This window comes from Loxodonta africana, chromosome 19 (genome assembly GCF_030014295.1).
Source record: "Loxodonta africana isolate mLoxAfr1 chromosome 19, mLoxAfr1.hap2, whole genome shotgun sequence".
NCBI lineage: Eukaryota > Metazoa > Chordata > Mammalia > Proboscidea > Elephantidae > Loxodonta > Loxodonta africana.
Window position 1 is genome coordinate 44,743,953 of NC_087360.1, and position 258,185 is coordinate 45,002,137.

A 258,185-nucleotide genomic window follows, 5' to 3' on the forward strand; every position below is an offset into this window, starting at 1 on the left:
CACTGTTTCTGTCTTTCGAGTGAAAAGATAGTATAGATCAAAGACAGTCAAAGCCTCTGCTCTCAAGACATGCAGAAATGTGGGAGACCCATGGAGAATTGTCTCCCTATATCAGTCTGCATTCTTAGTTACAAGGAATAAAAACTGCCCCTGGCTGGTTTAAGTAGAAGGAACTTGTTAAAAGGACGTAAGATACAACCATTTTGGAGAACTACTTGACATTTACTAAATTTGGAAATGCTCATATGGTATGACCCAGTAATTCTCCTCCTGGGAAGATGCCTTGGGCTGTATATTCCTAGGAGTAAACTCTCGCACATGAACACCATGAGACATGTGTACAAGTTTACAAAGCAGCATTATTCATATTAGCATAAAATTAGAAATGACTTAAATGTCTGCCTATAGGGGAATGCACGTGATGTTTTACATTCATACAATGGAGTTCTACACGGCCATAGCAGTAAAAATGAATGAATAGCTACATATATCATCCTAGAAGAGTCCCACAATCATAATGGTGAATGAAAGAAAAGCCAGTTGCAGAAGTCTTAGTTTCCTAGTTTTTTTTTTTTTACTGTAACAGAAATATCACAAGTGGGTGGCCTTAAACAATAGGGATTTACTTTCTTACAGTTCTGGAGGGTAAAAGTCCAAATCAGGGTCACAACCATTGGATTCCTTCCTCGTTGTTTGTTCCAGGCATTCCTTGGTTATTGGCGATCCTCACATGGCATCTGTGTGTGCTCAAATATCTCTGTCTTTATGCTGCTTTTTTATAACTCAGAAGTGATTAGGTTTAGGACACATCCTACATTTTTATGGCCTTATTAACATAACAAAGAAAACCCTATTTCTAAATAAGATTACATATATAAGAATAAGGGTTAGGATTTAAACTGTATTTTTGGGGGGGTGGACAGAATTCAATCTATAACCGGTATGTATAATATGACACCATTTATATAAGGTTTAAGAACATATAAAATGATTGCCATCTATTGCTGAGGGTTACGTACATATGTAGTAAAGAATTAAAAATGCATGAAAATGGTAATGCCAATTTCAGAGGAGTGGTTGCTACTCTGGGGGGTGGGAAGTGGGATTTAACTGAACTGTCAAAGTTTCACTTTGAAGCTTTATTATCTTTATACCTTTTATGTCTTATATTTTGATCACTAAATTAAAATTTTTGTAAGAAATTATATCAGGTAGCTCTCTGGAATAGTAGAAGCATGTGGACCTAGGCTCCAAGGCACCAAGCTTACACCATGGGATAAAATCCTAGCTCAGAGTTGGCCTGGAGAGGACACCATCACTGCCCTGGTGAGCCCTGGACTCTGTTGCAGTATCAGGTCCACTGGCTCTGGACATGGGCTTTGCTGCTACACTGCCATCACTCTTACACCAGGATCTCAATCATGTTAAACCACCAGCATTGCCAGAAAGAATCATTTGTGGTCCTTGTTTCTTTGCTTCATTTGCTCCTGTTTCAAAGTTTAGAGCCAGTGTGCTTGACTGATAGAGCCTGGATCATGTAGCTGTGCTCTAGCTACAAGGGGGGCTAGGAAGGGGACCACCTGGCGAGAGGCCACCATTCTGTCAGTTTGTTGCATTGTGGTAGCTTGTGTGTTGCTATGATGCTGAAAGCTATGTCAATTGTATTTCCAATACCAGCAAAGTCAACCATGGTGGACAGGTTTCAGCAGAGCTTCCAGACTAAGACAAGCTAGGAAGAAAGGCCTGACAGCCTACTTCCGAAAATTAGCCAATGAAAATCTTAGGGATCACAACTGAACACTGTCTAACTCACTTGCTTTGGACACATCATCAGGAGGAATCAATTGCTAGGGTAGGACATACTGTTTGCTGAAGTAGAGGGCCTATGAAGTTGTGAGAGACCCTTGGTGAGATGGATTAGCACAATAGCTGCAATGATGGACTTCAATATGCTGGTGACTGTGAGGATGATGCAGGATGGGGCAACGTTTTGTTCTGTTGTACACGAGATTACCACAAGTTAAGTGGACTCCATGGCAGTGGACAACGACATTAAAATCCAGAAGATTGGGAACACCCCAGATATTGCAAGGAGGTACAGATTTTGAGTGACCTACCAAACCAGAAAACCAAACCCACTGCCTTTGAGTTGACTCCAACTCACAGCAACACTATAGGGTAGAACAGAACTAACCCTCGGGTTTCCAAGGCTGAAATCAGTATATATATATAGTCCCCCACATGTCCGTCAGTTTGTCATACTGTGATGGCTGTGATGCTGGAGGACAGGTTTCAGCTGAGTTTCCAGACCAAGACAGGCTAGAAAGAAGGACCCAGCAGTCTACTTCTGAAAAGAATTAGGCAGTGAGAACCTTATGAATTGCAGCATAACTTTGTCTGATACAGTGCCTGAAGATGAGGCCCCCCAGGTTGGCACACACTCAAAGACAACTGGGGAGTTGCCTCCTCAAAGTAGAGTCGATCTTAATGACATGGATGGAGTAAAGCTTTTGGGACCTTCATTTGCTGATGCGGCACAACTCAAAATGAGAAGAAACATCTGTAAACATCCATTCATAATCAGAACCTGGAATGTATGAAATATGAATCTAGGAAAATTGGAAATCGTCAAAAATGAAATGGAATGCATAAATATCAATATCCTAGGTGTTAGTGAGCTGAAATGGACTGGGATTGGCCGTTTTGAATTAGGCAATCATACAGCCTGCTATGCCAGGAATGACAACTTGAAGAGGAATGGTGCCTCATTCATCGTCAAAAAGAACATTTCAAGATCTATCCTGAATTACAACATTGTCAGTGATAGGATAATATCCATACGCCTACAAGGAAGACCAGTTAATATGACTATTACTCAAATTTATGCAGCAATTACTAATGCCAAAGATGAAGAAACTGAGGATTTTTATCAGCTTCTGCAGTCTAAAGTTGATCTAACATGCAAGCAGGATGCATTGATAATTACTGGTGATTGGAATGTGAAAGTTGGAAAGGAAGAAGGATCCTTAGTTGGAAAATATGGCCTTGGTGACAGAAACAATGCCAGAGATCGAATGACATAATTTTGAAAGACTAATAACTTCTTCATTGCAAATATATTTTTCAGCAAAATGAATGGCAACCATACACATGGACCTGACCAGATGGAATACACAGAAACCAAATAGACTACATCTGTGGAAAGAGACGATGGAAAAGCTCAATATCATCAGTCAGAACAAGGCCAGGGACCAACTGTGGAACAGACCATCAATTGCTCGTAGGCAAATTCAAGTTGAAACTGAAGAAAATCAGAGCAAGTCCACCATAGCCAAAATACAACCTTGAGTATATCTCACCTGAATTTAGAGACCAACTCACGAATAGATTTGACATATTGAGCACTAATAAACAAAGACCAGATGAGTTGTAGAAAGACATCAAGGACATCATACATAAAGAAAGCAAGAGGTCATTGAAAAGATGGGAAAGAAAGAAAAGACCAAGATGGATGTCAGAGGAGACTCTGAAACTTGCTCTTGAACATAGAGTAGCTAAAGCGAAAGGAAGAAATGATGAAGTAAAAGAACTGAACAGAAGATTTCCCTGAGCGGCTTGAGAAGGCAGAGTGAAGTATTATAATGCATATGCAAAGACCTGGAGATAGAGAACCAAGAGGAAAGAACACACTCAGTGTTTCTCAAGCTGAAAGAACTGAAGAAAAAATTCAAGCCTCGTGTTGCAATAGTGAAGGATTCTATGGGGAAAATATTAAACGATGAAGTAAGCATCAAAAGAAGATGGAAGGAATACACAGAGTCATTATACAAAAAGAATTAATCAACATCCAACCATATCAAGAGGAAGCATATGATCAGGAACCGATGGTACTGAAGGAAGAAGTCCAAGTGGCACTGAAGGCACTGGTGAAAAACAAGGCTCCAGGAATTGATGGAACATCAACTGAGATGTTTCAACAAATGGATGCAGCACTAGAAGTGCTCACTCATCAAAGCCAAGAAATATGGAAGACAGCTACCTGGCCAACCAACTGGAAGAGATCCATATTTATGCCTATTTCCATGAAAGATAATCCAACCAAATGCGGAAATTATTGAACAATATCATTACTATCACACGCAAGCAAAATGTTGCTGAAGATCATTCAAAAGCAGCTGCAGCTGTATTTCGACAGGCTATATTCAGAAGAGGACGTGGAACCAGGGATATCATTGCTGATGTCAGATGGATCCTGGCTGAAAGCAGAGAATACCAGAAGGATGTTTACCTGTGTTTTATTGACTATGCAAAGGCATTCGACTGTTTGGATCACAACAAACTATGGATAACATTGCGAAGAATGGGAATTCCAGAGTAATTAAGTTTGCTCATGAGGAAACTCTACATAGATCAAGAGGCAGTTCTTTGGATAGAACGAGGGGATGCTGACTGGTTTAAAGTCAGGAAAGGTGTGGGTCAGTTGTATCCTTTCACCATACCTCTTCAATCTGTATGCTGAGCAAATAATCTGAGAAGCTGGACTATATGAAGAAGAATAGGGCATCAGGATTGGAGGAAGACTCATTAACAACCTGTGTTATGCAGATGGCACAAACTTGCTTTCTGAAAGTGAAGAGGACTTGAAGCACTTAATGAAGAAGATCAAAGACCACAGCCTTCAGTGTGGATTGCACCTCAACATAAAGAAAACAAAAATCCTCACAACTGGACCAATAAGCAACATCGTGATAAATGGAGAAAAGTTTGAAGTTGTCGAGGATTTCGTTTTACTTGGATCTGCAATCAACAGCCATGAAAGCAGCAGTCAAGAAATCAAAAGATGCATTGCACTGGGCATATCTGCTGCAAAGGACCTCTTTACAGTGTTGAAAAGCAAAGATGTCACCTTGAAGAATAAGGTGCGCCTGACCCAAGCCATGGTATTTTCAATAGCATCATATGCATGTGAAAGCTGGACAGTGAATAAGAAAGACGGAAGAATAATTGTTGCCTTTGAATTGTGGTGCTGGCAAAGAATATTGAATATACTATAGACTGCCAAAAGAACAAACAAATCTGTCTTGGGAGAAGTACAACCAGAATGCTTCTTAGAAGCAAGGATGGCGAGACTGCGTCTTACATACTTTGGACATGTTGTCAAGAGGGATCAGTCCCTGGAGAAGGACATTGTGCTTGGTAAAGTACAGGGTTAGCGGAAAAGAGGAAGACCCTCAACAAGATGGATTGACACAGTGGCTGCAACAATGGGCTCAGGCATAACAACAATTGTAAGGTTGGTGTGGGACTGGGCAGTGGTTAGTTCTATGGTACATAGGGTCGCTATGAGACAGAACTGACTCGATGGCACCTAACAACAACAACATATATATTGTGCTTTAGGTGAAAGTTTACAGAGCAAATTAGTTTCTCATTAAAGAATTAAAACACATATTGTTTTGTGAAATTGATTGCCAACGCTGTGACGTGTCAACACTCTCCCTTTCTTATCCTTGGGTCCCCCATTTCCATTCGTCCAGATTTCCTGTCTACTCATGCCTTCTCGTCCTTGCCCCTGGGCTGCTGTGGCCCTTTAATCTTGTACACATGGTTAAAGTATGTGTGTTATTGTTTGTTTTATAGGCCTGTCTAATCTTTGGCAGGAGAGTGAACCTCAGAAGTGACTTCATTACTGAGTTAAAAGGATATCTGGGAGCCACGCTCTTGGGGTTTCTTCAGTCTCTGTCAGACCAGTAAGTCTCGTCTTTTTTTGTAAGTGAGAGGTTTGTTCTGCATTTATTTCCAGCTCTGTCTGGGACCCTCTATTGTAGCCCCTGTCAGGGCAGCTGGTGGTGGTAGCTGGGCACCAATTAGTTGTGCTGGACTCAGTCTGGTGGAGCCTGTGTTAGTTGTGTTCCATTAGACGTTTTTTAAAAAAATGTATATATATATGTTTATATTTATTGAACTTTAGATGAAGGTTTACAGAAAAACTAGTTTCTCATCAAAACAGCGCACACATTGTTATATGACATTGGTTAACAACCCAAGGACATGTCAACACTCTCCCTTCTCAACCCTAGGTCACCTATTACCAGCTTTCCTGTTCCCTCCTGCCTTCCAGTGCCTGCCCCAGGTGCACCCCTTTAGTCTTGTTTTGTTCCATGGGTCCGTTCAATCTTTGGCTGAAGAGTGAACCTCAGGAGTGGCCTCATAGCTGAGCTGAAAGTGTGTCCGGCAGCCATACTCTCAGGGTTTCTCCAGTTTCCATCAGGTCAGCAAGTCTGGTCTCTCTTTTTGGAGTTAAAATTTTGTTCTACGTTTTTCTCCAGCTCTGTCCGGGACCCTCTATTGTGATCCCTATCAGAGCACTCAGTGGTGGTAGCCGGGCACCATCTAGTTGTGCTGGACTCAGTCTGGTGGAAGCGGTGCTAGATGTGGTACATTAGTCCTTTGGACTAATCTTTCCCTTGTGTCTTTAGTTTTCTTCATTCTTCCTTGCTCCTGAAGGGTCAAGTCTGTGAAGTATCCTAGATGGCCACTAACAGGATTTTAAGACCCCAGACGGTACTCATCAAAGTAGAATGTAGAACATTTTCTTTATAAACTCTGTCATGCCAATTGAGCTAAATGTTCCCCGAGACCATGGTCCCCACAGCCCCCGGCCCAGCAGCTCAGTCCCTCAGGGAGTTTGGATGAGTCTATGGAGCTACCATGGCCGTGCCTTGTACATGTTGTGCTGGCTGCCCCAGTATTGTGTACTGTCTTACCCTTCACCAGAGTTACTGCTTATCTTTTGTCTATTAAGTGTTTTTCCATCCCTACCCCTCTCCTCCCTTGTAACCATCAAACATTGTTTCTTTTTGTATGTAAACATTTTCATGAGTTTTTACAGTAGTAGTCTCATGCAATATTTGTCCTTTTGTGATTGACTCATTTCACTCAGCATAATGTCCTCCAGATGCATCCATGTTATGAGATGCTTCACAGATCCATTGTTGTTCTTTATCGTTCAGTTTATTGCTGTCATTTTGTAGTGCTTTTTTTGTGGTGCTAACACTTTCTTTGTTCCTCTTACTCTCCTATGCAGAGTTAGTGGATTTCTTTTGTTTTTGTAGATTTTGTTTTTATTGAGGCTGTTTTTCTTCTTTATTTTGATGAGTAGGTTTGTTAACTTTCTTTGTGGTTACCTTGAAATTTACCCTTACCTTCCTAGGTAATAGGTTCCTATTATTACTTGGTATCACCTTTTTTATCACCTTGCCTTCCTCTCCATTAGAAAGTTCTATACCTAGACTGTTTATTCCCTCTTTTATTGTTTTGACGTTGTTGTCATTTACAGATTAACCTCTCTGGTCCCCTGTTGCAATTTTTTTGGTTTTGGATAGTCCTTGAGAATGCATTTCCTATGTTGGTATCTGGCTGGTACAACCTTGCATCCTAGATTCAGGCTGCGGTCTGATGTTTGTTCTCTAACCCATGGACTCCCTTTAATAATTCCTGTAAGTTTGGCTTGGTTTTTACATATTCCCTTAACTTCTGTTTATCTGGAAATGTCTAAATTTCACCATCATATTTGAATGAAAGTTTTGCAGGATATATTATTCTTGGTTGGCAATTTTTTTCTTTCAAGGTTTTATATATGTCATCCCATTGCCTTCTTACCTGCATGGTTTCTGCCGAATATTCAGAGCTTAGTCTTATTGTTTCTCCTCTGTATGTGACTTTTTGTTTTTCTCGAGCTGCTCGCGGGATATTTTCCTTGTCTTTGGTTTTGGCGAGTGTGATTATGATATGCCTTGGTGTTTTTCTTTTGAGGTCTATCCTATGTGGGGTTCGTTGAGCTTCTTGGATGATCAGCTTTTCATCATTCATGATATTAGGGAAGTTTTCTGTCGGCAATTCTTCAATGATCCTATGTTTTCCATTTTCCCTCCCTGTTCTGGAACTCTGATCACTTGCAAATTTTTGCTTTTGATTGTGTCCCACATAATTCTCAGGGTTTCTTCATTTTTCTTCTTTCTTTTTTCTGATTTTTCCTCAGAGTTGTATAGAAGTGTCTGTCTTTAATTTTGCTGATTCTGTCTTCCATTGTTTCAAACCTGCTCCTCAGCCCTTCTATGACACTGTCCATTTCTGAAATCTTGTTGTTTATCTTTTGGATTTCTAATTGTTGTTTTTGTATGATTTCTAGCTGTGAATTTATTTTGGCATTTTATTCCTGTATTACTTTCCTGAATTGTTCTTTTTTTTTTGTCTGAATTTTCCATGAATTTGTCTGCCTTTTCCAAAAATTTTCAATTTTTTCCTCATTTTTGTCTGGTTTTTGCTTCAACTCTTGGGTTGCTCTGAATATTAGAGATTTGAATTCCCTGTCAGGTAGTTCTAGTGCCTTTTCTTCTACAGGAAAGTCATCTGGTGTTTTATTTTGGAAGTCTACTGGACCCATCCTGTCCTGATTTTTGTTGTTGTTGTTGTTGTTTGATATTGTTTGCTGTCTTCGGACATTCAGTAGATATTTTCTTCATTTCTTAATTGTAGATTTGTTTGTTTCGTCCTGCTTTTTTGTTTTATTTTGTTATGTATGAGCAGGTGGGCTGTGTGCTCTTTGTTGTTTGCTCATCTGTAGTCACGATACTTTTCACCTCCTTGTCCAATGAGCAGGACCAGCCACTCAGCTGCGGTGAAGCGGGGCAGGTCCAGCTGAAGGTGAAGGCCTGGGATGGGTTGTTTATGGCATGTACTAGGGCTGACAGGGCAGGCCAGGAATCAGTGCTGGGCATGTTCCAGTAGGCTGTGCCTGTGCTGCTTGGAGGTGTGATATTCAGTGCATGGTACAGGTAGACACGAAAGAGGGGGGAGATTGTGGTCTGTGGAGCTAATAGGGGTATTGGAAAGAGGAGAGGAGGAGAGAAAAACAGGAGCCAGAAACAAACAAGGAAAGAAAGAGAAAAAAAAATTAAAAAGCACTAAGGGGGCTTGCCATTGGAGTGGAGAGATGAGAAACCGAGAAATGTAGAAAAGCAAAAAAAAAAAAAGAAAAGCCCCCAGGAGTCCCAGCGTCCCACCAGTGGGGCTGGTAAGGCTGGGGAAGTGGCTCCCAGGCTGCACAGTACAGCCTGGCTAGAGGGTATAGATGTCACAGGGCACCAGGTATCCAGGAGACAGGAAAAGAAGATAAGTGTAGAGAGACAAAAACTGAGAAAAGAAAACAGACAGAAAGGGAAAAAAGACAGGAAAGAAAAAAAAAAGAAGAAAGAGAAGATGAAAAGGAAATGTCCCCAGGGATCCCATCTGTGCTTCCGCACAGATTAGGGGAGTGGCTCCTAAGCCACGGGGTGCAGCCCGGCTAGAAGGGGCTCCCAAGCTGCAAAAAGAAAGGGAAAACAAACAAAACAAAACAGCAAAGTTAAACAAGGTGAAAAAAAGCCCAGGGATCCCACTAGCATGGTGTCCTGGGCTGGGGGAATGGTTTCCCAGTCAAGCATGGCTTCACAGCTTTTCAAGAAGTAAAGAGCCAGATGTTCCAGAGAAAGGAGGGGGAGGTGGTAGGAGGCACAGAAGAAACCGAAACAGACAGAAGGAAGCAATATCAGCTCAGGGGCCCAGCCAGTACAAGCAGGGCGAATCCAAGGAGCCTGAGGCCAAAGCAATTGCTTCCTGGCCAAGAGACTGCAGCTGACGGGAAGCAGAGGAGGCCAAAGGGGGGGAAGAAGCGGGTGGCTAGGAAAGCCTTTATCACTTGTTACGTGGTGCTCTGTCTCCTGCTGGGAACCTCATGAAGCTGCTTTCCCTTACTCTCTGTCCGCTGATCTCCAATGTGGGTGGGGCAAATCCAAGGGGCATGGATGCTGCACTTCCTAGCCAGCTGAGCCACCACAGCCAGCCAGGAAGCTTGGAGGTAGAGCAGTGGGGAGAAAATGGGGTGTGGGAAAGAGTATATTGCTGGTTACCGGGTGCTCTGTCTCCTGCTGCGAGTTCTGCCAAGTTGCTTTCCTGTGCTCCCTGTCTGCCGATCCCGGACAGGAGTCTAAGATGGTGTATCCGTGCCACATTAGCTGATGGTAATCTCCTCACGTATCTCTCCTCGCTCTCCATCCTCTGTCAGTTTCTTATTTTATTCAGTGCTTAGCTGAGTTTTCTATCTCTTTATTTGGCACTTCAGGTTTCAGGAATGACATTTGTCTGTGTTTTACTTAGTTTTTCAGGTCTTAGCTGTGGAGTGACAGTGTGGTGCTTCTGTCTATGGTGCCATATCCATTAGTCCTTTAATCTTTCCCTTGTGTCTTTGCTTTTCTTCATTCTCCTTTGCTCCAGATGGAGTGGGGCCAGTGGAGTATCTTAGATGGCTAATCACAAGTTTTTAAACCCCAGACACTACTCACCAAAGTAGGATGTAAAACATTTTCTTTATAGGAGAGATGGATTTGTAAATAACTACTATTTAATGATGAGTGCTGCAGCTGAGGTAAGCACAGAATATGAGCAGCTCTTATATTCCCAGGAATATGAGAAATCCCAGGATTTCAGCATATGCCAATGTATTCCATTGTTAGGCCACATAATTTCTAGCATTTTCCACAAAATGGGTGTTCAGTCAATAATTGCTTAATTATTTTATCAGACTATTTAGAGACAATAACATCTGTGTACATGCTTTCTCAATACACCAAAAACACAACTTCTTTACTTCTATTTACGTGGCCTTGGTGGCCTTCTCAAGTAGGAAAAAAAAAAGGAATTAGTCAGGTCCAATTTCAAATTTCCTGCTTCATATAGTTTCCCAAAGCTCTATCCTGGAGTTTTATCTATACTTCTTCCTACTGAGAAGGAGCATGACTATAACAACTTCCGCTGAGAACTAATTATGAAGATAGCGGTGAAATTACTTTATCAACAGTCTCATTAATCCAGTCACTCGGGATAAACACCAGACAGAAATTAGTAAAGACTGTAACACAGCAGGAGATGGGCCTACCGGAAACATGGGGGAGACTGCTCCAAATTCTGATGCTCAATTCTGAGGAGGAGGAGTAGAAAGAAAGGGGACTGTTGGACTTTCAGCAAATGTTTTTGGCTGTTGAAAAGAGGTGAGGCCATCAAATACTAATAACAGTTCAAATGAAAGAACTAGAGCTAACATATGGGCAAAGCCCAAAGCCATTTTGGAAAGAATGCAAGCTGCAGACAGATATAATAAATTTTGAAATTTGCAAAATGATATAATACTTATGTATACTTACTCAAGTATTAAATGTATTAAACATACACGGAAATGACAAGTAGTGAATTCAGGATATTGGTTATCTCTAGGGAGGAGGAAGGATGATGGGATATAGGTGGGAACTCAAGAGTCATGATGCTTTCATTAAAAACAAAAATGATCGGGGCACATCTAACTCAATTGGCATAACATTGTTTATAAAGAAAATGTTCTACATTCTACTTTGGTGAGTAGCATCTGGGGTCTTAAAATCTTGTGAGTGGCCATCTAAGATACTCCACTGGTCTCATTCCATCGGGAGCAAAGGAGAATGAAGAAAACTAAAAACACAAGGGAAATATTAGTCCAAAGGACTAATGGACCATAACTACCACAGCCGCCACCAAACTGAGTCCAGTACAATTAGATGGTGCCTGGCTACCACCACCGTTGGCTCTGACAGGGATCACAATAGAAGGTCCCAGACAGAGCTGGAGATAAATGTAGAACAAAATTCTAAATCACACACACACACACACACACACACACACACAAAAAAAAAACCAGACTTAGTGGCTTGACAGAAACTGGAAAAACCCTGAGAGCATGGCCCGTGGACACCATTGTAGTTCAGTAATGAAGCCACTCCTGAGGTTCACCCTTCAGCCAAAGATTAGACAGGTCCATAAAACAAATGAGACCAAATGGGCACACCAGCCCAGAGGCAAGAACTAGAGGGCAGGAGGGGACAGGAAAGCTGGTAACAGGGAACCAAGGTTCAGAAGGGAGAGCGCTGACGTGTCGTGGAGTTGGTAACAGATGTCACAAAACAATACGTGCACTGTTTAAAAAAAAATGAACTGAAGCTAAAGAAGGCAAAATTTGTGAGGACTGAAGCTCTGCCACCTTGTGGATATAGATAAGGTGATACAGTGGAAATTGAATTAAACTGGACTGCGAGACCTAAACCTGCATCTTGTTTCCATCTTTGCTGGGTTATGAGACCTTGGATGAGTTTCTTCAATCCGGCTTCATTTCATAGACTGGAGAAAATCATATTTGGCCCTAACTTCCTTATAGTGTTTTGTATATGATGTTTATGATTACACTATGAAGACTGTTGTATGTTCTTCAAATAAGGGATTATTAGCAGCCAGTTAGAGCTTTAGAGTATTACGGTTTACCTAAGAAAAGACTGACATTAGATACCAGTCTATAGCAGGGAATCTCTGTATTCATCAGCAGTAAACAGCTTAGACATAAAAAATAATTATTTCAAGAAATGTGGGGAGGCAGAGCCAACATGGCACCCTAGAGCGATGTATCATGCCATCCTTCTGCAGTAAAGACTCGAAAAACTAAGTAAAATAGATACAAAGGTCAATCCTGGAACCCTAAGCATCAAAAGAAGGGATAAAGAAATAGATCAAACACCAAATGGAAGAAGAAATTGGAGGAAAACAGAGAATGAGAAGAGACACAGGGTAGAGGTCCCCTGCCAACTAATGTGGCACGGCATTGCCATTTTGCATCACAGCCAGCAATGATCTCGAACAGGACGTATGGGAAGGCAATTTCTCGAAGCTCCCAACAGGAGACAGGAGGGAATTATGCTGAGTGAAATAAGGCAGTCACACAAGGACAAATATTTTACAAGACCACTCTTATAAAAACCCCAAAAAAGGTTTACACACAGAAGAAAACAATCTTTGATGGTTATGAGGGAGGGGAGTTGTGCAGAGGGGAAAACACTGGCTAAATAGTAGACAAGTGTTAACTTTAGTGAAGGGAAAGACAACACACAATATGGGGGTAGGCAGCACAACTAGACCAAGGTAAAGTCATCAAACCCTCCTAGACACACCCAAATACATTGAGGGACCAAGTTACTGGGGCTGAGGGCTGGGACCATGGTCTTGGGGGACATATAGGTCAATTGGCATAATGTAGTTCATAAAGAAAATGTTCTACATCCTACTTTGGTGAGTAGCATCTGGGGTCTTAAAAGCTTGCTAGCGGCCATCTAAGATACCTCTATTGGTCCCATCATGTTTGGAGCAAAGGAGAATGAAGAAAACCAAAGACACAGGGAAAATATCAGTCCAAAGATCTAATGGACCGCAAGCACCACAGCCTCCACCAGCCTGAGCCCAGAAGAGCTAGACGGTGCCCAGCAACCACCACCTACCACTCTGACAGAGATCAAAACAGAGGGTCCTGGACAGAGCAGGAGAAAAACGTAGAACAAAATTCAAATTCACAAAAAAAGACCAGACTAACTGCTCTGACAGAGACTGGTGGGACCCCCAAGACTATGGACCCTGGGCACCTTGCTAACTCAGAACTGAAGCCACTTCTGAATTCCACCTTTCAGCCAAAGATTAGACAGACCTATAAAACAATAACACACTTGAAGAACATGCTTCTCATTCAGTCAAGTATAGGAGACCAAATGGGCAACACCTGCCCAAAAGCAAAGACAAGACAGGAAGGGACAAGAAAACCGGACAAATGGTTACGGAAAAAGGAAATGGAAGAATGCCAACACATTGTGGGTATGGCAACCAATGTCACAAAACAATTTGAGTGAAAAACTAATTTGTGCTGTAAATTTTCACCTAAAACAATAAGATAAAATAAAAAATGTGGGGAAATACCTGCCAAGCATTTAGGAAAATATCCATAAAGCTTTCCTGTGCTTCCCCCTTTCATCCTCCCCTCTCATCTGCTCTCACCCTTCAGGGCCAGCACATACATGCCTGACAGTGCTCACTGGAACCTTCCAGATAGGGGGCTGTGTACAGGCCCACTGGGTAGGAGAGAAAAGGATGGGCAGAAAACAACATCTGATGTTGCCTGTAGCTAACTGGTCTGCTTTTACCTGTAGGTCATTGATCTGCTCTTCCTTGAGGGTATGAATAATTGTACAGGACTCACTTGGATGCATGAGTGTAAGGGCTCTCTGTCCAGGTGTTTTAACTGGGGATATCTTCCGGGCACAGGGTAGATGCAATTACCCTTTAGGGCCTCTTTCCTGCAGTTTTCCCTGAAAGGATGGTCCCTTCAGTAAACCTCATACTTGTCACCAAGGGTTTTGATGAATTGTTTTGGGCTATTTGAAGAAAAAGGCCCTATGAATTGGAATCGACTGGATGGATGGCAACTGGTTTAATTTTTTGTTTATCAGTGGTTGTTTTGTATATTGGGTTTTGTGTGTGTGTTCAGTGCACTTGCCTCTGCAAGTCTGTCTCTATCTCTGCTTCTGGCTGACTCTTACCATGTCTCTGTGTCTGTTTCTTTCCCTTCCATCTTTAGTTGTCACTTCTTCCTCCATCTTTCTCCTCCAAGCCCTTCTTGTTGCCTATACAATCTGTTACTTTCTTGGATGTCTCCCCTCTTTCCTCTCTTTTTCTTGTGTTTTCATTCCTTTTTCTCTTATTTTATGTTTCTCTGAATATTATCAGATGCTTATTAGTTGGGGACCCCAGGCTACTATTTGAATTCGATAACTTGGAAGTCTTTTCTGTTGAAATGTTTACTCATAACCCGCTGTTAATGCCTACTCATAGTGACCCTATAGGACAGAATAGAACTGCCCTAACGGGTTTCTAAGGCTGTAATCTTTATGGCGGCAGACTGTCACATATTTTTCTCAAGGAGCAGCTGGTGCGTTGGAACCACTAACCTTTCAGTTATCAGCTGAGTGCTTAATCACTGCCCAGGACTTTGAATGGGAACAGAACAGAAAACTGAAACCGATAAAAAAAAATCCAAAATTATGGCGGAGTGAAACCTGAAACCCAAATCGAAAAAAATGTTTTTCTGAACCCGAACCAAGATTGCAAACCATTACTTTTTTTGCTCTGCTATTTTAGGTTCGATGATAATTTTTGTGTGTGTGTGTGCTTTAGATGAAGATTTACAGAGAAAATTCGTTTCTCATTAAACCATTAATACACATACTGTTTTGTGACATTGATTGCCAGCTCGTGTCAATACTCTCCCCTTCTCAAGCTTGAGTTCCCCATTTCCATTCGTCGAGCTTTCCTGTCCACTCCTGCCTTCTCGTCCTTGCGCCTGGGCTGGTGTGCTCATTTGGTCCCATATACATGGTTGAGCTACGGGCGTGATGTTATATGGGTCTGTCTAATCTGGTTGGGAATCTTTGGCTGAAGGGCGAACCTCAGGAGTGACTTCAGCACTGAGTTAAAAATGTGTTCAGGGGCCATACCCTCAGGGTTTCTCTGGTCTTTGTCAGTCTGGTAAGTCTGATCTTTTCCTGTGAGTTTGAATTTTATTCTACATTTTTCTTCAGCTTTGCCCAGAACCCTCATTGTGATCCCAGTCAGAGCAGTTGGTGGTGGTAGCTGGGCATCATCTAGTTGTGCTGGACTCAGTCTGGTAGAAGATGTGATAGTTGTGTTCCATTAGTCCTTTGGACTAATCTTTTCCTTGTGTCTTTGGTTTCCTTCATTCTCCCTTGCTCCAGGTGGGATGGAACCAGTGGAGTATCTTAGATGGCTAATCACAAGCTTTTAAGACCCCAGACACTTCTCATGAAAGTAGGATGTAGAATGCTTTTTTTATAAACTATGTTATGCCGATTGAGCTACATGTCCCCAGAGATCATGGTCCCCAACCCTCAGCCGAGTAATTCGGTCCCTCAGGGAGTTTGGATGTGTGTATGAAGCTTCCATGACCTTGCCTTGGTCAAGTTGTGCTGACTTCCCCAATATTGTGTACTGTCTCACCCTTCACCAAAGTTACCACTTATCTATTGTATTGTCTGGTTAGTGTTTTTCCCTCCATGTCCCCTTCCTCGTTACTACCAAAGATTGTTTCTTTCTGCGTGTAAACCTTTTCGTGAGTTTTTATAATAGCGATCTCAAACAGTATTTGTCCTTTTGTGACTGACTTGCTGCACTCAGCATAATGTCCTCCAGATTCACCCATGTTGTGAGATGCTTCACAGATTCATCATTGTTCTTTATTCAATGATAATTTTTATGTTGTAAACAAGACCCTTGGACTATTTATGATTTGCTTGTGGCTCCTATGTATACCAAATGCTTCTCTGGCACATGACTGGCAAGGGCACAGTTCATTGCTTTGGCAAGCAACGTTGCACAGCTGCAGCTGTAAGTGATGACTGCTGTTATGGGAGACAACTCATAGGCCAGTCAGAGTTCACTATTTCCACTCTGTGCTTGACCTTTCTCACAGTACGGCTTGCTGTGCCTACTGAAAATGTGAGAAATGCTAGGCGATTGAGAAAACTCATAGTCAGAAATCTGAAAGACCTGGTTAAACTGCAACAGAGTTTTATATTAGTGGAAATTTGCCAGATGAGTGCAAACATTTTAAGAGTACATTATTCATATTTTTTAGTGTGATATTTAAGTTCAAGAAATAGAAAATAGCATATGATTTTTTGATGCTTCCATTGCTGTGTTCAACTGCGATTTAAATGTACCATCACACATTGTATTTGTACTTATATGTTTAACTTTGATATTTATCTCACAAATCAAAATGTTAACAAACATCAACAACTAGTGGGAAGAAAATTAATGTTTTAATTGTGATATACTGTTATTTCACTGAAAATGATTTGATGGCATTACTGTGAAGTGAGATTTTTCTCCAAAAGGAGCTGGTAAATGTACAAGAATGTTGTAAAGTGGGACTTTGAATGGAAGGAATTGGCAAAACCTGCAAATGTAAATCAATGTTATTCTGTTTTTTCTAACATACTGACAATATATGGCTAGAAGCATTTTAATATGTACTGGCTCTAATTCATTTCTACAAATATATTTATGCATTCTATTCTCTTTATGTTATCAAAATCTAAGACTTGTCTTTACTGTAATGTAATATAACCAAAAAACCAAACATGTTTTATAGAGTTGATTCCAACTCATGGTGACCCTATAAGACAGAGTAGAACTGCCCCATAGGGTTTCCAAGGAACAGCTGGTGGATTCAAACTGCTGACCTTTTGGATAGCAGCTGAGCTCTTAACCACTGCACGACCAGGGCATCATTAAATGTAATATAGTCACTATAAAATATATGCCCTAATGTTAATATTTCTTATCCTTTGAATTCCAGTATGGGACAAACCAGTGAAAATCCATGTTGAGAGTTTTTCAAGTATGAAAAGATTGAAAATAAAAACGTGTAAAATTTGCAACACAGATATAATTGGAGACCATGCAGTGAATTTACAGAGGCACCTGAAGTGTCAACATATGCATGAATGCAATGCAGTGCAAAGCAAGAAGACAAAGAAGATTGAAGAAAGTGTCAGAAGTGTTCTGAGTAAGCAACAAAAAACACTAGACAAGTTTGCCATTCCAAATGCCTTATGGTGAAATTAGATAAACAATTGTAGATGCATGTGTTGGATTAGTTACTCTTAACAGTTGTTCTTTTTAGTTAATTGGATATTCAGGATTCTGAAAAATTTTAAATCCAACTATTGTTTCAATTGGTCAAAATTTTCAATCAACGCAGAGAATATTAGGGAAATAATACCTCACTTGTCCTTAAAACTTACCTCCAAAATTGTAGGAATATAGAAAAACGAATATTCCCTTTGAATGTGGTTGTTGTCAGTAGATTGAATCGGTTAGTTCTAGGAATTAACGCTCAGTTCACACAAGATGGTAAGATGCATCTGTTCACACTGGGAATGAAAGAATTAGAAGAAAGACACACAGGTCTGTACATAACACTGTATATCAAATTTTAGAGAAGTACAACATTGATTTACAACAGGCTTATTCTGAAACCACTGATAATGGCTCTAATATTATCAAATTTGTTGATTTGCTCAGGAATAATAGTGAAGTCGAATGGCAAAAGTCAGGGCAAAATGACAATTTAGAAGACTCTGACTTAGTGCACTCTGACTTGCAGACATTAACCATCACAGAGTGCAATGAAAGCAATGTTTATAAGAAATAATTGACTAACTGCTGCACACACACTTCAATTAGTTATTAAATATGCATAAAGGGCATTGAACTGGAAGAATTACTAGGAGAATGTTGTGAGTTTGTTCAAATACTTCATATTCCGACATTGTCTACCAAAATTTCAGAAAATAATTTAAGGAAACATGACTGGATTGCCCAACAAGATGGAACAGTATATATACCATGTTAGAAATCTTACTAGGATGCAAAAACCTCTGTGATGTATTAGCTGAGAATAATATGAAATACTACTTTTCTAGTGACAAATGGGCATATGTTAAAATAATTTTGGAAACTTAAAAGCCTTCGAAGAAAGTTATGGTAAGATTGCAAAGTGAACAATTAACAAAGAGTGATGTTTTGGGTATGTGGGTGGAAACTAAGCTAAAATTAAGAACTCTTAATATATTTGGAAACACATTGAAAAATTTAATGTCAGGGAAAAAGTTATCTTTGAAAATGATAGTGTATTAGGAGTTTTTCTAGGTCCTACTTATTAAATTTGAATTAGTGCTGAACTTAAGGTGAAGGCCACATTACATTTAAAAATCATTTGGGAAATGATAGAAAATCTGAAAAGAAGCAATACTGAAAGTGTAACAAAGGAAAGCAGTTCAGGGAACACTCTCCTTTTAAATGATAATGCTGATGAGATGGAATTATATTGAGATCAAATGACAGTACTGTTAGTATTGACAAGCTTTGATGGTGTACGGTAGAGAGAAAAAAAAGTATTCTTGAATTTTGGGAGGAAAACCATTCATAATATCCCCAGTTATATGAAATTGCTATGGTAATTTTGGGTACACCAGCTACTCAGGTCAGTGTTGAGAGAGTTTTCTCAGGTTTGAAATTCATTTTGTGAGACATTTTGCTGTTGAATTGATTCCAAGGGATAATTTAAATGAAAAAATATTAGATGACGTTCTTTTAATTAGGTGAAATTATGGTTTATTGCAATGATGTTTCTTAATGAACTGTATAATTGTGGATGAATTAAATCTGTATTTGTAATAAAATTTTTATTTCAGATACTGTTATGGCAATTCTTTAGCTTAGAAATGGGATGAATATTGAAGTATTAAATATTTTATTGTGCTTTGTCTTTATGTATTGAGGTATTAGGTATAATAGCATGCTTTGTATTCCTAGTATTTCATGAATATATTCTTACTAATTTTTTAGCAAGTACTAGTAGTGAAATGCTGCTACATCAAAATTAAGTTTGTTTTCAGTGTACTTTACAGTATTAAGTTGAGAATTTCCTACTAAAAATAATATTTATACAGTATGTTAGGAGTGTTTTATCACAGTATTGTTTGTTTGTTTTTTTTTAAGTTGTGCTTTAGGTGAAAGTTTACAGAGAAAATCATTTTCTCATTCAACAATTTATGCACAGATTGTTTTGCGACATTGGTTGGAATCCCCACACAATACTGTCTAATCTCTGAAATCTACAGGAAGATCCAACATCTTCTCAACAAAAAGTCAAATAATCCAGTTAAAAAAATGGGCAAAGGATATGAACAGATACTTCACCAAAGAAGACATTAAAGTGGCTAGCAGATACATTAGTAAATGCTCAGGACAACTAGCCATTAGAGAAATGCAAATCAAAATCACAGTGAGATACCATCTCCCCCCACCCTCTGCCCCCCGCCCCCCGCCACATGACTGGCAAGAATCAAAATAACAAATGTTGGGCAGGCTGTGGGGAGATTGGAACTCTTATGCACTGCTGGTGGGAATGCAAAATGGTACAACCATTTTGGGAAATCATATGGTGCTTCCTTAAAAAAGCTAGAAATAGAAATACCATCTGATCCAGCAGTTCCACTCCTGGGAATATATCCTAGAGAAATAAGAGCCATCACATGAATAGACATATGTACACCCATGTTCATTGCAGGATTGTTCACAATAGCAAAAAGTTGAAAACAACCTAGATGCCCATCAACAGAAGAATGGATAAACAAACTATGGTACATACACACAAGGGAATACTACATGATGACAAAGAACAATGATGAATCTGTGAAGCATCCCACAACATGGATGAATCTGGAGGGCATTATGTTGAGCGAAATAAGTCAAACACAAAAGAACAAATATTGTATGGGACCACTACTATAAAAACTCATGAAAAGGTTTACACACAGAAAGAAATAATCTTTGATGGTTATGAGGGAGGGGAGTGTGGGGATGGAAAAACACTAAATAGACAATAGATAAGTGGTAAATTTGGTGAAGGGTAAGACAGTACACAGTACTGGGGAAGCCAGCAGAACTTGTTCAAGGCAACGTCATGGAAGCTCCATAGACACATCAAAACTCCCTGAGGGAAAAAATTACTGGGCTGAGGGCTTTGGGGACCATGTCTTGGGGAACTTCTAGGTCAATTTACTTAACATAGTTTACAAAGAAAATTCTCTACATCCTACTTTGCTGAGTAGCATCTGGGGTCCTAAAAGATTGTGAGCAGCCATCTAAGATATTCCACTGGTCTCACCCCGTCTGGAGCAAGGGAGAATGAAGAAAACCAAAGACACAAGGGAAAAATTAGTCCAAAGGACTAATGGACCACAAGTAGCACAGCCTCCACCAGACTGAGTCCAACACAACTGGATGGTGCCTGGCTACCCCCACCGAATGCTCTGACAAGGATTACCATAGAGGGTCCAGGACAGACCTGGAGAAAAATATAGACCAAAATTCTAACTCACACACACACAAAAAGAACAGACTTGCCGGTCTGACAGAGACTGGAGAAACCCCGAGAGTATGTCCCCCAGACAGCCTTATGTATAGCTCAGTAATGAATTCACTCCTTAGGTTCCCTTCAGTCAAAGATTAGACAGGCCCATAAAACAAAACAAAACAAGACTAAATGGGCACACCAGCCCAAGGGCAAGAACGAGAAGGCAGAACAGGACAGGAAAGCTGGAAACAAGGAACCCAAATACGAGAAGGGGAAAGTGTTGACTAGTTGTGGGGTTGGCAACCAGTGTCACAAAACAATACATATATTAATTGTTTAATGAGAAACTTGTTTGCTCTGTAAACCTTCATCTAAAGCAAAATTTTAAAAATTCTCAAAAACAAAAAAAAAAAAAAGAAAAGAAGAAAGGGTAAAAAAGTTTGGTGAGAGCTGGCAAGTGGGGGGCAGGGGGAACCCAGGGTGCTGATGGATCAGTGGCTCTTCAACCACAGCAGTATGGTGCGGTCCAGTAAGAAGTGGTAGAAATGGCGTATGGGGTTTTGTGGGATGGAGAAAGAAAAGGAAGATAGGGGTAAAGAGAAATAAAGAAAAAAAAGTGCAGCTGCAGCTGGTACTTGGGTGTGGGGTGGACCCAGGGTGATGGCGGGTCGATAGCTCTCCACCAGTGGTGGTGTGGCATGGCTGTGGGGAAGGGGTAGAGGTGGCATATGGGGCTAGGTGGGAGGGAGATAAAAAGGAAGAAAGGTAAAAAAACAAAACATACAAAAAAACAACTAAAATATAGTGGAGTGGCAGGAGCTGGTGGGTGGTGGCAGGATGGACTTGGGGTGATGGCAGGCCATATCTCCATGAAGTTGCCTTCCCATACTCCTTGTCCTTTGCTGGCTGTGCTCCAAGATGGTGACACTGTGCCTTGTTACTAGGCAGGAAACCTCTACTCCATATCTCTCCTCATTCTGTTTTTCTTCAATTTCTTCTTCCGTTCAGTGTTTCATCTAGCCATTTCACCAGTCATTTGATGCTTAGAGTTCCAGGATTGACTTTTGTATCTGTTTTTTGGGTCTTCGCTGCAGACGGACGGCGTCTGTCTAGGTTGCCATGTTGGCCCTATCTCCCTTTCTTCTTCTTCTTTTTTTTTTGATTGTACTTTAGATGAAGGTTTACAGAATAAACTAGCTTCTCATCAAAAAGCTAGTATGCATGTTGTTTTATGACATTGGTTAACAATTCCACCACATGTCAACACTCTCCCTTCTCAACCTTGGGTTCCCCATCATCGGCTTTCCTGTTCCTTCCTTCCTTCCAGTCCTTGCTCCTGGGCTGGTGTGCCTGCATAATCTCTTTTTATAGGCCTGTCTAATCTTTGGTTGAAGGGTGTACCTCAGGAGTGACGTCATTACTGAGCTAAAAGGATATTCAGGGGCTGTATTCTTGGGGTTTTTCCAGTCTCTGTTAGGCCAGTAAGTCTGTTCTTTTTTTGTGTGTGTGAGTTAGAATTTTGTTCTACATTTTTCTCCAACTCTGTCTTTAGTGATTCCTGTCAGAGCAGTTGGTGGTGGTAGCCAGGCACCATCTAGTTGTAGTGGACTCAGTCTGGCAGAGACCATGGTAGTTGTGGCCCATTAATCCTTTGGACTAATCTTTCTTTTTTGTCTTTAGTTTTCTTCATTCTCCCTTGCTCCCAAAGGGGTGATACCAGTGGAGTATCTTAGATAGTTTGCTCACAGGCTTTTATGACCCCAGATGCTACCACCTAAGTAGAACAGAGAACATATTCTCTATAAGCTATGTTAAGTGAATTGAGGTAGATGTTCCCTGAGACCATGGTCCCCAAAGCCCTCATCCCAGTAAATTGGTCCCTCAGGGAGTTTGTATGAGTCTATGGAGCTTTCAGGACCTTGTCTTGAATGAGTTGTCCTGGCTTCCCCAGTATTGTGTAGTGTCTTACCCTTCACCAAATTTACCACTTATCTATTGACTATTTAGTGTTTTTCCCTCCCTACCTCTCCCCTCCCTTGTAACCATCAAAGATTGTTTCTTTTTGTGTGTAAACATTTTTGTGAGTTTTGATAGTAGTGGTCTTATACAATATTTTTCCTTTTGTGACTGACTTATTTCACTCAGGGACCCTCCAGATTCACCCATGTCATGAGATGCTTCACAGATTTATCATTGTTCTTTATCATTGCTTAGCACTCCATCGTGTGTATGTACCATAGTTTGTTTATCCATTCATCTGTTGTTGGGCATCTAGGTTGTTTCCTTTCCTTTTGCTATTTTGAACAATGCTGCAATGAACATGGGTGTACCTAATGTCTACTCATGTGATGGCTCTTAATTCTCTAAGATAAATTCCTAGAGTGGGACTGCTGGATCATGTGGTATTTCTATTTCTAGCTTTCTAAGGAAGTGCCATATTGTTTTCCAAAGTGGTTATATCATTTTGCATTCCCACCAGCAGTGCATAAGAGTTCCAATCTCCCCACAGCCTGTCCAACATTTGTTATTTTCTGTTTTTTTTGGTTTGTGCCAGTAACGTCAGGGTCATATGGTATCACATTGTGGTTCTGATTTGCATTTCTCTAATGGCTAGCGATCGCGAGCACTTCCTCATGTGTCTGTTAGCTGCTTGAACGTCTTATTTGGTGAAGTTTCTGTTCATATTCTTTGCCCATTTTTTAATTGGGTATTTGTCTTTCTGTTGTAGAGGTGTTGAATTATCCTGTAGATTTTAGAGATTAGGACTTTGCCTGATTTGTAATAGCCAAATTTTTTTTTCCCAGTCTGTGGGTTCTCTTTTTACTGTTTTGGTGAAGTCTTTTGATGAGCATAAGTCTTTAATTTTTAGAAGATCCCAGTTATCTAGCTTATCTTCTGGAGTTTGCATGGTGTTAGTTATTGTGTGTGTCCTGTTAATGCCATGTATTGGGGCCTCTAGTGTTGCTCCTATTTTTTCTTCTATCATCTTTATTGTTTTTGGTTTTATATTTAGGTTTTTGATCCATTTTGAATTAGTTTTTGTGTATGGTGTGAGGTATGGGTCCTGTCTGATTTTTTTGCAGATGGACATCCAATTTTGCAAGCACCATTTATTAAAAAGACTGTCTTTTCCCCATCTGATGTGCTTTGGGCCTTTTTTGAGGATTAGGTGGATGAATTTACCTCTGAGTTCTCAATTCTGTCCCTTTCTTCTTTTTTGACGTGTGCATATATTGCTAAAAATTCTTCTCTGAGTACTGCTTTTGTTGTGCCCCAAAGTTTCTGATTATGTTGTGTTTTCATTCTCATTTGATTCTAAGAATTTTTTAATTTTATTTTTTATTTCTTCTATTGCCTAGTAGTTTTTAAGTAAGGTGTTATTCAGTTTCCATGTATTTATTTATTTTTCCCTGTTCTTTCTGTTAGTGACTTCTAGTTTTATAGCGCTATGATCAGAGAAGATGCTTTGATATTTTTGAATTTTTTGAGGCTTGTTTTTGTGACCTAAAATATCATCTATTCTGGAGAATGATCCACGTGCATTGGAAAAGAATGTGTACTGTGCTGCTGTTGGGTCGTGTGCTCTGTATATATCTATGAAGTCAAGTTGGTTTATTGTGTTGTTTAGATCTTTGTATCTTTTTTGAGTTTTTGTCTAGTTGTTCTGTCCAAAAGTGTGTTAAAATTTCCTATTATTATTGTAGAACTATTTCTCTTGTCAATTCTGTTAGAGTTTGTTTTATGTATTTTGGAGTTCTGTCATTGTGTGTGTAAGTGTTTGTTATGGTTGTGCCCTCTTGGTGGATCAACCCTTTAGTCATTATGTAGTACTCTTCCTTGTCTCTTATAATGGGTTTTGACTTAAAGTCTATTTTATCAGAGATTATTATTGCCATTCCTGCTCTCTTTTTGTTACTGTTTGCTTGATATACATATAGATAGATAGATGATAGATAAATAGATAGATAGATGATAGATAGATAGATAGATAGACAGACAGATAGATATTGATTGTCATGGATTGAATCATGTCCCCACAAAATATCTGTGAACTTGGCTAGGTTGTGATTCCCAGTATTGTATGATTGTCTATCACTTTGTTACCTGATGTGATTTCCCTAAAAATAGGAGCAGAGATGGCATAGTGGTTAAGTGCTACAGCTGCTAACCCTATGTGTTGTAAATTCTATCACTATGATGTAATGAGATGGATTAGTAGCAGTTATATTGATGAGATCTACAAGACTAGATAGTGCCTTAAGCCAATCTCTTTTGAGATATAAAAGAGAGAAGTGAGCAGAGAGACATGCGAACCTCATACCACCAAGAAAGCAGTGCCGGGACAGAGCGTGTCCTTTGGACTTGAGGTTCCTGCACAGAGAATCTCCTCGACAAGGGGAAGATTGATGATGAGGACCTTCCTCCAGAGCCAACAGAGAAAGCCTGGAGCTGATGCCCTGAATTTGGACTTGTAACCTATTCAACTCTGACAGAATAAATTTCTCTTTGTTAAAGCTATTCACTTATGGTATTTCTGTTATAGCTGGACTAGATGGCTAAGACATTGATATTTAATTGTGTTTTTGGTGAAAGCTTACAGGACGAATTAATTTCCCGTTTAACAAATTGACATAAATCATTTTATGACATTGGTTGTAATCCCCACTCTGTACTGTGTTAACACTCTCTCCATTTCTGCCCTGGGTCCCTATTTCCTTTTGTCTGGTTTTCCTTCAACTTCTTGCCTTCTCATCTTCACCTTTGGGCTAATGTTGCCCTTTTGGCCTGGTATAATTGTTTGTTCTATGAAGCATGTTCTTTTTGGGTATTATTGTTTATTTTACAGGCCTTTCTATTGCTTGGCTGGAAGATGGTTTCCAGGAACGGCTGCAGTTCCAAGTCAGAGGGGTGTCTTGTGGCCATAGTCTTGGGGGTTCCTCCAGCCTCTACAGGCCAGTATGTCTGATCTTTTTTTTATTAATCTGATTTTCTGATTTATTGTTCTATGTTTTTCTCCTACTGTGTCCAGGACTTTATGTATTTTTCCATCCTTTGATTTTTAACCTGTTTATGTCTTTGTATCTAAGGTATGTCTCTTGTAAGTGACATATTGATGGGTGAAGTTTTTAAAATTCATTCTGCCACTCTCTGTCTCATGACTGGTGCATTTAATTCATTTACGTTCAATGTGGTTATGAATAGGTATGAATTTAAGGCTGTCATTTTGTCATGCTTTTTTTTTAGAAGTATTAAGAGTTTCTTCAATCGGTTTAATTTTTGTGCTGAGTTCTTTTTGTTTATGGATTTTCTTCATTACTGTTGATTTTGTGTTTACTGAGTCTTTTTAATTTTTTTCTTTATTTTGGTGATTAGATTTATTAATTTTCTTTGTGGGTTATTCTGAGATTTACCTTGATCTTCCTACGTTTAAAACACTCTATTATAGCTTGATATCACCTTGACTTCCTGTCCATATGGAAGTTCTATAACTGCACCATTGATTCCTGTTTTTTGTGTTTAAGTTGTCATCATTTATATATTGACACCCCTGGTTCCCTATTTTTAGTTTTGAAGCTTTATTTTGCTTTTGAGAGTTCTTTATCCTGATTGGTATCTGGTTGATGTTGTCATGTGTCTTCATCTCAGGTTATTGTCTGATGTTGTTGGTTCTGTGTCCAGACTGACTCCCTTTAATATTTCTTGTAAGGTCAGTTTGGTTTTTACAAATTCCCTTAATTTCTGTTTAGCTGGGAATGTCCTAGTTATGCCATCATATTTGAAACACAATTTTGCTGGATGTATGATTCTTCTATCAGAGTTTTATATATCATCCCATTGCCTTCTTGCCTGCATGGTTTCTGCTGAGAAATCAGAGTTTAGTCTTATTGTTGCCCCTTTGTAAGTGATATTTTCTTTTTCATGAGCTTTTCACAGAATGGTTTCTTTGTGTTTAATTTTGGAAAGTTTGATACGTGTTGGTGAGTTTCTTGTGGGGGTCTATCTTGCATGGTGTTTTTTGTGCTTCTCGGATGGAAAATTTCTCATCTTTCATAATATTAGGGAAATTTTCTGCCAAAGAATCTTCCACAATTCTCTCTGTGGCTTTTTTTTCTCCTCCTGTTCTGGAATTCAAATTATGCATAAATTATTCCTGATAGTGTTCCACATAACTCAGGCTTTCTTCATTCTTTTTTCGATTGCTCCTCAAACAAGTTAGTATAAATGAATTTTTCCTCTATTCCACTGACTTTTCCATTGATTAAATTCTACTTCTGTGTCTGCTGAATTATCTATTTCTGATATTTTATTCTTGATATTCTGAATTACTAGATGCTTTTGCGTGGTTTTTAATTGTCTGCCTACTTTGTCATTTTGTTCTTGTATTCTCTTTTTTTTATTCCTGGATTCTTGGTTTTTTTTCTGTGTTTTACTTTATCTCTTTGAGGATCCTATATATAAGTCTTTTAAATTTTTTTGTCAGGTAGTTCCATTACCATTTTTTCCTCAGGAAGGTTTTCTGACCATTTATTTTGCTCACTTGTTTAAGCCATCTTATCCTGTTTCTTCAGATAATTTGTTGTTGTCTACTGTCTCTGAGGCATTTAGTTTAGTGTTAACAGTTAGAGTGTTTTCTAGAAGTTAGAGCAGAACTTCTCCATATCTATGGAGAGGAAGTGCTACCCAAGTGGTTGGGGCATTCCTGCTGTGCGTGTACAAATTGGTGTCTCAGTAGGTGATGGGATATTAAGGGGTTTTAGTGCAAGTGCAGATGGCCTGCTGAAACTGTTTGAATGTGGCATGTGTGCTGTTGCAGCTGAGTGTATGTTAGATAAGGGTACTAGGATCTCTCACTCATTATTTCACTGGAGTATAGCTGGTGCTTGTCAGGATGTGGCTGATGTTGCTGGTGAGATGTTGTGTCTGTCCGGCCAGTCATCTGGGTGTGGGTACAGGGAGTGTTCTCACTGGTTGCTGGGCTAAGTGCTGTGTGTGTGCAGCCCTGGTTGCCAGATGGTCGGGATGAGGGTGCATGGGTGGGTGGCAGGGGAGCTCTCATTGCCATTCCTGGGCTTGCTGCTTCTTTGGCAACTGGCCTACTGCTGCCAAGTGTCTGGCTCACACTGGTTTTGGAGGTCCTTGTCCCACCATTATGGTGAGGTGTGGTAGTTTCTTGGCATCCTGTCTTTGAGCCTTGGGCCAGAGTGTAGGCTTTCCGTTACTTGCTACAGGTATCAGTGAACAAAGGGAGGCTGCAGGGCATAGTGGGTCATAGCACAACTTTGTAACCTGACTTCAGGTATCAAACCCTGGATCTGGATTATCGGGCTGTATAAACCTTGGGTAAATCATGTAACTTCTCTCAGTCTGTTTTCTCATCCATAAAAAAAGTGATAATAGTACTTATATAGTAAGGTTGTAAAAAAAAAAAAAAGGTTGTAGTGAGGATTAAATGAAAACACTTAGAACAGAACCTGGAAACTCAAAGAATTATAATTGCCAGAGAATCACGTTAGCTCAATCCTACTTTGTTCCTCCTTTATCTTCTCTTCTTTGGCCTCAGGAATCTGATAGAACCAGATCTGGGGCTTTCGCAAAGGGTAGAAAGCTAGGTTAAGGCAGAGAGAGGGCCCATGGAGCTTTCTCAGATCTCTAGGTCCCCTTTGCTTTTCCTTCTCCTGATATCTACTTGTATTCCCAGGATAAGCATGCCTCATCCTTAGCCCCTTGGTCCTTGAGCATTCCTACATGCTAGGGGAGCTGGGTTACTTTAGTAAGCTGGAAAACATAGGGATTTAGAGTGATGTGCCAAGTTTCATTTTAGATCAGAATGGAGGTTCTAAAGAAAGTCATCTTTCACTTAATGGCCCCAAGAAGTAGAATCTTGGGACAGGGTTCCATATTTCACCCTATCAAAAGGAAAAATTTCTAACAGAGCCATTCAAAGATGGAATGGCTACTCCTGGAAGAGGCTCATGCAGTGAATGAATGAAAGGTTTGGGGGATATTGTTGCAAGGACTCTGGCATTAGGTAAATAATTGGACAAGGTATCTTTAAAATTGCTTCCCACTCTAAGGATCTGTGATTCTGCAAAAAGCCACATGGCCCAGGGAGGCACAATTTTTGTTTCTTTAACACCTTTGAATACTGTCATGGATTGAATTGTGTCCCCCCAAAAATATGTGTCAACTTGTTAGACCATGATTCCCAGTATTGTGTGGTTGTCCTCCATTTTGTGATTGTAATTTTATGTTGAGAAGATTAGGGTGGGATTGTAACACCACCCTTACTCAGGCCACCTCCCTGATCCAAGGTAACGGGAGTTTCCCTGGTGTGCGGCCTGCACCACATTTTATCACTCAAGAGATGAAAGGGAAGCAAGCAGAGAGTTGGGAACCTGATACCACCAAGAAAGCAGCACCAGGAGCAGAGTACATCCTTTGAACACAGGGTCCCTGAGCCTAAGTAGCTCCTTGAATGGAGAAGGATTGAGAACAAGGACCTTCCTCCAGAGCCGACAAAGAAAGAAAGCCTTCCCCTCGAGCCAGCACCCTGAATTTGGACTTGTAACCTACTAGACTCTGAGAAAGTAAATTTCTCTTTGTTAAAGCCATCCACTTGTGCTATTTCGGTTATGGCAGCACTAGATAACTAAGACAAATACATTACAGTTCTCTTTTCTCATCTTAGAGCACATTTTGATTCCACGGTAGCAAAGCCTTGTGAGTAGGCTGATTCTTGGCCTCTTCCTCCTGCCTCCTTCCTCACTGCCTCATGTTTTCTTCTGAATGGTTCATCCTTCATTCAGTAAATACTGATCATCTGCTGTGTGCCAGGTGCAGGGCTGGGCTCAGAGAAAAAATAACATGGGTGAGACGTGATTCCTGCCTTCAAGGAAATCTCATTCTTGGGTAGACATACAAAACAAATAAAAGGCGATTTTTTAAAAAAAGAATTTATTGTTTTTTTAATTTTATTAATTTGTAAAACTTCAAACAATACATGAAAGTATATAAGAAAGTAGAAATCATCTGAAATCTCACCCACTCTGAGATAGCCATCTTTCATACAGCAGTTATATATATGGAAATATTCACATATTATAAATATAAAATGATGGGGTGAGATAATGAGTATGGAAAACAGATAATTCCTATTGGGGTAAGTGTGGAGTCCTTGGGCAATATAAACAGTTAGTGTGCTCTCTTGCTAACCAAAAGATTGGAGTTAGAGTCCACCCAGAAACACTCTGGAAGAAAGACATGGTAATTTACTTCTGAAAAATCAGCCATTGAAAACTCTATGCTGCACAGTTCTACTCTGACATACATGGAGTAACCAGGAGTGGGAGTCAAGTCAACTTGATGGAAACTGGTTTACAGTAATAATAGATAAAGGGCAGCAGAAGTTCAGCAGTAGAATTCTCACCCTCCATGTGGGAGACCTGGGTTCAATTACTGCCTAATGCACTTCATGGGTAGTCACCCCCCATCTGTCAGTGGAGGCTTGGGTGTTGCTGTGATGGTGAACAGGTTTAAGCAGATCTTCCACACTAAGACAGACTAGGAAGAAAGGCCTGGTGATTTACTTCTGAAAATTAGCCAATGAGAATCCTAATGAATCCCAGTGGTCTGATTCTGTTGTACATGGGGTTGCCATGGGTTCGGGGCTGACTCAAGGGCCATTAACAACATGGCAGCTAACAACAACAAATGATAGATGAATATACAGGGCATTTTTTTTTTCATGGGGTCACCATGAGTTGGAATTGACTTGATGGAAACTAATAACAACAACATGGGAACCCAGAATGGAGTTAGGGGTGGGATCAAGAAAGCCTTCCTTGGAGGTTGTTGTGTTGCTAATTGCTGTCGAGTCAGTTCTGACTCATAGTGACTCCATGTGTGCAGAGTAGAACTATGCTCCGGAGGGCTTTCAAGGCTGTGACCTTTCAGAAGCAGATAGTCAGGTCTGTCTTTCTGAGGTGCCTGTGGGTGGTTTTGAACTGCCAGCCTTTCTGTTAATAGCTGAGCGCTTAACCGTTTGCACCACTCAAGGACTCCTTTCTTGAAGTAAATGCCCTAAAGTCATTCTTTTATTGCCCCTCTTCCCTGCAGTCAAGTTCTATAGCTTCTAACCTTGTTCTCCTGGTTTCCTCACTGTTGTTTGTTTCTTTCTTTTTTTTTATTGTGCTTTAGGTGGAAGTTTACAGATGAAGTTAGTTTCTCATACAAAAATTTATACACATATTGTTATGTGACCCTAGTTGCTATCCCTATAATGTGACAGCACGCTCCTCTTTTCCACCCCGGATTTCCTGTTTCTATTCAACCAGCTCCTATCCCTTTCTGCCTTCTCATCTTGTCTTCAGACAGAACCTTCCCATTTAGTCTCATGCTACATGAACTAAGAAGCATGCTCTTCATGAGTATCATTTTATGTCTTATAGTCCAGTCTATTCTTTGTCTGAAGAGTTGGCTTTGGGAAGGGTTTTAGTTCTGGCTTAACAGAGAGTCCTAGACTGTGTCTTCTGGGGTTCCTCCAGTCTCAGTCAGACCATTAAGTCTGGTCTTTTTACAAGAATTTGAATTCTGCACCCTGCTTTTCTCTTGCCCCATCAGGGACTCTCTGTTGTTTTCCTTGTCAGGGTGATCATTGGTGGTAGCTGAGTACCATCTAGTTCTTCTGGTCTCAGGCTGATGGAGTCTCTGGTTTATGTGGCCCCTTTTGTTGCTTGGGCTAATATTTTCCGTATGTCTTTGGTGTTCTGCGTTCTCTTTTGCTCCAAGTGGGTTGGGACCAATTGATGCATCTTAGATGGCTGCTTGCTAGCTTTTAAGAGCCCAGATGCCACTCATCAAAGTGAGATGCAGAACATTTTCTTAAAAACCTTTGTTATGCCAATTGACCTAGATGTCCCCTGAAACCATGGTCCCCAGACCCTGCCCTTGCTAAACTGTCCTTTGAAGTGTTTGGTTGTGTGCAGGAAACGTCTTAGCTTCTGGTTTACTCCAGCCCCACTGCTATTTCTTATTGCCCCTGCTTAGTAAAATGAACTTGCCTCTTCCCATTCAAATCAATTCACAACTTTATTGTTTTAAACATACTGATATGAATAAAAAATAATATAATGAAAACTCATGTACCCATTATCCAGTTTCATAAAATCTTAATATTAAGCCATATTTGCCTGAGAATTCTAAAAGAATTTACAGATACAATGAGGTCCCCTGTGTCACTTTCTTGGATCTCTCCCTCTCTCTCCCTCCATCCCCAGAGGGGATCATGCTCATGAATTCAGCCTTTATCATCTCCATCCATGTCTTTGTATTTTTACCACATATTCTATGTAACATCATAAAGGATTTTCTGCCTGTTTTAAAAGTTTATATAGATGGTTTCTTGTTGTAAATGCTTCACTGCATTCCCTTGCTCAACATTCTTTCTGAGATTTATTCAGAGCTGATAGGTGAAGCTCTAGTGCTTTCATTTTTAAACGCTGTATGGAGTTCCAACGTCTGAATATGACACAATTTATCCTTTCCCCTGTGGATGGGCATTGAGTTATTTCCATTTTTGTTTGTTTTGTCTCTATTGCATATAACGTACATTCTTGACATTTCTTTTTTGTGCACAAGTATAAGAGGGTTTTCAGGGCATTTATAGATGTTGAACTGGTACATCAAAGAGTACGCACATTTTCAGTCTGCTGGCTGTTGTCAAATTGCTCTCCAAAGTCATAATGATTTATATTTCTGTGCGCATGCAGTGTATGAGACTTCTTGTTTCTCTTCATCTTTGCCAACCTCTGCACTATCAGATTTAAAATTTTTGCCAACATGATAAAATATGATGGGCATCAGCATATCTCTTTTTTGTTTTAGTTTGCGTTTGCCTCTTTCTACAGACATGGTGAATCTTTTTATACGTCTGTTGGCTACTTGAATTTTCTCTATTGTGAACTGTTGCCCATTTCTCTATTGAATGTCACTGGAATCTTCCCACTGAGAAAGAGAAAATCAGCTTCTGACATCTAGGAACTGGCCTGGTACTATCAACTAGGCCTGTTGAACACAAAAAATTTTATACAACGTCAATATCAGACAAAGCCACTCTGTGACCATAATGGATCAAGACAAAAATAAGACCATTCCAGAATCAGATCTGAGCACAAAACATGAACATTGCCCAAGCCACAAAATTCCAAACATTCCTCTTATGGGAAGCTGAATTCTAAGATGAGTCTTCAAGATTACTAGTTCTTGGTTACACACACTTTCTCCCAGTTGTTCAAATGCTAATATAGGTACTGCTATGAAGGGATTTTGTAGATGTAATTAAGGTCTCTAATCTGTCGCTCAAGGAGCCCTGTGGCGCAGTGGCTAAGTGCTTGGCTGCTAACGGAAAGGTTGGCAGTGTGAACCCACCGGCTGCTCCACAGGAGAAAGATGTGGCAGTCTGCTTCCATAAAGATTACAGCCTTGGAAACCCTACAGGGCAGTTCTACTCTGTCCTATAAGGGTCACTTTAAGTCAGAATCAAATTGGCAGCACACAACAACAATGATCAGTTGACCTTAAGAGATGGAGATTATCCAGGTGAACCTGATTTAAAAACACCAAACCAAAAACCAAACTGGTTGCCATTGAGTCAGTTTCGACTCATGGCAAACCCATGTTTGCAGAGTAGAACTTGGGCATGTTCGAACTTTGAACCTGTCGGTTAACAGTAGAAAGCTTATTTAAGCACTTAGGGACTCTTCAAGAGCCCTTGAAGCGCCAAGAGTTTTCTCCAGCTGGTCACAGAAGAGGAAGTCAGAAAGAAGAATGCTGGCTAGCCTGGAAGAAAACAAGCACCATATTGTGCACTGTCTACAGGGACCATGTAGCAAGAAACTGTGGGCAGTCTTTAGATGTTGAGAGCAGTCCCTAGCCGACAGCTAGAAGGACAACAGGGAGCTCAGTCCTACAGATGCAAGGAAAAGAATTGTGCCAACAACCAGTGAGTTTGGGAGAGGACCCTGAGCCCCAACTGAGAACTACAGCCCCAGCAGATACCTTGGTTTCAGCCCAGAGGGACCCTGACCATGCCCAGACGTGATGTACAGAAACTGTGACCAAACTTGTTTTGTTTTAAACTGCTGAGTTTGTGGTAATTTGTTACAAAGCAAGAGAAATACTCTCTTCTCCCAGTTAATACGTTATTTTGGCTTTTTTACCAATTACAGTTTTAGTCTCAGTCTAAGCTTTCCTCCCCCTAGATAAGATTTATTAAGATACTCAATCATAGAATGGAAACCTTGGTGGTGTAGTGGTTGAGATATGTCTGCTAACCCAAAATTCAGCAGTTCGAATCCACCAGGTGCTACTTGGAAACCCTATGGGTTTGAGTTTTTTTAATCATAGAATACCCCTGCTTCCTGATAGCATTCAATTCAGAGCAAAGCCCTACTTAAACCCTCCCCAAAATCACCTTACACAAGCCTAATCCATTAATAAGTCTTTTCTTAGGAGGCTTCGTGGTGCAATCATTGAGTGCTCAGCTGCTAACTGAAAGGTTGGCGGTTCAAATCCATCCATTGGCAAACTGCATCTGTAAAGATTTCACCCTAGGAAACACTATGTGGCTGTTTCACTCTGTCCTATGGGATCCCTGTGAGTCAAAAACTGACCTATCAACAACATCCTCTTATTTCAATGACCCATGGTGCTCCAGTATGCATTCTCCCTGTTATAACCATTCCGTTGCCGTCGAGTCAATTCCGACGCATAGAGATCCTATAGGACAAAGTATAACTGCCCCATGGAATTTCCAAGGAGTGCCTGATGGATTTGAACTGCTGACCTTTTGGTTAGCAGCCATAACTGTTAACTACTATGCCACCAGGGTTTCCTCTCCCTGTTACAGAGAGTGATAAATCCAACTTGCTTAACTATGGGAGTGCCCTAGTGGTCTTTGGCTAGAAGGCATTGACACCCTGAAGAGGATGGGAACAGCAGGCCTTGATAGGGTGGGGTGAGGAGATCTACATTTTAGAACTAGCTTAGGCACTCACTGGCTGTGTTTCCTGATCAAGTCACCGACTTTTGGGGATCTTAGTTTTTTCAGCTGTAGAATGAGAAACAAAAAAACCCAAACCCATTGCAGTCAGGTCGATTCCGACTCATGGCGACCCTATAGGACAGAGTAGAACTGCCCCATAGGGTTTCTGAGGAGAGTCTGGTGGATTTGAACTGCTGGCCTTTTGGTTAGCAGCAGTAGCTCTTAACCACTATGCCACCAAGGTTTCCATAGAATGAGAAAAAAAAAAAAAAGAGAAGGTGGGGCTAAATGAGCTCTAGGGAAGCTATGTGGCAAAATGGAAAGACCTTTAGACTTAGACAGTCCTAGATTTAATGTCTACGATGATCAGAGTCCCCAGTCAGTCAACTTCTTCCACTTCTGAAATTTGTCTTCTGTTGAGCCATCCTGTTTTCCAGACAGATCTGTATATATGTGAAAATAAATCCTTGATAATTCATTATCTCGACACCTGTTGTTTGAGCACCCATGTGGTTGACTACCCACATGGTGTTCCTATGAATGTATAATGTAGATGTAATTAAAGGCCATAATCAGTTGACTTTAAGTAAGGGAGATTATTCTAATCTGGGTAGGCCTGAGGCTTTAAGAACAGAAGTGAGACATCCCTCAAGCAAAAGAAGTTCTGTCTTTGGACTGCAGCTTCAGTGTGTGCCTGTGAGTTCCAGTTGCCCCCTTGATGGCTAGCTGTATGGATTTCAGACCTGTCTAGCCAGCCCTCAAAATCACATAAGCCAATTCCTTGCCATAAATCTCTCGTTGTAAGATTATATGCTATAGCCTCTGCTGGTAAAACCTCACCAGTCTTTGAATTTCTAGGAGGACTCATTAACCCCCACTGGTGTAGTGCTCATTCAGGATTCCCCATCCTTTCAGTTCTTCCTGGGAATCCCCAAAGTGTGTCTTGGAGCTCTCACAGGTACAGAGATCCTTCGCATTTTTTATGGGTTCTGCTCACAGTGCTGCAGCTTTGGGCTAAATTCCTGCTCTGAGCTGTCTGCTCCCCTCTACCATCCTCTGGTCAAGATGATGCTTCTCTCAGGCCTCCTTTTTGTAAGTGCTTTGCAATCGTCTCTGAAGTAAGACTGTGAGAAGGGTCTTATAGCAATGTTGCTTGGGCCCCAAGGAATGACAGCTCAAGAGACCATTCCTGATACTACTCTTTTACTGTCATCCCTGGTCCTTTCTCCCAGGAGATACAAGCTGTCTGGGGTTCAGATGGTGTGAAATTAGGAATCAGTTAACAAGACCATCCTCACTTCTGACACCACTGCAAGTTCAGGGGTGTCCAAGACCACCCCTACTTTCAATAATTCACTAAGGTCTCACAGAAATCAATGAAAGCTGTTAATACTTGCAGTTGTGGTTTATTATGGTAAAAGCATACTGATTAAAATCAGCCAAGAAAAAAAAACATATAGGGCAGAGACCGGGAAAGTTCTGACTCATATTGACCCTGTAGGACAGAGTAGAACTGCCCCACAGGGTTTCCAAGGCTGTAATCTTTATGGGGAAACCCTGGTGGCATAGTGGTTAAGAGTTCGGCTGCTAACCAAAAGGTCGGCAGTTCTCGACTTGATAGCAATGGGTTTTTTTTGGTTTTTATTCTTTATAGAGAAGAAGCCATGGTGGTGCAGTGGTTAAAGTGCTTGGCTGCTAACAAAAGGTCAGTGGTTCAAACCCACGAGCCATTTCACTGGAGAAAGATGTAGCAATCCGCTTCTGTAAAAGTTTATAGCCTTGGAAACCCTATGGGGCAGTTCTGCTCTGTCCAATAGAGTCAAATGAGTCAAAATTGACTTGATGACAATGGTTTTTGTGCTTTGGAAACTTTATGGAAGTAAAGTTTTCCCATGGAGTGGCTCGTGGTTTAGATCCTCTGACCTTTCGATTAGCAGCCAAGTGCTTAACCATTGCACCACCAGGGCTCCTTTCAATTCTCTACTACTCAGGTGGATTTCAAGAAAGGCCACTATTGCTCTCTTCGCCCTTCAAGCATGTACCTGTATTGAAACCAGCCCATCTTGCTTAACCTTTTCTTTTAGAATGACAGCTGTCTCTGGCCCTGGTATTTCTTCATTTCTCTGAAAGTTGTCTTCTGTTGAGCCATCCTAGTTCTTCAGACATATTTGTATATAACACAGTATATATGTGAGAATAAATCATTGATCATTCATTATTTTGAAACCTGTTTGTTAAGCACTCCTAGCATCAGGTGTTCTGATATGTTGTTCTGGGGATAAAATGGTGAATAAGACAGATAACATTGCTGCTGTCAGGGGCCTACAAGGTGGCAGAGACATCAATGAACAAATACAAGAATAAATGAATGTTACTGAGCCCAGGAGGGTGGGTCGTTGTCGGGCACGCTCAGACTTGCCGATTATTTGGACACTGGTCTTTGAGAAAGAGAAAACAACTTTATTGCAATGAGAAGAGCAAGGAGCTGGGAGGGAGCTCTGCTTTCTGGCCTGCAAATCTTGAGTTCCCCAGCCCCTCTCTGTGGCTACATGAATTGGGAGAAGCCTCTATCCCAATCCACGGACTTGGGATGTTCCAGTCTCTACAATCACGTCAGCCGTTTCCTTGATATAAATCTCTCTCTATGTATATTTATACACTTTACTGGTTTTGCTTCTCTAGAGAACCCAGCCTAAGACATTTGGTACTGAGAGTGTTTCCAGAGAATGAAATTGTGAGAATGAGTTTTCTAAATTAGTTCAAGTCTGGTTAGTCTTAAAGATGTTGATGATTCTGCTTCTAGCAGTAAAGAGGGCACTGCTAATTCATGGCGTGAGGTGGCTATACAAACAAGCACAATATCACCACCAATAGATCAGGTATTGGTGAAAGATGAGGCTCTGGGTGAAGACGTGATATGTTTCCACAGTTCTGTCAAAATGAGAAGTATAAGGAAGCTGGTTGTTGGTCCTACTTTCGAAAGACAAACTTGTGAAAGGAAGAGATGTGCTCAGGGCTTCAGAGTCAAAGCTCAAGTGCCGCATAAATGACCTCAAACTTCTCACTATTGCTTTGAAAGAAAGCCTTATTTCTTGTAGTAACAGAGTTATTATTGCCGAAAACCAAACCCAGAGTCTTATTGTAAGAGTGGCTGAACTGCAACGGCAGCTCAATTGCCAACATAAAGAGGTGTCTGAGGTTAAAGGAAGGGCATTGATTGGGAACAAATGGGATCCTGAAACTTGGGATGGGAACATATGGGCAGGTAATCAGGAAGCTGAAGACATCAAGGCCCTAAATTCCATTGAATCTCTCCTGCCAGCAGAACCACTCTCATCTGAAGAGATTACTTCATGTTTGTCTGCTAAACCACCCTGCCCAGAAAAACCATTAGCCCCTCCACTCCCGTCTAATGAGATGAGCTGCCTCTAAAGAGCCCTTGCCTGAGTCACTGCTTGGGGCATCGCCTGAGGCAGATGCTTTACAAGACGATACTGAATGTTCTCAAAACGATTCCACACTACCGATTCTGGCTTCTAGGCCTATAACTAGGTGAAGTGCAAACTGTGACCCCGGAGGAGGTATGCTACACTCCAAAAGTACTGCTTGCTTTTTTCTAATATGTACAAACAGAAACCTGGGGAATATGTGTGGGAATGGCTATGAAGGGTGTAGGATAATGGTGCAAGGAACATAAAGATGGATCAGTCTGAGTTTATTGATATGGGTCCACTAACCACAGATTCTTCATTCAATGTTTCAGCTCAAGAAGTTAGGAAAGGATCTAATAGTTTATTTGATTGGGTTGCTGAAGCGTGGATTATGAGGTGGCCTACACTAAATCAAGTTGAAATACCAGACCTGCCTTAGTATACTGTAGAAGGTATCCAAAGGCTTAGTGAAATTGGCATGCTAGAGTGGATTTATCATGTTATACCCACAGACCCACACATGGAGTGGCCAGAATACACACCTTTTACCACAACTGTGAGGAACAAATTTGTGAAGGGAGCACCAGCATCCTTGAAGACTGCTGTGATTGTTGTTTTATGTAAATCAGGTTTGACAGTGGGAACTGCCCTAACTGAACAAAGACATCCAACTACAATGGGGCTGAATGAACCCTGTGGTAGTAGAGGCCAAGTGGCTGCACCCCATTGACAAAGACAAGGTGGGTGTGGTTACAGTAATGGACAACAGAGTCAAAGCACTAATCAGAATAATCTGACTCGTATGGACTTATGGCATTGTCTACATAGTCATGGTGTCCCTAGGAGTGAAATAAGCAGAAAAACTACTAAATGTTTACTTGATCTGTACAAAAGGATGAATTCTAGGTCAGTTGAATAGCAGTCTAACTCAAATCACCAAAATAGAGAGCCAGGGTTCCTCAATCAATTCCCAGATTTGAGCAAGTTTAAAGACAACCTCTTGAATGAAGGGGAGGCTGGGTCCCCTTGAGGAAGGACTCCAACACACTGACAAAAATTTTTACAGTTAATCTTTCTGTAATCTTTCTGACTGATCACTGGGGAAATGAAATAATCAGACTTTTCAGGGATTACTGGATACTTGGTCTGAACTGACACTAATTCTAGGAGACCCAAAACACCACTGTGGCCCACCAGTCAAAGTGGGGCATATGGAGGTCAGGTTATTAGTGGAGTCTCGGCTCATGTCTGTCTCACAGTAGGTCCGGTGGGTCCCTGAAACCATCCTGTAGTGATTTCCCCAGTTCCAGAATGCATAATTGGAATAGATATACTCAACAACTGGCAAAACCCCCACATTGGATCCCTGACAAATAGAGTAAGGGCTATTATGGTAGGAAAAGCCAAGTGGAAGCCATTAGAACTACCCCTACCCAGGAAAGTACTAAACCAAAAGCAGTACTGCATTCCTGGAGGGACTGCAGAAATTACTGCCACTACCAAGGACTTGAAGGATGCAGGGGTGGTGATTCCCACCACATCCCCATTCAACTAGCCTATTTGGCCTGTGCAAAAAACAGATGGATCTTGGAGAATGACAGTAGATTATTGAAAACTTAATCAGGTGGTGACTCCAATTGCAGCTGCTGTTCCAGATGTAGTTTCATTGCTTGAGCAAATTAATAAATCTCCTGGTACCTGGTATGCAGGTATTGATCTGTCTAATGTCTTTTTCTCCATTCCTATTTTGAAGAACCATCAGAAGCAGTTTGCCTTCAGCTGGCAAGGCCAGCAATACACCTTCATTTGCCTGCCTCAGGGATACATCAACTCTCTAGCCCTATGTCATAATTTAGTTCCCAGGGACCTTTCCCTTCCACAACACATCACACTGGTCCATTACATTGATGACATTATGCTGATTGGGCCTAGTAAGGAAAAAGTATCAATGACTCTGGACTTACTGGTAAAACATTTGCGTGGTAGAGAGTGGGAAATTAATCCCACAAAAATTCAGTTACCTTTCACCTCAGTGAAATTTCTAGGGGTCCAGTGGTGTGGGGCATGTTGAGAGATTCCTTCTATCTAAAGTGAAGGATGGGTTATTGCATCTGGCTGCTCCCACAACTAAAAAAGGAGGCACAGCATCTATAGGGTATCTTTGGATTTTGGAGGCAATATATTCATCATTTGGGTGTGGTACCCTGACTTGTTTATCAAGTGACTCCAAAAGCTGCTAGTTCTGCGTGGGGCCCAGAACAAGCTATGGCTCTGCAACAGGTTCAGTCTGCTGTGCAAGCTGCTCTGTCACTTGGGCCATATAATCCAGCTGATCCAATGCTGCTTGAAGTGTCAGTGGCAGATAGAGATGTTGTTTGGAGACTTTGGCAGACCCCTATTGGTGAATCACAGTGCACATTCTTAGGATTTTGGAGCAAAGCCCTGCCGTCATCTGCAGATAACTACTCTCCTTTTGAGAAACAGGTTTTGGCTTGTTACTGGGCCTTAGTAGAGACTGAATGCTTAACCATGAGACATCAAGTCACCATGTGGCTTGACCTGCCCTTCATGAACTGGGTGTTGTCTGACTGACAGAGTCATAAAGTTGGACATGTACAGCAGCACTCCATCATTGAATGGAAGTAGGTTGTACAAGATCGGGCCTGAGCAAGACCTGAAGGCACAAGTAAGTTGCATGAGGAAGTGGCCCAAATGCCCATGGCCTCCACTCCTGTCCCATTACCTTCCATTTTCTAGTCTGCACCTATGGCCTCATGGGGAGTTCCTTATATCAGTTGACTGAAGAAGAGAAAACTCAGGTCTGGCTTATGGGCGGTTCTGTGCCATATGCAGGCACCACTCGAAAGTGGACAGTGGTAACACTATAGCCCCTTTCTGGGACCTCCCTGAAGGACAGTGGTGAAGGGAAATCCTCTCAATGGGCAGAACTTTGAACAGTGCACCTGGTTGTTCACTTTGCTTGGAAGGAGAAATGGCCTGATGTACAGTTGTATAGTGATTCATTGGCTGCGGCCAATGGTTTTGCTGGATGGTTAGGGACATGGAAGGAACATGATTGGAAAATTGGAGACAAGGATTTATGGGAGGAGGTGTGTGGATAGACCTCTCTGAATGGGCCAAAAAAAGCCAAGATATTTGTGTCTATGTGAATGGTCACCAAAGTGTGACCTCTGCAGAGGATGATTTTAATAATCAAGTGGATAGGATGACACATTCTGTGGAAACCAGTCATCCTCTTTCTCCAGCTACTCCTGTCATTGCTCAATGGGCTCATGAACAAAGTGACCATGGTGGGAGGGGTGGAGGTTATGCCTGGGCCCAGCAACGTGGACTTCCACTCACCAAGGCTACAGCCACTGCAGAGTGCCCAATCTGCCAGCAGGAGAGACCAAGACTGAGTCCTTGGTATGACACCATCCTTCGAGGTGATCGACCAGCAACCTATTGTCAAGTTGATTACATTGGACCACTTCCATCATGGAAAGGGCAGTGTTTTATCCTTACTGGAATAGATATTTACTCTGGATACAGATTTGCCTTCTCTGCATGTAATGCTTCTGCCAAAACTACCATCCGTGGACTTACAGAATGCCTTAAGCACTGTCATGGTATCCCACACAGCATTGCCTCAGATCAAGGGAAACATTTCATAGCAGATCAAGTGTGGCAGTGAGCCCATGCTCATGGAATTCACTGTGCTTTTTTTTTTACATATAATTTTTATTGTGCTTTAAGTGAAAGTTTACAAATCAAGTAAGTCAGTCTCTCACACAAAAACCCATATACACCTTGCTAAGCACTCCCAATTACTTTCCCCCTAAAGAGACAGCCTGCTCTCTCCCTTCACTCTCTCTTTTCATGTCCATTTTACCAGCTTCTAACCCCCTCCACCCTCTCATCTCCCCTCCAGGCAGGAGATGCCAACAGAGTCTCAAGTGTCCACCTGATCCAAGAAGCTCACTCCTCACCAGCATCCCTCTCCAACCCATTGTCCAGTCCAATCCATGTCTGAAGAGTTGGCTTTGGGAATGGTTCCTGTCCTGGGCCAACAGAAGGCCATGACCACTGGGGTCTTTCTAGTCTCAGTCAGACCATTAAGTCTGGTTTTATAAGAATTTGGGGTCTGCATCCCACAGAATTCACTGTTCTTACCATGTTCCCCACCATCCTGAGGCATCCAGCTTAATAGAATGACGGAATGCCCTTCTAAAGACACAATTACGGCACCAGCTAGGTGGCAATACCTTGCAGTGTTGGGACAATGTTTCCAAGAGACTGTATATGCTCTAAACCAGTGTCCAATATATGGTGCTGTTTATCCCATAGCCAGGATTCACGGGTCCAGGAGTCAAGGGGTGGAAATGGGAATGGCACCACTGACTATTACCCCTCATGACCCACTCAAAAGATTTTTGCTTCTTGTCCCTGCAACCTTATGCTCTGCAGGTCTAGAGGTCTTAGTTCCAAAGGGAGGAATGCTCACACCTGGAGACACATCGCTGATTCCATTGAACTGGAAGCTAAGAATGACACCTGGCCTCTTTGGGCTTCTTCGTCTCTGAGTCAACAGGCAAAGAAGGGAATTACCACACTAGCTGGTGTGATTGATCCTGATTACCAAGAGGAAATCGGATTGATGTTACATAATAGAGATGAAGAAGAGTATGTCTGGAATGCAGGGGATCCCTTTGGGCATCTCTTAGTACTACCATGCCCTGTGATTAAAGTCAATGGAAAACTTGTTGTTGTTAGGTGCCGTTGAGTCAGTTCCAACTCATAGCAACCCTGTGCACAACAGAATGAAATACTGCCCGGTTCTGCACCATCCCCAGAGTGGTTTTTATGCTTGAGCCATAGTTGCAGTCACTGTGTCAGTCCACCTCTTTGAGGGTCTTCCTCTTTTCTGCTGACCCTGTACTTTGCCAAGCATGATGTCCTTCTCCAGAGACTGATCCTTCCTGAGAACATGTCCAAAGTATGTAAGACAGTGTCTTGCCCTTCTTGCTTCTAAGGAGCATTCTGGTTGTACTTCTTCCAAGACAGATTTGTTCATTGTTTTCGCAGTCCATGGTATATTCAATATTCCTCGCCAACACCACAATTCAAAGGCATCAACTCTTCTTCGGTCTTCCTTATTCCTTGTCCAGCTTTCACATACATATGATGCGATTGAAAATACCATGGCTTTGGTCAGGCACACCATAATCTTCAAGGTGACATCTTTGCTTTTCAACGCTTTAAAGAGATTCTTTGAAGCAGATTTGCCCAATGCAATGTGTGTTTTGATTTCTTGACTGCTGCTTCCATGAGTGTTGATTGTGGATCCAAGAAAAATGAAATCCTTAACAACTTCAATCTTTTCTCCATTTATCATGATGTTGCTTATTGGTCCATTTGTGAGGATTTTTATTTTCTTTATGTTGAGGTGTAATCCATACTGAAGGCTGTGGTCTTTGATCTTCATTAGTAAGTGGAAAACTATAGCAACCCAATTCTGATATGACTGCTAATGATCCAGACCCTTCAGGAATGAAGGTTTGGGTTACCCCACCAGGCAAAGAACCACGACCAGCTGAAGTGCTTGCTGAGGGCATAGGGAGTATGGAATGGGTGGTGAAAGAAGGTATATATACCAGTTACAGCCATGTGACCAGTTGTAGAAATGAGGAGTGTAATTGTTATGACTATTTCTGCTTTGTATGTGTGCATCAAATATTTTTGTTTTCTTCACTTATAAAATATAAGATGCGTCTTAGTCATCTAGTGCTGCTATAACAGAAATACCATAAGTGAATGGCTTTAACAAAGAGAAGTTTATTCTTTCACAGTCCAGTAGGCTAGAAGTCTGAATTCAGGGCACCGGCTCCAGGGAAAGGCTTTCTTTCTCTCTTTGCTCTGGAGTAGTGTCCTTGTGATGCATCAGTCTTCCCTTGATTTGGGAGCACCTTAGCGCAGGAACCTCAGGTCCAAAGGATGTGCTGTGCTCCCAGAACTGCTTCTTGGTCATATGAGGTCCCCCCTCTCTGCTAGCTTCTCTTTACTTTTATCTCTTGAGAGACGAAAGGTGGTGCAGACCACACCCCAGGGAAACTCCCTTTACACTGGATCAGAGATGTGACCTGGTAAGGGTGTTACAATCCCACCCTAATCCTCTTTAACATAAAATTACAGTTCCATCTTAACCCTCTAACATAAAATTACCATCACAAAATAGAAGACAACCACACAATACGGGGAATTATGGCCCAGCCAAATTGATACATACATTTTGGGGGGATATAATTCAGTCCATGACAAGATGTAAATGACATTAGTGGGTTTTCAGTTGTACATGTGTTAGTTGTATCATGTTAGGCACAAGTATGACTTTATAATTGTTTTTATTCAGAAATTATGTATGGTTTAAACAGATGTGTACATGTGCCAAGTTGACAAGGGGTGGACCATGATGGTTAAGATTGTGTGCCAGTTTGGCTGGGCCATGATTCTCAGTGTTTGTATGTGATCATTCCCATGATGGGATCTGCTGTGAGTAGCCAATTCGTTGAAAGGGAGTTTCCTTGGGAGTATGGCCTGCATCTGAGTACAAGCAGCTGTTCTAGCTTTTTGCTTGTTCTGGATCCTTGTGGCTGCCTCCTGTTCACCTGGCTCTTGGGACTTGAGCTATTAGCTTATCTGCTGACCTTGGAATTCATCTGTCTTCACAGCCTGTGAGTGGAGCCCTGCTCTCTGTCCTGCTGATCTTGGGTTCGCTAGCCCCTGCAGCTACATGCATTGGGAGAAGCCTTTATCCCAATTCATGGACGTGAGATGTTCCAGCCTCTACAATCATGTGAGCCATTTCTTTGATATGAATCTCTCTCTATATATATTTATATGATTTACTGGTTTTGCTTCTCTAGAGAACCCAGCTTAAAACAAACTAAGGAGTAAAGGAAATTTACTGGCATTCGTAGGGGCAAAGTTACATGAACAAGATAATCGCACAGGGTGGTCAAAGCTGAGAAGGATATCATGCAGGGGGTGAAACGCTTACTTCAGAGCTGGTGGTTAGTGATCCATTTTCAAGGAGAAGAAGCAGGGGTATCACTGTGGTGGAAGTGTGCCTTTGTCAGATGTTTGGATTTCATTCTAAATATAACTGTTATGAGAAAATTGAGTTATGTGGACTAATTTTGTAATAGTTAAAGTGGTGGTTCAGCTCTTGGTTGCCAAAAAGTTGGTGGTTCGAACTCACCCAGCAGCCTTGGGGGAGAAAGACCTGGCGATCTGCTTCCATAAACTGCACTATGACCTTATCCAGGAGCCCGTCTCCCAGGTGCCATTCTCAACATGTGCCCTCCAAGTTTGACCAGTGTGGCTTTTATAACCAGGGTGGTGAGAACAGTGGAAGTCTAGGATATAATTAAGTGACATGAAAGTTCCACATGCTACTTTCAACTACATTCCATGTGTTAGACCTCAGTCCCATGGACACACCCAGCTGTAAGGGAAACTGGGAGATACTGTCTCTAGTTATCCAGACATGTGTACCGGAAAAAGGGGACAATAAATTTGGAGGATAGCTGGCCTAGCAGAGTCTGCCATATTTTATATTTTAGTGATGCTAGAGAAAATTACTCCTGCATTATGTTTTACATAATTTCTCTGTTAATTTATTATTTTTTTTCATTTGCTACCAGGAGTCATTTATGAAAGGAGAATGTATTCTGTTCTTTGGGTTAAGCCTGGGGTTGATGGGGAAGGGGATTATCAGAAGAGCCAAGCTCAGCTACCCAGGGCTGTAAGTTAATTGAGCGGAAACAATGAGTTAGTCGATTGTCATTCAAGTCAGACCATACGTCTGACACACTGTATCATCAAAGCTGAAGCATTCTGGGAAAGAATGATTATCCTCATTCATTATACTTGGGAGTCTTTTAGACACTTCAAAAACACTAGATTACAAAGTCGCTGGGGCAGAACCTGAAAAAGATAAAGTTATAATTGAAAGCTACTTATGTGATGTATTTTAAATGAATTCAACTTTCTATTTCTAGGCATGTTAAGAAATCTTAAATAATTGTTGTGGGCTAGAGCAGCAAAGATGGATGGTTCTGTCATTTGCTTGCTCAAGAAACGTTAATGGTTTTCTGTCGCTTAATAAGAGCTACCACTGAGTGCCTACTGTGTACCTGACGCTGCTGAGCCCTTGCAGTCATTTTCATTAATCCTCGAAATATCCTTGGATACGGCTGCCTGATTTAGCCAAAAAAACACAGAACGCCCAGTTAAATATGCATTTCAGATAAACAATGAATATTTTAGTAAAAGTATATCCCAAATATTGCATAAGACATACTTAAGAAAATTATTCATTATTTTTTGAAATTGAATTTAACTGGGCATCCTGCATTTTATCAGGCAACCCTATGTGGGAAGTAGATGGTACTATCTCCATTTTTGAGATGAGGAAATGGAGATTCAGAGAGGCTTAAGTGACTTGCTTGGGGTCACACAACCAGTAAGGACCAGAGTGGGGGATTGAACACAGTGTACTGGATTTGGAAGTTCGTGTTCTTGCTAGCACATTGTTCTGCCATGCGATATTATGTTTACTACATGCCAAACTCTTTAATCTGCCTCAAAACTCTTGTGATGTTGTCCTAACTTCCCTCTGGTCTTACCTCTCCCCTACTGTGCTCAGCTCCAACAGATCACTGTGCTGGGCGCCAGAGGCATTCTTGTCCTCAAGAAGCTCCACCCAGCAGAGGTCAGATAAGTATCCAGTTGCTATAATGCAGAGAGGTAAGTGTTGGGGGACTAGCTGAGGAAATAATTTATCCTGCCTGGGAGGACTAGAGAAAGCTTCATGGGAAGGTGATATTTGAGCTAGGTCTAGAAAAACAAGCAGGCTGTCATCAGTAAAGTAGGAAGGGAAGGGCCGGCCCTTCTAGTCCGAAGGCACAAAACTACACACTATGTTGGAGGAATGGCAGCAGTCTGGTGGCTCTGGAGCTGTGGGTCTCAAGATTTTGTAGACCTGAACATTACCTGGGGAACTTATTTTAATTGTGAGTTAGTAGGTGGACTCGGGTAATGTGCATTTAAGCCAGCAGCCAGGTAATTCTGATGTAGGTGCTCTATAGACCACATTGAGAAACATGGCTCTAGAGAGAACCTAGAGAAGAAATGAAAAGGGCAGACTGGGTCCCAGATGGAAAGGGTTTTTATGCTATATTGAAGAGTTACAATCTTATTTTCATTTAAAGACACCTTTAGACTGTCTTAGGAAACCAAAAAAACAAAAACAAAAACAAAAAAAAACCCAGTCCCACCGAGTTGATTCTGACTCATAGTGACACCATAGGACAGGGTAGAACTGCCCCATAGAGTTTCCAAGGAGTGCCTGGAGGATTCGAACTGCTGACCCTTTGGTTAGCAGCCATAGGACTTCACCACTACACCACCAGGGTTTCCTATCTTAGGAAACCCACTACCATCAAGTCAGTTCTGACTCATGGCGACCCTATAGGACAGAGTAGAAAAGAGCCCCCAAACACAAATAAAATTGTTTCGTGAAGTTTAACTTTGAAAAAATTTAGAGTAATAAAATTAGAGCCATTTAGATAATTCAACTGGATGAGATGTGAGAGGAGAATTTCACCTATAAATTTGGGGCTGAGATTAAATCTCAAGGATCAGTAGGAGACCAGGAAGCTGGCTAGCTAAGCACCTATGTTGACGAGCTTTTAGATGCTTGTCTTCTGTGGGACAACTTGACCAAGTAAATGTCATTTTTCCCTCTTTGGTTGAATACCCAATTGATAGATTAAGGCAGCTGATGAATGATCCTTTCAGGCTGAAGAAACAAATATATCTGCCTTAATTTCATTTTGAAAGCCTTTTTCAGTGGACTAAATATAAATGTTAATATGATTTATGTTTTCCAATTTACTCATTTCAAAGTTCATATTTATTATAAAATGAGTATACACTTATTTAAGAAAATTAGAGAAACATGGAAAAGGAGAAAAAATGTCACTCATAGTTTCACTGCCCAAACAAAATCCATTACTTATTTCATTTTAAAATATAAAATTATTTACTGTTTGATATCACTTCAAGTTTGGACTGACTCAATATGCAAATGTCCCTAGCTTATCTCAATGAATTTGACTTTTTTTTTTTTTGAAACAGACCTGAATTGATGACCTAGTTTAAATTCCATTCAATTTGGCAAATATCTATTAAATGCTTGCCATCTGCATGGTTCTGAGTTAGATCCTGTAGCAGTTACAAAGATTAATAAGACACAGTACTTGACTTAAGCAGGTTATAATCTACTGAGGTATCCAGACCTGTGTGAACTATATACAGTACAAAATAGAAGGATAATATAGGGTCAAACAAGAAAAAAGCTAATTCTAACTGATATGTTTATATGGAAGGGTGGGTGGGAATGAAGGGCATAGAAAGAGGGCTTTGAGAATGTGGCATCTGAGCTGGAACTAAAAGGATGCCTTGGCATGCAACTGTAGAATCTGGAGGGAAAAAAAAGCAAAGATATGAAAATACATGATACTTATTTTGGCGGGGTGGCCCTGTGGCATGAGTGTGTAACGAAGTGAAGAATTTATTAATCAGAATTCCAAGTGTCTGCTGTCCACAAGAAGTCAGAGAAGGAGACCAGGTTATACTTCCCAGGGGCTTTGGAAAGCAGTGAGGGTCACTGAGATGATGGCTAATGATGAAAGAGGAAGTGCAGAAAGAATGACATGGTAGGGCAGCAGAGAATGGTGTGTGCATGTGTGTGCATGTGTGTGTGCATGTAGGGGAGGATTGATTTATGGCAGTTACTGTTGGTGAATAAGGCCCTGATGACTCAGTGGTAGAATTCTTGCTTTCCGTGCTGGAGACCAGGGTTTGATTCCCATCCAATGCAATTCCTGAGCAGCCACCACCCATCTGTCAGTAGAGGTTTGCTTGTCGCTATGATGCTGAACACGCTTCAGTGGAGCTTTCAGACTAAGATGAACTAGGAAGAAAGGCCTGGTGATCTACTTCAAAAACCTGTCAATAAAAACCCTTCAGGAAGGCCAACACTCAGTACAGGGGAGGTCAGCTCAACTGCACTGGACCGAAAGCAAAGAAGTTTCCTGAATAAACCGAATGCTTCGAAGGTCAGCGGAGCAAGGGCGGGGGTTTGGGGACTATGGCTTCAGGGGACATCTAATTCAATTGGCAAAATAAATTCTATTAAAAAAACATTCTGCATCCCACTTGGAAGTGTGGCGTCTGGGGTCTTAAATGCTAACAAGTGGCCATCTAAGATGCATCAATTGGTCTCAACCCACCTGGATCAAAGGAGAATGAAGAACACCAAGGTCACAAGATAATTATGAGCCCAAGAGACAGAAAGGGCCACATGAACTAGAGACTTACATCATCCTGAGACCAGAAGAACTAGATGGTGCCCGGCTACAACCGATGACTGCCCTGACAGGGAGCACAACAGAGAACCCCTGAAGGAGCAGGAGATCAGTGGGATGCAGACCCCAAATTCTTATAAATAAACCAGACTTAATGGTCTGACTGAGACTAAAATAATCCAGGCGGTCATGGTCCCCAAACCTTCTGTTGGCCCAGGACAGGAACCATTCTCTAAGACAACTCATCAGACATGGAAAGGACTGGACAATGGGTTGGAGAGAGATGCTGATGAGGAGTGAGCTACTTGTATCAGGTGGATACTTGAGACTGTGTTGGCATCTCCTGTCTGGAGGGGAGATAGGAGGGTAGAGAGTGTTAGAAACTGGCAAAACAGTCACGAAAGGAGAGGCTGGAAGGAGGGAGCAGGCTGACTCATTAGGGGGAGAGTAAATGGGAGTATGTATTAAGGTATATATAAGTTTATATGTGAGAGACTGACTTGATTTGTAAACTTTCATTTAATGCACAATAAAAATTACTTAAAAAAAAAAACCCTTCAGATCACAATAGTTCAATCTGCAGTTGACTATTGAAATGGCACAGGAACCAGATGGCGTTTAGTTCCATTGTGCGTGGGGTCACCATGAGCTGCAGGCCAACTATATGGCAGCTAACAACAAGTTTTAGTGAAAAACATTTGATAAAGAGAGATTCTGAAGAGGTTTCTAGGAAGCTTTTCATATTATATACTTTGTAAAATCATAAACTCCCTTTTCCTACCTTTAAGACAATCCTTTGAGAATTTGGTGTCGAATTTTGCCTATTTGAATGAATTGATAGGCAGAGTCAGATGGCCCAGTTGTAGTCTGATTTTCTGTATAATTTCTAATGTTGGGCCCTGAAATTTTTCAATTAATCAAAGTGTATTTTTTTTCTCTAGGTCTGCTACCCTGTATTGGCTATCTCTTGCTATATAACAAACCATCCCACAACTTCATGTCTAAAAGCAACTATTATATTGGTTATGATTCTGTGAGCCAGGAATTGGGCAGATCTCAGTAGGTATGTCTCCTCTTTGCTCCATGTGGTGTCAACTGAGCTCAGCTGGGCTAGAGAATCCAACATAGTCCCCCTTATATGACTGGAGTTCTTAGTTCTGTTTCATATGGCCCCTCTGTCTCCCTGGGTGGTACAAATGAGTCTACCCACAGGCTCCTTGAAGAAAGCCCTGGAAATCTATTTAAAAAGTCAGCCATTAAAAGCCCTATGGAGCACAGTTCTACTCTGGCATGCATGGGATTGCCATGAGTCAGAATTGACTCAACAGCAACTTTTCACTGGTTATTCCCATCACCTCCATAATCTCTCATCCTTCAGGGCCTCTCTGTCCAGCAGGAGAGCCTGGACTTCCTTTTTTCATTTTTTTTAATAATTTTTATTGAGCTTTAAGTGAACGTTTACAAATCAAGTCAGTCTGTCACATATAAGTTTATATACACCTTACTCCATACTCCCACTTAATCTCCCCCTAATGAGTCAACCCTTCCAGTCTCTCCTTTTTGACAATTTTGCCAGTTTCTAACCCTCTCTACCCTCCTATCTCCCCTCCAGACAGGAGATGCCAACACAGTCTCAAGTATCCACCTGATACAAGTAGCTCACTCTTCATCAGCATCTCTCTCCTGCCCATTGTCCAGTCCCTTCCATGTCTGATGAGTTGTGTTCGGGAATGATTCCTGTCCTGGGCCAACAGAAGGTCTGGGGACCATGACGGCCAGGATTCCTCTAGTCTCAGTCAGACCATTAAGTCTGGTCTTTTTATGAGAATTTGGGGTCTGCATCCCACTGATCTCCTGCTCCTTCAGGGGTTCTCTGTTGTGCTCCCTGTCAGGGCAGTCATCGGTTATGGCTGGGCACCATCTAGTTCTTCTGGTCTCAGGACAATGTAAGTCTCTGGTTTATGTGGCCCTTTCTGTCTCTTGGGCTCATAGTTATTGTGTGACCTTGGTGTTCTTCATTCTCCTTTGATCCAGGTGGGTTGAGACCAATTGATGCATCTTAGATGGCCACTTGTTAGCATTTAAGACCCCAGACACCTCATTTCAAAGTGGGATGCAGAGTGTTTTCATAATAGAATTATTTTGCCAATTGACTTAGAAGTCCCCTGAAGCCATAGTCCCCAAACCCCCGCCCTTGCTCCGCTGACCTTTGAAGCATTCAGTTTATCCTGGAAACTTCTTTGCTTTCGGTCCAGTACAGTTGAGCTGACCTTCCTGGACTTCTTTATATGGTGGTTGGATAAAAAGAGAAGTGGAAGCTGTAGATCTTTTAAGGCCTAGGCTCTGGAACTCATACAATGTTACATCCACCACATTCGGTTTATCAAAAGAAGTATCAAGGCGACTCTAGATCCAAGGGATAGGGAAACAGATACCACCTCTTGATGGGAAATGCTGAAACATACTATGGCCCTGATTTCCAGTCTACCAAACATCCCAACAGCATTCCAAGGGGCTTTCTTATGGTCCCTGGCCTTGCCATCCCTGCAAAAGTCTTCAGGCTATAGGAGCATATAGCTTCAATTGCTGGCTAGCATACTTGCTCAGTAGCCAGCCTGAGCCACAGCCTTATCTGCAGGGACCCTCCTGTGGATGAGACAGGACATAGGCTAGTGACCCTGTATTATCAAATTTCCACAGCTGTCTTCTCGCCTTTTATGGAAGACTTCAATTTCTTAGAAAATTAAGACATCCATTGGGGCATGGTTAAATACAAATTTTCTTTCAGCCTGTGACTTCACAAAGGAGCTTCTTAGGCTTTTTTCAAGCTAGTAAGTTTCCACAATGCAGCTTATGTCTGACTGTTCATCCAAAAAGTCTAAGCATGAGCAGTGAATTTTATTCCCAAAGACTGCAACGCTGACCTCAGGCTTGCTCCTCCAGTTTCTCTCTCTGACGGCCCCGTGGTTCATGCCAGAGGATCTCCACTCTCCTGGACCTGAAACTTTCCATTTGGCCATCACGCTAAGGGGGCCTTCTTGGCTTGGCTGCAGGGTAATTATTTAATGCAAGATGGGACTGAGCCCCCATGGGTACAGTTTGTGCTCAGCTCTGAACTCACTTTGAAATAGAATCAGCACTTGGCTGTATTCCCTAAGACAACTCCCATCACAAAACATTAGTGACGAATGTAAATTTTACTTAAATTGAGGTGGAGAGGTGGAAGAGAGGGTTATAGCATTTGCAACATCCTGAAATGTAATTAAAAAAACAAAAGTCACATTTTTTTCCTTAGCTGTTGATTCTTTTTTAATTACCAAGCTCTTCATCTCCATCTTGCCTCCTTCTTCCTAAGCTCCTCACTCTGATTACTCCTGCCTCTGAGTCTTCCCCTTGGGTATCTCGATGGCTGTTTTTCTTAAGCAAAGTACCTCTGCTCTCTGCTTCTCCACTCTGCATCCTGACACTCATCATTCCTGCTCAAGCTGATGAAAGATTGTAAATATGAGACAATTTTTCTCCTCTCAACTAAGGTTTTTTTCCTCTCCATCTCACACACACTGCATCAATTTACTATTGTGGCTGCAACAAATTACCACAAGTAAAATGGCTTAAAACAACAAAAATTAATTTTCTTAATTTTAGAGGTTAGACGTCCAAAATGGTCTTACTGAGCTACATTCAAGGTGTTGGCCACACTGTGTTCCTTTTGGAGGCTCTAGGGGAGAATCCATTTCCTTACTTTTCCCAGCTTCTAGAGGCAACCCGGATTCTGTAGCTAGTGTCTCCTTCCACCATCTTCAATGTGTAGCGTCTTCAAATTTCTCTCTCTCTGCCTCTGATCTTCTTGCCTGTCTCTTATAAGGACTCTTGTGACATTAAGCCTACCTGGATAATACAGGGTAATCTCCCCATTCCAAGATCTTTAATTTAATCATACCTGCAATGTCCCTTGTACCATGTAAAGTAATGTATTCACAGGTTCTGAAGATTATGATATGAATATATTTGTGGGGAGGGTTCATTATTCTGCCTATGACACACACACACATACACTTATTCTAGTATATGCATAACACATTTTCGAAAGGATATTGGAAGGGTACAGTAGTTATCTTTGGGACTGGGGATCTCAATCTCAAAGGGAGGAAGACTTTACTTTTTAATTATATGTTTTTGTAATGCTTGAACTTTTTCCAGGAATTGTATTACTTTCATATGTATATGTATATATTTGTGTATATTATGTGTTATATATCTCTATACATGCATGAAGGAGTCCTGGTGGTGCAGTGGTTGAGGCTGCTAACTGAAAGGTCAGTGGTCACCAGGTGCTCCATGGGAGAAAGATTATAGCCTTGGAGACCATATAGGGCATTTCTACTCTGTCCTATAGGGTCACTATGAGTTGGAAATGACTCAACGGCACACAACAACAGCATCAACAACATATACACAAGTATGTTATATAATATTTCATATACGCAATATACGACATGTATATGGAATATGTATATACCACATATGTGTATATTATATAACATACATGTATTATTATTTATATGAATATAAATATCTGTTCATATGTGTTACATGAACAGACTTGAAGCACTTACTGATGAAGTAAAGACCACAGCCTTCAGTATGGATTACACCTCAATATAAAGAAAACAAAAATTCTTACAACTGGACCAATAAGCAACATAATGATAAACGGAGAAAGCATTGATGTTGTCAAGGATTTCATTTCACTTGGATCCATAATCAACACCCACAGAAGCAGCAGTCAAGAGATCAAACAGTGCATTGCATTGGGCAAATCAGCTGCAAAAACTTCTTTAAAGGGTTAAAAAAAAAAAAGCAAAGATGTCACTTTGAAGACTAATATGTGCCTGACCCAAGCCATGGTGTTTTCAATTGCCTCATGTGTGTGTGAAAGCTGGGCAAGAAATAAGGAAGACCAAAGAAGAATTGGTGCCTTTGAATTGCGGTGTTGGTGAAGAATATTGAATATATCAGGGACTGCCAAACGAATGAACAAATCTACCTTGGAAGAAGTATGACCAGAATGCTCCTTAGAAGCAAGGATGTGAGACTACGTTTCACATACTTTGGACATGTTATTAGGAGCAATCATTCCCTGGAGAAAGACATCACACTTGGTAGAGGGTCAGTGAAAAAGAGAAAGACAGTGAGGTGGACTGACACAGTGGCTGCAACAATGGATTCAAGCATAACAATGGTTGTGAGGATGGTGCAGGACCGGGCAGTGTTTCATTCTATTGTACATGGGTCTCTATGAGTTGGAACCAATTTGACGGCATCTGTAACGACAACATGTGTTATATAATACGTGTATAGTATTGTTTATGTATATACACATACCTCTATGCGAAATAAGTTCCATGGTGCGTTGAAAACGGTGCTCTAGGTATACAGCACATATGTGGTTGTAGTTGGGGGAGAGACTTAAAAGCCAAAACCACAGAAGAATTTGAGGTTTTCTGGACTTTATTCTATCATCAATAGAAGATCTTCAGTGGCTACTGTTCTTAAACAGGAAAGCATTTTCTCAGCTCTGTTTATAATTTGTGAGTATGCATTTAAGTAGAAATCACCCATAATCTTACTAGCTCAAGATGGCTACTTTTAACATTAAAATTTTAATTATGTAACTTTTGCTAATACAAATATTATTTTTAATTACATTACTTTATGTATTACTAAATATGTTATTATATTTATAACTATATAACCCATAATAAAATGAAAACTTATAAGCTTGTCACCCAAATTAACAATTAGAACAAAATCAACAATACCAATGGCATGGAAATACCTGCAGCTTTTTCACACCCCCCTGCCTCCCTCTCCAGGAGCCTTCATCCTGAATTTTGTGTTTGTTATTCCCTGACTTTTTTAAAAAAAGAGTTTACTACATATGTATCAAAAACACTATTTTGTTTGCTAGCTGGGCTGAATGGTATGTACATATTTTGGCTCTTGTTATATATTGCTGTGATGGTTAAGACAATTGTCAAATTCCTTTTTTTGTTTGGGTAATCATTGCTAATTTACACTCCTATTTTTAGACACCTATTTCTGCACATTCTTGATGTCTTTCGGTTTAATATGATTGAACTATTGCTAATTTGATGAGTGAAAAATGGTATCTCATTTAGGATACGAACATTTTTTAGATTTTGGAAAATATTTTAAAATTGCTGTCTTAGCTTGAGTCTTGCCTGAAAGGACAGTCTGCAGCAAAGGCTTGAAGGCAAGTTCTTTTAAAAAAAAAAAGGCCAGAAGAAAGTGATCCCAGAGATCAGGAGTAGGAAACCTAGAAGGAAAAGTGATACAAGGGTCTGTATATCTGTATTGCTGATTGCAGTCGCTGGGTGATGCAAATGGTTAACACCCTTGGCTGCTAACCAAAAGGTTGAAGACTTGAATCTGACCAGAGGTGCCTTGGAAGAAAGGCATGCAATTCAAAAAATCAGACATTGAAAGCCCTATGGAACACAGTTCTACTCTGACACACATGGGGCAGACATGAGTTGGAATTGACTTGACAGCCATTGGTTCAACTGGTATTGCTGATCACGGCTTTCAGCAACTGTGGCTCACTCCCAGAGCAACTCTCTGAGGAGACACATAGAATGCACCTAAGAATTGTCTACTTGTGGAATAGAAGAGGGGAGCATTTGTCTCTCAGTTCCTGTCCCCTATTGGTCACATGTTGCCTCATGAGTGTTAACCCCTTTGCGCTGCCAGGTCTGTGTACGTGTGAGTGCCACGTGACAGTAAATGGTACACCCAATATGTGATACTGTCAGGTTATACCTGCATGAAGTTGGTGGCTGCACAATGGCTGAAGTGAAAAGTGGGCAAAGAGAATGTGAGGTAGAGCAAAATTACCTTATGGAAAGGTGAAACCAATTTATATTTTAGCAGTAGAGTAGTTGTTTCTTCATTCAACAAATTTTTATTGAGCACTGACTATGTGTCAGAGAGAGTTCTAAGTGTTCGGACTAAAGTATTAAACCAAATACACAAAAATTCTTTCCTTATGGAGTCTTCATTCTCAGTGAGGTAGATGGACACTAAACAAGATAAACAAGTAGAAGCATACTGCATACTAAGTGACGATAAGTATAGAAAAACACAAAGAAGGGAAGAGAATAATGGCTGTAGGAGAGGGAGGTTGTCATTTCTGATTGGATAGTTGGGGAAATCTCATTGAGAAGGTAGTGTTTGAATAAAGGCCTAAGGGAGAGAAAGGAGATGCCATGAGCATATATGGGGGGCTGGGGGGAGACCATTTCAGGAAGAGGAAGCAGTTAAGTGCAAACGCTCTGTGGTAGTAGTATAACTGGAATTTTTGTAGAACAGCCAGGAGGGCTTGAGGGATGTGAGGGACTGTTAGAGGGTTGTCAGGATCTGATTTATGTTTAACATACAGGGCTGTATATGACTGGTCAAGGACAGTTTAAGCTCTTCACAAAGGGACCAGACAGTCCAGACAGAAATCCGGATTGTCCTCCACTCACCCAATTGTGTGTCAGGTCAAGGGGCTGTGTCTTTTCCAGAAAAGAATAGCTTTTTCTTTCCACAAACACACCATCCACTCATCCACAACAAGCTACATGCAGCCTTGAGAGGGGGATTTTTTGGTTTGTCTCTTTAACTGTGGATTGTTGTTATCAGCTGCTATTGAGTCAGCTCTGACTCATGGCGTCTTTAAGTATAACAGAATGAAACGTTGCACAGTCCTGCACCATCTTGATGGTCAATGGTATGCTTGAGTCCATGGTTGTGGTTATTGTGTCAGTCCATGTCAACAAGGGTCTCCTTCATTTTCGCTGACCCTGTACTTTACCAAACACTATGCTGTTTAGTAGCAATGATTTTTCCTGATAACGTGTCCCAGGTAAGTGAGCCAAAGTCTCCCCATCCTTGCTTCCAAGGAGCATTCTTGATTGTATTTCTTCAAAGACTGATTTTTTCATTCTTCTGACAGTCCACGGTGTGTTCAATATCCTTTTCCAACACCACCATTCAAATGTATCATTTCTTCTTCAGTCTTACTTTTTCATTGTCCGGCTTTCACATGCATATGAGGTGACTGAAAAGACCCTGGATTGGGTCAGGTGCACCTTAATCATCAAAGTGACATCTTTACTTTTTAAAACCTTAAAGGGGTCTTTTGCAGCAGATTTGCCCAACACAATTCCTCATTTGATTTCTTGACTGCTGCTTCCATGGTCATTGATGGTTAATCCAAGCAGAATGAAATAGTTGACAAGTTCAATTTTTTTCTCCATTTATCATGATATTGTGCATTGGTTCACTAACTGAGGGAGGAGGGCTTTATTCTAATATATCCGAATGCACGTAGGCTAATGTAGGCCGTATTAATAGGGTCACTCTGCCTACTGAGAATAGAATCTAGTGAACACTTTCCATTTCAGTGTCTCTTTGACTTCCAGATGGAGCTAGGGAGCTGGCAGTTGGATTTAAGAATGTAGAGTTGGGCCACATGTCATGGCACAATTTTTCTCTGAGGTGAGAAAATTTTATTTCACTGTAAGATCATCTCCTTTAATTTTGACTGTCCTGTTTTAGTGAAACTATCTCATCACATGCATGAAGGTACAATTTATTGGATGAGGCTTTTATACAATAAAGTTTCGAATTGCTAACATTGTTAAGGATGTTATTTTTTGTATTCCTAACTGACTTGGCTATGTATGTATAAGATTAGAAAGATTCAAAATTTTTCTTTCAATTTTCAACCAACATTTACTGAATATTACTCAATATTTACTGAGGATTGTCCAGAATTGAGAAGAGACACTGACTGCCTTTGCTGTACTGGCATGCTAACAGGTTAGCCTGCCACAGTCTCATGGATGCTGGTAGAAGATACGAGATTCCTAGGTCAGAGATACAGGACAGTTTATTACTCATGCCAATAACAGTAGCCAGAGTATTTGCATTTTTGCTCTGGTTTCCTGAGCCTCAATCTATACAAAGCAATGTGAAGAGGGCAGATGACATCTGCATATGCAGTTGGTTGCATTACCATGAAAAAACCCTGAGCTTAGGGATTCTGAATCATTTAGCATGAGCAGTAAGCCTCCCTGCCTTCTGTTCCAGAGAAAACATTATCTTTATTATACTGGACATAAGCCTGCCCCTTGCTCTGAAGGAAGACTATCTCTAGCCTCCAAAGCTGCTCGCTAAGCAAACATCCTTGAAAAGATAGTCTGGAACAAAAAGCAGTCACAGCCTGTCTTACAAAATGTTTGGAAACATGAGAGATCCTTGGGTAATTGCCTCCCAAGGAATTTATGAGAGAACTATACAAAGAAGACCTCTGCTCTCAGGGAGCTTACATTTTAGCGGGGGAGACAGGACACAGTCTTTAGTGCTATGAAAGGAATAAGAAGGTTTGAAATGGGGAAAAACACAGGGAGAATCTACTTAGGTGGAGTGGTCAGGTAAGGCCCCTCTAAGAGGGATACATCTAAATTGAAAGCCAAAGATAATAGCTGACGAAAGCGCATTCCAGGCTGTCTTAGTCTCTTAGTATTGCTATAACACAAATACTACAGTGGGTGGCTTTAAAGAGCAGAAATTAATTTTCTTACAGTTCTGAAGGTTAAAAGCTCAAATCAGGTTCTCAGCTGTGTTGATTCCTTCCTTGTTGGAAGCCTTTGGCATTCCTTGGTTCCTTGGCTTATGGAGGATTTCACATGACATCTGTATTCCTCCATGTATATATGAGAGTTTTGCAAGATATCCACTTATACACATAAACCCGTGGAATGGAATTGAGAATCCAGAAATAAACCAATACATCACGCATACATCTATGGTCAACTGATTTTTGACAAGAGTGCTAAGTCCATTTGATAGGGGAAAAAAAGAGTCTCTTCAATAAATGGTGTTGGGAAAACTGAATTTCCACATGCAGAAAAATGAAGCAGGAGACATGCCTCACACCATACCCAAAACAAATTCAAAGTGAACTAAGACCTAAAGGTGAAAATTAAAACCATTAAATTCTTAGAAGAAAATGCAGAGGCAATGCTATTGGGCCTAGCATTTAACAATGGATTATTGAATATAATAACAAAAAACACAAAGAGCAAAAAACAAAATAAATAAATGGGACCTCATAAAAATTAAAAACTTTTGCTCATCAAAAGACTTTACCAAAAAAGTGAAAAAATAAACTACTAACTGGGAGAATACTTTTGGAAATCATGTGCCCAGTATGAATCTAATAAGCAAAATATGTACAAAAGTTCAACAACTTAACAACAAAAATACTAATAACCCAATCATAAAATAGGCAAAGGACTTGAATAGACATTTCACCAAAGAGTACATTCAATGGCCACCAAACACATGAAAAGATGCTCAGCATCATTAGTCACCAGACAGATGCAAATCAAAACTACAATGAGATACCATTTCATTCTCACTAGGATGGGTAGGAGCCCTGGTGGTACAGTGGTTAGGGGGTTGGCCACTAACCAAAATGTCGGCAGTTCCAATTCATCAGCTGCTCCTTGAAAACCCTTTGGGGAAGTTCTACTTTGTCCTATAGGGTCACTATGAGTCAGAATTGACTCAATGGCAATGGTTTCTTTTTATTTTTAAGGATGGTTGAGATTAAAAAACAACAGAAAACAATAAATGTTGGCAGGGTTGTGGGAATATTAGAACCCTTATTCATTTTTTTTTTTTTGCTGGTGGGAATGTAAAATGGTACAGCTGTTGTGGAAATAGTGTGGCAGTTCCTCAAAACATACAAATAGAACTACCATATAACCCAGAAATTCCACTTCTAGGTATGTACCCAAAAGAATTGAAAGCAGAGACTCAAACAGATACTTGTACACCAACGTTCACTGCAGCACTATTCACAATAGCCAAAAGGTGCAAACAGCCTAAATGCCCACCAAAGGATGTTGGATAAACAAAATACGTTACATACACACAATGGAATACTATTAAGCCAGAAAGAGAAACGAAGTCCTGATACATATGATATGAATGGAGCTTGAAGACAATATCAAGAGGACAAATATTGTATGATCTCGCTTACACAAAAAGAACAGGCTAATTTATAGAGACCAAAGTTTACTAGTGGTTACCAGGGGTGGGAATGAGGGGGAACAGGGGCTTATTTCTTATTAATATGCTGACTTTCAGTTTATGGTGATGGAAAAATCTTGTTCATCACACAGCCAATTCATGTAGTTGCTGTCAATAAACTGTACACCTGTAAAAAGATGAATCGGCAAAGGCTGTGTGATAGATACTGCCTTAGATATCTAGTGCTGCTATAACAAATACCACAAGTGAATGGCATTAACAAACAAATTTATTTTCTCACAGTTTAGGAGGCTATAAGTCTGAATTCAGGGTGCTGGCTCTAGGGGAAGGTTTTCTCTTTCTATTGACTCTGGAGGAAGGTCCTTCCTTGTCTCTTCTGAGCTTCTGTTCCTGGGCAATCTTCATGTGGCTTGGCATCTCTCTTCACCCATCTCTGCTTCTCTCACTTGTTTGTTTAATATCTTTTATACCTCAAAAGAGATTGACTCAAGATACATCCTACACTAATTCTGCCTCATTAACATAACAAAGATGACCCATTCCCAAATATTATTACAACCACAGAACACAGACAGGTTGTTTGTTGTAGTTAGGTGTCATTGAGTCAGTTCTGGCTCATAGTGACCCTATGTACAACAGAATGAAACACTGCCTGGTCCTGTGCTGTCCTCACAATTGTTGTAATGCTTAAACCCATTGTTGCAGCCACTGTGTCAATCCATCTAGTTGAGGGTCTTCCTCTTTTTCGCTGACCCTCTACTTTACCAAGCTTGATGCCCTTCTCCAGGGACTGATCCCTCCTGATAATACAATCGAGGGATGTGAGACAGAGTTTCACCATCCTGGCTTCTAAGGAACATTCCGGTTGTACTTCCTCCAGGACAGAATTGTTCATTCTTTTGGCAGTCCATGGCATACTCAATATTCTTTGCCAACACCATAATTCAAAAGCATTAATTCTTCTTTGGTCTTCCTTATTCATTGTCCAGCTTTTGCATGTATATGAGGCGATTGAAAATACCGTGCTTTGGATCAGGAACACCTTAGTCTTCAGGGTGACATCTTTGCTTTTTTACACTTTAAAAAGGTCTTTTGCTGCAGATTTGCTCAATGCAATGCATCTTTTGATTTCTTGACTGCTGCTTCTATGGGTGTTGATTGTGGATCCAAGTGAAATGAAATCCTTGACAACGTCAGTGTTTTCTCGGTTTATTATGATGTTGCTTATTGGTCCAGTTGTGAGGATTTTTGTTTTCTTTATGTTGAGGTGTAATCCCTACTGAAGGCTATGGTCTTTGATCTTCATCAGTAAGTGCTGTATGTGCTCTTCACTATCAGCAAGCAAGGTTGTGTCATCTGCATAACACAGGTTGTTAGTGAGTCTTCCTTTAATCCTGATGTCTCACTCTTCTTCGTATACTCCAGCTTCTCAGATTATTTGGTCAGCATACAGCATACAGATTGAATATGGTGAATGGACACAGCCCTGACACATATCTTTCCTGACTTTAAACCATGCAGTACCCCTTTGTTCTGTTCTAATGACTGCCTCTTTAATGACTGCCTCTTGATCTGTGTCCTCATGAGCACAATTAAGTGTTCTGGAATTCCCACTCCTTGTAATGTTATCCATAATTTGTTATAATCCACACAGTGGAATGCTTTTGCACAGTCAATAAAACACTGGTAAACATCTTTCTGGTATTCTCTACTTTCAACCAGGATACATTTGACATCAGCAATGATATCCCTGGTTCCACATGCTCTTCTGAATCCAGCCTGAATTTCTGACAGTTCGCTGTTGATATACTGCTGCAGATGCTTTTGAATGATCTTCAGCAAAATTTTACTTGCCTGTGATATTAATGATAAATTTCTATAATTTCTGCATTTGGTTGGATCACCTTTCCTAGGAATAGGCATAAATATGGATCTCTTCCAATTGGTTGACCAGGTAGCTACCTTCCAAATTGCTTGGCATAGATGAGTGAGCACTTTAGCACTGCATCCATTTGTTGAAACATCTCAGCTAGTATTCTGTCAATTCCTGGAGCCTTGTTTTTCGCCAATGCCTTAGTGCAGCTTGGACTTCTTCCTTCAGTACCATTGCTTCCTGATCACATGCTACCTCCTGAAATGGTTGAATGTGTGGATAGTTGCCCCTATGAACAACCGCCTCCTTTGCCATGAGACCAGAAGGGCTGGATAGTGCCCAGATACTACTACTGAACATTTTGATCAAAGATTCTATAGAAGACTCCTGATTGAAAGGAAGAAAACGCAGAACAATTTCAAATTCTCATGGAATCCATGTTTTCTGGAGCCATAGAGACTGGATGAATCCCTGAAACTATTGCCCTAAGATAATATTTAAACCTTAAACCAAAAGTATTCCCTGAAGTCTTCTTAAAACCAAACAATGGTTTAACTTAACTAGTAAAGAATGTCTGCCTCGAGCATTGTGTTCTTTTAATATCTATATGAGATCAAATTGAATTCAGAAACTTGAAAGATTACATAGGAAACTTAAGGAGTAGTGAATTTATGTTAATGTGAGAGGAACAGCTTGGAAAAGGAGGGTGAGAATGGTTGCACTACTTGAAGAATGTAATCAGTGTCACTGAATTGGTATATGTTCTGCTGTGTATACTCTCAACAACAACCAATAAAATAAAATATTTTTAAAAAACCTAGTTATAGTCTAGTTCAGAACACACCCTAGAAAAACTCCCTTTTCAAGTGATTAATTGGTTATATTTCATTATGGAAAGTAATCTGCTCTATTCAAGGCCAACTGCTTAAATCACACGCAACTACTCCATGACAGCAACTAGACCAATGCTTGATAAACAACTAGGAATCATAGCTTTGCCAAGTTAACACCTAAAATTAACCATCACACAGTTAGAAAGGATTAGCCTGTTTGGGGGCCCAGGGGCAGCAAAGAACTTAGCACATTGTGGGATTTGAGAGGCCAATGTACCTGAGAACAGTGAGCTGGGGAAGAAGAGGCATAAGGCCTTGTAGCCATGGCAAGAAATTTGGATTTTAAGTGTAGGGGAAGACATTGAAGGGTTTTAAACAGAGGAGTGAGCTGATCTGATCTGCATTTTTACAAGGCTCAATTGGCTGCTGTGTTGAAGGAATGTGTTGAATGTGTTGAAGGAGCTTCTTAAGTGATAGACAAGCTCTTACTATTTTTTATTGAGTTTTTAATTTATTAAATTAATCTGACATCAAACAGGCTTTGACTTCGGTATTCTCAGAATGAAAACTGACTTTTAAATTTTATCACTGACATTTTTACTGCTTCTGACAAAAGCAAATCACTTTTACTTATCTCTGTTCTATTCTTGGGCACTTACGTCTGCTAATTCTGGTTGATCCAGCAAGGCTTGAGAACCCCAGTGTGAACCTGCAAATTCCTTCAGGAAAGAAAGAAGAGAAAAATGCCAGATACATTTCAGTCTTCCCCATAGCATGTGACCTTTAACCCAAAGCAATCAATGCCAGATGACTTTCAACTTGAGAGCTAGATCAAGCAGATATCTTATGGGGAAAATGGTCAGTGATTTAGTTCTTTGAAACAAAGTATATTGAAGTTGGTGTGCTTGAATTCTACACATTTGCTTTGAGGGCTTGGTTTTGATTACAGTCTTCAGGATCTGTTATCCCAGCAGAGGCAGAGAGAGAACAGGTAATCACAGGGTCCAATCAAAAGCTGGAGGTTTCTTTGAGAACTCACTTTTAACTAAAAATTTTTGCATATTGTGCCATAGCATATCCATGTTTTGTGTTACTATGAAAGGGCTTTAAACTAGGTTTCTCAAGTAAGACTGATTGTGTTTATCCTTTGGCTTTAAATACCTTGTAGACCATGTGTACACTGTGAGGTGTACATGCCTCAGTTTGAACTCCTTTATGTTCTTTAGGGAGTCCTTTGATGGCACCAATGTTTAAGCACTCAATTACTAGCTGAAAGATTGGCCATTCGAACCCACCCAGAGGCACCTTGGAAGACAGGCCTGGTGATCTGCTTCTGAAAGGTCATCTAAAGCACAATAAAAAAATTTAATGATCAGAAAACAAATACCACAATAAATTGCTATATTTTTAGGTAGATGTTTTATCTCTAATGTATTATAATTGGAAACATTTCTTTCTAATATCTGCTCTTAGAAATTCTTCAATGATGTCATCACAATTAAGCTGCTGAACAATATGTACTTCCATACATAATAAGGATAATGAATTGATTCTTGAGTCATTGTAGTAAGGTGAGGGTTTTTGAGTCTCTTTAGGGGCAAAAATGAGCATTCTATTGTGCACTTTTGTGATCATTAAAGTTAGGAATACGCATAAAATAATTTTAACATTGGGAAATATGTGTTGAATATTTTATCTTCTATTATGAATTCATACATGCTTTTTTTTTTTTACATGAGTAAAATTGTCTTTCCTAAATCTGTAAACCTAGTTCTAGTGTAAGAATGGAATTGTCACACTTATTCGTAAAGGTTTGTATTGAAGTCATCAGGATAAGCTGGCACTAATTTCTTGCCCATTAGTTTGTCATACTGTGGTGGCTTGCATGTTGCTGTGATGCTGGAAGCTATGCCACTGGTATTTCAAGTACCAGCAGGGTCACCCATGGTGGACAGTTTTCAGCAGAGCTTCCAGACTAAGACAGGCTGGGAAGAAGAACATTGGCCAGCGAAAACATTGTGGATAGCAGCAGAATATTGTCTGACATAGTGTCAGAAGATGAGCCTCTCAGGTTGGAAGACATTCAAAATATGACTGGGGAAGAGCTGCCTACTCAAAGTAGAGTTGGTCTGAATGACATGGATTGGGTAAAGCTTTCAGGACCTTCATTTGCTGATGTGGCGTGACTCAAAATGAGAGGAAACAGCTGCAAATATCCATTAATAATCAGAATGTGGAATGTACCAATACGAATCAAGAAAAACTGAAAGTTGTCAAAAATGAAATTGAATGCTTGAGGATCAATATTCTAGGCATTAGTGAGCTGAAATGGACTGGTATTGGCCATTTTGAATTTGACAGTCATATGGTCCCTGGTAGCTTAGTGGTTAAGAGCTACGGCTGCTAACCAAAAGGTCAGCAGTTTGAATCCACCAGGTACTCCTCGGAAAATCTATGAGCAGTTCCACTCTGTCCTACAGGGTCACTATGAGTCGGAATCAGCTTGATGGCAACAGGTTTTTTTGGTTATCATCTACTATGCTGGAAATGACAAACTGAAGATGAATGGCATTCTATTCATTGTCAAAAAGAACATTTCAAGACCTGTCCTAAAGTACAATGCTGTCAATGATAGGATAATATCCATATGCTTACAAGGAAGACTAGTTAATGTGACTGTTATTCAAATTTATGCACCAACCACTAAGGCCAAAGTTGAAGAAATTGAAGATTTTTACCAACTTCTGCAGTCTGAAGTTGATCAGACATGCAATCGAGATGCATTGATAATTACTGGTGGTTGGAATGAGAAAGTTGTAAGCAAAGAAGGATCAGTAGTTGGAAAATATGGCCTTGGTGATAGAAACAATGATAGAATAGAATTTTGACAGACCAATGACTTCTTCACTGCAAATACCTGTTTTCAACAACATAAGTAGCGACTATACACGTGGAACTCTTTGGATGGACTACACAAGAATCAAATCAACCTACATCTGTGTAAAGAGAGGTTGGAAAAGCTCATCAGTCAGAACAAGACCAGGGGCTGACTGCAGAATAGATCATCAATTGCTCATATGCTAGTCCAAGTTGAAGCTGACAAGTTCATGAGAGCCAAAGTACAGCCATGAGTATATCCCACCTGAACTTAGAGGCCACCTCAAGAATAGATCTGACGCATTGAACACTACTGGGCTAAGATCAGAAGAGTTGTGGGATGACATAAAGGGCATCATATGTGAAGAAAGCAAAACGTCGTTAAAAAGACTGAAAAGAAAAAAGTGACCAAAATGGGTGTCAGAAGAGATGCCGAAACTTGCTGTTGAATGTAGAGTAGCTAAAGTGAAGGAAAGAAATGATGAAGTAAAAGAGTTGAACAGAAGATTTCAAAGGGTGGCTTGAGGATACAAAGTATTATGATGAAATATGTAAAGACCTGGAGTTAGAAAACCAAAAGGGAAGAACACGCTCAGCATTTTCAAGCTGAAAGAACTGAAGAAAAAATTCAAGCCTCAAGTTGCAATATTGAAGGATTCTACAGGGAAATACTGAATGACACAGGAAGCATAGAAAGAAGATGGAAGGAATACACGGAGTCATTGTACCAAAAAGAACTGGTCAACATTCAACCATTTCAGGAGTAATGTGATCAAGAACTGATGGTACTGAAGGAAGAAGTCCAAGCTGCACTGGAGGCATTGGTGAAAACAAGGCTCCAGGAATTGACGGACTATAAACTGAGATGTTTCAACAACGGGATGCAACGTTGGAAGCATTCACTCGTCTATGCCAAGAAATTTGGAAGATAGCTACCTGGCCAACCGACTGAAAGAGATCCCTATTCGTGCCTGTTGCAAAGAAAGGTGATCCAACAGAATGAGGAAATTATAGAACAATATAATTAATATCACACACAAGTAAAATTGTACTGTAGATCATTCAAAAGCAGTTGCAGTAGTACATCGACAAGGAACTGCCAGAAATTCAAGCTACATTCAGAAGAGGGTATGGAATAAGGAATATAGTTGCTGATGTCAGATGGATCTTGGCTGAAAGCATAGAATACTAGAAAGAAAGTTCACCTGTGTTTTATTGACTATGCAAAGGCATTGGACTGTGTGGATCGTAGCAAATTATGGATAACATTGCAAAGAATGAGAATTCTAGAACACTTGGTCATGCAGAACCTGTACATAGACCAAGAGGCAGTTGTTCAAACAGAACAAGGGGATGCTACATGGAAAGGTGTTCATCTGGGTTGTATCCTTTTACCATACTTATTCGAGCAAATAATACTTATTAGAGCAAATAATCCGAGAAGCTGGACTAGATGAAGAATGCAGCATCAGGATAGGAGGAAGACTCATTAACAACCTGTGTTATGCAGATGGCACAATCTTGCTTGCTGAAACAGAGAGGACTTCAAGCACTTACTAATGAAAATTAAAGTCTAAAGCCTTCAATATGGATTACACCTCAACATAAACATAAAGAAAACAAAAATCCTCACAACTGGGCCAATAAGCAACATCATGATAAAAGGAGAGAAGGTTGATATTGTCAAGGATTTCATTTTGCTTGGATCCACAATCAACACCCATGGGAGCAGCAGTCAAGAAATCAAATGACTTACTGCATTGGGCAAGTCTGCTGCAAAAGATCTCTTTAAAGTGTTAAAAGCAAAGATAGCATCTTGAGGACTAAGGTGAGCCTGACCCAAGCTGTGGTATTTTCAATTGCCTCATATACATGCAAAAGATGAACAATGAATAAGGAAGACTGAAGAATATATGCTTTTGAATTATGGTGTTGGCAAAGAATATTGAACATAACATGGACTGACAGAAGAATGAACAAACCTGTCTTGGAAGCAGCACAGCCAGAATGCTCTTTAGAAGCCAGGATGGCGAGACTAAGTCATATGTACTTTGAACATGTTATCAGAAGGGACCAGTCCCTGGAGAAGGACATCATGCTTGGTAAAGTAGAGGGTCAGTGAAAAACAGGAAGTCCCTCAACGAGATGGATTGACACAGTGGCTGCAACAACCGGCTCAAACATAGCAAAAATTTTGAGGATGGAGCAGGACTGGGCAGTGTTTCCATCTGTTGTACATAGGGTCACTGTGAGTTGGAACTGACTCCATGGCACCTAACACTAACAACAGTAATTTCTTGGATACCTTCATGCATTCTTTATCAGGTATAGTCATGCCCTTTATTGCTTTCTTAGAAGATAAGACTAGAAACATTGTTGCACTATAACAAAATGAAATCATCTTTTGCATGATAAATATTGAATTTTGGATCCTCTTAATGTGCCTAGTACCTCATTTATTAGCATATAAATAGTGATATCAAGTACTGTGTCCCACTTAATAGACAGTAAAAAATGAAACTCATTTGTTACATAAATTAAAACTTTTCATGTTAGGTAAATATTAATATTTCCTGTATTTTTTTGAAATTCGCTATGTTACTATTAAATTATTACCCATGTTAGTATTATACTAAATGTATGCTAGACAAATTTTAAAGTCAAAATTAGAAATATTATTGTTTACAAAACTTAGGACGTAACTCTGTATGTAAATGCTATACAGTTAAAAAGTAACTTGACTGAATTTATTGCAATGATCGGTTAATCTGAGTTCCCTCACTTTCATGTGTCATCTGGGACTACAGTTCCCATTGATTGTTTACCGGGACATGTTCAAGAGCATACCTTTGTGTTTGTACCATGGCAGAGCATTGCTGGCCCTCCTAGGTGGAGTTGCTGAATGAGTAGATGTTGATGTACAAGGTGGTTCTCTCAAAATGTAATCCTTCCTTGCCCAGTAACCACTCGTGTTAAATCCAGTTGCATACTGGGTGAATGTAGCAAGAGTTAGACTCAACAGCCCACCCCACCACTTGTTTCTCAGAGAGAAATAGTATACTCCCAAGAAACCCACCAAGATAAGGAGTTACAATTAGAGGGGATCTTAGGAGATAGATGTCAACAAAGGTGTTGAAGTAGTAAAAAATTTTTTTTTTTTAAATAGGGACCTCATGATTTAATCAACCTTGCACATGGGTGTCCTTGTGACCGTTGGTGAACTTTTTTTCTGGCCGGCACATTTACAAGCACTGGAGCTGGTATCAATTTCATTTAGTGCCCTGTCAGTTCCCTTCCACTGCTGTGTTGGCTTTTTCTTATGTCCTGTCTGTTTGGCATCTTTGAGTCTTTGCTTTGGACAACTGATGCCCCTATTTTGTTGATGCCTTCTAAGCACGTGCTTACCTTGCTTATTGGGTAATCCCTCCCTGGAACCAACCACCCTCTCCACAGGAGAAAGGTGTGGCAGCCTGCTTCCATAAAGATTACAGCCTTGGAAATCCTATGGAGCTATTCTACTTTGCTCTGTCACGTTGATACAGATCGGAATTGACTCGATGTCAGCGCGTTTGGTTTGGGTTTGGTCATATCTCAAAAGAGACCCTACATGAATACTGCTTCATTAATATAACAAAGAAAACCCATTCCCAGATGGGATTATAATTTGAATTCCTTCTTATAAAGCAAACTGTCCTTTTTTTTGCGCATTTAATCTGATCCTCATGATAGATAACACAATAAAAAGAACAAATGAGTTCACCTTACCTCTCACACATGCCTTGCCTATAATAGGTGTTCACCAAGTACCTGGTGAGGGGTTAGAATTTACAACACAAGTATTATAGAAGATTACGTGTGGGAACGAGGAGGAACTGGATTTATTTATTGGTCTCCTACACAGTGCCAAGCATTTTACATGTTTTATCCTCACACCACCCCATCAGGTTGATGACCATCTCCTCATTTCACAGATGTAGAAACTGAGGGTTAACTTACTTGGCCCAGGGCCAACTTGGAAATTTTGGTCCTGGGCCAAGACAAACAAAAATTCAGACTCAGATTTTCAAGGTCCTGTTACCTCTACCGTCGAGTCAATTCCAACTCCTAGGCACCCTGCAGGACAGAGTGGAACTGCCACCATAGGGTTTCCAAAGCTGTAATCTTTATGGAAGCAGACTGCCACATCTTTCTCCCATGGAGCGGCTGGTGGGTTAGAATTTCAGTTGGCAGCCAAGCAGTTTAACCGCTGAACCGCTAGGGCTCCTTATGTTACCTCTACACAAGGTAAAAAACACATGGGAAAACTCTTCCTCCTGTAGATAGCTATCTTACTTAAATTTCTTTCAGTTTTTTTTTTTGTGTGTGTGAGGGAACCAGGGCCTCTGAGGGATAGAAGTAAGGGGGAGAAAGTTTAGTGTTTTAGACTTTGGAGAAAAAGGTTGTGTTTGCTCAGGGCTCTTGGGGCGGTGCCTGCTGGAGCTCTGGGCCCGAAGTGCTACAGAGAGAGGGCAGGATTCCAAAACCACCAGGAGAGAAAAACACAGAGCTTTAAAGAAAAAATACCTCCCTTCCCATGTTCTGTTTATATGAAAATCAGACCATTTATCACTCAAAAGGTGGGACTGTTTACACTCACAGCTACAGCGAGGAAGTGGTTATAATAGTGGCTATCCCCTGTGCCTCTTGGTAGAAATCTTTTATCTTTATTTATTTATTTATTTTAATGTAAGCAACTTTACATATAAAAGAACCTGGTGGAGAAAACATTTTCTTTACATTGCTCCAATTTCGTGGTGGGTCTGTCAGTGCTTGTTGATTAATGTTTTAGGTAGATGCAACCACTACAGATACAGTTATGTGTCTTCCTTTTATCACTTGTTATTTCTTCAAACACATTTCCATGTGTTAACATCATTTATCTATTTGACATCATTTGTAGCTTCAGAATATTTCAACGTACTGATTTATTATAATTTTCTTCGCCATTTCCCTGTTTTTTGGGGGGGGGGGAGGGTAGGGGAGTGCCTACTGAGGGAGCATCTGAGTTGCTTCCAAACTTTCAGCTCCCTATGTGAAACCATTGTGAACTTCTTTGTACAAATTGCATATTTTTTCTTTTGTGTTTTCTTGGAGGTTGTTTTCCAAAGTTGAATTACAGGGTCAAAGAATGCAAACACTTTTATGCCTTTTCATGGTGCAGTGATTAAGCACTGGGTTTGCTAACCAAAAGCTTGGCGGTTGGAACCCACCAGCAGCATTGCAAATCTGCAGCAAAAAAAAAAAAAAGACCTCACTAAAGTGTTAAAAAGCAAAGATGTCACCTTGAAGACTAAGGTGCACCTGACCCAAGCCATGGTGTTTTTAATTGCCTCATATGCATGTGAAAGCTGAACAACAAATAAGGAAGACTGAAGAAGAATTGATGCCTTTGAATTATGGGGTTGGCAAAGAATATTGAATATATCATGGACTGCCAGAAGAATGATCAAAGCTGTCCTGGAAGCAGTACAGCCAGAATGATCCTTAGAAGCCAGGATGGTGAGACTCTGTCTCACATACTTTGGGCATGTTATCAGGAGGGAGTGCTCCCTGGAGAAGAACATCATTCTTGGGAAAGTAGAGGGTCAGGGAAAAAGAGGAAGACCCCCAATGAGATGGAGTGACACAATGGCTGCAAGAATGGGCTCAAGCATAGCAACGATTGTGAGACTGGCACGGTATCAGGCAGTGTTTCCATCTGTTATACATAGGGTTGCTATGAGTTGGAACCAACTTGATGGCACCTAACAACATCTTACCAGAAGATCAGGTTAAAAATCAGATGAAAATGTGAAGAGTGCCAAGCACTCTACAAGTGAAGATGGTATCAATTTATCTGGGGTTGTACAATCTTTAATATAAGGGGAGAGAATCTAATATATATTTCATGCCTTCGCACATTATATATGTGTCAGGCAAGGAGCCCTAGTGGTGCAACAGTTGAGTTATCAGCTGCTTGCCAAAAGGTTGGCAGTTCCAACCCACTCAGTGGCTCCCCTGGAGAAAGACCTGGTGATCTGCTCGCATAAATAGTACAGCCTTTTTTTTTTTTTTTAGAAACCCCTATGGGGCAGTCTGCTCTGCCACATGGGGTGGCTATGAGTTGGAATTGACTTCATGTCACCTAACAACAATAACCTGTGTCAGGCACTCCAAAAACTCTACCTCCTTTAGTCCAGCCTCACTGGATCTTTATTCAGCCCTGTGAGGTAGGTATCCACATTTAAGAAATGAAGAGGAAACTTGTCTCTAATTCTTTAAAAGCCACACACAATAGAAACCATATCCTAAAGCAAGAAAGAAATAAAAAATAAAATAAAAATACAAATTTCTTCTTATAAGGCAAACATTCTCTTTTTTATCCATTTAATCTGGTCCTCAGGATACGTACGAGAATTAAAAGGACACAAATGAGTACACCTTCCCTCTCACACATCCCTTGCCTATAGTAGGTGCCCAAACTAGCGTGGCCCTTGTGATGTAGCCAAGAGAACGGGGACCAGGAGTTTGGAGACGTGCATTCCTGTCCTGGCTCTTAATCTGTGGGTGTCCAATTGCTCCAGCACTATTTGTCGAAAATGCTTTCTTTCCTCCACTGATTAGCTTTTGCACTTTTGTAAAAAATCGATTGGTCATATTTGTGTGAGCCTATTTCTGGGTTCTCTATGCCCTTACAATGATCTATGCGGGTATCCCTCTGCCAATATGACACAGTTTTGATTTCTGTAGCTAAATAATGAGCCGTGAAGTCAGACTAATTCCTCTCGCTTTATTCTTCTTTATCAAAATTGTCTTAGTTATTCTAGTTCTTTTGTCTTTCCATGTAAATTTGACAATCAATTTTGATAGGTATTACATAAACCTGTACGTCTATTTTGGGAGGATTTATATCTCTACTATGTTGAGTTTTCCAATCCATGCACATAGCGTATCTCTCCACTTATTTCGGTTTTTGATTTCTTGCTCTAAAGTCTTTTTTATTGAATATCTGATAGCCACTCCTGGTTTCTTTTGATTGGTCCATCGTATATCTTTTTCCGTTTTTTACTTTCAGCCCACCTATATTTAAAGCGAATTACTTGTAGACATTATATAGTTGGGTCATGCTTTCTAATTCACTCTGCAAATTCCTGTCTTTTTATTGGTGTATCTAGATAATATACATTTAATATAATTATCAAGATCTTAGGGTTTAAGACTTCTATTTTGTTGTTGTTGTTTCTTCTGTTTTTCACTTTTTTGGTTCTTTTCATCTTCATGTGGGTTACTTGAACTTTTTTAGAACTTAAATTTTATTTACCTCTTTTTAAAAAAAAATTTTTTTTCTGTTCTTTTTTTTTTAAGTGTGTATCTTTGAAAGCTTCCTTAATGGTTTCTCTAGGCATTATATTATATATACACAACGTATCACAGTCTTCTGGTTTCAAGATTTATCAGTTCAAGTGAAATGTAGAAACCTTACATGTAGGACTACATCCAAAACAAAAACCAAACCCACGGCTGTGGAATTGAATTCTACTCATAGTGACCCTATAGGATCGAGTAGAACTGCCCCATACAGTTTCCAAGGAGCACTTGGTGGATTTGAACTGCCAACCTTTTGATTAACAGCCATAGCACTTAACCCCTATGGGTTTCCAGACCACATCAGACAGTGTTATTTTGCTTCAATCATCACACATAATTAGATAATTTAAGGGAAGAAAAGTCTATTGTATTTACCCATATTTTTGTGTATTGTGTTCTTTCTTACTTCCCGATGTTTGAAGTTTTTTTAGTTTTTATCATTTCTTTTCTATTTAGGCCCTGGTGGCAGAGTAGTTAAGCCGCTAACCAAAAGGTCGGCAGTTTGAATCTGCCAGCCGCTCTTTGGAAACCCTATAGGGCAGTTCTGCTCTGTTCTATAGAGTTGATATGAATCAGAATTGACTCGACAGCAAAAGGTTTTGGTTTTAGGGTAGATCTGCTTGTAACAAATTCTCTTAGATTTCCTTCATCTGAAAATGAGTTCATTTTCCTTTCATTTCTGAAAGTTTCTTCTTTTTTCTGCATATGGTCTTCTAGGTTGACAGCTCCTTTTCTTTCAACACTTGAAAAGCATTATACCACTTCCTCCTGACCTCTATGGTTTCCAATTAATGAGAAATCCACTGTAATTTGAATTGTTTTTCCTTATAGGCGAGGTGTCATTTTTCTCTTACTGCTTTCAAGAAGTTTTTTTTTAGTTTTTATAAATTTGACTATGATGTGTCTTGGTGTGAATTTCTTTGGGTTTATCCTGTTTGGGGTTTGCTCAGTTTCTTGATCTGTAGGCTTGTTTTTTGCCATATTTAGGAAGTTTTCAGTCATTATTTCTTCAAGTAGTTTTTTAGCCCTGCCCTTTTTCTCCTCTCCTCTGATACTCCAATGATCAGTTGTTTCAATTCACAGGTTCCTGAGGCTCTGTTCTTTTTCTTTTTTAAGTCAGTTTTTTTTTTCTGCTGCTCAGTTTGGGTAATTTCTACTTTTCTATCTTCAAGTTCTCTGATTCTTCCTTCTGTTCCCTACATTCTACTGTTAAGTCCATCAACTGAGTTTTTTATTTTGGTTATTTATTTTTCAGTTCTAAAATTTCCATTTGGTTCTTCTTTACATCTATTTATTTGCCATGTCTTTATTTTTTCATTTGTTTGAAGTGTGTTCATAATTGTTTACTGAAGAATTTTTATGATGACTATTTCAAAATATTTGTCAGATAATTCTAACAATGCTGTCATCTCAGTGTTGACATTTACTGATTGTCTTTTTGCATTCAGTTTGAGATATTTTTTATTCTTGGTTCAATGAGTGGTATTTGATTGAAAAATGGACATTTGACATATTGTTATGATACACTGGATCTTATTTAAACCTTCTGTTCTGGTTGGCCTCTTCTAATACCACTCTAGCAGGGGAGGGGTATAGCCCCACTGTTGCCAGGTGGAAGTAAAAGTCCAGATTTCCCTTTCAGCCTCCATTGATACCTCAGTGGGAGTCTCTTTGTTACTGCTAGGCAGATGTAAGAGTTTGGGCTCCCTACTGTTTTTCTTTTTTTAAAATTTTTATAGTGCTTTAAGTGAAAGTTTACAAATCAAGTCAGTCTCTCACACAAAAACTTAAATACACCTTGCTACATACCTCCAATAGCTCTCTGCCTAATGCAACTGCCCACTCCCTCCCTCCACTCTCTCTTTTTGTGTCCATTTCATCAGCTTCTAACTCCCTCTACCATCCCATCACCCCTCCAGGCAGGAGTTGTCAACATACTCTGAAGTGTTCACCCGATCCAAGAAGCTCATTCCTCACCAGCATCCCTCTCCAACCCATTGTCCAGTCCAATCCATGTCTGAAGAGTTGGCTTTGGGAATGGTTCCTGTCCTGGGCCAACAGAAGGTCTGGGGGCCATGACCACAGGGGTCCTTCTAGTCTCAGTCAGACCATTAAGTCTGGTCTTTTTATGAGAATTTGGGGTCTGCATCCCTCTGCTCTCCTGCTCCCTCAGGGGGTCTCTGTTGTGTTCCCTGTCAGTGCAGTCATTGGTTGTGGTCAGGCACCATCCTGTTCTTCTGGTCTCAGGCTGATGTAGTCTCTGTTTTATGTGGCGCTTTCTGTCTCTTGGCCTTGTAATTACTTTGTATCCTCGGTGTTCTTCATTCTCTTTGCTCCAGGTGGGTTGAGACAAATTGATGCATCTTAGATGGCCACTTGCTACCATTTAAGACCTCAGATGCCACTCTCCCAAGCGGGATGCAGAATGTTTTCTTAATAGGTTTTGTTATGCCAATTGACTTAGATGTCCCCTGAAACCATGGGCCCCAAACCCCCACCTCTGCTACACTTGCCTTCAAAGCATTCAGTTTATTCAGGAAACTTCTTTGCTTTGGGTTTAGTCCAGTTGTGCTGACCTCCCCTGTATTGTGTTGTCTTTCCCTTCACCTAAAGTAGTTCTTATCTACTAATTAGTGAATAGCCCCCCTCCCCGTAACCATCAAAGAATATTTTCTTCTCTGTTTAAATTATTTCTTGAGTTCTTATAACAGTGGTCTTGTACAATATTTGTCCTTTTGCAACTGACTAATTTCTTTAACTTGCCTAATTGCTCTGGCTAGGACCTCTAGCATAATGTTGAATAAGAGCGGTGATAAAGAGCATCCTTGTCTGCTTCCCGACCTCAAGGGGAAAATTTTCAGCCTCTCTTCATTTAGAATGATGTTGGCTATTGGCTTTGAATAAATGCCCTTTATTGTGTTGAGGAATTTCCTTCTATTCCTATTTTGCTGAGAGTTTTTATCATGAATGGGTGTTGAATTTTGTCAAATGCCTTTTCTGCGTCAATTGATAAAATCATGTGCTTCTTGTTTTTTGTTTTATTTATATGTTGGATTACATTGTTTTTCTAGTATTGAACCATCCCTGCATACCTGGAATGAATCTCACTTGGTCATGGTGAATTATTATTATTTTTTTTTTTGAATTTAAGTGTTTTTTTTTTTTAATTAACTTTTATTAAGCTTCAAGTGAACATTTACAAATCCAATCAGTCTGTCACATGTAAGTTTACATACATCTTACTCCCTTCTCCCACTTGCTCTCCCCCTATTGAGTTAGCCCTTTCAGTCTCTCGTTTCGTGACAATTTTGCCAGCTTCCCTCTCTCTCTATCTTCCCATCCCTCCTCCAGTCAAGAGTTGCCAACACACTCTCAAGTGTCCACCTGATTTAATTAGCTCACTCTTCATCAGCATCTCTCTCCCCCCCGCTGACCAGTCCCTTTCATGTCTGATGAGTTGTCTTCGGGGATGGTTCCTGTCCTGTGCCAACAGAAGGTCTGGGGAGCATTGCCGCCGGGATTCCTCTAGTCTCAGTCAGACCATTAAGTATGGTCTTTTTATGAGAATTTGGGGTCTGCATCCCACTGATCTCCTGCTCCCTCAGGAGTTCTCTGTTGTGCTCCCTGACAGGGCAGTCATCGATTGTGGCCAGGCACCAACTAGTTCTTCTGGTCTCAGGTTGATGTAGGTCTCTGGTTCATGTGGCCCTTTCTGTCTCTTGGGTTCTTAGTTGTCGTGTGACCATGGTGTTCTTCATTTTCCTTTGCTCCCTGTGGGTTGAGACCAATTGATGCATCTTAGATGGCTGCTTGTTAGCATTTAAGACCCCAGACGCCACATTTCAAAGTGGGATGCAGAATGTTTTCATAATAGAATTATTTTGCCACTTGACTTAGAAGTCCCCTCAAACCATGTTCCCCAGACCCCCGCCACTGCTCCGCTGACCTTTGAAGCATTCATTTTATCCCGGAAACCTCTTTGCTTTTAGTCCAGTCCAATTGGGCTGACCTTCCATGTATTGAGTGTTGTCTTTCCCTGGTGAATTATTTTTTTGATACGTTGTTGAATTCTATTGGCTAGAATTTTGTTGAGGATTTTTGCATCTGTGTTCATGAGAGAAAAAAAAAATTCTTTTCTTTTATTGTTCATGAGGGATATAGGTCTATAATTTTCTTTTTTTGTGGTGTCTTTACCTGGTTTTGGTATCAGGGATATGCTGGCTTCATAGGACGAGTTTGGGAGTATTCTGTCCTTTTCTATGCTCTGAAATACCCATAGTAGTAGTGGTGTTAACTCTTCTCTGAAAGTTTGGTAGAACTCTGCAGTGAAGCCCTCTGGGCCAGGGCTTTTTTTTGAGGAGGAGTTTTTTGATTACCTTTTCAATCTTCTTTCGTTGCTCTACCTCTGTTTGTGTTAGTTTAGGTAAGTAGTGTGTTTCTAGGAATTCATCCATTTCTTCTAAGCTTTCGAATTTCTTAGAGTACAGTTTTTCATAGTAATCTGATATGATTCTTTTAATTTCCGTTGGGTCTGTTGTAATATCGTCCCTCTCATTTCTTATTTGGGTTAGTTGCTTCCTCTCCTGTTTTTCTTTTGTCAGTTTGGCCAATGGTTTATCAATTTTGTTGATTTTTTCAAAGAACCAGCTTTTGGTCTTGTTAATTCTTTCAATTGTTTTTCTGTTTTCTATTTCATTTAGTTCAGCTCTAATTTTTATTATTTGTTTTCTTTTGGTGCCTGTGGGTTTCTTTTGTTGTTCTCTATTTGTTCAAGTTGTAGGGATAATTCTTTGATTTTGGCCTTTTCTTCTTTTTGGATGTGTGCATTTATTGATATAAATTGACCTCTGAGCACTGCTTTCGCTGTGTCCCAAAGGTTCTGATAGGAAGTGTTTTCATTCTCATTGGATTCTATGAATTTCTTTATTCCATCCTTAATGTCTTCTATAATCCAGCCTTTTTTGAGCAGGGTATTGTTCAGTTTATAAGTGTTTTGTTTCTTTTCCCTGCTTTTCCTGTTATTGATTTCCACTTTTATGGCCTTATGGCAGGAAAGATGCTTTGTAATATTTCAGTGTTTTGGATTCTGCTAAGGCTTGCTTTATGACCTAATATGTGGTCTATTCTAGAGAATGTTCCATGTGCACTAGAAAAGAAAGTATACTTGGTTGCTGTTGGGTGGCGTGTTCTGTATATGTCTATGAGGTCAAGTTGGGTGATTGTGGCATTTAGATCTTCTGTGTCTTTACTGAGCTTCTTTCTGGATGTTCTGTCCTTCACTGAAAGTGGTGTGTTGAAGTCTCCTACTTTTATTGTGGAGATGTACTTTTATTGTGGAGATGTCTGTCTCACTTTTCAATGCTGATAGTGCTTGCTTTATGTATCTTGCAGCCCTGTCATTGGGTGCATAAACATTTAATATGGTTATATCTTCTTGGTGTATTGTCTCTTTAATCATTATATAGTGTCCTTCCTTATCCTTTCTGATGGATTTAACTTTAAAGTCTACTTTGTCAGAAATTAATATTGCTACTCCTGCTCTTTTTTCATTGTTGTTTCCTTGATATATATTTTTCCATCCTTTGAATTTTAGTTTATTTGTGTCTCTAAGTCTAAGGTGTGTCTCTTGCAGGCAGCATATAGACGGATCTGTTTTTTAATCCATTCTGCCACACTCTGTCTCTTTATTGGTGCATTTAGTCCATTTACATTCAGGGTAATTGTGGATAGGTATGAATTTAGTGCTATCATTTCAATGTCTTTTTTTTGTGTATTGTTGACAGTTTCTTTTTCCCACTTGATTTTATGTGCTGAGTAGATTATCTTTATGTATTGTCTTTTCCTCATATTTGCTGTTGTTGATTTTTTTTCTGCTGAGTCTGTATTCTTTTCTTGTATTTTATTTTGATGAGTAGGATAGTTTGTCTCCTTTGTGGTTACCTTATCATTTACCCCTATTTTTCTAAATTTAAACCTAACTTTTATTTCTTTGTATCGACTTATCTTCCTGTCCATATGGAAGATCTATGACTACATTTCTTAGTCCCTCGTTATTGTTTTAATGTTGTCTTCTTTTATGTACTAACATCGCTGTTACCCTGTTTTGAGTGTTTTTTTTTTCAATCTTGATTTATTTTTTTGATTTTCCTGTATGGATTGACTTCTGCTTGCTCTGCCCAGTGTTCTAGATATTATTGATTTTCTAACCAAAGAACTCCCTTTAGTATTTCCCACTGTTTTGGTTTGGTTTTTACGAATTCCCTAAATTTTGTTTATCTGGAAATGTCCTAATTTCGTCTTCATATTAGAGAGACAGTTTTGCTGGATATATGATTCTTGGCTGGGAATTGCTTTCCTTCAATTTTTTGAATATGTCATCCCATTACCTTCTTGCCTGCATGGTTTCTGGCGAGTAGTCCAAGCTTATTCTTATTGGCTGTCCTTTGTAGGTGACTTTTCGTTTATCCGTAGCTGCTCTTGCAATTCTCTCTTTATCTTAGGTTTTGGCAAGTTTGATTATAATACGTCTTGGGGACTTCCTTTTAACATCTACCTTATGTGGATTTCGATGAGCATCTTGGATAGATATCTTATCCTCTTTCATGATATCAGGGCAGTTTTCTGCTAACAAATCTTCAACAATTCTCTCTGTATTCTCTGTTATCCCTCCCTGCTCTGGTTCTCCAATCACTTGTAGGTTATTTCTCTTGATAGAGTCCCACATGATTTTTAAGTTTTATTCATTTTTTAAATATCCTTTTATCTGATTTTTCTTCAAATATTTTAGTGCCATGTCCTTTGTCTTCATGTTCAAAAATTCTGCCTTCCACTTGCTCAGTTCTGCTCCTCTGACTTTCTATTGTGTTGTCTATGTCTGTAATTTTATTGTTATTCTTCTGAATTTCTGATTGCTGCCTGTCTATGGATTTTTCCAGCTTATTAAATTTTTCATTATGTTCCTGAATAATCTTTTTAATTTCTTCAATTTCTTTATCTGTCTGTTCCTTGTCTTGTTCTGCCTATTGCCTCATTTCCTTCCTGATGTCTTGAAGGGTTCTATATGTTAATCTTTTGTATTCTGCCTCTGGTAATTCATGGAAGGTACTTTCATCTAGAAGATCCCTGCATTCTTTGTTTTGAGAGCTTGTTGAGGTGATCATGCTGTTTCTTTACGTGACTTGATATTGACTGCTGTCTCTGAGCCATCTATAAGTTATTGTATTAGGTATTTTATGTTTGCTTACTATGTTGTACCTTCTTGCTTTGTTTTGTTTTGATATGCCCAAATAGGTTGCTTGAGTGAGCTAGCTTGATTATTTTCACCTTTGGAGCTCTGACGTCCTGTCCCCAGATGGCTAGAGCTGTTATCAGGTATATCATCTAGGAGTCCATTCACTTTTCTTGTATGAATTCAGCTCAGGTGTCCAGGTAGCTGATCATCAAGCATGTGGTACAGACTGTCTCCTACAGTCTTAGAGGGGCAGGGGTGATTGGTGTAGGTACTGGTATCTGATTGCAGCAGGGGATCCCACTCTGAACAAGGCAGGGGGCTGAGAATCATCCCCCACATGTCTCTGAAGAAAGCCTGTCCCTCTTTCCTAGAGCGTACAGGTGGGTAGGTTCTGCTGACGGACCATGGGCACCCACTGTTTTTGGTTGTAAAGACTGGGAGGTACCAATTATCCTTGGACCCCTGTCACGGGTGGCTGGGTGACCTGAGTGGAGCTACCAGTCCTTAGGCCTCTGATGTAGGTCATTGAGGACCCTGTTCAATAGGCAAAGCAATGTCAAACATCAAACACCCAACTCCCCACCACACAGCTGAAACTGTTGATATCTGCCAACAAGGACCTATTCTCCTGAAATAGGCCCACACAGGTCCATGCAGAGGGGAAAGGTACTCAATGTCCATGGACCATTTATTCCTGGACAGGAGCCACTTCTGTCCTGAGCTCCCCCAGTTAGTGGAGCTGGCAAATTTTCTATTTCCCCAATTGCAAATTTTGTCCTTCTCCAAGGCCGGGATGATGGCTCTAAGCACTCACCCAGGCCTATCTCAGGCCCAGGGAATTCAGCTGCTAAAGCCGGCTTGGGGCAGGGTGAGGCACAGTAAAATATACACAAGTACTTAGCTTCCGCTGAAAGCGCCATTCTTCTCTGGTTCCGGAGGTGTGAGCAGGCTGCGTGGCTGGCTGCTTCTCCCTGAGGAAACTGCAGCCAAATGGTAGCAGCAGCCCGTTGCTGCCGCTCTGGGAATGGTGCCTGAGGGCTCCCTGCGATTCAGGTCCAGTAACCCCTCTCCGCTCTTGAACCATCTCTTCCTCCCCCTGCCCCTCAGTTCAGTTTCAAGGCTTGCTTTTGATGCTCAGGGCTCCTAGTTTGTCATAAATATACTCGTTTCACTTGTTTTTTCGGGTCTTTGTTGTAAAGAGGGCTCACCGGAAGTGTCTTTCTATTTCACCATCTCAGCTCCTCCTCTCTGGCTCCCTACTGTTACTGTTGTTGTTAGGTGCCCTTGAGTCGGTTCTGACTCATTGCAACCCTATATACCACAGAATGAAACACTGCCTGTTCCTGCGCCATGCTCCCAACTGTTGCTATGCTTGAGCCCATTGTTGCAGCCACTGTGCCAATCCATCTCATTGAGAGTCTTCTTCTTTTCTGCTGACGCTGTATTTTACCAAGCATCATGTCCTTCTCCAGGGACTGATCCTTCCTGACAACATGTCCAAAGCATGTAAGACGCAGTCTCACAATCCTTGCTTCTAAGGAGCATTCTGGCTGCACTTCTTCCAAAACGGATTAGTTTGTTCTTTTGGCAGTCCATGGTATATTCAATATTCTTCACCAACACCACAATTCAAAGGTGCCAATTCTTCTTTGGTCTTCCTTATTCATTGTCCAGCTTTCACATACATATGATGAGACTGAAAATACTGTGGCTAGGGTCAGACACACTTTAGCCTTCCAGATGACATCTTTGCTTTTCAACACTTTAAAGAGGTCCTTTGCAGCAGATTTGCCCTATACAGTGCATCTTTTGATTTCTTGACTGCTGCTTCTGCGGGTGTTGAATATGGATCCAAGTAAAATGAAATCCTTGACAACCTCAAACTTTTCTGTTTATTATGATGTTGCTTATTGGTCCAGTTGTGAGAATTTTTATTTTCTTTATGCTGAAGTGCAATCCATACTGAAGGCTGTGGTCTTTGATCTTCATTAGTAAGTGCTTCAAGTCCTGTTCACTTTCAGCAAGCAAGGCTGTGTCATCTGCATAACGCAGGCTGTTAATGAGTCTTCCTCCAACTGGCTCTCTACTAGTCTTCCACTAATACCTCCCTGACTAGGAAGGGTGTGAGCATCTCCTTGCTAGTCTCTGCTGACATGGTGGGGGCTGGGCTGGGTTTATTACTGCTGGGTGATGGAGAAAGTTCTGACTCTCCACTAGGCTTCCTCTGACACCAGCACATGCAGGAAAGGAGGGGTCACCTTTTTTCTACCAGCTGGTGGTGCAAATTCAGGCTCCACCAGTGGTCTCCACCAATACCATGAGTGGTGGTTGTAGCGGTGGTGGTGGTAGTGGTGAGCATCGTTACTGCCTGGCAGAGATGAACATCTTGTTTTCCTATCCAGCCTCCTCTGACTTCACCCTGATGTCTGTGGGGTGTTGGGACACCTCTTTATGGCCTAGTTAGAGTGGAAGTCTAGGCTCTCCATTTGGCCTTTGCTGGCATGGGTGGGTTGGAGGCCACAGTTTTTTTTTCACAGTTTTATGGTATTTGGCTGGAGTAGAGTGATTATTGTCTAAAAGTTTTTTTTTTTGCTAGGCTGCCTCTTTCCGGGCCCATTGGCGAGAGAAAGTAGCTTTTTTTTTTTTCGGTCCAAACCCATTTGTGTTTCTGGGTTGCTGGCTTCTTCAGCTCCAAGTCTGGGATATGTGAAGCAAAAAGAAAACCCAGAGAGCCACTGCTGTGTTTCTTATGAACCAATGCCCCTATGTAGTCTGCCTGCTCTCCATTTTCAGAGTCTTTTTATGTTTCTTTCACATATAACATCCAGGGTTTTAGTTGTATACTTAATGCGGGGAATAGGAAAAAGTATGTCTGCTCCATCTTCTTGGAAGTCTCCGCTGCATATTATATTACACAAGTTTATGTTTCTACATAGTCTTCATAACCCCAGCTTTTCTGTTGTTCTGATGGAGCAGTGGTTAAGCACTCAGCTGCTAACCAAAAGGTTGGTGGTTCAAATATATCCAGTGGGAGAAAGACCTGGTGATCTGCTTCCATAAAAATTATAACCTAGAAATCCTGTGGAGCAGTTTGACTCTGTAACACACGGGGACATTATGAGTCAAAATTAACTCGAAAGCACATAACAACAACAATGTTCAGTTTATTATTACAATTTTGCTGTAATTGTGTCAATGTACCAAACTAATGTATTACATAAAATATTAATTAAAAGTCAGTTCTAGTAAAGGGTATTAATTAGGGGTTCTAAAGAATCATTTTCTGTAATGATCTGATGGACTGAAGGAAGGTAATTGTGTCTTGGACAAACACGGCCTGTCCAGGATATTTAAAAAAAAAATTGTAGTCTGTCCAGTATTTGTTTCCATCAGAGCTCCCCTCTAAATTATTTTTTACATTTCATACATTTCAAAGTGTTTTCGTAACCCTGTCTTGGCTGTCTACTTTTGTGTATACTTTCTTCAGCATGAAATTTCCTTCCTACCATGAGCAATTTCCTTTCATTTGGTGGAATGTCACCTCCACCTGAAAGTAGTCTTTAGCCTTCTGAGCTTATGTGCTGATCTGTTCCTGGTTATATCACTCACACTATTTTCCTCACCATAAGTCTGTAGTTTGCACTTCCCCTTCTAGAGTATACGTTCCTTGAAGGTAGAGACAATGATGCCTCTTTTCCATCTTTCTAAGCTCCATGTACTTACTTGTGTTAAGCATAGAATAAACCAATTGTCCTATGTGACAGCCCTTGATGTCTTATGATGCAGTGATTAAGCACTTAACTGCTGATAGGTGGGTGGTTCAAACCCACTAGTGGCTCCATGGGAGAAAGATGTGAGTCTGCTTCTGTAAAGATCACAACCGTGGGAAATCTATGGGGCAGTTCAGAATTGACTTGATGGTAATGCGTTTAACATCTTATGAGGTAAACAGGATTTACTGTTTTCTTTCCCAAGAGGGTACCTTCATACCCTTTTTAGTTATAGGCATATTTGATTTTGGGGATGCGTGCGGAATTCAAAAAGCAAGGCTTTTGGAGTCAGACAGGCTTGGGTCCTGACGCTAGCTCCATCTCTTACAGTAGCCTCAAGTCACTTAACCTCTTAGTACCTAACTTTTCTCATCTTTAAAGTAAGAATAACACCCACCTCTCAGGCTTTTCAGGGGGTTAAATAATAAATTATTTATTCCTTTCTGCCTGTGTTCACTTTTAAGCATTTCCATTAAATAATTTGTCATCACTTAAGAGATTTCTTGAAGGATTAAAAAAAAATTATTCATTTCTTGGCTTCCACCTCCACATGTCCCTACGGTCCCCAGAGAAAAGATGCTGAGGTTTGGGACTCCTAAGCAACTGCTGGAGAGGTTCCTGAGCCTCGGCAGATAAGGCCATATCTCTCTGTGTATATCCAGAGGGAGAGGTAACAATAGGCGCCACGTACAACGGTACTGTCAAAATGGTGTTTTGTGAAATGAATCTTCTTGGTACTAAAGTGAAAGAACAATATCTCTCCTTGACTTTCCTTTGAGCTTCTCCTTCCTTATACAGACATCCTTGCCAGTTTACCAAGACTTTTCCTACAGTGGAAAAATGGAATCAAAGTGAAGGTCTGTTTCCCAGCTTGGTGTTAATCAGATGTGTGTCACAGAATAATAAATGGCTTACTTTTTATTTTATCAGAATGCTAGTAAGATAAATTCTTTAGATCTAAGACTGTCTCTGAGTTTTTAAGTTCAGTGTGACCTTGAGCATAGCTCTGGCTGAAACAATATTACCAAGAAAAACTCCAACCCTGTTGTAGTCCAGTCCATTCTGACTAACAGCAACCCTATAGGACAGAGTAGAATTGCCCCAGAGTTTCCAAGGAACTGCTGACCTTTTGGTTAGCAGCTGAGCCACTGCAATACCAGGGCTCTGAAATAGTGTTAAGATGTAAGAAAAATCTATGCACCTGCTGCACTGCACACAATCTCCAGAAAGAAGCTATAATTTCACATCACAAGCAGATCAATATTCAGCTGGGGGCAATTTTTACATAGTGATTATATCCACGGAGCCCTGGTGGTGCAGTGGTTAAGAGTTTGGCTGCTAATCAAAAGGTCAGTAGGTGGAATCCACCAGCTGCTCCTTGGAAACCCTGTGGAGCAGTTCTACTCTGTCCTATATGTTGCTATGAGTTGGAATCTACTGATCGGCAATGGGTTTGGTTTGGGTTTTTTTGGTCAAACCCTCAGCACTTATACACGAGGGCAGTCCTGCTGAATGGTTTCTTTGGCCAGTTGAGGAAAGCAAAGCTGTGTACTCCACAAAGAGTAAAGGTTGTATTATGATGCCAATGGCAGAAAAGATGGTAGCTATGGTATAAAGGCTAACAATGACTTCTAATTGCATGACTTGTAGATATTTTTCTCTTTAGCCCCATTCCTTGATGTTGGAAATGTAAAAAGATTTTTGAGGACTGCCATACTGGGTGATTCCTGAGAAAATACAGAAATTGTTGTTACTATGTAAGCACTAAACTTCTGGTCATTTCTTTAATTCTGAGCGTGAAATTCCACTGATTCTAAATATTTCTAATGGGTATGATTTCTAAGACTCAAACATGCAAAAACGAAACCCTTAATTTTTTTTTCCCTCTAACTTCTACGTTGCTATGGATTTAATTGTGGTGCTCCCCCCTCACCAAATACTAGCCCTTATTCATGTGGACATAATCCTATTTATGAATACAGGTTTTCCTTTGTTATGTTAATGAGGCTATAGTAAGGTGTGTCTTAAGCCATCACTTCTGAGACATAAAAAATTAGGCACACCCGTGGAACAAAACAAGACTAAAGGGGTGCACCAGCCCTGGGGCAGGGACTGCAAGGTAGGAGAGAACAGGACAGCTGGTAATAGGGAACCCAGAATTGAGAAGGGAGAGTGTTGACATGGTGTGGGGTTGTGAACCAACGTCACACAACAATGTGTGTACTGTTCGATGAGAAACTAGTTTGTTCTGTAAACCTTCATCTAAAGTTCAATTAAAAAAAAAAGAGAGATAAAAAATATTAGGCATAGAAGCAGGAAGGGCAAATGGAGAAAGACTGATGTTACGTGGAAGATCTCCAAGAAATGCAGGAAGAGAAGCTGAGACAGAATTTTCCCACAGGGTGGACAGACAGAGCCTTTCCCTAGAGCCAGCACCATGAATTCAGACTTCTAGCCCCCTAAACTGTGAGAAAATAAATTTGTTTGTTAAAGCCACCCACTTACGGTATCCCTGTTACAGTAGCACTAAGAAACTAATACATATGTCAAACTTCACTTACCTGATAATAAAAACTTAATCAAGTTGCTTCTAAAAAGCTCAACTCCTTCGACGATTACTCAGTCCTTTTAGATTTGAAGTCAGTTAAGGATTTCTTCTACTCCCCATTCTCTTCCATGGGGTCGATTCTAAGTTCCCTGGTTTACGTGGGGAGTAGAGTGTAATGATTCTGAGTGAGCCTTCAAACCCACAGTACCTGCACTGAAAATCGGCTCCTCTACTTACAAGCTGTGCAATCTTGATGTGGCAGATTGGGTTCTTTGGGAAATATCTATGCAATGCACGATGTTTGCTAAGGAGCGTCCTTGGAATTAACACTTGTGGCAAGGAAGCAGGAGTAGATGGAGAAAGGAGTCAAACTGTGATACAAGTCAACAACTGCCTTGTTCAACTTCATGGGGAGTTCTGGAACTAGAATGGCCCTTCAAAGTTGCCCCAAGTTGGGCCAACATGGCCAGGTCCTTATACTCCCTCAGTGATCAGTCATTAGATATGGGCTGCCCTGGGAAGTTATTTAATCTCTGGCAAGGTGGCTTTCTGCTTCTGAAGCAATCCCTTAAGGGAGTGGTGGCTGAAGGCTGTCTTCCAACAGCCCTCCTAGCAGCTGTGGATTTGGTTGGTGCCTCAAATTGTCCACCACTTGCTCTGCTTGGTTCCCCTTTTTCATCTGTGTTCTAGGAGCAGCGATTCCAGGATTCTGGTGAATCTTTCATCTTGCGGGAAATTTAGAAGAGGAAGACCATTGCAGGTGGTCTCAGGATCACAACCATACTCATCATCTCCGTCTTCTACTCTCCATTCTAGATCCCTTCAGCCTCAGCTGACACTTCCACTGGTCTTGCTGACTAACCTAATGGCATAACACAGACTCTCACCTCTGAGGTGCCTGAATCCTGATCGCCATTCCTTCTCAGCCTGGGATTGCTGCACTTGTCCATTTTCTGTCAAAATTGGACAAGGGAGTACAAAGAAGCACCCAAATGGACCCTTCCTACCCCCATTTTGTTATAGTAAACCTGCCTTCTCCTGATGATCAGTGTTAATTAGCAGCTCCCTTTCTTGCCTGCTGGTCATTTGGCACCAGGAGCCAAAGTGTCCAGGTAGCAGTCACAGTTTAAAATTCAATGAAAATCTTATTGTGTCAACTGGAAGAAGTGTCCTCCATTTGGGAGCCATGACTTCTAACTTGTGGAGTTCACAACTCTGAGAATGGGAAGTATAAATTCCCATGTGAATCACTGAGAGTTATGGCAAGTGGGGCCACCCCTTTGTTCCCAGGCCATATATTCTTCCTTTTGAGGTACAACACTGTACAAAGGTCTTTGATTCAAAATGGATATTGCATTGGGGGACACCCTATCATCTTAAAGTATCATCATGAAGCACTGATGTCTATTTTGTCACTAATATGCATAGGTTTGCCATGAATTGAAATCGACTTGATGGCAACTGGTTTGTTTTTTTGTTTCTGCCAGGCACTCTTCCCAACGCAGTGTGACCACTGGGCACTGTTATTTCTAATTCTTTCAGGTGAGTCTTTATCTGGCCTAGGGGTTGGGGGCCTATGTGTATGCACTGACCAGTAGAGTGCTGAATATTTGGAGGACACTGTCTGCAAGCTCCTGAGTTCTCTCACTGTACAGCTCTCTGTCCTGTAAACTCTACCCCCCTTGGTTTCTCTGGACTCTCAGCTCTGTCTTCTCAATTTAGGGAGCCTGCCAGGTTCCGCCTGATTCCCCTCCCTGCACTGTGTCCTGGACACTCTGTCAAGGCAAGAAGCTGGGGCAAACTTAGGGTTCACTTTGTTCATTTCCCATCTCTCAGATTACTATCCTTCAGTGCCTGACGTCCAGTGTCTTGAAAACCATTATTTCATGTAGTTTGTCCAGTATTTAGTTGTTTTAGGAAGGATGCTAAATCTTGGTGGAAGCGGAATTCGACTGGTTTTTTAAAATCTAAAGGCAAAACTTAATTTTTCTCGAGTTTCTCCATTACCCCTGTTTTAGTTTGGGTTCTCTGGAGAAGCAAAACCAATAAAGTGCTTAAATATATAGAGAGATTTATATCAAGGAAATGGCTATTGTGATTGTAAAGGCTGGAACATTCCAAGTCCATGGATCACAATAGAGGCTTCTCTGGATTCACATAGCTGCAGGGGCTGGTAAACCCAAGATCAGCAGATCAAAGAGCAGAGCTCTTGCTCTCAGGCTGTGAAGATCAATGAATTCCAAGATCTGTAGATAAGCTGATAGCTCAAGTTCCAAGAGCCAGAGGTCAAACAGACAGAAGGCAGCCACAGGATCCAGAGTGTGCAAAAAAGCCAGAATGTCTGCTTGTATTTGGATGCAGGCCACACCCCCAAGGAAACTCCATTTCAACTGACTGTCTACTCACAGAAGATTCAATCATGGGAGTGAGCAAATATAAACACTGAGACTCATGGCCCAGACAAGTTGACACACAGTCAGCCTACCCCTTGTCAACTTTGCACATGTACATATCACCTTAAAACATACATAATTTCTGAATAAAGACAATTATAAAGTCACACTTGCATGTAATATGATACGACTAACGTGCATACAACCGAAAACACGCTAGCACCATTTACATCTTATATTTTATAAGTGAAGAAAACAAAAATATTTGATGCACATATACAAAGCAGAAATACTTACAACAATTACAGTCCTTGTTTCTGCAACTGGTCACGTGGCCATAACTTGCATTTAGAACTACTTCTTCCACCACCCATTCCATATTCCCTTTGCCCTCAGCAAGCACCTTAGCTGGTCATGGTTCTTTACCTGGTGGGGTGACCCAAACCTTCATTTCTGAAGGGTCCGGACCATTAGTAGTCATGTCGGAATTGGGTTACTGTACTTTTCCATTGACTTTAATCATAAAAAAAAAATAGGCGATGGTAATACTAAGAGATGCCCTAAGGGATCTCCTGCGTTCCAGACATACTCTTCTTTACCTCCGTTATGTAATATCAATCCAGTTTCCTCTTGGTAATCAGGACTAGTCACACCAGCCAGTATGGTAACTCCCTTGTTGCCTGTTGACCCAGAGGCATAAGGAGCCCAAAGTGGCCAGGTGGCATTCTTAGCTTCCAGTTCAATGGAATCAGTGATGTGTCTCCAGGTGGAAGCATTCTTCCCTTTGGAACTAAGACCTCTAGGACTGCAGAGCATAAGGTCACAGAGACAGGAAGCAAAAATCTTGCAAGTGGGTCACGAAGGGTAATAGTGAGCGGTGCCACTCCCACTTCTGCCCCTTGATCCCTGGACCCGTGAATCCCAGCTATGGTATAAAGAGCACCATATATTGGACACTGGTTTAGAGCATATACAGCCCCCTGTAGAACACTGCCCCAACCCAGCAAGGTATTGCCACCTAGCTGATGCCGTAATTGTGTCTTTAGAAGGCCATTCCATCATTCCATCCAGCCAGGAGCTTCAGGATGATGGGGAACATGGTAAGAACAGTGAATTCCATGAGCATGGGCCCACTGCTGAACTTCATTTGCTGTGAAGTGATTCCCTTGATCTGAGGCAATGCTGTGTGGGATACCATAATAGTGGATAAGGCATTCTGTAAGTCCCGGATGGTAGTTTTGCCAGAAGCATTGCATGCAAGGAAGGCAAATCCATATCCAGAGTAAGTGTCTGTTCCAGTAAGGATAAAACACTGCCCTTTCCATGATAGCAGTGGTCCAATATCATCAACTTGCCACCAGGTTTCTGGCTGATCTTCTCGAGGGATGGTGTCATATCTGGGACTCAGTGTTGGTCTCTGCTGCTGGCAGATTGGGCACTCAGCAGTGGCTGTAGCCAAGTAAGCTTTGGTGAGTGGAAGTCCATGTTGCTGAGCCCATGCATAACCTCCATCCCTGCCACCATGACCACTTCGTTCATGAACCCATTGAGCAATGAGTAGCTGGGGCAAGAGGATGATTGGTTTCCACAGAACCCATCATCCCATCCACTTGATTATTAAAATCATCCTCTGAGGAGGTCACGCTTTGGTAAGCATTCATATGAGGCACAAACACCTTCACTTCTTTGGCCCGTTCAGAGAGGTCTACCCACGTACCTCTTCCCCATAAATCTTTGTCTCCAATTTTCCAATCATGTTCATTCCATGTCCCTGACAATCCAGCCAAATCACTGGCCACAGCCCATGAATCACTACACAACCACACATCAGGCCTTTTCTCCTTCCAAACAAAGTGAACAACCAGGTGCACTGCTTGAAGTTCTGCCCATTGAGAGGATTTCCCTTCACCACTGTCCTTCAGGGAGGTCCCAGAAAGGGGTTGTAGTACTGCCACTGTCTACTTTCAAGTGGTGCCTACATATAGCACAGAACCATCCACAAACAAGACATGAGTTTTCTCTTCTTCAGTCAACAATCATAAGAAACTCCCCAGGAGGCCATAGGTGCAGACTGGGAGAAGGAAGGTAATGTGACAGGAGTGGAGGCCATGGGCATTTGGGCCACTTCCTCATGCAACTTACTTGTGCCGTCAGGTCCTACTCAGGCCCAGTCTCATATACGCCACTTCTGCTTCTGCATGCATCCAACTTTATGACTCTCTGGATCAGACAACACCCAGTTCATGAAGGGCAGTTCAGGTTGCGTAGTAACTTGGTGTCCTGTGGTTGAGTGTTCAGTCTCTACTAAGGCCCAGTAACAAGCCAAAACCTGTTTCTCAAAAGGAGAGTAGTTATCTGCAGAGGATGGCAGGGCTTTGCTCCAAAATCCTAAGAATCTGCACTGTGATTCACAAATAGGGGTCTGCCAAATACTCCAAACAGCATCTCTATCTGCCACTGACACTTCAAGTAGCGTTAGATCAGCTGGTTCATATGGCCCAAGTGGCAGGGCAGCTGGCACAGCAGACTGAACCTGTTGCAGAGCCTTTGCTTGTTCTGGGTCCCAAATAGGCTGGAGTAGCACACCCAAATGAGGAATATGTTGCCTCCAAAATCCAAAGAGGCCCACTAGACATTGTGCCTCCTTTTTATTTGTGGGAGCAGTCAGATGCAATAACTCATCCTTCACTTTAGAAGGAATCTGTCAACATGTCCTACACCACTGGACCCCTAGAAATTTCACTGAGGTGAAAGATGCCCGAATTTCTGTGGGATTAATTTCCCACTCTCTAGCACACAAAAGTTTTACCAGTAAGTCCAGAGTCATTGACACTTCTTCCTTACTAGGTCCAATCAGCATAATGTCATCAATGTAATGGACCAGTGTGACATCTTGTGGAAGAGAAAAGCAATCAAGTTCCCTGTGGACTAAATTATGACATAAAAAAACCCACTGCCGTCGAGTCGATTCTGACTCATAGCTGGAAAATTGATGTACCCCTGAGGTAGGCAAGTGAAGGTGTATTGCTGGGTTTGCCAGCTGAAGGCCAGCTGCTTCTGATGGCCCTTCAAAATAGGATGGAGAAAAAGGCATTAGCCCGATTGATAGTTGCATACCAGGTACCAGGAAACGTATTAATTTGCTTGAGCAATGAAACTACATCTGGAACAGCAGCTGCAATTGGAGTCATCACTTGGTTAAGTTTTCAATAATCTGCTGTCATTCTCCAAGATCCATCCATTTTTTCCACAGGCCAAATAGGGAAGTTGAATGGGGATATGGTGGGAATCACCACCCCTGCATCCTCCAAGTCCCTCCAGGAATGCAGTATTGCTTTTGGTTTAGTGGTTTTCCTACTTAGGGGCAATTCTAATGGCTTCCACTTGGCTTTTCCTGCCATAATAACCCTTAATCTATTTGTCAGGGATCCAATGTGGGTGTTCTGCCAGTTGCTGAGTATTTCTATTCTGATTATGCATTCTGGAACTGGGGAAATCACTACAGGATGGGTCAGGGATCCACTGGACCTATTGTGAGACAGATACGAGCCGAGACTCCATTAATAACCTGACCTCCATATGCCTCCACTCTAACTGGTGGGCCACAGTGATGTTTTGGGTCTCCTGGAGTTATTGTCAGTTCAGAGCCTGTATCCAGTAATCCCTGAAAGTTCTAATTACTTCCTTTTCCCCAGTGGACAGCCACTCTCATAAAAGGCTGTAGATCCCTTTGGGGACTGCTGGGAGAAAGATTAACAGTAAAAATTTCTGGCAGTGTGTTGGAGTCCTTCCTCAAGGGGACCCAACCTCCCTTTCATTCAAGAGGTTGTGGCTCTTTAAACTTGCTCAAATCTGAGAACTGATTGAAGCGCTGTGGCTCTCTATTCTGGCGATTCAAGTTAGATTGCTGTTCACCTGAGCTAGAATTCATCTGTTTGTACGGATCAAGTAAATATCTAGTAGATTTCCTGTATTTCACTTCTAGGGACACCATGACTAAGTAGTCAACACCATAAGTCCATACAAGTCAGACTATTTATGATTAATGCTTTGACTCTGCTGTCCATTACAGTAAGCATGCCCACCTTGTCTTTGTTGATTGAGTACAACCACTTGGCTCCTACTACCACAGGGTTCAATCAGCCCCACTGTAGTTAGGTGTCTTTATTCAGTTAGGGCAGTTCCCACTGTCAAACCTGATTTACATAAAATAGCAATCATAGCAGTCTTCAAGGATGTTGGTGCTCCCTTCACAAGTTTGTTCCCCACAGTTGTGGTAAAAGATGTGTCCTCTGGGCATTCCATGTGTGGGTCTGTGGGTCTAATGTGATAAATCCACTCTAGCATGCCAATTTTGCTAAGCCTTTGGATACCTTCTTCTAGAGTATACCAAGGCAGGTCTGGTACTTCAACTTGATTTACTGTAGGCCGCCTCGTAATCCATGCTTCAGTAACCCAACCAAATAAACTATTAGATCCTTTCCTAACTTCTTGACCTGAAATATTGAATGAAGAATCTGTGGTTAGTGGACCCATATCAATAAACTCAGACTGATCCATCTTTATGTTCCTTGCACCATTATCCTACACCCTTCATAGCCACTCCCACACACATTCCCCAGGTTTCTGTTTGTACATATTAGAAAATTCAAGCAGTACTTTTGGAGTGTAGCATACCTCCTGGGTCAGGTTTTGTACTTTACCTTTTGGGGTCTTGCTGGGACTTAAGTCCAGTTACAGGTGTACAAGCCAGAATCAGTAGTGTAGAATTGTTTTGAGAACATTCAGCATTGTCTTGTAAAGCATCTGCCTCAGGCAATGCCCCAGGCAATGACTCAGGCAAGAGCTCTTTAGAGGCAGCTGGGCTAGGGCTCATCTCATTAGATGGGAGTGGAGGGGCTAATGGTTTTTCTGGGCAGGGTGGTTTAGCAGACAAACATGAAGTAATCTCTTCAGATGGGAGTGGTTCTGGTGGCAGGAGTGATTCAACAGAATTTAGGGGCTCAGTGTCTCCAGCTTCCTGATTATCTGCCTCTGTGTCCCGAACCCAAGTCTGAGGATCCCATTTCTTCCCAATCAATGCCCTTACTTTAACTTCAGACACCTCTCGAGGTTGGCAATGGAGCTGGCATTGTAATTCAGCCACTCTTACAATAAGGCTCTGGGTTTGATTTTCAGCAATATCAGCTGTGTTACTACAAGAAATAAGGCTTTCTTTCAAAGCACAAGTGGATGCCTTAAGGTCATGTATGTGGGACTTGAGCTTTGGCTCTGAAACCCTGAGTGCATCTCTTTCTTTCATTAGTTTGCCCAGCGAAAGTAGGACCAACCAACCAGCTTCCCTATACTTCTCATTCTGACAGAACTGTAGAAAGATATCACATGTGTTCACCCAGACCCTTGCCTTTCACCAATACCTGATCTACTGGTGGTGATATTTTGCATAATTGTATAACCACCTCATGTCATGGATTAGTAATGCCCTCTTTACTGCTGGAAGCAGAGTCATCAATATATCTAAGACTAACCAGACTTGAGAACCACTTTGGAAAACTCATCCTTACAATTTTGTTTCTCTAGAACCACTCTGGAAACCCTGGTGGTGTAGTGGTTAAGTGCTGTGGCTCCTAACCAAAAAGGTCTGCAGTTCAAATCCATCAGACACTCCTTGGAAACTCTGTGGGGCAGCTCTACTCGGTCCTATAGGGTCACTATGAGTCGGAATCGACTCGACGGCAGTGGGTGGGTTTTAGAACCACTCTAGGTATCAAATATCTTAGGTTGGGTTCTCTAGAGAGCAAAAACAGTAAAGCATATAAATATATATAGAGAGAGATTTACGTCAAGGAAACGGCTCACGCGATTGTAGAGGCTGGAACGTCCCAAGTCCATAGATCAGGACAGAGGCTTCTCTCGATTCACATAGTCACAGGGACTGGCAAACCCAAGATCGTCAGGTTGAAGAGCAGGGCTCCTGCTTTCAGGCTGTGAAGATCTATGAATTCCAAGATCTGCAGATAAGCTGATAGCTGAAGTCCCAAGAACAAGAGGTCAGATGAATAGGAGGCAGCCACTGGATCCACAGTGAGCAAATAAGCCAGAATGCTTATATTTGGATGAAGGCCACACCCCCAAGGAAATTCTCTTTGAACTGATTGGCTACTCACAGCAGATTCAATCGTGGGAGTGTCCATAGATGAACACTGAGAATCATAGCCCAACCAAGCTGACACACAGTCTTAACCATCACAACCCCTTTCCCTATGGGGCAATTTCAGCCTGAAAAGCAAAGCGTCAGAGATTAAAGTAACTGCAGGAAAAACAAAAACAAACAAATATTGTTCAACAACATCACCTCTCCTGTCAGAATTGTGACTCATAAAATTACTTTCACGTTAATCAAGCTTTATTTTCTTAACTAGGGAAGAAACACAGCCAATTCTGTCAGTGTCTAAATCCTATTTATCCTTAGTTTAATTTTGTGAAGGAAATTGTCCAGGCATGCACATGAGTCTGCTGGGAAACCCAATTGCCCAATTTCAGTAACTTCAAAAGCTGTTTTTTAAAGACAGTCCCCTACTCTTTCAGCAACTGTCTTCCTTCAGTGTCTAAGACCCATTTCTTCTCCCTTTTAATATGGAGAACGAAAACCTGTTGCGGTGGAGTCGATTCCAACTCATAGTGACTCTGTAGGACCCAGTAGAACTACCCATAGGGTTTCCAAGGTTATAATCTTTACAGAAGCAGACAGCCACATCTTTCTCCTGCAGAGCAGCTGGTGGGTTCGAATTGATGACTTTTTGGTTAGCAGCCGAGTGCTTAACCACTGTATCACTAGAGCTCCTCTTAATGTGGAAAAAGGGTTTAATCTTTGTGTGTCTAGGTTTTTAAGGTGGATCATCAGTCTCTGGAATATTTCAGGTACTTTGCCAACGCATGTCACTGGTAGGGGGAAAAGAGAAAAATGGCCTGGCTGTGTGTGGGCCTCGTAAATCATGCTCACTGCTAGTTTCACAGAGAAAGCGGAGGTGAAAACCACTGGCCTTTAGGTCCGTTTCTGCATCTCTGGCTGCTTATAACCTGCTCTGATGAACTGACTTAGAAATGAAAGTCTAACATTGTAGGGGATGGGTATTTTGATTAATGGATTTCATTGAGGTGCACTGAATATTAATTTTGGTTGATTTCCAAACAGTCAAGTGTTCAAATTCAACATGCAGCTGAAGCTGAGGCCACAGTGACTGATCACCATCATAGAATAAACTTCTGGGATATAAGAATGTATCTGAAATTTTATTAAAAATTATTATTTGCTGTTAAAGTGGAAAACACACTCTATTAACATTGAACCTCCTCTCACATAAGGCCATATTAAAATTCTTGGAATTTTGGTTAAACACATATATATTTCCTACATAATTACTATTATTCATAACATAATTTAGCTTTTGATAATACTTTGTTTAGATACATCAGAAATGCTGCAGAGATTGATGCTTTGCCTTAGAGACCTAGACACACAAACAAAAATTAAGCTCCTCTTCATTCACTAAAGCAAGCAGAAATGGATCTTAGACATGAGGGCAGGAAAGCTGCCGAAGGAGTGGTGGACTCTCCTTAAACTGCTTTTGATGCTCCATTAAATGTAAGTACTCATTTTCATACCCAGTGCCTGAGATGTACAGTTTCCTTGCGCACAGTTGAACTGATGATCCTAAAATTCTCTTTAGTAAAAGGCAGCAACACAATTGCTGCAGTTCTGGATTTCCACGTGGTGTTTCTATCTTTCACTTTGATGTATGCAAAAGTCCCTAAGGGAACTCAAGTTCCTTGAGCTGCTGCATTAAATTAATATACAACCCTATAGGACTAAAAACATTGTTTAGATGATTATTTCAGAATCAACCCCAGCACCCTTTTTTCCTGCCTGGAGAATGGGAAGGAGAAAGACAGCTTAGAGTGTATCTGTTTCTCCTTGTGGTGTTCATATGAGGAAAACACTAAATTTCTCTGTGTGTTCTCAGTAATGCTGGCAAATGAGAGTTTCCAACTCCAAGTGAAATTTTATGGGGGGTGGGAGTTGGCTTAGGCCATGCCTGGTGGTAGCTCCCACTAGCCAAGGCTGAAACAATTTGAACAAAATAAATAATGATAGTACTGGATTATAATCCAAAGAATCAAATGAGTCCATACTGATATTAAAAAAAAAAAAAATCAAAGAAATCAATAAATTGGGGAGAAGGGACAAATTTTCTTTTATATTAACCAGGTGCCATTGAGCTGATTCCAACTCATGGGGACCCCATATGTGTCAGAGGAGAACTGTGCTCCATAGAGTTTTCAGTGGCTGATTTTTCAGAAGTAGATCACCAGGCCTTTCTTCTGAGGCACCTCTAGGTGGACTCTGAACCTCCAACCTTTCAGTTAGCAGCTGAGCACCTTAATCATTTTCACCACCCTGGGACTCCTCCTTTATATTAAAAAAAAAAAATTTTTTTTTTTTTTTTTTTTTAAGTGAGAGTTAATTCCCCTCCCTTGAGTATCGGCTGGACTTAGTGACTTGCTTCCAAAGAATAGAGCGTGGCAAGGGAAAAAATAGTAACTTTACAGTGGAGAAACTTGGCAGACACCACCTTAACCAAGTGATCAAAGTTAATATCATCGGTGATAAATCATTTTGATATCATGAACTCCTTGATATGATGTGATGAGAAGGGTGTTTTATTTTCATGGTATTCTTGCAGAAAAAAAAAAAATAATAATCCTAGTCTAATCTTTAGAAGACATCAGACAAACACAAATGAGAAACATTCTGCTCTTCAAAACTTTTAAGGTCATGAAAAACGAGGAAAGACCGAGAAATTGTTACAGATCAGAGGAGAATAAGGAGATATGATGACTAAATTCAAAGCAGAACCCAAGGAACCCAAGGGGATTGGATCCTGGGACAGAAAACGGACATTGCAACAGTGGAAAAACTAGTAAAATTCGAATAGCATCTGTCGCTTAGTTAACAGTATGGTGCTAATGTCAATTTCTTAGTTTTGACAAATGTACCATGGCTACATAAGATGGTAAAATTAGGGGAAGTTGGGTGAAGGGCAGAGGGAAACTCTCTGGACTATTTTTGCAACTTTTTTGTAAATCCTTAATTATCCCAAAATAAGAAGCTTAATAAAATATTATAACCATTTTTAAAAATTAACTCAATGGCAGTCCTAGATAACTGGTTGTTAGTAGTGAAGGTGCTGTGGGTTCCAAGACATTCCCTGGTTTGCTAAGTGGTTATGGGATGATTCAGGTTTTCTGTTTCTTACCAAGTTTGGTAGGTTCCTTTTTTTTTTTTTTTTTTTTAAGGAAAGGAATTGATCCATTTCAGCTTTCTTAGCATACATTTGTTCACAATATATTTCCCCATATCTTTATTGTTATTAGTATAGTGAAATACACACAAGAACGCATACAATATTTAATCAGTTTCTATATGTTCACTTCAGTGAGGCTGATTATGTTCTTCAAGTTGTGCAACCATTTTCACTCTCTTTTTTCAAATTATCCCACCATTTATTAACATACCTTCAGTGCACTCTAAGCAAAAATTCCTCTTTTCCCCTGCCTTCCGCCCCTACCCACTCCAAAAACCCACTGCTGTTGAGTCCATTCCGACCCATAGCGACCCGATAGGACAGAGTAGAACTGCCCCTTAGAGCTTCCAAGGAGCGCCTGGTGAATTCGAACTGCCAAGCATTTGGTTAGCAGTCGTAGCTCTTAACCACTACGCCACCGTGGTTGCCGCCCGCCCGTGGAAAAAAAAAAAAAAAAAAAAAATTTTTTTTTGCAACCATTAATTACTTTTGATTTCTATGTATTTGTTTCATATAAGTGATGTCACGCAGTATTTGTCCTTTTGTGTCTGACTTATTTTACACAGCATAAGGTCCTTTAGGTTCACTTAAGTTGTGGCATGCATCAGGACTTTATGCCTCTTTATGGCGTTGTAGGTATGTACTACATTGTATGTATATACCACATTTTGCTTATCCGTTCGTTGATTGATGGACATCCTAGTTATTGTGAATAGGGCTGCGATGAACATTGGTGTACATATGTCTGTTTCTGTCACCGCTTTCCGGCCTTTTGGGCACATAAAACCAAAAAAAACCAAACCCAGTGCTGTCGAGTTGATTCCGACTCATAGTGACCCTATAGGACAGAGTAGAACTGCCCCATAGAGTTTCTAAGGAGTGCCTGGCAGATTCGAACCGCTAACCCCTTGGGTTAGCAGCCATGGCACTTAACCGCTACGCCACTGTACCAATTTACGATCCCACCAGCAATGGATGAGGGCTCCTGTTCTCCACTGCCTACCTAGTGTTTTTTGTTTTTTTCATCATTACAGTTCACGTGGGGGTGAGATGATGTTGCGGTTTTGATTTTCATCTCCCTAAAAAAAAAAAAAAAAAAAAAGGCTAATGACAAGAAGCCCTGATGGTGAATTGTTCAAATTGGTTGGCTGCTAACCAAAAGGTTAATGGTTTAAACCCATCAGCGGCTCCGCAGGAGAAAGACGTGGCCGTCTGCTTCTGTAAAGATTTGCAGCCTCGGAAACCGTATAGGGTATCTATGAGTCGGAATCAACGCAATAGCAGTGGGTTTGGCTTTTGGTAGTTTTAATGGCTAATGACTTTGTGTATCTTTTCATGTGCCTGTTGATCTTTTGAACATCCTCTGGTGAAATAGCTATTCAGGTCCTTCACTCATTTTTTGATTGGGTTATTTGTCTTTTGTTGTTGTTAAATTGTAGAAGTATTTTATAAATTTTGGATATCAGATCTTTATCAAATATATGTTTCTCAAAGATTTTCTCCCATTCTGTAGGCTGTCTTTTCATTTATTTGATGAAGCCTTTTGATGCATAGAAATAGTTAATTTTTATGAGTTCTCTCCCATTTGCCTATTTGGTCTTTTGCTGTTCATGCTTTGTTGTGGTATCTGATAGTCTTCGCAATTTTTTTTTATTTCTACAGCATTGGGAGTTGTGTTCCATTTTTTGTTTCTAATATTATTTACCTACCTTCTTTTTTTTTTTTTTCCTTAGAAAGCTACTTGAGAATGTTCTCCAGCAAAACAAAGGAGTAAACCAGGAAAAGTGAAAACATGGAATCCAGAAAATAGTGGATTCCAACCACGGAGGGTAGGGTAGGAAAGTTCTGACTGACAGCTGTGCAGTAGACTTTGAAAGTCTCCCGTTCACAGGGAGAAAAGGACTGAGGGTCCTCTTCAGAAAATCAGAGGGGTTCACCAATTGGAGAGCATGGCCAAAAGGCTGGATTAAAAAAAAAAAAAATTCAGAATATAAATGCAAGAAAGGAAAGGAAATTGTAAGGAAAAAAACTGTCAAACTGTTAAAAAAATAATCAAAGCACAAATTAAAGTATATAGGGTTTGTTCACGCAGTTAATCTGCATGCACACAGGAGGACTTCTCTGTTCCAGGAAAACAGGAGGGCCCAATGTGGGGCAGTTACAATGAGATTTTAAGGAGGAAATAGCAAAGAAAATTTACCATTGGCTAGTCTTAAACATAAGGATCCCTTGTGGTGCAATGGTTAAGTGCTCGGCTGCTAACCAAGAAAAGGTTGGTTGTTTGAATACACTAGCATCTCCATGGAAAGAAGACCTGGCAATCTGCTCCCATAAAGATTATAGCCTTGGAAATCTTATGGGGCAGTTCTACTCTATCACACCGAATCGACTCCACGGCAAGGGGTTTGGTTTTGGTTTTTTTAACAACAAAGTCTTAACATGACTGACTCTGTGCCTGTTTCCTGAGATCAGCTGACATCAGGTTATTAGGTGGTCTTTGGCCTGGCCACCCCCATTCATTTGCACAAATCCTCAGGTGTAGTCCAGAGGTTTTAAAATGATAAAGGTATCTCAATTATTTAGGGAATTCCAAGGGTTATCTCTCAGGAAACAAGGCAAACTACCTAAAGATACATTCTTTGCATTAAATAAACTCTGAGCTAGTTTATGGTTAACAGATGTCTTTGTCACAAAGGGGGAACTGTGAGACTTCACAGTTACTGTGTCTCCACATTATTTCTTTGTGTCTGTTTTTGGGTACATTCCACATCTGTCAGTGACCTCTGCAATTTTCCTTTGCACTCAGAGGCATCTGTCAATTTGGACCTCAGTTTCTCTACTTTAGCAAAACATAGGATTCAAATATAAGCCAACATAAAACGTGGCATAATTTTACGCAGTTGATGGGGTGTAAAAATAGAGAATCTGTTTGCTTTTAATGCTAGAAATATTCTCTTTCAAGTGCCCTGTTGTAAAATTGAATCCACAGAAAAGTAAATATAATTCTAACACAAAATGTGGCCCAGCATGGAACAATATTTGCATAGCCATAATACTGAAGTGCCTTTTTTATTGGTTTCAATCAATTAGTTAATGGACAGGAGACACTTAGCTGTAGCTGAAAGACAGAGGTGGAATTTAATAAGCCTTGGAAATAAAAAAAATGAAAATACAGCTGTTATGAATCGAATTGTGCCCCCCGCATATGTGTTGTGAATCCTAACCTCTATGTCTGTAGTTATAATCCCATTTGGGAATGGGTTGTCTTTGTTACATTAATGAGGCAGAATTTGCATAGGGTATATCTTGAGTCAATCTCTTTTGAGATATAAAAGAGATTAAACAAGCAAGTGAGCAAGCAGAGAAGGGGGAAGACACATGCCAGGCCACATGAAGGTCACCCAGGAGCAGAAGCTCTGAAGAGGCAGGGCCTTCCTCCAGGGCCCACAGAGTGAGAAAGTCTTCCCCTAGAGCCAGCACCTTAAATTCGAACTTCTAGCTTCCTAAACCGTGAGAAAATAAATCTCTGTTTGTTAAAGCCATCCACTTGTGATATTTCTGTTACAGTGCACTAGATAACTAAGACAATAGCTATCATCATAACGTACATCTTTGTACATAATGTCCAATTATCTCCTTAGGTTAAACTACTGGAAGCTCGGTGGCTGCAAATATGGGTGTGCATATTTACAACTTGTTAAAATAACATCTCAATAAAATTCAAATTTGCAATAGCTCATTGGCTTTATTTAGCAATTCATGAATTGGGGCAGCATCCATTCTAAAAGAAGAGGGGGCTGGAAAAGAATGCAAAGCAGAAGGGTTTTATAGGCAACTGACACACAGGAACAAAGAATAAGGAAGCTATAGGCAACTTCGGATTGGCTGATGGGCATTTCCTTTCCTTATCTGGGATTAGGGAGAAATTCTGATCTAGGTTAAGCTGAGAAGGCAAGTCTTAACTGGTTAGTTTAGGTTTCTGTTTCCGGAAGAGTTGAGCACTTAACAAGAAGTAGAAACTCAAGTTTCAGTTTACTGACATAGGGTTTAGCATAAGTGATTCCATCTTGGGCCATAGGTTAACAGCTTGATAGACTGCTAAACCATCCTCCAGAAAAGTGCACCGGCTTCCTCCCTCCCAATACTTGTTTCCCGGCTCCCATCTGCTTCAGACGTAAAACATCCTCAAATCTTCTGGCCTGTTTATGCTGTCCTCTGTTTTCCATTCCTGCTACAGATACTTCTCCCCGTTTTCTGCTGCGGGAAGGGCGTTAGGAGCTTTTTGGTACTTTGTCTCTAGCACCCAGAAACTGGAAAAAAGAGACCTTTCTCCCTCATGTTTGCCAAATATCTTAAGAGACAAAGATAATCAGTTTTGCCTTGTAATTTTCCCAAATGAAACAGCAAGGGTTTTATTTCAGCATTTTTTTAAAGTGTCATTGCTGTGCCTATAATTCTGTTTTCTTTAACATCTTTCTTTACCCTGCTGAACACTCAGACAATAGCCCCCATCCCCCACCGAATGTGCCAGCTCCTTTAGGCACTGAGACTGGCTTCTTTCACTTAGCAATATGCATTTATGGTTCCTCTGTGTTCTTCTTTGTGGGTTGATAGCTCATTTCTTTTGATCGTTGAATAATACCCTGTTGTATGGATGTACCAGAGTCCCTGGGTGGTGCAAACGGTTAGTACATACTCAGCTATTAACTGAAAGATTGGAAATTCAAATCACTCAGAGGCACCTCAGAAGAAAGTCCTGGGATCCACTTCCAAAAAAATCAGCCACTGAAAACTCTGTGGAGCACAGTTCTACTCTGACACACACGGGGTCACCATGAGTAGGAATTGACTCGACAGCAATTGGTTTTCTGGTATGGATGTACCACAGTTTGTTTATCCATCCATCCATTGAAGGGCACCTTTGCTGCTTCCAATTTTTGGCAGTTATTTTGGCAGTTATGAATAAAGTGGCTTAAACATGTGCAGCACTCCCCCCCACCCCCACCTCAACACACATAATGTCTTCAACTCATTTGGGTAAGTACCTAGGGGCGTGATTGCTGGATTGTAAGGTAAGCTACGGGACTTTTTTAAGAAAAAAAAGTTCATATTTTTTAAAGGAGTATTACATTTCCCTTGTTGTGAACCTTCCCAAAGTTATGCCATTCAAACTAATTCTTAAACAGTTTTCAAACACAGTTAAAAGAGAGGCTTCTTCACAGAGGCTTGGTCAAGGGCATGAACTTAGTGCTTATCACTTAGAAAAAGCATGGGTCTCAGCTAAGCACAGATATGTTCTCTTGTTGATCTGATTTTCTTTTCTTTTTCAACTCCGTTAGTAGCCAGGCAAGGCAGGGCATTTATCAGTGACAGCCAAGTTTCAGGTAAACAATGAGTTAGGGAAAAGGTTACTGCTGATTTCGGTGTAGCCAGCAGCCATTGTATGAGGCCAAGATCACAGAAACAGATCCTAAATTGTCTCTATAAGAGAAAACACAAAAGCTGCTGAGTAGGGCAGGAGGGGCATTGGTGATTCAGAGTTTTATGGCTCCTTCCCTGTGAGTCACCACAGAAGCAATTTTCTCTAAGGGATGGTGAGGACTGCTGGGGAATGGGGCCTGGTAAGCCAAGCAGAGCTCTATTCTGCAAAGGGAACAACTGTGGTGAAGGTGAGCCAAGCAGGAGCCCCTTTCCCTCGGGAGGTCTGCTTGGATGAGTGAGACCTACAGAGAAAGGAACTCGGGACTCCCCAGTGGTGAGATGTCACTAGCTCATTAACACACTGGTTGGTGGATGGATGAAGTGAACCCCAGGCAAGCAATGAATCTCATTTTTCTATGGGGACTGTGGTGGTTCAGTGGTAGGATTCCTACCTTCTGTGAAGGAGACCGACCCAGTTTCGTACGATACACCTCAAGCACAGCCACCACCTGTCTGTTAGTGAAGGCTTGCACTTTGCTATGATCCTGAACAGGTTTCAGTGGAGCCTCTAGACTAAGATGGGCTAGGGAGAAAGGGCTGGCGATCTGCTTCCAAAAATCAGCTAATGAAAACCCTATAGATCACAACGATCTGATCCCATTGCACACGGATGGGGTTGCCATGAGTCAGGAGCCAACTCCACAGCAGGCAACAACATCAACATGTTGCTTCCACTTGATGTGTCAGTTTATCTCCTGGGTTCATTCCTCCATCTTTCCTCTTCTTTTGCCCCCTCTTTCCGCTCCACTCCTCACTCTGTCCCATCCCTCGCTCTGGACTAGGAATTCGACTGACCCTCCTTTACACCAGATTACTGAGGGTCTACTTGAAGCCCAGACCCTGGGCCTGCACTGGCACTGGGGTGGGGGTGACAGAGACATGTACGACATGGTCTCTGTTATACAAAGAGCTGGGATGGGAGATGTACGCCACATCACTGCTGCCATTTTGATAGCTGGATAAATTTTTATCTTGATAGTCATAATGTCAGAAAACAAATTCTTGAGCTTTCATCTTTAAAAATATCAAGGTACATTTAGGCATGTGTTGCAAGGATTCAGTGGTTGCCTTTGAGGAGGAGGCTGGGGGCTGGGAGACAGAGTGGTAAAGGAGGCTTATTTTTCATGATATGTTCTTTGTATTTTGTTCCATGTGCATGTATATCCCAGTGAAAAAATTAAATTCACTAAGGAAAGAAATTTTCAAGTAATGTGCACAACAGACATCCCCCTAGTTGTAATAGACATCCTTGAGGACCACCCAGGCTGAAGGAGAGGTTGAGGTGCAGGGAAAGGGCGTGAGCTCAGGATGTCTATTACAACTATTTCTTGGTGATTAAAAATGACATAAAATAAAAATAAAAGCAAAAACAACAGTGCTTTTATATTTCAATATGACTATTTGGACCCTGCCACCTCAACATGTGACAAAATGGCCCTGTGAAATCAGCCAGGCCAGAATGTCATGTCCTACTTGAGCATACACACTCCAAAAGATAAGACACCACTTTGTATCGCTGCAACACTAAAGGAGTAGCATTGACAGTACTATTGGAGTCCAAGGAGGCAGAGACCACTGAGAGCTAAGATAGCCCAGGAAGGGGAGATGGAGGAGGAGGGGCTAGTTGAGTCTTGCGTTGGAGGGCAGGACAGGAGGGCAGAGAGGGTAGGTGGGGAGGACATGAGAGCTAGGAGAGGGAAAGGGATATTTAGCAAACAAAGTCAAGAGTCTCGCTGTCGTGAGTGCAGCAGAGCAGAGAGTGAGGTTAGGGCCCCTTTGTGGAGGATGCAGTTTGGTCTACACGTGTAGACTATGAGCAGCCTACTGTTCCCCCACTTACTCGCTGTGTGTTATTGGGCAAGCTGCTTAGTCTCTCTGTGCCTCAGTTTTCCCATCTGTGAAATGAGAATAACAAAACGAGGGCTGTTGTGAGTATTGAATGAATGAGGACATGTAAAGACCTTAGAACAGTGCCTGGCACATATTAAGTGCTATTGTGGTTTTTTAAAAATTGTTATTGGAAGGTTAATCAGATTGGAGAGAGACATAATGGAGGCAGATCAGCTAGGAGGAGTGGGGGTAATATGAACCTAAAAATTTGTTGAGGTAGTGACAATTCAGATGAGTAATAAAGAAAATTTGAGGAAAGAACTTAGTAATTGGCTAAATACGTGGGGGTGGAGAGGCATAAAAGACAGCAAAGCTTAAAATGACTTCAGACTTTGAATTCAGGTAGTTAGGAGGATGTCAAAGCTGTTAACAAAAATAGAAGTCAAGAAGGGCAGTTATTTTGTAGGGATGGAGGGAGTCAAGTTTAATTTTAGATGACTTTGAGATGACAGAGAGACATTACAGTAGAAATGTCAGGCATGCAATTGGAAATAGGTGACGAGTTTGTGAGAGGGAACACAGTTGTCACTAATAGATTCACAATTCACCTTACAGCGGTCAGAGTGGACGCATTCTCCAAAGAGAGCAGAAAGAGGACGTACGAGGACACATTGGCGATTCCCAGGGGCAGGAGGGAGGAGGAGGAGGAGTCATTGCTTAGAAGGCACTGAGTTTCTGTTAATGGTGGTGGAATAATTTGGAAAAGGATAGTGGTGATGGTTGCAAAACATGATGAACTTAATCAATGTCGCTGAATTATGGATGTAAAAATTGTTGAATTGGCAGATATTTTGTTATGTATGCTTTTTTTTTTTATGTATTTTTATCACAATTTAAAAAAAAGAAAGAAAGAGGGAACACCCTCCCTGGAAGAGGAAGAGGAAGCAGTGGAGAAGCCCGAGGAAAGCGCGAACTCGCATAATGTTACGCAAGCCAAAGGGAGATGGGCCAGGTCAACACAGACCCACCTTGCAAAGAGGTCCAAGAGAATAAACACTGGGGAAAAGCTGCTTGGTTTTTAAACAGGCAGTGCTGACATTTTAAGGCACAGAAAACTTTTTAGTTATAACATTTAAAGTACAAGCTTTCTTGATTGAAAATATTAAAAGGAAGTTACAAAACAGAAAGCAGCTTCCATCATTTTCTGTGTTTGGCAAGACAAATGCATAAAGGTTTAAAAACAATGGTTTCATTGACCACAATACACGGAGCTGAACTCACTCGTCTTCTTTCCAATAGCTGTCCCTGATTTCCCCAGCAGGAGGACATGACATTTCCTTCATATCCTTTCATTCACTATTCTCCCAGCAAACATTTACTGTGCACCAGCTTGGTGCCAGGTCCTGGGAACATACAGATGTTGGCGACTTGTCCCCCTCCCTTCCTTCCCACTCCCCTGCCTGGAGCAGCTCGCAGGGTGGTAGGGAGAACAGCAGGGGAGCTTCAAGAGCCCTCTAACGTGCATTTTTCTGAATAGATGGCCAGCAGATGTGAGTAGTAAAACACTTAGCTTAATGGAGCCCCAGTAAATTAGGGTCAGTGATACTGCATTTGCTGCTCTGTGTTCCCCGCCACCCCCTTTTTGCTGCTGTATTTTGAATCTCAATTCAGCTGAGTTCTCAGATGTCCTCTCCTTTACCCTAGCCAGTGCCTTTTTTTCTAAAAGCTGGTCTTTCCACGCAGGCTAAGAAGTCTCCCCAGGCTGGGTTCTCCCTCTCGACCACTGTTTAGCCTAACGGATCTGCCCTTGATTCCCAACACATGCTCTCTCTCCTACCCCGCATGTGGGCAGCCAATCTTCACTTAGCCTCTTCCTCTCTCCACCCCTGCTCTCCTGCCAAACTCTTGTCCAGGCTCTACGGTCCTCCTTGTAGAAGGCTTTCTGAATCTTCCGTCATCGGATGCATCCCACCCTTCTAGCATTCTGTAAATTTTCCTACTGCTGTATGCTCTTAGTAATAAAGGAATGGAACCAACAGGCCACCATCAAACAGCTTTATAATGTTGACTTTCTCATGGTAGCTAAGCTTGCTGTGTAACTTAACGTCCAGAGCCTGTGAGTGACAAGAAGGTTAAACTGAGATCCCAGTTATCCTGGGATTCCCCGCACTTCTCCATATTTGGGGTACAGTTTAACTGTGCATCTTCCAAATCAGGGCTGTTTTCTACTTAGTTAATAAAATTCCCTTAAGCATTTTAAACCACATTTATAAATTTGTATAAATTTAATATGCTTGATTTTCTTTTTACGCATGTCACATGCCTGACTGGGCAATTTATGAACTCAACAAGCAAAACCTCCCCAAGTAAGTTTTACAAACCTAATAAACTAAAGTTTTAAATATAGCAAATCAGAATTTTTCTTAAACATTCCAGCATCGTTCACATGTTTAGCCAGGTTCTCTCACACCTTTCAACTTAAAATCATAAGTCTAAACTTAACTGTACATTTTAAGTTGGAATCACAAGCTGATCTATCAAATAATCTAAAATGTCAACTTCTCTGAAAAAAATGACTCTTTAAACTCAGTGCTACGGCTGCTAACCAAAAGGCTGGCAGTTCGAATCTACCAGCCGCTCCTCAGAAACTCTACGGGGCAGTTCTACTCTGTCCTGTAGGGTCTCTACGAGTCGGAATCGACTCGATGGCAGTGGGTACATCAAATACACAGATTATCTCCAGCCTTAACCCAAAGTATTGGTAGTATGAATTTCATTTGAATTTTGACACCCCTATGGTTGGAAAAAAAACCTCACTCACCAAAGAATCTGTTGAAAGGTTCAAGGCTGAATTCTCTAGGCACAGAACAACAGTGTTCTGTTATGATGCATGATTTTTTTTTTTACTTTATTGTTTTTGGTGCGAGTTTACACAGCAAGTTAGGCCCCATTTGACAATTTCCACATAAATTGTTCTGTGACATTAGTTATATTTTTCACAATGTGTCAACATTCTCTTTAATTGTTTTCTGGTTGTTGCATTTTCAGTACCCTAGTTTCCCTTCCCCCTTATCTTCTCATCTTTGTTTTAAAGTAAATGTTGACCTTTTGCTCTCATTCATATGGTTTTTTGGTACAGCACCATTCTTACAGGTAATATCCTGCCTGTTGTGTGCTACTGTGCTATTTTGCTAAAATGCGATCTCAGGATAGTTTCAGTTCAAGATTTAAAGAGTGCTTCAGGGCTTTTTCAGGGCAATAGTCTCAGGGAGTCCTCTGGTCTCAACTGGTCCAGTTTATCTGGGCTTTTTTTAAGAATTTGAGTTTTGTTCTACATTTTTCTCCCATTCTATCCAAGACCATCTGTTGTGACCCTGGTCAGAACAGTTGATGGTGGTATCCGGGCACAATCTAGTTCTGTTCTCAAGGTAGATGAGGCCGTGGCTCGTGTAGGCTATCAGCATCGTAGACTTGTTTCTTCTCTGAGATTTTGGTTACATCCTTACTCTTTTGCTCCTGATAAGTAGAGACCAACAGTTGTATCTTAGATGACTGCTTGCAAGCTTTTAAGACCCCAGATGCTACTCGCTTCACTAGGATGCAGAACATGAACTTTGTGACATAAGGTTTTCACTGGTTAATTTTCAGAAGTATATCACCAGGCCTTTTTCCCTCACCTGTCTTGGTCTGGAAGCTCTGCACAAACTGGCAGAGCATGGAAGGCCTTGTTGGTATTTTAAAACTGGTAGCATAGCTTCCAGCAACATGTAAGCCACCACGGTAGGACAAAGTGACAGATGCTAGTAAAGGGCATCATGTTTGGTAAAGTAGACAGTCAGGGAAAACAAGGGAAACCCTCAATGAGATGGATTGACACAATAGCCACATCAATGGACTCAAACATAACATTCCAATGCAGATGACACAAGACTGAGTAATGTTTCACTCTGTTATACATAAGGTTGCCATGAGTCGACTCAGCCAACTTGATGGCAACTAACAGCAAAGCAACATAAATTGCCCACCTGGTACCGACATCTTGGTGCGGAAGAAAAAGTGTCTGTTTTTAAAAGGGGTGTTATGTAAGGTGCTATCAAGTAGGTTTTGAAATACGGAGACAGACCCTATGTACAACAGAACAAAACACTGCCCAGTCCTGCGCCATCCTCAAAATCGTTGCTATGTTTGAGCCTGTTATTGCAACCACTGTGTCAGTCAGACTCATTAAAGGTCTTCCTCTTTTTTGCTGACCCTCTACTTTACCAAGCATGATGTCCTTCTCTAGGGACGGATACCTCCTGATAACATGTCCAAAGTACCTATGATGGTTAAAGTTGTGTGTCAACTTGCCTAGAACCATGATCCTCAGTGGTTTGGCAGTTACAATGTAGTTTAGTCACCTCCACAATGAGATCTGATATAATGTGATCACCTCCATGATGAGATCTGTTGTGAGCAGCCAATCAGCTGAAAGGGAGTTTCCTTGGAGGCGTGGCCTGCATCCAATGTAGGTGGAATTTCTGGCAAGGCTCCCGGGCTTTTGCTCACTCTGGATCCTGCAGCTGGCTCCTGTTCATCTGACGTCTGGTTCTTGGGACTTGAGATTGAAATCTCTCAATTTCCAATCTGACTTTTTATACTCTTGATCTGGATGAGAGAGTTTAGATTGGTCTCACTAAACTGAAGCCACCTGCTATGAGTTCTGGTGTTGCACTTTGGTGTCTCCCTTCTAGGAGCGCAGCCAAATCTTTCATTTTAACCTTTTGTTGTATGGCCCAAGCTCAGTGCTAGTGTCGGGGAATAATTTTTTTTTTTTTTTTTAAGCACCATTGCCTTCATATGACTCCAAGAACCTCTCCTCCCTGCCTCTTGTGACATCTCAGACAGATGCCATTACTGTTGCTTTTTATTTTTATTTATTTTTGACTGGTGTGTTTTAGCTGTAAGGACAGTCCCATTTTCAGGTATTAAAACGTACAAGCCAGTCTAAATCAAAATCACAATCTCATGCCCAGTTCTACACTCATCCCCGCCCCTGCTCAAGGCCACGCGAGGATGGGGCGTGGAGAGTCATACTCTTCCTCCAGCTCCATCCTCCATTCATCCCTGCCCCCTCCTGCTGTGGACTACTCCACGGTGGGTGGGAATGGAGGGCAGGGGACATTGGAGAGGAAGAGTTACGAGATGTGACTGCAGGTGCTGTCATAGGCCATCTGTACCTTTTTATCTCACGAGGTATACTTCTGGGTTCTTGAAAGACCTTTGCAAGACTTCCATAGTGCACTGTTCCTTTTTATCCAGCTGATTCTCTCCCCACCCTTACCCCCACCTGCATCTATATTCTCTTTCTGTAGACACCCCTTGTGGGAGGAGTCATTTCAAGGTGTCTCAAGCCAGACTGTGTCTTTTGAATGCATTTGCTTCGTGCATCTTTGCATTCATGCCCACTGCTGCCCTTTTCCCTTAACTGCTGTCCTTGTCTCCCATCTTGAGAATTCTCCTTCAGTCAGGCACCATAGGGTTTTCATTTGCTAATTTCAGGAAGTAGATCACCATGCCCCACATCATTCTTAAAGAGGAGGAGGTGTTCTCTACACCCTGAAGGCCCACTGAGATAGGCCCTTGAGTTCCTACAGCTCAGCAAACCTCTGGTCAGGAGGGAGACACCAGTCCCCTCTCCTCACAGGTACTCCTAATCTTTCCTAGGGGTTCTGTTGGATACTTATTACTTGGCTTGGGGGAGGCAGGCGCCTACCTTTCCTCCTCTCCCCCTATGAATTCCCTTCAAATAATTCCAGTTTCACATTTTTAGTCTTTTCTTTTGTAGGCTGGTCTGATACTCCAGAAAAGCCTTTCAATTTCCTGTCTGGAGGGAAAGGGACTAGCTGCTAGAATTCTGAAAACTGACTTGGGGAAGAGGGTTGGAAGTCTCAGTATTCAACATTCGGTGTGCCTAAATTCACTTGATTATCCTGTTCTCAGTTCCATTACCCATGTCTTCAACATTGTCTGGAGCTCTAGTCCAAAGATTCTCTGTTTTAACTTCTCCAGGGAACAAACCTCCAGACTGTTGCTGGGATGGGAAAGGAGCATTCAGGCAATGGTGTTGGGTGGGTGTGGGGACCTAGGGAATGTAACTGCTTCCAAACAACTTTCATCAGTCCTTATTTTGGCCTCTTCCCTTCACCCCCAGTTCCATAGATACATTGTGCTGTCAGTTCCTGTGGCTTTTGAATTTTCTGTGGAAGAAACTGTGTTGTCTGTGCACTTTCTCCACTACCCGGACTCAACTGCTTCGTCAGTTACTACTTGTCCTTCTGCTTTCTAGCTTCCCAGATCTTGCCACTTTTGTCTATTCTTTGGTTCTCCCTGCCCTTGTGAGCTTATGTCTTAAAAACAAAAAACCCCTAACTTTAGTCTTCTGTGAATTTTGGGTGGAAAAAAAACTAAATGTATGTAGACAATTTTCTATTTTTTACCCAGAAGCTTCCATTCTTTTCTGTAACAGTAATTTCCAGAGTTGCTTAGTTTCAGCTCTCTATTTAAATGGATTATTTACTTACTACTGCTTTTTTCTTTTCATATTGTCCTTTTTCCCAAATTCTTTATTTGGATCTATCTCTTGGCTGTATTTCTTCATTTCCAAAGAAACAGTTCATTGGCAGTTGCTGTGCCCAGAAGTTTGGGTGGGGGGTAGGGGCAGATGGCATGTCTGCAAGGCAAATGTAGCCTCAAGACAAATCTTTTTCCAACCCAATTGCCAACCCTAAACCCTTTGTTTCAAAAATTATAGAGCTACCACTGGAAACCCTGGTGGTATAGTGGTTAAGTGCTATGAGCTAACGAAAAGGTCAGCAGTTCAAATCCACCAGCCACTCTCTGGAAACTCTATAGGGCAGTTCTACTCTGTCCTATAAAGTCACTACGCATCGGAATCGACTCGACGGCAACAGGTTTATTTTTCTTCGTTTAGAGCTACCACTGCTCATGGGTATTAGTCTTTGAACCTTTGTGAGTTTGAGAATGTCAATTTGTTTCCTCTATACCAACTCTGCAAGGAGCCCTGGTGGCGCTGTGGTTTAACTCTTGGCTGCCAACTGAAAGGTTGGATGTTCGAACCCGCCAGCCACTTTGGGGGAGATAGATGTAGCACTCTGCTTCCGTAAAGATTACCACCTTCGAAACCCGACGGGGGCAGTTCTACTCTGTCCTACAGGGTTGCTCACTATGAGTCGTGATTGACAGAATAGGAATGAGTTTGGGTTTGGTTTGGTTTTATACCAATTCTTCATTTACTTGTTTTGAACCTTGGTTTCTTATTTGTAAAATGGAGACGATAATTTCTAATTTAGAGAATTGTTGTGAGGGTGATACTAGACACATCTGGCTAACAGATATTACTTCTCTTTCTTTCTCTCTTTCCTCAAAGTGTTCCTTTCCTTTCCTTTTCCTCAGGTGGATGTAAATGATCCTTTGCCTGCTGCCCCAGCAAGCCTAGCCTGCAAAGACAGCGATCCAGACCCTCACCCCTGAAAGGGCAGACAGAGGCAGATGCAAGCCTTGAACCCAGGTCACTGGACTCCCAGGCCCACTCCTCCTTCGGCAGTCCAAGTGCTGAAAGCCCAAGAGCCTTGCCTTGTCTCCTGACCTTTCATGATTGTGACAGCAGGTAATGTTAGCAGGCACCATTCAAGTCTTTCTGGCTCTCACATTTTCTAACCTGGCAAAGATCAGACCTGAGTCAAGAGGATGACCTTCTCTGCAGGGCTCCAGCTGGTATAGGAATCTGATTTGAAGCAATAACTTACATCAGGGAGAAAAGATAAGGGACAGTCGCCTCTCACCTCAATAAGAGAATGTTCACGCTCTACTGCCTTTCAGTGAATAGGCACCTTGACATTTTGTAAGATGGGACTTGTTCACAATCAAATGTGTTGCTGCCTTCTCAATGAAAAAGGGCAAAGTATCAGATAGTCTCCCTCCTCCCCCCACCTCCATGAAGGTGGGTTATGAATGAAGGATTGACAGGGAGAACTAAAGGGAAGTGTACAAAGAAAACTGCCAGGTGAGTGAATGCTTGTAGAGAAATTTTAAAATGCAAATCTTAGTATTGTCAATAAATTTATGCAGCTCCCATGCTTAGTACATGGTTCTAGATATTACAGGGGAATAGAAAAGAATAAGATACAAAAGATCTGGTTAAATAAATTATTATACATTAGAAGCCCTGTGGCACAACAGTTAAACGTTGGGCTGCTAACTAGAAGGCTGGCTGTTCGAACGTACCCATCAGCTCTGCAGGAGAAAGACTTGGCGATTTGCTCCCATAAAGATTACAGCCTAGAAAACCCTATGGGACAGTTCTACTTTGTCACATGGGGTTGCTATGAGTCAAAATCGACTCAAATGTACCTAATGACATTATTATATACTAATATGTTATATTACATTATTTACTAAATAATTAAATATTTCTGTGCAATGGAATATTTAAAAAAACAAAAAACTCCATTGCCATCAAGTCAATTCTGACTCACAGCGACCCTGTGGGACAGCGTAGAACTGCCCCATAGGGTTTCCAAGGGGTGGCTGGTGGATTTGAACTGCTGACCTCTTGGTTAGCAACCATAGCTCTTAATCATTGCGCCATCAGGGCTCCAATGGAATATTAAAAAAATATATATTAGGTAGTCATTAAAAAGGATGAAGTGGATCGATGTGTATTGACAGGGGATGATTTCCACATTACATTTTATTGAGTTAAAAAAAAAAGCAACACGCATAGTATGAACTTTTATGTAAAGGTGACCACATATGTGCGTGCGTTTATGTGCAGAGAGAGGTTGGAAGGATGTCCATGATATGTTTACACAGTTGTCTCTGTATGGTGGGACTTCAGGTTATTTTGTGCTTTTCTGTATCATTTCAACTGGTTATAATGAGCATATATAAATTTTAGAACCAAAAAAAAAAAAACCAAAACTATTTTCATTTAAAAAAGAAAGGAGAGTAGACTCTTTTCTTTTTCACTTTGCATTCTCTCAATGAAATCATCCACTTCCACTGCCTCCAATTGTAAAAACTGGGATGATGATGGTAGGACTTTCCTCACCAGCTGTAGTGAAGATTAGATAAAACTAAGAAAGCACAGACCTGTTAGCTTCCTCTTTAAGTCAGGCTGACTAAAAACACTTCTTCCCTAAAAAACATAGGGTGGAATGAAAAAGCCTGAATCACTGATATGTGATTGAAACCAGGGCTTTGAATCAGTTCATTCTAGTCTGAACCCCTGCTGAGAAATTTGCATTTCTAACAAGTCTCCAGCAGATGTTAATGATTCCACCCCAGATATACTGAATCAGAATCTACAGTTTAACAAGATCCCCAGGTGATTCTGTCTGCTTGACAAAACTAGTAATTGTGAAGGCCCTAATGCAGAGCCCAGTATGTGGTGGTTCTAAACAGATGTCAGCTCCCTTCTCTCGAAGGATGAGGACAAGTTTTCCAGGTGGGAAAGAAGGGTATTCTAGGCAGAGGGAGGGCTTGAGAAGAGACAGAGGCAGGAGATAATACTGCATCTCTGAGTAACTGCAATTAAGTTAGGATGCAGAAAACAGCCTGTTTGCTACTTTTTACAGGCGTGTACTTGAGTATCTGTGTATGCTAGTTAAAATCAGCTTTTAAAGCTTATAAACTTAGTTTTTGGAACTGCTTTCACAGAACGCAAATGTATTGCTGGTGGACACAACTCTAAAGTATAGAAATGTGGCATACCCCCTCTGAAAGACTACTGGGCTCCCTTAGAGGAACTTCCTAAATGGATACAGCTACAGTTCACACAGGGGAGATCAGCAGTGCATATTGATACTGGACAACTCTCCAGTAAGCCCCAGAATTAGTGATTTTTTTTTTATTAACTTTTATTGAGTTTCAAGTGAACGTTTACAAATCAAGTCAGTCTGTCACTTATAAGTTTATATACACCTTACTCCGTGCTCCCACTTGCTCTCCCCCCAGTGAGTCAGCCCTTCCAGTCTCTCCTTTCATGACAATCTTGCCAGCCTCCAATTCTCTCCATCCTCCCATCCCCCCTCCAGACAGGAGACGCCAACACAGTCTCAATTGTCCACCTGATATAATTAGCTCACTCTTCATCAGCATCTCTCCCACCCACTGTCCAGTCCCTCTCATGTCTGATGGGTTGTCTTCGGGAATGGTTCCTGTCCTGTGCCAGCAGAAGGTTTGGGGACCATGACCGCCGGGATTCCTCTAGTCTCAGTCAGACCATTAAGTATGGTCTTCTTATGAGAATTTGGGGTCTGCATCTCACTGATCTCCTGCTCCCTCAGGGGTTCTCTGTTGTGCTCCCTGTCAGGGCAGTCATTGATTGTGGCCAGGCACCAACTAGTTCTTCTGGTCTCAGGATGATGTAGGTCTCTGGTTCATGTGGCCCTTTCTGTCTCTTGTAGCCCCAGAATTAGTGATATTTTAAAAAAGTTTTCTTGCTGTTGCAGTCTCAGCTAGTATCTTGTTACTCAAGACATGAATTTTGCCACTTAGAACCCTAGACTTATTTGAATGAAATAGAAGGACCAACTAGAAGATAGGACTCAGAGCACTAGTGATACTATTTTTCTGACAATGGCTTCTAGCAACATTTAGAGATTCTAGCAAAAAATTAGAGTCTATGGTCAACAGATAAGGGACTTCCTCATTGCAACAAAACAAAACAAAAAAGCCCAAACCCATTGCTGTTGATTCTGACTCATAACGACTTTATAGGACTAGGTAAAACTGCCCCATAGGGTTTCCTAGGCTGTAATCTTTATGGAAGCAGACTGGCACATCTTTCTCCTGTGGAGCAGTTGGTAGATTTGAACCGCTGAACTTTTGGTCAGCAGCCAAGTACTTAACCACTGTGCCAAGAGGGTTCCTTCCCTGATTGAAAATAATGTACTATTAGGTATTAATGATAATAGCCATTATATTTGTAGTGTTTTCTATGTTATACAGGTCTTGTTCTAAGTACTTAAAACCCCGTTGCTACTTAGTTGATTCCAACTCACAGCATCCTTGACTACGAGGTGGGTACTACAGGCGTACCTCAGAGATATTGCGGGTTCTGTTCTAGACCACAGCAATAAAGCGAATATTGCAATAAAGCAAGTCACACGATTTTTTTGGTTTCCCAGTGCATATAAAAGTTATGTTTATACTACACCGTACTCTAGTAAGTGTGCTATTGCATTATGTCTAAAAAAACAATGCACATACCTTAATTAAGAAAATACTTTATTACTAAAAGATGCTAACCATCCTTTGAGCCTTCAGTGAGTCATAGTCTTTTTGCTGGTGTAGGGTCTTGCCTCAAGGCTGACGACTGCTGACTGGGGTGGTGGTTCCTGAAGGCTGGGGTGGCTGTGGCAATTTCTTAAAATAAGACAATGAAGTTTGCTGTACTGATTGACTTTTTCTTTCATGAAAGATTTCTCTGTAGCATGCGATGCTGTTTGGTAGCATTTTATCTGCAATAGAACATCTTTCAAAATTGGAGCCAATCCTCTCAAACCCTGTCACTGCTTTATTAAGTTGATATAATATTCTAAATCCTTTGTTGTCATTTCAACAATGTTCATAGCATCTTCACCAGTAGATTCCATCTCAAAAAACCACTATCTTTGCTCATCCATAAGAAGCAACTCCTCATCCTTTAAAGTTTTATCACGAGATTGCAGTAACTCAGTCACATCTTCAGGCTCCACTTCTAATCCTAGTTTTTGTGCTACTTCCATCATATCTGCAGTTACTTTCTCCACTGAAGTCTTGAACCCCTCAAAGTTATCGATGAGGGTTGGAATCAACTTCTTCCAAATGCATGGTAATGTTGGTATTCTGACCTCCCAATATAATGGCAACTAGAATGGTGATTTGAAGTGGTGACTAGAAATTCCAGGTTTTCCATTTATTTTGCCCAGATCCATCAGAGGAATTACTATCTATGGTAGCTATAGTCTTAATGAAATATATTTCTTCCATAATATTTGAAAGTTGAAATTACTCGATTCATGGGCTGCAGAATGGATGTTGTGTTAGCAGGCATGAAAACAACATTAATCTCCTTGTACATCTCCATCAGAGTTCTTGGGTGACCAGGTGCATTGTCAACGAGCAGTAGGTCTCAACAATGGGCTTAAAATACTCAGTAAACCACGTCGTAAACAGATGTGCTGTTATCCAGGCTTTGTTGTTCCATTCATAGAGCACAGATGGAGTAGATTTAGCACAAATCTTGAGGGCCTTGGGATTTTCAGAATGGCAAATGAGCATTGGCTTCAACTTGAAGATACCAGCTGCACTTGCCCCTGATGGGTCAACCTGTCCTATGAAGCTTTAAAGCCAGGCACTGACTTCTCCTCTCTAGCTATGAAAGTCCTAGATGGCATCTTCTTTCAATATAAGGCTGTTTCATCTACACCGAAAATCTAGATCTTCAGGATGACTTGCTGCTTCACCTTGTACTGTACTGTTATGCTATGGAGACAGCTTCTTTCCTTAAACCTCTGCTAGCTTCAAATTTTTCCTCTGCAATTTCCTCACCTCTCTCAGCCTTCACAGAATTGAAGAGATTTAGGGTCTTCCTTTTTTTCTGGATTAGGCTTTGGCTTGAGGGAATGTTGTGGCTGGTTTGATCTTCTATCCAGGTCACTCAGTCTCCCTATCAGCAATAAGGCTGTTATGCTTTCTTATTATTCATGTGTTCACTGCAGTAGCACTTTTAACCTCCTTCATGAACTTTGCATTTACAACTTGGCTAACTGGCCTATCTCGGCTTTTGACATGCCTTCTTCACGAAGCTTAATCATTTCTAATTTTTGATTTAAATTGAGAGACGTGCGACTCTTCCTTTCACTAGAACACTTAGAGGCCATTGTAGGGTTATTAATTGGCCTAATTTCAATATTGTTGTGTCTCAGGGATAGGGAAGCCCGAGAGGGAGTGAGACGGGGGAACGGCCAGTCGGTGGAACAGTAAGAACACAGACAACATTTATTAAGCTCGCCATTTTACATGGGCGCGGTTCACAGAGCCCCAAGGCAACTACAGTAGTAACATCAAAGATGACTGATCACAGATCACCATAACAGATATGCCCACCCAGTACTGTTGAGTCGATTCCGACTCATAGCGACCCTATAGGACAGAGTAGAACTGCCCCATAGAGTTTCCAAGGAACGCCTGGCAGATAACAGATACAGTAATGATGAAAAGGTTTGGAATATTGCAGAAATTACCAAAATGTGACAGAGACATGAAGTGAACACATGTTGTTGGAAAAATGGTGCCGACAGACTTGTTCGATGTAGGGTTGCCACAAATCTTCAATTTGTGAAAAACAATTTTTATCTACAAAGTGCAATAAAACGAGATATGCCTGTTTTGCCATTCCCATTTTACGGATGAGAAAATTTGCAGAGAGGTAAAGAGAGTTTATTTGCCCAAAGTCACACAACCATAGAGAAACAACTTCATTTTAGTAACAACTGTGTATGTATACCATTCCATAGTTTACAGGTCTCTCACATATGACCGGAAACCGTGGTGGTATAGCGGTGGGCAGTTTGAATCCTCCAGGCGCTCCTTGGAAACTCTGTGGGGGCAGTTCTACTCTGTCCTATAGGGTTGCTATGAGTCAGAATTGACTCGATGGCACTGGGTCACATATGACCACATTTGATCCTCACACTTGCACTGTGAGATGGGCATTTGTCTCATGCTACCAATGGGGAAACTGAAGCTAAAAAAGGTTAAGGGACTTGCCCAAAGCTTCACAGTTAATGGAGGAGCTAAATTTCAGGTTTTCAGAACTCAGATCTTGAGCCCAGGGGTCTGTGGGTTATTGAAATACAAAATTTTGTTTTCAATTGGATGAGAATCATAAAAAAAAAAAAAAAAAAAGGAAAATGTTGGCAATGAAAAATTGCTGTTTGAAGGATGTTTTCATAGATAAGGCTTTGGTTTTTAAGTTGTATTTCTCAGTATTTTTTTTGGTCAGTGGGAATTTTTTCCTTTAAAAGGGGTCTCTTCATTTTCTGATTTGAGAAACAATGAACTTTACTAGGTCTTTTCATGTGGCGGTATTTTAAAAATCTCATTTTAAATATATTTGTTTCTTTTTGATATAGCTCAATTTTTTTTTTCTTTTAAACTCTCCGGGTGATTTAGCAAAAAGTTGAACTAAAATAAGAGCTGTCTGACTGTGCTTTAGTTGGCTGCTAAGAATTTGTGCAATACAGATCAAAAACATAAACAATAGCTTTAAAGGTTTCATGCTGAGACTGGTGGGATCACGCCTAACTTATCTTTCTTATGTGGCTGCTCTATAGACTGAAAAGCACACATTTCTGGGAGGGCCAGGCCTGCCAGGTAGCCGAAGTGTCAAACACCACGGATGCTAGGAAAAGCCCTTGGCAGTCACAGAGAAGCTGAAGCTTCTAGCAGCAGAGATGCTGCAGGAGATCTGACACTCAGTGAGGCTTTAGAAGTTCTGCAGCTTTGTACAAGCAGCTTTAAACTAACTCCAAGGTTTAGGAGGAGCTAGAAAGAGGTATTCTACTGACCCTGAAGTGAAGGTCTGGATTAAACAACGACTGATAACCATTAGACATTTGTAAATTCCTAGGTTATTTCATTTTAAAACCTTGCTCTAATTTATCTCTTAAAATAAGCCCTATGTGTGACTGACTTTTTACAATTCTAAGAAGGCCTTTCTTGTACATTACTCATTTTGATCCATTTAGGTAGATGGGAAGGGTGAGAATATGAAGGCTCAGAGACCCTCGTGTTAGCCAAGGCCACACTTTAGGTAGGAGGTGAGCCCAGCGTGCTGACTGCTGGCCAAATGCACATGCCCCTCTGTCAAGCTGTCTCCAGTGACACGTGTGCTAGCAGCCCATACAGTGTATGTTTTGTTCATTTAATAGTTTTATAGGGAAGAAATATCTAAACTATTTGCAGTTGTCAAGAGTGTGGGAAATACAGGCAATAAAAAATTTTTTTCATGTAAAAAGTGTGAAATAAAGGACGTCTGTAATGGCCCGTCATAGATACCAGACTCCCTAATGGGAAAGGGCTGGTGGAAGACTGCAGTCAAACTAAATTCTCTAAACCACACCTATGGAAAGTCCCGCAGCAAGCCCACAAAAAGCTGCCGCCTGTCTACCTTGTAGCAGTTTAATGAAGCGGCAAACAGCACTCGGGAGGAAATGAACACCACCATAGGTTAGAGACCCAAACCCGTAAACTGATGGCCCGTTTGACATTTCACTGCATTTACAGGAAGAGGAAAAAACCCCATGCCACTCTACTTTGTGGTGTGTTGGAGAATGAGCTTTTATTTTCAGATCCTTTTAGGAGAATCAATTCCATTTAATAGGCCTTTTAAGAATGTCACAAAAGCAAAGGGGCCCAGGGTTAAGCCATGCTCTTAAGAAATGACCCTCCCTGGCTGACTGTCCTTAGCAGACTACCTGGAAGTTTCACAGAAGCCGTTCTACAAAATGAACCTTTGAAAAAACCAATCATCTTTTCCCTGTTTTTAGAATTGAGCCTGTTTTCCTTTTTTAAAATTTCACATGAATTGAACTCTTACCTTTCTCCATTTAAAACAAACCAAAATCCAACTTAAAGAATTAAAATGTAGGGAACAGCTTCTGTGGAAGCCAATCCTGACTTGGCACCACACAGCCTAAGACACTTGCACGTTACTCTGGCTGTTCAGGACACACGAAAGGGAAAGGTGAATGCTGCTGTTGGTACTCTATTTGTGGCTACCTACACTATTTGCAGTTGTCAAGAGTATGGGAAATACAGGCAATAAAAAATTTTTTCATGTAAAAAGTGTGCAATAAAGGACGTCTGTAATGGCCCATCATAGATGTCAGACTCCCTAATGGGAAAGGGCTGGTGGAAGACTGCAATCAAGCTTAACACACAAACCCACTGCTCCTGTGCCTCTTTCCCCATCACTCTGTTACTTCAAAATACCAGCATAGTAACTAGAATGGTTTCCATTAAAACAAAAGCCCATTATCTTAACTTTTGCTCAAATGCATACGTACTTATGCCTTTAAGCCAGAGACCAAAGTCTGACAGTTTTCATGTGTTCCAACTTCACTTTTCATCCCTTCAGTATATAATGTAACCTACGCTGGCACAGGAAACCCTGGTGGCATAGTGGTTAAGTGCTATGACTGCTAACCAAAAGGTAGGCAGTTTGGATCCACCAGGCGCTCCTTGGAAACCCTATGGAGCAGTTTCTACTCTGTCCTACAGGGTTGCTATGAGTCAGAATCGACTCGATGGCAATGGGTAGGTTTGATGGCACACAGGTGATCCAACTGAAGGTGGAAATTATCAAACAATATCATTAATACCACACTCAAGCAAAATTGTGCTGAAGATCACTGAAAAGGGGCTACAGCAGTATATCAATAGGGAACTGCTAGAAATTCAGGCCAGATTCAGAAGAGGACACAGAACAAGGGATATCAGTGCTGATGTCACATGGATCCTGGCTAAACGCAGAGAATACCAGAAAGATGTTTACCTGTGTTTTATTGACTATGCAAAGGCATTCCACTGTGTGTATCATGACAAATTATGGATAACATTACGAAGAATGGGAATCCCAGAACACTTAATTGTGCTCATGAGGAACCTTTACATAGATCAAGAGAGGCAGGCAATTAAACAGAACAAAGGGATACTTCGTGGTTTAAAGTAAGGAAAGGTGTGCATCAGGGTTGTATCCTTTCATCATACTTATTTAATCTGTGTGCTGAGCAAATAATCTGAGAAGCTGGCCTATATGAAGAATGGGGCATCAGGATTGGAGGAAGACTCATTAAGAACCTGTGATATGCAGATGACACAATCTAGCTTGCTGAAAGTGAAGAGAACTTGAAGCACTTACTGATGAAGATCAAAGACTACAGCCTTTAGTATGGATTATACCTCAACATAAAGAAAACAAAAATGCTCACAACTGGGCCAATAAACAGTATTATGATAAATGGAGAACAGACTGAAGTTATCAAGGATTTCATTTTACTTGTATCAATAATCAACACCCATGGAAGCAGTGGCCAAGAAATCAAACGACACATTGCATTGGGCAAATCTGCTGCAAAAGACCTCCTTAAAGTGTTCAAAGGCAAAGATGTCACCTTGAAGACTAGGGTGTGCCTGACCCAAGCCATGATGTTTCCAATTGCCTCATACGCATGTGAAAGCTGGACAATGAATAAGGAAGACCAAAGAATTGACACCTTTGAATTATGGTGTTGATGAGGAATACTGAATATACCAAAGACTGCCAAAAGAATAAAAAAAACTGTCTTGGAAGATATATAGCCAGAATGCTCCTTAGAAGCAAGGATGGTAAGACTGTGTCTTACATACTTTGGACATGTTATCAGGAGGAATCAGTCCCTGGAGAAGGACATCATACTTGGTAAAGTAAAGGGTCTGTGAAAAAGAGAAAGACCCTCGAGGAGATGGACTGACACAGTGGCTGCAACAATGGGCTCAAGCATAATGACTGTGAGGATGGCGCAGGACCGGACAGTGTTTTGTTCTATTGTACACAGGGTGGCTATGAGTTGGAACCAATTCAAAGGCACCTGACAACAACAACGATGGCACAGGGCCAGGCAGTGGTTGCCATGAATCTGAGCCAACTCAATGGAAACTAACAACAATGACAACAATTCCTACACTTGTTCCTCAAATAACTAGTTTTATTTCATGAACTATCGTGTCCATATGAGTTGACTAATTTGCTTATGTCACTGTGTCTGAGTCAGAAGTAAGACACCTGCTGGCCTCAAGTAAATTTTAGAAATTTGATAAATTTAAGCCTGAGAAACTGAAGTGACTTTTTGAGAACATGCAGGAGAGGGCAGTGCAGGAGCTCTTAGCGCCAGCAACTTAGTGAGCTTGGTCGTCCCTGACCATGAAAACAGCTTCTTGTCTCTACATCTGCAGGTCGAGGGTGAAACTCCTGTAAGGGGAACAGTGTAGGTCTGTTGGCTTTGCTCAGCCTCTCTGCTGAGTCCTCAAGAAATCTTGAATCGCTACTTTCTGCCACGAAGGATACTGCAAAGATGGTAGACTGGTGTGGCCATTATCTTAGCATTTTCACCATGTATGGCCCTTGTAACCTGTAGCCAATCTTTCTGTAATAATTCCTGGTGCCGACCCCTGTGAAGAAGCAGAAAAACAAAAGTAAAAAAAGAGTGTCTAATCAGCATAACTTTAGTAACCCTCAAAAGTCATAAACTCTTTCCTAACAGCCTTACATACACCCTTTCCCACTCTAATTCACAGACCAAATTCCATTTCAGATAGAATTTCATTTTAGTAAGTTTGGGACATTTTTACTACTTTGAATTTCAAGCTGCGTTACAGTGTAGAAAGTGCTGTACAGGGAGAAATAAACTCCTTTTCTTGATTTCTAACACAAACTCATGGTATTAGACACACGTATTTAAAGATGATAGCAAAATGTGCATGCTATGCATTTCACAGCCTCTGTATTTACAATCCTATTGGCACCATGAATTACTACGTCAGGTCTTGGAGGTAAACGAGAAAAGAGGTGGATTTAATGTGTGAGATGCGTATGCTCCAAATGAAGCCAAACGATATTACAATTTCCCGGAAGTTTGAAAGAGAGCAGAGATGCAGGAAAATAGGGTCTTCATACAGCTGCCAGGAGCAAAGCTGTGCTGAATTGAAAAAGAACCTGGACTCTGGCAGCCCGTACCATACTCACTCATCCTGGGCAACAGTTTCAGCAAAACAACATCATCAGTTACATTAAATTAATGCTACTTTATTTAAATTTTACTAGTGTTACAGTTTTGTATTAAGTGGTAAATCTATTTCGAAATATGAGTACCATAAGCACAAGCATTTTTTTTTTTAACCAGTGTTATGTTTGTATACATTTAAAGAACATTAACAGATTTAAGTCAATACTAGAGGTCCACGGATTTTTTTCCTTAAAAAGGACCTGATCAAAAAATGGGTGAAGGGCTTGTATAAACATTTCACCAAAGAGGATATAGAAATGGTCAATAAGCACATGAAAAGATGCTCAAAGTCATTAGTCATTAGGGAGATGCAAATCAAAACCACAATGTGATACCACCTCACCCTCACTAGAATGGCTGATAAAAACAAACACACATATACACACTAAAGGATAATAACAGGCGTGGTGAGGTTTTGGAGAAACTGGAATCCTCAGCCACTGCTGGTGGGAATGCAAAATGGTGCAGCCACTGTGGAAAACATTTTGACGGTTCCTCAAAAAGTTAAATATAGAACTACCATATGATCCAGCAATCCCAATCTTAGGCATATATCCAAAAGAACTGAAAGCAGCAAGGCAAACAGAAACTTGTACACCAATGTCTACAGCAGCACTATTCACAATAGCCCAAAAGTGGAAAAAACCTAAATGTCCATCAACAGATGAATGGATCAACAAAATGTAGTACATACACAGAACAGAGCATTACTCAGCCATAAAAAGAAATGAAGTCATGATGCATGCTACGACATGGATGAACCCTGAAAACATTATGCTGAATGAAGTCAGTCAGTCACAAAAGGACAAATATTATATGACCCCACTTATATAAAATAGGCAAATGCATAGAAACCAAAGCTTATTAGTGGTTATACCAAGGCTCGTAGGGAGGGGGAAAGGGAGCATTATTGTTTACAGGCACCGAGTTTCTGTCAATGGTGGTGCAACGATAAGGAAGAAGACAGGGAAATGGCTGCACAACATGATGAACATAATGTACGTGTGAAAACTGTTGAATTGGCAAATATTTTGTTATATGTATTTTTACCACAATAAAAAAAAAAAAAGAACCGTCCCATCCCCCAAAAGGATCTACATATTAAGTTTGAGAAACACTAATGATGCCTCTAAAAGAAAACATGACCACATGTAAGCTGAGCTGATAGGATAAATCAAGGCTTACATGGCAGAGCACAGGAGTGGTTAAGAGAATGGGTTTTTTGATCTGTTAGGCATGGATCTGAGACCAGGACTTGGCATTTTATAGGTCTGGGCCTAGCTAGCCGATTACTTAATTTCCCTGAGCCTCTACCATCATAAGGATGTTGAGGATTAAATGAGATAGTTTAAGAAATGTGATTAGTTCAGAGCCAGGAAAAGGTTAATTCTTCAGAACACTCGCTGTTGTTGCTATTATTTTAAAGTTTTTCATAATCTGATCCTGTTTACCCTTTGAGCTTCATCCCTTGCTCCTAACCCCTTAACCACTGTGCTCAGCCTTAGTGAATTTTTCATGTTTCTAAATTCTTTGAGTGTGTCAGGCTCTTTCTCTGGTCTCCAGGTCTTTGCTCACGCTGTTTCCTCTGCTTGAAACACTCCCCACCCTTGGCTTCCTCTGCTCAGTTAACTCCTGTTTATTCTTTAGGTATCAGGTTAAATATTATTGTCCCTGCAAAGCCATCCTTGACCTCTCAGATCTTGGCTAATTCCACATCCTTTGCAGTTCTGGAGCCCTGGTGGTACAGTGGTTATGAGCAACGGCTGCTAACCAAAAGGTCAGCAGTTCGAACCTACTGGTCACTCCCTGGAAACCCTAAGGGGCAGTTCTTCTTTGTACTATAGAGTTGCTATGAGTTGGAATCGACTTGATGGCAATAGGTTTTTTTGTGTGTGTGTGTGTGTGTGGTTCTAGAGCACGGTTTTCACTGCAATGAACTGTAATTGTTTAACTGTCTATCTCTCCTACATGATGTCAGTTCTTATTTATCTTGTTCATCACTGTATTCCTAGTGGTCAATACTGTGCCTGATAAACATTTTATATATTAAATCAAAGGCACTAAGTTTTGGCATGAAATCCAATAGCTGTTAGCTCTCCCAAGTCTAACTTAATTTTTTAGCCCAAACATCTGCTGTTTAGGAATATGATTTCCTGCCATGTTTGTTTTCTACCCCCTTCAAAATTTTTATGTATTAAGAAAATAGAATTGAAGCTGGTATGATGGAGGTAACAGAACCATTACCATGTAATAACAGATCACCAGAGAACTTCCTTTTAATTCAAGTATTACTCATATTCCATTTTGCACAATTTCATTTTTGTTTTTGTTATGATCATTACTTCTATTCAACGTTGTGGGTTGGGGTAGAGGAATCGACTTGATGGCAATAGGTTTTTTTTTTTTTTTGTGGTTCTAGAGCACAGTTCTCACTACACTGGACTGTAATTGTTTAACTCCCTATCTCTCCTACATGACATCAGTTCTTATTTATCTTGTTCATCACTGTATTCCTGTCACAAGCAGTCAGTGGTGGTAGCCGGGCACCACCTAGTTGTACTGGACTCAGTCTGGTGGGGGCCATGGTAGATGTGGTCCATTAGTCCTCTGGACTGATTTTTCCCTTGTATCTTTAGTTTTCTTCATTCTTCTTGCTCCTGAAGGGGTGAGACCAGTGGAGTATCTTAGATGGCCACTTAGGCTTTTAACACCCCAGATGCTACTCACCAAAGTAGAATGTAGAACATATACTTTATAAACTATGTCAATTGAGCTAGATGTTTCCCGAGACCATGGTCCCCCAAGGCTGTGATCTTTTAGAAGCATATCACCAGGCTGGTCTCATGAAGTGCTGCTGGGTGGGTTGGAACTGCCAACCTTTCGGCTAGTAGTTGAGTGCTTAACCGTTTGCACTACCAGGGACTCCTTACGGTGCTTGCCTTTTCAGATGCCACTCCCACAGCAGTAGCCACTCCACAAGTACCTTCCCATTCATCCTTTAACCCCTTACTTGGACATCACTACCACTTGGAAACCTTTTCATAGACTTCCCCTTTCCACACAAAGCTAGAATTACTTACCTCTCCCTCCGTGCTAGCTGTATACCTTACTTAGAGTTCCACTGTTTTCGTGTTCATGCTGTGCTTTATTTTACCTGCATGTCTCTCCCCTCAGAGAAGGTAAACTCTTTGAAGTCAATGACTTCTATCAACAGGGCTTACTCAAGTGTCTGGCACATAGTCAACAAGCAATAAATGCCTGCATGTTTATTATACAGTTATTTTCACATTGTGCACGTACAAAGAAATGTGCTCCTGAATGGCAATATTAAAAAAAGAAAAAAAGGCTGTATGTTAAGTCCCGGGTAGTGAAAATGATTCAATGTAAAGGGGATAAACAGCAGGCCTTTTTAGCCTAGTTACAAATTTCCTACTTTGTTAGCTAAGAGATTAGAAGCAGCTTTCTGATTTACGCCATTATCTCTATAGAAACTTCCCCCAAATTTTCAGAAATATTTCTGGCTTTTTACATTTCTATTCTTATTTTATAAAACAGACACCATTTTCCATGGACTTAAGAAAATTTGTGACGGAAAATTTTAAACAAACAAGAGACAGTACAATGCATGGCCACGTACCTAACTTTGCCAGACTTCTATTCTTTCTAGCTTTTCACCCATGTGAAATCACAAAATATATTTAATGTTTACTTCTGGTTCTGTTCAGCTCAGTTACAAGAGACATGCTGAATTTTATTCTTTTATAGTTCTCTTTCAAATAAAGATAATGGTTTAATTATTGGACCGAAGATGTGCAGTTGGTCAAGATGCTTTATTACCAAAAACGTGCAACTGACCTACATCTGTCCAGAGGTGAGAGGCAGGTCCTTACATCTAACATAGGATTAGACAGCCCTTGTATAACCAGAAAACTCAATGACCAAGGGTGCCCTCATTTCCTAACAATGCCAGTTAAAGAAACTGCTGTTCTTTTTGGACAGCTTTATTGAGGGTACAACTAAGCATTTCTCAGTAAAGATTCCAACTGAGCATATTGATTTTTCTAAATCTTAGGCTCTTTGGGCCCTCTACTTTTGCCTTTAGCAATCACCATTGCCTAGAAACTATGATTACCAAATTTGGGAGAGGCAAACTCAGGCCTTGCTATGTGCTTTTTTTTTTGAAGGAAAGGCACATATTTTCATGCTCCTATCCTTGTTTTCAATACCATGTAGCAGCAATAACATGGACAAACCTACCTCGGACCCTTTAAAAAGGTTTTAAGTATTATGGGGAAAGAAGCTTGAGCTCTAGCCAGTCTAGACTCCAACCTCTTCTTACCTGAACAACTAAAGAAATTCCTCATTTGTAATTCTTTGTACCACTTGTTTCTTGAAAGAATTTCCTGTTACTACAGTCTGCAGAACGGACTGGCAAAAGCATTATATCTGCACTTAACTGGCTGAAAAGAGAACCACAGCCATTACCTGGGCCAGGTGATGGCCACACCTCTGCTCAGATCTCCTCTCCATGCTTAGTAGGGCTCCTATAAGGGCCTCTGTCACAGTAACTTTCCTTTTGTTAGCCAGCCAAGAAAAAGCAATTACCCTTCAGAGCTGACGTCAGCCAACCTCCTGGGCCCACGTGCACAGGCTGTCTCACAGCTCTCTGCGTAACTGCTGCTGCCTCCCCTTCAGGAGAGACACACAGGCTGCACAAGTCACCCAGTTCTCCTCCCCTATTATCTGTTTGTGATGTTGCCAAATCCCTGGGTTGGGGAATGAGCAGGAATTAAACTGCTACATGCAGTGGACCCCAGTGTGCCCTATTAGCAGAGCTCACAGTTGTTAGTAGAGTATTAAGGATGGGGAGAAAGTGGGGGTGGTCCAATACTTGCTTTGTTTTATCCTCTAAGTTACCTAACTCACAAAAAGAATTCACCTATACCAAGGAGACCTTTTTCCTGCTATGTAAGAAGGATAAATATTTTTATCTTCATCACTTGACCAGCTGTGATGATGACACGAGAAGGCGAAAAAAAAAAAAAAAAAGAATACCTTGAAAAGTATCTAAAGTGGAATTCTGACATTTGGCTTTAGTGAGCATTTCAGTGCAATGATTCAACTTAAAATATGAAGGAACAGGCCTCTGTATTTACACTGCATCCCTTCCTTGCACACCTATGCCTGTGCCCAAGACATACACCTCTCTGGGAGAAGAAAACAAACCTTTGTGTGTGTGTTATATATTAAAATTAAGTTACTGAAATGGTAGTGATGTTTTAGTTGCGGACCCTTCAGATTAGATGCAGACCCAAGGAAAAGCACTAAATTAAAGGTGGAGGGTAATGTCTGCTCCTAGGAAGTATGGTAAGAGTAGAGAGCTGTTCAGTCCTCAGAGAAGCAAGCCCCCTTACCTTTTCCCACCTGGCCTACTGGCCCATGGCTGGCTGCAAAAAGCTACTGGTCTCCCAACGAATCCTCACTCTGGGGAGGACTAGGGGCTAGAGCATCTCTCTGATCCTTTTCCTGGACCAAATGCTCTCAAGCCTCAAGTCCCTCACAATGGAAAAGACTACTGCTTTCTGGTTCTCTCTCCCTCCCTTTGAAAGACACATACCACTTAATCTAGGACATAGTTTTGTTTACTCTAAGTGTTGAAGTAAGAAAGGAAATCACACAAAACGAACACACCAACTGCCTCAGCCACTGGCAACAGAAGCAGGTTAATTATGGGTTGCTCAATGTTCATTAATAAAAATGGAAGAAAAAAAAAAAGATGAAAATGGAACAAACCCAGGTGTTTATTTAAATTCTACTCTGACTCTATTTTAGAGAAAAAAATATAGGGGAAATGGGTTGACAGAAGTAAACTGGTCAATGTGGCATGTGACTTGATTGAAAACAACTCCTTGTTCTCCAAGTTACTATCGTCTTTTTTCTTAGGGGACAAAGTCAATGCCAGAGTAAAGCCTTAGAACACCAAAAATAAATACACTTTCCTTTAAAAAGAGAAAATATTTCAAGAGCAAGAAATGAACCTAAACTACCTAGCTTGTGATTCTGATTAATGCCATCGCAAAAAAAAAAGAAACAAAAACAAAACAAAACAAAAATCAAACAGGCAACAACTTCATAGTTAACCCACTGCTATCGAGTCGATTCTGACTCACAGTGACCCTACAGGACAGAGTAGAACTCCCCCATAGGGTTTCCAAGGAACAATGGGTGGATTCAAACTGCCAACCTTTTGGTTAGCAGCCAAGCTCTTAACCAGTGTGCCACCAGGGCTCCAACTTTATAGTTAAGTGACTGAAAAGCTATGGGAGGCAGACAATTTTTTTTGAGCACTTCAACACGTGCCTGGCATTCATGCTGGATGCTTTACATGCACCAACTTATTTACAACCTAACAAGATTGTAAACATTATGCTATGAGGAAAATGAGTTTCAGAAATGGTCATAACTCAAGGTCACTCAGCTCGGAAGTAGAACTACAGTTCAAACCCAGCCTGCTGGACCTCACAGTCCAGGGAGTATTTCTAACACACTACAGTGCCTATATTATGAGTAGGTGCATGACTCTGCTTCCCACACTTTGGTTTTAAATATCAAATCTGCCACTGGTAACAGCATGTCGCTTCTTTTACAGTACAGAAAGGATTTGAGTTTTCTTGATTACCTTACCTTCTGTATCTGTGTTCAGTTTTTCAATGTCTTTTGATAAATTACTACATGAAACTGAAACATGGTGACTTTATTTTCACCTTAACAACAAAACACAGTAAGAAATAGCAGAATAAATCACAGAAAAGGGTCTGAAAACACAGGCAGGCAATACACATCTTTGTAAACAGATAGGGTTTACAAATCTGAAAAACTACAGTGAACTGGAATACTTTTCAATAATAACTTGATAAATTGGGGTCATCATTTTTTTTTTTTTAATTTTTATTGAGCTTCAAGTAAACGTTTACAAATCAAGTCAGTCTGTCACATATAAGTTTATATACACCTTACTCCATACTCCCACTTTCTCTCCCCCAATGAGTCAGCCCTTCCAGTCTCTCCTTTCGTGACAATTTTGCCAGCTTCCAACCCTCTCTACCCTCCCATCTCCCCTCCAGACAGGAGATGCCAACACAGTCTCAAGTGTCCACCTGATACAAATAGCTCACTCTTCATCAGCATCTCTCTCCTACCCACTGTCCAGTCCCTTCCTTGTCTGATGAGTTGTCTTTGGGAATGGTTCCTGTCCTGGGCCAACAGAAGGTTTGGGGACCATGACCGCCGGGATTCCTCTAGTCTCAGTCAGACCATTAAGTATGGTCTTTTTGTGAGAATTTGGGGTCTGCATCCCACTGATCTCCTGCTCCCTCAGGGGTTCTCTGTTGTGCTCCCTGTCAGGGCAGTCATCGGTTGTGGCCGGGCACCAACTAGTTCTTCTAGTCTCAGGATGATGTAAGGGGGTCATCATTTTTAAAATTGCAAGAACTATATACCACAGAGTTGGGGGAAAAAAAGAAACAAAGATAGCAAAATGACTGAAAATAGATCCTAGGAAGAAGGGTAGAATAGTCAGAAGTATGTAAGCTTTTAGAAAAGGGGATGACTTTGGGCTTGATTAAGGCAGACTAAATGATAAACTCTCCAGCCGATGACAACTGAAACATCTGAACAAAATTTAAAATGTTTCCATTAAAAATATATCGAAAATTCTATTAGAAAACTCCCTAACAGAGAATTATGAGATATCAGACTTAGAATAAGGAGAAAATAAGAAGCCCAAGAGGGGAGGTAGAACCTTTTTTCTGCCTCGGGCACATTTGCCAATCCAGGAAGGACAGCTGAGACCCACAACAGCCCAGCTGGAAATAGTAGACCTGGGTAGAAGTCATGCAACCACCAGAAGCAGAGAACCAGTTGTAAAATTCCCTCATCTTCACTTCCCTCCATAAGGGGCTGCTGTCTATGCTCTAGGAAGTTGGGAGGCAACTGAGAAGCAGAGCTTCTTTAAGGACTCAAGAAGAAAAGGAACAGGTGGCTGAATTCAGAGACTGGCAAAGGCAGAGAAGCCAGCATTAACAATCTCTGTTCTGGTTTGGTATTACGAAGGGTTTCACTTTGAAATGGGGATACAGACTGCTCCAGTGGGTCATCTAGATGACCTAGATAAACCTCAAGCCTGGTCCTGGACAACTAGCACTCTTAGAGCTGGCAAAAGGTAATGGGGATCCTCCCTGGAGGAGGCTAACTAATCTAGATCTTGAAGTATTTATATATAAGAAAGCAATTTCTTATATATAGAATGTTCAGCAAATAATAAAAAATGATGAGGTACACTTTGAGACAAGACAACATGACTAGAAACAACAGAAACAACTGTAGGGACTCCAGATTTTGAATCATTTGATGTAGATTTTAAAACAGCTATGCTCTCTATGTTCACAGAGATAGAAGCTGAACTAAAGAATGCCTAATAGCAACTGTAACTATAAAATATGGTATTACAAAGCTGAAAAGGTATCAGAAATCACAGAATTAAAAAATAAAATAACTAGAACTAAGGCATCAATGGATGGGTTTAATAGTAGATTAGACACAGCTGACTTAGTAAGCTGGAAGGTAAGTCAGAAGAAACTATCAACACTAAGCACAGAGAAACAAATAAATGGGGGTGGAGGAAAAGGGGAGAGAGAATGGGAGAGTCAGTATTTGATGACTTAGAGGCTGAAAATTATTCAGAACTGATTAAAAAAAAAATCAGTTCACTCATCGAAGAAGCCCATCCAACCAAGCACAAGCAGAGGAAATTCGTACTTAGAAACATCATAGTAAAAGAAAAAAGCAAAGTCAATCTGAAAAAAAAAAAAAAAAAGACGATATTAAAAAATCAAAAGCAGCCTGAGGGCTATCCTCTCAAAGACAGACAGCTGACTTCTTCACTGCAGCATGAAAAGCCAGCAGTGGAATGATACCTTCAAGGCACTGAAAGAAAACAGCTGTCAACCCAGAATTCCATGCCCAGTGAAAACTTCCTTCAAGAATGAAGCAAAATAAAGACATTTCATATACTCAAAACCAGAATAATTTGCTATCTGGCACACTCTTGCTAAAATAAATTCTTCAGGCATAAGGAAAACAATGTTTGGGAACTACTCAAATAGCCACTGATAGTAAACTGGTATATTTGCATGATGGAATCCTACACATCAATGAAAATGAATGAACTATAACTATATGCAATGTGACTAAATTTCACAAATAGTATGTTGACCAAAAGTAGCCAAAACAACAAAAAATATACTAAAATGATTCTACTTACCTAAAGTCCAAAAAAAGAGCCCTGGTGGCCCAATGGTTTAAGCGCTTGGCTGCTAACTGAAAGGTTGGCGGTTTGAACCCACCAGCCGCACTGCAGGAAAAAAGACCTGGCGATCAGTCCTGTAAAGATTATAGCCTAGCAAACCCTGTGGGGCGGTTCTACTCTGCCATTAGGGTCACTGTGAGTTGGAATTGACTTGACGGCATACAACAACAACAGCAATGTACACAAAAAACAAAATTAAACTATATAGTTAAGGGACACATAATTAGGTAGCAAAATATAAAGAAAAAGAAGGAAAAAATTAGGATTTTAGGGAAAGGGAGTAAGGCAGGAGGGGGAGAGGAGTATGATTGGGAAGGGTGAACAGGGGCTCTTCTTGCTTGGGTACTGGTTATGGTCTTCACCTGGGTAGGGGTTATATGGGCACTTGTTAAAATATTCACTGTTTTACATTTTACAATAAACTATTAAAAATGAAAAACCAGAGTAGGCAAGATTAAGTAATCTCAATTATGTGAATGCTTACTTAAATGAGGAAAAAAGTAAATTCTTTAAGCCTATGGAAAATCAAACAAGAGAACTTTGCTTTAGTGATTCCAACTACATAGAGAAAGAGCAGGAAATTATCAGTGTGATTTAATAGAGGGACAAAGAATTAAGGAAGTTTAACTGATCAAGTATTTACTAAGTATGTACTATGAACCTGGAAATTTAAGTGTTTTATCTCCTGGTATTATTCAAGAAAATAAAAACTCTGGTTAAATAATCTAGGCCTTTTCATGTCTGAGACAAGAAAATAAATAGGTATCTGGAGGCGCATTCCTGTTCTTTGACATTTTCTTTGTTAGGACACAAGGCTGCCCCCTTCATTAATAGTAATGTGTTATTGAACTGAATTAAAATTGAGCTCACGTCACACTCCCACAGCCAAACTTGAAAAGATAGAGAAAATATGCTAACTCTATCTTTTAAAACTTAAATCTGATTTTTCAGATTAGACACAAAAGACTGAGATGATGATTAAGGATCATTTAATTTAAAAATCAGTGAAATAAAACTAAGAAACTATATCTTAATTACTTTTGGGTTCAATTAATTATTTATTGAGTGCTTGATATATGCTTAGCAGCGTTAATACAAAGCAAACATATTCATTAGTATCATTCATTTGCTATTGAAATGGGACTTTATTACATCTCACTGAACTAGGAGGATGGCAATATTTCACTCTTCAACAAAGCACACTAAATATGAGAACTGGGGAATGGTTTTTATTCTGAATGTTTGAAAATGAACCAATTAACCTAATAGTCCTAAATCTTTGAGAGAATTTTTTTCAGTTCAATTTAACCTTACAAGGATAATAGGCAAAGGCTGCCCACATGAAATCTTAGCTCTTCAAAGTGGATGGTTATTGCAAGTCATTAATGCAGAGATTTAATACATTATTCCCCATCACCTTGGAGGATACAGAGAGTATCTCAGGAGACTTATAATCTAGTTTCCTATCTAGCAGCCTAAAGGTTCTTTCCTCTATCCACTTTCAAGGGCTATGCCAAGATAATTACAAAGTGAAAATGAACAAAGAATAAAAGTAGGTAGCTCGACTTGACGGCACTGGGTTTGGTTTGTTTTGGTTTATAAAGCAGGTATAAACCTGTTGCTGTTTGAATTGATTCCAACTCACAGCGACTCTATATGACAGAGCAGAACTGCTCCATAGTTTCCAAGGACTGGCTGGTGGATTCGAACTGCTGGCCTCTTGATTAGTAGCCGAGGTCTAAGCCACTGCACCATTGCAGATATACAGAATCTAAATAGAAGCTATTATGATAGCTTACAGTAGGGTGATGCTAGAGGATTAACCTATAGTTCTTAGAAAGGCTTTTCCCTCACATTATCTGACATGGGAGGGGCCCCAATCATCCAATTTGAATATGGAGTGGCTGCATTCCCACCAGCACAGAATGTCTGCTACGTCACAGATCACTCTCACTGGTTTGCTCATGTAAAATCATTAGTGACTTCTGTGTAAGTCAAAGGGTTTGCCATCTTATAACCTGGTAAGTAAAAGAATCCCTACTATTTATAGACTTTTTAAAAGTAGGCTTTAAAGTATGTTAAATATCTTCAGGTATTTGTGGGGGAAGGGAGTGTAGAGTAAGGGCAGGAGATCTCCAGAGGGTAACCGTGTACCCTCAGCCCAAAGATGGCCTTTTCGACATCCCATATCCTAGCAGGAAGATATAAACAGCCAATACCATGAACCTAAAGCATCAGACTGAAGAATAATTGATGCCTTTGAATTGTGGTGTTGGAGAAGAATATTGAATATGCCATAGACTGCCAAAAGAACGAACAAATCTGTCTTGGAAGAAGTTCAATCAGAACGCTCCTTAGAAGCAAGGACGGCGAGACTATGTCTCACATACTTTGGACATGTTATCAGGAGGGATCAGTTCCTGGAGAAGGATATCATGCTTGGTAAACTAGAGGGTCAGGGAAGAAGAGGAAGACCCTCAATGAGATGGACTAACACAGTGGTTGCAACAATGGAAGTCCTCATGGAAGTCCTCATGGAAGAGACATGGCAGACAAAGGGTCAGATGCAGATGCTTCTTGTGGGGACTGCTAAACTCTGCTTAGGGCAGTGTGAGGTTTAATTGTGCTGCCAGGGTTGGCTAAATGAAGATCCGATGCTGGGATTGGTATAAAACCTCTGAATCTAGACATGCCCAAGAGAGTCAAGAAGGCTAAATCAAGCTTCCTGTAGAAAGAGACTGGATGCCTATTAAATCAGGCAATGAGGCTGTAAGGCTGTCATCGAATCCTCTCCCTTTGAGAGGTAGAATTTATTTCCTCCCCCTTTAGATCTGGGCTGGCCCAATGAATCCTTTAACTAACAGAATGTAGCAGAAGTCACATTGTGGTAGGTAGCCCCTCATTCACAGCCTTGTGTAATCCTTTCCCCTTGAGGGTGGCCTAGACTTACTGACTCTCTTCTAACAAACAGATTATGGCCAAAACAATAGAATATCACTTCTGAGATTAGGTTATAAAATGACTGTGGCTTTCATCTTGGAGGTGTGTGCCTTCTCTTTCTGATCATTCCCATGGGTAAAAGCAAGGTGTCATGTGGGGAGCAGCCCTAGGTAGAGGCTCATGTGGCGTGGAGAAGAATTTCAGCCCTCAGTCCAGCAACCCGAGGGGAAGTGCAGCTGCCAAATACCTATAAGTGAGCTTAGAAGTGGATCCCTCAGCCCCAAGAGAATCTTGAAATGACTGCAGGTCTGATGACACCTTGACTGTAGCCTCCATTCAAATTGAATGGATTAAAGAGATGTCAAATATTTAGAGAAAACATTACTAATCATGAAAGCTGCACTGGTAAGGAGTTAAGTTTGCATCTACACAACAGACTTCCTGATAGATAGCTGATACTGCAAGTTAGAACACTTTTTGAAGAGGGCTCCTTCCTTAGAAAAAAGCCTGTCAAGTGTCCAGTTTTACAATAAAGGCAGCTATTTATCTCAAAGCTCCCAGATGTCTCAGGAATATTATTAGAAACTACACAGTCACCCTATTCCTGTTCCTAAGCAGAAATATACAACCATCACTCCCAATATCCATAAAAACTAAGAGGAACAAAAATGGGGAGAAAAAAGTCTACAAATGTATGGTATATCAACATTAGCAAGGCTATCCTTCAAGACTTCAACATATACATTCCTGAAACAAGAAGGTTAGACTGCACGAACCTGGAAACAGCAACAGCACTTACCAAGTGCTGTTCTCCAAGTGTACCAATTAGCTACAAACCAGTATCACCAGCTTCTGCCTAGGAAACTTCACAAAAAATTCAAAAAGATCCCAAAAGATCCAAACAATGAAAACTCACGAGTGGCCTATTCAGAAATATTTGAAAAATCTGTATTAATTAATATAATCATGTGATACCAAGTGAGGAATGGATCCGATGCATTTGATACACAATGTCCTACAAACTGGTACCTGATTCATCTACAAATGACATGTCAAGTCTTAATGCCTCCATAGTCCAGCTGGAGTACAGACACCAATTAGCAAACATCTAACTCATTTGTCATCTAGAAAAGTAGTATTCTATGTCATCAATGCTGGTCTGCTTAAGAATGATGCTAAAATTAGGAAAGTTCTTACAGTAAAGCACTACTTTATGTTGTATCTATTATCTTTAAAAAGAAGAATAGTTAACAAAACAAAAATCCAAATGGAACATGCACCAGAAGAGAAACATGTATGATCACTGCTAGAACACTAAAACAGACGAAACATGAACATTTAGAACTCAGATGATGTGCTTTTAATTAGGAGATGATTAAGGGATAATTTATCAAAAAAGAAAAATTATGTAAAGAGATGAAGGCTATACGAGCAAACAATCTTTTCTCCTTCTTTCTGAGAATTCCTATATTAACATGCACACATGTGGTGCAACTGCTTTGCATTTGGCAGGCTTCCTGTGTCCATCAGCAAATAGATATGCCAAAATGAGGGAAAGCTTTTCTATGCATTTTGGTAAGGATTATGAGTCCATTATCAGACAGACCTAGTTACAAATGTACTCTTCCTTTCAAGTAGATTATAATGTCAAGAATAAAACAACATTCATCTGAAACTGAGGGATATGTAGCCTGGGATAAAGGGGAAGTTAGAGCCTAGTATGTATATCTCAAACATTTGTAGTCTAACTAAACAACTGTTAATTGTCTATCCACGTGTTACGGATTGACTTGTGCCCCCTAAAAGTATCTGTTGTAAATTCTAGCTCCTTTACCTGTGGTTATTATCTCCCTTGGGAACAGAGTTTTCTTTGTTATTTTAATGAGGTAGGATTAGTGTAGGGTGTGTATTGAGTGAATCTCTTCTGAGATATAAAAGGAGCAGATTAAGCACAGTTGGGGAAAGACAGATGCCTTGGCACATGAAGATCACCAAGGAACAAAGAAATAGATGCTGGAAAGAGACAAGAACCCTCCCCCAGAGCCAAGAGAAAGCCTTTCCCTAGAACTGGTGCCCTGAATTTGGACTTCCAGCCTCCTAGACTATGAGAAAATAAATTTGTTAAAGTCATCCAGTTCTGGTTATTTCTGTTATAGCAGCACTAGATAACTGAAACACCACGGATTTTATTAGTCAGTGGTTCTGGGGCACAAGATCATTATTTTCAGGCCTAGGAAGCCATACTGGACTATGTAAGGCACAGCCACATTGATTTTTTGGCTAGTGGGGATGACAGGTGTAGCTTTAGGGTCACATAATTCTGAGGATCATGATTAAGAATGATCTCATCTCCACAGTGGCTTATTTACTCACCCTATATTTAAGCTCTTTTTCCCTTCCCCACTTCTCTGGCTTTTCAATAGGTTTAAAGAAAATGGCTAACAGTCTGAGTTCAGTGATTTCTGTCATCAACCATTCAGACATTTTCCTCATTTCTCACCATCACTGTGTGATCCATCAGCTTTGTACAATTCTTGGTCAATGGCCATATTAATTTTCTACTTGAAAGAACACAAATGGAATACTGCTTATGACAAAGATGGGGGCGCTTAGGGAATAGCAGTTTGTCTTACTGCATAGCAATTAGCTTGGCAAACAGAAACAGTAACAAGATTGGATCTGAAACCTAGGCAAAATCGACAAAAAAGAAAAAAAAAATCATTCTGCTGGGGTCATTAAATGACTTTTAAAATAGTGGATATCAATAGTTATTTGCCCTTTTGGAAACAATATGGGCAGTTGTGACATCAGAGGTCTCTAGTTTCCATGGTGATTATTAGTGATGGCATTTCAAATGTTGTGGTTAGGTTTAAACCATAATCCCTTGCACTTTACACCATTAAGAGAGGGAAGAGAAAAACTGCTTCATTTTAAAAAGAAAGCACATTGATTATCTGACTAGATAAAAATCATGACTTTGAAGTAAAAAAGATCGGTTAATCTTAAATGGATGTGTGTTGACAGAAGAGACATGGGTAAATTAGTGAAAGATACTACAGCACTTGGACTTAATGAGGACTAACTAATCACTTAAATATTTAGAAGCAATTAACTGTTATTTCCTGCCTAAAGTTATTTTTAAAACTGCTTAGTCTTACATCACTATGCAATTTATCCATTTTTATACGTAGAAAGAGTATTTTCTTACTCTGATGCAATTAATCCTGAGGTGAGAAATAATCTAAATGGGGGAAAAAACTTAGCTTCCTTTCTAGTTGTGGACAATCAAAGGGTTTCTGACTCTGATGTTGATCAAGCTGTAAAAAAATGAAACAGGACCCATACCTTACACCATACACAAAAACTAATTCAAAATGGATCAAAGGCCTAAATAAAAAACCAAAAACTATAAAAATCATGGGAGAAAAAATAGGGTCAACACCAGTGGCTCTAATATATGGCATACACAGCATACAAATCATAATGAACAATACACAAACACCAGAAGATAAGCTAGATAAATGGGATCTTCTAAAAATTAAACACTTATGCTCATCAAAAGACTTCACCAAGAGTGAAAAGAGAACCTACAGACTGTGAAAAAAATTTTGGCTATGACATACCCGACAATGGTCTAATCTCTAAAATCTATAGGTAAATCCAAAACCTCTACAATAAAAAGACAAATAACCCAATTAAAAAATGGGCAAAGGATATGAACAGACACTTCATCAAGGAAGACATTCAGGAGGCTAACAGGTAGATAGTGGTTAAGTGCTACAGTTGCTAACCAAAGGGCTGGCAGTTCAAATCCTCCAGGCGCTCCTTGGAAACCCTACGGGGCAGTTCTACTCTGTCCTATAGGGTCGCTATGAGTCGGAATCGACTTGACAGCACTGGTTCTTCTTTAACAGGTACATGAGGATATGCTCGTGATCACTATCCATCAGAAAAACACAGATCAAAACTACAATGAGATACCATCCTACCCCAACATCACTGGCACAAATTAAAAAAAGAAAAGAAAATAACAAATGTTGGGGAGGTTGCAGGGAGATTGGAACTTTTATGCACTGCTGGTGGGAATCCAAAATGGTACAACCATTTTGGAAAATGATACGATGCTTCCTTAAAAAGCTAAAAATAGAAATACCATACAATCCAGCAATCCCACTCCTAGGAATATATCCTAGAGATAAGAGCTATCATATAAGTAGACATATGCACACCCATGCTCAATGCAGCATTATTCACAATACCAAAAAGATGGAAACAACCTAAGTGCTCATCATCAGATGAATGGATAAACTATGGCACATATATACAATGGAATACTATGCAACTATAAAGAACAATGATGAATCTGTGAAATATCTCACAACATGGATGAATCTAGTGGGCATTATGTAGAGTGAAGTCAATCACAAAAGGACAAATACTGTATTAGACCACTATTATAAAAACACATGAAACTCTTTCCACATAGAAAGAAACAATCTTTAATGGTTATGAGGGTCGGGAGGGAAAAACACTAACTAGACAATAAATAAGGGGTAACTTTGGTGAAGGGTAAGACAGTACACAACACTGGGGAAGTCACCACAACCTGACCAGGGCAAAGTCACAGAAGCTTCACAAACACATCCAAGTACCCTGAGAGACCAAGCTACTGGGCTGAGGCCTGGGGACCATGGCCTCAGGGGACATCTAGGTCAATTGGCATAACAGAGTCTATAAAGAAAAGTTCTACATCCCATTATGGTGAGCAGTGACTGGGGTCTTAAAAACCTGCAAGCGGCCATCTAAGATATATCTAGTGGTCCCATCCCAAATGCAGCCAAGGAGAATGAAGAAAACCAAAACATAAGGGAAAGATGAGTCCAAAGGACTAACAGACCACCACTACCACAGCCTTCACCAGACTGAGCCCAGAACAACTGGATGATACCCAGTTACTGCCACTGACTGCCCCACCAGGATCACAACACGAGGTTCTGGACAGAGCTGGAGAAAAATGTAAAACGATATTCTAACTCACAAAAAAAGATCAGACTTACTGGCCTGACAGAGACTGGAGAAACCTGAGAGTATGGCCCCCCGGATACCCTTTTAACTCAGTAATGGAATCACTCCTAAGGTTCACCCTTTGGCCAAAGATTAGACGAGTCTATAGGGCCAGCGATAACACAGGTGAGGGTCATGCTTCATAGTTCAATTATATATAGGAGACTAATGGGCACTCTAGCCCAAGGGCAGAGATGAGGGGACAGGAAGGGACAGGAAGGCTGGATGAATGGAGGCAGGGAAGCTGGAGTGGAGAACGGGATAGTGTTGATGCGTTGTGGGGTTGGCAGTCAGTGTCACAAAACAATTTGTGTGTTAACTGATGAAAAACTGATTTGCTCTGTAAACTTTCACATAAATATCACACACACACACACACACACACACACAAATTATACAAGATCACAAAGACAGCTGCTGGCAAAGGAGGAATGGAATCCTGGCCAACTGACGCCCAGTCAATGTTCTTTCTTATACACCACATCCAATGAAGTAAATGAAATGCAGCACACAAATACCAGTACAATAAAGAGATTTCTATTCTGAAGATCAACTTATGGAAAATAGTTTTGGTTTTAATTTCTTTCACAAAAACCCTCATCACTGTTTTCAAATCAGAAAGACCAAAGTCAAAATGAATAAATGGGAGGGAAAAAATCTGTAAAAAGTATGTTATAATAATAAACACTTTAAATCTGTTCTCCCTGAAAGTTCTGAATAATGGACACCATAGGTGTCTGATTGAGAAATGTAAATAGAACAGTAATATATTACTAGACAAATAATCCATAGAGCAAATGTTCTATTGGCAAGTTCATTTGTTCTTGGTTTTTTGATTTGAAGGGTGACCAGAGGTTGAGTAAAACAGAACATCAAGGACCTAGGTGGTTTCCCCTGTAGAAAGCAATGGTGGGGCTTATAAGTAAGAATGACAGGAAGTAACACTTCCTCCCTGCCTCAGAACTCATTTTAGTCAAGAAAGCATTCCAGGGTTCATGCTATGGAAACCTCCTGGTCAAAAGAAACCCCCTTTATAAAAATCTAGTACATGTATTATACTGGCTGATAGGAAGAGGGTTCTTCCTTGTTGCTCTGAGCAAGCCTCTTGCTTGTTATTTTAAAAAGTAATTCTACAAGCAGATGATCTGAAATTGGGCTATTATTTAGATTATGATAAAAAGTGAGAAAGAGGACATGCTGATTTCCACTTAGAAAGCACCCTGCTCATAAAAAGCAAAAATTGAAGCTCTTATGAGCCACTGAGTATGACCTCTGGCAAGTCAGAGGCCCTCTCTGCATGCAACATTTCTAAAGAGAGATAGATGACATCAGGGCAGATGAAATAATGTATAGAGCTCTGATAAAATACTGATGCTCATCAGCTTTAAAATTGATTAGGTTGCCATAGTCATCAGATAATCACTTGACTGCATATAAGACATTGGCAGCGAGGGCACTGCCAGAATCACAGAGAGGTATCATTACCTTAACAGTTTGGAAGAGAATATGAAAACCTTATATGCAATACAATGATGTATGCTTTCCTTTTAATTGGTTTTTGAAAAAAAATCAAACAAAACCATTTTCCATAAGTTGATATTTACTGTGTGGTATGAAGACAAGCAGCATCAGATATCATCTGGGAGCTAGTTAGAAATGCAGGATTTCGGGCTTCATCCCAGACTTAATGAATCAGAATTTTCATTTTAACAAGATCTCTAGGTGATTTTTAGGCACATTTGAGAATCATTATACTGGAAATGGAGTCCCTGGGTGATGCAAACATTTAAATGCTTGGCTGCCAACCAAAAGGTTGGTGGTTTGAATCTACCCAGAGGCACCTTGAAAGAAAGGCCTGGCAATTTACTCCCTAAAGGTCACAATCATTGAAAACCCTATTCGCAGTTCTACTCTGAAACACATGGGGTTACTGTGAGTGGAAATAGAGTCGATGGCAAATGGTTCTGGTATACTGAAAACACTGACAGTGGTCTGGCAAAAAGGGCCCATTGAAATGCCAGGTGCTACGAACCCCATATAGATACATGAACAGAATAAATTCTAAATCAGTTCTGGCTCATTTCCTGGTACTTCTGGTCAACCACAGTTAAAACAGGTAAGAGGCAAACTTTTTTTTTTTTTTTAAACATACATGAGTACCAATCAAGTGAGCCTCATTTAGTTACCTCTTCTTTAGTGAGGTTAAAGATAACAGAGAAAGATATATATATAAAGCTAGCCATGTTATGAAATGCTTTATTAATCTGCCTGAATAATGCCAAAAAACATAATCAGACTAAATGATTAACTGAGCCTGGATCATTACATTTTCATAATCGTAATCATTAAAACCCAGGTATGAGCAATGATTTATTAGTCTGCAACAACTTATTGATTTAAAAAAAAAAAATCTCATTTCAACTTTCATTTTCAGAAAAGATTTTCTTACACGGTATAGTTTGGCCTTTAGGAGTGCAGTATAGTCCAATGGGTTAACAAGTAAACTGGAAGAAAATAAATTAACACTGAAGGAAAAATAACCTAAATTTTGATCATGACTTTCACCATGTTAGCTTCCTACTGGGAAAAGCAATTCTTATAAGGATATAATACTAAAGAGTAGGAATGAAAGGCTGTATACATTATTTCTTGCACCACTTGTACCAGAATTTCCTTTTCATGAATATTTCCTCAATTATCTGATGTCCTAGATAAGGAATGGGGTAGGTTCCACACAGGGGAAAGCTGCTGCCTAGGAGCAAAGTCATTGAGAACAACATTTGAGCAAAAAAATCCTGTTTTTAAATATCTCGTGCTTGCAACTGAGGTGCTATTTTACTTTTCTGAACAATACTGATAATCTCCACATTGGCATACATTTTTCTTTGATCCACACTAGTAAATCCCATTTTCCCAGACCCAGTAACTAGGCACAAACCCAAAGGGATGAGTTGACTGTGATGACTAGTATGACAGACAGCGAGGGAGACAGGACAGAGCTTATGTCTGAAGATAAGCTATCCTGCTACTCTCAGAGATCGAGTGCTTCTGTAAGTTCTATTCCAAACTGGTTGCACACATTTTTGTTGTGTTTAAGCACAAGCTCTTCGCTATTCAGTTCTGCCCAATTCTGAAGGCAACAGTCATAAATACAGGCAAGAGAAGACCAAGGTAGTTTCAATTGTGGTACCAACTTAAAAACGTGAATGAATCATGAACTTCCCCCTCCCCCAATTACCTGAAATCACAGCTATTTTCCCAGATCCATGCTCTTCTCTAGCTATTCTTTCTGCTTCCTCCATCAGCAGCATGCCAAATCCCTATAAGGAACAATGGGGGTGGGGGAAATAGGAAGGAAAAGAAGCCTATTAAGAGGGGACCATAAAACTAGTTTTTTTTTTATAAAACAAGAAGGCAGCTATAATTTAGTGGTTGCTAAAATCTGTTAATCTAGGAAGAAGGAAAGAAAAACCATTCTCTTATAGCAAAAACAGACTAGTAAAAAAGATGTAACTTTGCAAGAAAGCCACCAAAAGGTTCTTAGTAGATAACGTAATCTACTCATAAAGGGATTATTTCCTCTCAACTTCTATCTCTTTTTAGAATCTCTAGGCAATCTCCAGGTGACAGAAACCTGGGGCATCTGAATTTTTATTTATTACAGTCACCCTTCTAATTTCTAATAAGCTTTTGAAACCAGGCAAGATTCTTAAACCATCATTTTGGGGGCTTACCCTATATCCATCATTAGTTGGTTTTAACCTATTCCTGAAATTCCTGAAAAATATAAGTATTTATTTATTTATTTTGGTTTCTTGGGGATGGAGTATGGTTCCACTATACACAATATAGCTTACATATGTAAGGGAGCTTTAATACTTTGTAAGTGCTTTCACATCACCACCTCATTTGATCCCATAATAGGTTGAACCATATGAAATACCAATATTAGAACATTCCTGACTCTCAAAAATGGCAATTTCATATGGTTCAACCTACTATGATGTTCCACTTGACAGAGTTTCAATTTGTCCTTCACTCTTCCCCTCACACACCCAAAAGGGTACAATTTGGCATCTCTGAACAACTAAATATTGGTTCCACTGTTTGTATATGTCCTTCCCTCCTCCTCTGTCTCTTCCCTTTTCTTCCTCATTCCTTTTCTCTTTTCCTACTTTGAACAATTTCTTAATTATAAGTTAAACAGAAATGGAACACAGGATACCTGATGCTGAAATTTAGTAGGATCTCGACTGTTCACTGGAACTACACTTCCATATACATGAAGTTCTCGGACTATGGAAACACCTCCACCCAATTCAAAACGGAAGGTTTCCTCTGAACACTTTCGCAATCGCAGGAGGCCAATCAAGATGTCTTGATCAGGGTCTTCATATGACAAGAATGTTTCCCAGCCACCATTTGCAACATAATCTCTCCTTACTAATTCAACCTGTTTAATAAAATGCCACAACAAAGGTTTTTCGAAAATTAGAGAACAAAGTTCATTTTTATAATTATATATATTTATTTAGGCTAATACCCACAGTTAGGGATAAAGAATGAATAATCATGAATTATGCTTCTTTTTACTTGTCTACTGCCAAATAAAAAAAAAAAAATTTTTTTTTTTTTGCCAAATATCACGGATTAAATAAGGGTTCATGCCTTGTTCAAGGACTATCGTGAAAACAATTTTACAATTCACAAATACGTGAACTTCATTAACCTTTATATTCTCACAGAGACCCAGCTCAGTAACTGCTTCCATGTTCTTAAATTTTTGATCCATTACGAACAATCTCTAAGGTAAAATTATAAAGTATGTCACATGTATAGCCCTTGGGAGCACCCTCTTGCCCCAAAACTCTCAGGCGCTCAGTGATTTCATTTTCTAGTCCTTAATTCCTCTGCTAAAACCTGCTGTCAGGATAAAAAAAATAATGTAATATTGGTCACTTATTCCTTGATAGGATTTTAAGAAAGTGAGCCCTGGTGGTGCAGTGGTTAAGCACTTGACTGCTAACTGAAAGGCTGACGGTTCAAATTCACCAGCTGCTCTGAAGAAGGAAGATGTGGCAGTCTGCTCCCATAAAGATGACAGCCTTAGAAACCCTATGGGGCAGTTCTATTCTGTAGGGTTGCTATGAGTCAGTATTGACTCAAAGGCATTTTTTTTTTTTTTATGGTAACCCACAGGTCATTTAAAATATCATACCTAGCTAGAGGATGAAAACATTAAAGAAAATTCAGTTACTGGAGAGTAGCTTTTAGGGAGAAGCTTTCATGGTAGCAATCTACATAGGCTTTTGACTGTAACTCATTGTACAGGCAGCTCTTGTACTCTCCACAAATGTATGCAATAGATAAGAATATGCATACATGCATACATAGATAAACCTATATATGTATACATGGGGGAAACCCTAGTGGCATAGTGGTTAAGTGCTACGGCTGCTAATCAAATGGTCGGCAGTTCAAATCTGCCAGGTGCTCCTTGGAAACTCTATGGGCAGTTCTACTCTGTCCTATATAGGGTCACTATAGTTGGAATCGACTTGACAGCACTGGGTTTGTTTGTTTTTTTTTCTGGTATACATGAGTACTCCAGATATACTCAGTAAACGAACAGATTATATCCATAGTGAGTGAACAATTCAGATCAACCCTTATATTCTTTCTTAAATTAACGTCTGCTAAATAACTGGACTACACAAGAATTTGGTAAAATGATTAACCGTACTTGGGTCTGCTTTTTCCCCAAAACCATCCCAAGTAAGAAAAATGTCAAATAAACAATTTATGTTTTGAACAGAAATTATCAATATTGACATCATCTCTCCTAGCTTTTCTCAATCAAGGTTCCACAAGAAAATTAAAACCCACAAAAATTTTGGCACATTGACATAATAGATGTATATGAGAGAAGTTAATTCATTACACACAATGAATGCCTTAGGACATTAGGCTTAATTTTTGTGGAACCCTTGTTGATGTGGGCTGAATTATTCATCTGATTACCATCAATGCGCAGATCATATCCTGTTCTACTCAAAGGCCTAGACTTTGCTGTTTAATACTAGCCACATACAGCTATTTACATTTGAATTAAAATGAAATAAAATAAAAAATTCAGTCCCTCAGTGTACTAGTCACATTTTAAGCGCTCAATAGCCACATGTGGCAAGTGCATATTTCTAAAATGGCAGAAAGTTTTATTGGACAGTGCTGGTCTAGAATGAGGTTCAGATGCAGTTTTCCTAACCTGGTTCTCCTAGAATTCAGTCATCCTCATACTTGTCTTTCCTGCCTTGACTTCAGTATCTGATTCACAATTACTCTTTGCTCTCAGTTTACTCATCAACCTTAGGGCTCCATCCTCTTGGTAAGATGTGGGTCTACTGGCAAAGACGTAAGAACAGGACCCAATTTTGTATAAAATAGAGAAACTAACCTGATAGGGTCTTACTTTGTGATGAATTTCTTGGATTCCAACCTCTCTGGTTCTCACATCTCGACACTGCCAAAAGAAAAGGGGGCGAGAGGGGAAAATATAAAACTGGTAACTAATTCATTTTTTATTTAAGCTTCTCTACCAAACCTGGAGCTCAAAATTAAGTTTGGACATAATTTACATTGAGATGAAGGAACTGAATTTCAAAATGAAGACATTCTTAATAAATTTGAGGATGGGGAAATTAGAACGAAAATGTCTGAAGCAGTATAATGTTCTACTTTTGAAATAAATTTAGGATTCAAAAGAGACCAATATATAATATAATCATGGAGGTAAAGAACATAAGTCATAAAATAAGAAAATAGTTTACTCAGAGGATATAACTGTATCTGAAAGTAAAACTCAAAATCCTGTACATAGAACGGTAAAAAACAACACAAGGAAAATATGAGCCCAAGAGACAGATAGGGCCACATAAGCCAGAGACTCCATCAGCATGAGACTGGAAGAAGTAGATGGTGCCCGGCTACCACCAATGACTGCCCTGACAGGGAACACAGCAGAGAACGCCTGATGGAGCAGCAGAAAAGTGGGATGCAGACCTCAAATTCTAGTAAAAAGACCAGACTTAATGGTCTGACTGAGACTAGAGGGACCCCAGAGGTCATGGCCCCCAGACTCTGTTAGCCCAAAACTAAAACCATTTCCGAAGCCAACTCTTCAGACAAAGATTAGACTGGACTGGAAGACACAAAATGATACTTGTGAGGAGTGTGCTTCTTAGCTCAAGTAGTCACATGAGACTACGTGGGCAGCTCCTGTCTGGAGGCGAGATGAGAAGGCAGAGGACGACAGGAGCTGGCTGAATGAACACGGGAAATACAGGATGGAGAGAAGGAGCATGCTGTCACACCGTAGGGAGGGCAACTAGGGTCACATAACAATGTGTGCATAAGTTTTTGTATGAGAAACTGACTTGAATTGTAAACTTTGACTTAAAGCGCAATTTAAAAAAATGTAAATTCCTAATTTTTAAAAACCTTCTATCATTTTATGACAGTTAATATTTTAGGATCACCATAATTGTATCAATTTAGCAATGTCAAAAAGATGTTTTAAAGATTGCTATTTTTGGTAGGAAAGGCACTGTCGAAGGAAGGAAGGAAATAAAGAAGGATCCTAGAGCCATTTATTATACAATCTAAACCAAAATCACGAACGGTTCTTTGAGTATCACTGGGAGGCATGAAGTTCCTATAGATGATGTCAACGCAACAATGCCTGGTCTACCTGACCAAGCAAATGTGATGCAACTGTCATTTTTATTCCACAACCCAGCATGTATACTACAAAGCCTTACATTTATAATCAGAAAATCTTTACATTATTTGATGATATGTCCTATTTTTTTTTTTTCCTATAGAACAAACCATAAAAATTATTTTCAGGATTCTAACGTTTTCCACCAGTGGTAAAAGATCACCCCAGGAAATCTGAACCATCCTACCAACAGCATACTGATGGAGGACTGCTATATATGCATAGAATTCCATGAGAAAAACAAGTTTGTTATTTAGTCACATAAAAACAAAGCTATCTCCACATCCCACAAACCAGCCCAAGATAATAATGCTTTGCTGATGAGGATTCTGTTAGGTCCAGTAAACAAAAATGATACAGTAAACAAGAATCATAAATCTCTGTAATTATTAATCCATTAAATTTAGATGTTGTCTTTTACTTACAGTTGTTCTATATAGTAGCTTGCGTGTGAATGTTCTATAGTTAAAAGTTCTTAATGAACACCGGTATTTGTTTGGTTTTTTTTTTTTTTGCATGTTCGTTTAAAGTCACAGATTGGTGTACGCTTATTTTCAGGAAAAGATGTTGCCAGTGGAGACAGGATGTCTTCTGGTCACGACTGAATTCCAATTTATTTTAAGAGAGGTAATTAATGCTTATGAGAGGTTCACAGTTAAAGAAGATGGGTGGATAATGAGATGATCAGGATAACCAGGCTAGGTCAGTCATTTCAGCAATGGTATTTTCAGAGGAGAGGGGAATTGAAGAACAAAGACAGCTGGAGACTGAGGAGCAGAGCAGGCACACAATCTTGTTTGGTGCCACAAATTACTAGAAATGCATTTGCTGTTTACCTAGAACTAAACTGTTCATTGAAATGTTGTTTTTGGTAGATTAGCCAATAAAGACCATAAACTCTTCTTTGGACAATTTCTGAAAAATTTCCTCCATAATAACGTGACTGAGAAAATAAAATGCCTTGGTTAAGTCCAAAAACACGGTATATATTTCTTAAAACAACATCTTTCAAAGTGTGGTCCATGTTTTTACTGTGCATAAGAACTACCTATTGGTATTGGATTAAAAAAGATTCCACGGCCCATCCCAGACCTACTAAATCAGAATCTCAGCAGACAAAGCCCAGAAATCAGTGCTCTGGCCTACAGATTATTCATGGCTTATCTTTTGAGCATCTACACAAAGTAGTTTCTAGGGCACTGAATTTCAAACCTTACTGTGTATAAGAACAATTTACAGAGATTGTTAAAGTGCAGATTCCTGGGTTCTTTCTATTTCCAGAGCAAGCAGAGAAGAAGTGCTTAAATAAATAAGTGACTGCATAGACATGGGGTTAGGGTGAGAGAGACTGGTATACATAGGGCAGTAACACTCTTTGGTGATTATTTCACACATATAATTCTTGTCTCTTCAAATGATCATATCTTCATTTTTAATATTTTTTTTATTGTACTTTAGATGAAGGTTTACAGAGCAAATTAGTTTCTGATTAAACAATTAATACACATGTTGTTTTGTGACACTGGTAGCCAACCCCGCAACATATCAACACTCTCCCCTTCTCAACCTTGGGTTCCCCATTACTAGCTTTCCTGTCCCCTCCTGCCTTCTAGTCCTTGCCCCTGGGCTGGTGTGCCCATTAAGTCTCGATTTGCTTTGTGGGCATGTCTAATCTTTGGTTGAAGGGTGAACCTCCCAAGTGACTTCGGTACTAAGTTAAAAGAGTGTCCAGGGGCTATATTTTCCGGGTTTCTCCAGTCTCTATTAGACCAGTAAGTCTGGTCTTTGTTTATGAGATAGAATTTTGTTCTACATTTTTCTCCAGCTCTGTCGGGGACCCTCTATTGTAACCCCTGTCAAAGCAATGGGTGGTGGGTTGCCAGGCACCATCTAGTTTTGCTGGACTCAGTCTGGTGGAGACTGTGGTAACTGTGGTCCATTAGTTCTTTGAACTGATCTTTCCCTTGTGTCTGGTTTTTCTCATTCTTCCCTGCTCCAGATGGGGTGGGGCCAGTGGAGTATCTTAGATGGCCCCTTGCAAGTTTTTAAGACCCCGCTAATCACTAAAGTAGGATGTAAAACATTTTCTTTATAAACTATGTTATGCCAATTGAACTAGACATCTCCCGAGATCATGGTCACCAGCCTTCAACCCAGTAATTTGGTCCCTCGGGGAGTTTGGATGTATCTATGAAGCTTCTATAACTTTGCCTTGGTCAAGCTGTGCTGTCTTCCCCAGTAATGCGTACTGTCTTACCCTTCACCAGAGTTACCACTTACCTATTGTCTAGTTAGTGTTTTTCCCTCCCCATCCCTTCCCTCCCTCATAACCATCAAGACTTGTTTCTTTCTGTGTGGAAACCTTTTCATGAGTTTTTTAAATAGTGGTCTCATACAGTATTTGTCCTTTTGTGATTGACTTATTTCACTCAGCATAATACCCTCCAGATTCATCCATGCTTTGAGGTCTTTCGCAGATTCATCATTGTTCTTTATACTTACGTAGTATTTCATTGGGTGTGTGTACCATAGTTTATTCGTCACCTGTTGATGGGCACTTAAGTTGTTTCCATCTTTTTGCTATTGTGAATAATGCTGCAATGAACATGGATGTACATAGGTCTATTCATGTGATGGCTCTTATTTCTCTAGGATATACTTGGGACTGCTGGATCGTATGGTATTTCTATTTCTAGCTTTTTAAGGAAGCACCATATCATTTTCCAAAATGGTTATACCATTTTACATTTCCATTAGCAGTACACAAAAGTTCCAAGCTCCTGCAGCCCCTCCAACATTTGTTATTTTCTATTTTTTGATTTGTGCCAGGAGTATCAGGGTGAGATGGTATCTCATTGTAATTCTGATTTGCATTTCTCTAATGGCTAGTGATCTCAGGCATTTCCTAGTGAGTCTGTTAGCCGCTTGAATGTCTTCTTTGGTCTCTGAATGTCTTCTTTACTCATCTTTTAATTGGATTGTTCGTCTTTTTGTTGCAGAGGTGCTGGATTTTCCCATAGACTTCAGAGATTAGACCTTTGTTAGATTTGTCATAGCCAAAAACTTTTTCCCAGTCTGTGGGTTCTCTTTTTACTCTTTTGGTAAAGCCTTTTGATGAGTCCAAAAAATCAAAAACCAAACCCAGTGCCATCGAATCGATTCCGACTCATAGTGACCCTATAGGACAGAGCAGAACTGCGCCACAGAGTTTCCAAGGAGCACCTGGCAGATTCGAACTGCCGACCATTTGGTTAGCAGCAGTAGCACTTAACCACTACGCCACTAGGGTTTCCTTTGATGCGTATAGGTGTTTAATTTCTAGGAGAGCCCAGTTATCTAGCTTATCTTCTGGAGTTTGTGTATTGTTAGTTATGGTTTATATCCTGTGTATGCCGTGTATTAGGGCCTCTAGCATTGACCCTAGGGAAATCCTGGTGGCGTAGTGGTTAAGTGCTATGGCTGCTAACCAAAAAAAAGGTCAGCTGTTCAAATCCACCAGGGGCTCCTTGGAAACGCTATGGGGCAATTCTACTCTGTCCTATAGGGTCGCTATGAGTCAGAATCGACTCCATGGCAGTGGGTTTTAGCATTGACCCTATTTTTTCTTCTATGATCTTTATAGTTTTTAGTTGTATATTTAGGTCTTTGATCCATTTTGAATTAGTTTTTGCATATGGTGTGAAGTATGGGTCCTGTTTCATTTTTTAAAAGCTGGACATCCAGTTTTGCTAGCACCATTTATCAAAGACAGTCTTTTCCCCACTTAATGGACCTTGGGCCTTTGTTGAAGATCAGGTGGCCGTAGGTGGATGGATTTACATATGAGTTCTGGAATCTGTTCCATTGGTCAATGTATCTGTCACTGTACCAGTACCAGGCTGTTTTGACTACAGTAGGTTCTGAGGTCAGGTAGTGTGAGTCTTCCTACTTTATTCTTCTTCTTGAAAAGTGCTTTGCTTATCCAGAGCCTCTTCCCTTTCCATATAAAGTTCATGATTAGCTTTTCCATCTCATTAAAGAATGCTGTTGGTATTTGGATCGGGGTTGCATTTATAGATTTATAGATTGCTTTGAGTAGAATTGGCATTTTCACAATGTTAAGTCTACCTATCCAGGAGCATGGTATGTTTCTCCATTTATGTAGGTCTCTTTTGGTTTCTTGCAGTAGTGTTTTGTAGTTTTCTTTGCATAGGTCTTTTACTTCCCTGGTTAGATTTATTCCTAAAAAATTTTTTAGGGGCTGTTAAGAATGGTACTGCTTTCCTGATTTCGTTTTCACAGTTCTCTTTACTGGTGTATAGGAATCCAACTGATTTTTATATATTTACCTTGTATACTGCTACTCTGCATCTTTCTATTAGTTCCACTAGTTTTCTTGTGGAGTCTTTTGGGTTCTTTGTGTATAGTATCATATCCATAAATAGGGACAGTTTCATTTCTTCCTTACCAATTTGGATGCCATTTATTTCCTTTTCTTGCCTTTTTGCTCTAGCTAGGACTTCCAGCACAATGTTAAACAGGAGTGGTGATAAAGGGCATCCTTGTCTTGTTCCTGTTCTCAGGGGAATGTTTTCAGTCTTTCTCAGTTAAGAGTGATGTTGGCTGTTGGTTTTGTATAGATGACTTTCATTATGCTCAGCAATTTCCCTTCTATACCTATTTTATTGAGAGTTTTTATTAGGAATGGGTATTGGACTTTTTCAAATGCCTTTCTGCGTTGATTGAGATGATCACGTGATTCTTGTATTTATGTGGTGGATTATGTTGATTGATTTTCTAATGTTGAACCATCCTTGCATACCTGGTATGAGTCCCAGTTGGTGGTGGTATATTATTTGTTTGAAATGATGCTGAATTCTATTGGCTAGAATTTTGTTGAGAATTTTTGTACCTATATTCATGAGAGATATTGGACTGTAATTTTCATTTTTTTGTGGTGTCTTTGCCTGGTTTTGGTATCAGGGTTATGCTGGCTTCATAGAATGAATTCGTAAGCATCCCTTCTTTTTCTATGATCTGAAATAATCTGAGTGGTACTGGACAAAGCTCTTCTCTGAATGATTGGTAGAACTCTCCAGTGAAGCAATCTGGGCCAGGCTCTTTTTTGATGGGAGCTTTTTTTTTTTTTTCCAATTACCTTTTCAATCTCTCCTCTTGTTACGGGTCTGTTCAGAGTTTTGACCTCAATTTGTGTTAGTTTGGGTAGGTAGTGTGTTTCTAAAAATTTGTCCATTTACTCTTGGTTTTCAAATTTGTTGCCTTTGCTGTGTCCAAAAGGTTTTGGTATGATGTGTGTTTATCCTCATTTGATTCTAGGACTTTTTAAATCTCTTCTACTACCCAGTGGTTTTTAAGCAAGGTGTTATTCAGTTACCATGTATTTGATTTTTTTCTTTGCTTTTCTAGTTATGAATTTCTACTTTTCTGGTGTTGTGAACACAGAAGGTGCTTTGTATCATCTCAGTGTTTTGGAATTACCCTGAGCGTTGCTTTGTGGCCTAAGATATGGTTTATTCTGGAGAATGTTTCATACATGTTGGAAAAGAATGAGTACTCTGCTGCTTTTGGGTGGAGTGTTCTATGTAAGTCTATGAGGTCAAGTTGGTTGACTGTGGCCTTTAGATCTTCTGAAACTTTGCTGAGTTTCTATATGTTCTATCCTTTACCAACAGCAGTGTGTTGAAGTCTCCTACTATTATTGTGGAACTGTCAATTTCTCCCTTCAGTGCTTTTAGATTTGCTCGATGTATTTTGGAACCCTGTCACTGGGTGCATAGATATTTATTATGCTCATGTCCTCATGGTAGATTGTCCCTTTTATCATTATATAATGTCCTTTCTTGTCTTTTATGGTATATATTTTTTTAAAGTCTATTTTATCTGAGACTAGTATTGCCACTTCTGCTCTTTTTTGGTAGCTGTTAGCTTGATATATTTTGTCCATCTCTGATTTTTAATATCTTTATGTCTTTCTAAGGATGTCTCCTGCAAACAGCATATTGATGGGTCTGTTTTTTATCCATTTCATCACTCTCTCTTTATGGGTACATTTAAGCCATTTATGTTCAGTGTGATTATTGATAGGTGTGAGTTTATTGCTATCATTTTGTAGTGCTTTTTTTTTGTTTATGTGCTGACATTTTCTTTGTTCCTCTTAATCTCCTGTCCTGGATTACTTTTGTTTGTGGGTTTTTTGTTTGTTTCATTTTTGTAGATTTTTGTTTACTGAGACTTTGTTTTCTTCTTTATTTTGATGAGGTTTGTTAACTTTCTTTGTGGTTACCCTGAAATTTACCCCTATCTTCCTAAGTTTAAACCAGTCTTTTATTACTTAATAATGCCTTTTCTTCCTCTCCTTTGTAAGTTCTAGACATACTTTGTTTTTTCCCTCTTTTATTGTTCTGAATTTGTTGTCATTTACACATTGACCTCTCTGGTTTCCTGTTGTAAATCTTTTAATTTTGTTTTATCCTCGAGAGTTTATTACGTAGGCTGGTATCTGGCTGATGCTGTCTTGTGTCCTAGATTCAGGTTGTTGTCTGATGTTGTTGGTTCTTTAACCGAAGGATGCCCTTTAATAATTCTTGTTTTTTTTTTTTTTTAACATATTCCCTTAATTTGTATTTATCTGGAAATGTCCTAATTTTGCCATCACATTTGAGCAAGAGTTTTGCAGTATATATTATTCTTGGTTGGCAGTTTTTTTCTTTCAAGATTTTATATATGTCATCCCATTGCCATCTTGCCTGCATGGTTTCTGCCAAGTAATCAAAGCTTAGTCTTATTGTTTTCCCTTTGTATGTGACTTTTCATTTTTCTTGAATGGCTCTCAGGACTCTTTCTTTGTCCTTGGTTTTAGCAAGTATGATTATGATGTGTCTTGATTTTCTTTTGGGGTGTATCTTATTTGGGGTTCATTGAACTTCTTGGATGGTCGGCTTTTAGTCTTTTATGACATCAGGGAAGTTTTCTGTCAGTATATCTTCAATGATCCTCTCTGTGTTTTCTGTTTTCTCCCCCTGTTCTGGAACTCTGATCACATGCAAATTTTTGCTTTTGATTGTATCCCACATTGTTTTCAGGGTTTCTTCATTTTTTCCTGATTTTTTCTCAAAGTGGTATCCAAGGATTTGCCTTCAATTTTGCTGATTCTGTCTTCCACTGTTTCAAATTTGCTCTGAAAACCTTCAACTACACTGTCCATTTCTGAAATCTTGTTGCTTATCTTTTGAATTTCTAATTGCTGTTTTTGTATAATTACTAGTTATTTATTGACATTTTGTTGTTGTATTATTTTCCTGAATTCTTCCATTGCTTGTCTGTATTTTCCCTGATTTTGTCTATTTTTTTCCCTTATTTTTATCTGTATTTTCTTTCTTCTGTTGGTGAATCCTGAATATTACTTTTGAATTCCCTATCAGGTAGTTCCAGCGCTTTTTCTTTCCCTATCAGGTAGTTCCAGTGCTTTTTCTTCTAACAGAGGGTCATCTGTTGTTTTATTCTGATCGCTTACTGGATCCACCCTGTATGTTCTTTTTGTGTTTTGATACTGTCCGCTGTCTTTGGGACAGTCAGGAATTATTTTCCTTGTTTATTAATTAGATTCATTTGTTTCATCTTGCTTTGTTTTATCTGGTTATGTCTAGGCAGGTGGACTGGGTGTGTTTTGTTTCTTGCTTGCCTGTAGGCATGATACTTCTCACCACCTTGTCCAGGTGGGTAGGGCAGGTCACTCAGCTATGGTACAGCAGGGCAGGTTCTGCAGGGGTGGAGGGGCAGGGATTGGTAATTTGTGGCACAAACTGGGGCTGACAGTGTGGGGCCACAGGGCAGTGTAGCATGGGATATAGGGAACCATGTTGGTATTATGTGATGTGCAGAGGATGTGATGTGCAGACCTAAGCAGATGAGTGAAAGAAAAGAGAGAAACAAAAGAAAAAAATAAAAAGAATGAGGGAAAAATAAATAAAAGAATGGTGGCACGGTATGATTTGGCAGGTGGTGATGAGGCAGTTCTTGTGAGGGCATGTGCTGGTGGCTCTCTAGCTGAGTGATGTGGTTCACCCTGTCGACAGGGGGTGTGGGCAGCACATGAGGCTAGGTGAGTGGAAGAAGGGAAAGAGGGGTAAGAGAGAGAAGAAACCAACAGCAACAAATAAATAAATAAATAAAAACAACAGCAAAAAATGTGGTGGGGGAGCTGTTGGGGTCAGGGCGGAACTGGGGTGGCGGCCAGGTGATGTCTCTCTCGCCGGATGGCATGGCACAGCCCAACAGGAAGGGGCAAAGGCCGTGCAGGGACTAGGTGGATAGGATACAGAAAAGGGAAAAGGGGAAAGAGAAAGAAAAATTAAAAAAATACGGCACTGAAGCAGCTGACCTGTGGGGTTGGCAGACCTGGGGGGGTTGTATGTCAGAGGCTCTCCAGTCGAGCAGTACAACATGGCCCGGCAAGAAGCAGTGGGGGCAGTGCACAGGGCTGTGTGGGTGGGAGAAAGGAAAGGAAGGATGGGAGAGAGAGAGAGAAGCAACAACAATGACACACACACACAAAAAAAAACCAATAAATAAATAAATAAATAAAATGGTGGTGAGGAAGCCAGTCAGTGACAGTGGTACAGACCATGGGAAGCCTGCACGTGATGAATCTTCAGCTAAGCAGTATACCACAGGGCTGAGTGAGCAGGAGAAAGTAAAATAAGGAAAGGAGAGCGAGAAGAAACAGAAAAAAAGAAGAAAAATGAACAAAACAAATAAAAAAATCAGGCAGTCAAGAAGGAGAGGGGATGCCACACGGGGCTAGTTGGGCGGGAGAAAGGAAAGGAAGAGAGTGAGACAGAAGCAACAACAAAAAAACCCAAAGAAACAAAAAAATTACACTGAAGGGGCTGGTCTTTGGGGGCACGGCAGACCCGGCGGTAGTGAGCTAGTGTTTCCCCGGCCAAGTGACCACGGCCCGTTAGAAAGTGGTGGAGGCCACGTAGAGGAAGAAGTGTTGGGGGTGGGAAAGTGTGTATCCTGGTTACTGGGTGCTCTGTCTCCTGCTGCGAGCTCCCTGAAGTTGCCTCTCTGTACTCCCTGTCTGTGGTCTTTGGTGGCTGAGGTCAAAGATGGCAAATCCGGGCACCAGTGGACTGGTGTCTCTCTGGCTGAGCAACTGTGGGCCCTTGGAAAGCCGTGGAGGCCTCATATGGTGAAAAAGGGTGGGAGGTGGGAAAGCATGTATCCCTTATTACCGGGTGCTCTGTCTCCTGTTGGGAGCTCTGAGAAGTTGCCTTCCTGTACTCCCTGTTTGTGCTCCTTGGTGGCTATAGTCTAAGATGACGAATCCATGCCACATCAGCCAGCAGGGGACCTCCACTCTGCAGCTCTCCTTGTTCTCTGTTCTCTGTCAGTTTTTTATTCCATTTGGTGCTTGACTGAGTTCTTTATTCCTTCATTACATGTTTAGGGTTCTAGGACTGACATTTGTATGTTTTACTTAGTTTTTCATGTCTTTGCTGCAGAGGGATATTATGGTGCTTCTGTCTATACTGCCAAGTTGGCTCTGCCTCTCTCATATCTTCTTTTGAGGAACCAGGTCTTGGAGTTCTTGTATAACTGCTAATTAGAACTGAACACACAATACTTTAAAAGAAAAATTGTTAAAAAAAAGAAGTTGAGCACATAGTTGGCAATATGAGTAAGTAGAAAAAACAGACATTAAATTGACAAATGTATACTCCTTTTTGGTACAAGAAGGCAGAAAGGGATAAAGGATGAGTAGGATGCAACCTCTGCAATCTCTAGCATGAATTTCAATGCTTTAAATATATGAAAAAATAAATATGTGAAAAAAACTTTTCTGACCTGACTTGTAAGACTAGTTTGTAAGTATGACAGCATCAATTTTTTGTGTTTAGATTACTTTAATCTGAATAGTTAAGTTTAAACAGCCATATTTACTCTTACCTGTATTCCAAGGTCTTTCATTCTTGCAAATGCCAGCTCTCTCAAATTACCGTGCTCTACTCCTGAGCTGACTAAGGGCATTGGAATATCTCTGCAGGAGAAAAACAGCGGCTATTGCAACATATAAATCATTCTCTGTAGCAGCAAGGCAGGAATAACAAAAACAAAAAGGGGAAAAAAAAAAAAAACAGTGAAGCTGACCAGAAAGACAGAGGCTGAGTATTTCGGACAGGAAGAAAGGCTCAGGGTTTTTCTTTTTTTTTAATCACTTAGTTTTCTTATCTATGAAATTAGAATTTTCCTCTACCTCTAAGGGTTTTTGTTAGGAACTCCTGATGAAAACCACTATAATATTACAAAGTGCAGAACAAAAATCCAGTAAAAACCACTAGTGATGATTTTTGGCTAAAGAGGCATTTGTACTCAATAAAACAGGAAACAAAATTGTTTTTATAAAATTTAATTTGTTTAAAGAGAATAAAAATTATTATTAATATGCTGTTTTATAACTTAAACACTTCCCCATACAGTTGCCAAGTGACAAGTAACCAGGAAGTTCAATAGCTTGGCTTAGCTAGCAACTGGTCTAAAAGAATGAATCCCCATTGCCCTTTCCCATAATCTAAATTTAGAAGAGACTGTATTAGAAGAACAACAGCTTGCCTAAGGATAAGAGGAGGTAAAATTTATTTCCTGGCATTAGTATAGCATATAAAGTGCAAGGCATCAAGGAAACTTTGATCAAAAGTTGAAGTTGCAGGTTCCATTTTAGTAGCGCCAACACAATACACTAGGCAAAAATCAGCATCTAACAATAAAACAATTTCATTTTGTTTTAAAATCTGAATTAAGCAAGATTATGCATAGTACATCTGCTTTCTGATCAAAGCCAGGTCCTCAGTTTGTTTTGCCTAATATTTGGTTTATCAGAAGAAAGACTTGAAGAATGTGCCAATTATCTTTTCTTCCCAGTTTTTGCTTCTGAATCAACTTGCATCTTTTTCCTTCTCTTTTCACTAATTCCTTCAAATGTTAATATGACTAGCTAATTCATCCATTTGATCCTAATAAGATATTCTTCCTCAAAATTCAATCAATTAGCATTAAAAGCTCTATACAGTAAGTCTATTAGGCTCTGAAAGTCAACAGAGTTCGCATAAAGACACAATTTAAGATAGGCCAAAATTCTTTAAGACAATGACACACCACAGAGTTTGAAGTGCAAGACACATTAAAAAAACAAACTTTATTTTAGAGTAATTAGAGTTAGTGTCAAAGCTCTGGTGGCACAGTGGTTAAGGGCTTGACTGCTAACCAAAAGGTAGGCAGTTTGACTCTACTAGCTGCTCCCAGTGGGTCGCTGAGTCGGAACTCACTCAACTGAAATGAGTTGTTTTTTTTTTTTTCAGAGTTAGTATATATGATTTACTTGCAGTTTTTAGTAAAATTAACTTTCTATCTTTGGAACTATAATTTCTTAAATTCAAATATATTTTAAAGTTACTAACAAATGAAATGAATAAAGACTATAAAATTAAAAACTATGGAGTAGTTCTCTGTCCTATAGGGTTGTTATGAGTCGGAATCAACTGGGCAGCAACAGGTTTGGTTTGGTTTTCTGGTATTATGTATGCCAAAGTTAAAGTCTCTTAAATGCCCCTTTTTTTTTACCTTGAAATACTTTATAAATAACTCAAAACTATGTGTATACATAGTCACAATTTAGATTAAAATGTAAATTTTCATATTCATTGTTATACACGGTATAAAACTAATAAAAGCAATGGCAAACACTACTGAGTACCCATCACATGACAAATATTATGTTGTGCACTGGTATCACTGAGGTAAGTTACAAAATTGGTGGTGGGTGATGAAGGGAAGGAAAGAGGAATTCAGTGGGAAAGTGCAGGGCTCCTAGAAGTATAGTGGGCAGTACGGTTGGAGTATAAATGAAACTATGAAGATAAGTGAAGAGGTGGGGGATAAAATGGATAGCTGGACATGGGAAGTGTATACAGAAGAGAGCAGAGGTGTAACGGCAGGGCAGTCTGTGGGCTGAGGGATAAACTGTATGCAGAGAATTGATCATTGGGAAAATAAGTACCCAACGCACCGAACATCAGAAAATCTCAAACACTTAAATAGAAGTATGTACTGAACCTCATTATTACAGGTAGAAAACATTGCTTTTAAAAGTCCCCTTTGCACAACGGAATTGAAGGGGGTAATTCAGGACAGCCCTGTGTAAGAGATTTGCTCACTAAGTCCACCCAGAGCACAGAGGGAGGCTGCAGAATCCATCTCCTAACAAATAAGTGGGTCTCTCCTAAGGTTACAACAGGAAAGTTTACCTCAATTATCTTCATGAACAACATTCTTTTACCCTATTCTTATCCTATTGTCTCCTCACTACATCCGAATTAAACTTTCCAACCCACAAAAAAATTGATTTGCTTATCATTAATTCATACTTGGAGTCCCTGGGTAACGCAAATGGTCAACACATTCAGCTGCTAACTGAAGGCTTGGAAGTTTATGTCCACCCAGGGCCACCTCAGAAGAAAGGTCTGGTGATCTACTTCTGAAAAATCAGCCACTGAAAACCCTGTTCTCCTCTGACACAGATGGAGTCCCTATGAGTTGGAATCGACTTGATGGCAACTGGCAAATTCATATTCACTGTTCTATACTTTTTCCTTTCCCTCTTTCACAAGCACACAAGGTTAAAAAATTGCTCTAATTTCTAAACAACATACTTTGAAAATTGATAGGGAAAAATTTAGGTGAGTGTTAAACATATGGAATTCATTAATCCAGTAAATGGGTAAATTTTATGGTATGTGAATTATGTCTCAATAAAGCTATTAAAAAAAGAGATTCTGTCTGAGGGAGGTTAGAATGCATTTCTAAAACCAGGATATAACTGTTTAACTAGTCTTTTATTTTCCCCAAAACTTTTATAAACATTTTTAATTAAAATTTTTTGTTTTGAAAACTTTTCAAACCTAAGAAAAGTTGCAAGAACAGTACAAAGAACTCCTAAATCCTGTTCACCCAGACTGCCTGGTTGTTAATGTTTTATCGCATTTGCATAAACATTTCTGCATGCTGTTAGTGTCTCTCCCTCCCTCTCTCTACATATGTAGTTTTCTTGAAAAATTCAAGTCTTGACACCCTTAGTGTGTACTGCCTCAAAGTAAGGGCACTTTCTTCCTTGATCATCACACAGCCTTCCCAATCAGGAAATCAACATTAATACAACACTGCCATCCAATGCACAGATGTACTCTATTCAACTGTTCCAACAATGTCTCTCTTTTATATGTCATGTCTTACTGGTCTTTTTCCATGTGGCACAATTCCTCAGTCTTTTCTTGTCTCTCATGTCCTTCATAGTATTCAAGAATACACGTGCATAACAAACGAAGAGATCAAATCAGTGATGAAAAACCTTCCAACAAGAACAAAAAGTCCTGGACCAGATGGCTTCACTGGGGAATTCTATCAAACATTTAGAGAAGAATTGACATAAATACTGTTTAAACTCTTCCAAAAGATAAAGAATACTTCCTAATTCAGTCTATGAAGCAAACATAGCTCTGATACCCAAGCCAGACAAAGACACTACAAGAAAAGAAAACTGCTGGCCAATATATCTTATGAATATAGATACAAAAATCCTCAACAAAATATTAGCAAACAGAATCCAACAGCATATTATTAGAGTCATACATCATAACCAAGTGGCATTTATTTCAGGAATGCAGGGATGGTTCAATATTACAAAAGAAATCAATAGAACAAAGGAAAAGAACTACACGATCATTTCTACAGATGCAGAAAAAGCATTTGATAAAATGCAACACCCTTTTCTTGATGAAAGCCCTAAGAAGACTAGAATAGAAGGGGAATTCCTCAATATGATATGATGCCAACATTATAATTAATGGAGAAAGACTGAGAGTTATCCCCTTGAAACTGGGAACAAGACAAGAGTGCCTGCTCTAACCACTTCTATTCATATTGTATTAGAAGTCCTAGCCATAGCAGTAAGACAAGAAATAAAAAGTATCCAGATTAGTAAAGAAGTAAAATTATCTCTATTTGATATGATCCAATATACAGGAAATCCCAGAGTCCACAAGAAAACTTCTAGAGCTAATAGAGGAATTTCGCAAAGTTGCAGGTTACAAGGTCAACAAACAAAACTCAGTTGGGTTTCTACACAACAATGAGAAAACTGAAATGGAAATTAGGGAAATAATTCCATTTATAATAGCATCTCAAAGAATAAAATACCTAGGAATAAATCTAACCAGGGATGTAAAGGACTTAAACAATGAAAACTATAAAACACTGAGAAGAATAAAGAATCTCTGATGAAAGAGATTAAAGAAAACTTAAATAAATGGAAAGATGTTCCATGTTCATGGATTGGAAGACTTAACACTGTTAAGATGTCAATACTACCCAAAGTAATCTATAGATTCAATGTAATCCCAATCAAAATTCTAACAGCCTTCTTTACAGAAATCCTCAACTTCATATGGAATGGCAAAAGGCTCTGAATAGCTAAAGCAATGCTGAGAGAAGAACAAAGTCTCCTACTTTGTTCTACACTATGTTGTTGTTGTTGTTAGGTGCCGCTGAGTCGATTCCAACTCAGAGCTACCCTCTGCACAACAGAACGAAACACTGCCCGGTCCTGCACCATCCTCACAATTGTTGCTATACTTCAGCCCACTGTTGCAGCTACTGTGTCAATCCAACTCATTGAGGCTCCTCCTCTTTTTCAATGACTCTGTACTTTACAAGCATGATGTCCTTCTCCAGGGACTGATCCCTCCTGATAGCATGTCCAAAGTATGTAAGACATAGTCTAGTCATCCTTGCTTGTAAGGAGAATTCTGGTTGTACTTCTTCCAACACAGATTTGTTCATTCTTTTGGCAGTCTGTGGTATATTCAATATTCTTTGCCAACACAATTCAAAGACATCAATTCCTCTTTGGTCTTCCTTATTCATTGTCCAGCTTTCACATGCATATGAGGTGACTGAAAATACTATGGCTTGGGTCAGGTGCACCTTAGTCTTCAAGGTGACATCTTTGCTTTCCAACACTTTAAAGAGGTCTTTTGCAGCCGATTTGCCCAATGCAATCTGTCTTTTGATTTCTTGACTGCTGTTTCCATGGGTGTTGACTGTGGATCCAAGTAAAATGAAACGCTTGACAACTTCAATCTTTTCTCCATTTGATTTCTTGACTGCTGTTTCCATGGGTGTTGACTGTGGATCCAAGTAAAATGAAACGCTTGACAACTTCAATCTTTTCTCCATTTGATTTCTTGACTGCTGTTTCCATGGGTGTTGACTGTGGATCCAAGTAAAATGAAATGCTTGACAACTTCAATCTTTTCTCCATTTATCATGACATTGCTTATTGGTCCAGTTGTGAGGATTTTTGTTTTATGTTCAGGTGTAATCCATACCGAAGGCTGTGGTCTTTGATCTTCATCAGTAAGTGCTTCAAGTCCTCCTCATTTTCAGCAAGGAAGGTTGTGTCATCTGCATAATGCAGGTTGTTAATGAGTCTTCCTCCAAACCTGATGACCTGTTCTTCTTCATACAGTCCAGTTTCTCAGATTATTTGGTCAGCATACAGACTGAACAAGTATGGTGAAAGGATACAACCCTGATGCACACCTTTCCTGACTTTAAACCATGTAGTATCCCCTTGTTCTGTTTGAATGACTGCCTCTTGATCCATGTACAGATTCCTCATAAAAAGCACAATTAAGTGTTCCAGAATTCCCATTCTCTGCAGTATTATCCATAATTTGTCATGATCTACCCAGTTGAACGTCTTTGTATAGTCAATAAAACACAGGTAAACATCTTTTCAGTATTCTCTGCTTTCAGCCAGGATTCATCTGACATCAGCAATGATATATGATATATATCCCTGGTTCCACGTCCTCTTCTAAATCTGGCTTGAATTTCTGACAGTTCCCTGTTGATATACTGCTTCAGCCACTTTTGAATGATCTTCAGCAAGTTTTGCTTGCATGTGATATTAATGATATTGTTCGATAATTTCCACATTTGGTTGGATCACCTTTCTTGGGAATAGGCATAAATATGGATCTCTTCCAGTTAGCTGGCCACGTAGCTGTCTTCCAAATTTCTTGGCATAGATGAATGAGCATTTCCAGTGCTGCATCCGATTGTTGAAACATCTCAGTTGATAGTCCGCTAATTCCTATTCTATGTAGCTACAGTAATCAGAACATCCTGGTACTGGTATAACAATAAACACACAGGCCAACGGAATAGAATTGAGAGTCCAGAAATAAACACACACATTTATAGTCAACTGACTTTTGACAAGGGTGCTAAGTCCTTAGCTTAGATGGGGAAAGAAGAGTCTCCTCAATAAATGGTGCTAGTCGTATAACCGCCTGACAGGGAACACAACAGAGAATCCCTGACGGAGCAGGAGAAAAGTGGGATGTGGTCCTTAAATTCTAGTAAAAAGACCAGGCTTAATGGTCTGACTGAGACTGAAGAGACCCCAGAGGTCATGCCCCCCGGACTCTCTGTTAGCCCAAAACTAAAACCATTCCCAAAGCCAACTCTTCAGACAAAGATTAGACTGGACTATAAGACATGAAATGATACTGGTGAGGAGTGTGCTTTTTAGCTCAAGTAGTCACATGGAACTATGCGGGCAGCTCCTGTCTGGAGGTGAGATGAGAAGGCAGAGAGGGGCACGAGCTGGTTGAATGGATACGGGAAATACAGGGTGGAGAGGAGTGTGCTGTTACATTGCAGGGAGAGCAACTAGGGTCACATAACAATGTGTGTATAAGTTTTTGTATGAGCATCTGAGTTGAATTGTAAACTTTCACTTAGAGCACAACAACAACAAAAAGATTATAGCCAAAAAAACCCTATGGAGCAGTTCTACTCTGTAACACATGGGGTCACCATGAATCGCAACTGACTCAATGGCAACTAACAACAACAGGGTAGAGGGTGGGGGAGGGCAAGTGACTAATGGGTATGTGAGTTTTGGGGGGAGTGATGAAATGTTTTAAAATTGATTGTGGTGATGGTTGTACAACTCTGTGAATATACTAAAAACCACCGAACTGTACACCTTAAATTGGTAAATTATATGAGATGTGAATTATATCTCAATAAAGCTGTTACTAAAAAATGAATAAATAAATGGTGGTAGGCAAAGTGGATTTACACATGCAGAAAAATAAAACAGGATCCATACCTCACGCCATACACAAAAACAAATTCAAAAAAGATTAAGGACCTAAATGTGCAAACTAAAACCACAAAATTCTTAGATGAAAAAGCAGGGACGATGCTGTCAGGCCTAGCTTTTAACAATGGATCACTTAATACAATAACAAAACCACAAACAGAAAAAGATAAATAAATAAATGGGACCTCATAAAAATTAAAAACTTTCATTTGTCAAAAGACTTTACCAAAAAGGTGAAAAGACAAGTTACTGACTGGAAGAATATCTTGGAAACCATATATTCAACAAGAGCCTAATAACCAAAATATATACAGAACTTTGACAATTTAATGACAAAAAGACAAATATAAACCAATCACAAAATGGGCAAAGGACTTGAATAAACATTTCACCAGAGGACATTCAAATGGCCACCAAACACAGAAGAAGATGCTCAGTGTCATTAGCCATCAGAGAGATGCAAATCAAAACCACAATGAGATATCATTTCACTTCCACTAGGATGGCTAAAATATAGAGAAAACAACAAATGTTGGCGAGAATGTGAGGAAACTGGAACCCTTACTAGCTAGAAAAAAAAAAACACCCAGTGCTGTCGAGTGGGAATGCAAATTCTTATAGCCATTGTGGCGGTTCCTCAAAAAACTAAAAATAGAACTACCTTATGACCCAGCAATTCCACTCCTGGTATATATACAAAAGATTTGAAAGCAGAGACTCAAACTGAGATTTGTACACCAACGTTCACTGCAGCACTATTCACAATAGACAAAAGGTGAAAACAACCTAAATGCCCATCAACAGATGAATGGATAAACGAAATGTGGTACATATATACAATAGAATACTACTCAGCCAGTAGGAGAAATGAAGTCTTGATACATGCTACAAGGATGGCGCTTGAAGATATCATGCTGAGTGAAATAAGTCAATCACAAAAGGATCTCACCTATATAAAAAGACAAGAAGAGGCAAATGTATAGGGACCAAAGTTTATTAGTGGTTATTAGGGATGGGAGGGAGGGGGGAAATGCAGGGTTAACAGTGACAGAAATATTGCATTGCTTAAGGGTAGGGTTACACAGTTGATTATAATAATTGTTGTCAGTAAGTTGTACCCCTGTATAAAGTTGTATGACAGATATATTTACAACAATGGCAAAAAGAAAAAAAAAAGTAGCTGCTGAGGCCGACTATGTATAACCAAAAACCTCATGGGATTTGCTTTCTTGGTTTAGGGTCATGGTTTCATGGGACATGCCCGTTAATTGGTCTAATAACATGTTTAGTGCCTCTGTTCTACCTCCTAGTTTGATGTATAGTGCCTGGGGTCTTAAAAGCTTGCAACTGGCCACCCAAAGCACAACAACCAGTCTCTATTTGCCTGAAACAACAGAGGAACAAGGAGAATCAGCAATAGGAGGAGGATATGGAATGTGTGGCTAATTGCCTCCACGAACAACTGCCTCCCTTGCTATGAGACCAGAACTGGATGATGCCCAGCTACCATTACTGAACACCTTGATCAAAGACTTCATAGAAGAATTCTGATCAAAAGGGGGAAAATGCAGAATAAAATTTCAAATTCTCACGGATTTGACTTTCTGGAGTCATGAAAGCTGGATGAACCCCTCGAACTATTGTGGAGATAATCTTTAAACCCTGAACCAAAAATATTCCCTGAAGTCTTCTTAAAACCAAACAACAGCTTAGCTTAACCAGCAAAAAAGGTCTGCCTTGAGCATTGTGCACTTCTAAGAATTATCTATATGGAAACAAACTGGCAACAGCAACGCAAAAGATTAGCTAGGAACCTTAGGTGGGAGTGAATTTATGCTAATGGTGGAGGCACAACTCGGAAAAGGAGGGTAAGAATGGTTATACAACTTGAAGAATGTAATAAATGTCACTAAATGGTACATGTAGAAAACTGCCGAAATGGTTTATGTTTTGTTGTACATAATTCTCAACAACAAAATTAATAAAATCATATTAAAAAGAAAAAGAGAATTCATGCATTCCATTTCAGTAGGATGACTCCCAATGCGTTAAGTGTCCAACGCTTCCTCATGACCAGATTCAGGTCAAGAATTCTTGGCAGAAATACTACAGAAATGATGCTTTGATCTTCTCAGTGCATCATAGGAGAAGGCATGCTATGTTGACCTGTTCCACCACAGGTGATGCCCTGGTTGAGTTTGTGTTTGCCAAGAATTTGCACTATAATGTCACCATTTTCCCCTTCATATCTGTGTAGTATTTTGTGAAGAAAGATGTTGATATTATATTAACATCCTGTTCCTCATCAACCCTCCATTCACCAGTTTGGGATTCACGGAGGACTCTTGTCTGTATCACCTTCCCTATAATAATGGACAAATGGTGCCTATCTATTTTTATCATTCCTCCTACATTTGTTAGTTGAACTTAAGAACTTTCTCTTTTCTTTCTTTCATTTATTCATTATGCTAGTATGGCTCCAAAAATTCCTATTTTATTCAAAGGGTTGTAATCAGGTATTTATTTTGTTGCTCAAATTAGATTTGGCCAGTGGGGATTCCTCCAGTCTGGCTTCTGGGTCCTTTTGCACATCCTGTCATTCTTTGAACATTACTTTCTGGTCCAAGATGTTCCAGGCTCATCTTGTACGTTTGCTATACAACCCTTGGAACCGAGCATTTTCCCAAGTAGCCCTAATTCCTTTTAGTGGAGAGTGATATTTAGAAACCAAGATATGAGCACTTAGTGCATTCATTACTACGGGTACGCCATTATCTCTACACCCTCCCAGTGTACACAACTAATAAATACGTGTGTTGTGTATACACACACACACACACCTATAATTTTCTGTACATAAACTAAAAAACCATGAGTTCATACTGATCCTTGCAGTTCTAATCTAGTGCCTTAATACTCTTTTTAGCCTTTCCCCTCCGAACGTTGTAAATCCCTGCAGACAGTAAGAAAGTTGGCTCTCATTATCTTCAGTATATTTACTTATTTGTTAAATCAAATAACCTACTTCTTCAATGTAACCAATCTCCCAACCATCCTAGCTGCCATCTCTACACTCCTTACTCTTACCTCTCCATTTCTTCAGAAGCCAACTCTGCTGCTGTCAATGTCTCCATGACATTGCCTCCATAGGCAAGGCAAAAGAAGTTGGGAAGGGAAGATGACCCTAATAAATATTTCTAATAATGAACAGTACTTATAAAAGACCCTAAAAATTTCAAAATAAGTAAACTCTCTAAAGGAGAACAGGTTTCATCATATAGAACTACTAAGCAGAACTATATGATAGAAAGACAGCACTAGCAGCAAGACCAGCTAGATAATTTGTGATGCCAGTGCAAAATGAAAATGCATGGCCTCATGTTAAAAAATTATTAATAATTTCAAGATGGTGACAGCAGAGCATTAAACCAAACATGAGGCCCTATGAGACTGTACAGTTCACTTGCCCACGAAGCTGGCCCCGATTACCAGACAGCACAAGTCAGTAAGGGCCTGATAACTCAGAGCTTTACAATTATGTTGATAGTTCATAAATGTCCTTAAATTTATGTCACTATAAAAATGCAAGACAGCTTTAATGGTCTTTGGCAGTGACATGCCTGGAGTATACCAGATGGGAGATTTTCCTCATTAAGGAACAGAAACGTGGCAATCTCCACTTTCAGTGATAGTCTTTCCTGCTGAAAAAGAGGGGATATGATTCTATGTATGCAGAGCATCTTCAGTGTGTAAACTGCTGCACTAGGCTCTCTGGAATACATGAGTATTGTTACAATCTTCTAAAAGTTCAAAACCTAGGTGAGATTACTGACCATGTGAACTTGCTACATCCGTCTAGGCAGAAGTTATAATTACTTTTATTGTTGTTGTTAGCTGTTGTCGAGTAGGTTCCGACTCATAGCGGCCCTATGTACAACAGAACGGAACGCTGCCTGGTCCTGTGCCATCCTCACAATTGTTGTTATGCTTGAGCCCATCGTTGCAGCCACTGTGTCAATCCACCTCATCGAGGGTCTTCTTTTTCGCTGACCCTCTACTTTACAAAGCGCATGATGTCCTTTTTCAGGGACTGGACCTTCCTGATAACATGTCCAAAGTATGTGAGACAGTCTTGTCATTCTTGCTTCAAAGGAGCATTCTGGCTGTATTTCTTCCTAATTATTTTTAGGTTTCTCAACTTGGTTTAATATAGCTTGACCTTCTTGGCTTGAAGAGAGATTAGATTTAAGAATATTCATCTTTTTCTATTTTAGCAGGTAACATCATAAGCTTTGAGGCTCTGATATTTGCAATTTGTTCATCAAAAGCCTTTCAAACTGATGTCTATAGTATTTGTCTGAAATTTCTCATGCATCAAGAGCATGTTTTGGTTGCAAACTGGGATTCTTATTCTAATGCTTCATAGTTATGTAAATATCACATCAAGGCAGACAGCTGTCAAATAGCCTGTGGGCAGCAGCAGTTTAATGTGACTCCATTATGTGTCTGGATAGAATTTTACATTTAATCACTGATTGCACCCTTCAGGACTTCAGTATAAAATCATGTATTAGGATGCTATTTCATAAAAACACCCAGTAAGAGATTATTGACTCAAGTGTCTTAAAACTAAAATGCAGATTACTTTTAAAAACGTAGGATAACCAATTTAAAAACATCATGTAATCTCTCAGTAAAATATAGCTTTTTTTAAAAAAAGAAAGACAAAAATGGCAAATATGAAACGCTGAATTCCCACTTGACGTATCTTTCCTTCCTCTGTTCCTCCCTTATGATATTAGTTTAAAAAATAATTCCTAAAATCTTTCATACGTAAACATTTTTTTAGTTCCCTTACAAGGTCAGTTTTATTAACCAAAAAAAAACTCATTGCCATTGAGTCAATTCCAACTCATAGCAACCCCACAGGACAGAGTAGAACTGCCCTATAGAGTTTCCAAGGAGCGCCTGGTGGATTCGAACTGCCAACTTTTTGGTTAGCAGCCATGGTTCTTAACCACTACGCCACCAGGGTTTCCTCGGTTTTAGTAGTCAACACCAAGTATGCTGCCTGTAATTGGTATAAGCTGCCACTAGGTGAATCATGCAGAAATAGCCGGATTTTTCTAAAAGCACAGAACACAATGACAATTAAGATTTCCCTTAGCTATGATTTAAAACAAATATTCTATAATTATTAAAAAATGCTTAGATTAAACACCCTGCCAGCAGGCTTTTCTCCTTTACAGTGGTTTCTTCCTGGCAAGCTCAAAAAGAGAGAGAAAAACTTAAACTAATATCTTAATAGCAGTTTTCTACATTCTAAGAATTGCTTTAAAAATTTTAAGGCTAAAGCTAGAAGAAACATTGTAGAGTAAAAACTTCATGATTCTCTTTTCCCAAATCAGGTTTCTTAGCCACTTAATATTTTTAAACAGCCTGCCTTCTCTTGCACACATTTGTATATAACACTTAAGGTACCCATTAACACTTTCCTTAGCACTTCTATTTCAAAATTTTGCCATTTAGCTCTTGATATGAGTTTCTTTCTGGAACTCTAGAAATACAAAATTCTAGCAATATGTGATGATAATTTTAAACCTTTAAATGGGATATGAGGTTTTTCAGCAGGATATGAAGTCATTTCACTAGAACACAGCTATCAAATTGTTACTAAGTGATGTGTTTTTAAAGTACTTTTACAGAGAAGAACATTATTTTGCTCATGTAAATATAGTACTATATTGCCTGAAATTAGGAAGAAAACATGAATAATTAGTAGTACTCTACACAGTTAGAAAAAAGGTATAAAAATCACATGATCAAAATAGAAATTTATTAGAATCAAAAAATACATTTACTAGTAAATGAAGTCTTGTGCCATACCTCAGTACCGCAAAAGCCTAAACAGTCTAGAATTTAAGAGATTATTGATAACAAAAAGCAAGTCACAACAAAATAAATCTGCATCATTTTTATGCAGTACATACAAAGAAAATATGTAAATAAAAATAGGTAAAAAGTAATAAAATATAATAAATTTGAATGACTTGGTATACTGAATTCAATAATTCAGTAATATCCCATACAAAACACAAAGTAATAATATTTGAAGGAATTCTGCCTGTGCTTACAGAAAAACAAATGTTTTATTGAACATTGGCTTACCACAAGCTACATAAAAAAATAGAATGAATCCTAACAGAAGCTTCTATACCAATAAGTATCATCATAAAAGCACCAAAAATGTATTAAAAAAAAGATTAAGCTGGAAGTACATAGAGTTTAATCTTTGTACTAAACACCCTAAAAATGATCATATTCAAAGTTAAGTAAATTATCAGTCCCGAAGCATGAAAATCTAACAACACAGCTAGAATTCAAATGACTCTCTTCACCAGCGGGTCTTAATGCATTTGAAACTGAGTCATCACTATCTTCAAACAATAAATTGTCCTCAGACTCACCAAGGACGTTACTAATTCCACATTTTTTAAGGTGATTTATGGGTTACTGGGTGTTTTTTTCACCATTACCTCTTGCTTTACAGTACATCTTGCTTATTGGCTATCGCATTTACATTAAAAAATCTACTATTTTGCACATTAACTTGGCCAGTGGGATATGGCGCCTACTTACATTTTCCACCTTTCGAGGTTACTGGGAAGCTACTATCCCACTGACAGTAAGGACCTGTATAACCGTTTGAAATGGAAGAAACAGACATTCTATTTTCACATAATGCCGATTTCGCATAACAACATGGTCTTTGGAAACTAACCTTGTCGATAAGTGAGGAGAGGGTGTATTCCATCAAATTTAAATCCACCCACACATTTTTGAAGTAACAGAACATAACTTCAAAATCTTAAGCCTATATTCACCTGTACCACTCCTCCCTCATAAACTCTCTAAGTGACATATTGATACAGACATATGACTGAAGATTAGGCCTCCTGGAATTAGAGCTAACAGACTCTTCTACTGGCCAACTTTCCTAGGAGAACTGTAACGAGGTTATAATAGTAAGAAGACAGAACAGGACATCCTACTTTGGTAAGTAGTGTCTGGGGTCTTAAAAGCTTGCGAGTGGCCATCTAAGATACATCTATTGGTTCCAACACTTTCCTCTCAATATTTATTTTGACGCTTAAACTGCCCCAAATTTGGCCAATGGGAGCTCATCAAGCTGGCTTCCTCATTCTTCTTTGAATGCTTCTTAATTTTTCTGGCACGAGATGTTTCAGGCTCATGTTATACTTTCCCTGCCCAGTCCTGAAATCAGCCTTTTCTCCAAGACACCTTGGTTCATTTTAGTGGAAAAGGGTACATAGAAACCAAGATCCCAAGATCTGGAAAAACACACACACACACTCTCTCTCTTAGGTTTATATTTATTTCCATAGCTACCTACTTGTTAAAAACCATGATTCACACCAGGATCTTCTATTTCAACATATCATGGGGTTAACTCTAATTTTCTTTTTTCATATTTGTAATTCCCTTCTTAGACAATAAAAATCTTGTATCTACGTACTGATTTGATTGATCACCCGGTAAGTAACTAATCTTTTGTGGATATCCCTCACTTCTTCCCTACCCTGCAGGGATGTCCTTTTCACTCAGCTGGAGCTCTGACATCTTGTGCCAGGCCATCCATCTGCGGGAATGCCGTTTTCACCAGATTCGGGCTCCAACAACCCACACCACACCCACTGTCTCCTCCTCCACATGGTCACCTTCCTCACCCTGCGCTGGGTGTCTTTTGGACTGAATTTGCAGGGAAGATTGAAAAGAAGGGAAGAACAATTCAAATTTCTTAACAGCTGAATTTTCCTTAGTATTTTTAGGTACATTTTTAAAAACAGAGATCATATAGGCAATTTAGATCCTTGAGTTAGGCCAATAATTAAAAAATGTAAGAAATCAATACACTGTGAAGGGATATGGCATAAATGTTCTTTGGCTTTTAAGCAAATCCATTATTTTATATTATTGATAATTCTCCTTAAGTATGCGATAATAAAAAACCAAACTCTGTTGCCATGGAGTCAATTCTGACTCATAACAACTCTATGGGACAGAGCAGAACTGCCCCACAGAGTTTCTAAGGCTGTAAATCTTTACGGAAGCAGATTACCACATCTTTCCACAGTGAATAAGCTAGTTGGTTGGAACTGCTGACCTTTTGGTTAGCAGGAAGCACTTAACCACTGCACCACCAAACAGGTTTGGTTTGGTTTTATGTTATAATTCTGCTTATTTTCAGCATTTACTGTTTCATTATCCTTAGTAATACCATGTCTGTGCTCAGTGGACTACTATTCACAGTAGCTGATGCTACATGCATTTGCTAGTTACCTTTTGGCCTTGCATTTGTAATAATGGAAACTGGGTGAGTTTTGGCAAGGTGGTAGTGGAATGTGCCTTAACAAACTAACAAAACTCACTGCCTTTGAGCGAATTCGAACTCCCAGCGACCCTACAGGACAGAAGAGAACGGCCCCATAGGATTTCCAAGGCTGTAAATCTTTATGGAAGCAGGCTGCCACATATTTCTTCTGTGGAGCAGCTGGCGGCTCAAACCATCAACCTTTAGGATAGCAGTAAGCATTTTAACCACTGCACCCCCAGGGCTCCTTAAACGTGCCTTAATGACCAGCAAATACAGAAATGGCTTAGTTAGGATTTTAAGTATACAGGTAACTTTTATGGTTTCTAAAATTTTTCTTCAATGTTATATAAAAAAAAAAAAGATCTGTGATTGTCAATGAGATCTTAACTGTCTCTCTCCTAAGAAGAAAACGGTTAAGATTATTTTATTTCCTTCATTCTATCAGGAATATTTTACTCTTTCACCATTTACATTGATAGCTGTAAAAAGTAACTGTTGCTACTCTCTCTCTTCTTCAGACTCTAGACTAGGCATAATATACGCAGGGCTACACTTCCTCCTCCCATACCCACTGCTATCTCTAAATTGAAGTTGACCTACAAGAAGAAACCCTGATCTAGATCTTAAGACCCTTGGAAGCAGGCACTACGCTTACTTACTGTCGTAACTCCATCTCCTGGCTCATGAATGAACAGAAAGATGAATAAATACAATTTATGAGCAAAGCAGTTTGGACATTCTGTCCTCTCTTTTCCATCCCTCTCTATTTAGAGATAGAATTCCATTTTTAATTAAAAACATTTTCAAAAGCCTCAGTATGAAATCAGACTATTTTAATCAGAAATTTTAAACAAACTAGTCACCAGTTATTTTTGGAATAAAGGATAGCACACTACCTCTGTACTCGGTACACTCGAGTCCATGGAGGCACAAGGGCTAGGATCCGAGCCACCAATTCTATTAGGTCACTAGGAGAATAACTCTTGTATCTTCCTGATTTCCATAGCTCATAAAGTCCTGTTCCACGAATCACCAGGGTAGGGTAGAGTTTCAAACCATCAGGACGAAAAGCAGGGTTCTCAAAAAACTCCTGTAAACAAAAAATAGAAAATTACATCAGACTACTCATGGTGAAGTTTCAATCCCAGGTCAGCTTCTCTCACACACCCAGCAGGCCCTCAAGCTGTCTTTCCTTCCCAACAAGGGAGGGTGTACAGAAAGAATAGAAGCTCCATTTTTTAATGGCCTGACTGGCGAAAGCAACTGTGTTCCACACTACAAGCTCCTCCACAATCCAGTCCCTGTCTATCACTTCACACACCTCATGTCACCCCTCACCACTCTCCCTCTTGGCCTTTGAAAAGGCAATTTCCTCTGCCTGGAAAGTTCACCAACTTTTCTTCATCAAGGTAACTGCTACTTCTAGGTCTTAGATTGAATGCCACCTCTTCAAAGAGGCCTTCCTGGCCTTCAAATACTAGCTGTCCCAGTCAAAAAAAGAAAAAGGGTGCTATTGAACCTATTTCCTCTTTTTTAAAATCACCGTACTTATAATTTATTCCATGTCTGCATTATCCTGAAGACTGTATCCTCTTTTTTTTTTATTAACTTTTATTGAGCTTCAAGTGAACGTTTACAAATCAAGTCAGACTGTCACAAAAAAGTTTATATACAACTTACTCCATACTCCCAATTGCTCTCCCCCTAATGAGTCAGCCCTTCCAGTCTCTCCTTTCGTGACAATTTTGCCAGCTTCCAACTCTCTCTATCCTCCCATGCCCCCTCCAGACAGGAGATGCCAACACAGTCTCAAGTGTCCATGTGATACAGATAGCTCACTCTTCATCAGCATCTCTCTCCTACCCACTGTCCAGTCCCTTCCTTGTCTGATGAGTTGTCTTCAGGAATGGTTCCTGTCCTGGGCCAACAGAAGGTTTGGGGACCATGACCACTGGGATTCCTCTAGTCTCAGTCAGACCATTAAGTATGGTCTTGTTGTGAGAATTTGGGGTCTGCATCCCACTGATCTCCTGCTCCCTCAGGGGTTCTCTGTTGTGCTCCCTGTCAGGGCAGTCATCGGTTGTGAGCGGGCACCATCTAGCTCTTCTGGTCTCAGGATGATGTAGGTCTCCGGTTCATGTGGCCCTTTCTGTCTCTTGGGCTCTTAGTTATCGTGTGACCTTGGTGTTCTTCCTTCTCCTTTGATCCAGGTGGGTTGAGGCCAATTGATGCATCTTAGATGGCTGCTTGTTAGCATTTAAGACCCCAGATGCCACATTTCAAAGTGGGATGCAGAATGTTTTCATAATAGAATTATTTTGCCAATTGACTTAGAAGTCCCCTTAAACCATGGTCCCCAAACCCCCACCCTTGCTCCGCTGACCTTTGAAGCATTCAGTTTATCCCGGAAACTTCTTTGCTTTTGGTCCAGTCCAGTTGAGCTGACCTTCCGTGTATTGAGTATTGTCCTTCCCTTCACCTAAAGTAGTTCTTATCTACTAATTGATCAGTAAAAAACCCTCTCCCACCCTCCCTCCCTCCCCGCCTCGTAACCACAAAAGTATGTGTTCTTCTCAGTTTATACTATTTCTCAAGATCTTATAATAGTGGTCTTATACAATATTTGTCCTTTTGCCTCTGACTCATTTCGCTCAGCATAATGCCTTCCAGGTTCCTCCATGTTATGAAATGTTTCACAGATTCGTCACTGTTCTTTATCGATGTGTAGTATTCCATTGTGTGAATATACCACAATTTATTTACCCATTTATCCGTTGATGGACACCTTGGTTGCTTCCAGCTTTTTGCTATTGTAAACAGAGCTGCAATAAACATGGGTGTGCATATATCTGTTCGTGTGAAGGCTCTTATTTCTCTAGGGTATATTCCGAGGAGTGGGATTTCTGGGTTGTATGGTAGTTCTATTTCTAACTGTTTAAGATAACGCCAGATAGATTTCCAAAGTGGTTGTACCATTTTACATTCCCACCAGCAGTGTATAAGAGTTCCAGTCTCTCCGCAGCCTCTCCAACATTTATTATTTTGTGTTTTTTGGATTAATGCCAGCCTTGTTGGAGTGAGATGGAATCTCATCATAGTTTTAATTTGCATTTCTCTAAAGGCTAATGATCGAGAGCATTTTCTCATGTATCTGTTAGCTGCCTGAATATCTTCTTTAGTGAAGTGTGTGTTCAGATCCTTTGCCCACTTCTTGATTGGGTTGTTTGTCTTTTTGTGGTTGAGTTTTAACAGAATCATATAGATTTTAGAGATCAGGCGGTGGTCGGAGATGTCATAGCTGAAAATTCTTTCCCAGTCTGTAGGTGGTCTTTTTACTCTTTTGGTGAAGTCTTTAGATGAGCATAGGTGTTTGATTTTTAGGAGCTCCCAGTTATCTGGTTTCTCTTCGTCATTTTTGGTAATCTTTTGTATTCTGTTTATGCCTTGTATTAGGGCTCCTAAGGTTGTCCCTATTTTTTTTCCATGATCTTTATCGTTTTAGTCTTTATGTTTAGGTCTTTGATCCACTTGGAGTTAGTTTTTGTGCATGGTGTGAGGTATGGGTCCTGTTTCATTTTTTTGCAAATGGATATCCAGTTATGCCAGCACCATTTGTTAAAAAGACTATCTTTTCCCCAATTAACTGACACTGGGCCTTTGTCAAATATAAGCTGCTCACATGTGGATGGATTTATATCTGGGTTCTCAATTCTGTTCCATTGGCCTATGTGTCTGTTGTTGTACCAGTACCAGGCTCTTTTGACTACTGTGGCTGTATAATAGGTTCTGAAATCAGGTAGAGTGAGGCCTCCCACTTTCTTCTTCTTTTTCAGTAATGCTTTGCTTTTCCGAGGCTTCTTTCCCTTCCATATGAAGTTGGTGATTTGTTTCTCTATCACATTAAAAAATGACATTGGAATTTGGATCGGAAGCGTAAGTATAGATGGCTTTTGGTAGAATAGACATTTTTACTATGTTAAGTCTTCCTATCCATGAGCAAGGTATGTTTTTCCACTTAAGTAGGTCCTTTTTAATTTCTTGTAGTAGTGCTTTGTAGTTTTCTTTGTATAGGTCTTTTACATCTTTGGTAAGATTTATTCCTAAGTTTTTTATCTTCTTGGGGGCTACTGTGAATGGTATTGATTTGGTTATTTCCTCTTTGGTGTTCTTTTTGTTGATGTAGAGGAATCCAAGTGATTTTTGTATGTTTATCTTATAACCTGAGACTCTGCCAAACTCTTCTATTAGTTTCAGTAGTTTTCTGGAGGATTCCTTAGGGTTTTCTGTGTATAAGATCACATCATCTGCTAACAGAGATAATTTTACTTCCTCCTTGCCAATCCGGATGCCCTTTATTTCTTTGTCTAGCCTAATTGCTCTGGCTAGGACCTCTAGCACAATGTTGAATAAGAGCGGTGATAAAGGGCATCCTTTCTGGTTCCCGTTCTCAAGGGAAATGCTTTCAGGCTCTCTCCACTTAGAGTAATGTTGGCTGTTGTCTTTGTATAGATGCCCTTTATTATGCTGAGGAATTTTCCTTCAATTCCTATTTTGCTGAGAGTTTTTATCATAAATGGGTGTTGGACTTTGTCAAATGCCTTTTCTGCCATCAATTGATAAGATCATGTGGTTTTTGTCTTTTGTTTTATTTATATGGTGGATTACATTAATGGTTTTTCTAATATTAAACCAGCCTTGCATACCTGGTATAAATCCCGCTTGGTCGTGGTGAATTATTTTTTTGATATATTGTTGAATTCTATTGGCTAGAATTTTGTTGAGGATTTTTGCATCTATGTTCATGAGGGATATAGGTCTGTAATTTTCTTTTTTTTTTGATGTCTTTACCTGGTTTTGGTATCAGGGAGATGGTGGCTTCATAGAATGAGGTAGGTAGTATTCCGTCATTTTCTATGCTTTGAAATACCTCTAGTAGTAGTGGTGTTAACTCTTCTCTGAAAGTTTGGTAGAACTCTGCAGTATAGCCATCCGGGCCAGGGCTTTTTTTTGTTGGGAGTTTTTTGATTACCATTTCAATCTCTTTTTTTGTTATGGGTCTATTTAGTGTATCCTCTTTTAATAATGAAATATATTTAGCTGTTTAAACTTTTAAAAAGTTGCGACAAAGATTATCTAGCCTGCAAAACCTAAAATCTTTATTTACTATAATTGCCCTTTACAGAAAAAGTTTGCTGATACTCAGATATGACTATTTTGTCCTCAGGCCAATTGGAACCATTCCTGACCTGAGATACACACTGTCCATTTGTTATCTGGACACTGAGCAATATATCTAATTAATCTACTTCTAGCATGGTCATTTCTTGCACTATGTCATCCCAGCTGGCTACCTTATTTCTTTACTTGAGGTACAACAAGGAGACCCCAGGCATTCTTCTTTCCATGACTTTGCACTGATAATTTGCTCTTATCTTGATTTTGTATGAAATGTACTGGAGGAATGATGATGGACTCATCCACTTCCCTCTCACTCTCACCTTGGCATTAGTGTCCACACAGCCAGCAGTGATGTTCTACATCTCATGAACTGTGAAAGCCAAAATTCTTTTTATCTTCCACTATATTGTTCTTTGAAAAGCTTTCCACTGTTTAACTTGTATTTCAGAGAAATGTAACTATAGACTTTTTTTGATCTCTATCATTGATTTCTGTCACATTCTTAAATGCTATATTTTTTGTGCACCGTTTGGTCTTAGAGATATTCTTCTGTAATTGTGTGCAGTTTTCCCTGTAACATTCCCATCTTAAAGATTCATCAGGTCTTTATCCTGTAATCATCCACAAAGAACATGCATGCGGGCCATTCTTCACCTAACGCGAATCCACATTCAAACACAGGATTTCAGAAAACTACTTCTGGTACTTGTACAATAAGTGTAGGAGACATATGGTCTCATGTCTTTCCCAGGAATGAAAATAGATTGTATTGGTTCTGGGCTTCTGGCCACACATGAAGAATTAAAATAGGTGTTTCTCTCCTTTCTTTCTAAAAGCACACTAAAACAAAAGCAAAGATTAAAAAAAAAAAAAAGTATAAACACCAGAGTACAAGAAAAGGAGACAAGTGGGAGACACGTGACAGCAATACAATTTTGGAAGACAGAAAATTAATGGACGGTTGATAAATGACTTGGCAATAAAGGAAACTGTGAACAAAGTATTTGCAAAATAATACTTTTTGCAGGAACTGGAGCAAAGGCCAGCTCAATCATACCAGAGGCTGTGAGAGGCTCATGAACTTGAAGTACCAGGTACTGGGCAAGACAGGGGACAGGCATGGAGATAAAAACAGGCGCACTGGATGGGGGGATTTATTCCTCCTTCTGTAGCCCTTCCTGTACAGGCAGATGAGGTTTGTTCCCTGAAGAAACTGGAGAGACTCTGAGATTCCAAATACAGTAAAACCTTTGAAAGCCAGAACACCTGTTTAAGGAGGAAATCTAGCAGAGAAGGAAAACTCAAATATTTTCCATTAAAAAGGAGAGGTAGAAAAGTGTGAAGACTGCACCCTGTCAAAGGCAGAAAACTTGCGAGACCTGGAAAAACAGGGCAGTCCCAGTGAGTTCTGGCTCTCACAGGCTTCACTGTACAAAGAAGGCCTGGTGAGGATTGAGGCTGGAAATATGGTTTTTCAAGGCTGTGACCTATAGGAAGCAGGTCGCCAAGGCCCGTCTTCCACGGAGCCTCTGGGTGGGTCTGAACCACCAACCTTTGAGCTAGTAGTTGAGCGCTTAACTATTTGCTCCATTCACGCTTTCCTATGAACTATCTAGAAAAGGCAAATTCATAAGAGACAGGAAACAGATTAGAGGTTACCAGGTACTGGAAAGCACAGGAAATGGGGAGCTATTACTTAATAGGTAAACAGTTTGTGTTTGGGGAGAATGAAAATTTTTAGAAATAGGTAGGGGTTGCACCACACCATGAATGTAATTTATGTCACTGAACTGTATGCCTAGAAATGGTCTAAATGGCAAATTTTATGTTATATATACTTTACCATGGTAAAAAAATAATATTAAAAAAGGGAATAGGAGGGAAAAAAATATTCCTCTATATGGGTACGTATATATGTATGTATGCAGAAAATATATAACAGGAGAGAATTATTTGGGAAAGAAGGTAACCTTGCTGAAATGAGTATGTATGGTTACAACTCTCTGAAATGCAACTTAGTAGTATATTGAAATTCTTAAAATGTTTATATCTTTACCTAATAATTCCACTCAAGGAAAATTATGCTAAAGAAATAATCCTAAAAAAAAAAAAAAAAAAAGGTACAGGCATAAAGTTTGTTTACGTATAGCATTAGTAACAATATAAAAAACTAGAAATATCCTAAATTTTGAAAAATTTGGGAGTAGTTAAGCAAATTATAGCATATTTATTCAACAGAAATTAAGTAGATATTTAAATATGCTAAGAGACCAGGCCACAATACAGACAAATGCTTGTTATAACATTAAGTAAAAAAGCAATTTTAAAAAATTACCTATCACATATACCTAAGTATGTGTCAGGATGTACATGTGTAAAACCAATCTCACCCCAAAAAGGCCTAAGCATAGAAAAACTCTGGAAGGGAATATATTAAAACGCTAGGGTTTGTCTGGTGTTGGGGCTGTGGGTGACTCCCTTTTCTGTTCTGTGTTTCTAATATTCTATAATGAAAATATACTACTTTTTCTTTTATAGTTTTTAAAACAGCTTTATTGAAATACAGGAGTTAAATTAAGTTTTCATTTAAAAAATTGTATATAAATATTGAACTTTATTCTTAGGTGTTGAATTTCACCGGGCTGAAGAATTTTAAGTACTTGTTAACAATGAGAATTCTCTATATTAAACTTTCTAAGATGAAAATGGAATGTAATTTTTTTTTTCCATGAATTAGGTATAACTATCTCATGATAACAAACATGCATTTTTTCACAACAACTGCTCTAGAAAATATACTACTTTTATATTGGAAGAAAATTAACAGTAAACAAAAAAAGCAGAGGCAATATAAGAAGTGTGCAGAGACATTCTAAATTAGCCTGGATTAAGGCAACACTTACTGTAAACTGTTCAATGTCTCTTTCTAGTCCCACATTTGGCAGATCAGGCATCATATGAGCCACCACTTTGAAACCAGAATCTTTGGCCAGGTGAAACGATTCACATACTGCCTTAACAGTGTGGCCCCTGAGGAAAGAAAATTTGCTACCTGTTACACAAATACATGGGCAATAAAGTTAACACAAGGAGCACAGGGCAAACATTCTCTGAGATATTAACAGAAATTGTATAACTAAGAATCATAAGTCTGGGAAAAAAAATCCCAGGAAGTCTTTTTTTTTTTTTTTTTTTTAACACCTCTGAGAAGGCTTGGAAGTAAATCATTTTACTTCTGAGATATTTTTCAGAAATTCCCTTATATGTCTACTCAAAGTTCTGAAAGTAAATGGCTGGGTGAGCAAGAGTTAATTTATACTAAAGTTATTTTGCTAGCATCATCAGCCAAAATAAACTTACTAATGTAAAGACCTAAGTTAAAAACAAGAATAATGAGCTCAAGATCATGCAGAAGCAGCAGTTTGTTATGCTCTTTCCTTTAAAAATCTTGTGAATATTTGAAATACTAGAGGCATGGCTTCCAGCATCACAGCAATTATGCAAGCCACCACAGTACACAAACTGACAAACAGGTGGTGGACCTTGATATTAAAATATCTAAAATGTAACTCTTTATTTCCACTCACTACCTTTTACCCCAAACCTGCTACTCTTGTATCTTTTCCATCTCAGCAAATGGTATCAGGAGTCACAGAGTTGCCCAGGCCACAGACCATGAAATCACCCTTAATTCTGCTCTGTCTTTCACTTCTACATCCAGTCTATCAGTAAGCCTGCTGGCTCTAACTTCAAAATATACCCAGAACCTGATAAATTCTTGCATATCCACTGCTACTACCCTTGTCCAAGCTGCCATCATCTCTTACCTGGATAAGTGAAGGAACTTCCTATCTGGTCTCCCTCCTTCGACTTATCGTCTTTCTCAGCTCTAATCCATTGTCTACACAGCAGCCAGCATGATCCTTCTGAAACGTCAGCCATTTCATGTTACTAGTCTACGAGACCTTCTCTTTACCTTTGGAATAAAATGTAAAGTCCTAACCATGACCTTCAAGGCCCCTGGTGATCTGATCCCAGGCTACCTCTCTAACATCATCAACTACCTCCTTACCACATTGCTCATTTTGCTTTACCCACATGTACTGTTCTATTCATCTTCAACCATACTAAGTATGTTCCATCTCAGGGCTTTTGTACTCTGGGTTCTGTCTGTCTATAAGGCACCTCCACCCCATCTTTGCTGTGGCTGAGTCCCTCACTTCATTCAGGTCTCCGTTCAAATGTCTTTTCCTAAGGCTATCATATCTGATAAGTAGGCTCAAGCACAGGAATCATTTTGAGGATGGCACAGGACCAGGCAATGTTTTGTTCTATTACACATAAGGCCAAGGAGCCCTGGTGTCTCAGTTGTTAGGCGCTTGGCTGCTGACCAAAAGGTTGTTAGTTCAAACCCACCAGCAGCTCCATGGGAGAAAGACGTGACAATCTGCTTCCATGAAGATGACAGTCTGGGAAACCCTATGGGGCAGTTCTACTCTGTCGTATGGGGTCGCTATAAGTTGGAATCGACTGGAAGGTACACACAACATACATAGGTTGCCGTGGGTTGGAGTCAATGCCATGGCAACTAACCACAACATCATATCTGACATAGCCCACTACCCTCACTCCAGTGTCTCTCTGTGGTAGACAGTTTCCCATGATGGCTGCCATCAATTCTCCCCATTAGAAGGTGGAGTCTCTTTCCCCACCCTTGAATCTGGACTGGTCTTGTGACCTGCTTTGACCAATAGAATGCAACAGAAATGGCACTGTGCCCACTCTGGGACTTCTTGTCAAACGGCCTGGCAGTTTCCGTTTTGGCTTTCTCTGGGGAGGCCAGTGGTCGTAATGAAAAGAACATCAAGCTAGACTACTGAATGATGAGACACGGTGTAGAGGGAGAGAGAGGGGACATGGAGGAGCGCCAAGGCATCCAACATACAAATAAGTTCTTGAACTTTCATCTAGTCCAGCGCCAAGCGAATGTGGCTGAGTGACACTACATGATGCTACATGGAGCAGAAAAACGAACCAGCTGAGCCCTCCCCAAGTTTCTGACCCACATAATCAGGAAAAATAATAAGTCATTGTTTTAAGCCACTCCATTTCGGGATAGCTTGCTACCTAGCAATTGATAACTGAAATCGTTTTGAACTATTCACTCCGTTTATTTTTCCTTGTAAAAATTATCTCAATAAGAAATTACTTTGGTTGTCTACTGTTTATTATCTGTCTCTCCCTCTAGAATACAAACTGTATGAGGAAAAGGACTTTGTCTTGCTCAGTATAGTATTTTCAGTGCTTGGAACAATGCCTGGCCCATTTCAAGACCCAATAAATATTTGTTGGGTAAATTAATGAACTAAAAAAAAAAAAATCTTGTGAAATTATTTGTAGAGAGAGAGGAAGAGTGAAACCTCTACTACAAAATAGAGTTCACTCTGGAGGGACAATTTGGAGGCCTCTTAAAAAAGAGAGAACAGAAAGACAACACACAATACAGGGGAGGTCAGCACAACTGGACTAAACCAAAACCAAAGAAGTTTCCTGAATAAACTGAATGCTTCGAAGGCCAGTGTAGCAGGGTAGGGGTTTGGGGACCATGGTTTCAGGGGACACCTAAGTCAATTGGCATAATAAAATCTATTAAGAAAATATTCTACATCCCACATTGAAGAGTGGCATCTGGGGTCTTAAATGCTAGCAAGCAGCCATCTAAGATCCATCAATTAGTCTCAACCCACCTGGATCAAAGGAGAATGAAGAACACCAAGGACACAAGGCAATTATGAAGCCAAGAGACAGAAAGGGCCTCACGAACCAGAGACTACATCATCCTGAGACCGGAAGAGCTAGATGGTGCCCGGCTATAACCAATGACTGCCCTGACAGGGAACTCAACAGAGAACCCCTGAGGGAGCAGGAGAGCAGTGGGATGCAGACCTCAAATTCTCATAAAAAGACCAGAAAAAAAAAAAAAAATTTTTTTTTTAATGGTCTGACTGAGACTAGAAGGACCCCTGTGGTCATGGCCCCCAGGCCCTCTGTTGGCCCAGGACAGGAACCATTCCTGAAGCCAACTCTTCAGACAGGGATTGGACTGGACAATGGGTTGGAGAGGGATGCTGGTGAGAAGTGAGCTTCTTGGATCAGGTAGACACTTGAGACTCTGTTGGCATCTCCTGTCTGGAGGGGAGATGAGAGGGTGGAGGGGGTTAGAAGCTGGTGAAATGGACATGAAAAGACAGAGTGGAGGGAGGAGGTGGGCTGTCTCATTAAGGGGAGAGTAATTGGGAGTATGTAGCAAGGTGTATATAAGTTTTTGTGTGAGAGGCTGACTTGATTTGTAAACTTTCACTTAAAGCATAATAATAAAAAAAAAGAGAACAGAGAAAAATTTAGTGAGAAAGCAAATCATTTGGGGCCAGCTAGAAAAATCATCTGGTGCCACAACCAAATAAAAGCGAGCCTTAACAGGCGCTCCTTGGAAACTCTGTGGGGCAGTTCTACTCTGTCTTATAGGGTCACTGTGAGTTGGAATCGACTCGACAGCACTGGCTTTAACAGCAGTTATGGACAACTAAAGACTGGGTTAATCCTCCCCACTACCAAGAAGTTTCCATTCACCACAGAGCATAGAAACCATGACTCCGTCTCACTTTCTCTGGATGCTCCCACCCATTTCCATGGCTTTGGTTTCTGATCTCTTTCTGCTAATAACTCTCAAATTTTTTTGACTAGGCTAGAGCTCTCTCCTGAATCTCACACCCAAGTATCTAATACTGTAAACCTTCGCTGTACAATACAGTAGCCACGAGGCATGTGTAGTTATTCAAATTTGCATTTAAATTAATTAAAATTAAAATCAGTTCCTCAGTTTCATCACCATACTGGACAGTACAGTTATAGAACATTCTGATCATTGCAGAAAATGTTTTCTTAGATACCCCTGCTCTAAAGCAAACCTCCAACTACTTGTTCCACAAGTCCCTAAAACTCAACATATCATAATGAAACTCATCTTCCCTCAAAATCTGTTGCTACACCATGTCTTCTCTCTTAGTGAACAGCTCCACCATCCCCATCCAGTTACTCAAGATGGAGACTGGGTATCCTCCTTTACTTCACATTCTCTCCTACCTTCATCTCTCATTAGTCATCAAACACTATCTTTTTCAGGCCACCATTATTTCTTGCTTCTTGTAGAAATGTATTTAATTGGTCTCCTTTCTTCTAGCTTGTTCTAGTCTAATCCATGCTCCATATTCTACCTAAAGTGATATTTCTAAAATACAGATATGCTCACATCACAACTTAACTTGAAATCCTTGAATGGCCCACTACTGTCCTTGGATTAAAGCCCAAACTCCGTAGGATGACTTAAAATGAAAAACCAAACCCACTGCCATCGAGCTGATTACGACTCATGGCTATAATGTGTTACAGAGTAGAACTGTTCCAAAGGGTGTTCTTGGCTGAGATCTTAACAGATGTAGATCACCAGGCCTTTTCTTCTGTAGTGCCACTGGGTGGGTTTGAATCACCAAATTTAGGTTAGTAGTCAAGTGTAAACCATTTGCTCCAACCAAGTACCTGGATGACTTATTGTTAGTTGCCATCAAGTCGATTCTGACTCATGGTGACCCTAACTGTTATAGAGGAGAACTGTTCCATAGGATTTTCTTGGCTGTAATCCTAACAGAAACAAGTTGCCAGGACATTTTTTTTTTTTTTTAATTTTTATTGTGCTTTAAGTGAAAGTTTACAAATCAAGTCAGTCTCATACAAAAATTTATGTACACCTTGCTATATACTCCTAGTTGCTCTCCCCTTAATGAGACAGCACACTCCTTCTATCCACCCTTTATTTTTCCATTCATTCAGCCAGCTTCTGACCTCCTCTGCCTTCTCATCTCCCCTGCAGACAGGAGCTGCCCACATAGTTCCATGGGTCTACTTGATCCAAGAAGCTCACTCCTCACCAGTATCATTTTCTATCCTATTGTCCAGTCCAATCCCTGTCTGAAGAGTTGGCATTGGGAATGGTTCCTATCCTGGGCTAACAGAAGGTGTGGGGACCATGACCTCTGGGGTCCTTCTAGTCTCAGTCAGACCATTAAGTCTGGTCTTTTTATGAGAATTTGAGGTCTGCATCCCACTGCTCTCCTGCTCCCTCAGGGGTTCTCTGTCGTGTTCCCTGTCATCGGTTGTAGCTGGGCACCATCCAGTTCTTCTGGTCTCAGGCTGATGTAGTCTCTGGTTTATGTGGCCCTTTCTGTCTTGGGCTCATAATTACCTTGTGTCTTTGGTGTTCTTCACTCACCTTTGCTCCAGGTGGACCAATTCATGCATGTTAGATGGCTGCTTGCTAGCATTTAAGACTCCAACGCCACTCTCCAAAGTGGGATGAGAATGTTTTCTTAATAGATTTTATTATGCTAATTGACTTAGATGTCCCCTGAAACCATTGTCTCCAAACTCCCGTCCCTGCTACGCTGGCCTTCAAAGTGTTCAGTTTATTCAGGAAACTTACTTGCTTTTGGTTTAGTCCTGTTGTGCTGACCTCTCCTGTATTATGTGTCATCTTTCCCTTCACCTAAAATAGTTGTTGTCTACTATCTAATTAGTGAATCCCCCTCTCTCTCCATACCTCCCCACTCTAATAACCATCAAAGAATATTTTCTTCTCTGTCTAAACTATTTCTCCAGGTCTTAGAGGTTTCATACAATATTTGTCCTTTTGCAATTGACTAATTTCACTCAGCATAATGCCTTTCAGATTCCTCCATGTTATGAAACGTTTCATGGATTCATCATTGTTCTTTATCAATGTGTAGTATCCCATTGTGTGAATATACCATAACTTCTTTACTCATTCATCTGTTGATGGGCACCTTGGTTGCTTCTACCTTCTTGCTACTGTAAACAGTGTTGCAATGAACATCGGTGTGCATATATCTGTTTGTGTAAAGGCTCTTATTTCTCTAGGATATATTCCAAGGAGTGGGATTGCTGGATCGTATAGTAGTTCTATTTCTAGTTTTTTAAGGAAGTGCCAAATCGATTTCCAAAGTGGTAGTACCATTTCACAATCCCAACAGCAGTGTATAACTGTTCCAGTCTCTCCACAACCTCTCCAACATTAATTCTTTTGTGTTTTTTGGATTAATGCCAGCCTTGTTGGAGTGAGATGGAATCTCACTGTAGTTTTGATCTGCATTTTTCTAATGGCTAATGATCACAAGCATTTCCTCATGCGTCTGTTAGCTACCTGAATGTCATCTTTAGTGAAGTGTCTGTTCATATTGTTTGCCCATTTTTTAATTGGGTTATTTGTCTTTCTGTAGTTGAGTTTTTGTACTATCATGTAGATTTTAGACATGAGACGCTGATCAGAAATGTCATAGCTAAAAACTTTTTTCCAGTCTGTAGGTAATCTTTTTACTCTTTTGGTGAAGTCTTTGGAGGAGTATAGGTGTTTGATTTTTAGGAGCTCCCAGTTATCTAGTTTCTCTTCTGTTGTTTGTGCACTGTTAGTAATGTTCTGTATACTGTTTATGCCATGTATTAGGGCTCCTAGCATTGTCCTTATTTTTTCTTCCATGATCTTTATTGTTTTAGATTTTATATTTAGGTCTTTGATCCATTTTGAGTTAGTTTTTGTGCATGGTGTAAGGTATGGATCCTGTTTCATTTTTGTGCAGATGGCTATGCAATTATGCCAGCACCATTTGTTAAACAGGCTGTCCTTTCCCCATTTAACTGACTTCAGGCCTTTGTCAAAAATCAGCTGTTCATATGTGGATGGATTTACGTCTGGAGTCTCAATTCTGTTCCATTGGTCTATGTATCTGTTGCTGTACCAGTACCAGGCTGTCTGACTACTGTGGCAGTGTAACAGGTTTTAAAATCAGTTAGTGTGAGACCTCCCACTTTGTTCTTCTTTTTCAGTAATGCTTTATGTATCTGGGGCTGCTTCCCTTTCCATATGAAGTCGGTGATTTGTTTCTCCATCTCATTAAAAAATGTCATAGCAATTTGGATCAGAATTGCATTGTATGTACAGATAGCTTTTGGTAGAATAGACATTTTTATACTGTTAAGTCTTCCTACCCATGAGCAAGGTATGTTTTTCCACTTCTGTAGGTCTCTTTTGAGTTCTTGTAGTAGTGTCTTGTAGTTTTCTTTCTATAGTTCCTTTATGTCTCTGGTAAGATTTACTCCTAAGTATTTTATCTTCTTGGGGGCTACTTTAATGGTATTGATTTGGTGATTTCCTCTTCGATGTTCTTTTTGTTGGTGTAGAGGAATCCAACTGATTTTTGTATGTTTTTGTTGTATCCTGATCCTCTGCTGAATTCTTCTATTAGTTTCAGTAGTTTTCTTGAGGATTCCTTAGGGTTTACTGTGTATAAGATCATGTCATCTGCAAATAGAGACACTTTTACTTCTTCCTTACCAATCTGGATGCCCTTTATTTATCTTTTTTTTTTTTTAGCCTAATTGCCCTGGCTTGGACCTCCAGCACAATGTTGAATAAGAGTAGTGATAAAGAGTTGTCAGGACTTTTCTTCCACGGTACTGCTGGGTGGGTCTGAACTGCCAACTTTTAGGTTATCAGTCAAGTACTAACCGGTGGCACCACCTATGACTTATAACCTATTGCCATGGAGTCATCTCTGACTCACAACCCTATAGGACAGAGCAAAACTGTGCCACAGGGTCTCCAAGACTATAATATTTACAGAAGCTGACTGCTGCACCTTTTTCCCACAGAGTGGCTGGTGAGTTTAAACCACTGACCTTTTGATTAGCAGTTGAGGACTTAACCACTGCATCAGCAGGGCTCCTCCTATGACTTATAGCCCCCTCAGAATTTGGCCTCTCTTCTTTCCTTTTCAGCCTCATCTTTTACCACTCTCCTACCCTCACACTCTACACTCTAACCAAACTGAATTGTCTAAATGGGCAATGTGCTTGCATCTTCAGAAGCTTACTCATGTTCTTCTTCCTGCCTGAAAAATCTTCCTCTTCCCCAAATAACTAACACATACTCTTCCTTTAAGTCTCAGCTTAGATGTCATTTTCTTCAGAAAGCTTCCCTGACCTTCAAGAAACTTTCTCTTTCTTTCCATCCCCACAGGTACCTCTCTGGCACAAGCCCTTGATTACCTCAGCAGTCCAATCAGTTTTCCTGACTCTAGACTTGCTATATATAAATGCATTCTATTCTGGTTAATCTCTCTCAAGTGTGAAATCCACTAGATTCTTCTCTGTGCTCAAAAATATTCAATATATTACCAGTACTTAAAGGAAAAATTCCAATCCCCTTACCCTGGATTCTTGACTGTTTCTAAGACCTTGGCCAGTGTGTTTCCCTAGTTCCCCTTTACTTCTTTCTCTTAGTATAACCCCCAATCATGTCTATCCAAATCCTACTTAAGTAATCTTTAAGGTCCAACTCAACATGTACCTATCCACTTAAAACCTGCCTTTACTATCCTAGGTCAGTGATCTCTGCTGCCTAACGAACTCCTGGAATCCTTTGTTTTTCTACTAATTTGGCAATTAGTCATAAGGTTCCTTAAACGGTTAACCTCTCCTGTGCATCTTTCACCTCGACTCAGTTAGTTTCTAGAGAGAAGAAAACTTCATATAGCTCTACCAACCCCTCTAGCTACAATTTTCTTTCTTATACTCCAGAATTTCTGTCTTTATCCATTGACCCATCAACCATTCTCTCAACTCCCTGCCAGCTAGCATCTGCTTCATAAAATCTGATCTTTTAAATCTCACCCTGACTTCCTTCTTGTTCAAATCCTTTTGTTCCTGTTCTCTGTGGGTTTTTTTTCCTGCTTTAAATAACTGACTGTGAATGCTGCCTCCTGCTTTCTACATGGGAAAGGTCATTTATGATAAGAACAGGGAGAGAAATAAGCATGTTTTATAGGCTACTAGAAAAGAACCAGCAGAAAGACTGAAAATGAAGGGTAAAACCAAAAACTCATTGCCATTGATAGCGACCCTGTAGGACAGAGTAGAACTGTCCCATAGGGTTTCCAAGGAGTGGCTGGTAGATTCAAACCGATAACCTTTTGGTTAGCAGCTGAGCTCTTAACCACTGCACCATCAGACCCTGAAAATGAAGGCTAGAGGAGGTGGAATTAAGAGCATAGCTAGAAGAAATGACTTTGAAAGGGAGGAATACCCCTTTCTCTAATATTGTTAGGAAGGAGAAAAGGATGAATATGAATGTAGATAAAATTGGTGGGGTAGAGGAAGGCTTTGCATGATCATTTGCCCCCATCTTACCTGTTGGTATCTCTAGCCACATCTTCATAGACACTCTGCACACCAATCTCCAGTCTTGTACAGCCATAGGTCAACATGTCGCTTAAATGCCGCTTCATGCAATAATCTGGTCTGGTCTCAATAGTAATTCCAATACATTTTGTGTGACTTCTCTCAGAATACCTATAGAGCAAATCTAAAAATAAACAATCTGCCACAACTTTAGGCATTTACTCCCATTCAAAGAATTATCTTCTCTTAGACCTCCCAGTTCAAGACAGTAGTTAAGAGCATGGGCTCTGAAGCCAGATTGTATGGGTTTAAATCCTGACTCTGCTACTTCCTAACTCTGCAAACAGGGATGTTAGTAACATCTCTGTGCTTTGGTTTCTTTATCTGCAGAATGAGGGTAATAACACATAGCTTACAGGGTTAACATTACTTATACAGTAATGTCATCAATATGATCATTACCATTTTTATTCTCCTACAGTATGCTGCAATCATAATCTCCTTGAAAGCAGTGATTTCAACTGTGAAAACCCTATTTTCAATTCCTAGCAACATTTTTCACATAAGTAAAAACCATTTGCATTATTTATTTCTCACTCCATATTTTACAGTCATGTTAAATAAAAGGTTAAAAAAGAAAGGGGAGAGTATGTATGTATGTATAAATGACCATAAGAATAATTTAGATGAAATGTCTTCTATATATGCAACAGTCTTTCTACCAAGCCTATTCATCTTAGCAGTGATTTAAAAAATTAGGAATCATTTTTTCTTTCACTAAAACCAGACAATAGAGTAGTAAGTACTCCTTAAGCCTCATGCTGTTTGCGTTAATGGCCTTAATCCTGGTCAAAGATTCAGAAAAGTAAAAATCACTTGCTAAGGGGACTGCTGATGTGATGTGCCAATACAGAGCCCTGCTAACAGCTCAGGTGCCACCTGAAAGGTTGGTGGTTCCAACCCACCCAACAGCTTCACAGGAGAAAGACCTGGAGATCTGCTCATGTAAAGATTACAGCTCTTGTAAAGACAAAACCCTACTGGGCAGTTCTACTCTGTCACATGAGGTCACTATGAGTCGAAATTAACTGTACGGCATCTAAAAACAACAGTTCTATGAAGTATGTCTTCTTATCTGCATTTTACAGGTGAAGAAACTGAAGCTCAAAACAATTAAATACCTTGTCCAAGGTCATGGGACTAATAAAAACCAAGTCAGGATGTGGATTTGGGCCTGCCTGACTTCAAAATCCTTGCTCTATATTTCACATCACCACACTACTTAGACAACTCAGCACAGGACATCATGCTTCTCTCCTTTACATTTCTAACTTCTTTAAAAAAAAAAAAAAAAAAAAGCCCAATAATTCTTCTTAGTGCATCAATCCACAAATTTCTAAATTCTTCTTTGGGAAGGGTGGAGGAGAGCTTTTTTTTTTTTTGCCATTTAATTTCCTTCTTTCCAAAGAAGTTCATAGCACTTTCTTGAAAAGTAAAATTCATAAAAATGTCCATAGTTTTGCAACTACTCCTTTAGGCTCGTATTTTGATCTTAATTGTCAATAAAAATGACTTATTTAGCAAATGTTAATAATAATTACTAAGGAAGTTAAGAATCACTGAACTGGAGAACTAATTGTAAAGTATTTCTTTTTAGAAATTCAGGCTCTATCTCTGCACTGTTTATTACTGTTTTCTGTGAGGTTTTACATAGGATCACCAGAAACAATAAGAGTAAGGGTAAACAGCTAGTCCAGGTTTATTAAGAAGATGAATCACAAGACAGAAAAAGGGCGCAGGTCTTTCCAAGCCTTGCCTAAGATAGGACACTAAATTGTTTGGCTTCTCTGGAACAGTTGCATCAGAAACTCTCACGATTCTCAAAGACAGGCAGTAACAGGAAGTACATAATGCTATAGAATAAACATAACTCATCTGCCCAGAACATCAAGTACTGGGTTTAGGGGAAACCTTTTTTTTTTTTTAAATTAAAGAAAGGAAATGTTTCATGAGGGTTGAATAAAAAAAATAGAAGATAGAAAAAGCATTTCACGCTCTGGAGTCTTCTTAGTTAAGGTTACACCCTACACTGATGGGGTTTACTCTAACTCTAAATGAGTATATTTAACAAAGTAAATGAGAACGTCCTGGAATTAGGCATCCCCCCAAACTGTATCATAACCTCCCTCCCCTATTCATTTATATTTTTTAAAAGCCTACAGTGTTTCTTAAAAGTGATCCTGTTAAGTTCGTCAGTTCAGAGGCACAAAAGCAGCTTGCATCACTGAGAAAATACTAGAGGGTAGCAATTGTACAAATGGAAATTAGTCTAGAAGAAAGAGAAAATTTACTAGCTAATCTTTCTACTGCAAAGATCATCAAAGGCCCAACCAAGGACATAAGAAGCTGCTGCAAGGATGGTAATGTCTCTTCCTAAGTAGTCAGAACGTAAGATAGGACATTGAGACAAGCCTTAGTCTCAACTAATAATTTTACTCCATTTCAGAAATGCCTTTCCTCTGGGGGGAAAAGTCATTAAATCATTACCTTTTATAGGAGCAGAAATGGAGCTATACCAACTATAAAAGATGCTAACGTTCTCTGTGAAGCATAACTTAACCCAACATATTTACAATCGGGGAGTGAGGGAAAAAAAACAATCTGGGGATTTAGAAGCAAAGACAAATGCTACCCAGTCTTCAAAACACAGCTCATTTTTCTTCTGCTGACATCAAGGAGAACTCTGTGCTCCCATTCCCAAAGCACCTTGCTACAAATTCAGTTTGCCTTCTTATTTGTGGCTATTGTCTATCTTTCCATTTAGACAGGATGCTCCTGGAAACCCAGGAGGCTCTAAAACATTTAGAGGTTAATTGCTTATGAGTTTCTGTACTAAAAACTTTCCTTCAATTAAAAAAATGGAAATTGAAAGAATAAATGAATTAGGCATAACTGGGGAATCGACTCAACAGCAGTGGATTAGTGGGTTTTGGGGGACATACGAGGTCTCTCTTCACTCCCACATCAGCCTTTAGATAACTCTACTGATTAGCTTGCTTTCTTTTGCAAATAGCCAACTCTAGAATGTGCCTAGCACTAGGCCAGTTACTTTCATAAAAATTGTAAAAAATACAATAATTCTTGTTCCAAACCCCCACTGCTGCTGAACTGACTCATAGCAACCCTGTAGGACAGAGTAGAACTGCCCCATAGAGCTTCCAAGGAGCACCTGGTGAATTCAAACTGCCGACCTCTTGGTTAGCAGCCATAACTCTTAACCACAATGCCACCAGAGTTTCAGATATACTTAAAAATCTAGCTGGATAAAACATACAAACAAAACCAAGAAACACTACAGAACAAAGAGCTAGAATTGGCAGAAATATGTTGTTGTTGTTAGGTGCAGCTGAGTTGCTTCCGACTCATAGCAACCTTATGCACAACAGAACAAAAACGCTGTCCGATCCTGGGCCATCCTCACAATTGTTGCTATGCTTGAGCCCATTGTTGCAAACACCGCATCAATCCATCTCGCTGAGGGTCTTCCTCTTTTCCACTGACCCTCTACTTTACTAACCATAATGTCCTTCTCCAGGGACTGATCTCTCCTGATAACATGTCCAAACTATGTAAGATGTAGTCTCACTATCCTTGCTTTCAAGGAGCATTTTGGTTGTACTTCTTCCAACACAGATTTGTTCATTCTTTTGGCAGTCCATGGTATATTCAATATTCTTCACCAACACCACAATTCAAAGGCATTAATCCTTCTTTGGTCTTCCTTATTCATTGCCCAGCTTTCACATGGATATGAGTCAAATGAAATACATGGCTTGGGTCAGGAGCACCTTAGCCCTCAAGGCGACATCTTTGCTTTTCAATACTTTAAACAGGTCTTTTGCAAGAGATTTGCCCAATTCAATGTGTCTTTTGATTTCCTGACTGCTGCTTCCATGGCTGTTGATTGTGGATCCAAGTAAAATGAAATCCTTGACAACTTCAATCTTTTCTCCATTTATCATGATGTGGCTTATTGGTCCAGTTGTAAGGATTTTTGTTTTCTTTATGTTGAGGTGTAATCCATACCAAAGGCTGTGGTCTTTGATCTTCATCAGTAAGTGCTTCAAGTCCTCTTCACTTCCAGCAAGCAAGGCTGTGTCATCTGCATAATGCAGGTTGTTAATGAGTCTTTCTCCAGTCCTGATCTCCCGTTCTTCTTCATTTAGTCCAGTTTCTTGGGTTATTTGCTCACGACACAGATTGAATAGGTACGGTGAAAGGATATAACCCTGACACACACCTTTCCTGACTATAAACCACGCAGTATCACCTTGTTCTGTTCGAATGGCTACCTCTCGATCCATGTAGAGATTCCTCACGAGCACAATTAAGTGTTCTGGAATTCCCATTCTCCGCAATGTGGTCCATAATTTGTTAAGATCCACACAGCTGAATGCCTTAGTATAGTCAATAAAACACAGGTAAACATCCTTCTGGTATTCTCTGCTTTCAGCCAGGATCCATCTGACATCAGCAATGATATTCCTGGTTGCACGTCCTCTTTTAAATTTGGCTTGAATTTCTGGCAGCTCTCTGTTGATACACTGCTGCAGTTGCTTTTGAAAGATCTTCAGCAAAATTTTGCAGGCATGTGATATTAATGATATTGTTCGATAATTTCTGCATTCGGTTGATCACCTTTCTTGTGAACAGGCATAAAAATGGATCTCTTCCAAGTGGTTGGCCAGGTAGCTGTCTTCCAAATTTCTTGGCATAGAAGAGTAAGCACTTTAGCACTGCATCCCTTTGTTGAAACATCTCAGTTGGTATTCCACCAATTCCCAAAGCCTCGTTTTTCAACAAGGCCTTCAGTGTAGCCTGGACTTCTTCCTTTAGTACCACTGGTTCCTGATCATACATTACCTCCTGAAATGGTTGAATGTTGACCAATTCTTTTTAGTATAGTGACTCTCTGCATTTCTTCCATCTTCTTTTGATGCCTCCTGCATTGTTTAGTATTTTCCCCAGAAATATAAACAGATATAAATTATTTCTTGAGAAGCATGCTTCTATTTCTAGAGGGAAAGTGATCTGTTATCTGCCAAGTCTACCCAGAGGCCGTGGCCACAAAGGACCTGCACCTGGCAGGAGGGAGTAGAGGGCACAGGGCAGCGAGGACCAGCTTCCTGGAGGCCGTCTAGAGACCCTCCTTGAGGGAGGGGATGCTCCACAGCTGTTGCCACCATGCCTACCGCCTCATTAATGTGCAAAATAGTTGGAGAGTGGATTTTTTTACTATTGTTGCAAATGCAAACGCTGGATAACGAAATAGTCGATAAATGAGTAGGTGTATTAACAAAAAAGTAACAGTGCTTTGCTCAACAAACTAAGGAAACAGAAAAGCATGAAAAATTGACTTTTAAAAGAACAGTATCTATGAAAATTAACCTGATGACACTAATCATGCATCCTTGTTCTCTATCATGCTAGTCTACAAAGTTTAACATATACAAACCACCACCCATATTTTGAGTTCCTATTCTTTCAAAAAAAGGAGCCCTGGTGAACAGTGGTTAAGCACTCAGCTATTAACTGAAAGGCCAGCTGTTCGAACCCACCAGCCGCTCCAGCACTCTGTGGCAGAAAGACGTGGCAATCTGCTTCTACAAAGGCTACAGCCTTGGAAACCCTATGGGGCAGTTCTACTCTGTCCTACAGGGGAGCTATGAGTCAGAATTGACTCAACGGCAATTTATTTTTATTTTTTAATTCTTTCAACAGCTGATAAGAACTCTGTCATTTTATAGTCCTAATCAGAGGGCTGATAACCAGTAGCAACACAACACTACTCATAGAAAAGAAAAAAATTCAGATATTTCATTCTTTTAATATTACGTCTGCAAATATTGCTTAGATCTTCAAATTTAATGACAATATGTATGAATCGCAGAAAAGCTGACATTGTAAAGAAGTGACTGCTAAATGAAAAATAACTTGTAAACACATCATTTAGGCAAAAATTCTCATTACAATATGAATATTCAGATTATGAAATGTCAGAGAAAGAAGTGATTTTAGAGATAGTCTAGTCCTATTTATTCATTTATATAGATGAGGAAACTAAACCACAGAGTAATTAAATGGCTTAAACTAAATAATACTGCAAGATCATGGCAGAAGTAAGTCTGGAACCTAAATCTCCTAGTTCTTAACGCACAGTTCTTTCCACCGCATTCACTGAACAACATGTACTAAGTGTCTTCTAGCTTTAAGGAACTGTGCTAGAATACAAGGGATTCTTTCTCTCAAAAAGATATTCCCTATTAAAAGATACAGAAAAATGCATTATACAAAATTAGACAATAACAGCATTCATTAAAACTATTATTCTTGGCCACTGAAAAACAAAGCTAGTGGTAAGAAATTTCACTAAATGCAGTGAGAAAGAGATACTTAACCTTCTTCTACAGAGACTATTAAGTTATGAGGTTTCTATGATGGAACTTTGTAGCACCTCATGTGAGATATTCAAATCTGCCAGGAGCTCCTTGGAAACTCTACAGGGCAGTTCTGCTCTGTCCTCTAGGGTCGCTGTGAGTTGGAATCGACTCGGCAGCAGTGGGTTAGTGGGTAATGTGAGATATATGCTATAAAAAGCTTTATCCTGATCTTCCTTCAATTTCTACACTGATCTCAGCGCCTATACTACGTGGCTTAGATCTTTAAAAAAGTTACATGTTAGTGTATTTTGCATTGTAAAGCCAATAATGGGGACTGGGGGGAGAGTGGCCTGCTTCTGGTATGACTCAGTAAAAAATAAAAAAAAAATTTTTTTTTTGGTATGACTAAGCTCCTATCAAATCAACCTTACCATTGATAACAACTATAAACTCTGAACAAAATTAAAAAAAAAAAAAAATCTACCTGAAGACAGAGTGAACGAAACACAGGCAGAAACTAAGAGCCATTGACAGTTGGAAGGAGACACCAGTACTGGGTAAATTTCCCAGGTTTAGGGCTTTTAGCTGAGGGTAGGACCCAGCATGCCATGCAAGGCAGCTAAACTATGATGAAAAACCAGAGTCTCGTTGGCTTGAAGAACCAGAGGACAGGGGGCTCAGCGTTCAACTAAAGTCTCTAGTAAGTGAGGGAATGTGATCATTAAGGTTGTATGTCAACTTGGCTGGGCCATGATTCTCAGTGTTTGGCAGCTATGATGTAGTTTGGCAGTCATATAATGATGTGATCACTTCCATGACGAAATTTGATACAATGTGATCACCTCTACGATAGGATCTGCTATGAGTGGCCCATTAGTTGAAAGGGAGTTTTCTTGGGGGTGTGGCCTATGTCCAATACAGGTCAATTTTCTGGCAAGGCTCGTAGGCTTTTGCTTATTCTGGATCCTGCAGCTGGCTCCTGTTTGTCTGACCTCTGGTTCCTGGGACCTGAGCGAGCTAGCAGCATACCTGCTGTCTTGTCTGCTGATTTTGGGATTTATCATCAGTCTTTGCTGCCTGTGAGCCAGGGCCCTGCTGTCTGACTTGCTGATCTTGGGTTTGCCAATGCCTGCAGCTACGTGAATCAGGAGAAGCTGCCAGCCTGACTCACCAACTTGGGACATTCCAGCCTCTAGGCCGCGTGAGCTATTTCCTTGATATAAATCTCTCTCTCTATATTTATACGCTTTACGGGTTTTGCTTCTGTGGAGAATCGTCTAGCCTAAAACAGCAAATAAGTCCTAAAAAAGACAGAGCCACAGATGAGCACCCCCAGATTCTATGTACAAATTCTGCCTAAATATTTGACCCCTGAACCAACATTCACAAGGCATACTCCAATCAGTCCAGGTAAAGCTAGAAGAGCTGAATTGAAATTTGAGAGGTCACCTACTATGGGGGAAATAGTTTTCAGTATAAATTTAGCTAAGTTAAATGCTTGCTTTAAAAACAAAACATAAAACCAAATATTCTTAGAGGAACAAAACAGAAACCAGGGTTTCTATCATTCACAACATTCAGGATACAATCCAAAATTATGTGTCACAGAAAGAAATGAGAGAACATGACCCATTCTTAAGAGAAAAGATAATCAACAGACATCAACCCAGAATGACCTGAATGTTGGAATTAGCAGACAAAGATTTTAAAGTGGCAATTATAACTACACTCAAGGATGTAAAAAAATATACACTCATAATGATTGAAATGTTAGGAAATTTAGCAGAGAATAAAACATATGAAAGAGAATCAAATGGAAATTCTAAAACTAAAATGAAAATATAGTATCTGAAATTTTAAAAGTCACCAGATTGGCTTAACAGCAGAGTGGAGATGACAGCAGTCAATAAAACAGAAACTACCCAATCTGAACAGCAGATTAAAAAGAAAAATGAACAGCGACTCAGGGCCTATCCAAAATGCTGACATATTAGATTCCTAAGAGAAGACAGAAAATGCTTCAGAAAAAAATATTTAAAAAAACAATGGCCAAAATTTCCCCAAATTTGGTGAAAAACAAATTTACATATCCAAGAAGCTCAGAAAACACCAAGCAGGATTAATACAAAGAAAATGACACCTAAGTATTTCAGGGTCAAGCTGCTAACCACCAAAGATAAAGTGAAAATCTTGAGAGCAACCAAAGAAAAATGACACTGTCAACACAGAATTCTATAAGCAGCAAAAATATCCTTCAACAATAAAGGCAAAAGAAGACAATTTCAGATAACAGAAAACTAAAAAAGTCATCACCAGCAGACCTATAACTGAAGAACTGCTAAAAGGAACTTCTTCAGGCTGAAGGAAAATAAAACCAGATGAAATTCTGATCTTCAGCATAGAATGAAGATCATAAAAAATAGCAGGTAAATGTAAAAGACTATTTTTCTTCTTTTTAATTTCTTTCATATGCATAAGACTCTTTAACCAAAAATTATAACACTGTACTAATGTTTTTTTTTTTATTAATGAGTTTATAACATATGCAGATGTAATACATATGACAACTACAAAGGATAAACCCATACTAAACCCACTTCTGTCCAGTCGATTCTGACTCTTGGCGACCCTATAGGACAGAGTACAATTGCTCCATACGGTTTCCAAGGAGTGGCTGGTGGATTCAAACTGCTGACCTTTTGGTTAACAGCTGTAGCTCTTAACCACTGGGCCACCAGGGCAGTTAAACATTTTGGTTAGACATTTTGTACATTTTATGTGAAGTGGCACTATATTAACTCTACAAGTTAAGGAAAATACAGTAATCAGTATGTATGCACCTAATAACATATTCAAAGTATATGTAGTAAAAATTAACACAATTAAAGGGGGAAACAGACAATTTCTCTATCACAGTTGGAGATTTTAATACCTCCTGCCCCCAGCAACTGATAGAGCTAGACAAAAAAAAAAAAAAAAAAGACTTCAAAGACTATCTTAACAACCCAATCAACTGCCTTGATATAATGGATATTTATAGAACATTAGACCCAACAACTGCAGAATACATGTTCTTTTCAAGTACACACAGTATGTTCACCAAGACAGATCATATGCTGGTTCATAAAACAAGTCTCAACAAATTTAACAAACTGAAATCATACAGAGTATGCTCTCTGATCAAAATGGAATTCAATTAGAAATCAGTAACAATAAGATAGCAAGAAAAATCCCCATGTATTTGGAAAATAAACAATCCATTTCTACATAATTCACGAGTCAAAGAAAAAACATAAAGGAAACTAGGAATTATTTTGAATCGTCTGAAACTGAAATTCAGCATATCAAAATTTGTGGGATTCAGCTAACACAATGCCTAGAAGGAAGCTTAAAGGTTTAAATACTTACGTTAGAAAAGAAAAAGGGTCTAAGATGGCCAAGCTTCTGTACCTTACTTATGTCACTAGAAAAAAAAGAGCAAAGAAAACCCAAATAGTAAAAATAAAAGCAGAAATCAGTGAAGTAGAAAACAAAGGGTAGAAAATATAAAACTAAAAGTTAATTCTATGGAAATAACAAAATCAATAAACCCCTAAATAGACTGATCAAGAAAAAAGAGAGAATACAGATTATTAATATCAGGACTGAAAGAGAGGTGATAACTAAGATCCTATAGGCTTTTATTAAAAGCATAAAAAGGGAGTATTATAAAAAACAATGCCAAGAAGTTTGACAACTTACATGAAATGGATAAATTCCTTGAAAAATATAACTTTCTAAAATGGACACTTATGGAACAGAAAATCTGAATATCCCTAAAAAGGAATTGAATTTATCATCTAAAACTCTCCCAAGAAAGAAAGATTCAGCCACCTTAAAACCTTGATTGAGTTCTAGCAAATACTTAGAGAAGAAATAACATTCATCTTAAACAAACTCTTTCAGAAAATAGAGGAGGGATCAGTTCCTAACTTGTTTTATGACGCCTGCGTAACACTAATATCAAAATGTAACATAGAAATTACAAAAAAAAATTACAGATTACCTCCCTTCATGAACAAAGACAAAAAAATTCTTTAGATAATATTAGCAAATTGAATCCAGCAATATACAAAAAGGATAGTACATTATGACCAAATAGAGTTGATCTTAGGATTACAAATTTAGTTCAACATTAAAAAAATTAATCAATGTAATCTATATTATCAGAATAAAGAGAGGAAATCATGTGATCATTTAAATAGGTGTAGAGAAAGCATTAAACAAATGAGTTAATGATAAAACTTTTCATGATAAAATCTCTCAGCAAACTTCAATCTAAAAAAAAACCCACAAGTAACAATGTACTCAATACTGAAATATCAAACACTTCCCCTGTATCATGGTTAACAAGACAAGGAAGCCTACTCTAACCACTTCTATTTAAACTCTACTGAAGGTCCTAGCCATTACAGTTAAAAAAAAAAAAAAAAAGCCTACATATAAAAGTAAAACTGTATTTGCAGATGACATTATTGTTTATGAAGAAAGTCTAATGGATTTAAAACCTGTTTTAAACTAAATGTAGGCAGTCCCCAGGTTAAGAACAAGATCCATTCCTATGTCTTCAATTTGAATTTGTAGGTTAAGTCAGAACAGGTGCATATGGTTCTTATTTAGCCTTATTTTAGTGCAAGAAAAGGCTGGAAGCCTTTCAATGATTTAAAAGCTGCATACACGTGAAGGAGATGGTGATGAATTTCTTGCGAGTAGGGGCTGGTTCAATCGTTTCAAAGTGAGGGCAAATTTACATAATCTCTTAGTTATTTAGTGCTGCTGTAACAGAAATACCACAAGTGGATGGCTTCAAAAACAGTTTATTCTCTCACAGTTTAGTAGGCTAGAAGTTCAAATTCAGTGTGTCAGCTCCAGCGGAAGGCTTTCTCTCTGTCGGCTCTGGAGGATGGTCCTTGTCATCAGTCTTCCCCTGGAATAGGAGCTTTTCAGCACAGAAACCCCCAGTCCAAAGGACATGTACTCCAGGCTCTTCTTGCTTGGTAGTGATGAGGTCCTTCATCTCTCTGCTTGCTTCTGTCTTTTATATCTCCAAAGAGATTGATTTAAGACACAACCTAATCTTGTAGATTGAGTCCTGCCTCATTAACATAACTGGCCTCTAATCCTGCCTCATTACCGTCATAGAGGTAAGACTGACAACACATAAGAAAAGCACATCAGATGACAAAATGGTGGACAACCACACAACACTGGGAATCATGTCCTAGCCACCCTGACATATATTTTTGGAGGACACAATTCAATCCATGACACATAACATTAAAGGGCAAGTATGAGTGGTCCATAAATTGGAAGTTCGTAACTTGGGGACTACCTGAAGTGAATTTAATAAGACCACAGGATATAAAATTAATACACAAAAATCAACTTACATGTATACACTAGTTGCAAACAATTTGAAAATAACATTTTTAAAAATTCCATTTATACCAACTATAAAGATATTCTGAAATAAAATTAACAGAAGGCTTGCAAAACTTCAATGTGCAAACTGCTAGGAGAAATTAAAGAAGATCCAGGAATAGGAGAGATATACCATGTTCATGGATTGGAAGAACAATATTGTTAAACTGTCAGTTCTCTCCAAATTGCTCTACAGTTTAAACACAATCCCAATCCTACCATGCTTTTTGTCAAAATTCACAAGCTGGTTCTAAATTTGACACAGAAAATGGAGCAAAGGACCTAGAATATTCAAAGCAATCTTGAAAAAAATCACAAAGTTGGAGACTTATACTACCTGACTTCAAGACATACTGTAAAGCTATGGTAAATCAAGATAGTCTGATAATAGCATAAGGATTGAAAAACAGATCAAGGAAACTGAATGGAGCCCAATTCCATACTTATATAGTCATTTGATTTTTTACAAGGTCATCAATACAATCCAAATGAGTAAGAAAACTTTTCAACAAATGATGTTGAAACAACTGGATATCTATACAGGAAAAAAGAAACCTTGACTCCTGTCTTGTACCATACATAAAAACTAGTTTTGATCATAAGCCTAAATATGAAAGCTAAAACTATAACTAGAAGAACATCTTTGTGATTTGGGAGTAGACAAAGCATTTGTTAGGGACAATATAGAAAGCACTAACCATGAAAAAAAAAATGCTAAATTAGAGTTCATTTAAAGCTTCTGCCAAAGATGTTATTAATATAATGAATAGTCAAGCCACAGAGTTTTCGTATTGGCAAAATATATATCTGACAAAGGACTATTATCTAGACTATATTAACAACCCAATAAAAAATGGATAAAAGATTTTAGCAGACACTTCACAAAGGAAATATATACAAACCACATAAGCACCAAATAAAGTGCTCATTATCATTAGTCATCAGGAAAATGCAAATTAAAACCACAACGAGATACTATCACACACCCACCAAAATGGCTAAAATTAAAAAAGACTGACAATACGGTTGATGAGGATATGGAGCAATTGAATCTCATACATTGGTGGGAATACACATGATACAACCACTTTGGATAAATGTCTGCCAGTTTGTTATAAAACTGAACATGCGTTCCAGCAATTCTACTTTTGGTTATTTTACCAAGATAAATAAATATATATATACACAAAAAGACTTGTATAAAAATGCTCATTAAAGCTTTATTTATAACAGCCCCCAAATGAAAACAGCCCTGGCGTCCACCAATAGAATAATGGATAAACAACCTGTGGGCTATGCATACAATGGAATACTACTTGTCAAAAAAAAAAAAAAATATATATATATGTATATGATTATTGGAACACATAACAATGTTGATGAATCTCAAAAACATTATGCTCGATGAGAAGCTTCACACAAAAAAATAATATGTAGTATGGTTCCGTTCATATGAAGTTCCAGAATAGGCAAAACTAATCTATGGTAGGGAAAAAAAATCAGAACAACCGCTGCCTCCAGAAGATGCAGATGAGGATTTACTGGAGAGAGGCAGGAGGGAAGCTTCTAGGATGTTCTATATCTTAATAGGGTTTTGTTGCACATGCATATGCATTTATCAGAACTAATCAAATGGTATACTTAACATCTGTGCATTTCACCGTATGTAAATTTACTTCAAAAGAAAAAAAATAGTGAACACTAGTTACTGATATGCATGATGATGATTTGGGAAGAAGTCTGCAACTCTGAAATGCATCAAAAAAAGAAGAGGGTTAAATGGATGGATAGAGGAATGGATAGATGGATCAAACAAAACAAAACAAACCTGTCAAGTAGATTCGGGCTCATAGCGACCCTTTGGATAGAGGAGAACTGCCGCACAGGGATTCCAAGGAGCAGCTGGTGGATTCAAACTGCTGACCTTTTGCTTAGCAGCCAAGCTCTTAACCACTGAACCACCAGGGTATGCTGTTACTGTTAGCTGCCATGAGATCAACCCTTGACTCACAGCGACCCTGTACACAATATGATTGAACTGTTGTGGTTGATAGGGTTTTCGTTGGCTGATTTTTCAGAAGTAGATGGCTTAGGCCTTTCTTCCTAATTTGTCTTTGTCTGGAAGGTCCACTGACACTTGTTTAGCATTACAGCAACATGCAAGTCTCCACCGACAGATGGACAGTGGCTGCACTTAAGGTGCATTGGCCGGAAATTGAACCCAGGTCTTCTTTACGAAAGGTGCAGTAATATATGTGGTGGGTATGTGGGTGTTCACTAGAAAATTCTGTCAATTTTTGTTTTTCTTTGTTTCAAATAGAATGTTGAAAGAAAAAAAAACCTAGTATCATCTTTCTTAATATGGCTAAGACTGTGTCCTAGGCTGAACTGTCAATGTTAAGGATTCTGGCCACCATCTAAGAAAATCTGGTTGACCAAGGGAGGAAATAAAAGTGGTCAACACATACAATGAGAGCGTGAGGAATGGGGAGCATTAGAGCCAAAGCCCAGAAATCCAGGTTCTGAGGCCTACCAGAAATAAGGCCCAGTGCAGTAAGGTGAAAGATTGCTTTCAATGCAGTCTGCTTTCTTCATAGCTCTGTAAGTCTATAAAATTTGTTTTCTATGCCTGGTACCCAAGATTACCTAGCAGTCTAGCTTTTCCAAGACATATAAGGACATAGTTGAAGGATTTAAAGTCATTGATGGAAGAAAAAACGAAGGAACGGAAATGAATTAAAAATTCCACAAGGAGAAAGTATGACTCACCCACTTCTTGATGGGTAACCACCCTTTTAAATTGCATCTTTTGAAAACAGCCAAGCATTAAAGATTGAATGTAAAACTGCTTCTGGGCATGCTGATTAAAAAGGAATGAAACTATTTTAAAAGGTTGTTCTGAGTTATTTGACGACATTTGCATTCTGGTGAACGGGTGACTCAGATCCCATTGCCGGTCCTTCTAATCTCCAGAGCTATGATTTTTATAGGATGGCAGTCATCAGTAATTGTTGCTCTCTGGAGACTGTTAACAGTCTCAGTCCAGCTGATAATAATGAGTGATTATCACTCTGTTTGATTCAATGAGCCTTCAGAGAAACTATACCTACTTTGTCCTTGAACTCCCTGTTCACTCAGCCTTCTGGTTTTTCCATCTGCAAGAATATAGCATACTGCTAAGCTGCCATAAACGATAACCAGGTCCAGCTTGTTAGAGTTTTTCCTTACCCTAACTCCTAATCTACTAGTAAGACGCAGAACTTTAATTTGGTTAGAAACACAAGAATAAAGCAGAGACAGTAGAGCTAATAGTAAAACTTGACCCTAATTTCAACAAAGAAGTTTTAACCTTAAACATTGTTGACTCATGTTAAAACCCAGTGCCACTGAGTCGATTCCGAGATTCACGTTACAATATGTAATTTTAACTTAATTTAAAATTATTTTTTTAAAAACTTACTAAGCTGCTGGAAGTTAGTGTTACAACTGTGTGATAAGCAAGTGAAAACAATTGATATCAACTAATACTAAAAGAAAATTCATCATTGCTTTACATCTCAGAGGTGGGCCACACTGGGTAAACCTGACCAGTTTTCACAAAAACCCTCTATGCAAGATAACATACGGAATGGTAAGGTAAATATCTCATCCAAAAACTGTGAAGGGCATATATTAAGTCAAAAACACAGTTTCTCTGGGCTGATCTTTGTTTCACAAATATGTTAACGTTTGAAAATAATTTTCTACATCTCTAGTTCCTTACTAGAAACCAGAGTACTAACTATTTCTTCAAATAATAGAAAGTTTCCCGAAAAACAAAGCGATTCTATTATAGGGAGTGTGTACTAAAAATTTATCTCAACAAAGCAAACAAGATGCCACAAATCAACTTTTTTCAGTTTATCTCATCAAGTATGGGGACCACGAGAAAGAGCAAAACATGTAAAGTGTGGGTTGGCAGTATTCAGTATAACATTTATGGATGGTTTTATGGCTCCCAGATTGTACTTTTACTACTTCCCAAGAGCCATTCATGAGATACGTTGCAATGAAGTCTCAAATGATACATAAATTTTTATCTGAAAGTAAAATGTTTGTTGCTCTCTTGAGGTAAATTCAGGAACAAAGACAGACCAACGCTGGCTTTGCCTAGTCCCTTAGAGAAAGAGGCTTTCTTTTCCAAAGCGTTTTTTCTATCAAACACATCGTGAATGAAGCTAGCTAGTTATAATACAAAAAAACTCACTTTCATCCCCCAAAACAGACAACTTACATCCAAATACCACTAGGCACTAGAATATGTCCGTAAAAATAAAGAAAGCTAAAACTTCATACCAAGAATGAAGCAATTTTTTGTTTCAATTGATGCAAATGTCAAACTAGCTGCATCCTAAAAATTCATTATACTTTTCTCAGTTGGCCTGCCCCATATAGCCCAGGGGAGCAAAACTATAGACTATGAAAAGCTTTGTGGCAAACTTTTATGGGGATGTAGGGGTAGGGGAAACATGTCCAGATATTTATAGCTCAATAGCACATTAACATGCAAAGTCTTCAATACAAAAACAGCTTCACTGAGAAAAAGAGTATTTAAGTATATAAGCTTGGGAAGAAAAATGAATGGTCTGGATAAATCACCTTGCTCAGGAATTCTCAGAATTGAATGAATTTTAGTCATCAACCCTCTGAGGTACTGCTGCCATTCCAGTGTCCTGGGACTTTGATTAATTAAGGTTGTTTTTCCTCAAATCACATTTTATTTACGGTACTGGAACTACAGTTTGATCTTCAGTATTATTAAGAGGAATGAGTTAGATTACATCACTACTCCTCAAGTCTGAAAGACTTCAGTGTTTTACTAAGCATGACTCATTCATGAATGATTAAGGTTTTGAACGAGTGGTAAAAATATGATCACCATCTCCTCCTGCTACTAAAGTCCCTCTGCTACTAAAGTACCTGTGGGGGAAAGCAATCACACTGGCCAGCTGTTGCTAAAAGTCTAGATTCATGGCCATAGAATTAACCTGTAACATTCCCTGGAGTCAATCAAAGTAGGCTACTCCCTACACACTCTCCCAGTTGCCTAACTCTTTATATAGGTGCCTCAAGCTATACTTGATATTTATTTAAACTCATAAAATATCCTCTCTATTCATTTTTACAAGCCTGAAGGGGAGTAAAGGAAGTTAAATGGATAGAGGAAAAAGGGAGGGCACAAAAAAGATGTTCTTCACTCCAATTCCAAGAGGTCAATATTTGATATACAGGTTGATCATTCATTCAAAATTCATTCCCAAGTTTACTTAATGCTTACTATGTGCCAAGAATTGCTTTAATTACAGGGTAATGAAAAACAACTTTAGGTCCGTTTAAAATTTGGTCTATTTACTACACTGCAATAAACTCTCTAAAAGGCAGCACAATTTGAACGATTTCATACTTAGTTACCATATGAACCTTCACCTCAGCTGCCCTGACCTATAAGTAAAGCAAGAAAATGCCCGAAATGGGTGGGAAGGGGGTAGGGGTGTACAAGAATTAAAGAGAACCATATTCCTTTCAATATTTCCAAGCTTTAATGGTGTTCTCTCTTTAAATTTTTGCACCTAGTACAGTCTCTAGCATTACATAGCAAAGTTTACATCTCCATTCCACTTGTTTAACTCTGGGCAAACTGCTTAATCCCTCTGTGTAAAACAGGAATAATTTGAATACTTAACTCAACACCTTACTGCGAGGATTAAATAAGTGAATAAAACACCTACCACAATGCTGGACACATTGTATACAGAGCAAATGCAAACATCTTCCTTTGCTCCTATTTCCCAAGCCCCTTTCTCCTCAGCGCTAAAACCTATGATTAGATGATGATCATTCTAATACCTCGACTATGCATTTATACATATACGTCCACGTACACGAAAATGATAAGATTATTCTATAACAACTGCTCTAAAACTTGCTTTTTTCACTTAGTACACTTGGAGATCTGACACTTCGCCATTAGGCAATCTCATCCACTTATAGGGCTGTAAATAACATCTATGAGCTGATAATCTCCATTTATATTGTCAGACCAGACCTCTCTTGGATACCCAACACCCTAGCTGGCATCTCCACTTGAATGTATCCTAGGCATTTTAAACTTAAAATATCCAAAATAAAACTCTTAATTTTCTCCCATAAAACTGCTCTTCCCTGCCATCTCAGTATATGGCACAGCCCTCCAACCATTTCCTAAAGCCAAAACCTGGTGTCCTCCTTGATTCCTTCCTCTCCCTTACCCCTCAACAGCCAATCCAAAGTCCTGCCAGTTGCACCAATAAAATTTACCTGTAGTCCATCTTCTCTACCACTACTGCCACCACCTCCTGAGTAAGGATGGATATAATAGTCTCCTGCCTGGTCTCCTATTTTTTCTCTTTTATCCCTCGAATCCATTAGCCAGACAATAGTTAGAATATTCTGCATACTTATCAACCAGAATATGTCACTCCCCTGCTTAAACCTATTCATCTACTTCCTACTACATTTCAAATAAAATTTAAACTCCTTGAAAGCATGTATAACTTGGCCCTTGCCTAATTCTCTCATTTCATGCCATTCTCTCCCTTGCTCACTGCTATCTAGCCACACAGGCCTTCTCTCTGTTTCTTGAACATCCCAAGCTCTTTTCCATTTTAGTGCCTTTGTCTTTGTTATTCTTTCTGTTTGGAATATTCATTCGGTTCTTGGCCTGACTCTTCCTTATACTTCAGGTCTCGGCTTGAACAGCACCATATCATCTAAAGCACAACCCTATTTATTCTTTATCACTGCAGCCTATTTCCATCACAGCACTTGCTATTTGTTAATTAGTAGAATGTAAGCACAACGAAGGCAACGACAGTATCTGTATTGTTCACATGTTGTTCCCAGTACCTAAAACAGTGCATGGTACATAGCGGACTCTGAATAAACATTTGTTAAATACAAAAAGAAACAGTACACAAGCAACTACCCAGGTGTCCCTGAAACTTCTGAAAATAAAAGCTATTTTAAGACTTTCTCATTCAAGTATATGAAACATTAGTATTCTTCCTGATAAAGATTAAGAACAGGGTATCAAAACAATGTACAACTCTCAATTAAAATTCAGTACAAGTAAATGATTGCATCTGTAAACATAAATTATTTAATCGTATTAATAGCTATTAATAAGTCTTGCTTGCTGAAGGTGAAGAGGACTTGAAGCACCTACTGATGAAGATCAAAAACTACAGCCTTCAGGATGGATTATGCCTCAACATAAAGAAAATAAAAATCCTCATAACTGCATCTAATAAGCAACATCACGATAAACAAAGAAAATACTGAAGTTGTCAAGAATTTCATTTAACTTGGGTCCACAATCAACACTCATGGAAGCAGCAGTCAAGAAATCAAACGAAGCATTGCATTGGGCAAATCTGCTACAAAAGACCTCTTTAAAGTGTTAAAAAGTAAAGATATCACCTTGAAGACTAAGGTGCGCCTGACTCAAGTCATGGTGTTCTCAATCGCCTCATATGCATGTGAAAGCTGGACAATGAGAAAGGAAGACTGAAGAATTGACGCCTCTGAATTGTAGTGTTGGTGAAGAATACTGAATATACCATGGACTGCCAGAAGAATGAACAAAACTGTCTTGGAGGAAGTACAGCCAGAATGTTCCTTAGAAGCCAGGATGGATAGACTCTGTCTCACATACTTTGGACATGTTATCGGGCCGGATCATTCCCTGGAGAAGGACATAATGCTTGACAAAGGGTCAGCAAAAAAGAAGACCCTCAACAAGATGGATTGACACAATGGCTGAAACAATGGGCTCGCAGGACTGGGCAGTGTTTCGTTCTGTTGTACACAGGGTCACTATGAGTCAGAAATGACTCGACAGCACCTAACAACAACAACAAATAGTAGTCACTTGTTTTGTTGATTTAATAGCAGCTTTTTTTTTAAGTGTTACAGTAAAGAGCTCTCCCACTTTTCTAGTGTGGGCTGAAAACTCAACTAGCCCAAGCAAAACTACTCATGCAATTTAAACTAGCATAAGGCTAAAAAGATCTTTACAAACCACGACTGTGAATCGCTCCTTATTCGAGGACACTACTATGGCAATGAGCCATACTCATTTTTCAAAAAGGAATTATTTCAATGAAAATACTCTTTTCTCACAACACAGAAAAGACTACACGAAACAGAAAGCGGATATAAAACAAAAGGAATTCTTGTATGCTGCTGTTAGGAGGGATAACTGACAATCACTTGGAGAGTAATGATGATCTATCAAGGAAAGTCAAAGATACACATACCCTTTAGCTCAGCGTACCAAAAACAAAAAACCCATTGCCTTCGAGTCGATTCCAAATCATAGCGACCCTATAGAACAGAGTAGAACTGCCCCATAGAGTTTCCAAGGAGCGCCTGGTAGATTTGAACTGCCAGCCTTTTGATTAGCAGGCACGGCACTTAACCACTATGACAACAGGGTTTCCTAGCCCAGTACAGACCCAGGGAAACTCTCATATAGACGTCTTAGGAGACATATATACGGAAGTTCATTTTATCAAGCTTTAGAGTAAAAAAAAAAATTGTAAATACCCTTGATAGAAGATTGGATAAGTAAACTGTAGCTTTTTTTCACACAGTGAAATAGTATATAACAGCACGTAAGAGCTTAAAAAATGAATTAGAGCTACTGGTAGCAATGTGAGTCAGAACTGACTCAAAGGCAACTAACAACAACAATAGCAATGTGGCTAAATCTCAAAACAGCATTAAGCAGAAAAACTAAGTTGCAAAACGAAATCTATCAAGTGATATCACTCATATAAGTTTCAAAAGCTGCACAAATGCTATATTCTGTACCTATGAATGTAACTATATTTTGTGTGTATGTGAGTATATACACAAATAGACTCTCATATGACAACAATGAGAAACAAACTCAGGGAAACAGCTGAGATAGTGTGATCAAGCAAGGGTACAAGATTTTTGATACTTTCTACTATTTTTTGTATGTTTGAAATATTTCATAATTTTAAAAAATGAGGAAAAAAGGTATATCTTGAAAATATTCAGTTATAGTTTGTTGTCACAAACTTAACCCAGAAAGACTGATTTAAGATAAAATAAGGGTTTCTTACTTGACTGCCTCGTAAATATTGTTGGAAGTATGTCCTGATAAAGCATCGTGTAAATTTCGAATAAAATAATCTCTGTATTCTTCTGGAAGAGCCATAAATGTTCCACCCATCACAATGAACTCTACTTTATCCACACTGTGACCAAGTTGTTTTAACTGAAAGATATATAAATTCATCAGCATTAGAAATAGTCACTTACTCAAAGGGGGTGTTGCACATTTCTATATTTTGCAGTGTTTTTAATCAGTACAGTTTTAAAATGAGAACCAACTAAACATATTTAGCTAATTCTGTGGAATTTAAAAAAATGGACTCCAGAGTCTAAAGAAAAAATATAATTATAGCTCAAATAAAAAGGGAGAGTGATAATTAAAAGTACGTAATAAACAAGAAGCTTGACTTCAACATCTAAAGTCAAACGGAAATTTAAAAAGACAATATAAACTAAGACGCAGTACGACAAATATCTACTCATTATAAGCAAATATCTATTGATCATATGCTTTATGTCAGACTCGTGGTAGGCCTTGGGGACAACAAAGATGATATGCAGTGCAATCAGGGCTAGATGCAAATGGAAGAAAAAAGAACACTAGATTAAAAAGAAAAAAAAATAAAGGAAGCAGTTTTAAATTGATTGTGAAGATTCAGGGCACAGGTGGCACCTCGAGTTTACTTTCTGGGGGGGAAAAAGGGAAAATGTCTGAAAACTACTGATGAAATATGAAATGAAATTGTCCCTACTAGGAGACAGAATGCTACATATCCTTAATTTGTCAATGAGCCAAGATCCTAATTCTTAAAAACAAGTATTTAAATTTCTTGCTCTAATGTTAGGTTTGAGAAAAACAGGGTCAAGTAGACTACTTGGTTATGAACTAGAATTAATGTATTATGCAAAGGATTTCTACACTTAATTTGGACAAAAAGGCATCTATTTTTTATACTTGTTCCTGCAAATTAAAAAAAAAAAAAACTATATATACATGCATATACATATCCATACACACACACACATATTAGTACTAACAGAATACTCTGGCTCTGTATCTATGGTTGTTAACAAGGAATACAATCAAAATCATCCTGGCAGCTTTTTCAAATTATTTTGCCAGGACCCTAAACCAGACTTAATCAGAATCTCCAGAAGTGAGGCTCTGACATGTGTTTTAAAAAGTAAATCAGGTTACTTGTGGCTAAAAAAAGAATCACCACTCTATATCAGTTTCTAAACCTTTTTTTAAAAAAACCAATATTCCTTTTTGGTAAACACAAATATTTCATGTTCTATTCAAACAATTTTATATTTTAAATGAATTAAATATCATAACTTAAAAATAATAATAAAGCCATGGTAAGTTCAGAATATACTTATCCAAGTGAAAATGAGAACTAGATGGCACTCTCTAATAACAATAGTTAAACAAACCCAGAATCGACTTATTGACTATTATATATATTTGTTTCTATTTTAGATATTCATTTTGCCCTACTGTATGTTACTGCAACATTTATAGACAGTGCTTACATTTTAAAATTAGGCAAGTTTAAAATAAAAGTGCAAGCAAAGAAAATCTGTATTAATGTTCAGATTTCTTGAATAGGTCATTTACACAGTACTTGTTTCTAATCAGCTATATTGAGGTATAATTTACACACAATGAAGTTCACTAACTTGAGATATATAATTTGATGAGTTTTGATAAATATATAAAGCTGTATAGCTGCTACCACAATCATCAAATAGAAACAGAACACTTTCATAATCCCATAAAGTTCCTCATGCCCCTTTGCAGTTAATTCCCTAGCAGACTCCCAGCAAACCAGTCACAATGCATGTTGATCTGGCTTACGGAAGCTAAAATTCAACCAATTCACCTATTGTCTGAGAAATTTCACACACTTACATTCCATAAATTTCATACCATATATGCCTGTTCATAAATTTAAAGAAATTTGGAAAAACAGACCCTTTAAAGAAAATAATATAGTCTGTAAAGAAAGGAGTGTCTTTGACCTTGTTGGGCACTGCAACATTGTCTCCCTCTCTAGAACAGATATCAAAAATTTTTAAAGGGGAAAAACACCATTTTAGTGTTTATTTCAGGTTCAAACCAAACCCATTGCCATCAAGTCAATTCTGATTCATGGCAATCCTATAGGACAGAGTAGAAGCTCCCGCCTAGGGTTTCCAAGGAGTGGCTGGTGGATTTGAAATGCCAACATTTTTGGTTAGCACCCGAGCTCTTAACCACTGCGCCACCTTTAGCACTTATTTCAGGTTCAACCCAAATCAAGCAACGATAATTTTTCACTAAATATAAAATTCTAATTTGAAAATGCTTTTTAAAATTTACCTGTTCTATTCGGTGTCTCGTCTGTAGAAAAGGGTCGTATCTAGCACGGATAGCTCTCATGGAAGTTGGCTAAAAAAAAAGAAAAAAATCCTGTTATGTCCACATGTGAATTAAAAATAAAAAGGAATTCTGAAAGGATTGTCATAAAAATAAAATTTTCTATGGCTTGGAATACCAAAAACTTGGCTTTCACCCCTTTCTTCCTCTCTGTCTTGTCAGGGTTCAGAATAATATGCTGAAATCATTGGGCTAAAGAAGATCAAAGACCACAGCCTTCAGTATGGATTGCACCTCAACATAAAGAAAACAAAAATCCTCAAGAATGGACCAATGAGTAACATCATGGTAAACAGAGAAAAGACTGAAGTTGTCAAGGATTTCATTTTACTTGGATCCACAATCAACAGCCATGGAAGCAGCAGTCAAGAAATCAAAAGACGCATTGGATTGGGCAGATCTGCTGTAAAGGACCTCTTCGAAGTGTTGAAGAGCAAAGATGTCACCTTGAAGACTAAGGTGTGCCTGACCCAAAACCCAAGCCATGGTATTTTCAGTCACATCATACACATGTGAAACCTGGACAATGAATAAGGAAGACCAAAGAAGAATTGACGCCTTTGAATTGTGGTGTTGGCAAAGAATATTGAATATACCATGGACTGGCAAAAGCACGAACAAATCTATCTTGGAAGAAGTACATCCAGAATGCTCCTTAGAAGCAAGGATGGTGAGGCTGCATCTTACGTACTTTGGACATGTTATCAGGAGGGATCAGTCCCTGGAGAAGGACATCATGCTTGGCACAGTACAGGGTCAGCAGAGAAGAGGAAAACCCTCAGTGAGGTAGATTGACACAGTGGCTGCAACAATGACCTCAAGCATAGTAACGATTGTAAGGATGGCACAGGACTGGGTAGTGTTTTCTTCTGTTGTGCAGAGGGTCACTATGAGTCGGAACAAACTCGATGGTACCTGACAACAACAACTCCACTGTCATTAAGTATCTCAACAGCAGGGCATCTCCTTGGATCATATTTATCTTTTGTGTAAATGCTTACTGAATCCCCAGGGTCACCAAATTGTTATGCCATTCACAGACATAGATGTGCGTATATATGCAAGACAGTTATATGGTAAAATAACCTCTACACAAAGTTATTAAATATATCAGTTTGAAATGGCTTAATGAAAAGCCTTTATGCTATTGTTACACAATGGAATGCTCTACAGACATGAAACAATGTAATGATACGAGATCTATTGTTGAATGAAAAAGGCAAAGTGCAGAATAGAACTCTACCATACGTATAAAAAAGTAGGATAAAGATTATGTATATGCTTGTATCTCCATATATACATAAAATACTTTAAAGGATATACAGGAAATAGCACTGACTACCTGTGGGTGAGCACAAAAGGATGGCTAGGGGACAGGAGTAAGAGGATGTTTTTTCACTGAATAATCTTCACTGAGTAATTTCCTTTAAATCACCATTTTAAAATGGCAATCCATGGAAAACAGGAAAAAATGAAAAACCATACATAAAGAGAGGAAAAAGTCAATGATTTGCTGGCTCCTGACTTCTTCTGAAGAGGGTTGACTCCTTCAAGGCCTCCTTACTGGTCGGCTGCTTTCAACCTTGCCCACACTCTAATCCTTTCTCCACATAGCCATCAAAATGACATATGAAAACCCTAAATCAGATTATATCATTCCCCTGCTTTAAACCCTAGTGGCTTCTCATGGCACCTATAGTAAAACCCAAACTCTTACCCTGACTTACAAATTCCTACCTGATCTGTCTCTTCAATCTCATGTTTCCATTTACCCACTATGCTCCAGAACACTCCAAGGTCATTTCTACCTTGGTGTGTTTGTTCTAGCTACTCTCTGCTAGAAATGCTCTTTCTTGATATTCTTATGACTGGCTCTTCTATCACCTCTTTAGAGAATCTCTTCCTAACCTACACAGATAAAGTATCAACCTAGCTACTGTCTATCTCTATATCTTATTGTAATTCTTTGCTTAGAATTTATTAGTACAGGTAGTCCCTGATTTACAATGTATTCAAGTTATGACAAACCATACTTAACACCATCCATATTATTTATTTATTTTTGTACATCTTCTAGTTACTCTTATAAGGCAGACTAAAGAACATTTGATGCCTTTGAATTATGGTGTTGGCAAAAGATATCGAATATACCATGGACTACCAGGAGAACGAACAAATCTGTCCTGCAAGAAGTACAACTAGAATATTCCTTAGAAGCAAGGACTGCAAGACTTTGTCTCACATACTTTGACGTATTATCAAGAGGGACCAGTTCCTGGAGAAGGACATCGTGCTTGGTAAAGTAGAGGGTCAGTAAAAAAGAAGATCCTCAATGAGATGGACTGACACAGTAGCTGCAACAATGGGCTCAAGCATAACAATGACTGTAAGGATGGCATAGGACTGGGCAGTGTTTCATTCTGTTGTATGTCGGGTCACTGTGAGTCAGAACCAACTCGACGGCACCTAACAACAACAACATCGTCAGTAATATGTACTACGTAGATGTTGCAGGACATAATTTGCTCTTGTTATCACTCTCAGATGTTTACTCTCAGCTATTCGATTTTATGATTTACTGTTCAAAACACTGTCATATAGATTTAGTTTCCTAACCTAAATCAAGGGCTTTAGTTGCTTGAAAACTTGGACCCAAATGCTGACCACTTTGCTAAAGTCAATAGGCAGAACTGGGAAGCAGTGAGATATTACCACAAAATAACACGAAGAAAAAAAGAAAAGGACCACACAGACAACTGTCACTAATTTTCTGACTAGAAATGCTGTCCCCATTCCTGGGGGTAACCCAGATCATCAAGAGCCTTCCACAAGTGGGGATATCACCGCAACTCACAAAATGCCAATACTGCCCAGCGCTTCATCTTTGCAGTAAATTTTTATGATTTGTGTTTTTTTTTTTTTTTAATATACGTATGTATGGGTTAAAATATATCAGAAGTTTGTATGTAATGAAGATACTGATAACACAAGGCAAGAATAACAAAAAGCAAAAAAAAAAAAACTGGAGGTATTTGACTTACGTCAGAACCAAGTTATGACAGACAGTATAGCCAGGACAGAACTCCATCGTAAGTCGAGGACTACCCATATCTGATACTTGTTTGTTTCTTTATTATCCATTTTCCATTATTAGAATGTAAATCCCGTAAGACCAGGGACCTTGTTTGTTTTGCTCCTTGCTAAAGAGGCAGTACAATGTAGAGGTGAGGAGCACTGCAGGAAAGACAAAATCTGGCTCTGTCACTTACTACTAGCAGTTGTTTAAGCCTTCTATGCCTTAGTTTGTTCATTTATAAAACTGGGATAATAATAGTGTCTACCTTCAAAAGGTTGCTGTAAGGTTTAAAGTTGTATTTCTCCAGTGGCTAGAATGATGGCACTTGCAGACACTCAGCAAATATTTGGTGAATGGACAACTTTTGTATTCAGAAAAAAATACAAAATAAAAATTTCAAGAAAGCAAGTGTTGTAAAATCACACTTTTATGATGAAATGTTACATCATGAAAAGTATGATGTAACATTTCATCAAACAATCTTAGATTACTTTACCTCATATCCAGTATAAGACTGAGTTGAATACTCAAAATCTGAATCTGGACCACCAGGGCAGTATCTGCCAATACAACAAACAAATTAAGATGTCAGATACAAAACTTAGTTCAACAGTCTAGTTGAAGTATCATAGTCTCCATAAAATCCTGAAATAAAAGAGTTTCATTTTGCAATCCTTGCAGAAGAGTCTACCTTTGCAGTACCTGAAACTAATGTATATTCTACTAACAAGTAAACAAGATAAATATATGAACGAACACTATCACGTTTACTTTCAAAATACTGCAGTCGCTATAACTTTAAATGTTTAAGCTTCTAGGGGCAAATCAAAGGTACTAAGTTTTCTTTTAAGTTTAGATTGATACTCATAGCGCTCTCTTGGTAATCACACTCAAGGAAATCTTTCTCCCTTTTAACTTTTCCACCTAGATTCATGTATACTCCTCTGCTAATTTTTCTTAATATCTAAATGTAAGCAGTCTAAAGTTATTTATATGGATAACCTTCCATCTCGATACTTTTCTAAACCAAATTCATTTTAAATTTCTGACTACCAGAATTTAGACAGCTCATATTCCCATGTTTCATTTGTTAATAGAATGTCCACTGTTTTAAGTTCTATAACCTATGCATTTTTTATGTGTCACAATAAATTAAAACCTTTTTATGTTCCATTTTTAAATTACTGAAATATCCTATCAATGGCTACTTGTTTCAAAAAACTAACTTATGAATTCATTAAATGGAAGTTTTTACCAGCATGCATTCATCAAGAACTCCAGGAGACTTAATTCAATTAAAATATACACACACACAATTTATCAAAATCATCATACTTACACACATATATTTCCTGTAAAACTGATGTGTGGACATCTATGGGGTTTGCACATCACAGCCACAACAGCAATCTATAAAAGATTAATTAAAAAGCTATCATGGAATAATTAATACACAATGCTGGAGAGTGGTATGCAGAGAAAGGAATGCAATCAGAGACTGGCACACAGGGGGCTTCAAAGGCATTAATAATGCTGTATTTCTTAAGGAGGGTATCATGAGCTGAATTGTGTCCCCCAAAAACATGTGTATCAATTTGGCTAGGCCATGATTCCCAGTTCTGTGTGACTGTCCACCATTTTGTCATCTGACGTGATTTTTCTATGTGTTGTAAATCCTATCACCATGATGTGAATGAGACGGATTAGCAGCAATTATGTTGATGAGATCTACAACGTTAGATTGTGTCTTAAGCCAATCTCTTTCAAGATATAAAAGAGAGAAGCCAGCAGAGACAGGGGAACCTCATACCACCAATAAAACAGTGCCAGGAGAAGAGTGCGTCCTTTGGACCTGGGGCTCCTATGCGGAGAAGCTCCTAGACCAAGCGAAGATTGATGACAAGGACCTTCCTCCAGAGCTGACAGAAGAGAAAGCCGTTGCCTGGAGCCGATGCCCTGAATTTGGACTTTTAGCCTACCAGACTGTGAAAAAACAAATTTCTCTTTGTTAAAGTCACCCACTTGTGGTATTTCTGTTATAGCACCACTAGATGAGTAAGACAGTGGGAAATGGGTACAAGGATGATCCCTTTTCAATATTATTCATTGCATGTGCTGATTTGTATTATATTTTGCAATAAATTAAGTGTAAAATAAGGACTTAATAATTTTAAAAGCCATCATGATTTTTATTCTCTCTGATATACTGTTTAACTAAAATATTCTACAAGAAAAAACTATGCTATATAAAATTATATATACACACTAATCTTTATAAATTAAACACCACACAGACACACTAGATCTCAATCTGTAGAGCAGTAACTATTAAGCTAGGAATTGGACTTCACAGAGTTTGTGTGAAAAATAGTCTCAGAGGGGTCCGTCAGAGGTCATGTGGGATAAGAAAGACATCAACCTGAGAAAGGAGGTGATGGCAGAGATGGAACAGTAGTTACACATGGCAGGGGGCAGGGTTGGTAAAATAATGATATATATTAAAGCTAATGCAAGCTACGTTTTTCACTGTCAGAAGATGTTATAAATATGGAAAGGGAGAGAACTAAAACTCTGTGGGATGAATGGAACTGGAGGTATTATTGTGAACTCATAATTTCCACTATACATACATACATGGATGTACAAAAAGATATATATGAAAATGTATTATGTGTATGTGTATACAGGCATGAATGTATACACGCACATGTGTATGTATACATATATTCTATAGCTTGGTTCACTGAGAGGGCCTGGGAGTAGCAACACCCTAATTTGAGCACACATAGTACACAAATCTTGGTTTGTAAATACTCTTCATCTCTAAAAGGCACTAGTTCTTGGAAACATGGCTAATTCCAGCGCTGGGGCAAAGGAAGTACACAATGATCCTGGAATATTTTGTCATGCTAAAAAGCTAGAACCGCACAAAGGATAATGCAGAGATTTCAAAAACATGCAGAAACTAGCTTGAAAGGCTCCCATAGGTAAATCTGGAACAATTTGTATATCAAAATAAATAATGACAATAACAGATTATAATCCATCAAATAAAACAGGAAACTATGACTCCACACTGATGTTAATAAATGAATGAATGAATTAGAAGTTTGATGAGGAACAGGATGTTTATATAGTTGTACCCCCAATATGTGCTAATTACAAAGTGAAAAATAATAATTTTATGAAGTAGCAGCCTGACAGACATCACCTTGATCAAAATGAACATCACCAGTAATGGTACTGAGGCTGTGTGCCATCTGATAGGATACAGTGAGAACACAGTATCACTTCGGTGATGTTCTTGCCAAAGATACATAAATTGAATCTAATTGAGACATCTGACTATTATCTAACTCAAATCTAACTACACTAACATCTAACTAATCCAAGTTGAGGGCCATTCTACAAAACAACTACCCCAAAATCTTTAAGAGTGTCAAAGTAACAAAGTCAAGGAAAGACGGAATAAATGTCCAGACTGATGAAAACCAAAGAGACATGAAAACTAAATGTAGTGATTCTGAGCTGGCTCCTACAGGGCATTACTGAAATAACTCATTAACTTGAATGAGGTCTGAAGAATAAATTCCTGATTTTGACAGCTGTATTGTGGTTACATAAGAAATGGCTTTTGTTTGTAGGAAACATGTTGTTTTTGTTAGGTGCCGTCCAGCTGGTTCCAACTCATAGTGACCCTATGTATCACAGAGCGAAACATTGCCTGGTCTTGCGCCATGCTCATAATCATTGTTATGCTTCAGCCCACTGATGCAGCCACTGTGTCAATCCATCTCGTTGAGGGTCTCGTTGACACTCTGCTTTACCAAGTGGATCACTGTCCTTCTCCAGGGACTGATCCTTCCTGACAACATGTCCAAAGTATGTAGGACGCAGTCTCGTCTTCCTTGCTTCTAAGAAGCTTTCTGGTTGTACTTCTTCCAAGACAGATTTGTTCTTTTTTTGGCAATTCACAATATATTCGATATTCTTCACCAACACCACAATTCAAAGGCATCAATTCTTCTTCGGTCTTCCTTATTCATCGTCCAGCTTTCTCACACATATGATTCGATTGAAAATACCATGGCTTGGGTCAGGCGCACCTTAGTATTCAAGGTGACATCTGTGCTTTTTAACACTTTAAAGAGGTTCTTTGCAGCAGATCTGCCCGATGCATGCATCTTTTGATTTCTTGATTGCTGCTTCCATGGCTGTTGATTTAGATCCGAGTAAAATGGAATCTGTGACAGTTTCAATCTTTTCCCCATTTATCATGATGTGGCTTATTGGTCTAGTTCTGAGGATTTTTGTTTTCTTTATTTTGAGGAGTAATCCATACTGAAGGCTATGGTCTTTGATCTTCATCAGTAAGTGCTTCAAGTCCTCTTCACTTTTAGTAAGCAATGATGTGTCATCTGCGTAGTGCAGGGTGTTAATGAGTCTTCCTCCAAACCTGATGACCTGTTCTTCTTCATATAGTCCAGTTTCTTGGATTATTTGCTCAGCATACAGACTGAATAGGTATCGTGAAAGGATACAACCCTGACACACATCTTTCCTGACTTTAAACCACACAGTATCTCCTTGTTCTGTCTGAACAATGGCCTCTTGATCTATGTACAGACTCCTCATGAGCACAATTAAGTTTTCTGGAATTCCCATTCTCTGCAATGTCATCCATAATTTGTAATGATCCACACAGTCGAATGCCTTTGCATAGTCAATAAAATACAGGTAACATCTTTCCGGTATTCTCTGCTTTCAGCCAGGATCCATCTGACATCAGCTATGATATCCCTGTTTCCACGTCCTCTTCTGAATCTGGCCTGAATTTCTGGCAGTTCCCTGTTGATATACTGCTGCAGACCCTTTTGAATGATCTTCAGCAAAATTTTACTTGCGTGTGATATTAATGATATTGTTTGATAATTTCCACATTCGGTTGGATCACCTTTCTTGGGAACAGGCATAAATATGGATCTCTTCCAGTCGGTTGGCCAGGTAGCTGTCTTCCAAATTTCTTGGCATATACGAGTGACCACTTCCAGTGCTGCATCCGTTTGTTGAAACATCTCAACTGATATTCCATCAATTCCTGGAGCTTTGTTTTTTGCCAGTGCTTTCACTGGAAATACACACTCAAGTATTCAAAGGCATCAAGTTGGCAACTTACTCGCAAATGGCTCAGGAAAAAAATGTTCTTTGTAGGGTACTTTCAACTTTTCTGTAAGTTTGTGATAATTTTCTTAAAGAAAAAAAAAAAAAGCTAAAATTTAAACAAAACAATAATTTGGAGACACCCCAAAACAAATCACTTTGCAAGAAATCTTAGCTTTTTCAAGCAAATCCTTTTATTTAAAATGAGACACAACCATATATACCACTGACAAGGTCAGTTCAACTCAACAGCCTTTTACAGAGGGAGTACTATAGGTCAGGTCTGTGCTACACAGTACTAGGTGGGGCCTGAGACTACAAAATAATAATTTGTTGCCTTTGCCTTTGCCTTCTGAAAGCTTACTATCTAGTAGTGTAGAAAGACATGAAATAGACAATATCAAAACAACAAGGTTTAAGAAGCATGTACAAAACACTACTCTACCTACCCCTGCCTGTTGTCGTTACCCTTAGGGTCGCTATGAGTCGGAATCGACTCAATGGCAACGGGTACAAACACTAGGAATGTCCAAAGACAGCAATCCAGGGGAGTCAGGGGAGCCTTCCTGAGAGCTAACAACTATGATGAGTAAGAGTTAACTGAGTTAAAAAGGTAGGGGGAAGTGAAGGACAAGAAAACTATGTGCAATAGTTTTCAAACTTTCTTTTTAAGCAGTAGAACTCTCCTTCCAGAGTAGAATGCCCCATAGGGTTTCCAAGAAGTAGCTGGTGGATTTGAACTGCCAACCTTTTGGTTAGCAGCCAATCTCTTAACCACTATGCCATCAGGGCTCTAACATTTAACTTAGAACTTCAATATATAAAAGATGAAGTAGGGATGGGATCTCCTCTCATGCTTTCCTACTATTCCCCATAGTGGCTCCCAAAAAACTTCCAAGGAACCCTGTAATTTTGTAGAATACAGTTTAAAAATTACTGATAGAGTAGAAAAAGCAATGATTTTGGACTCAATCACAGAGACCTCTTACTATGTTATTTTCCTGTTTTATACAATGAAGATGATACTTTCAAGGCTATTCTGAGAATTAAATTAGAAAACATACCCAAAGTACCTAGCACAGTGACTGGTGTATAATAGGTGGTCAACATATGGTGGCTATTATTGTTGTTATTAATAATGGGATAATAACAAAGGTGGTGTTCAAAGTAAAAAGAAAACAAACCTCAAAAACAATCAAACAGACTGTGCTGACACATGGTAGGGACTGCAACCAATGTCAAAAACAATATGTATATACATTTTTAAATGAGAAATTAACTTGAGCTATAAACTTTCAGCTAAAGTACAAAAAACAAACAATGTACTATCAGAGGCACAGCATGAAAAAAGACATGGAGGCGAGAGTGTGCAGTAGATAGAGAATTACAATCAGCTGTGTATTTCTGAGTTAAATTGTCACAGGTGGCTTTGCATTTCTGATAGATCACTCTGGTGACATTGTGGAAGATGGATGTAGTGCAGGTAGGACAAAGCGGACCAGTTGGGAAATGACTGAAATAGCCTAAACAAGAAATGACAAATGCCAAAGCGTGGACAATGATGGAAATGTGTCTCACGTTTTTGGGAAAACTGAGTAGATGGTGACACCATGAGCTAAGATGGACAGTGAAAAGAATGAGCAAGTTTGAGGTTAGTTTTGGTTAAGTTAAATTAGTTTTGGTTACATTAAAACTGAGTTTCTACAGGCAGTAAAAGGATAAATGTCTAACAGGCAATTTGATGGGAGTCTGAAGGTTGGGAAGAGGTCAGAGCTGGGGTCAGCACGTAACAATACTTAAAAACTTCAAACGGATGAAAAATTACCAAAGAATATACGTACAGTAATAAAAACAGGGGAAACCCTGGTGGCGTAGTAGTTAAATGCTACGGCTGCTAACTCAAGGGTCGGCAGTTCGAATCCACCAGGCACTCCTTGGAAACTCTATGGGGCAGTTCTACTCTGTCCTATAGGGTTGCTATGAGTCAGAATCAACTCGACGGCACTGGGTTTGGTTTTTGGTTTAATAAGAACAGGAGCCCTGGTGGTGCAGTGGTTAAGCGCTTGGCTGCTAACCAAAAGGTTGGCAGTTCAAACCCACCACACACGCCACAGGAGATGTGGCATTCTGAATCTGTAAAGATTACAGGCTTGGAAACCCTATGGGGCAGTTCTACTCCATCCTATGGGGTTGCTATGAGTTGGAATTGACACTCAACAGTAATGGGTTTTGGTGTTTGGTTTAATAAAAACAGCGGGCCCAAGATTACAGAAAACACCAGCTTTTAGAGGAAAGCAGAACAAGAATAGCCCTCAAAGAAAGAAAAGAAATTATCAGATGTAGAAGGAGAAGCACAGAGGATGGTGTCACGGAAGCCGGCTGTATCAGTCAGGTTTGAAAGGTTGCTAAATATTTATCTTCATAAGTGATAAGCTCATAGATAACGCCTACTATGAAAAATTCAAAACTTACCCATAAAACATGGTAGGGATATATATAGGCCAATGTCAAAGAAATTGGCTAAGGGTAGTTACATGAAGGCAAGGATTTCTGGCAGAATAGGTACAGTGAATCTGTTATTTCAGGAACTGAAACACTCACCCCACTGGCAGTTCTGATGGGTTTTGCCTTTAACTTGGGGACCAAGATCTTTCGATACTGAGGTGGGACTGCAGCAATGATATCCACCAGGCGGGGCTGTGCTGAAAGGCCATATTTGGCAGCTGTCTTCGTTTTTACCCTGAAAGTAAAGCATCTAGCATTACTAAGATCACAATGTTTCAAGGACAAGTCACCAAAAGGATGACCTATTAAAAAAAAAAAACACCATTAACTCTTGTCATTTCCCTATCCCTTTGCCCGGTGACAACAGTAGCTTTAAGATCTGTGACTATTGAAGAAACAAAAACCCAAAATTCTTGAATGAACAACTTCCTCTTCTCAACCTAGAGTACCAGAAAGGAAACCAGAGGACTACAGAGGTCTAGTTCAAAATACTGCTCCAGCCCCAGAAGACAATTCTAAACTTTTCCTTTCTCAATCTCAGCACTACTGACATTCAGGACCAGATAGCTGTTTGTTGAGGGAGGCTGTCAAGTGCACTGTATTATGTTTAGCAGCATTCTCAGCCTACATTCAAAAGTACCCTTACCCTAGTAGCACTAAAATGTCTCCAGACAATGCCAAATGTCTCCTGGGGGTTTCTGGTTTGGAACCTCTGTCTTAGACAAATAAAATCGAGGAAGGCTATGCAGAGTGAAATAGGAAATAAACTGTGTATTTTATAACAGGGAATATTATATAAAGAAAAGAAGATATAATAAACCACAAAAATACACTTTAACAAGTAGTTATAAAGCAACACTCACGTAACCACAACATGAGTAAAGAAAAAGAATATTACTGGCACTGCAGGGGTCCCTCGCATGCCCCTTCCTGATCATAACCCTAACCCTAAAAGTAACCTTTATCCTGACTAATAATTCCTTTGCTTTTCTTTATAATTTTATCAGCTTTTCATTTCTTTGCGCCTGCTAGCTAAGCCCTAACAGTCACCCTGTCTTCTAATTTAATCTACCTAGAAATATCTGTAGGGTGCTTTCACGATTTTCAACAAACCTTAACTGAAAAAAAAATAAATAAATAAAATAACTGAGTATTGGGTAGAAAATACCAAATCCCGAGTTCTCTGCCACTTCTGTTCTGACACCAAGTTACACATATAGCACTTCTTCCTCTGATCCTAACCTAGGTCAGGGCTCACACATTAAAGAACGCCAGGTCTGCCCAAGGTGTCAGATGCAAGCTTGGGATTCCCCACAGCACTCTCACTTCCGATCTGACCTGCTGGCTACAAATTCAGGGTTTTCCTACTAACCCTTCAGGATGCCAGCCACATGCTTGGGAGTCCCCAGGCCTCTCCTCACTTCTGACCTGCTGGCTTCCACTATTCCCTCTGATTCGGTAATCACTAGAACAACTCACAGAACCCATGGAAAGTGTTATTACAGGAAAAAAGACATGAATGAAAAAACACATAAGGTGAGGTCTGACAGGGTTACCAAAGCGGAGCATCTATGTCCCAAAGAGGGATGCACTACCCTCCCACATGCATTAATGTCTTTCATCAACCAGGAAACCTGTGGAACGTCTGTGTCCAGAGCCTTTACTGGGGCTTCATTATGTAGTCATGGTTGATTGAATCAGTCCACCTCCCCTGACGCTAGCTGATATTATGAGGTGGTCTTTCTGGCCTGGCTAGCCCCACCCAAGAGCCATGTCGTTAGCTTAATTTCTCATGTGTGGTCTGAGGCCTATAAATAATGAAGGTACCTCAATTACTCAGGAAATTCCAAGGGTTTAGAGTTATCTCTCAGGAACCAGGGACAAAGAACAAGTTCTTTAAGTAAAGTTAATGTAAAGCCCACGAGTGCCTAACATGTGCAACAAGTACTTGGCATATCAGAAGGTATAAAATATAGTTCTTCACTTAGTGGACAGGTATGCAAAAACTAACTGTGTAAGTGATAAAACACACACACGACAATGAATACTTAGATTTCAAGAAAGGAACTCAGAGAGAGAAAGAAGACATAGAGATGACACTGGGGCAGACAGGCCGGTTATATAAAGATTCAAAAACAAGAATGCATATATTTTAATAAATATAGGTTAGACCAACTTGACAGAAAAGATTTTCAACATAAAGGTATAAAGTTCCTAAGGTCAGAAAATTCAGTGGAAGCCAGACTGAAAGGCTTTACATAATGGGCTAAGGACCCTGCATTTGACTCCGTAAACACTGGGGATATGCTGAAAGTTTCTGTATAGAGAAGTGACATGTAAAAGCTGAGGTGAAAGAAAATTAATGAAGCACAGAGATGAAAAGAGACCAAAAGTGGAAACTAGTAAAGTAGTCCAGATTTAAGTTTTAAAAGGGATGGACTAGGGAGTTGGTAGTGGAAACAGAAGTGAGTAACATAATGAAGAAAGAATTATGAAAATGTAGACCCTAACTGGACCTAAAGAAAAAGAAGATCCAAAGACAGCACTTATACAATTAGGGGTGTAACCAAGAAAAACAATGAAAAACAGCAAAAGATATGGAAGAAAAATCAGTAAAATACAAGGTCTTCATAGTCAAGAGGAGACAATTATTTACTTCTTTATTCACTTAGCAAACATTTACTTAGCATAGCGTTTCAAGGAAAGGGTAAAATATTACAGCAACAGAGAACAGGGTCTAAAAAAGAGGAGAAAGAGTATTTTCATTAGAGTAGATTTACATATAGTGAACACATGCTTTTAAAAAAATAGATGCAGAGATGAAAGACCACTGTTATTTGAGAGTGTAGCAAAGTCAAAGCTGAACATGAATGTGGACAGGAAGTAGATGAATGTGTCAAAGAGGTTCTAAAATAGGGAAGGGTTAGATTAGAGCAAGGACCCCAAAGGAGCGGATTTCCTGGCAAAGAGATATTTCTTCCTCTGAAATAGTATGGAATAGAAAATGGATGTAAAGTGGTGTAGCACAGAAGATAAGAGCATGGCTCTGCAGCCAGATGGCCCAATTTCAAATCCTATTTCTGCCAATTACTTGTCATTTACCCCCGCAAGTTATTTAACTTCGCTATGCCTCAGATTACTCCTCTCTCAAATGAAGGTGCTATCAATGCCTGCCTCAGACAGTTTTTGAGAGGAGTAAGTGAGTTAATACATGTAATCCACTAAGGACAGTGCATGGAATATAGTAAGTACCCAATAAACTTTAGAAGTTAATAGCATTATTTGGATATGAGGCTATTTTGCCATAGAAAAATAAAAAAAATAAAATTTTTTTTTTTTTTTTAATAGGATAGGGAAAAAAGCCTAAAGAAGACAACTGGTGTTAGATAATCTATAAAAGAGATCTACTAGTACCTAAGAACAAGATTGCCCCCTTAACAGATCCACTTACTTATTGAGATCGATGTCTCTCCCCTGTTCATGGGCTTCAATCAGTTGTTTAATAACATCTCCTATGGTCAGCATCATCAGCTCAGCAGGGCTCAGGTCCGCTGAAAAGAAAATATTCAACAGTGTAAACATCATATTACTCACTAAAGATTTTTAATCTTATTCATAAGCAGTCTTTCCTTCCAAAATCATTCCAAGTATGCTAAATGAGTAGCTCAAAAAGACAAGACACTAAACCTCTATGTTTACAATTCTGATCATATCTTTGGTCTAATTTAAAACAAACCTAATTTTATCTATACATATGGGAAGAGTTCACTTTAGGAGCTCATACACTACAACTAGCATAAAAGATACTGGTAAAGACCAACATGAAGAGGAAGAACCTACAAAATGCTGACAACAGCAGGGCTTACTACAAACAGCCACCTAGCTGTTGTATTGTTTTATAAAAGCACATACATACAAAGTAGTGTCAAAAGATTAAGTTATCAGCTCAGAGTTAAAGACCTAACTAGTAAAAGAACCAGAACTAGTTTCATACTCCATTATAAAACACACAGGAAAGAACCAAAGTAGTTATAGTATTTTCCTTTTATCTCCAGATCTGTAATTACTAGTATTTGTATAATACTTTAGAGTTCATGAAGAAAATTTAGATGTATTATTTCTCAGAGCAGAGGGCGGTAACTAGGACAGGGATATTTGCCTATTCCATGAGGATGCTACCAAAGGGTGGAGTTGGAACTCAAACCCAGGTACCTGCAGAAGTAGTATCGCAAAGCAGGGACATGGGTTCTACACCTGCCTAAGGATCTTAATGCATCACTAAGATATTGTCCCTCTACCATCACTACCTTCTCCTGGCAACTGGTGCCCTCTTCTCATCTAAAGGCAGCTGACATGTTCTTATACGACCTCACCACCCCAATCACAGCTGACTGGTACGATGATGGGCACTTATCCAAGCTAGGTCAATCTGAACTTTTTTTTCATCAAAGCAAAAAAGTCAGTCTCTCTCCAGTAACAGGAAGTGTGGGATATCAGCTTGGGAGCTGACAGTAAGCACAAGTCTTGTCTGTAGTGGAAGGTAATGTGCAAAGATAATGAAGTCATCAGAGAGAAGCACAGAAGAGAAAGCTCTGGCAGTTACGAAGCCCCTTCATTTATTTTATCTCACTTGAAAACCTCACAACAACCCTTTAAGAAGATACTGTTATCCCATTATACAGATGAGAAAAATGAGGCTAAGGCAAGCTAAGGTAACATTGTAAACAATACAGTTAAGACACAAATTCAGGTCTTTTCATCACAACTTCCATGCATTTTCCATTGTACCACATTGCCTCTAACTTAACAAGGCAAGGTTAACACATATAAAACAATCTGAAAAAAAAAGTTCACCTATAATCAAAGGCTAAATGCTTTCCAAGTTATGTAACTTGGCACTTCAGAGTTCTGTGAAGGTGCCTCAGGGTCCATGTAACAAAGGTAGGGCTAGTAATGATGGTGGAGGAGGAGGAAGGGAAAGAGAGGAAAAGAGTGGTCTCTTTCCCTCATTTCAACCAAAGCAACTCTACTTTCATTTGCTTATATACTGAGGTTCTGCATAAGAATTTATTTGGAGAAAAGAGATTCAATGATTTGAGTACATCAAGAATTAACTGGAAGAGTAAATTAGTACAAAAAGACTCTGTGAAAGAAATGGCACAGGGGTCTTCAAAGAAAGGGCAGAATTTGGACCAGCAAAACAGAGGGCAATCCAGAGGAACTACCTATCTCTGTATGAAGGACCACTGCCTAACTAGAACAAAGGCTTTCTGACAGGGCTTGGTTAAGAAGAGGTTAGTGGCTGGTACATAATAAATGCTTACAATTGTCCACTCAAATGAAGTATAGAGGGCATTGGTGGGGAGGCAAAGGCATTTAAATGAAATGCAACTGACAGTGGTAAACTGCTCAAATTTGGGAGTAAAAAGATGAAAGTACTGTTTAGAGAATATTTTTTGATGGTTACAAGAATGCAGAAGGAGGGAGGGAGAGGGATTTTCACTAATTAGATAGTAGATAAGAGCTATTTTAGGTGAAGGGAGAGACAGCACACAATACAGAGGAGGTCAGCACAACTGGACTAAACCAAAAGCAAAGAAGTTTCCTGAATAAACTGAACGCTTCGAAGGCCAGCGTAGCAGGGGTGGGCGTATAGGAACCATGGTTTCAGGGGACATCGAAGTCAACTGGCATAATAAAATCTATTAAGAAAACATTCTGCATCCCACTTTGGAGATGGCATCTGGGCTCTTAAATGCTAGCAAGTGGCCATCTAAGATGCATCAACTGGTCTCAACCTACCTGGAGCAAAGGAGAATGAACAACAAAGACACAAGGTAATTATGAGCCCAAGAGACAAAAAGGACCATATAAACCAGAGACTACATTAGCCTGAGACAAGAAGAACTAGATGGTGCCCAGCTACAACCAATGACTGCCCTGACAGGGAACACAACCGAGAACCCCTGAGGGAGCAGGAGAGCAGACCTCAAATTCTCATAAAAAGACCAGACTTAATGGTCTGAGACTAGAGGGACCCCAGAGGTCATGGTCTCTAGACCTTCTGTTAGCCCAAGACAGGGACCATTCCCAAAGCCAACTCTTCAGACAGGGATTGGACTGGACTATGGATAGAAAATGATACTGGCGAAGAGTGAGCTTCTTGGATCAAGTAGACACATGAGACTATGTGGGCAGCTCTTGTCTGGAGGAGAGATGAGAGGGCAGTGGGGGTCAGAAGCTGGCCGAATAGACACAAAAAGAAAGAGTGGAGGGAAAGAGTGTGCTGTTTCATTAGGGGGAGAGCAACCAGGAGTATACAGCAAGGTGTATATAAATTTTTGTATGAGAAACTGACTTGATTTGTAAACTTTCACTTGAAGCACAATAAAAATATATTTTTTAAAAAGATGAAAGTACTGTTTAAAGAAAATAAGTATATTATCAGTACAAAGAATGATTCAGAAAATAAAAAAGAATATACACAATCTGCAATACTAAGTAAAACGCCCTTGAATGGCAACATGGGAAACACACACACACAAAAACACCCACAAGATTTAAGTTAATAACTTTGATTTCAGGCTCCATTCTGTCTCCCAATCCCTGCTGGTTGTGTGAGCAAAACCACTGGAAGAATTGCTTTAAATAATGTATATGAAAGCCAAAGTACTATTCAAATATTCGTTGTTGATGAAGCTAATGGCTAGAATAATGAGAAATAAACAAATTCAAGGGGTGATTTCTGAGACCTAACAGGGCTTAGTGACAGATTAAGCTAGAAATGTACAGCTACCTGGCCTGATAGACGGAGAAGGAGCAAGTCAGAGAGTGAACAGATGACAAATTAGTTTTGACTAGGTAGTGTTTTAAGGAACCAACAGGAGGTAACTTATACACTTGGTGCTGTTGCTTGGAAGGAAAATAAGTGACACTTGACACCAAAAGCCAATATAGCATAGTGGTTAAGGACGCAGATTTTTTAAAATTTTATTCTTTGGAACTATAGAGAACCTGGCCCATCAGCTCCACACTCAATAAATACAATTTTGTGCTGCGAAAGTTACTGAACTCTTTGAACCTCAGCTTCTTCATCTGTAAAACGAATTATTAATATCAACAAATCGTAGCTATTATGATCGCCACCATCTTTAGACAATTGCTCAGATGAGTTTACAGAGATTAGAATAGAACCTTTAAAAGAAATACTTGAAATTGAATCCGTCCTGTTGAAAAACAAAGGACGGAATTGCTCTATACTAATTTAGGAGGCAATACAAATTAGAAAAATTGCATAACTGTTCCACAAAATCCAAGAATTCCAGAGGATTTAATTGTTTTTCTTTTTTAACTTATAGTTAAAAAAAAAAAAGTCAAATATGTCATACAAAAAATCTTATAAGAGTCCGAAATGGCGTTAAATCTATCGGCCACGTTAACTCCTTTGAAGAGTACACCTTAGAATAAAGCTTTTCCTCCCATCTTTAAGCAAAAGACACCAAGTAAGTGCCAGAGAAGAAGCAAGCAAGACTAGGAGCAGACCCTAGGTTTAAATAACACTATAGATAAAACAAGAAGGCAGGGGGCTAGAATCGACAGAGCCCATGTGGCAAGCGACTAGATCAGGCAGCGGATTCCCGCGGGAAAAGTTGGGCTCAGCATCTGACCTCCCGGGCGTTCGCCCACTCCCGACCACCTCCCTTTCGCTTCTTCTCTACCTCCCTCCAACCACACCTTTCCGCTTCTGTCTCATTTCTACGCCGTCGTAATTGCAGCCACCACAGATAAATGTAGCTACCAACTCCGACCTCCGGGAAAGTTGACAGCCACAAAGCAACCCCGACCTGTCGTAAAATGACGGTCAATGTATCGTAAAGCTTTACCCGGGAGACAAGCGCACAAAGCGTGCCCTATCCGGCGCAGGCGGCTTCGGGGCGGGAGGAGGTGGGGAAAGGCTAGGGCCGAAGTGACCCTGCGTGGAATCTAGGCCAGTAGGATGGGAGCATCTGAACCAAGCAGCAGCTTAGAACCTGATGTCAGCTGAACCGTGTATATAGACAACCATGATGAAATCTATAAATATGTTTTCAGAAAAACACACAGAATTTTGCAGAGTTTGGGGGCAGGGCTTGGGATAATATTTTCCTGAAGTCCATCCACGATCTCCTTTGTTCATGGACCAAAAATGAAGAACCAAGCTTGATCTGGGCACTACAGCGATGGGACAAAGCTTTGTATAGTTCCTGCGCCAGGAAGCCTAAGTGAGCGTGGAAGTGGGTGGTCACGAAATAGCGGTTTTGGGGCCGAGGATGCCTCACCTTGAGGGAAGCTGGCGGGAGGGGGATGACCGCGTGGGAACAAACTGTAGCGTGGTGTATATAAATCCAAAGACTGGACGAGACCAGGCAGGAATCAAGTAGGTGCCAGAGGTGAACGGTGTCAAAAACCTAAATGCGCAGGAAACACCAAAAATTGGTGTAATAAAAAATTTAAAAAAACTTTTTTTTTTTTTTAGAATATATTTATTGTGAGTACGTAGGATTGGAATCGAGCAGCATCAAAACCAAAAGTATTCAGAAAGGCTCTCGGAAGAGGGTCAGTGAAAGCAGGTTATATAGGTCATTGATTGTTATGTTAATTTCTTGAATGATAGCATCAAAGCACAGGGCAGGGTCCATTACAAAAACAATCACCAGGCACATACCATACATCCTAAAACACAGCCTCTAGTCAGACCTTGGAGTTCATGCTTCTCCAAACTGGCTGCACACAGATAATTTTCCAAAAGAGCACAATGCCTAAGGCCAAACGGGTCTCCCTTAAACTGCTTACTAGCCTGTTGTTTGACCTGCAGGTGACTCCAGGGAACAAGTTCCTTAAAAATTCAAAAGGATACCTAAGGGCAGTTGGCCTGGTTAAGTCACCCCAATTCCATGAACCCAGAAGAAATCTGGATTCCAGGAGAATCAAAATGATTTTGTTAAAGGTTTGGCGCCAGTTGGTCACCCTGGTTTCAGCTGAACTGTGTACATAGAGAACCATGATGAAATCTGTAAGTGTCTTTTCAGAAAAACACACAGAATTTTGCAGAGTTTGGGGGCAGGGCTTGGGATAATATTTTCCTGAAGTCCGTCCACGATCTCCTTTGTTCATGGACCAAAAGTTAAGAACACTTCTCGTTAAGACAGGAATATGTTGTCACCACTTCCTTACCTCTCACTAGAATTGAAGTAACGACCCAGCTATAAAATACCAAAAATGTCCTGGCCAAGCTTTGTGATATCCCCTCTTGCAAAATTGAGTATTAGTTGTCTTTATTTGTCAAGGAATGCTGGTCGTGCAATGGTTAAGTGCTCTGCTGCTAACCAAAAGATCGGTTCAAACCCAACAACGGCTCCAAAAGAGAAAAACCTGGCTGTCTACTCTTGTGAAGATTAACCTAACCCATTGTTTTAGAGTGATTCCAACTCATAGCCACCCTATAGGACAGAATAGAGCTGCCCCATAAGGTTTCCAAGGGTGTTAAGAGCTTGGCTGCTAACCAAAAGATCCGCAGTTCAAATCCACCAGCTATTCCTTAGAAACTGTGTGGGGCAGTTCTACTCTGTCCTGTGTTGTTTTTGTTAGGTGCCGTTGAGTCGGTTCCGACTCATAGCGACCCTATGCACAACAGAACGAAACACTGCCTGGTCCTGCGCCATCCTTATAATCGTTGTTATGCTTGAGCTCATTGTTGCAGCCACTGTGTCAATGTACCTCGTTGAGGGTCTTCCTCTTTTCCACTGACCCTGCCAAGCTTGATGTCCTTCTCCAGGGACTGATCCCTCCTGACAACATGTCCAAAGTATGTAAGATACAGTTTCGCCATCCTTGCCTCTAAGGAGCATTCTGGCCGCGCTTCCTCCAAGACAGATTTGTTCGTTCTTTTGGCAGACCATATGGTATTTTTATGGAAAAAAAAAAAAAAAAATTTTTTTTTTTTATGGTATTTTTATGGTATATTCAAGGTTCTTCGCCAACATCACAATTCAAAAGTGTCAAGTCTTCTTCGGTCTTCCTTATTCATTGTCCAGCTTTCACACGTATATGATGTGATTGAAAATACCATGACTTGGGTCAGGAGCGCCTTAGTCTTCAGGGTGACATCGTTGCTCTTCAACACTTTGAAGAGGTCCTTAGCAGCAGATTTGCCCAATGCAATGCATCTTTTGATTTCTTGACTGCTGCTTCCATGGCTGTTGATTGTGGGTCCAAGTAAAATGAAATCCTTGACAACTTCAATCTTTTCTGTTTATCATGATGTTATGTTGCTCATTGGCCCAGTTGTGAGGATTTTTGTTTTCTTTATGTTGAGGTGTAATCCATACTGAAGGCTGTGGTCTTTGATCTTCATTAGTAAGTGCTTCAAGTCCTCTTCACTTTCAGCAAGCAAGGTTGTGTCATCTGCATAACACAGGTTGTTAATGAGTCTTCCTCCAATCCTGATGCCCCGTTCTTCTTCATATAGTCCAGCTTCTCGGATTATTTGCTGAGCATACAGATTGAATAGGTATGGTGAAAGAATACAACCCTGACGCACACCTTTCCTGACTTTAAACCAATCAGTATCCTCCTGTTCTGCCTGAAAAACTGCCTCTTGGTCTATGTAAAGGTTCCTCATGAGCACAATTAAGTGTTCTGGAATTCCCATTCTTCGCAGTGTTATCCATAGTTTGTTATGATCCACACAGTCAATAAAACACAGGTAAACATCCTTCTGGTATTCTCTGCTTTCAGCCAGGATCCATCTGACATCAGCGATGATATCCCTGGTTCCACATCCTCTTCTGAAACCAGCCTGAATTTCTGGCAGTTCCTTGTCGATAAACTGCTGCAGCTGTTTTTGAATGATCTTCAGCAAAATTTTGCCTGCATGTGATATTAATGATATTGTTCGATAATTTCCACATTCGGTTAGATCACCTTTCTTGGGAATAGGCATAAATATGGATCTCTTCCAGTCAGTTGGCCAGGAAGCTGTCTTCCATATTTCTTGGCATAGACGAGTGAGCACCTCCAGCACTGCATCTGTTTGTTGAAACATCTCAATTGATATTCCATCAATTCCTGGAGCCTTGTTTTTCGCCAATGCCTTCAGAGCAGCTTGGACTTCTTCCTTCAGTAGCATCGGTTCCTGATCATATGCCACCTCTTGAAATGGTTGAATATCGACTAATTCTTTTTGGTATAATGACTCTGTGTATTCCGTCCATCTTTTGATGCTTCCTGCGTCGTTTAATATTTTCCCCATGGAATCCTTCACTATTCCAACTCGAGGCTTGAATTTTTTCTTCAGTTCTTTCAGCTTGAGAAACGCCGAGCATGTTCTTCCCTTTTGGTTCTCCATCTCCAGCTCTTTGCACATGTCATTAGAATACTTTACTTTGTCTTCTCGAGAGGCCCTTTGAAATCTTTTGTTTAGTTCTTTTACTTCATCAATTCTTCCTTTTGCTTTAGCTGCTCGACGCTCAAGAGCAAGTTTCAGAGTCTCCTCTGACATCCATCTTGGCCTTTTCTTTCTTTCCTGTCTTTTCAGTGACCTCTTGCTTTCTTCATGGATGATGTCCTTGATGTCATTCCACAACTCGTCTGGTCTTTGGTCACTAGTGTTCAATGCATCAAATCTGTTCTTCAGATGGTCTCTAAATTCAGATGGGATATACTCAAGGTCATATTTTGGCTCTTGTGGACTTGTTCTGATTTTCTTCAGTTTCAGCTTGAACTTGCGTATGAGCAGTTGATGGTCTGTTCCACAGTTGGCCCCTGGCGTTGTTCTGTCTGATGAAATGGAGCTTTTCCACTGTCTCTTTCCACAGATGTAGTCAATTTGATTTCTGCGTGTTCCATCTGGCGAGGTCCATGTGTATAGTCGCCATTTATGTTGGTGAAAGAAGGTATTTGCAATGAAGAAGTCGTTGGTCTTGCAAAATTCTATCATTTGATCTCCGGCATTGTTTCTATCACCAAGGCCATATTTTCCAACTACTGATCCTTCTTTGTTTCCAGCTTTCACATTCCAATCACCAATAATTATCAGTGCATCTTGATTGCATGTTCGATCAATTTCAGACTGCAGCAGCTGATAAAAACCTTCTATTTCTTCATCTTTGGCCCTAGTGGTTGGTGTGTAAATTTGAATAATAGTCATATTAACTAGTCTTCCTTGTAGGCGTATGGATATTATGCTATCACTGACAGCATTGTACTTCAGGATAGATCTTGAAACGTTCGTTTTCACGATGAATGCAACACCATTCCTCTTCGAGTTGTCATTCCCAGCATAGTAGAGTACATGATTGTCCATTTCAAAATTGCCAATACCAGTCCATTTCAGCTCACTAATGCCTAGAATATCGATGTTTATGCGTTCCATTTCATTTTTGACGATTTCCAATTTTCCTAGATTCATACTTCGTACATTTCAGGTTCAGATTATTAATGGATGTTTGCAGCTGTTTCTTTTCATTTTGAATCGTGCCATATCAGCAAATGAAGGTCCCGAAAGCTTTACTCCATCCACGTCATTAAGGTCGACTCTGCTTTGAGAAGGCAGCTCTTCCCCAGTCATCTTTTGAGTGCCTTCCAACCTGGGTGGCTCATCTTCCAGCACTATATCAGACAATGTTCCGCTGCTATTCATAAGGTTTTCACTGGCTAACGCTTTTCAGAAGTAGACTGCCGGGTCCTTCTTCCTAGTCTGTCTTAGTCTGGAAGCTCAGCCGAAACCTGTCCTCCATGGGTGACCCTGCTGGTATCTGAATAACAGTGGCATAGCTTCCAGCATCACAGCAACACACAAGCCCCCACAGTACGACAAACTGACAGACATGTACTCTGTCCTATAGGGTTGCTATAAGTTGGGAATAGCTCGACAGTAATGCATTTTGTTTCCGTCTCTACAGAAGCAGACTGCCACATCTTGCTCCCACAGAGCAGCTGGTGGGTTCAAACCACCGACCTTCCAGTTAGCCTTGAAATCCTTTGGGGCAGTTGTACTCTGTCCTATAATGTGGTTTTCAGTTTGACTTGATTTGATGGTATACAACAACAACATCGTACTGTCATCCTAGTATCAGTTAGCATAAGTTATCTTCCTTGATAACATTGGGAAGAATGGGAATTCCAGAACACTTAATTGTGCTCATGAGGAACCTTTACGTAGATCAAGAGGCAGTTTTTCAGACAGAACAGGAGGATACTGATTGGTTTAAAGTCAGGAAAGGTGTGCGTCAGGGTTGTATTCTTTCACCATACCTATTCAATCTGTATGCTCAGCAAATAATACGAGAAGCTGGACTATATGAAGAAGAATGGGGCATCAGGATTGGAGGAAGACTCATTAACAACCTGTGTTATGCAGATGACACAACTTTGCTTGCTGAAAGTGAAGAGGACTTGAAGCACTTACTAACGAAAATCAAAGACCACAGCCTTCAGTGTGGACTGCACCTCAACTTAAAGAAAACAAAAATCCTCACAGCTGGGCCAATGAGCAACATAACATCATGATAAACAGAAAAGATTGAAGTTGTCAAGGATTTCATTTTACTTGGATCCACAATCAACAGCCATGGAAGCAGCAGTCAAGAAATCAAAAGACGCGTTGCATTGGGTAAATCAGCTGCAAAAGACCTCTGTAAAGTGTTGGAGAGCAAAGATGTCACCTTGAATACTAAGGTGCACCTGACCCAAGCCACGGTATTTTCAATCACATCACATGCATATGAAAGCTGGACAATAAATAAGGAAGACCGAAGAAGAATTGACGCCTTTGAATTGTGGTGTTGGCGGAGAATATTGAATATACCATGGACTGCCAAAAGAAAGAACAAATCTGTCTTAGACGAAGTACAACCAGAATGCTCCTGAGAGGCAAGGATGGCGAGACTGCATCTTACATACTTTGGACATGTTGTCAGGAGGGATCAGTCCCTGGAGAAAGACATCATGCTTGGCATAGTACAGGATCAGTGGAAAAGAGGAAGACCCTCAACGAGGTGGATTGACACAGTAGCTGCAACAAGGAGCTCAAGCCTAATGACGATTATGAGGATGGCTCAGGACCAGGCAGTGTTTCGTTCTGTTGTGCATAGGGTCACTATGAGTCAGAACCGACTCAACGGCACCTAACAACAACATCAACAACAACATCTTCCTTGAGAGTCTCCTGTCTTCCATGATAAGACCCTCCACTCTTTTGGTTTTTCTTCTACTCTTAGTCTTTTCTCCTCTTCCTCTGCCACACCTCAAAATGTTGATGTGCCACGGGGGTCACTCCTCAACCTCTACCACGTTGATCTACAGAGCACTATAGCTTTAAGTACCATCTATAGACACCCAGTTTCATAGTTCAGGCCTGACTTCTCTTAGTTGACATCTGGTTAGTTTTGGGTTCCCAATATGCATCTCGAACTGAACATGTCCAAAACAATTCTATTTTTACTCCAAATCTGCTCTTTCCCCACTCTTCCTTATCTAAAGGAATCATCACTTCTTCATTGATCTTTTATCTTATGCCTCCCTTCCAAATATCAAATCCTGCTGACTGTGATCTCCAAATTGTATCCTGAAAACAATCACTTCTTACCCTTCCCTCACCTGTCACTTCAGTGCAAGTCAGCAGCTATTGCAATGAATTAGTGGTCCTCACACTGTTTTTACTCAAGTGCTTTGTTAAAGACTTTTCTAAAAACATCTCCCTTGTTGTGCACTTTTAAGTCAACATCTAGCATTTTTACTATGTGTTTAAATAGTTGCAAAGGATGCAATTTCCAGCACAAATATTTCTACTTTTAAAAGAATTGTATCACTCTTTACATGTATCCATTGGAAATATAAATGTCATAATGATTTGATACACTATTTTGGAAACCCTGGTGGCTTAGTGGTGAAGAGCTACAGCTGCTAACCAAAAGGTCAGCAGTTCAAATCCACCAGGCCCTCCTTGGAAACCCTATGGGGCAGTTCTATTCTGCCCTATAGGGTTGCTATGAGTTGGAATGAGTTTGGTCTACCATCTATTTTGGAGGCCTGATGGTGCAATGGTTAAGAACTACAGCTGCTAACCAAAAGATTGGCAGTTTGAACCCATTGGCTGCTCCTTGGAATCTTTATAGGGAAGTTCTACTCCATCCTGTAGGGTCACTATGAATCAGAAATGGCTGGATGGCAATGGGTATGGGTACCACCTATTTTAAGGAGCTCTAGTGGCACAGTGGTTAACCACTTGGCTGCTAACCCAAAGGTCCACAGTTCAAACCCACCAGCCACTCTGTGGGAGAAGGATGTCACAATCTGCTTCTGTAAGGATTACAGCCTCAGAAACCCTATGTAGGGCCGCCGTGATTCGGAATTGACTCGATGGCAATGGGCTTTTGGTTTTGACCCATCTATTTTAAGGACTTCTGGCAGTGCAGTGTTTAAAGAGCTCTTCTGCTAACCAAAAAGGTCGGTGGTTCCAATCCACCAGTCGCTTCTTGGAAGCCCCCTATAGGGCAGTTCTACTCTGTCCTATAGGGTTGCTAGGAGTCAGAATTGACTCAGTGGCAATGGGTTTGGTTTTTTGGTTTACAATCTATTTTTAAAATATTTATCAGCTGGAAATTTGACATCATTCCTTTACCTCCTTGAAAGCATTAATTAAGAACCCCTCTCCTTATTTTTCTCCTTAATAAGAAGCCCTGGTGGTGCAGTGGTTAAGAGCTCAGCTGCTGACCAAGAGGTCATTGTTCCTATCCACCAGCTGCTCCTTGGAAACCCTATGGGGCAGTTCTACTCTGTCCTATAGGGTCACTATGAGTCAGAATTGACTCAATGGCAGCAGATTTGGGCTTGGGGCTCGTTATTAAAGATTGGAGTATATAGTATCTCCAGTTCCTTACTTCCTACTAGAATTGAGGTAACTCCAGTTCTCTGACTCTACCAGGACACTGAAACGGTCCTGGTCCATTCCACTTCCTCCCTCAGAATGTGATCCTAATGTAATGTGTTTAAAGCTTAATCACGCCTTTATCGATCATACCATCATACTCTCTGCACAAAAATGTTTATAAGTTGAAAATTAAAAATTTTTCTATGGCCATAAGTTTCTGAGTGTTTTTAAATGTCTTTTGTTTGGGTTATAATTATTATTAATATACAGTTGACCAAAGCAGCATAATACACAAAATTCTAATAAATAATTATAGATGAGTTTTTTTCAGAAACTTCTCTCAATGAATGGATGAAGCTAGTTTGCATGTATATACATGAATACTGCTTATTGCTAGAACGAGAGTTAAGCATTTGCTTTTATAAATTTAAGTGTTAGTAAAATGAGTTAAGTGCCAAAAATTTCATGGTCATTAGTTATCTAGTGCCCCTATAACAGAAATACCACAAGTGGGATGGCTTTAACAAACAGAAGTTTGTTCTTTCACAGCCTAGGAGGCTAGAAGTCATAATTCAGGGTGTCAGCTCCAGGGGAAGGCTTTCTCTCTCTGTCGGCTCTGGGGGAAGATCCTTGTCATCTATCTTCCCCAGCTGAGGAGCTTATCAGCACAGGGACCCTGGGTCCAAAGGATGGTCTATTCTCCTGGCTCTTGTTTCTTGGTGGTATGAGGTCCCCCCATCTCTCTGCTCACTTCTCTCTTTTATGTCTCAAATGAGATTGACTTAAGACACAGCCTAATCTTGTAGATTGAGTCCTGCCTTATTAACATCATAGAGGTAGAATTTACAACACATAGGACAATCACATCAGATGACAAAATGGTAGAAAATCACACAATACTGGGATTCACGGCTTAGCCAAATTGATACACTTTTTTGGGGAACACAATTCAATCCATAACAGTCATCTATCATCAAAATTATTTTTCATGATCTAGCTCATCTGGTAACTGTATTAGGTCTTCCTTAGATTTTGATGAAAGCAAAAAACCACCTAATTTACAAAAAGATTTGTTATTCACTTTCTTAAAACACAAACACCGATATTTCCTCTTATCCATGGTCTAGCACTCTGTTGATTTCTACATCTAGGAACAATGCACCTTAGGGATGAGGTAAAGATGTGCTCTTCTTTTGTCAAGTGGGAGAAGGGCCACTGTGTAAAGATGGAAAAGAATCTGCATCTTCCTCATAGGCAAGTGATCAATCGTAGAAGTGTACATATGAATGCTTATTTCCTTTAAAAAAAAATCCGAACCTTGGGTCCTCTTGGAAATCATGTCTTACTTGGCAATATACGTACACCACCATTGCAATCAAGTAATTGATCTCTGCTTCCATCCTCCCCCCTCCTCCCATAATCCATTCTCTACACAGCAACTAGAATTATTTCCATAAAACACAGATCATGTCATTCTCCTGCTTAAAACTCTTCAATAATGTATTAGTTATCTAGTGCTGCTGTAACAGAAATACACGAGTGGGTGGCTTTAAAGAATAAATTTATTTCCTCACAGTTTAGGAGGCTAGAAGTCTGAATTCAGGGCACTGGTTGTAGGGAAAGGCTCTCTCTGTCATCTCTGGGGGAAGATCCTTGTTCAGCTTCTGTAGCCCCAGTGTTCCTCGGGTCCTTGGCAATCTTTACGTGACATCTCTCCCCCTCAGCCTCCCTCCAATGTTTGTACTCCCTTCTGTGGCTAATCTACTCTTTATATAACTCACAAGTGATTAGGTTTAGGACACACCCTACACTGAAGTGGCACCATTAATATAACAAAGAGAAACCTATTCCCAAATGGGATTACGTCCACAGGTATAGGTGAGGATTCCAAACATAGGTTTTTTTTTTTTTTTTTTGAGTCGGGGGAGGTGTGTAATACAATTCAGTACATAACAAATAGCTTCTGTGTTCTCTTAGAATAAAACTCCCACAGTTTACAAAACCCTATGTGATCTAGCTTCTGCTTACTTCTGCTGTTCTCCCGTTTGCTCTGAATTTGAGCAACACTTCCCTTCTTTCTGCTCTTCAGTCAGACATGCCAAGCTTTTTCCCATCTCAGGGCTTTTTTACATTTCCTGTTTCTTCTGTTTGGGGCACTCTTACCCGAGATTTCCACATGTCTGAAGTCTCGTCGTTATTCAGGTTTCAATTCAAATATCACCTCTTCAGGGAGATTTTCCCTGTCTAGCCTGTCTATATGGTTGCTATGAGTTGGAATCGACTCGACAGCAGCAGGTTTGGTTTTTGGGTTTAGCTTATCTGAAAAACTGCCCCCTTCTCCACCCCCTCATCCTATTTTATTCATAGCATTTACCGTAATTTAAATTTATCTTGCTTGTTTATTAATTTATTTATTATCTACTTCTCACCATTAGTAAAGCCCCATGAGAATGGGCATTCTGTTGGTCTTTTTCACCTATATATCCCCAGCACCTAAAATAGTGTTTAGAACATAATATGTATTCAAGATGTATTTGTTGAATGAATGAATCAACTGTCTACATATTACCAACTATGAAAAGGTCCCTGAGTTTCACAAATGGCTTGCACTCAACTACTAACCTAAAGATGGGTAGTGCAAACACACCCAGAAGAGAGGCCTGGCAATCTGCTTCTGTATAGATTACACCCAAGAAAACCCTATGGAGCAGTTGTACTCTATAACACATGGGGTCACCCTGAGTCAGAAGTGATGGCAACAGGTAGGGTAGGCAGGCTTACTCTAAATAAATGAATCCACTAATTTAGTCAATAAATTAATAAATTAAACACAATAGTGTCTACTCTATGCCAGTCACTGTTTTAAGTGCTTGGGGTACATCGGTAAAAAAAAGCAAACAAGTATTACTCCATTAGGGAGCTTATATTCTATCAGGGGATGATGACAGACAATAAACACTAAAGAAGCAAATTATCTGCTATGTTAAAAGGGTATGTAGATAAAAGAAAAAGAAGATTTAGATAAGAAAGGGAGAGATAGGAGTGAGGGAGAGAGAGGCAAGGATGGTACATTTACAATTTTAAATAGAGGTTAAGGTAGGCCTTGTTGAGAATGTGATATTTAAGCAGATACTTGATATGCAGGTATTTGGGGGAAGAGAATTTCAAGCAGAGGGAACAGTTCGTGCAAAAGTCCTAGGGTGACAGATGCCTGGTGTATTCAAGGAAAGTAAAGAGGCCAGTGTGAATGGAGCAATGAGTGCAAGGAAGAGTAATGGAGGTCAGAGAAGTAATGGAGTGGGAGTGGGAGAAAGTACAGCTCATGTAGGACCAGTAGACCGAAGGAAAGCGTTTGGGTTTTATTCTAAGTGACATGAGGAACCACTGGAGAGTTTAGAGCAGAGGAATGATATGATCTGGTTTATGATTTAAAAGTATCTGCATTTGCTGTGTTGAGAATAGCCTGGGGGTGGGGAAGGGTAGAAGCAGGGAGATCAGTTAGGTGGCTATTATCATACCCATGCCACTGATTAACAAACTTTGATGCACTTTAGAATCACATGGACAGCACTTAAAAATCTTGGTGCCAATACGAGCAGCTGATATTTGACAAAGGCCCAGTGTCAGTTAATTGGGGAAAAGATAGTCTTTTTAACAAATGGTGCTGGCATAACTGGATATCCATTTGCAAAAAAATGAAACAGGACCCATACCTCACACCATGCACAAAAACTAACTCCAAGTGGATCAAAGACCTAAACATAAAGACTAAAACGATAAAGATCATGGAAGAAAAAATAGGGACAACGTCAGGAGCCCTAATATAAGGCATAAACAGAATACAAAACATTACCAAAAATGACGAAGAGAAACCAGATACCTGGGAGCTCCTAAAAATCAAACACCTATGCTCATCTAAAGACTTCACCAAAAGAGTAAAAAGACCACCTACAGATTGGGAAAGAATTTTCAGTTACGACATCTCTGACCAGCACCTGATCTCTAAAATCTATATGATTCTGTTAAAACTCAACCACAAAAAGACAAACAACCCAATCAAAAAGTGGGCAAAGGATCTGAACACGCACTTCACTAAAGAAGATATTCAGGCGGCTAACAGACACATGAGAAAATGCTCTTGATCATTAGCCATTAGAGAAATGCAAATTAAAACTACGATGAGATTCCATCTCACTCCAACAAGGCTGGCGTTAATCCAAAAAACACAAAATAACAAATGTTGGAGGGGCTGCGGAGAGACTGGAACTCTTATACACTGCTGGTGGGAATGTAAAATGGTACAACCACTTTGGAAATCTATCTGGCGTTTTCTTAAAAAGTTAGAAATAGAACTACCATACAACCCAGAAATCCCACTCCTCGGAATATACCCTAGAGAAATAAGAGCCTTTACATGAACAGATATATGCACACCCATGTTTATTGCAGCTCTGTTTACAATAGCAAAAAGCTGGAAGCAACCAAGGTGTCCATCAATAGATGAATGGTTAAATAAATTATGGTACATTCACACAATGGAATACTACACATCGATAAAGAACAGTGACGAATCTGTGAAACATTTCATAACATGGAGGAACCTGGAAGGCATTATGCTGAGTGAAATTAGTCAGATGCAAAAAGACAAATACTGTATAAGACCACTATTATAAGTTCTTGAGAAATAGTATAAACTGAGAAGAACACCTTCTTTTGTGGTTACGAGAGAGGGGAGGGAGAGAGGGTGGGAGAGGGTTATTTACTGATTAGTTTTTAATAGATAAGAACTACTTTAGGTGAAGGGAAGGACAATACTGAATACAGGGAAGGTCAGCTCAACTGGACTGGACCAAAAGCAAAGAAGTTTCCGGGATAAACTGAAGGCTTCGAAGGTCAGCAGAGCAAGGGTGGGGGTTTGGGGACTATGGCTTAAGGGGACTTCTAAGTCAACTGGCATAATAAACTCTGTTATGAAAACATTCTGCATCCCACTTTGAAGTGTGGCGTGTGGAGTCTTAAATGCTAACAAGCGGCCATCTAAGATGCATCAATTGGTCTCAACCCACCTGGATCAAAGGAGAATGAAGAACACCAAGGTCACACGATAACTATGAGCCTGAGACAGAAAGGGCCACATGAACCAGAGACTTACATCATCCTGCGACCAGAAGAACTAGATGGTGCCCGGCCACAACCAATGACTGCCCCGACAGGGAACACAACAGAGAATTCCTGAGGGAGCAGAAGAACAGTGGGATGCAGACCCCAAATTCTCATAAAAAGACCAGACTTAATGGTCTGACTGAGACTAGAAGAATCCTGGCGGTCATGGTCCCCAAACCTTCTGTTGGCCCATGACAGGAACCATTCCCAAAGACTACTCATCAGACATGGAAGGGGCTGGACAATGGACTGGAGAGAGATGCTGATGAAGAGTGAGCTACTTGTATCAGGTGGACACTTGAGACTGTACTGGCATCTCCTGTCTGGAGGGGAGATGGGAGGGTAGAGAGGGTTAAAAAAAAACCAAGAGTGGGTTAGAAACTGGCAAAATGGTCAAGAATGGAGAGACTGGAAGAAGGGAGCGGGCTGACTCATTAGGGGGAGAGTAAATGGGAGTATGTAGCAAGGTGTATATAAGCTTATATGTGACAGACTGACTTGATCTGTAAACTTTCACTTAAAGCACAATAAAAATTATTAAAAAAAAATCTTGGTGCCAAAGTTGCACCCCATAACAATCACATTAGAGGTAGGCATGAGTATTTTAGAAGATCCTCAGGTGATTCCAACGTGCAGCAAAGTCTAGGAACCACTGGGCCAAGCCAGAGGTGATGGTAACGCAAATCAAGATAGTAAGCTGTAGAAGTGGTGAGACGTGTTCAGATTCTGAATGTATTTTGAAGATTTCAACAAGACTTCCTGAGAGACCAGAATGAAGGAACGAAAGAAAAAGAGCCATCAAGGATGACACCAAAGCTTTTGGCCTGAGAGGTTGGAACCATGTAGCTGCCATTAGCTGAAATGGAGAAGACCATAGATAAAGTGGGATTTGGAGAGGGTGTATCAGGAGGTCAGTTTTGGACATGCTGTGTTTGAGATGCCGGTAAAACATGAAAGAGGCCAGGGCTGGAGATACACATTCCAGAGTTATCGGCACATAGGTAAAATTTAAGGCTATGAAGCTGCATGAGTGTGGGTAGGAAAAGAAGAGACCAAAGACTGAGCCTTGGGGAACTCTATTACCAACAGATTGAGGACAAGGGGAGAAGCCAGCAAAGGAGACTGAAGAGATGCCTTCAGGGAGGAGGGAGGAAAATTAAAAGCATGTAGTTCCCTGGAAGCCAACTGAAGAAAGTGTATCAAGGAGGAGTTGATGATCAACTGAGTCAAATGGTACTGATGGTTCAAGTAAGATAAGGGTTGAAATTTAATTAGGATCATTGGTGACTTTGACAAGAACAGTTTTGGTGGAATGATAGGAATGAAGGTCTTATGATATATTAAGAGGAAAGGAATTTGAGACAATGAGTTTAGAAAACTCTTTTAGGGAGCTTTGCCATAAGGAGGTGCAGAGAAATGGGGTAGATAAAGTGCTTGTTTATTCTTAAAATGGAGTAAATAACAGCAAGTTTGTATTACAATGGGAATAATCCAGTGAAGAGTGAAAATCTGATTAATTAAAAGAGAGGGGTGCTGGACCTAGTCCTTCACATGGAGAAAGGGGAAGAAATCTGGTGCTCAAGACAAGGAATTGGCTTTAGTTGGATGATAAATGGTTCATGAAAGGCAGACCATGTGAGTGCAGATTCTGATAGGTGTTGTTTGGATGTGATGGTGGGACTCTGTGAACATTCTCTTTCAACGTTGTCAGTGAATTCTGTGGAAATTCGGCCAGGCAAAGTGACCAAATTTCTAGCAGGCTTAGAATTAAGGTGTCTAATAGCAGATGTCAGAAACCCTGGTGGTGTAGTGGTTAAGTGCTATGGCTGCTAACCAAAAGATCAGCAGTTCGAATCGACCAGGGTCTCATTGGAAACACCAGGGGGCGACTCTACTCTGTCCTATAGGGTCACTATGAGTCGGAATTGACTAGATGGCAATGGGTTTTTTGTTTTGTTTTGTTTTGTTTTAGTAGCAGATGTCAGGGACCCCCACAAAGAATTCAGGCAGGTTAAAATAAGCCTCAATGTTAATTTTAGTTATGAGGTAGTTTAGTAGCACCTCTGATTAAGAATATGGTTAACTGCTGAAGGAAAGAAACAACCAGTAGAGGGGGAGCTAAATACATGTGATGTGAATATAAGTGCAAGGTATGACTTTGCCCAGATGGGTAGTAGAAGATCCAGCATTAATAACAGCAGCAACATTGATTTTCTTCTTTTGAACTTTATTTTGGTGTTTATATGGTTTTCTTATGGAGGAGGTACATAATCTTCCCAAAAGTTCAAAGCAATTTTTAAGATCACAGTATAGTTATCTTCAATTTTTCCTGCTTTTTGACTCTTAGCTTTCTGAATCCTCATTTTGAACTAAAACATAGTCTACGGTTACTATCTTGGTTATCTAATGCTGCTATAACAGAAATACCACAAGTGGATGGCTTTAACAAACAGAAATTTGTTTTCTCACAGTTTAGGAGGCTAGAAGTCCGAATTCAGGGTTCTGGCTCTAGGGGAAGGCTCTCTCTCTGCTGGCTCTGGGGGAAGGTTCTTGTCTCTTCAGCTTGTTTTCTCATTCCTTGGAGATCTCCACATGGCTTGGCATAAATCATCCCCCATCTCTGGTTTTCTCTTTTGCTTGTTTAATCTCTTTTATATCTCAAAAGAGGTTGATTTAAATCACATCCTACACTAATCCTGTCTCATTAACATAACAAAGAAAACCCATTCCCAAGTGGGATTATAACCACAGGCATAAAAGATAGGATTTACAACATATTTTGGGGGTACATAGTTCAATCCATAACATTCTCCTAGTCTATCTGAGTGTCTATTCTACCCCCTCAGCCCTTCAGGTCCCATTCTTCTGCCCTGTGGGCATGGTAACCCCACTCCTTAGCTTTGGGTGGTGGCCCCATCCCCCTGGAGTTACCGGAATAAGGTTCTTGCCTCTCACTGGTCAAGAATGAGCAGGTAAGGCATGTCGTTCTCCACACGAGCAAAGCTTTATTGACGAGGCTTGGAAGTAGAGATGAGGAGGGCTTAGAGCAACACCCTCATCTCACAGAATAAAAGATGGGCCCAGTTTTTAAAAGTTCTTGGGTGGGAAAAGATTCATGTTTACTCATAGGCACGGGTGGAGATATGTTAACTAAGGTGCACCTGCAGCAGCTTTCCAAGATGGCTCCTGTCTTGGAGGCCTCTGGAATTCATAGCAGGATTTATTATGCGGTGCCGCACCTGCACAGTCTCTCACTCCCTGGGTTCAATTCCCCAGCTAGGGCTGTAGCCCCTTACTGCCCCTGGTGGAAGGTCACACAGCAGTCACACGTGGATGTCCTGCACATGTCCCTGGGCCTAATTTTCTCCAGTTGCTTCTGAAACGCAACTTTAAAGAAGTTTGCAGGCTATTTTTAGATGCTCTGCCCCATTGTTCTGGGGAATGACTTTGCTTCTGCACCCTGGCTCATTTCTTGTTACTTTGTTTGCAGATTTGGGGGCCTCTCTGCTCCTTGTCTTACTGTCTCTAGGTTCCACACTCAACCCACTATTACCTCCCTTGTAATATAGTCTATTTCTCTTTTACTTGCTTCTTCTCTAACCACAGCAGTCTCTTCACTATTTCTCAAACAGGCACCCTCTGATCTCAGGGCCATTGCTCTCTGTCTTACTGGCACATCTTAATGACAGCCACACATTCCAGAAACAAGTTGGTGAAGATATGACTCTTTGAAACCTAGGAGGCCGTGGCCCCAATCTTTGAACTCCAGGAGACCGTGGCCCTACCCTTTGGAACCAAGAAGGACCTGCTTCCTTCCAACAGTTCTGCTGGTCTTCCAGCTGCTCCAGGGGTGGTCATTTTCTTTTCTTGGAAAACAATGGATGTAGCTCCTTTGGCCTTTTTCCTGCCTGTAGAATTCCAAGAGACAGACAGTGTTCTTTCCTTTCATTCTTTCTCTGTCCCCTTCAGTTTAAGCTAATCAGTTTTCTGTTGTGGTAGTTGGCTAGAGCCATCAGTCACAGGCTTATACTCTTTAAGACAAGATTGTGTAGCCCGTCCTTGGTGGACATTCTAGGGCACATGTCCTTAGTTTGTAAAACAGAATTTTCCAAATCTTTAAGTTCTGTTTTCATTTTGCACAGTTTATTTTTAAGTCTATCTGTTTTCTCTGGTATTTTACCATAAGCGGCAAGGAGAAACCATGCAGCCCCTTTAAGATCTGGCTTAGAAATCTCATCAGCCAGATACTCAAGTTCATCATTTACAAGTTCTACCTTCCACCAAACATTGCTGGCCTCTCTCTTTTATATCTCAAAAGAGATTGACTAAAGTTACAACTTAATACTGTAGATTAACTCCTGCCTCATTAACATAAATACCTCTAATCCTGCCTCGTGAACATTATAAAGGCTAGGATTTACAACAATAGAATAATCACATAGATCAGAAAATGGTAGACAACCATACAATATTGGGAATCATGGCCCAGCCAATTTGACACATATTTTGGGGGGACACAGTTCAATCCACAATACCATCTCATATCATCTGTCTTTCTCAGTCATGCCTTATATATGGATATCTGGGAACCAGTGTTTTGTCTCTGTTGGGACTGAGGCATTTACCCCAACTGAACAGATTTACCCTCAAAGAAAGGATGCTGCAATATATTTGAAGAGGAAAAATGACTAATATCTGCTTGTTTCCAGGAAGAGCAGAGAAGGATATACAATCTTAAATTCACGTACAATTTAAATTTGAATAAAAGGAGGAAATAGCCCTAATCAATATCTAAGGGAGGAGTTTGTCTTAAATAGCCCTCTGTTGGCAAGTCGGTTTCAATTCTGCTTGTGTAAACGTACCTTTGTCCCTGGGGCCAAGAAGGGCTGTTTACCCCAGCTGGTTCCAAATATCTGTACCAAGGCAAAGCTGCTGCTACCATTTCCTTTGTGGATTCCTGGAGCTGTTCAGTGATACCCGGTGAGTTGCTTGTCTTATAATTTATACTGCAACTTGTGGTTAATTAAAAACAAAAAAGCCAGATTTTATCTTTTAGAACAGTTTTATAGTTACTGAAAAATTGAGAAGTTAGTACAGAGTTCCCATATACCTAGCTGTAGCTTTTCTTATTATTATTAACATTTTACGTTAGAATGGTACATTTGTTACAATTAATGAACCAGTATTGATGCACTAACTAAAGTGTATAGTTTATTCAGATTTACTTCATTTTTGCCTAATGTCCTGTTTTTGTCCCAGAGGGCCATCTAGGATGATACTGTATTACAGTTAGCTGTCACGTCTCCTGAGGCTCCTCTGGGCTGTGACAGTTACTCAGATATCCCTTGATTTTGTTGACCTTGATAGTTTTGAGGAATACTGGCCAGATATTTTGTAGAATGCCCTCTATGGGAATTTCTCTGATGTTTTTCTCATGATTAGGCTGGTGTTATGGGTTTTGGGGAGGAAGACTGCAGTGTTAAAGTGCCATTTTCATCCCATCATATCAAGGGTACATACTATCACTTGGCTGAGGTAGTGTTTGCCAGGGCTCTCCACTGTAAAGTTACTCTCTTCTTCCCCTTTTCCATACTGTACTCTTTTGAAGGAAGTCAGTATGCAAAGCCTACACTTAAAAAGTGGGAAGTTATGCTTCACCTTCTTTAAGGGTAACTTATCTACATAAATTATTTGGAATTCTTCTATATGGGAAATTTGTCTTTTCTACCCTGGTTTATTTTTCTTAAGGTAAGTTATTTTTTGAGGGATAGTGACTTTTACTTTCCTGTTTGTTTAAGTGAATGTTAAAGCTATCTAAAGGGCAATATTCTCTGAGTTTCCAGACTGAGACAGACTAGGAAGAAAGACCTGGTAATTTACTTCCAGAAAAAAATGAGTCAGTGAAAACCCTATGGATCACAATGGTCTGATCCCATTGTGCCTGGGTTCACTGTGAGTTGGGGAGCCGACCTGACAGCAGTCAACAGCAACAATAAAGGTCAGTAGGCTAGAAATCTGGAGAATCAGGCCTTAGTTTGAATTTTATTATCATCGTGGTTTTAAGCAAGCCACTAATTTTTCCTCCTAAAAGAAAACAGTTATTGCAGGCCTTATTGTGTGTGCTATTATTTCTGATAAGGTGGGAAATGTCATACGTCTCATCAGCTTTGGCAAGTTTGGGGGAGCAATATGACAGGATTCAAATTCTTTATGATAAAGTGCTTTATGAAAGTATCTGCTATTTATACTTCCATAGTCACCTGGGGGAGTCCCTGGGTGCTGCAACGGCTAAGAGCTTGGGTGCCAACTGAAAGATTTGTGGTCCGAATCTACCCAGAAGCACCTCAGAAGAAAGGGCTGGCAATATATGTCTGAAAAATCATAGCCATTTTAAACTCTATGGAGCACACGTCTACTCTGAAACACATGGAGTCACCATGAGTCAGAATCGGCTCAATGGCAACTGATACTCAGCTGGTAGAAAAGGATGAAGAAAATCACATCATTCATATGTCTCATCTACTGTGTCCACCTCTGGTGGCCATGCTCCTAATGTTGAACACAGAAACAGATGTGTTAATGCTAAAAATATATCTCTCGTTCTTTGGGGATTTGAAGGCCCTTATTTTATATTTTGCTTGAGCTAATGTGTTTAAGTTTCTTCTTTGGGGCATACCTAGTTTAGAAGAACAGGGCAATGCCCAATAAGATGGTTATAATGTGTTGCCAAGACCAAAGACACTTAAACCTGAACCTGAAATTTAAAAAGAAGGGAAATCCTAAATGTCCTCAACATTTCATTATTTTATTGAGAATCTCTTCCTTCTTCCTATTTTGTTTTTCAGCTTACCTCTAGTGGGAGGGGGTGAAACTTTACCAGAGACTCCTTAAGGGTGATGATATACAGTCCTCAAGGTGATGGGAATGGGAGTCAGTGTAACAGTTAAGGGGGCCTCTGTTCCCCAGAAACTAAGTAGACCTGGTCTTGGGGAATACTGGTACTAATTTCTGGTTTTACTGCCTTTGCCAAATATTCTAAAAATAAATAACATTTGTACAGATGCTTAAGTTCATGTAGAAGAGCTTTGCAGGCATTCTTCCACTTAATTTTCACAATGAACTCCTAATAAACCCTTCCCATTGCTATGTGAAGAAACTTCCACTCAGGGAGGGTAGGTGATTTGTTCAGGATTACACAGAAGTATTGGAGCAGAACTTAAAATCCAGGCATTCTGTCTCCAAATCCTGGGTGATTTCTACTTCAGCATTCAGTTTGGGTTGCAAGCCCAAGTGGGCAAGACACCTGGCTCATTTTGTTCCCTGCTACATCCCCAACACCTAGAACAGCCTGGTTCATAGTAGATGCTCAGCAAATACCTGCTGAGCCAGTGAATGAATAAATGAATATAAGCCCCAAGATTATTAATCCTACCATCTAATATATAGCTAAGAATATATTCTTAGCTATATATTAGATGGTAGGATTATTAATTCAACAAATATTTGAGGGCTTCCTATGTGCCAACTTTTGGCATTTATCAAAAGTAGGGAATAAACCAATGCTAAAAAAAAAAAAAATTTTTTTTTTTTTCAATGATCAAAATACCCTTTACAGAAACTTTGCTAATCTAAGCATTTTATTTTATTTTTACTATCAGAGCTGCTTTTGGGGAGTACATTAAAAGAAAATGAGAAAAATATTGGGAAGGGTTAATAGTATGAGGCAAGATGGGGTTAGATGAGACACTGACTGAAGGAGAAGACCTGGGGGAAAGAACAGGACATTTGGAATGTTTAATAAACACATTCAGTTATGCATCAGATACAAGAACAAATGCAGTGAATGAATACTAGTCTGATTCTGTTGTTGTTTTTTTTGGTTTGCTGTCCTTCTAAGGATATTATAATTTGCAGGTAGTAACTCAAATTTATATCCCTAAAGTAAGATTTCATTAAGTTGCTACTCTCCCTCCTACCCACCAGCCTTCATTCCCAAGAAATGTCTTTATCGTATATTTGAGAGAGGCCCTCATTTGAGAGCACTGCTTCCACCTGTCTCTCACTCCCCAGCTCCACTGGGCTTGCTTAAATAGTACCTGTAAGGAGTTACTTAGTGTAATGAAAAGAACACGCAACTTGGAGTCAGGAAACCTGAGTTCAGGCTTGATTGCCACTCCCTTATTATTATTATTTTTTTTTTATGCAACTTTGGACAAGTCCCCTCCTCTCTCAGGACCAGTGTCCGTGTCTGTAAAATATAATTGTTTACTTGATTTACTATATGCAGCCGGTCTAGTATAGGTATAACTACTGCATTTGTGTCTCCTCTGTTGTTTTAAGAAGAAAGACAATAAGAGCAAACACAAACAGTAGGACAGGAGAGTGGGAGAAGCAAGAATAACTGTCAAAAGTCACACAGCATTTAACAGGAAACCAGTTCTGTGCATCCTTCCCCTAACCAGCTAAATATGTAAAGGGTCTCATTTAAATGATGCCATTCTTAGGCTCAGCGCACATGAATGTAAATACCTACTCAACGTTAAAATTAAGGGCTTAACACATAGTTGAAATACAACAGATGAAATAAACCACACGCACAAAACCTTGCCTATCTAAGCAATAAATTTTGACTGTTTTGAATTGCTTCTCTCAGAAACCAAATTTTCACAATACGCCATCATTACTGCCTCCCTTTGGGGAAAGGGGGCCTCCCACATAACTTGAGGAAGAACTATGCTCAGGTGGGTCATTTTCTCCTTAATAAAATCAACTTGAAATTACAGTAATCTCAGTTGTGCTGCTTTTGATTACACTGGTGCGTTGGTATAGCCTTGGTTTCAATGACATTTCAAAGTAGAACTTTTAACCCTTTTAGAATAAAACTAAGTAGGAAAACATTAGCGCTTAAAGAACTAGCTCAATCTTTCACTTACAGAAGGAAAAACTAGAGCCTAAAAAAAGCCTAGAGTAATAAAATCACTTGTCCCAAGTCCTACTGCCGGGTCGTGGCAAAGCCAGAACTAGAACCAGCCACAGCTGATTTCCAGCCTAATGTCCTTCTCATCATATCATTTAATCCAATGACTATCCCTGGGTGGCAAAAATGATTTGCGCTTGTCTGCTAACCTGAAAGTAGGTGTTTTGAACTCACCTAACGGTGCCGTGGGAAGGTCTGCTTCTGTAAAGATTAAAAAAACCCAGTGCCATCAAGATTACAGCTAAAAAAACCTTATGGAGCAGCTCTGCTCCA

The 258,185-nt window shown here is 39.9% G+C and overlaps 1 protein-coding gene across 2 annotated transcripts; it reads right to left on the bottom strand.

Annotated features, from left to right (window-relative positions):
* Nucleotides 1–119,968: 119,968 nt before the first annotated feature.
* On the bottom strand, nucleotides 119,969–235,726 carry ELP3 (elongator acetyltransferase complex subunit 3). 2 transcript variants are annotated; one of them, XM_064272642.1, is made up of 15 exons: nucleotides 235,597–235,726; nucleotides 231,314–231,413; nucleotides 227,959–228,097; nucleotides 221,537–221,607; nucleotides 220,694–220,757; nucleotides 217,065–217,133; nucleotides 214,708–214,862; nucleotides 193,647–193,808; nucleotides 184,235–184,361; nucleotides 177,050–177,243; nucleotides 160,477–160,567; nucleotides 149,203–149,268; nucleotides 146,974–147,201; nucleotides 145,987–146,068; nucleotides 119,969–124,763 (listed from the first exon to the last, which is right to left on the bottom strand). In XM_064272642.1, exons 1-15 carry the CDS (start codon nucleotides 235,613–235,615, stop codon nucleotides 124,687–124,689), a joined length of 1,644 nt encoding a protein of 547 aa, XP_064128712.1. In that variant the 5' UTR covers nucleotides 235,616–235,726; the 3' UTR covers nucleotides 119,969–124,686. The 2 variants fall into 2 exon arrangements, with proteins under 2 accessions (XP_064128712.1, XP_064128713.1); XM_064272643.1 differs by lacking the exon at nucleotides 193,647–193,808.
* Nucleotides 235,727–258,185: the final 22,459 nt, after the last annotated feature.

Excerpts from the sequence above, each read along its gene's own strand:
- ELP3 (XM_064272642.1), bottom strand. Across the intron at positions 220,758-221,536 it reads TTTACAGGAAATATATGTGT|ATACTGCCCTGGTGGTCCAG; the intron begins GTAAGTATGATG and ends TTGTATTGGCAG. Across the intron at positions 160,568-177,049 it reads CGAGTGTACCGAGTACAGAG|AGATATTCCAATGCCCTTAG; the intron begins GTAGTGTGCTAT and ends TTTCTCCTGCAG.